Genomic DNA, 288,358 nt, shown 5'->3' with positions numbered 1-288,358 from the left:
AGATCAAGAGGATGAAGTACATACTACTTCAGGACACCACCACTTCATTATGCTATTGCCAGGAGCCTATTGTAATATCCAAGGCCTGTTCATTGGGCTGCACCTTATTTCTGAGCCCCCCAATTATCCAGCTAGCAGATATCAAAAAGAGTAATCTGGGTAGTCTAGCCAGGCAAGAAATCTGCCAAAATGTAAGTTAGAGACTTTAACAGCTGGCTTTTAAAATCGTTCCCCCCCCTTTTGATGAAAACTTTATGCTTCATCAATCTGTAATTGTTGCAGTCTTTATGAAGAGGGAGGGTAAGGAGGAATCTTTCCAGTTGTGCCAAGCAGTCCAAGAGCCCAGTGTTGTAAACATATGAAATAGAGAGACAGAGTGTAGAGAGGATGGAGAACAATTGACGACTATGTCAGGCATCGCACTTCCAAACTTGAGTGTGTATATAAGTCACCCAGGATCTTGTGACAATGAAGAGGCTGATTCAGTGAATCTTAGGAGGTAGCACTGAGAGTCTGCAGACCACATTGTGAGTAGCAAGGACCTAAACTGCCATAACTGACCATAACTTAGCTTCAGAGAATGATTGTTTTGAGGTAAGAAGGTTGCTCATCCAGCTGGTAAAACATATTTGGCATCCGTTTTATTTGTAACAGCAGGATCACTGCAAAACTTATAGCCAGAACTTGAAGACCTAACTAACGTCTGACTTGACCATTTCCTCACATTAAAACCTTGGGCAAAGGTTTTACTCTGAGTTTCAGTTCCTTCGTCCCCAAATGTAAAGCTAATAAGACCTGTCTGTCTTTGTTGACTAAAAAGGGCAATTGTGAGGATCAAGTAAAACAATTTACTGAAGATGCTGTATAAACATAAAGTGATATATATGCGTATACATGTGTGTGCATACATACACATATGTATGTAATATGCGCACACAGCTATGTTTATATATTTATGTGTACATGTAGCACTTTCTGTTTATATAAACACACATATAAACTCAAAACCAAGCTCACTGCCATTGAATTGATTTCAGCTCATAAGGACCATAAATCTGGACCTTACTATGGACATAGACACAGACGCACATGCCTTATTATTACTATTACGACTAGAATGCTATTTAAACCTAAAGAAACTTTGCTAATTTCTCCCATTTCCAATGCATTTGTTTTAACAGATAGATGTGACTATCAGATATGTTTACTGTATGTCTGCCATTGTGCTAAGCACAAAGATTATTTTATGTACTTCCCACAACTTTAATATTAGTAGTTCTAATGTTAGCCCCACTCTACAGATGCTGAAATGGAAAGTGAGGCCCCGAGCAATGAGATTTGCTTAGCAACTCATTATACATGCACTTCAAAGCCTAAGTCCTTCTTCATTTTAATTAATTGACTCCTGGTAGCAAGCACTCATCAGAGAAGAAGGTAATGCTGGGACCAACCAACAAATCATTGCCAACAAGGTGCTTCCAATGCATAAAAACCCGACAGGACAGAGTACCACTCCCTCTCCGGGTTCCCAGGGTGGTAAATCTTGACAGAGGCAAGTGACCACATCTGTCGCCCGAAGAGTGGCTGGTTGATTCAAACCGCAAATGTGTTGGTGAGCAGCCAAACATCTACACTCCTGTGCCACTGGGGCTCCTTGAGTCCTGGGCAGTGGTCAGCAAGCATTTGCTACGAAGGTCAAGATAGTAAACAGTCCAGGCTTTGCCAGCCAAGTGGTCCCCGTCAGAACCACTCGGCCCTGATGGGGCAAGAAAACAGACAACAAAGGAGCAGTGGGGGGGGAGTCCCATAAAAATTTATGTACGGAAGCAAGGGATGCGTGAGATTTGGCCAGCGGGTAAAAATGGGCTGGCCCTGATCTGGAAAACCGAGGTGTCCAGTATGCTAGCTCCTGACCACAATATTAAAATAAAGTTAAAAATCCTTTCAGTTGTACTCGCCGCTATTCTGGTAGCCAGTGGCATCATGTGGCTAGTTGTTACACTACTGGACATTGCAGACATCTGTCCTAGCATCTCAGGATGCTCTGTGGGGATCCCTGGTCCAGGGTAGTATACATGATGAACAGTCATGAGACGGTGGGAGTTTTGAGTCCTGGTTCTGCTAGTTAGCCAGCCATATAATTGTAATGAGTAAATCACACTGTCTCTCAGAGCCTTAGTAAAATGGAATGATACCTAACTCTCACAGTGTTGTTGTGGGACTGAATGAGAATAAGAGTACTTGTGATCTGTCAGATGCTGTATAAACATGATTTGATTCTAGTTGTTATTTGGAACTAGAGAAAATATATGAAGTTAGGATTGTATAGGTTCCGAAGCTAACAGGACAGGTTTTCTTGACAGAGAATCTTGGAGAAGCCATTACAAAGTCAGGACATGATCAAAATAGGAAGTGAAAATATTTGTACAGTGTTCTGTACAGGAAAAAGACCTTAAACATGGGCAGGTCTCAATGGCCAGTCATTTTTCAGAGTCTTGGATCACCTTGGCAAGCCCTTCACACCTTCAGGAAACAGACACAACTGTTTGGGCCGGAGTCCTGATGAAATTTGCCAGGACATGGTGTCCTTCCTGAGAGAGGTTGAGCCTACTCGGTCACATGACCAGTTGGAGACCGGAGCCCTCTCACATCAAAGGTTCCAGCCTTTTCCTGTTGCTGTCCTTTCACCCGGGGCCCCTTTGTACCACTTCCTCTGTGGATCTCCACACGGATGAAGGACAACACGTATTTGCCACAGAATGAGAGACCAGGCCCTCACATGGTTCCGACATCACTGTGGAATTCAGTGGCTCCCTCCTCCCAAATCCTTCCTCCCTGTCCCTAATTCTGGCCATAAATCACCCTTCCAGGAAAATCCCTTCAGTTACTTCCCTTCCCATTGTTTCACAGCGCACCCCCCTGGAGCCTGTCCCTCAGGGTCCTGCAGACTAGATCATCCTCCAGTTCAAGGCCAATCGAATACGATCACTCTTTGAGAACCTGGAGAAGGTTACTTCCTTCGGTTTTGGGGTGCGACCCCTGTGATTTGCATGAATAGCTGGGACTTGGGAGGATCACTGGTGGTGCCGTGGTCAAGCGCTGGGCGGCTTAATAAGCAGTCAGGGCGGGAAGCCACCAGCCTCTCTGCGGGAGAAAGATGTGGCGATCGGCCTCCTCTAAGTTTACAGCCTTGAAAGCCCGACTGGGCACAGTTATACCCTGTCCCAGAGGTTGCTATGAGTCCGAATCAGGCAGTGGCTGTAGGTTTGGCGTGTTTAGCATCAGGCCTTTCCTTAATTGTCTTCCTAGAGTCCCTCCTCCTGAGCTCTCTCCTGGTTTACGGCCTTGATGTTTCTCCTAAATTCCCTGTTCAGCCCTCGAGCAAAGACTTACCAACCAGGCTCAGGTTCTGTTTCAGACGCAGCCGGTGGCAGTACACATCAGATGAACCTTTAGAAAAGTAATTTGGAATTTAAAAAAGATCATTTATACATTCTAGGCCAGTAATTCTACCTTAAAGATTTCCTGAAGAAATAATTAGGATACACTAAGAATTAAAAAACAAAGCTACTTATTACGACCCTGTTTTCCCCAAAATAAGACAGTGTCTTATATTAATTTTTGCTCCCAAAGATGCACTAGGTCTTTTTTTCAGGGGATATCTTATTTTTCCATGAAGAATATGGTACACATTTATTGGTGAACAACAACAAAAAAAAGGAACTTTATTACCTGTATAGGGTGTAGTAGTAGTTGTGGATCTTCTTAAAGACAGTTCACTTCGCTTAAGGAAATGATCCAGCCAGTGTTGTGATGCTTAGAAGTCTTCGGGGCTATGTCCAACTGTGGTGCCATTGCAAGGGCAAAGTCTTGAAAATGAGCCCGAGTCACAACCAAAGTCTTTGCTCTCCTCTCAACAACCCATTCACAGGTCAGGTCTTCCAGCTCGGGAAATAATGGTTGCCCACCTGATCCACACTTGCGCTTTTTAGCATTTCCCTGTCCACTTGTCCAATGAGGTTACCACACTCTGCTCGCCATTTTCGGACCAATCGGACACTCAGCATCTTTTCTTTGCAAAAAGCAGTAAGATTTTGGCCCCAAGGGTCTTCCACGATTACTTTCTTGTACTCCATGGAGTAGCTTTTTCTTTTTGTGCTCATGTCTAGGGGTAAAAAAAACAAAAAATGACACTGAGGTATCAGGGAGGGGGAGGGGGATCACTTAAAATGACACAGGAGAATCCGAGGGGGGGTTACCATTTTGTAACCCCTTCTGATCCTCCTGTGTCATTTTAAGTGATACCCCAGTACCATTTTAAGTGACCGCCCCCTACCCCCATCCCTGTGCCAGTGGACACCTTTACCAGACATCCCTCCCACCCCTCTATCAGACATTTACCCCTACCTCAGTCATCCCTGTGTGTCCACATAATGTGCCCGACTCCTGCCCCGCATGAATCACTGTCTAATTATGAGTCAGGCAGACTCCGTCAGGGCAGAGCGAGCAGCAGGTGGCAGCTTGTCCTGGCAGCGGTGTGGGCTCTCTGATTAAAAGAGACCTCGCACTTCCTGTCTGCTCCTGCTGTGTTGCGGCCAACAGTGAGCAACGCGGTGGCGCCCACCTCTATAGTCCAGAGTTATGGTGGCTTTGGGGGGGCCTTGTTATTGGGGAGGCCTTATGTTTGGGGAGGTCTTATTATCGGGGGAATGCCTTACAGTTCAGCGAGAGGCAAACTGTAAGTAGGTCTTATTTTCGGGGGATGACTTACTTTCGGGGAAGCACGGTATATTGTTCATACTGGTGACATACTGGAAATAATTGTGTTTTATACAAATAACACATGCAGCTTTTACTCACAGCCAATACCCCCTAATACATTAAATTGCCTTGTTCGCTATGTATGTTATATGCACATGCACATGATTTCGGCAGGCTCCTTACATGGAAACACATGTCAACAATGGGGAAATAGCTAAAAGAAATATGAAATTTAGAAACATCAGGGACTACAGAAAAATATTAGGAGTAGCGATGTCCAGATATCCCAGGAGATATGTCTGGTTATCATAAACACTAGTAGTGCTTTTTATTTACTTTCTTCTTATTTGTTATTGCTTACAATTTGCATATTACTATATAATCAGAGCAAACAAACAAAGAACCTTACAGTCATCGAGTCATTACTGACTCATAGTGACCCTATAGAACAGGGTAGAACTGCCCCTGAGTTTCCAAGACGGTGCTATTTATGAGAGTAGAAAATCCTTCCTCCTGAGGAATGGCAGGTGGCTTCAAACTGCTAACCTTGCCAGTCACAACTCAATGCGTGCAACTGCTATGGCACCAAGACTCCTTATATAATCAGAAGCAGGTTCTAAATATGAAGATTACCTGATTCCCAATTCACATATCCCTGAGTGGTGCAAACAGTTAAACTGTTCATCCGTGAACTGAAAGGCTGAAGGTTCACGTTCACCCAGAGGTGCCTCAGAAGAAAGGCCTGGCACTCATAAGAAAGTGGCCATTGAAATCCTCTGTATTACAGTTCTAGTCTAACAGACACGAGGTCACCAGGGCTTAGAATCACTGGGCCACAGCGGATTGGCATGGTTTTTAAACAGTTGTTTACAACCATGCTCCCAGAAGCATTTGAAACACATGTTCACATGCTCACATAGCCCTCATCTGAGCCAGAGAAGTCCTCTGAAGCAGCAACATGAAATGCCCCAATTTGTATTTAGATGGAGAAACGGAAGGATTTGCTTGGGGTCCCCTAACCATTGACCGCCAGTTTTGGAAGGGGAGAGGCCTGGAGTTGTCTTGTGCAGCAGCTTGATCCAAAGCAATATTTCATTTGATCTTTTGATTGCTGTGTCTATGAGCATTGGTTGTGGATCCAGCACATCAGGTTTTCTGTCCTTAGTGTTCAGTGCATCAAATCTGTTCTTGAGATGCACTCCAAATTCAGGTGGCATAGACTCAAGGTCGTATTTTGACGCTTATGGGCTTGTTTTTATTTTCTTCAGCATCAGCATGAACTTATCTATGAGCATTTGATGACCTGACACGCGGGGATTTCTCCTTGACAGCTTCAGTCTTTCTCCACTTATCATGTTACTACCTATTGGCCTAGTTGTAGGGATTTTTACTTTCTTTACATTGAGTTGTGATCTAGACTGAAGATTGCCGTCTTTAATTTTAATTAGTAACTGCTTCAAATTGTCCTCACTTTCAGCAAGCAAGGTTGTATCATTCTGTATATTTCAGACTTTTAATAAGTCTTCCTCCAGTTCTGGTGCCACATTCTCATTCTTTTTTTAGACGTTGAAGCTTTTATTGGCTACAAAACAACACTCACAATGAAAACACGGAACCCCATATATTAGTTCACACCTCCAATGACAGAATTTCTAGGAAGGTGTTAAATGAGACTATGAAATGAATTTACCCATGAAATTTTTAAATGCCCTCTCTTTTAGTATTAATTGGGATTAATACATATATCAAATCAGTCTATATTTCAATAACATCCAGAAGAATTGTACATTTGTGTGTTAGTCTGGGTAGACTAGAGAAACAAATTCATACAGGCTCTCATATGTATATGAGAAAGAGTTTTATATAAAGGGTAATTGTCCACTAAGAATGCATCCCAACCCAGTCCAGATCAAATCCATATGTCCGCATGTCCAATACCAATCAATAAAGTCCTCTTCAGACTCACAAAACACATGCAATGATGTCAAGTCATTGCAGGAAGATCACAGGCCAGTGGGTGGGAAGTCTCCATGCTGGCAGGGGTCTCCACATGGCTCCTCCAGGTCCAGAGTTCTCCCTGACATCAGCATAGCCCCATGAATCTTGGCAGTAGAAAGTCTTGCAGGAAGTGAGCAGAGAGAGTGTCTTCTTCCTCCAAGGAGGAAAAATACAGGAGTTAAGTTACCAGAATTCTCAGGAGAAGGCCATGCCCACACAGAGGCCTCATTGGCTCTGACCCAATCGACAGACTAGACTCCACCCCTGTACTCTTAATCCTTTCAGGTCCCATATTAACACTAGATTGTGTAATGACCACAATTTTCTACCACAATCAGTTTCCAAACATTCTTTTTCTAGATGGACCCCTTGATGTCAGCCCTTCACCTTGCCACCACTTCTGTGTCCCTCTGCCCCCAAAACCCTTATTCCACTTGCTGACTCTATAGGTTCATCAATCCTGGTTTTCATACCCCCCCAAATGAAAAACCATACACTGAAACTTCAAGCGAGTAACCCCCAATGACATAACATTCTCGAGATACCACCTAATATGTAAAATCAAAAACCAAACTATATAATGCCCCCAAAACGCAGATTTTGGAAACCAGATCTGGTCTAGCATGCATCCTAAGGGGAATCTGCTGACCAGTTTTAACTGTTCAAGTCAGGCGTATGCCTTTGACCTTCTGTACTCCACTCACCAATGTATTCCCTTTAGTAACCACTTCCTGCCTATCCCTCAATTGTGGATAGAAGGCGTTCCCTGGAGATTTATGTTTTCATAGTTCCACCAATGAAACTTTGGATCCCACTGTCATCCACGGCATTCTGCAAACCAGATTCTCAGACTCTAGACTCTGAAACTAATCCCTCTCTTCAACTTTGGATTATATGCTTCATAATCTTTTGGTGACTGATGATGGTGTGCTTCTTCCATGTGTCCTTAGTTGACAGCTCTCTTCGATGGCTGCTTATTCAGAGACAAGACCTTAAGGCTCCAGACACTATTTTATTTGCTAGCCAGGCACCATCTAATCTCTTTATCACATTTTGCTGTACCACCCGTCACCCATGTGTTCTCTTCCTAGAGGTGAGTATCGAGCATGGCCATAATGTGAGAAATAATTGTTCTTAAATTGGAGTGGGGATTTAGTAAGAGCCCCCAAACATTCCTGGATCTAAGTTTGTTTGGTCTTTTAATTTATTCTTACTTGGGAATTAACCCAAATGTCATGCCATTGCCTCATTCAAGCTCATCAAGCAGAATTGTACCATTGCTTTCATAACCAGTTCCCAAACATCTGATTTCTTCCTGGAGACCTTGACATCATCCCCTTTCATTGCCCCCTCCCTCCCCTGAGCCCCTCCTGTCCCTTGCTTGCCATCCCTATAGATTCATCAATCCTGGGTTTCATTTACTGAAAACCTGAAAAATTTACTTCACAAGTTCAAGAGGGCAATCCCCCTCTCCATAGCACCTTTGAGATATACACTTTTATGAGCAAACAAAAAACAAGTACATCAGAATGGTCATCACAGGTTTGCTGGAATAAAGCACAGATGCTGTTTGCATGTCCTGGGAGGCTCCCTCGGAGAGTTTGTCCCCCAGTGGGAGCCAACGGGCCCTTCCTTTTGATCACTTTTTTTTTTAACCGCTGCTCCATTTCTTCTAGGGCGATTGCAAAATCAGTTGCTTTGCTGTTCGAGGAATCAGGTCCTTTCTTCTTCAGCTTTACCTTTAAGGCCTGCAACTCTTCATCTGCTTCTTGGCTGATGAAGAGTTAAAAAGCTTCAGCACATCTTGCTAGATTTCTGACAGCAAGACAGAGTCCCTGTGATCCGGTCTGGATTCCTCCCGTGACACCATGACGTCCCTTCCTAAAACTGGGCTGATATTCCTGCTCTCCAAAAGGTCCTGAAACTTCTCCATTAGCTCCACCTCCTGAGCAAGGTCTTTCAGCTCTCTGAGTTCCAGTCAAGTTCAGGCACAACTGCTTGTTGACTGTCTCTAAGAGATGCTGCTTGTCCTTGAGCTCCAACATCCGCTTTCTGCTTACTCAATGGTTTATAGCTTTTCCTGGCATTCTTTCCAATGGCAGTGCCTGTCTGGTTTGATGATTATTGTCATCTCAATTTGATGAGTTTTGCCATCTCAGTCTCTGAACCGCCTGAATGAAACAGGTTGGTAATGTCTACCTCTTTGGATTTAACAGGTAATAGACTTTTAGAAGTAGTTCGTGATTGTCTGTGGGCAAGCACCGTAGAGCACAGGGGGGCTACAGAGTGCACACTGTCTCAATCACGCTTGTTAGCAACAAGGTGGCCCACCTGGAAGCTAGGAGTGTGGCTTGTGCTGACCATCCTCCTCCATTGTGTTCAAAAGACGCTCCCAGCACATGGATTTTTCTGAACCACTTGAAAGTAGCTCTAAGCACAAGAGTTATTTCCTATTTCCTTCAGCAAGCATCTCTAAAATGAAGGGCATTTTTAACAGTTGGATTGGCACTTCATCCGCATGTCGTAAAATTTAATAATTCAATCATACCGAGAAGAGTTGTACCATGATCACCACAATCAATTTAGCACATTTTCTTTCTTTCTTTTAAAATCATTTTATTGGGGCTCTTGCAGATCTTAACGCAATCCATGCATACATCCACTGTGTCAAGCACATTTGTACATATGTTGCCATCATCATTTTCAAAGCATTTTCTTTCTAGTTGAGCCCTTGATATCAGCTCCTCATTTCCTCCTCTCCCACCCATCCTCCCTCATGAACCCTTGATAATTTATCATTTCTCCCCCGCCCATATCTTACACTGACCACTGTCTTCCTTCACCCACTTTTCTGTTGTCCATCTCCCTAGGAAGGGATTATATATGTAGATCACTGTGATCAGTTCTCCCTTTAGCCGCCCCCCCCCCCCCGCCACTTTCCTCCTGGTATCTCTCCTGATATTTCTGAGGGGTTTATCTGTCCTGGATTCCCTGTGTTTCAAGTTCATATCTGTACCAGTGGACATGCTCTGGATTTGTAAGGTAAAATTGATATAATGATAGTGGGGGGCAGGAAGCATTAAAAACTAGAGGACTGACTTGTCTCTTCCTTGTGCCCCTTCTGTAAGGTGATGTACAATTGTCTACACCTGAACTTTGGGTCTACACTCCATGCCCTGCCCCTCTCACACCCCCCCCCCGATTCACATTGAAAGACTTTTTATTCTGGGTCTTTAATGCCTGGTACCTGATCATATCAATACCTCATGATCACATAGGCTAGGATGCATCTTCCATGTGGGCTTTGTTGCTTCTCAGCTAGATGGCTGCTTATTTATCTTCCAATTTAGAACATTTTATTCTTCCTTGTACTCATTGTTATTCACGGTTTCTTTTTTCAATTGTGATAAAAAATATATGCAATAGAACATTCTCCAATTCAACAACTTCTATCATGTATCATTCCGTGACACTGATTATCCTCTTCGTGTTGTACAACTACATCCATTTCCAAATCAGCCTACCACCCATGTCCTCAATTCTTTCAACATTCCAGATCCCTCAGTTTTCTCCAAAACTCATACACAAGACATTTATAGAATATATTACCGGATCAAACACTCTTTTCCCCCCTCAAGTTATAGTTGCATCTTCATTAGAAAGTCTCTGCTGCCGACTTAGCGTTTCCCACCGACCCGGGAGCGGGCGCTCGCACGGGCTGCACAATCTTGCTCAGGTGCTGCCTTGGCGGGGGCCTTGGTAGCAGCCATGGCTGTCTTTGTAGAAGCTTGCTTTGCCGTTTTTGCTTCCTTGGCAGCCCTGATAGCCTGTTCTCGTTGGGCCTCTCTAACCTCAGATTTCTGATCCCTCTTGGTCATTCTTGTCAGCAAGAGACGCACCGCGATGGCCCTCTGGAATCTGACCGCAAGGCGGGTTCTTTTCTTTTGGATTTCTTCCCATTGCCCCTTCTTGCGCTTCCTCCTGTAGAGGACAGTCCAGTCTCTCTGCCGAGGGTTCCTCTTGGAGAGGAATGCCCACTCGCATTTCGCATTCAGGAACTGGAAAACCTTTCGTCGGTCCTGGCGTAGCGCCGCCCGCGCCCGGGGTAAACCTTGTAGCCGCTGAAGCTGCGCAGCTCGACCTTCATGGCTGCGGCAGCGGAGGGCCGGGGAAGACGGCGAAGAGGAGACAGGATTAAACACGCTTCAGGCCCTGCATTTGGTTATTTTACCTCCGACCCTCTTCATAGAGACCAGGACTACCATCTTTTTCTTTTTGTTGAGAATTATTATTATGATTATTTAAGCATCAGAATCCCCAGCTTCTCTGAGTGGAGTGGCAGAGACTGTGATATTGTTAGTGGCCGTCAAGTTAGCTCCGACGCGGTGACATAAGTGTAGCACAATGAAACGCCGCCCCTGTGGGTGCTGGAAGTTCATTGTTGCAGCCGTTGTGCAGTGCCTTCCAACCCAGCCTGCTCATCTCCCAGCACTGCATCAGGCAGCGGTCTCTTGTGATCCCTAAGATTTCTTCTTTCCCCCAATAGTTTCTTTGAGATATCATGCACTTACCAAACGCTTCCATATTGAAAAAGAGTTGGACATGCATCGCCACAGTCAGTTCTAGTGCTTCTTCCCCACTCCCACATTCATTATTTGCTCCCCTATTTCCCTCAACCTCCAAGCCTGAAGGCTCAATAAGCTATCACATCTATTATTGTGTCTATACATCCATCTCCTCTGTGCTTCATAAACTGGGAAACATACCAAAGTGCAACAAAAGAACCAAACACTGTGTGTGTGTATGAAAGAAAAGACCACCAGTGATATGAAAATAATCCAGAGAAAACCTCTATTGAGAAACAAGGGAAAAAGCATTTAAACCTAGAACAACTCCAGGATGGGTCAAGAGTTCCACTCACCATAATCAGGTTGACAATAATCTAGGACAATAATGCTATTGTCCCTCCGCTGGAGTCAGAGGGGATCTGCCATGAGGTTTAATCCCCACTGGCACCTGTCGATGGGTTTGCAGTTTCCACTGTCCTCTGATATAGCCCATAAGATTCTCATTGGCAAATTTCAAAATAGATGACTGAAGCCTTTCTTCCCAGTCTTAGTGTAGAAGTGTTGCTGAAGCCTGGGCACCACTGGCAACCCTGCTGGTATTTGAAATATCTGTGCTGATGGCACAGCTTCCAGCAACATGCAAGCTACCACAGTATGACGATGGCAGATGGGTGAAGGTCGGAGTCCATAATCAGATAGGGTTCTATTACCCAACCCTACAAAGAGCCTTACATGTGGGCACTGATCTCCCACACACCCCTGCCTCTGCCTCTGGCTTAAACTGAAGGGAGGGCATGTCTGCTTACTTTACGAGTTGATTCTAAGGCTCAAGCTTCCCGGAGGATGATGTGTTCTTCCCCAGAGAAGACAGACACATGTGCAGGACTCAGAGGGATTATCTTGCCATAATCATTTGTTCTGCTTTGTTTCCATCAGGATCTCGATCAGGATACGGCGGGGCAGGAAGCTGTGTAGGACCCGAATCTGCCACATGAAGAGGAGGAACAAGAAACAGCATGTCTTCCACATAAAGATCCTCAAGGGGTGCACACATCCTTACACTGTTCAGAGGAGAACCTCCCTAAACTGTAAGTCTTGACACAGGCAAGAGGGAGCACTTGTCAATCATCTGTGAAGGGCAGGGGAAATGAAATTAGCAGAGAATTTCGGGAACACTGAGAAGAGTTAAAGCCCATAGATGTTTTGAACATAAAGGCCTCGTGTGCAGATAACCACTGCAATACTCCAGTCAAAACGAAAAGGGAGGACATTTCTAGGGAGCCCAACAGAGCTGTGTGCTTGTCTTTGTCGTCTTCTCCTGGAGCCTGGAATTAATAGATAGTTCATCGCTCTCCGGTAACTTCTCAGACATGAGGATCGATCATAATCACTATGAGTTAAGCCCTTGTGGATCCCATTGCACCCCATTCTACTGCATTGAAATAGACACACCCTTCTGAAATCAATATGCAGCATTCATTCCATACAGAAAAGTTTAAATATATGTTTATTTATTAAGTAGAAAGGATGTTTTTCTCAGCCTTTGAAAGATCTTCTAGAAAAGAATGTCAAATAAATGTTTTTTGTTTTTTCCTGTCAGGGTGTAAGTGGACTGGTGCAAGATGCTTTAAGTTGCTAACCTCAGGAACTTGAGGTTCCTTAACAGCAGTTCAAGTTTACCAACTGCTCCTTGAAAAAAAAGATGAGAATCTTGGCTCTCTTAAGGATTTGCAGTCTTGGAAATCCAGGGCAGCAGTTCTATCATATCCTATAGGATCACTATGAGTTGGAATTAGCTCAAAGGCAATGCATTTGGTTTGGTGTTTTGAAATGCCTACTTGATTCATTTTGATAACGGGAAATGAATAAGCCAATGTACTCAACCACTCAAAGTAACAGAGTTTGGTGGTGTGTAGGATGTTTCTCATTTTCTGCCTTAAAACTGATCATGATAATTTCCCAGCAAGAATCATCAGAACAGGTGACTCAAGTTAAAGCCCTGAATGCAAAGGTAGATCAACAAGCGAAAGGTCGCGAAGTTGACCACATGGGCTGTGTGGAGAGAATTAACAATATCACACCCAAAATAAATTCAACAGAAAGCACTGTGCAAAGGTGATCGTAGGGTGTTTGTGTTGGCAATGAACATGAGAAGCTCTGGGTTCGAGTAAGAAGTCTTCTGGTTAGAGGTCAAAGTCACAGAGTCACATAGGCTAAATGAAAATTGTCTGCGTATGAGCTTTCTCCTCCCTGGAGGAGGCCTTCTCTCATAGGCATTTCCTCTGTAGCTACCTCAAGAATGATCAAAGGGAGGTCCAAAGAGATCCAATCAGCACAATAACAGAAGACAATTTCAGAATGTATCTGCCAATGCAGATCAGAACTCGGATGCAAAGCAGGCTTAAAATTAAAAAAAGGAAACACAAAATGAGATGAATTAATGATTATTTATCCAAACTTTGACAAAAAGAGAAGAAAGAGTTGAATTTGCATACTGACATGGTCAGTTCTTGGTTTGGCATCTTGGACAAGTTTATTCTTATTTTTTATCATTTTATTGGGGGCTCTTACAGCTCTTATAACAAAACATACATCAATTGTATCAAATGCATTTGTACATATGTTGTCATTATTTTCAAAACATTTTTCCTTTCTGCTTGAGCCCTTGGTACCAGCTCCTCCTTTTTCCCCTCTCTCCCCATTTTCCCACCCTGGTGAACCCTGACAAATTATAATTATTTTTATATCCTACACCATCTGCATCTCCCTTTACTCAAATTTCTGTTGTTCATACCTCTGGGGTATGTGTGTGTGTGTGGTGTGTTACACATCGATCATTTCGAACGCTTCCTTCTTTCTCCTCCTTCTCCCTCCACCTTCCCTCTACCCTCATGGTATGGCTACTCCCATTACTGTTTCTGAGGGGTTTATCTGTCTTGGATTCTGTGTGTTGAGAGCTCTTATTTGTACCAGTGTATATGCTCTGGTCTAGCCGGATTTGTAAGGTAGAACTGGGGTCATAGGGAGCCTTAAAGAACTAGAGGAATGTTGTATACTTTGTCGGTGCTAATCTGCAGCATGGCTGGCTGTCAAGGCAAGAGAGTTGTACAACAAGAAATCCTACAGAAAAAAAAAAAGACATCCTACAGAAAAGGAAATCATGCAGCCACTGCCATGGAACTATATGTCCATCTCTACACGCCTTCCGACTGTACGCTCATGCACTCGTTTAAAAAGAGAGCTAATGTTTCCAGACAGAAGCTTGCTGGGTCCGCGGGAATTCCTCTCCACAGTTCTGGAAGGGGTTGTTCCAGGCCTGACCATTCCAGGATTGGTTCTCCCAGGCTTGGGTGCACCCCGACCGGCTGTTCCACACCTGGCTGCTGTCCCAGCTCTGATTGCTCCCAGTCTGACTCTTCCAACTCTGGTTGTCCCGGGTCTGGCTGTTCCAGCTCCGACTGCTCCCCATGGGAAGGCTTCCAGGAACATCCCTATTGGTAGGAAGTGCAGAGACCTTCTGAGCCACACCATAGCCATTCCTGGACCAGTTGGTGATTTTCTGCCATCTCATACATTCCATTCTCTGATCCTGGGGCCAGCTCTTAACCAGTTTGTAGCTAAGATTCAGGACTTCAGAAAGTTCTCGCATCTGTTGGAGACTGGGGTATTTCTGCTTCTGACCTCGGTCTTGAGGATGCACATCTGGGTCTGTGAGGATGCACATCTGGGTCTGAGAGAACACAGTTCGGATGCTCTGCCCTTACCCTGGCCCTCACTGTCCTTCCGCTGGGTCCTTCTCTTCAGCATGGGGAAGCTGTGCTCTGAGACTGGTGGAAGAGGCCGGGCGATCCCAGAGGAGCAGGTCCACAGAGGAGGAAGAGGAGGGAGGGCAGTCTCTGCACAGGTTCCTCAGCAGATGACATTCACAAGGATGTGTCATTTTCTTCAGCCCCAAAATCATAGTTATTGATGAAGAGTCTCTAGAGTCAGAAGCTTCGGGAAGGCTTTGGGGAGAAACTACATCCACACTCATGTTATTCAGTAGAAGGAGAGAGAGGGAGGGAGGGAGGGAGGGAGGGAGAGAGAGAGAGAGAGAGAGAGAGAGAGAGAGAGAGAGAGAGAGAACCGAAACAAATAAACAATAAAATTAAAACCCTGGAGTGTGTAGAAAGTCACGTCAGGCTGAAAGGCTTTGTGGATGACTAATATAAAGCTGTCCAGATATGAAGCATCCAAGAGTTGAAGTGAACATGCCTCAGTAGCAAGAGGAGACAATCAGCCCAATCCAAGAAAAAAAATGAAAGATTTTAGAGGCTCCTGAGCTTTGTTTTTGAACAAAGGTGGCCTTTTGGTATCTAAGGGCCATATCGTTCCTTCCACCATTCTCTATAAAACTATAGATCTGGTCTTTTTCATTATTTTCAATTTTGTTCTACTTTTTTTCTTCTGTTCTGTCCAGGAATTTCTATTGTGATTCCAAGCAAAATAGTCAATAGTGAGAGCCAGGCACCATCTAGTTCTTCAGGTCTCAGAGTTGTTGCAGCTGATGAGGTGTGTGTAGTTCATTAGTTTTGGGGGGGCAATTATTTCCTTGAGTATTGTATCTTCTCCCCTTTCTTGGCTCCAGGCAGAGAGACCCCCATAACTGTACCTTGTTGTATTTAATGTTAGGGGTCGCTGAGCCAAGTCAGACTTGTTGGGTGCGATCAGGTCGGTTATGACCCATAGCACCCCTACGCACAACAGAACAGAACACTGCACTGTCCTGTGCCATCCTCACAGATGTTCCTGTGCCTGAGCCCATTGAGGCAGCCTCTGTGTCAATCCGCCCTCTTGGGGGCCTTCCCCTCCTTTGCTGCCCCTCTACTTCATTGAGCATGATGTCCTTCTCCAGGGACTAGCCTCTCCTGGTAACATGACCAAGGTATGTAAGATGGAGTTTTGCCATCCTTGTCTCCAAGGAGCACCCTGACCTTGCTTCTTCCGATGCAGATTGGCTTGTCCTTTTAGCAGTCCATGGTGTTTTCAATATTTTTTCTAGCATCACAATTCAGATGCAGTCATTCTTCTACAATTTTCCCTATTCAATGTCTAATGCGTATGATGCAATGGAGAGCACCATGGTTTGGGTCAGGCACATCTTAGTCTTCAAAGTAATATCCTTGCTCTTCAATGCTCCAAAGAGGTCTCATGCAGCAGATTTACCTGATGCAATACATTTTTTGATTTCTTGATTGCCGCTTCCATGAGCATTGATTGTGGGTCCAAGTAAGACAAAATTCTTGACGACTTCAAGCTTTTCCCCCTTTATCATGATGTTCCCTATTGTCCAGTTGTGAGGATTGTGGTCTTCCTTACACTGAGCTGTAATCCAGACCCATGGCTACAATCACCAATCTTCCTCAGCAAGTGTTGTAATTTCTCCTCACTTTCAGCACACAAGGCTGTGTCATCTGCATACCTCAGGTTGTTGATAAGCCTTCCTCTGATCCTGATACCACATTCTTCATCCTATAATCCAACTTCTCTGGTGATTTGTTCAGCATATAGGTTGAAAAAGTATGGTGAGAGGTTACAAGACTGGTGCACAACTGTCCTGATTTTAAGGTATTCCGTGGGCCCCTGCCGTATTTGCACAACTGCCTCTTAATCCATCTCTAAATTATCTCAAAGAGTTCGAGGCTCAGAAACCCTGGGGAGCAGATTGCTCTGACCTACAGAGTTTCTGTGAGCAGGAATCGACTCAGCTGCAGTGGAGCAGGATAGAGTTCTCTTGTTGGCTTTCACAATTTCCCCAAATGTTCTTGTTGTCTCATCTCCTTGTGTTTCTTAGAGACTCTGGTAGGGAAAAGTTTTCATAAATAAATAAATAAATAAACCCAGATAGATAGATAGATAGATAGATAGATAGATAGATAGATAGATAGATAGATAAAACCAATGACACTTTCATGTATATGTAAATGGAAACCAAGAAATGGTTTACACAGAATCAGCCTGATCCCTACCATGGAATGGTGTGCCACAGAGAATGACGATAGACCCTCTGGTGAGAGAAAGGAACCGACCTACCACACCCAGACAGAAGCAGAAGCAAATGAAGGGGAAGGAAGGGAGTAGAGCACACACTGCCCCCCCAAGTTCAGAGGACAATAGCCCCGCTCAGAGCAACCAATGCACAGAGAGGACCATATGGCCTGTCCCACTACAAGCTGTGACATCCTGCACTGACCCATGGCCCTACATGGGACAACATTGGAGACACAGTGTGGGATGTGTGGCTGAGCTGACCCCACCACACTGAGGCATAACACTAAAGGCGTGCCACAGAATAGCAAGGCGAGTAGAAAAAGAAGTCTCAAGGGAATATCAAAAATAGGCTTTGGGGCCAGGGCGTGGCACCCCATCAGACTCCACCGGAAAACACTCCTAAAGGTCAACAAACAGACCTTGAACTATTTACAGGCGGTTCTTTATTTTTTTCCTTCTTTTAGATTTTGTATGTCACTGGCTTTTGTTGTTGTTGCCGTCCGCGTTGTTTTTCTGTGTCACTTTGTTTGGTGCTAGATTTTATGTGCACATTATCTCTGCAGGTCTATTTAGATAAGATAGGCTGGAGAAACAATGTGGAGAAGAAAACACGGGGACAGATGGTTCAGGCGGACATGGGAGAGTGGGAGGTGGGGGAAGGGAAGTGGCGTTAACCAAGCCAGGGACAAGCGAACAATGAGTGATTCAAAACCAGTGGCAAGGAGGAGGTGGGAGGACTGGTAGGGAGTGATTTAGGGCAATGTAACCGAGATGAATTATTGAAACCCAAATGAAGGCTGAGCATGGTAGTGGAAAAAGAGGAAAGCAAAAGGAAATAGAGGAAAGAAGTAGGAGACAACGGGCATTTAAAGAGGCTTAAATACAGGCATGTACATTTGTAAATATATTTATATATGATTATGGGGAAATAGATCTATATGCATATATTTATAGGTTTAGTAGTAAGGTAGCAGATGGATATTGGGCCTCCACTCACATACTCCCTCAATGCAAGAACACTTTGCTCAACTAAACAGACATTCCATGATACCCACCTTGCCAACATGATCGCTGAAGACAAATGTGTGCATAAGCAAATGTAGTGAAGAAGGCGGATGGTGCCCGGCTATTGAGAGAGATAGAGTCTGGGGTCTTAAAGGCTTGAAGGTAAATAAGAGACCATCTAGCTGAGAAGCAACAAAGCCCACATGGAAGAAGTACACCAACCTGTGTAATCACGAGGTGTTGAAGGGATCAGGTAGCAGACACCAAAGAACAAAAACCATCATTGTGTGCTCACCTTCCCCATATAAACGTTGAAGATAAATGTGTGCATAAGTAAGTGTAGTGAAGAAGGCTGATGGTGCCCGGCTATTGAGAGAGATAGAGTCTGGGGTCTTAAAGGCTTGAAGGTAAACAAATGGCCATCTAGCCTAGAGGTAAAAAGCCCACATGGAAGAAGCACACCAGCCTGTGTGATCACGAGGGGTCAAAGGGACCAGGTATCAAGCACCAAAGAACAAAAAAAATCATATCCGTGAATGAGGGGTGTGTGTGGAGTGGGGAACCAATGCCCATCTGTAGACAACTGGACATCCCTTGGAAAGGGGTAGCAGGAAGGAGACGAATCACTCAGGGCGCAGTGTAGCATCAATGAAACACACACCTTTCATCTAGTTATTAAAAGCCCCCCTTGCCCCCCGACTATTATGAGCTCAATTCTACCTTATAAACCTGGTTAGACCAGAGGATGTACAGTGGTGCAGATAGGAACTGGAAACACAGGGAATCTAGGACAGATGAACCCCTCAGGACCAGTGGTGAGAGTGGTGATACCGGGAGGGTGGAGGTAAGGTGGGGTAGAAAGGGAAAACTGATTATAAGGATCTACATATAACCACCTTCCTGGGGGATGGACAACAGTAAAGTGGGTGAAGGGAGATGTCAGGCAGTGTAAGATATGATCAAATAATTTATAAATTATCAAGGGTTCATGAGGAAGGGGGTACAGGGGAGGGAGAAAAAAATGAAAAATGAGGAGCTGATTCCAAGAACCAAAGTGGAAAGCAAATGTTTTGAGAATGATGAGGACAATGAATGTACAAATGTGCTTTATGCAATTGATGTGTGTATGGGTTGTGAAAGGAGTTGTATGAGCCCCCAATAAAATGATTTTAAAAAAAGAAATGATTTACATAGTTGTAGGTAAATTCCGACTGGGTCAAATTCATAGGTCAGATGTAAGCTGGAGACTTTTCCTGACTCCTGTAGCTGCAGGAGCTGACAAACAGGAAGCAGGAAGATGAAGCAAGAGGGCCACAGGCTGAGTTGAATGAATCAGAGGTCGGCCAAATGAATCCAAGGTCGGCACTCTGCTGATGATACCTGGAGGTTGATGAACCAGATTCAGGATTCAGATCCAGTAGCAGGTGAGGGTGCAAGAGAGAGCTCGGTTCTGCTCAAGAAGTCGCTTCTACAAAAGGTCACATCCCCAAGTAGGTGTCATCAGGCTGTGACCGAATTGATAAGTTGAACTTCACCCTGGCACATCGAGTTGACATAAAATTTAATCATCACACCCCCCTTTTCAAAGAGTCACTTATAATGCTAGACATGAAAGGCATTGACCAACTTTGTGCTTGAGTTGAACTTCAGAGTCCTGGTTGATCATTTTTCTGCTCTACTGTAACATAAGATCTATGAAGAAAAGTCCCTATATAAAGTGAAACCATGCATTTCTAGTTACCTCTTTTTTTGAAGTATTTTTGAGATAATTTATTGAAATTATAAATCACTTTGACTCAAGCCACAGAGTTTAAATTAAGTGGCTATTGGAAGAAATATGAGAGATATCTTTCTTTTTTTTTTTAAGATGGTATGTTTATTTGGACCCCTCTTAAGTCATTTATAGATTACCACAGATTTATCACAAGGGGAACTTTTTTTCCTGTGCCATCTTCAAAAATGTTCTTTTACAAAAATTATTATTAAAGACTTTTATTGGGGGCGCTTACATCTCTTATCACAATCCATACATTCATCCATTGTGTGAAGCATGTTTATATATATGCTGCCATACTCATTTTCAAAGCATTTTCTTTCTACTTGAGCTCTTGGTATCAGCTTCTCATTCCCCCCCCCCTCCCTCCCCACCTATCCTCCCTCATGAATCCTTGATAAGTTATAGATTATTTTTTCCATATCTTACATTGTCCTCTGTCACCCTTCACCCACTTTTCTAGTATTCGTCCCCCTGGGAAGGGGTTCTAGATTGATCCTTGTGATTAATTCCCCCTTTCTCTTCACACCTTCCCCTAATCCTCCTGGTAGCTCTACTCTCATTGTTGGCCCTGAGGGGCTTATCTATCCTGGATTCCCTGTGTTGTGGGCTCTTATCTGTAGCAGTGTATATGTTCTGGTCTAATTCAATTTTTAAGGTAGAATTAAGATCATGATAGTGGGGGAGAAAAGCACCAAAGAGCTAGAAGAAAGTTGTGTGTTTCATCGGTGCTATACTGCACCCTGACTGTTTCATCTCTTCCTTGTGACCCTGCTGTAAGGTGATGTCCAATTGTCTACAGATGGATTTTAGGTCTCCTCTCCACGCCCCCCACCCCATGCACATTGGATATGATTTCGTTCTTGGTCTTAGATATCTGATACCGTTATACCACCAACACCTCATGATCACACAGGCTGGTGTGGGAAAAAATATTTTTAACTCACATTGTAGTCCAACATTTTAAAACTGCAGTTACATTTGGTACCAACTAAAAAGTCAACACATCCCCCCCCACTGTTCTTGGCCTTTGTACATTGTAAAAGGCAAAAAAAAAATGGTAGGAATGCAGGGTCAGGAAATATTCTCTTGAAAGCCATCTTTATCATAGGAATGTGGATTTTGGCAGGAAGTGAGGGATAAAGAAATGCATTCCAGAAAAGAAAGAAAGAGAGTGGTGCAAAGGCAAATTCAAGGGAGGTTAAAAAATACAGTCTTGGGGTAAGAAACGGGCAACCATCCTAAATCTGTAGAGTTATTCCATATATGCTGCTTTGTATATATATTAAAAAGCTAAAATACAAACTTTTTAAACTTTAAACATCTTTTTTCTAAATTCATCACTTTATTTGAGGCTCATACAACTCTTATCACAATCCACACATTGATTGAATTAGGTATGTTTGTACATATGTTGCCTTCATTCTTTTCTAGACATTTACTTTCTCCCGAGTCCTTGGTATTAGCTCCTCTCCCCCCACCCCACCTGCCACCCTCATAACCCCCTTATAGATCGTACATCATCAACAAGCACGTCAGCTGAGAACAGCTTCGTAGGCATGTGCAGTCATAGAAATTAGAAACTCATCCCTACAATTGTCACAGAAGCAAAGTTAGCAGAAAGGATTTTAAAGTTGCTCTGGAAAAGGGAGAAGTGTGGTTCATTAAAAAAAAAAAAAAAAGGATGTGAGAACAGCCACTAAAGTGTGGGGACATTCAGGGCGGAAGAAGTGCCAACAAGTTCTCATCGTCCTGCATGGAGGAGCCCCCATGGCAGAGAGGGCTTGGGCTGCTAGGGGCAGAGTTGGTAGTCACACGGAGGAGACAGCCTGTGGGTCAGAAGAGGCACTCTGCTGTGAAGATGTCATCTGGGAAACCCTCACAAGCAGGTCTATGTCCCGTAGGGTCACTGTGACTCGGAAATGATGTGGCCGTGCATGGGAATATAACATGAATTGGCTTGTTTATTCCTCTTGACGAAATGAAGTGGCTCAGATAAGAAGGGGGAGGGGGAACAATTATACTAGTGTTTTGTTTTAAAAGATGTAACTTGAGGAGAGGAGTTTGCGATGACCTTTGGGAATTGCCTAATATTGAGCCTTTAACCCAGAGGGCCTTTTCTGAAGTCTCCCTAGGAACATCGAAATTATCTGAATATTCTTTACTCTTTGAAAGATACTGTGTAAAGATATTTTCCATTTAGATAAAGTAGGATACCAAAACCCTATCCCAGCTCCTCTCTCAATCATTAAACCGCACAGTCCAGGGATTGGGAAGAGTGGATGAATACACTGTACATTTTCCAATTCCACTATAAGCACCTTGAGGGTAGACTCTTATTACTTGGATCCATGTAGCATAAGGTCTAGCTCAAAGGCAAATTTTACAGTATAAGGCTAACATTATCCTGTTGATCTGGTCAAAGTTGTGTTTGGAGATCACAACTTGGAACATTGGGGGGATGGAGGGGTTGACAAAACCAGATTCTGTTACATCTGAAACTTCTCTGATCATGAATGAGCTTTCTCATAAGAACTATCTTTTGCTTTGTTTCAATTACACACATCATTACAACCCAATCTCACCTTTTTGTTTTATGAAGAAGATTATGAAAATTAGAAAGCAATTAGGAGTGAATTAAAATCAATGGAGAGAAGGGCATAATCAAGGGCAATGTAGCAGCAAGGAATCACTAAACCTGAATGAAGGTCAAGCATGATGATGGGACAAGAGGAAAGTAAAAGGAAATAGAGGAAAGAACCAGGAGACAAAGGATATTTATACAGGCATTTACATATTGTGTTTTATATCTGTATCTATCTATCTATCTATCTATCTATCGAGAGAGAGGAATAGACCCATGTACTCATATCTATATGTTAAGAATTAAGGTTGCACATGGACATTGGGCCTTGACTCAAGTACTTCCTCAACACACTAACACTTTGTTCTAATAATCTGGTATTCTGTGATGCTCACCTTCTGAACATGATCGCTGAAGACAAATGTGTGCATAGCAATTGTGGTGAAGAAGGCTGATGATGACCAGCTATCAAAAGATATAGCATCAGGAGTCTTAAAGACTTGAAGATAAACAAGCGGCCATCTAGCTCAGAAGAAACAAAGCCCACATGGAAGAAGCACACCACCCTGTGTGATCATGAGGTGTCGATGGGATCAGGTATCAGGCATCAAAGACCCAGAATAAAATCATACCAAATGTGAAGTGGGGTGGGGATGGGGTGTGGAGTGGAGATGCAAAGCCCATCTGTAGACAATTGGACATCCCCTCACAGAAGGGTCACAAGGAAGAGATGAAACAGTCAGGTTGCAGTATAGCACCAATGAAACACACAACGTTCCTCTAGTTCTTTAATACTTCCTTCCCCCAACTATCATGACCTCAATTCTACCTTACACATCGGATCAGACCAGAGCATGCACACTGCTACAGATAAGAGCCCGAAACACAGGCCATCCAGGATAGACAAACCCCTCAGGGCCAACAATGAGAATGGAAATACCAGGAGGATTGGGGGAAGATGGGGGCAAGAAAGGAGGAATCGATCACAAGGATCAACATATAATCCCCTCCCAGAGGGATGAGCAACAGAAAAGTGGGTAAGGGTGACAGAGGATGATGTAAGATATGAAAATAATAATCTATAACTTATCAAGGGTTCATGAGGGAAGGAGGGCTGGGGAGGGAGAGGGAAAAATGAGCTGATATAAAGGGCTCAAGTAGAAAGAAAATGCTTTGAAAATGATGATGATGGCATGTGTGCAAATGTGCTTGACACAACGAATGAATGTATGGATTGTGATAAGAGATGTAAGAACCCCCAATAAAAGTATTTAATTTTTTTATAAAAAGCAATTAGGAAAAATGGACAACTTTGTCCAGGTAATGATAAAATGGCTTTAGAACTAATAGTACAGGATTGGATACTATGAGGAGGTACCTCCAAAATATCAGAATTGTGCTGGGTGGAGCAGAGCTTTCATAGTACGCATTTCCCCACTAGGCAAGCACCAAGCAACTCACTCTGAGTTAGTGCACCCAGTGGCATCACCTGGGAAGGTTCTCTCTCTCTGGTCACAGTAAAAATTTTTTTGTAAATGCGGTTTCCTGAGAACCTTGTTTTTGTGATGGCTTTAATTTAAAAGAACAGCTGTGAAACTTTGTTTCCTGCTTGAGAAAAAAAGCCACAGAAACTGTTGTGAGGTTGAACACAACTTGCAAGGACAGCACTATGTGTATGAGTATGAGTAGTTCTCTCATTCAAACAAGGTGAGTATGAGTAGTTCTCTCATTTCAAACAAGGTGAAATGTATATTGAGGACATACCTCGTTCTGGATGACCATCAATTTCCTGAATGGACAAAAATGTCAACTCATGGTGGAGTTCTTACCACCAGGTTCAGACTGTTAATCAAGTTTTCTATTTAGAGGTTCTGAAAAAATTGCGTAGCAATGTGCAACAAGAAAGACCTGATTTGTGGCAGATAGAAGACTCTTTTTGATACCATGCTAACGCACCTGCTCACACAGCCATCTCAATGCACCAGTTTTGTCAAAAAAAACAGCATGCCTCTCTTGCCTCAAGCACCTGACTCATCTGACCTCTCTCGTGCAACTTCTTTTTGTTTCCGTGAATAAAGAGGGACATGAAGAGACAGTGATTTGATGACATAGAAGAGATGAAGGGAAAATCCGGTGTGGTGCTGACAGCCACCCAAACAGATGAGTTTGAAAAATGTTTCCAAGAATGGAATCGCAGATTTGACAAATGTGTTAAGTGTAATGGAGAGTACTTTGAAGGTGATAGGATGGTTTTGTAAAAAAATTTAAATAAATAGCTTTGGGAAAAAAATCCTTGTTTTGGGTACCCCTAGTATTTCCTTCTGTGTTGTATGTGGTCATTGTGAGTGAGGCCAACTTGAGGGTACATAGTGACATGCATGCATCAGTGTTTTAGCTTAGTTTATGTATGAACTATAAAGAGACTTTAAAATGACTATAACTAAAGAAGAAAAGCATTTCTTTAAAATCTCAGACAGGAGAAGCCACCGTCTCAGGCCGGGGATGCACTCGGGAGAGGGTCCGCACGGCCTGGACACCGGGAGGCCGAGAGAGGGGAAGGACGAGAGAGTCGGGGGGCGGCCGCGGCTCCGGGGCCGTGCAGCCAGACGGCCGCCTCAATAAAGTCAGCTTTGACGCGAAAAAATCTCAGACAGAAATTTTTAGTCACTGGAAACTAAAATTAGATAAAAGGAAACTCCAATTTTTGGATGTGGAAGGAAACTTCTTGCTATTTCACCTATGTCCTCATTTTCACAAGAAATAAGTGTGACGCAAGATGAATGCAGTGGGCTGCCCACACTTCCCGGTAGACGGACCAGTCTTGTTCTCTCATATGTCTCTAAGTGTTTTTTCATGTAACAAAAGTGATGCATGCTTGGTATAATAATTAAAACACTATGGAACTGTTTCATATAAAAATGGAAAGTAATTCTAATCCCTCAAAGATAAACACCAGGAACATTTATTTGAGTATATATATATATATTTTTAATTGATTTTTCACTTTCAATTTTCTTGTTCACCAACTTTCTATGTTAGTGCATACAACTTTACCTTTTTATTTCACTATAATATGATGCAGAACTTGATTGAATATATTAAATTATTTTAATGGACATTTAGACTTTTAAATAAATGAAAACCATGCAAACTGTGCTTCAAAAAAATCCAACTTGGTGTTTACTTTGGCAAGTACTTCTTTAAGAGTCAATTTCTAAACATACTGTCACTACGACCCATCTGTTTCGAATCGCAGTACACTGTTCTTACTACAGTTCTGTTTTTTCATGGTAGCTTGCAAGACTATTATGGGATGATTCATTTGGAACCTTTACAAGTAATATTCATTCCTGATGTATGTGCAATTGGCACACCTGTCTTAGGAGAGGATAATTCGCTTTATTCCTGAAAGAAACCAGCCAAAGCCATGCTGCCTCTACCTGAAAGCGTACAGGAGACATGGGAACAAAAGAGAAACCACACCCCTTTGGCCAATAACTCTATGTTATAAATGTTAAAATATGTGAATATGTGCCATTTTCTTCTGTTCTCTGAAACATAGTATGGGATGGTAAAAGGATTTTAAAGAGCAAGGAAGAAGTAATGAAAAGAGAGAAAAGTGATCCATAATTTGCTTCTATTATGTGAATGTGTGCTTCCAAAACCTTGCAAACAATGTCATCCGTCCTCTGGTGAGTCTCCTGGCATCGTATCATGATGGTACTCTGAATTTATCTCAGAGGAAGAATTTTGCTGAGGAGAGCAGTTTTCCAAAGAAATGATGTCTAGCTGAGTTAGAGCTTATTGCATTAACCAGAAAGATATCATTTTCATTTCAGCCACAATTGTGGGTGTTTTGTATTTTTTATCTTCCTCTTTTAGGCAGATGTTTGTCTTGAAGCTCATGAATTAAAGGAGAAACTGACTGAAAGAGTGGAGGTAAGAGTCTAGGCAAATGCAAGTTTAAACAATAGTAGGATAAAATGATTTAAACCTCGGGAGCAACAAGGCCCACAGAAGAGAAGCACACACGCCTAAGTGAACACGAGGTGTTGAAGGGATCAGGTAGCAGACGCCAAAGAACAAAAATCATCATTGTGTGATCACCTTCCCCACATAAACACTGAAGACGAATGTGTGCATAAGTAAGTGTGGTGAAGAAGGCTGATGGTGCCCGGCTATTGAGAGATATAGCATTTGGGGACTTAAAGGCTTGAAAGTAAACAAGCGGCCATCTAGCCCAGAAGCAACAAAGCCCACATGGAAGCAGCACACCAACATATGTGATCATGAAAGGCCGAGGGGACCAGGTTTCAAGCAACAAAGGCGGGGGGGGGGAAAATCATATCATCATGATTGAGGGGAGTGCATGATGGGGACTCAATGCCCATCTGTAGACAACTGGACATCCCTTGCAGAGGGGTTGTGGGGAGGAGATGAGTCACTCAGGGTTCAGTGTAGCAACAATGAAACTCAAAACCTTCCTCTAGTTCTTAAATGCTTCCCTCCCACCAATTATCATGATCCCAATTCTACCTTGAAAACCTGGTTAGACCAGAGGATTCACAGTGGTACAGTTGGGATCTGGAAACACAGGGAATCTAGGACAGATGAACCCCTCAGGACCAACGGTGAGAGTGGCAATACCGGGAGGGAAGGGGGGTATAGAAAGGGGGAACCGATCTCGGGGATCTACATGTAACCTCCTCTCTGGGGGATGGGTAACAGGAAAGTAGGTGAAGGGAGACTCTGGGCAGGGTAAGATAAGATAAAATAATAATTTATAAATTATTAAAGATTCACGAGGGAGGGGGGAGCGGAGAGGGAGGGGGAGGTAAAAAAGGAAAATGAGCTGATTCCAGGAACCCAAGTGGAAGGCGAATTTTGAGAATGAAGAGGGCAATGAATGTATAAGGGTGCTTTACTCAATTGATGTATGTATGGATTGTGATAAAAGTTGTATGAATCCCAATAAAATGATTAATTAAAACAAGTCTTTGAACCTGAATACTGCAGCAATTCTTCCCTTGGGCCTTGAGGACGCTTCCCATGCTCATGCTGTTCTCTTTCCCAGCCTCATGGGCTGCTTCCCCGCCCTGGCCCTCTGCTTTGGGCCAGCACATCCACAATTCTGGCATATTCCTGAATTCTCATTCATTATGTTGTTTCTACCTTTCATTCTTCCATTGAGGGTTGATTCTTCATGCCCACATATTACCCATTCTTCACAGCTCAGCTCAAATGTCAACTTCTCTTCCTGCCCTTGCCAGGAAAATCTGGCTCTCTGAATGCCTCTCCCCAGGGCTTCTACATGGAGATAGATAAAAATGAAACAATGCGTGAGTGCATGCAGACATCAACCTGTCACTTTCCCAGAGGTGCCTAATCAACCCCAGTATCTATGTAGACACCCCCACACCAGGGGTACATACTGTACAGAGTCATGTACAGCTTGTCCCCTGAACTTCACAAATACGCACATACTAGAGTGCATGCTGATGGCCTGTTTTGTTCAACACTATCCTAAAATCTTGGCTGGTGGACAGTAGTCACTCAAGAAATATCTTTGCCATAGATGGGCAACTGAACAGATACGCTCACGACACAGATAATCCTCTTCCCACATGAATAGTTGAAGACAGCAGGTGTGTTATGTTTAATTTTCTGCCCTGCTGCTACCTTTCCCTGGGAACATGTAAGTCTCTCTCTCTCAAGCAAGTGTGAACCTGCCAGTGGGATTTGCATCATGGCCTTTGGAGGAAAATGTGTTGTCTGCAATTCGCCTGGCAAACATCTAACGTCTTGGACATTTGCAAAGGGCCGATGGCTCTTTTCTCTGGAATATTTGCAAGGATGAAGCTCTTGGGAATAGCGACCTGGAGAAGTCCCCAGTACAAGACTGGAAAACAGATGCTCACGTCCCTGGAGAACTGCACCCTGGCCTGGGAGAGACTCTGCTCTCTGTTTCATGGTGTGTTAAGTGAGAGAAATGAGCCATTGGGGGGTAGACAGAGCCCCATAAAGTATTCACCAATGTGAGATTGAACATCCTTGAGTGTTGACTAAAGTTGTTATATCTTCCTTAGTATATTATCTATTCACAGTCTTTAAAGTTCTCTTTTTTAATTGAAATTGGAATATTTTTTATTGTTTCAGATATAAATCTATAGCTATGGAAATTAAGACTGAGCACTCAACCTGAAAGGTTAATGGTTTGAAGCTCTAAAGATGACAGCCCACCGAACCCCACAATTTCACGTCACATGGGGTCACAATGAGTCAAAAGGGACTTGCTGGCACCCAACAACAAAATGTATAAAGATACATTGCTTTCACATGTTTTATAGATTTTACATATATACATGTATGTGTGTGTATATAGAAGTATACATTTTCATGAAAGTTGAATCTGCAAGCTGCAGCCATCTCCAGTAAGGGAGCCTCCCTGCTAAGTGGTCTTGAAAGTTGGTTTGCTGGGGAGGTTGCTTCTCCCGAGTACAGAACTGGAGATACACACACGAGCAAACCCCTCCCCTGTGCACCCCCTCCTGGAGCTGCCACACCGTCCCATAGTCCCTGGGGAGTCTTTGAGTTGGCTTACAAAGCAGATCTTCGGCTGTGTTCTGGATTTTCTCTTCTGAAATGCTCATTATCTCCAGGTAATTGGATTATCTGTGACAAGTCTTTTCTTCTTTGTGCTTTTCTGGATTTTCCAGATTTCTCTACATGAATCCGTGAATTGCATCTATCATTGGAAAAGAGCCATTCAAGGGTTTCAAAGCAAATAAATACAGTCCATCATGGGGGCAGCCCCGCAGGAGGAGTTTTCAAAGACCCAAAAAAGCTTCTAAAGCTTTTGAAGGGAACATCTATTTCCAGCACAAAACTAGTGACAAGAGGGCTGAATTCTAGTCATCACATTGTAGCTTCTGTCGGGGTGAAAATCCAAGTGCCTGTGCCCTTATTTCCCTCCAAGTACACATCGCAGGAGGTAAAGATGCAACAATTGGCTGTGAGGAGCGTGTTTCACAGGGTTTTGGCAGTTACCTCATTATTCTTTAGTGATGCCTAGTACCCCATGGTATGGACATGCCCCAGTTTGTTCATCCTTCCTCCACCCCTGGGCACTGAAGTTGTTTCCATTTGCTTGCTATGGTAAACCGTGCTGCGATATGTGTGGATGTCAGCTTGTGTCTGGCTCGTTGCTTCTATAGGGTATACACTGAGTAAAGTGGCTGGTGGCTCCTGTCGTGTTTTTATTCCTGCGTGTTCGAGGAAACACCATACCACTCTCCACAGTGGCTGTACAGTTTTATGGTCCCACCAGCTGTGTATGAGAGTTCTAAGCTCTCCATATCCCACCAGGACTTGTTATTTTCTGTTTTAACATTGCTTTCATTACCAGTGTAAAGTGGTGTCTCGTTGTTGTTTTGATTTGCATTTCTCCAATGGCTAATGGTCATGGGCGTTTTTTTCATGTTTGTTGGCACCTGGATGTCATCTTTGATGAACTGCTTATTCATAGCTTCTGCTCATTTTTAAATTGGATTATTCCTCTTTTTCTTGTTGAGGTGTTTCAGTTTTCTTTTTCTTTTTTAAATCATTTTATTGGGGGCTCGTATAATTCTTATCACAATCCTTACATACATCCATTGTGTCATGCACATATGTACATTTGTTGCCATCATCATTCTCAAAACATTTGCCTTCTACTTGAGCCCTTAATATCAGCTGCTCATTTTTCTCCCTCCCTCCCCACTCCCCCCTCTCTCATGAACCCTTCATAATTAATAAATTATTATTATTTTGTCATATGTTACACTGTCTGATGTCTCCCCCCACCATCTTCTCTGCTGTCCATCCCCCAGGGAGGAGGCTATACATAGATTCTTGTAGTCGGTTCCCCCTTTCTACCCCACATTCCCTCCACCCTCCAGGCATCTCCACTGTCACCACTGGTCCTGAAGAGGTCATCTGTCCTGGATTCCCTGTGTTTCCAGTTGCTATTTGTACCAATGTATGTCCTCTGGTCTAGCCAGATTTGTAAGGTAGAATTGGGATCATGATAGTGGGGTGGGGGGAGGGAGAGAAGCAAGCATTTAAGAACTAGAAGAGAGTTATATTTTTCATCGTTGCTACCCTGCACCCTGACTGGCTCATTTCCTTGCCACAACCCTTCAGTAAGTGGGTGTCCAGTTGCCTACCGATGGACTTTGTGTCTCCACTCTGCACTCACCCACATTTACAATGATATGATTATTTGTTCGTTGATGCCTCATACCTGATCCCTTTGACACCTAATGGTCACACAGGCTGGTGTGCTTCTTCCCTGTGGACTTTGTTGCTTCTGAGCTAGATGGCCGCTTGTTTATCTTCAAGCCTTTAAGACCCCAGACTATATATTTTGATAGCTGGGCACCATCAGCTTTCTTCACCACCTTTGCTTATGCACACGTTTGTCTTCAGTGATTGTATCAGGAAGGTAGGCACCCAATGATATGATTTTTAGTTCTTTGATGTCTGATAACTGGTCCCTTCTACAAGTATTGCAGTTTTCCATAGCTTTTGGAGATAGGTGTGTTTCAAAGGAAAGAGCCCCGCAGTAGCCAGGGTTTTGTTTTTCCAGGGTTTTGTTTTTTCAGGGTCATCGCTTTCTAGAATTACAATGGCAATCCTAGCGTGGACTGAAGGTGCTGGGACCAGCTGCCATCAAGTTGACCCTGACACAATGGCTTCCTGTGTGCCAGGGTAGAACTCTGCTCCTTCGAACGTTCAGTGGCTGATTTGGGGGAAATTAGATCACCAGGGATTCCTCCTACAGTCCTCTGGGTAAATTCAAGCAGTCAACCTTTCGGTCAGTAGCCCAGACCCTTAGCCATTTGCACCACCCAGGGACAGGACAAGAGAAGCTCAGGTATCTATTTGAAGTGATAGAGCTACCTGGGTAGAGGAGCCAGCCTCACATCCAGGTAGGGGCTTTTTCCTTTCAAAAGTGTCAGACATTTTCTTTCTTTGTAGAAGACATGCTCTGAGGATTTTCATCTGTGGAATGCCCTCATCTTCACCGGTCTCTCATGTTAGGTACTGCTTTTTGACCCTATGTTTATCTTCAAAAAGATGCTCCCTCGAATGCTTGGCCACCGAAGGAAGTGGGAACTATGGGGGACTATTGCTCCCTTCTTGAATTTGGAAGTAGATGATTTGTCACCATCTTGGCAACATGGACACTTCGTAAAGGCCCAACATTACCCAGCTGACTTTCTCCCCAATACAGTTGTGGCTGTTATTATACTGTTACTGTATTGTAGTGGTTAATTGATCTTTTAGGAAAAGTTGCATGGCTCAGGGAGAGGGGCACTTCTGATCAGAGCACATAGGAGCAAACGAAGAGGCAAGGAGAGAGAGTGGCGCACATTCTGGCCCACCAAGCCCCGAGGACAACCTCCCTGCTCAGGGAGCAGACAATACACAGAAAAGACCATAGGGCCGTCCCCACCACGAGACACGACATCCCTCTCTGACCCATAGCTCTACAGGGAGCAGCACTGGAGACACATTGTGGATATGGTGCCTGATCTGACCCCACCACACTGGGTGGAAACACTAAGGGTGTGCAACAGAGCAGCAAGGTGAGCAAAGCAATGAAGTCCCGAAGAATATAAATAATAGACTTTGGGGCCAGGGCATGATACCTCATCAGACTCAACCATAAAACACTCCTAAAGGTCAACAAACAGATCTGGAACAGGCTTTTCTTTTTGTTTTTCTTTGTCCCTGTTTTTGTACTATTTATTGTTGCTGCATGACTATCTAGATAAGATAGGTAGGATAAACAATCCAGAGGAGAAAACAATGGGACTGACAGGTTCTGGGGGTGGGGGGTAACACAGGAGAAGGGGGAAGGTGGGGGAGGAAGGGGTGTGGCAAGAAACCCAGGGACAAGGGAACAATGAGTGATCTAAAATCGATGGCAAGGCAGGCCTAGGATGCCTTGAGGGGCTTGAACAAGGGCTATGTAGCTGAGAGGAATTACTGAAACCTGAATGAAGGTGGAGCATGATAGTGGGACAAGAGGAAACTAAAATGAAATAGAGGAAAGAACTAGGAGGCAAAAGACATTTATAGAGGTCTAAATACAGTCGTGTTCATATGTAAATATATTTATATATAATGATAGAGAAATAGATCTATGTGCATTTATTAATTTGTTAAGTATTAAGGCAGCAGACAGACATTGGGCCTTTACTCAAGTACTCCCTCAATGCAAGAACACTTTGTTCTAATAACCCGGCATTTTGTGATTTACACGTTCCCTGACACTATTGCTAAAGACAAAAATGAGTGCATAAGCAAATGTGATAATGAAAGCTTATGGTGCCCAGCTATTAGAAGATATAGTGTATGGGTCTTAAAGGTGTGAAGTTAAACAAGCAGCCATCTAGCAGGGAAGTAACAAAGCCGACATGATAGATGCACACCAGTCTGTGTGATCATGAGGTGTTGATGGGATCAGGTATCAGGCATGAAAGACCCAGAACAAAAAAATCATATCAGTGTGAATGAGGGCGGGTGCAGAGTGGAGACCTAAAGCCCATCTGTAGACAACTGGACATCCTCTTACAGAAGGGTCACAAGGAAAAGACGAGCCAGTCAGGTTGTAGTATAACACTAATGAAACATAGTACTTTCCTCTAGTTCTTTAATACTTCCTCCTCGCCTCTATCATGACCCCAATTCTACCTTATAAATCCGCTAGACCAGAGCATGTACTCTGGTACAGATAAGAGCTGCAAACACAGGGAATCCAGAATAGATAAACCCCTCAGGACCAATAATGAGAGTAGAGACACCAGGAGGGTGGAGGGAAGGTGGGGGGAGAAAGGGGAACCAATCACAATGAACTACATATAATCCCTTTCCTGCAGGACAGGGAAACAGTGGTTGGTGTAAGACATGAAAAAAAAAATTATAAGTTATCAAGGGTTCATGAGGGAGGGAGGGAGGGTGGGAGGATGGGGGAGGGGTTAAATAAGCTGATACCAAGGGCTCAAGTAGAAAGTGTTTTGAAAATGATGATGGTAACATATGTACAAATGTGCTTGACACAGTAGATGTATGTATGGATTGCGATAAGAGCTATATGAGTCCCCGAAAAAAAAGATTTTAAAAAAAGAAGAAAAAGGAAATGTTGTATGGTGTTTTACAAAGAACATTGTATTTATGTAGAAATTGATTGACGGGCGTGGGGGGGGGCAACTAGGAAGAACAGAGCAGCCTGTTTCCCCCTGTGATTCACAGTGACTTCTTGTTGTTTGTACATTGCCCCTCTGCCCCCAACACTGAGTAAATGGGGACACGCTCCTCCTCCTTCATCATGACCTCTTTTGTCTCCAAAGAGGAAGGACTGGATCCCTCTCCACTGTGTCCAGTTTGGCTTCAGCTGGGTTCAAGCCATATTTTGGTTGTAGAGGATATTTCTGGACGATTCTCCCTAACATTCATTTCCCTTTCTGGTAACAACACCCGGATTGGATTTTACTGTCGGGGGACTAGCCTGTCCGCAGTGAGCATGACTAGTTAGTCTGTCGTCAGAAAACCTAGTTTTCTGATTCACATGATTTGGGAACATGTGAAATCAAACATTGTTAAAAATGTTTAAAAAAGAAAAAAATGCTGGGGAAAAAAGAAAATGTTGAAAACCATGCATATGGAAATGATTGGAAATTGATTATATAAACTCACTGTTATTATTATTATTTTGCTTTAATTAACCAGAGGTAGTTCTGAAACTTACAGTCAAATGAAGTCTAACTGGTGCAAAAGAACATTTTGGATGTCAGACTGAGCATTTTCCTTTATTTGGTAGGCAATGAGGAAATAGCTAAACAAATATCAGAAATGGTTAAAATTTAACTATGTAAGATTAATAGAACCACAAGAATAGATTTTAGTGCTGCGATGAATAAGGGGGACTGATGGAGTGCCAAAGATCTGTTAAAAAACCACCCCAGTTGTTCAGGTGAGTTTAAGAGGTGAGAATGGGAATGAGGAGGAGATGGTGAGTGAAGCCAATACTGGAAAGGTTGGTTATATGGTATTTGGTTGGCTAGGGTTTCAAACTCTTTGTGGAAAATTTCACTATGTTTTAATTCCATTTCCCACAAATTTTTTGAAGTCCCCTTATATAACAATTATGAGAATTGGAGGGTAGTGACAAAGATATTTAATGTCCCAGTTCTCCTCACATTTGAACGGGTTTTGAAGAATGAATATTATTTTCATGCCTGAGATTAAGAAAATGCATCTCAGAGGAAACAGAAAAAGCATTGCAAGTAAACCTTAGAAGCCAGGGACATAAGGCAAAATCCAGAAACGGTACAGTCTAGAGTTCGTCTTACTTGTTTGTCTATTCCTGGACGATAAACGCTGTACCACCGTCATTTTTCTGGTTTCTGGAATTGTGACTGCCAAATGCTAGTCTACTGACTGAATGCATTGGAATCACTTAAGAAGTTTCACTAATTAGGGATAATAAGTTAGAGATCTCCAGCCCCACTCCCAGATAGTTAGACATAATGTGGAGCTCAGAAACTTTATATACCATATATACTCGAGTATAAGCTGACCCGAATATCAGCTGAGGCAACTAATTTTACCACAAAGACTGCAGAAAAAGGTGCTGAAGAACTCGGTTATCCATGAGTTTATACGGTATTAAATTTTCCTTAGCTAAATCAGATTCCGGCTCGGGACCTAGATCTCAGTACAATGCAGACAATACATAATGCTGAACTCACGACCATCAAGTCAATTCTGACTCATAACAATCCTAACCAGGGTTTCTGAGGCTAGAAATATTTATGGGAGCATATAGCCACCCTCATCCGGCTCTCCTGGCTTTGAACCATTGAATTTGTGGTTAGCAGTCCTGTGCTTACCCAACACTGCCACCAGGGTTCCTTGTATACATAATAGGTCCAGCTCCAAATCACTGCCATGGAGTTGATTCTGACACATAGCGATTCTATAGGACAGAGTAGAACTGCCCCTGTGGGTTTCTGAGACTGTGAATCTCTTTATGAAGAAAAGGGCTCATCTTTCATCGGCTGGTCGTTTCAAACTGCTGACCTTGTGGTTAGCAGCCCAATGTATAACCCACTACGCCATCAGGGTCCTCAATAAATACTCATCGAAATAAATTACATCTTCTTATCCTTGTGACCTCCATATCTGCTCGCCTATTACAGTATTCAGTATTTATTAGTCCAATAATATCTCACCAACCTATCTCCTCATTTCGTAGCAGTCACTTTCAACTCAATGACGACCTTTTATTTGAGCAATTACCGTGTCCTTTGATTCTTCTAGCGTATTTTTTCTTTGTATTTGTAGTGCTTCCATTCTGAAGACCTGATCCCAGAAGTAGACTTCTGCTCGGGGACCCCAGCCTGTTGGTTCGACTTCCACAGGTCGCAGTTATGCGTGCAACCTGAGATAGGAACAGGCTCCAATGTCAGTTTCATCCTGGCTCCTGCACCCAGGAAACTTCAGCAGTTTGTGGAAATGTTGAGTTTGCTGTACATTTGTGGTCATCAGGCTGTGAAGTTTCCCAGACTTCCTCAAGGAGGCTATGCGTTTCTATGATCATCACCTCCAGAAACTCTGATTCTTTAGCTCTGCAACGTGTCTCCGATATTTTCTTCCTTCATCACTCACCCTCATAATTCTTAGGACCCGACGTTTAAGAATTCCTTTGCTATGCTATGTGCAAAAACTAACTGCTATTTTACACGGACTGAGATCCCATATAAAGTTAACTGAAAAGTGACTCATTCTTCTTACGTCTGTATGTATCAGGGAATTTCCAGGACCCACAAAAAGAAGAAGAAAAAGAAGGCCTGAGAACAATGAGTAATACATTCAAAATTCCTCTGGTAGTGATAGAACATGCTCACAGGGACATGTGAAACGATGGCTTATTTAAAAAACAGATAGACTATTCAGAGGAATCTGTAGACAGATCTTGGCATATATCTTTTAGAATCCCCAGCAAGTCCCCATTGTTAACTATCGTAGCAGATGGTTTACTTGAAACACCAAGAAAGAAGTATTGAGTTTAGACAAGTTAAAGAAAGGCAAAACAAAAATAAAGAAAAGAAAAAGCAACAGTCATATGCTAATCATGAAACACTAATGAGGAAATAAGTTAGGAAATAAGACTCCTTTAAATGATAGATACTCTTCTAACTTCCTGGATTATTTTACTAGGCTTTTAATTAAGATGGAATAATTTTCCTTGGGAGTTGAATATCCTTGAAGTGAAAATGAGGCTACAATTTTCACATCAATCTGTGTTCAGTTTACTGTTCTCTCAAGTTAGGGCCACAATGTTCTGCTCCGTTGACAGGGGAAAACATTGATTAAAGTACTGTACTGTGAAGATGTTGTCAATGTCCACGTGTGATAATCTAGTTAAGTGCTTTTGGTCGGTCGCTTTTATTTCAAATGTTTATTGCTAAACATTTCTGAATCACTCTATAAATGTGGTCTTGGTTTTGAAGTGGAAGGAATTCTGAAGAAAAACAAAACAAAACAGTTCACCAAGAGATCTTTGTCTTTCTTTCTTTCTTTTTTGGAGTGGAGACAGCTATGTTGGGAAAATAAATTTGAACTGAAATCCAAAATGAGGTAAAGCCCTGATTTGTCACCAACTGTGTAAGAATCCTGGAAAAGGGAACAAAACACTCACTCATTCCCCCAGTTGTCTAGAAAATTGGCAGCTGGGAGTTCTTCGCTAAGCTCCTCCCTCTCAACACACTACCATGAAGTCTCTGCTGATTCATAGCCACCCTACAGGACACAGTGGAACTACCCCTCTGAGTTTCCGAGACACGAACTCATTAGAGGAGTAGAAAACACTTTCTCTTGAGGAGTGGCTGGTGGGTTTGAACTGCACACCTTATCGTCAACAGCCCAATGCGTAACCACTGGAGCGGCTGAGTCCATCCCTAGAACTTGCCATTGGCCAAAAAAGCTGCCTCCCCTAATGTCTCTCCCCTTCCCTCAGGGCAGCCTGCACCTAGGGACTGAACCAGGCCAGGGAACATTTCTAAAAGGGCCACCTCGGGCTCAGGGTTTCCATGGCTTGGTTGTTTAACTTACTTCCCTGCCCAACCTTGTTTCCATTACTCCCCCCTCCCCAAGAGTATTCCTCAATAAGTCTACCTGCAATCTGCATCTCAGCCTCCATTTCCCAAGGAACTTGATCCAAGACTTCCGTTTACACGTGCATACAATGAACAAAATGATACCTACCTTATGAGAGTGTTGAATGACCAAGTGTTTAATACACTGTAGTCCATTATAGACATCCCAAGGCCTGTCTTTTTAAAAAATCAGTTTATTGGGGACTCTTGCAGCTCTTATTACAATCCGTACATCCATTGTGTCAAGCACATTTTACATATGTTGTCATCGTCCCTGTCAAAACATTTTCTTTCTACTTGAGCCCTCGTATCAGCTCCTCATTTTTCCCTCTCCCTCCCCCACCCTCCCACCCTCATGCATCCTTGTTAAATTATAAATGATCATTATTTTCATATTTTTCACCATCTGCTGTCTCCCTTCAGTTAAGTTTCTGTTGTTCATCATGCTGGGTGGTGGTGGTGGTTATAAGTCAGTTATTGTGACAGTTCCCCCTTTCTCCCCTCACCTCCCCCCTACCCTCATGGTATCACTACTCTCATTATTGTTCCTGAGGGGTCTATCTGTCCTGGATTCTGTGTGTTAAGATCTCTTATCTGTGCCAGTGTACATGCTCTGTTCTAGCCAGATTTGTAAGGTAGAACCGAGGTCCTGATAGTGGTGGTAGGGCGTGGGGGGTGGGAAGCATTAAAGAACTAGAGGAATGTTGTGTATTTCCTCAGTGCTATACTGCATCCTGGTTGGCTTGTCCCTTCCTTGTGTCCCTTTTGTGAGGGGATGTCCAATTGTCTACAGATGGGCTTTGAGTCTCCATTCCACATCCCTCATTTGCATTGATATGATTGTTTGTTTTGGGTCTTTTAATGCCTGATACCTGATCCTATGAATACCTCATGATCACACAGGCTGGTGTGCTTCTTCCATGTGGGCTTTGTTGCTTCTGAGTTAGATGGCCGCTTGTTTATCTTCAAGCCTTTGAGACTCCAGATGCTGTGTCTTTTGATAGCCAGGCACCATTAGCTTTCTTCATCACATTTGCTTATGCACCCACTTTGTCTTCAGTAATCATGTCGGGAAGGTGAGCATCCCGACAGAATGCCAGGTTATTAGAACAAAGTGTTCTTGCATTGAGGGAGGACTTAGTAGAGGCCCAATGTCCATCTGCTACCTTAATACTTAACACCTAAATATATATACATAGATCTATATCTTTTTCATTATATATAAATATAGTTACATATGTAAATGCATATATTTATACCTCTATAAATGCCTTTTGCCTCGTAGTTCTTTCCCCTATTTCTCAAAGCCTATCTTAAAGTACAATGTTGTCTGTCATAAAATAATATTCATGCACCTACAAGGAATACTACTACTATTATTCAAAGGTATGCACTAACCACCAAAACCAACCTATGAGGGGGGAACATGGAAGAATTCTACCAATATCTGCAGTATGAAGTTAAAAGGACAAACCATTTGCCTTGGAAAAAAGGTATAGCCAGAGTGCTCTTTAGAGGCAAAGATGGCAAGCTGTGTCTTACATACTTTGGCCATTTGGCCAGAGAGACCAGTCCCTAAAGAAGGACATCGTGCTTGGTAAAGTCGAGGGGCGGGGGGGGGGGGTGAGGAAGAGGAAGACCCTTGATGGGATGGATTGACACCATGGCTGAAACAACAGGCTGAAGCATAGGAACAATTGTGAGAATGGGGCACGTTCACGCAGTGTTTTGTTCTGTTACGCATGAGATTGCTGTGGGCACGTCAGCTTTCTTCACCACATTGGGGTCTTTCTTAAAGGCTTGAAGGTAAACAAGCAGCCATCTAGCTCAGAAGCAGCACCAGCCTGTGTGATCACAAGGTGTCAAAGGATAAGGTATCAGGCATCAAAGAATAAAAAATCATATCATTATGAATGAGGGGAGTGCAGACTGGGGACCCAAAACCCATCTGTGGGCAACTGGACATCCCCTTATAGAAGGGTCATGGGGAGGAGATGAGCCAGTCAGGGTGCAGTATAGCAACGATGAAACATATAACTTTCCTCTAGTTCCTAAATGCTTCCTCCTCGCCCCCACACTAGCATGATCCCAATTCTACCTTACAAATCAGGATAGACAAGAGGATGCACACTGGTACAGATAGGAACTGGAAACACAGGGAATCAAGACCAATGGCGATACCGGAAGGGTGGAGGGAAGGTGGGGTAGAAAGGGGGAATTGATTACAAGGATCTACATATAACCTCCTCCCTGGGGTATGGACAACAGAAAAGTGGGTGAAGGGAGACATAGGACAGTGTAAGATATAACAAAATAATAATTTATAAATTATCAAGGGTACATGAGGGAGGGGGAGCAGGGAGGAAGGGGGAAAATGAGGAGCTGATGCCAGGGGCTTAGGTGGAGAGCAAATGTTTTGAGAATGATGAGGGCAGCAAATGTACCAGTGTGCTTGACACGATGTATGTATGTATGGATTGTGAGGAGAGTTGTATGAGCCCCCAATAAAATGATTATAAGGGGGAAAAAAGATTTCTATGGGTTGGAACACACTTAATGGCACCTACAATAAGAGCAGCAATTACATATAATTAAGTCTGTGACTATTGTAATAGAGCTTAAATTCCGAGCACTTGGTTTGCAGAAGGCTAAGATGGCAACGAAGCACCAAATCCATTTGCAGGGTCCCGCAGTGACCGATCTTTTAACGCTTCTAACACACACACATGTCGCAAGCATGGTCACTTTCCCGCTTCTGTAATCCTCCCACCTGTAAATGCAATGTCTTGATCTGTCCTCAGTCATGAATTTGAGAGAGTGTTCTTTGTGCTCCATGCCTTATTTAAATAGCTGTGTGGTTAGAAATTTTTGGATGCCCTTAGGATCTTGTGCTAATGGCCTTCCTCTTCCAGATTGAGGGATAGGAGCTAGCGAGTCAGTGGGCACTGGAGACCCTAGGGGCCAGGAAGCAGTGTGAGAGCTAGAGGCTGTCTGATGGTGAGATTTCAACCGCCTAGGACAATTTAAATCTGAAACCTGCCGGCATCAGACCCCTAGGCTGATTCTAAACTCCAAAGTCAGTAAACCCGATTCTTTTTTGGCTGACTGTTGCAGGCTTACTTCCCTGTCCATACCTGTGCAAGACGCCACCTTAGGGAGACCATGATCAGGTTTATGATTGCACCTGAGAAACAGAGTCAGACCTGGTATTGGTTCATTCATAACTTGGAGACACAGACAGGCCAAGGACCCCACATCTGAAAAAAACACCTGGCGTAGTTCAGTCAGTGCCAACTCACTTGCTATGTCAGGTGCTTTTCTCTCGTCTTTACACAAACGTGGCTTTCCACTGGCCCTTGGTGGTCTGTGAGTCCATTCTTCCGTTCTGGGGACCAGGAGTCCCTGAACCCATCAGAGCAATTGCAACAAGATGATGTGTCATTGTCCTGTCTTTGCTTTATCTTTGTCCTGTTTAAGAATTAATCAATGTCCTCCTTAAATTATATTTGAGATTTGGAGTCTCTTTTGTACCTTAAAGCACAAGATATATGTATTATGCTACATGTAAATATGAAAAACTAAATTCAGTGATTTTTATTTTCCTTATAAGTGGACCTAGAAAAATATGGGTCAGAACCATATCGAAATGAAATGACAGCAAATGCAAATTTAATGGCCCAATTATCAGGTGTATCAAGCACTTGAATGAAATTTGGACTATAGGTAGCAGATGCAAGAATGTAAATTTAGAGCCAATCAGTTGTTTTAGTGACTAAATGATTGCTTCATCAACTGCCTGCCTGTGTGGTTAATTTTTGCTTCCCAAAATAAGGACAAGCTGGTGTGTCTATGGTGATTATTTTGAGATTCTCAAATGAAGAGCACTTGATTAATACACCATCTCATATGAGAACAAATGTCCTACCGATTGTACTTGATGAGATCCAGGCTTTTTCAAAAACAATACCAAATGTATATTCTGTCCCCTCCACATGAGTAATGTTTCTGTGTGGAATCAGAAATAATTGGGTTCAGATTTTCATATTTTTTGTCTCAAGATATAGTCAGTGAGGCACTGAGGGGAATTTTACAAAATCATACTCAGGCAGACCAAGTGATTGAAAATCTCCCCTGGGCTTTTGTTTTCATGGTGCACACGCCGCCAGCAGTGAAGACTGCTTCCTTTGTATTTGGAAAGGGGCACTGTTACCTCTCTGCAGGTGACAATGTTCTTGGCTTGTGGGGAGAATTGTCTTGGGGCTCCTGCATCCCCTACTTTCTCTGACACAAAAGCTTTCCCTGTGCTTTTGTTAAATGTTTCCCCAAAGGTGTTAAGGAAAAGCAAGTCATGAGGCTTTCTTTTTCCCCCCATGAGGCTTTTTTTAAACCCAGACTCTGAAAGCATACAACTTGACTCATCCTTTAGAGGCTTTGTACATAGATCTATCTTCAGTTTTAGTGCAAATTAGCTTTGAGGAAAGCCCATCCTCTAAAGAAAGCAAATATGTAAATGCAAGAAAAATTATAACTGTGGTAGTTATATAATCATTTGTCAATTTGAGAGGATTAAAAATGAAGAGGTGGAGTCTTGCCTGTCAATCAGGTCATAGCCAATGAGGCCTCTGTGTGGGCATGGCCTTCACTGAGGATTCTGGGAACTCCTGTATTCCTCCCTGGAGGCAGGAGCCTCTCTCTCGGATCACTCTCTGGAAGACATTGCAGTTCAATCCCTGCGAGACATTCTTGTTGACAAGCCACATGGAGACAGGCTGATGGCCTCCAGAGCATCGGAGCTGGAGAAGCCAAGTGGAGACCCCTGCCAGCACTGAGATGCTGCTTACAACACCACTGGATTCACAAGACTTTCCACCCACTGGCCTGTGATTGTCCTGCATTCGGCATCATTGCATGTGATTCGTGAGTCTGAAGAGGAATTTATAGGTTGACATTGAACATATGAGCTAATGCTGGACATGATTTGATCTGGAAGGAGGTGGAATGTTTTCTTAATGTACAATTACTCTTTGATATAAAAGTCTCTTTAAACCCATATGAATGTTTATGACTTTGTTTCTCTAGTCTACCCAGACTAACACAATAACAGTAATATGTGTTGCTGCCAATAAATGCTATACTAACAATATAACGATAACAATAACAAACATTACACTGGCCAACAAAGATTGGGGTTCATCAAAGGTTAGATTTGGTTAAGGGTATATTCGATTTGCTGATTTCAAAAATGGCACCAGTTTCCCCCATCAGCTCTATTTTTTGAGACACAGAGTATATGCCATATTCCACTCTTCACTCAGCTCACCCATTCAAATTCTGGATATTTTAATGCAGTGTTAGCTAGCCTGAAATAGAGGCTGTGCACCTGCTAGGTTTCTGGAGTGGTTAATACTTCTGTTCTTTGCTTCGTACTCTGAAAGAATTCACATCGAAGCACGTTTTGTAATCCAAGCACGTTTTGTGAGTTTTTATGAAGGACAGGAAAAGTTTCAGGTTCTACAGTCTCAAAAGTGTACACGCTATTTCTGGGAAGCATGCCAAGCCACGCAGAAGCCATGCTGGGTCTCACGTCTGGGCATGAAAAAACACATGGAAAAGAACACCCACACGTGTGGAACTGGGGAATCCTGGGACCAAGAGGTCACGAAGTCAAAACGGGATCTGAGGAGGCACAGGCGCATGCATGCCCCCCACACTAAAAGCCCTCCTTACATCATGCCCCTGAGTGAGCGCAGAGCAAGAAAGGCTGGTGGCAGGCGGCAGGCCAAGAGGGGGTGCCAAGAGAGCATGCAAGGCTGTACCCTTCCTGCCTTTTCTTTTTTCTAAATCATTTTATTGGGGGCTCTTGCAGCTCTTATTACAATCCATCCATCCATCCATCCATCCATCCATCCATCCATCCATCCATCCATCTCCATCCATCTATTGTGTCAAGCACATTTGTACATTTGTTGCCATCATAATTCTCAAAACATTTGTTTTCTGCTTGAGCCCTTGGTATCATCTCCTCATTTTCTCCCTTCCCTCCCTGCCACTCTCCCTCACAAACCCTTGACCATTTATAGATTATTATCATTTTGTCATATTTTACACTGTCCTCTGTCTCCCCTTGCCCACTTTTCTGTTTTCTGTCCCCCAGGGAGGAGGCCAAATGTATACCCTTGTGATCAGTTCCCCCTTTCTACTCTACCTTCCCTCTACCCTCCAAGTATCGCCACTCTCACCACTGGTCCTGAGGGGTTTACCTGTCCTGGATTCCCTGTGTTTTCAGTTCCTATCTGTACCAATGTACATCCTCTGGTCTAGCTGGATTTGTAAGGTAGAATTGGGATCATGATAGTGGGGGGAGGAAGCATTTAAGAACTAGAGGAAAGTTATATGTTTCATCGTTGCTACACTGCACCCTGACTGGCTCTGCTGCTCCCCATGACCCTTTAGTAAGGGGATGTCCTGTGGAGCTTTGGGTCCCCACTCTGCACTCCACTTCATTCACAATGATATCATTTTTTGTTATGTGATGCCTCATACCTGATCTCATTGACACCTTGTGGTCACACAGGCTGGCGTGCTTCTTCCATGTGGACTTCGTTGTTTTTGATCTAGATGGCCGCTTGTTTATCATCAAGCCTTTAAGACCCCAGACACTATATCTTTTGCTAGCTGGGCACCATTAGCTTTCTTCACCACATTTGCTTACGCACCTGCTTTGTCTTCAGCAATCATGTTGGGAAGGTGAGCAACATGGAGTGACAGTTTAATAGAACAAAGTATTCTTGCACTGAGGGAGTACTTGAGTGGTGGTACAATATTCATCTGCTACCTTAATATTAACCTATAAATATATGCACATAGATCTATTTCCCCATTGTCATATATGTTTAGATCCGTGCATGCTTGTATTTAGACCTCTATAGATGTCCCTTGCCTCCGAGTTTTTTCCTCCATTTCCTTTTACTTTCCTCTTGTTTCACTATCATGCTCAACCTTTATTTGGGTTTCAGTAATTCCTCTTGGTTACATTGTCCAGGGACAAGGGAACAATAAGTGATTCAAAATCGGTGGCGAGGAGGGTGTAAGAGGCCTGGTAGTGCTTCCTTCCTTTTTCTTATCACACATCTCTGGCTGGAGAAAGCATGGTTGAAGGTACTGGTTGACCTCATTGGCTGAGTTAGGCCCACCTATGTGACATCATTTGCTGATACCTAAGGTGGGTATGCCCAAGGTATTGGTTTTACTTGAGCCTAGGGGCTTGTGTCTGAGCATGCTCAGTTTGGATCTTTCTCCCATAGGTGTCCAAAGGCTGCCTGATTTCTTTTCAATCTCCTCTATGGGGGCCTTCACAGGCATGGGAGGTACAATCCCCCTGTCCCTAAATCTAGCAACCTAACACATGCTGTCTTTTTACAAAGTAGTTTGTGTTGTACTAAATATTGAGGTCAAGTTATACATCACATGGTGTCCTTTGATCCAAAGATAGATTTGAACAGTAGAAATTATATGAACTTGGTATTCTCCTTAAATTTTCTCTCCACCTTTATTAGAACAGAATAGCAGGCAGTTCCAATTTATTGTCTTAAGAAGGGGCCAAAAATAAGAGTTGTTGTACAATAAATAAGGAGTCCTGGTGGTATACGGGTTAGGTGTTTGACGGCTAGATACAAGGCCAGCTTTTCGAGCCCACCAGCTCCTCTGCAAGAGGAACATGAGACTGCCTGCTCCCATCAAGCTTACAACCTCAGAAACCCACCAGAGAAGTTCCACCCTGTCCTATAGGGTCACTTGAGTCATACTAGACTAACTGTTAGTGAGTTTGGTACAATAAATATTCAAATATTCTGAAACTCAAAATGAGTTGATCAGAGTTCAAACTCTTTGGTTAACATGAAAATGTTCCGGTCTTATTATAAGATGGCATAGTTTCAAAAGTAGCTATGCACAGAAACTGTTACAAGTTAGAATTTTTCTTATAAAGAAGCATGGAGTCAAACTTCCCCTTGAAGCATTTAACATGTATTATCCATTGACTTGTAGATATGAAAATGTATTGAAATGTTCACTGCATAATAGTAAGAAAAATCTTCAAAACATTTATGAAAATTGCTATGAAGTCTTACATTTTCAGCACTTCCGTTGCCCTCACCCCTTCCTTACATGTGCTTTTCAATTTTCTTTTTATCTCCCACTCTTCCCGAGAGTGTTCTGGCCTGGCAGTATACGGCTTGCAGTCTCTGTAAATCCTGCATGGCCTCCCATACCCGAAAAGCCCACTGCCACCTAATTGATTCTAACTCATTGTGACCTTATAGGACAGGAAGAACTGCCCCTTTGTATGTTAAGACTAACTCTTTTAAAGGCTACAGAGTAAGTGGTAGTTTTGAGTTACTGATCTTGTGTGTAACCAACTAGCCACCATGGGTCCATGTCTAGCTTCCCTTCCCTTAGTACCAAATACCTTTTCAAATACTTCTTATCTTTTTTGTCTTATTCTATAATTTGTGGGTCTGAAATCTTCTCATATTTAAAACTAGGATGATAAATTAACAAATTAGTGTCATTTGATAGGTGAAAATACAGTGGAACACCATGTCTAAGAAACTAGAGTTCATTTGCTTTATCCAGTGTAATTTTCTGAATCAGTGACCCAAATAACCCCAGGAACAGCTCTAAAAACCATGTGTTAGTCTGGGTAGACTAGAAAAACAAATCCAGGGAGACTCACATATGTATAGGGAAAAATTTTATATCAAAGAGTAACTGTATATTGAGAAAACATCCAGCCAAGATCAAGTCCTTAAGTCCGATATTAGTGCATATGTCCGATACCAGTCTATAAATTCCTCTTCGGACTCACGCAATCATGTAATGATGCCGAGTGCAGGAAGATCATAGGCCAACAGGTGGAAGGTCTTGTGGATCCAGTGGTGGTGGAAGCATCTCAGTACTGGCAGGGGTCTCCACATGGTTCCTCCAACTCCAGGGCTCTGGCTTCATCAACATAGCTCCATGTGTCTTGTCAGGAGGAAGATGAAGCAGAGAGTGTAGTGTGGCCTCCAGCGAGCTCTGTATCTCTGTAGCACCTCCACATGGAGTCATCAAGCTACAACCTGATTGACAAGAGAGACTCCACCTTTTCACAAGTTGACAGGAGATTATGTAACTGCCCAAAAACCAACTCCCCGCATCAGTTTTTGTTGGTAGGTTGTGTTACTTGTTGAATAGTTACTATTTTCCATGTACTATGTTAAGTACATTTTATATATATCTATATATAAATATATATAATCTTTTAATTTCACACTTGCTTAATTTATGAGATGAAGTCTTGCTCCAACCCTAATGCCACATCCTTGTTCATATAAACAAGCTTCTCTGTTAGTTTGCTACATATAGATTGAACAAGCATAGTGGGAGGATACAGCCCTGATGCACACCTTTCCTGATTTTAAACCATGAAGTTTGCCCTTGTTCTTTTCGTGCAACTGCCTCTTGATCCTTGTACGAGGTTTAAATGAGCATAAGGAAGTGTTCTGGAATTCCCGTTCTTCTCAAGGTCATCCACAGTTGATTGTGGTCCACACACTTCAATGCCTGCGAAGTCATTGAAACCCAAGCATCTTTCTGGTTTAAGGTTGGGGAGGTTAAGTAGTTTGTTCATGTGCCCTCCATTCAGTCCCAACTCGAAGCGATCCTACGTCCAGCAGCACAAAGCACTGCCTGGTCCTGCGCCAGACTCACAATTGTTATATTTGAGCCTATTCTTGCAGCCACTGTGTCCGTCCATCTCCTCGACAGCCATCCTCTTTTTGATGCCCTTCTCCATTACCAAGCATTGTGTTCTTTTCCAGGGACTGGTCTTGCTTGATAACATATCCCAAATACTCGAGACCAAGTCTTGCCATCCTTGTGTCTAAAGAGCCTTCTGGAGGCACTTTTTCCAAGACAGGTTTGCTCGTTTTTTTAGCAGTCCCGGGTACTTTCGATAGTCCTCACTAGCACCATACATCACGTGCATCAATCTTTCTTTAGTCTTCCTTATGCAATGTTGAACTCTCACATGCATCTCACAGGCAATGGGAAAAGGCGTGGCTGCATCCAGCAGACCTGACTCCGAAAAGGGACAGCCAGCTTGCTCTTCCAACACTTTAAAGAGGTTCGTGTGCTGCAGGCTTGCCTTATGCAACGTGAATTCAACTGACTGCTTGACTGCTGCTTCCACGAACAATGCCTGCAGATCCAAATAAGATGAAATCCTTGACAACTTTGATCTTTTTTCTGATGATCATGATGGTACCTACAGGTCCAGTTGTGAGGATTTTTATTTTCTTTACAGTGAGTTGTAATCCACGTGAAGACTGTCATCCTTCATCTCCATCAGCAAGTGCTTCCAGTCCATCTCACTTTCAGCCAGCAAGGCTGTGTCATGTGCCTGTTGGAGGTTGTTAACAAGCATTCCTCCAACCCTGGCGCTGAGTTCTTCCTCATATAGGCCAGGGCCTCTGACCAGATTGAGTAAGTATGGTGAAAGAACACAACCCTGACACACATTTTTCCTGATTTCAAATCCTTTAGAATTCAAAGCACATGCAAATGATTGCTGCAGTAGTTATATAATCTGGTGTCAATTTGAGAGGATTATGAGTAAAGGGGTGGAGTCTAGCCCACCAATCACTGCATAGCCAATGAGGCCTCTGTGTGGGCATGGTCTTCTCACGAGGATTCTGGCAATTCCTGTATTTCCTCCTTGAAGGCAGGACACTCTGTCTCTGTCTCTCTCCTCACTCCCTGAGAGTCTCTCTACTGACAAGACACATGAAGTTATGCTAATGGCAGTGAGAGCCCTGGACCTGGAAAGCCCCGTGGAGACCCCTGCCAGCACTGAGATGCTTACAATGCCACTGACACAAGATTTCCCATCCACTGGCTTGTGATTTTCCTGCATTCGGCGTCATTGCAGGTGTTTTATGAAGAAGAATTTATAAATTGGTATCAAACATATGAGCTAATATCAGACTTATGGATTTGATCTGGACTGGGCTGGGATGGCTTCTCAATATTTAATTGATCTTGTATATAAAGCTCTTTCCTATACACATATGAGTGTCTACAAATTTGTTTCTCTAGTCTACCCAGACTACTACAATTGTCTCTTGGTCCATATTTATGTTCCACAGGAACACAATGAAGTGTTCTGAAATTCCCATCCTTCTTAAGGCCATCCACAGTTTTTTATGATGCACAAAGCTGAATGTCTTTCCATCATCGATAAAACATAAGTGCAGGTTTTTCTGGTATTCTGTGGTTTCAGCCAAGATCTCTCTGATGTCAGTCATGGTACTCATTATTCCATATCCTTTTTTGAATTTTTGGCAGCTCCTGTCAATATAGTGCTGCAATTGTTGCAGACTGACCTTCAGCAAAATTTTACTTGCATATGATATTTTTCAATAATTTCTAAATTCTGTGGGTTACCTTTTTTGGGAATAGGTACAAATATGGATCTCTTCCAGTGTGTTGGCTTGTTAGAGTCTCCCAAGTTTCTCTGCATAGATGAATACATGTTTCTAGTACTTCATCAGCATGTTGAACTTTTTCAATTGGTATTTTGTCCACTTGAAGGCATACTGCCTTCAAAACACAAGTTCAATCAAAACAGATCCAAGGGGATCTGTTCCACCCGTTAAGGTCAAGGCAGACAGTTCAGCTCAAAATGCAGGGCAACTGCTGTATGGGATTCCCCACTGAGTAATCTTGATAGGTTTTCTCAAAGGACACAAGACAACCACGGGGGTCATTATGAAGACGTTCTGAGAAAACTGAAAACTGCACTGACGACAAAGGACAGGAAAGTTGTACCAAGGAGATTTTCCATCATGACAACGCACATACTCATTTTTCAGGGTAGCACGGGTTGGCCTATGAGCATCTCTTTGGGAAATCTGACCCTATCTACCCTCTAGCCTCATCTTTCCCCTTCAGGCTTCTTTTCGTTCCTTAACTCAAAGAACATTGACAAGAATCACAATTCGAGTCTCTTGAAGAAGCCAAATCAAAGTGCTCAGAATTCTTTGGGGAAAGGTAAAAATCCCAAGCAAGCTCACTGCCATCGAGTCAATTCTGACTCATAGTGACCCTATAAGGCAGAGCAGAACCGGCTCTTTGGACTTTTAAAGCTGTAAAGCTCTTTAAAGGAGGAGACAGTCTCAACTATGTCCCACGCAGTGGCTGGTGGTTTCAAACTGCTGCCCTTGCAGGTTGCAGACCAGTGTATAACCCACTGTACCATCCGGGCTACTTGGGGAAGGGTTAAACAAAACAAACCAAAAACCTTTCTGCTATCGAGTTGATTCTGATTCATAAATGACCGTGTTAAAGAACAGGGTAGAATTGCCTTAGTGGGTTTCTGAGTCTGTAATTTTTTCGGGGAGTAGAAAGCCTTGTCTTTCTCCCACAGAGTGACTGGTGGTTTTGAACTGCTGACCTTGTGGTGAGTAGCCCAAGATGTAAACACTATGCCATCAGAACACCTCTGGGCGAGGTTGAGAGAGATGGGAATCCCGCTCTCAGAAGGGTGTAAACCTAGATGGAGGGCAGATTGAGCAATCACTTTGCAGTTTGATCGTTTTGTTTAATAAAGGTGTCTATGGTTTTGTAGCAATACTTTCTGACTCATCTTACAGTGGGGAAACTAAGACCTGGAAAGGTAATGTGAACTTCCTCACGATTCCTTTAAGAGCCAGGACAAGGACCAGTACTCTGCCCTTGATCTGCTGCCATTGTTGCCACACTGACCTGGTCCGCCACCCAGCCACACAGGCTTTCCGTGGCCAGAGCTCAGCAAAGACCTTTCCTTGAAAGAAGAAATCCAGAGCTGCCCTTCCATGTTGCTCAAGTAGCATGGCACTCACTGCCACGTCCTCAAAGCCAGGTTTTCGTCTGTCCACAAAAGAACATGATCCATAGCCAGACTGGAAACCTGAGCCCAGGTTCCTGTTTTATCATTTGAATAAGTTAACATACGCCTTGGTTATCTCCAGGAGCTCTCGCTTCTTGCTGCTCACAGCTTGGAGCCAGCCAAAGACCGTGATAAGGAGTCCAGATGACTGGAGTCTGGATTCATTCCATAGTGCTGCCTTTGTCTGGCTGCTGAGTGGAAGAGTAATAATGGTTTTGTGTGGATATGTGTGTGCATGTGTTGTGTGTTTTCCGGGCCAGAAACAGAATCAACTGTGCTATTTTAAATCAACCGAAAGGCAGGCAGCCCAAGTGAGAACGTGCAACTTTAGAGAGAAAGCAGCGGGGTCTCTGTGTGAAGGTTGTAGAAGGCAGTCCTGGCCCAAGGAGTAGATTCCGTGCCTGGTGAACTGATGCTCAGAACCAGTGGTATTCTTATATGAATGTATATTCCTATACTGCCGTTCCGTTCCACAACAGCAAGCGTATGACCTCCCTGTGCCTCTGTTTCTCCTACAGGTGGTAAGAACTTCATACTTCACAAAAAAGAGAACCGCCCCCCCCCCCCAAAAAAAAATCAAACCCACCACCATTGCATGGGTTCTAACTTGTGTGCTGTAAAGGTGAAGTTAACAAAGCAGAGTTCATGAAGGGGCTTGGTAACGTGACCAGACGTCCCGCTTTTGGCGGGACAGTCCCACTTTTTCACAAATTTTTCCCACGTCCCGCGGCATTTTTAAAAAGTTCTGATGTCTGGGAAAAATGCACGACAGACTGGGGTATACGGTTTTCGGCTGCCATGTGGTTATTTTGCCAGGATATGAGTTTTATCAATGGTGTCCCGCTTTACCAATGTTAAAATCTGGTCACCTTAGGCTTGGGGGATGTCACTTAACTCTTCTGGGTAGGGCCAGCTCCACAATGTACAACATGATTATGTGGAACTTATTGTTTAAAAATTGTTAAACTTTCCAGATAGCCACCACCTACTGCCACCAAGTCCATTCAAACTCCTAAAAACCCTACTATGTCAAGTAGAACTTCTCCCTAGGGTTTACAAGGCTATGAATCTTTTCAGGGGCATTAGGTTTCATACTTCTTCTGAGAAGTGGCTGGTGGATTTGAACTGCCAACCTGACTAGCAGACCAATGCATAACCCACCACACTAATATGGCAATTACAGAACATTCAACCAAGCGCCTTTGTGTGCATGAAGTTAATTTTGACTCACACGAACCCTCAAACGGAGCCCTGGGGGCATCGTGGGTACTCACTGGGCTGCTCACTACAAGGTCAGCAATCTGAAAGCACCAACTGCTCCCCGGGAGAAGGATGAGGCTTTCTAACTCTGTGGAGAGTCACAGTCTTGGAAACTCACGGGGGCAGTTCTACTCTGTCCTACAGGGTCACTGTGAGTTGGCATCAACTCCTTGGTAGTGAGAAAGTAACCCAGTAGAACTGGCCCATAGGGTTCTTAGTCTGTAATCTTCATGAGGGCAGGTCGCCAAGTCTTTCTCCCTAGGAACTATTGATGGGTTCCCATAGAGACCTTTCAATCAGCAGCCAAATATTGGGACTTACCCGCTGGGCCACCAGGCTTCCTGAAACCAGAGCATGGTCCTGCTCAGCCGTGCCCCCAAGTGGCAGTTTACATCGTATACTCAGGAAGCCAGCTCTGCCGCAAAACTCAGTTTCCTCATCTGGAAAGCGGTAGGAATCATTGTTTTTATCTTGGTTCAGTGGTTCAATGTTGGACCGACTACTAACTAAAAGGTCTTTGGTTCAAACCCACCAGGCACATCCTGAGCGAAAAATGAGGTTTTCTGATCCTATGAAATTTTATGAAAACCCAAAAAAGAGCATTCACTGCTCGGTGCAATAGGGCACTGTGAGTTACACTGATTTGCTGGCAGTGGGTTTGGTTTTAGGGAGCTTCAGGGCTGAGAGCCATTGAGGGTCTCCGGATGGTGAAAACAGTTGCCGTGATTGGCTGCTAACCCAAAGTTGTCTGGGAAGGAAAGACTGGCAATCTACTTCTAAAAAATCAATCACTTGGCAGCGGGGAGGCGCCTGGCGCTCTGTAGCAAGCTGTGTCCGTTTTCTAGCAAAATAAGCGATTATGGAGGCGAGATTCAGTATGCTTGCACTGGTAGGTGAAAGATGATGGACACTATGGAACTAAAGATCAGGAAATCCAGGGAATGTGGCTGCTGGCTGGAGATCCAGAGCAGGCCGGAGATCCAGACCAGGCTGGCGATCCACCAGAGCAGAGCTCTTGTCTTCTCTTGGCTGGGGACACCAAGCAAGCTAAGTGAGTTTCTGGCATCCCCTTCCAATCCCAAACATCAGAATCCCCATCCCCTTCCAATCCCAAACATCAGAATCCCCATCCCCTTCTAATCCCAAACATCAGAATCCCCATCCCCTTCCAATTCCAAACATCAGAATCCCCATCCCCTTCCAATCCCAAACATCAGAATCCCCATCCCCTTCCAATTCCAAACATCAGAATCCCCATCCCCATCCAATCCCAAACATCAGAATCCCCATCCCCTTCCAATCCCAAACATCAGAATCCCCATCCCCTTCCAATCCCAAACATCAGCATTACAGACCTCGCATCCCCTTCCAATCCCAAACATCAGAATTACAGACCTGTGGGTACGGGAAGAACAGGGCGGGGTGGCGGGGGAAAAGGGGGTACAGGGAGCTGGTAGCATTGATGACTGCATAACTCCACTCAAGGGGTGTGAACAACAGAATTGTATGTGAATGGGTATATTGGCTGCTGTAACATGTGACAAAAATAGATAGATAAGCAAACAAACAAACAAACAAACAAATAAGAGTTCCCTGAGGGGTAGGGTGAGGAAGGGAGGGGATAAAGGGGAGCTGATACCAAGTTGTTCAAGAAGAAAGAAAATATTTTGAAACTGATTGTGGTACCAATTGTACAATACTCCTTCTGTGGTTGACCTATGGAATGTTGTGATAACTGTAAGCGCTCCTAATGAGGTGATTTTAAAAAGAAAAGAAAGAAAGAGAAATGGAACCACTTTATGGCTCACAATTCTACTCTGACACATGCAGGGTCACCGTGGGGACTGTGTTGCAGGGAGAAAGACAGGGCTTTCTAGTCCTGTAAAGAGTCCAGTCTTGGAAACTCACAGCGGTAGTTCTACCCTGTCCTATAGGGTCATTATGAGTCGCCATCACCTCGGCAACTGTGTTTGGTTTGGGTTCTTAAGTTTATTGTGAACCCTGGGAGAGTCCTGGTGCCATAGAGTTTATGAGGTGGGCTGCAATCCGAAAAGTCCAGCAGTTTGAAACCACCAGTCACACCTTTGGGGAAAGATGGGTTTTCTACTCCTGTAAACAGTCACAGCCTCAGACACTCACGGAGCAGATCCAGCAGGCCCTACCAGGTTGCTGTGAGTCAGCACAGAACATGAAAGGGTGGCCAAGAGCGTGGCTCTGGGGTTAACAGTAAATATCCTGCTAGGCCGAGTGTAAGGATCATAAGACAGAATAATTTGTCACCAAAGGTCTAGAATCCTTATAATCCAAAGTCGAAGGAGGGATCCGTATCAGAGCCTAAATTGTGAGAATCCGGTCTGCAGACAGGAGTCATTGGTGAAAGTACATAGGAAATAAGCCTCCAGAGAACTCCCCCATCTAAAATTGAGGGATGGAAGGGAAGCGGTCTCTGACCAGAGTGCTAGGGAGAGAGGAGTGGAGAGGATCAAAGGTGTAAATCTGACCTGAACAGTTAAAACTTCATCAGTAGATCTCTCCTATGATTCAGGCTGAACCCGATCTGGTTTCCAAGATCTGATTTCCAAAATTTTCGATATATATATATATATATATATATATATATATATATATATATATATATATATATATATATATATATATATATATATATATATATATATATATATATATATATATATATATATATATATATATATATATATATATATATATATATATATATATATATATATATGGCTGCAAAAGGAAGCTTTATTGTTTCCATTGGGTCCCCAGTTTGGGGGAAGGACTTCAGGAAGGTGGTGCTGTGGCTGGCGAGGGGGCAGGTTCAGGCTGAGGGGCTCAGGCCGGCAGGGGGCAGGCAGGAGGGACCCTCCTAGTCCTGTTTGAGGGTGAGCCTCTGGCAGAGTTCCTCGCCCAGTCGGGCCTGGGAACTGGCCAGCCTGCGGAGGTGGGTCTGAGGTTGCCCATCTTCCTGAGGAGTTTCACCTCCTCCTCCAAGAAGTGGTTCTTGAGAAAGGCTCAGATGGGGGTGCTGTGTGAGTGGACCCCAGGCATGCAGGTCCAGAAAGGCCTGGTTGAGTTTCTTCTCCAGGGCCAGTGCAGCCTCCATGGCGTCCAGGTTCTACCCCACTCATCTTGGGGCGGCTTCTGCACATCCTGGGAGAGGGCAGCGCGCTGGTTCTGCAGCTTCCAGGAACACCCTCCTCACTCTGCTCCTTCGCCAGCTCGCGGAAGAAGTGTCCCCCGCCTTCCAAGGCCACATCGTCGCGGGTGAAAAAGATGCCCAGAGAGAGGCAGGTGTAAGAGCCCCGCAGATGCAGGTTGACACGGGCCTCAACTTCAGCGGACTAATTCGGACAGATCTGAGCGCTCATGATTGGTCGGTCTGGAGGTCACCACACACCAAATGAAAGTGTTCGCTGGTCCCAATAGGAGGGGATGGCCGAGAGAAGATGGTCCCGAAGGGTGCGCCAGGAAAGGAAACTGGAGCGCGGCGCAAGGTTGGAGGATCCCCGGATCTGTTCAGTTCAAACACTGTTGAAGCAAGACACAGATCCGCGGGACCATAGGGCCAGCTTAATTTTCTGTATTTTTGGTTTGTATTGTTCTGTTTGGATTTTGTTCGTTCATAATAGAGTGTATCTCAGAGGTGTTATGTCAATGGAGGTCACTCTCTTGAAGCCGTGTTATATGCTTTTCTGGTTTTTGGTATATGAATCCCAGGATTGATGAACCCATAGGGACAGCAAGTAGAATAAGGGGTTTGGGTGGAAGAAGGTACAGTGGGGGGCGGTGGGGGTGGGGAGACGATGACAAGGGGTCCATGTAGAAAAAGAATGTTTGGAAACTGATTGTGGTAGCAATTGTACAATTCTACTTAGCACGATTGAAATATGGAATGATATATATATTCCTAACTAATTAAAAAAAGAGAGAGAAAGGATCATTTGTTTTCTTTTTCACTATCTCCTATCAATCAGAGGAGACCTGGTAGTGCACTGGTGTCAACCCATCCAACCTGCCCATCTGCTCCCATAACGATTCTGAATAAAAACCAACCCTCTGTCACCAGTCAATGCCGACTCCTCGTGACCCTACAGGACAGAGTAGGGCTGCTCTTCACACAGTTCCCGAGACTTGAAAAAAAAATTGAGTGTAGACAATTTCTCTTTCTCCAGTGGAGGGGTTAATAGGTTTGAACCTCTGACCTGTGGTTAGCAGCCCAATGCTTACCACCAGGGCTCCTGCCCAGAGAGAGGGCAGTCTAGAAAATCTGGGACAGCACCACATTGTCCCACGGAGTAGCGGAGTAGCTATGAGTCAAAATCTGTCTGGACGGCACTGAACAATAACAACATGGCCAATGAGTCACTTGTGGGGGAGGACACGGTGGGGGGGTGGGGGTGGGGGGGATGAAGAGCTGAGAGACTCTGCTGGGACAAACAATGCAGATCGTTAGCCATTTTGCTTATTTATAGTTTATGGGTCTCTACCGCAGGGCATACCTTTCTTTCCTCTCTCTGCTGCCTGTGGCTCAGGAAGCTGTGCTACTGAGTGGCTTTTGGACCTTGGAGCTCCTGTGCTGTTGCCTGACTTTCTGACAAAAGTGTTATTAGTTCCACACATATGACACTTTTATTCTATAAATAAAGAAAGCTTTAAAAAGCAAGTGAACGCAACCCTGACAGTCTAAAATAGCAAAGGACAAATACAGCTGATGTTTATCAGATTCATCTTCAGTGGGAGGTAAGGAAAGTCAGGAGGTTTTGAGCAGCATTTTAGAAGGTGTGATCATTTTCTTTGGCATATTTATTACCTTCTGAAAGAATTCAAAGTCAGCAAGTAGAACAGACACAAAGTAGTTCAAACCCACCACCTGCTCCGTGGGAGAAAGTTGAGGCTGCCTGTTTGCATAAAGATTTACAATCTTGCTATGTGTCAGTCCTGCTCTGTCCTACTGAGCTGCTTTCTGTTGGGATTGTCTCCACGGTAGTGGGTTTTGGTGGGAGGTTGAATGGATTAAAATAAAACAACTCGCCCTAATGCTTTTTTCAATAATACCACATGGGAACGGTTTTGAGTGCTCGTTCTGCTGGTTGCAGAGGATTGACTTCATTGTCACTGCAATTCAACCCCTCCTGGGGCAGGCTTGAACCTGGGGTCTGACTCTTCCACCTTCAAAAAAGGATGGAAACACTGACAGGATAGTTCAGAACCTTAAACAAGGGGCCTGCACAAAAGCGCCACTCTCACAAATGCATTCAGAATCAACAAAATGGAGTTGCTGAAAAAAAAGAGGATGATACTGAATGGGCAGCAGTTTTCCTCATTTAAATCTAATTAAGCCCTAACCCTCTGAGACCTCAGGTGCCCTGTCCTGCCCTGTCTTCAGGTTTGTGTCACAGCACATGCTCCCTGGGTGGTGGTGTTGTTTCATGTTTGTTAACTGATGTTTTGTATCCTTCTCTCGCATCTAGAATATGGGTGCTTGTTGGACGCTGCTGCTGTTAAATCAGTGTGGACCCCAGGGGAGCATTTGCCCCAGAGATAAGGAACACAGGGGGAGAGAAGGTCAAATGGAATGTAAACATTGGGTGGGGGCGGGGGGAGAGGGTGTTGCTGCCTCATGGGAATCACAGTCAATGACATGCACGACCAAAGCGTGTGAATTTCTGATGGGAAAAACAGTTTGCTGTGAACACTTTCACTCAAATCAAATAAGAAGTTCTAAAGGTTCTTTCGGACCAGCAGCCTTGAACCTGCCGAGTGGTCTTGTGGAAATGAAATGGCTTCACGAGTTGGCTTAGGCTGCCATCTTAAAGGGCCAGCTCTCCAGGTCTTTTCTTCCTTCAAAGAGGCAGGTGGCTTCGAATCAGGAACTTTTCTGTTAAACAGCCTAGCACTTACCAGTTTCAACCCCCAGGGTGTCTTAGGACTTGGTGGCTCTCCACCCCCTATCCCTCCCCAAGAGCAGGGACCTTGTGTACCACATTCTGGGCTCTATCTCTAAGCCTAGAACAGACTCTGAAAGAACTGCGTGAAAGAGGCAATGTTATCATGATGTCAATAAATATTTGATTTTCTCCAGAAGAAATGGGCTGAATTATCTTCACAAAATTGAAGGAACAAAGTCCCTCCATACCCAGGTCCCAGACAATACAATCTGCTCATTACCCTCAGAATAGAAGGCGTGCAGATTTTCTTTCCAGATATGCAATGAATATCTGGTCAATTCTTCCAACCAAAATATTTGTAAGGAATGTCATCATAAGAGGTAGCATTTATACTTACCTGGCAGGGGAGACGCCATGATCACGAAGGTGGTTTTCCCAGGGCGAGGCTCACCCATTGCACTCCGGGTGTGCTGACTCCCGCGATATCCCCAAATGTGGGAAACTTGACTGCATAATTTGTGGTAGTGGGGACCTACGTTTGTGCTCTCCCCTGTGTGTGTGTGTGTATATATATATAATTTATAACTTTGATTACTCACGAGTCTCTGCTTTTCCAGTCCATCATGACATCAACCGTTTTCTCTCTTCCTTTTGTTCACCGTCCAACACTCTACCAAGTAGTACCTGAGATAAATTCCCACCATCCTTGCTTCTAAGGAACATGCTGACTGTACTTCTTCAAGACTGATCTGCTTGTTCTTTGGGGAGTCGAAGGTACTTTCAATATGCTTCTTCAACCCCAGAGTTCAAATGCATGACTTTTTCTTCACTCTTTATTATTCAGTGTCCAATTTTCACATGCATATGCGGCAAATGAAAATACCCTGGCTTGGGTCAGGTGCATCTTATTCCTCAAAGTGACATCCGTAGGCATATGAGAGCGTAAATTCTGGGCACTGGGTTTGGGGAAGGCTATGGTTTACAGTGGAAGCACTAAATCCTTTTTGTCTCCACAGAGATTCGGCTCCATTGAGTTCTTTCTCACCGTAGAGAGGCAATATAAAAAAAGCTTTGCCTTCAGGCAAAGTGAGTTTGCTGTGAAGTCCCCTTCCCAGGGAAGGGAAATCTGTCACCTCAGGCATTTGCCTGGGTCTGTTCTTGATGAAAATAGGGCCACGTGATCACAGGTCCTATGCCAAGGCAGTCAGAGAGTGCTGAACAAATCTTGTAAGCTTTCCTAATCTGCAGTGGGGTATGTGTTCCCATCATGGTCCCTGTCCCAATTCTACAGTCGTGCCTACAACTGTGATGTGTTGATCTGCCACCAGTCATAATTCTGTGACAGCTTCTTTTGTTGTCCATGTCAAATTTAAGTAATGATTCAACTATGACTCATAGGTGACACCATGATAGCCTCTTGCTGATGGTTTCTGGCATTCGGATGATATATTTTGTTGTTGTCCTGCTGAAGACAATGTCATTGAATTTGGAATCTCTTTTCCCCTCTAGACCATGTAAAGGAAGTCTTGTTGCCACTACTGATGCTACACTTCCGCTTCCCCTCAGTTCCCTCACGGGCAGCCCTGTGAACACAATATACACTGGCTCAACGGAGTAGAGGCTGGAGGTGGTAGAAAGATAAAACAATATTCCAACGCCTTTTCTTTAGGTCTTGGTTCATTGTTACTGTAATCATAACCTCCCTATTCTGATTGCTTTTGGAAGGAATAAGGTGGAGTCATGTAATTAATATAATTATATTTAATTAATATGCAACGATAATTACACGCTCAAAACTAATAGATCCGAAAATTCTCCCCGTGTGTGGCAAAATATACCACCAAGGCAGACTGAGGTTGCGTGATTGTGATGTCACAAAAAATACGATTTAGAGACCAATTCTACCTTGGTCACTGGACAACAACTTCAGTAATTTCACAACAAAAAAATTTCACTTGGTCCAGGCAAAATGCTCTGACATTTACTATTGCACTTAAATTCAAAGTATTAGGTAAGCTCTTTTAAGTAGCAAGCCATTTATTTAAGTTTGTTCAAATTACCTCAGGTCATGAAGGGTTAGTGTATGACTCTTTGGGGAATGAAAGAGATACAGAAAACCACTAAGCCCTGAGTCTCGTGAGAACTGGAGCATGATTCAGAATAAAACAGTCACTCCCAACAAACAAACAAACAAATTAAAATGATTAAAATAACCCAACAGTCACTCCTCTATTGTTCTTGGAGCTCAGCTTCTCTGTCACCGTGCGAGGTGTTGTATAGCTACCTCAATTACTTCAGCTCTCCATGGCTCCACTTCCTTATTTGTGAAATGGAAGTCAACCTCACTGAGTTTAAGTTAAAAAATGTAAAGTATCTAAAATAACACCCGGTACATAGGAATTGGCGTTTATTTGTTATTATAATTCTTTTATTATTGTTATATTTGCAATAGATTCTGCAGTTCCTATCTATGACCCCATGATATCTACTGCCTCGAGGCTTCTGAGTATTACCTCTTCTGTGTGTGCCTCACAGTGAGTTAGACTAACTACAAGGTTGACTGTTCAAATCTACCTGATGCTCCATGAGAGAAAGAAGAGGCCGTCTACTTCCATAGAATTTTAATCTCCGAAATCCTATGGAACAGTTTTATTCTGTCCTAAGGAGCCCTGGTGGCACAGATGTCACACGCCTGGCTGCTAGCCTCGAGCTTTGTAGTTGGAAGCCACCGGAGAGGTTTTTCTACTCTGCTAAAATTACAACCTGGGAAACCCAGAGGGGCAGGTTTGCCCTGTCCTATAGGCTCACCATGAGTCAGATCGGACTCGATGGCAGTGAATTTGTTGTGGTTTAAAGGGTTTCTTTGAGTTGGAAGGGGCTCCGCTGGCAGTGGCTTTGTTCCACCCACCCGCAACCTGCCTCCATCCTGTTTGTGAGCTTTAAAACTTCATGGCCAATAATCTTCTTCTTTAGCACTTTTGCCGACTCATTTCTAAATGAGAGACTTCCAGGTGACCCTCGCTCTTATAACTCCAGAGCATATGCAGCGTTTGATTTAATGTTACTAAAGAAGTGTTGTTCCTGACACTTTCTTTTATTCAAGAATGGGTGAGGAGGAGGTTTCTCTTTAACAGCATGTTCTAACACTAGAGGTAATTTAGTGGCGTTACACATTATCCCCCATTCAGTGTTCAAGTAACACAGGCCCAAATGAAAATGATCTAAAGGTGAAACAAAAATAGAGACGTTTACAGCATTTAAAAGACCAACATGCTACTATAGAAGTTGCGGCACTTTATCTCTGCTTCCTTAATACTCTAGCTAGGTGAACAAGCCACAGTACTATTATCTGGTACTTTGGATCCTGCACAGTCAGCATCCTTCAATGGAAAGATTCTTCTGAAGATAGAAGCTGGGGGAGCACAGGAAAGCAGCAGAGAACTTAATTTTTATAGGACTGGAGAGATAGAAGATACTCTAGCCTTCCTTGTTTATCAGTCACATGTTTCAACTTGCCAGGGGAGTTCCATAATGAAAGCATTTATGTAAGCCAGTTGTCTCGTCTTCATTTTACATCTGAGTCTGCTTAAAATTCATTTCTCTTAGTCCTCTTAGACAGAAGTCTCTGGACTGAAGTCTAACATCCCATCTTAAAACATGAACTCCAGGGCCGCAGAATTCTAGTTAAGGATTAAGAGAGTCTGATTAAAGCAGCAGCCACCGCAAATTAATGATTGCCTGGGTGGGAGGGTGAGGGGAGCAGAAATGAACGGGTCACGTTGAGGTCTGGGAATCATGTGGCAGCAATCCAGAGAATGGGGGTACACCACCACAGTTATCAAGCTGGGTAGATTTGGACTAGAGGTGAGCCAGGCTACCTGAGTTGAAAAAAGAGCCTTATTTAATAGTGTGATAGATGAAAATCAAGGTTATGGGAAAAGCTCTGTCATGGCTTGTGCATGGATGGCCCTGAGACCTCCAGAAAGGTGTGTACAAAGAACATGTTAGTAGGCAGGAATGGCATTGACCGTCACTCTGGAATGCCTGGCTGTTGGGGAAAGGCTGGACCGGTTTGGGAAGAACATTATGTGAATGATTTATATGAAATGAAAATAGAGGAATTGTTCCTGTGTATGGAGGGGCTGGCTCCCCATCTTGGCCTCTCTCAGAATACAGGAAGCAGACAAATAAAGGCTCAATTTTTAGGAAATTAACTTGTTTGCTCAAGGTTCACTGCCATTGAATTGATCCTGATTCACAGTGATCTTGTAGTACAGAGTAGAACTGTTTCCAAGACTTTTCCATCTTTGAAGGGGCTTACAGTCTCGTCTTTCTCCCTGGAACCCACAAGTGGGTTGGAACTGCTGGTCTTGAGTTCAGTAGCTCAGCGGATAGCCCAAATGGTGTTTATTTTAAAAGGAATTTAATATCTTTGATTGTTGCCATCAATTAAACTTTAATCAAAAACGGTGAGAAGCAATATTTAATTAGACATTTATCAAAATCGACATCCATGGTCAAACATAAAATGGCTAATTTAAATGTGAAGACTTGACAACATCTATGCTTTTGAAATTTCCTGGAGTAACCAGAGAGCTACTAACAAATCTGGGTTGCAAGAAACAAGTGATTGCAACATGATTCTCCTCTCGGAATGAGGCATTGTTCCTACTTAAGTCCTTTATCCAAGGGCAGGAAGAGAATTGGCAGAGGGAGAGATTCATCAAGAATACTGGTGCTAGTAGCTCACTAGAGGCTTAGTCTTCAGTTTAAAGGTATTAAACTGGTGTCGGCAAACTTCAACCAGGTGCTCCAAAATGTGAATGCAACACGCCGGCATGGAGTAGGGAACCAATCTGAGAGGCCGGCCCCAAACCCAACTAAGTGGACACCTGCCCCTCCCCCAAGAAGAATTTATTTCAGAGGACAGCACTGAAGCTGCAGCTCAGGGAGAGGGCACGTCTGATCAGAGCACATAGAGCAAATGAAGGGGGAAGAAGAGAGAGTGGAGCACATCCTGGCCCACCAAGCCTTGAGGATGATATTCCCATTCAGAGCAGCCAATCCACAGAGAAGACCATACGGCCAGCCCCACTATGAGACATAACATCCCTCACTGGCCCATAGCCATACAGGGAACAACACTGGAGACACAGTGTGGGAACTGTGCGGATCTGATCCCACCACACTGAGGCAAAACACTAAGGGTACACAACAGAACAGCAAGAGGAAGAGAGAAACAAAGTCCTGAGGGAGCACCAAAAATAGACTTTGGGGCCAGGGCTTGACACCCTATCAGATTCAACTGGAAAATACACCTAAAGGCCAACAAACAGACCTTGAACTAACTACAAGCTTTTCTTTCTTCTTGTTGTTGTGTTGTGGTTTTGTTTTGTTTTTGTCATTGGCTTTTTGTTGTTGTTTTGTTTTCTTTTGTTGCTTGCTTTGGCTCTGTCCTGTTTTTGTGCATGTTATTATTTTCGCTGGTCTGTCTAAATAAAATAGGCTGGATACACAATCTGGAGGAGAAAACAATAGCATGGACAGTTCCGGGGGACATGGGAGAAGGGGTGACGGTGGGGGGAAAGGAAGTCATGTTAACAAACCTAGGGTCAAGGGAACAACAAGTGATCCAAATCGGTGGTGAGAAGGGTGTAGGAGGCCTGGTAGGGTGTGATCAAGGCTAATGTAACCTAGAGGAATTACTGAAACCCAAATGAAAGCTGAGCATGATAGTGGGACAAGATGAAAGTAAAAGGAAATAGAGGGGAAAAAAAACTCCGAGACAAAGGGCACGTATGTATGTAAATATATTTATATATGAGGATGGGGAAATAGATCTATGTGCATACACTTATAGGTTTAGTATTAAGATAGCAGATGGACCTCAGGCCTCCACTCAAGCACTCCCTCACTGCAAGAATACCTTGTCCTATTAAACTGGCATTCCATGATGCTCACCTTCCTGACACAATTGCTGACGACAAATGGGTACATAAGTAAATGTGGTGAAGAAAGCTGATGGTGTCCGGCTAATCAAAAGTTATAGCATCTGGGGTCTTAAAGGCTTGAAGGTGAACAAGCGGCCATCTAGCTGAGAAGCAACAGAGCCCACCTGGAAGAAGCACACCAGCCTGTGTGATCACGAGGTGACAAAGGGATCAGGTATCAGGAATCATCAGAACAAAAAAATCATATCATTGTGAATGAGGGTGAGTGCAGAGTGGGGACCCAAAGCCCATCTCTAGGCTACTGAACATCCCCTTACAGAAGGGTCATGGGGAGGAGACAAGCCAGTCAGGGTGCAGTGTAGCAATGATGAAACATAAAACTGTCCTCTAGTTCCTAAATGCTCCCCCCTCGCCCCCCCCCACTATCATGATCCCAATTCTACCTTACAAATCTGGCTAGATCAAAGGATGTACACTGGTACAGATAAGAATCGGAAACACAGGGAATCCAGGACAGATGATCCCTTCAGGACCAGTGGTGAGAGTGGAGAGTGCAATACCAAGAGTGTGTCAGGAAGGTGGGGTAGAAAGGGGGAACCGATTACAGGGATCTACATATGGCCTCCTCCCTGGGGGACGGACAATAGAAAAGTGGGTGAAGGGAGACATCAGAGAGTGTAAGACATGACAAAATAATAATAATTTATAAATTATCAAGGGTTCATGAGGGAGGGGGAGAGGGGATGGAGAGGGAAAAATGAGGAGGTGATGCCAGGGGCTTAGGTGGAGAGCAAATGTTTTGAGAATGATGAGGGTAACAAATGTACAAATGTGCGTTCTACAATTGATGTATGTATGGATTTTGATAAGAGTTGTATGAGCCCCCAATAAAATGATTAAAAAAATAAAGTGGCATCTGAGGTTTCACAAATACCATAGTCAGAATCAGACAAAATGAACAGCAGTTTCTTTTAGGAGAAATTCTAAAGTTAAATTGATTTCAATTTGATTTGAGTTTCCAATTTCTCAATGCAGTCTCTGTTTGCTGATGGGACTGGGATCACAACAATGAGAGGTCCCCAAATCTTTAGGAATCCCTCTGGTCCTATAATTCCCCAAACTTCTAAAATCCAGCCCACATAGATTAGGGGTTTTAGGGAAAGGATAACATTACCTTGGTACTTTGCATTTGAAGACTGAAACAAATACATAGTCACTGAAGGACATATGCCATATATAAAAATGACATTATCATTGCATTATGCCACATGAAAAAGGCTTATATGTTGGCTAGTGCCCTATTTGGTGTCCAGCAATGTGCTCTGTCATCTTGCATAGGACATCTCAGCAGGCCTTTGTAACTTCTCTGAGGAAACAGATGTCCAGAGTGGCCTCAGCTCATGTGGTCAACATGGGATTCAAACCCAGGCCGGGTCTGCTTGGAAGCCCATATTCCCCACTCCCCCCAAACTACCTTTAACTGTACTGATCCAATATTGATATGTTTTAGGAGAAGGAGATAAATGATTTCCATGTTTGAGGAGAGAGAGCAATTACTTTCAGTCAGGTCTTAAGAAAAGCTTTATGGAATGTCTTTGAACAGGGACATGTAGGGGCAAAAGTCAGTGTAGGTTTCTGATTTACCTATCAAGGTTATGTTTGCATCATAGAATGGATTGTGGAATATTCCTTCCATCTCTTATCTTTTTTTTAATGACTTGAATATTTTTGTTGTTGTTGTTTTGGTGTTTATTGCAGCATTCTTTGTAGGTTAGAAACATTAAAAAAATTAAATCATTTTATTGGGGGTTTCTGTCTCTGTCTTTTGGAAATTAAACATCAAGTCTTCTCCAAACATTTGGTAGAATTCTCCAGGAAACTCATTTGGTGCAGGGCTTTGGTTTTTGTGAGATTTTTACTGATTATTGATTTGATCTTCTTACTTGTTACTGGTCTGCTGAGACTTCCTATTTCCTTTTGAGTCAGTTCAGATCGGATGTGTGCTTTTAAGAGTTAGTCTCTTTTATTTAGGTTATCTAGTTTCTTGCCAGATAGTTGTTCACAATGGCCTGTCATGATGCTCGTCATTTCCATGGGCTAACTGTAATGTCTTCTCTTTAATTTCTTGTTTGGGCCATTTGCTTCTTGTCTCCTCTTTATCAGTCTAGTTAAATGTTTGTCAACTTTTTAAGGCTTTTATTTACTTTAATAATAATTTTTAGTGTAAACTAGGTAGGGGTTTATATTCTGGATCATCAATTTTTTGTTAAACAATTTAAACTACTAGGCACCCCCCTAATAGTTTAGCCTTCACCCAGTTCTTGATATCTCTCTCCCCCTTGTAGACTACCAATGTCCATTTCACCCACCGCCCACATTAGCAGCCACTGATAGTCCAGCCATTGCTTTGTCTTCATTCCCTCACCCCTGTGTTCCCCTTGGCAATCTACAAGACCTGTTCCCTTTGGTATAAAAGTCTTTATCTAGGGTTTTTCTTTCAGACCTTTAAAAAATTTAATTAAAATCATTTTGTTGGGGCTCATACAACTCTTATCACAGACCTTTCTTTTTAATGTCGGAATTTATTGCTACAAGTTTCCCTCTGAGTGCTGCTTTTGCTGAATCCCTTACATTTTGATATGCTCTATTTTAATTTTTATTTGATGCTAAGAAGTTTGCGATTTCTCTTTTGCTTTCTTCCTTGACCTGCTGGTTGTTTAATAGAGCATTTAAAAAGTCTCACATGTTTGTGTCTTTTCCAGGTATTTTTCTGTTGTTGATTTTTAGTTTCACTGCTTTGTGTTGAAAATACCTTTGTGTGAAAAACGAAAAAAGAAAATACCTTTGTTTGATTTGAATGTTTTTAAAATTCATCAAGACTTGCTACGTGAGCTAACAGGTGGTCTATCTTGGAAACTGATCCGGGCACACTGGAGCAGAATGTATATTGTAGTGTTTGGGGTAGAGTGCGCTAGATACGTCTGTTACGTGTAGGAGATGTGTAGTGCCATTCAGACCTTCTGTTTCCTTGTTGGTCTTGCCAAACGTTTTGTCCAGTATTGAAAGTAGAAGCCTTCAACTTTTAGAGCTGTATTATCTCTTTCTCCCTTCAACTCTATCACTGCTTGTTTTATATATTTAGGTGCCCTGACACTGGGTGCATATAGATTTATGACAGTTAAACCTTCTTGGTTAACTATAACTATATAATGCCCATCTTTACCTTTTAAAACAGATTTTGTCTTAAAGTCTACGTTGTCTGCTATTAAGATCGGCTATTAATTGCATATAATTTTTCCCCATCCTTTTATTTCCTGCCTATTTATGTGTTTCTGTTTCAGGTGCATCTCTTGTAAACAGATTATAATTGGAGAATTTTAAAAAATCATTCTGCCTTGCAAAAGTTCTTTTAATGGAGGAAATGTTATTAGAAAATAGGATACATAGTAATTCAGTTTGCGCAGAGTGGTGAATCTGAAGCAAAGGAGAAGGTAAATTCAGAAAGGTAAGCTGGTGACCAGGATGTAAAGGCCCTTGAATCGCATTTAAGAGAGTTTGGGTTTTTAGGGACGACAAACTGTTTAACTGTTCGTTGGCAGGAGTTCAGAGTAATCACAGTTGCTCCTGGAAGTTGTAAAGCCGGACAGGCAAATAGCATGACCTTGATGGGTTGGGTGAGGCTCTCGTGGTATCTGCCTCTGAACAAAGTAAGTTGGGAGTGTGTTCTCATGCCTGCACAAGCTTGGGGATGAAGTCACAAAAGGTGTCAACTTGTTCTGTTGGCAGATCTGTCTCTAGAGGGTGGAGGGATGGGGGTCCAGAAAAGCAGTTTCCAACTCACTACGAGAAAGAGCTTTCTTAGCTTGTCTGCTTCATTGCCACACAAATTCAAACAGGAGCTAGAAAGTCACCTGTCAAAATTGCCTCCAAAGGTTCCTGCCTTCAACACATGGCTGTGTCAGATGGCCTTTAGGGTCCCTTTCAGGGTCTACTTTAGACTTTGTCGATGTCCCTTTGCTTTCACAATGGTTGTCTCCATCCTGCAGTGTTAGTATGTGGCCAAATGCATAGGTACCTGTGCATAGGAATAACTATGCAGCAAAGAGCTATCTAGACCTACTGAGCTCATTAGCATCAGAACCACGGGAGTTGTAAGCAGACATTCCATTCAGCCAGCGAGGATCCTGACAGTGGGCAGACTCTGAGCATCTCGGCTCACTTCTGTTGGAGTGTCCTGCTCCTTTAGAGCTTCCCCAAGATCGCCAGAGGCCAGTGGTTTCAATATTGATTGTACTATTAGTACCTCTAAAAAGGAAACATTACGGGGGGTGGGGGGGGCTACATGTAAACCTCAGGAGGAAGAAGAGGCTTTCTGCTCCTGTCTAGATTTATAGCCTCAGAAACCCACCGGGGCAGTTCTCCTGTCTTACAGGGTCGCTATGAGTTAGAATCGTGATTATATGTATAAAACAGGAAAGGGTAGAACTATGTATACCTCGTTTAGAGGGGGGCATAAGGAAGGAAACCTGAAATGTCACCCACTGGCCCTGTCCTCACTCCCTGTAACCGCTGGCTTGAGCTCCACGGGCCCCAGCTGGCCTATTTTCAGCTTTCCTCAGGAATCTTTTGTTTTCTGGTCTGCCAAGGCAGCTGTTATCACTCCAGCTGTGGAGGGGATGGGAGGCAACTTCCTGTTATTCTATCCTGCTATCCCGATGGGGGTGGGACATTCCGTCCTGAGCTCAGCCTGCTGGTTGTAGTTTGGGGAGACTGAACCTGGAAGTAGTCATCTATGACTGAGACTGTAGCAATGACTGGTAGTCCAGCTACTGTTTGAAGGTATTCAGGAGCAAGGCAAGCCACAGGGACAGACAGACCAGTGTGTCCCCGATAGTGAGGGTGAGCAAAGGCTGAGTGGCTAAGAGAGAAGTCAAGTGGCTGGTACAGAAGTTATCCCAGGGAGTTACAGAGGTGTTGAATGAACAGTGGGAGAGTAGGGGAAGGCAATGATTTTGACCAAAGCAAAAGAGGGAGATAGTTGATATTTCTGACTGAGAGACTATTTGAGACCAGGGAGCATGTAAGGAATCGAGGCAAAAATAATGATGTGATATTTCCTCCGTATCCCGACAATAATAGCCAAGTACCCAAACCAGAAAGTAAATGCTAGAGAGGCTGCAGAGAGATTGAGACCCTCATACACTGCTGGTGGAAGCACACATTTGTACAAACACTGTGGAAAACAGTACAGCACAACCTCACACAAGTGGGAATAGAAAGTCCATAAAATGCAACCATCCCTCTGCTGGATATATATCCTAAAGGAGTCAAAGTCAGACCACAAACAGCCAGGTGCACCCATGTTCATCGCAGCACTGTTCACAACAGCAAGAAGACGGAAGCAATCTAAGTGCCCATCAGTAGATGAAAGAATAAGAGAACTCTGGTAATACTTACAATGGGATACTACACAACACTACAAATCAATGATGAAGTCGTAACATTAAGCAGCATGAAATTAGACAATCCCAAATGGACAAATATTATGTGAGACCACTAATAAGGGGTAGGGATAGAACATCAAACACACAAGATACAGACCTTCGTAACAAAGGGAACAGACTCTGGAGACAGCCAAATAGGGGGAGGGCAAGGTAGGGATAGAGTAGTGGGTAAGAGTGTTGATTGGTGCCAACTTGGGTGAAATGGAAAATAGTAGATAAGAGGGTGAAGAGGGAGATGGGCAGGGGAAGGAGGGGGAAGAAATGGGGAACTGATATCGGGGCTCAAATGGGAAGAGAATGCTTTGAAAATGATGATGGCGGCATATGTGCAAATGTGCTTGACACATTGGATGAATGTATGGATTGTGATAAGAGATGTAAGAGCCCCCAATAAAAGTATTTTAAAAATTAAAAAATGAAAAAAGACAAAACTTAATATCAAATGGAGTATGGAGTAGAGTCCCTAAGCCCATCTGTAGGCAATTGGACATCCCTTTTCAGAAGGGTCACAAGAAAGAGATGAGCCAGTCAGGGTGCAGTATAGCACCAATGAAACATACCACTTTCCTCTAGTTCTTTAATGCCCCACCCCCACACTATTATAACCCCAATTCTACCTTACAAATCTGGCTAGACCAGAGCATGGACATGGGTACAGATAGGAACTGGAAACATGGGGAATCCAGGACAGATGAACCCCTCAGGACCAATAATGAGAGTAGTGATACCAGAAGGGGAAGGGGAAGGTGGGGGGAGAAAGGGGTAACTGATCAAACGATCTACCTATAGCCTCCTCCCTGGGGGACAGACAACAGAAAAGTGGGTGAATGGAGACATCAGTCAGTGTAAGACATGGAAAAATAATAATAATTTATAAATTATCAAGGGTTTATGAGGGTGGGAGGGGGGAAATGAGGAGCTGATACTAAGGGTTCAAGTAGAAAGCAAATGTTTTGAGAATGATGATGGCAACAAATGTACAAATGTGCTTGACACAATGGATGGCTGTATGGATTGTGAAAAGACTTGTATGAACCCCCCGCCTCCCAAATGATTTATTTATAAAAAAAAAAAAGAGGGAGAAGAAACGTCAAGGAATGGGGGGAATGTAAACTATTGGCAGGTTTGATTAGTAGTTTAAACCATTGAATACAAGGTTGATGATCTGAAATGTGAAACACCACCTAACTTACAATAAAATTTTATTTTAAAAGTTGTGAAGAAACGGAATGAAAGATTATGGATATTTTTCACGTACTTTTTGGGGTCCCCTTATATACATGCCCATCGAATGTCGGTCGTTGTTATTAGGGATTGTAGTCAGTTCTGACTCATAGTTACCCGATGTACAACAGTCCAAAACACTGCCTGGTTCTGCACATCTTCACAATTGTTATATTTGAGCACGTGTTGCAGCCACTGCGCCAATCCGTCCCGCTCAACTTCTACCTTACCAAGCATGATGGTCCTTTTCCAGGGGTTGATCTCTCCTGGTAACGAAGTCAAACACTGCTGTACCATACCCTGTTGAATTTTAAAGTGTTGATCTGAAATGTAACCCCCACCCACCCAATCTATAGTAAAAAATTGTTGAAGAAGAAGAAAAGGAATTTAGGGGAGTGAGAAGTGAGAGAATGATCCATCATCTGTAGCCGTATGTTTTTATTGAACTCTTTCCTTGTATTAAGTGTAGGGGAGACCTACACTTAAGAGGCATCGTCTTAAGCATGGAGCGTGTGCTTAATGGTTTGGATGACAGGAAGTGTGTACAAGCAGCCATACATGTTAGGTGCCACCAGACTGGTACCAAATCATAGCAACCACATGCACAACAGAATAAACATTGCCTGGCTCTGCACTGTCCTCACAGCTTTTAAGTTTGGACCCATTATTGGAGTCAGTGTGTCAACCCCTTTTATCGAGAGTCTTCCCTTTTTTCCTTTTTGCCGGTCTCCATTTTACCAAGCATGAGATCCTTTTCCAGGGACTGGTCTTTTCTGGTGGCATAGAGGCTACATGTTGGACTGCTAACTGCAAGGTTGGCAGTTCAAAACCAGCAGCTGCTCTTCAGAAGGAAGATGAGGCTTTCTACAGCCATAATGAGTTACAGTCTCAGAAATTCACAGGGACAGTTGTATTCTGCCCCATAGGGTCTCCATAAGTCAGAAACGACTCGATGGCAGTGAGTTTCGTGTGGTTGGTCCTTTCTGATAATATGTTTCCTGTTTGTGAGATGAAGTTTTACCATCCTTGCTTCTAATGAGCATTCTGGCTGTATTTCTTCCAAGACAGATTTGTGTGAATCTTCTGACAATCCATATTTTTTGTCAACACTGTGATTCCAATGCAGCAGTTCTTCTGTGTTCTTCCTTATGTGTTGTTTAGATATATAAAAACCATATATTACCCCCTCTGTACCATCTGAAGAATTCTTACAATAAACCTTGTTTTGAATATTATCAGCCCCATTTTAAAGAGTAGATAACTGAGGTTCTGGATGGTGTAGGGACTTGCCCAAGGTGATAAACACAACAAGAAAGTGGCAGAGCTACGCTAAGGACCCAAACCCCCTTTCTTTCCCTCCAGCATACAGTTTGCGCTTGGAATGCAGCAGGGACTTTACCCAGGCTTTGAGAGCAAGATGGCATTATCACAAGGAGAGTGGAGACTCCAGTCGATCAAGAGGTCAGAAACAATTCTGGAGCAGTGAGAAGATCTGTTTGATGACAGCAGAGAGTTTGAAGTGGGGGACAATGTGGGAAAGGTAAATAGAGGCCAAATTAAAACCACTACCACGAGATGATTCCACCTCATAGAGCACCTATAGGATTGAGTAGAACTTCTCTCTAGGCTTTTCAAGACTCTCAATCCTTATGGGAGCAGAAAGCCTCATCTTTCTCTGATGGGGTGGTGGGTTTGAACTGCTGACCTTGTGACTAACAGTCCAATGCTTAACCTACTGGGCCACTAGGACTCTTTAGAGTGCAGATTAGGGAGTTTTAACTGGCTAGCTAAGCCATGCAGACAAAGAGGCACTTGAATTACAGGTCCAGAAGCATGCTGGTAAAACCAAAGATTATTTTAGAAAACTCACCTGCTATTGGTGCAGAGAAACAAACTTGAAGCTCCGGTAGAAGGAAGCCCATGACTAGTTAGAGGGTAGGACTAGTATAGGTGTGACAGGAAGCACGAGAGAAATAAAATAGAGTAAGGTCTGTGAGTCTAGGGATTGAAAACCTTGGTTTAGCACTATGGCATTGCATTTGAAGCATGTGATAGTTTACACCCAGTACTGCAGGTACCGAAAGTAAAATGGCTTTGGAATCAAATAGACCTTGGTTTCCTTTCTAGTTCTAGAAGATCTGTGACAATTTACTTATGAAATCTTGTGGCGCCTCATTAGTTAAATCGGACTAATAGCCCTCGCTGTAGAGGATGATTGTGAGGATAGAATGAGACACTATGGGACGGTGCATCGCTACAACTTTTGCAGAATCGTGAAATATATGGCATGCTGCCAAGAGTCAAAAAACAGAAACCCCCAAACCAAAAGAAAGGCAGTAATTCTCTATACTTCAGTGTGCAGGCAGATAGCATGCTACCTGCATCTCATATAATGAAGGCCGTGTGTCACGAGTAGTTCTACCTTGTTTCAGGTATTAGGTAAATTGAGAGAGCCATCTTTGAGAATCTTTCTATTCTGTTAACGGCGGGGGATTATTCAGGATGATGTCCATAAGGGATAAATGTTGGTTAATTCTTTGATAGTTCAGCCATTGCAATTGGTTCCATTAAAAAGTCAGTATTCTTTTGTGGTTTGTGGAACTCAGTTGTGAGATTTCCTCCTTTCAGTTGTGATAAATCGGGCTCCCCCCGCCCCACCGCCCCTTATCTGAGAGATTCAATTTCACTTCCCTGGAAGCTTTTGTGAAGTGTGGTTTTCACTACTAAAAGCAAAAGCAGCCGCATGGCTGGTTGATAACGCCAATTCAGAGCTGGGCTGGCGTTTCTAGGATTCTCTCCCAAATCTTTCCAGAGTGCGCGTTTGAAGTTCGAAATTCCTTGTCCCAGGGAACACCCCGCAGCCCTCAGATGAAAGGGGCGCAGGGGCGGGGCATTTTCTTGTATTTGCATCCCTTCAAGTTAGTCATTTTCTGCACGACGCGCGCCGCTGGACGCGTTGCTTGCCCGTGACACGGAGGCGATTGTTTTTCCTTAACAAGGGGGCTTGGAGAGGTTGGTTTCGTTTCGGGGTAAAGTAAATACACCAAGTACAGCTTACGAGGCAAGCCGCAAGGGACTCCCCAAGCCTCTATCTCCTCTCCCGCGAGCTAGCCGGAAAGGCAGCATTTTTCCTTTCTTTTCTCTGCCATCACCACCCACTGGCAGCCCCAGGCTGGCTCCGCGAGGAATGTACAAGCCGAGTTGGCTCCGTTGAGTGACGGTCCCCGCGCCCAATCAGCGGGAGCGCAGGCCCCGCCAGCCCCGCCCCCTGCCGCCCGCTGTTTGGCTGATCCCGGCGCGGGGGCGGGGCGAAGGCGGTCGCGGGAGGGGGAGGCACCTGGGACGGGGAGTGATGTCAGCTCCCGGCTGGGCGTCCGCTGGGGCTCCTGACACGGTGTAGGGCGAGGCGGCGGGGCACGGCTGGAGCGGGACGGGGCAGGGACCGGGCTCGGGGCACGCGCGGCCGGGCCAGCGTGGCGGGACGTGGAACTCCCCGCGCCGGCGACCCAGAACTTTGGGAAGTAGCGCCGGCAGCTCTTACCTCAGGTAAGGCAGGGGCTTCGGCTGCGCCCGGGAGGGGAAGTGGCACCGTTGTGCGGTTGCTGCGGGCTGTTGCAGATGCTCCGCCTCCTCCTCCCTGGGCCGATCGCCTTTCCCCACTCCCGTTTCCCTGAGGAAAAGCACTTTTCAGGGAGGAGGCAGGGCGCAGCGCACGGGGCTGAGAACCAGTGTTGGCGTGAAAAATATCTCCAGGATCGGGCACCGAAAGTCTCTCCTGTGTCTTGAGACCCCCCTGCCCGCGATTGATATCCCTGGTCTTCCCAGAACACCGGAGAACCGAGTCACCGGAGTGTGTGTGTGGTGTGTGTGTGTGTGAGTGGGCCGAGGGTTATTTGAAAAATGCCACAACAATTTGTGAATCAGTCACTCCAAAGGGATTCTTTTTGAGAGAGAGAGAGAGAGAGAGAGAGAGAGAGAGAGAGAGAGAGAGAGAGAGAGAGAGAAAGTTTTGTTCACATGTAGTTCCCCTGTGGTCTATTACACAGTGATTTAAATGAATTCATATCCACGTGTAAAAATCCACTTATTCAGCCCAGGCAGAAAAGGAGAAATTCACTGGGGATGTATTAATTATGAACGATGGGAAACCCGTCTCTTGGGGGCACACTTCTTAAACGCCACCGCTTCAGATCTTGGCGACTCTTCATTCTTAGCCCAGAATGCCCCTCAGCTGCCAATTTTGTGGTCCGAGTGGGTTAGGGAGGCGGCCGAGGGGCTCTGGGCTGTTTCCTGTGACTAACTGGAGCCGAAGATAGGACTGACTGGGTTAGCTTCCGGGGATCCTCCTGAGAGAAGAAGGTTTCCACAGGGAAATGTGCTGGAAGGTGTGGCATACAAACGCTTCATTAGCGCAGCGTCAATTTTCCAGCATGTTGGACCCAAACAAATCCTTCCTTTCAGTAAGGACTGCAAACAGTAACAGAAAAAGAACTTGTTATGAAAGTCCAGGTTTGGTACTTCAGGAAAGCAGTGGCCCCTCTAAAGGACAAATAGGATTTTTTGAGAAACGGAAGGATGTAATTTTGATTCTTTTTCATTTTGTATTTCAAACTCTTTCTTCTATTTTCCTATTTGGAGGTTTTGTGTGTTCAGGTCACTAAATGATTGTAATTGGCTTTCTGGGGGGAAAAAACCAGCCCCACCACAAAAGCACAGTTAGCCTCACATGCTGATTCAGAAGCTTTATCCAGTCAGTGCTTAAAGCCCTTTTATTTAACTAGGAGCAGGGGCTGAGACTGCTTTCTGGGCACTTCCTGGCTGAGGTGATTTGGGTGTGGACGTCTTTGTGAGTTAAAAGCTGCATGCTAGGGGTCTGAATGTAAGGCATTTCCAGGAGATGGGGCCCGGAAAGTAGTCACAACATTGCGTCTCTTAAGCCCTCAGTGGAAGGCGAGCTTTCTGAATTAGGAAGAAGTGTTTCTGTTTTACAGCTGTTTATAGACTACCTGAGTCTGTATTGTTCTTTGGTTCCCGGAAAAAAAAAATCTATACATCTATATCTATAATAGCTCAACATCATCAAAGAGTAGGCTTTTTGAAGAGAAGACACACTTTCCTGCAAAGAGTAGAACATTTTAATTTTGGTTTGCATTTCAGGCTAAGAACTAATGGCTCTGAAATGATGCCAGAATGGCTCTGAAATGATCCACTTATGGTTTTATAGGAAGTGTGGGAAACACTGTTTTCCATCGTATTTTTTCTGTAGGAAAGAATAAGGTGGTGTGGAATACCTCTGGACTTCTGTGAGCTCACTAGAACTTTTGCTGGTGTCATTAGTGCTTAAACAATAGCCTGTGATATTGAGCGGTACTGCTGCAAAAATCGGGCAGTCAAATAAAGGATATATTTGGTTATGCTCATGTACCCAACGAAGGCTTTCATGTTCTTTTAAATAAACTAGCCCTAATTTAGGAGCCTGAATATAGCAAAGCTTTAAATTTCCCTCACATTGTGGGTATTACAGTGACTTTACATATTCAATGCCAACTAAGAAGCATCATGGTGGAATGGGCTTCGAGTTGAGCTGCTAACTACAAGGCCAGCAGTTCGAAACCACCACCCGCTCCATGGGAGACAGAGGAGGCGTCCTACTGCCAGAAAGATTTACAGTATTGGAAACCTGCTGGGACAGTTCTGCTCTCTCCTGTAAGGTCACTATGAGTTGGAATTGACTTGATAGTAGTAAGTGAGAATATGAATCAGTATTTCTCTTCTTGTGATTTGTGAAGCAGATGCCATCTAGTGAGAATAAAACTCAAAAGACGTTTGAGTTCTTGAGAAAGGCGGGATCGGGTTTTGGCAAATTCCCTTTGACTAGCTACTGTCATTTCCTGGTAGCTGCTGTGAAAATTAGGATAATCTGGCCTTTATGGTCAGCTTGAAATCTAGGACACTGTCGAATACAGCCTAATTGCGAGGACGGCACAGGCATTGTATAAGCCACGTTTGGGAGAGTTAGTTAGCGGTATGGTTCCTTCCTCACTTTCTGTACTCGCAGGAGATAAAGCAAAGCAGTCATTTTCTCCCCTTCAGTTACTGACAAGCTAACTTAAAAAAAAACACCTGTCTTTCATATTCATGAAAGATTGGTGTTTTCCCAGTTTATTTAGATGATGTGTATAATTCGTTATATTGAAAAGAACTTGGAGTTTTTTTATCTTCCATTTTTAAAAGTACCTGTGTCCCAAACTTAACATTATTCTCAAGCTATTAACTGAAAGAAGACCTCATTGAGTTTATTTTGTTTTTTAAGAGAATATGTATTAAGTCTTAAATGGGGCAAGGACAAGATACTGCAGAGACATCTCTTCTGGATGTGGGAGATGATTAATGGTGTCCAAGGATTTACTGATTTATTTAGTCTTCTGTCTTCTCAAAGATATAGCTACCTGTCGCTGGCCTGATTTGCATTACCTTTTCAGAACTATGAGTGAATGAACACCTATTCATGTCTGGGTCTGGGTCCAGATTCTTGTTAAAGAAACACCTCTTCAAGCTGAAAATATTGATGGTATCATGATGAATTTTGTATTTCCAGAGGTTTCATCAGAAAATCACATTAGTTCCCAAATGAAGAGCAGGAGTGTGGGTGGGGAACAAGGTTCAGCAGTGAATTGTAGATCACTGAACCATGAGAAAATCATGCTGTTTTAACCATGGCGGGCTAGATAGACTTAGGGATGAGATTCCAAGCTGTTACAGGTAGCAAGGCTAGGTGTTAGAGTGCCTTCCCAGCAGCTCAGTTCAGCCAGTGGTTGACAACGAAGGAAGCATTGATGGCTCAGCGGTAAAATTCCCGCCTTCTGGCGAGGGAGCAGCCACTGGCCAGTGGACCTCCTACACAGTCCCCGCGGTCATTCAGAGGAGGTCAGTGGAGGGCTGCGTGTGTTGCTACAATGATGAGCAGGTTTCAGCAGAGCTCCCAGACTTGATGGGCTAGGAAGAACAGCCTGGCAATGCACGTCTGAGGATCAGACAATGACAACCCAGTGGGTCACAGTGGTGCCATCCGTATTCAGTCATGTGATGGACACAGGATTGGGCAGCATTTCTTCCTTGTGCATGGAATTACCTTAAGTGGGGATCCAACTTAACCACAACAAACAGCAGCAACCACAGTGGTTGTTAATGTACTGTAGACACTCGTGTATAAGCCGAGTTTTCCAGCACATTTTTAATGCAGTTTTTGTGGTAATAGTAGGTGCCTCGGCTGATATTCAGGTCGGCTTATACTCGAGTATATACGGTAACAATTCAGTTGGCTTTCACTCCATCCCCACAATGGACACTGTCTAGAAACTGCTCTGGCTTTGCGCAGCTCTCTGCATCTGTACTGTATTATGTCATTTGTTTCTCAGATTCATTGCAGTGCAGGTTGGAAACTTTTTTGGTAAAAAGCCTACAGCTTTTGTCACGTTAATTACTGCCACTTTATTCAATGGAGCTAATGGCTGCAAACAAAACCACATTACAAATAAAAAGACTCTCTTGTTTATTCCACCCTTTTTATTTTAAATATGCTAATTACTGATGCCATGTGGCATTCATTGATAATGTTTCGGAAGCCAAGTGGTGAGGTGCAGAATGGTGCATTGCCTGGATATGGTCTTTCTAGCCATCTATGGTCTTCTAATTTATACAAATTGGGACTATGCAAACTGAGGGGTTTATAGTCTACCAAGAGGATTGGTCAGTTCATGGGCCTGCTGGGAAAAACCATGGCTTTAGATGGACAAGGAGTAACAATCACACTCACTGCCATTAGGCCACTTCTCACTCAGGGACCCTGTAGGACAGGATCGAACTACTCCGGTCAGTTTGTGAGATCTCTACGGAAGCAGAAGGCCTCATCTCTCTCCGGGAGAAGGCTTACATGAAGGCCAAACTCACAGCAGATTCTGGAGCAGAGTGCATCCTTCGGACCTAGGATCTCTGTGCTGAGAACCTCCTAGACCCAGATGAGTGAGGTGTAATGCGGAAGCGAGCCAGAGACAGCAAGCCACCTGGAGTCCCTTGGAGTGAGACCTGAGTGCCAGGAGCTGGCTGGCAGAGCTGAAAGACCTGTCCCACTTGCCCGTGCCCAGAAGAGGCCTGGTGGTGCCTACATAGGGGTCACACTCCACCTGTTTTGGACAACCTGGTAGCACCAGAGTCCTGCAAGCCTAGGTAGTGTGGCAGGAGCCAGAGGTGCAGGCCAGTGGGCCATCAGTGGAGCAGAAGCCTTGAGAACACACAGTGTCCATGCCCCACCCCCTCCCCCGCCCCCGTAGGGTGGTGGTAGCTGGAAGCAGTGGCGATGTGAATGCATCACACCCGGATCATGACACGTCTGCTCAGTGACCTAAGAATGAACATGAATAGTTGGAGGCAGAGTTAGCCTTTCCCCTTTGGGAGTCTGTTGTTATTGTTTTCTGTTTGCTATAAATAATAATAACGGCTCTCACTTTGCCAAGTCTGTGTATGTCAACTGTGTCTGGCTTGACCACAGAGGAATGTAATGCTCAGCATGCTGGGTGCCTGTGAGTGGATGTGCCTCCTGCCTAGCAGTCTGCGGTGGCCTGTATGCGTGTACACTGCCGGTAGACATAAGAGGCAGGCGTTTCTTTGACTTCAATTTCTGTTTTGAAAGTTCTCGTTTGAAGAAACACCTCAGGAACTTAATTTTAGAATAAAATCCCGTACTGTGGGTTTAAGTTTGTACAGCTGTTCGGCAGCTCTTGCTGGTGTGCTTCGAGGGGAAAAGAGGGTTGGAGATAACTGTGCCAGTCTGTACCCATCGGAGACTTTTGGAAGGTGGGGTTGGATTCTTGAGTGGTCTGTGCTGTCACACTGTCTGACAGGACTTTGGTTATGTGCCTCCTTGGAACTTGTGTGACTCACATTTTGACTGGCACACAGTCACATTCTTGTTTTGGTTGGCGGCCTGTGTCCAGAATAGCAAGATCATTTGGTGGTTTCTGCATAGCGGCACACCTAAAACTGCCCAAGACTGAAAGGATTGTACACACTTGAATTGCATTAGTGTCAGTCATTCTGGCCAAGGCTGTGTCTCCAACAGGGAGGGGCAAAGCAGGAAGCAGGTCAAGCAGTATAACATTTGGGATTCACCATCGATCTTATGGACATCTGAACTTCAGGGACTGTCTGGCTGTAGTCTTCTTCCTTTCGGAAAGGAGCCCTGGTGACACAGCGGGTTATGCATGGCGCTGCTAACTCACGGTTAGCGGTGTGAGCCCATGAGATGATAAACAGGAGACAGATGAGGCTTCCTGCTCCGGTAAAGATTTACAGCACAGTAATTCCGCTCTGTTCTATAGGGTCACTGTCATGGCAACAAACTCAATGGCAGCGAGTTTTGGCAGTGAGCTCTGGTTTGGTTTCCCTTTGGAGAAATCAAGCATCTGGCATAGAAACCTGACTTCAGGGTCAGTGAGCGCCAAGGTCAATTGACACATGTTTGTGAAGACAATATTCTAATTTTGTGAGTATCGATTGGAATCCGAACAGCTGTGAGTCGCCCTGTAAGACGCTCTCTGTCTTTGTCCATCCAGAGGAGAGAAGAATGAGGAAAGACGTGAGTGCAGTGGGATAACGGACCACACAGACACCAGTTTCTGTGAGCTCGAGATTGGAAGGCCTAGGTGATACCCGGCTCCCACTCCCAACTGCTCTGAAAAGGATCATGTTAGAAAGTCCTGGTTATCCAGTTAGAAAAAAACCTCAAAATTATAAAAGAGATCAAGGTTACTGGTCAGATAGAAATAGGTGGCCCCTCCAGGCTCTGGCCCTTAGTCACTTTCAGGTCTGGAACTAAGCTCCTTCCCTTGTTAAAATCACCGACCCTTTTAGATCAAAAGAGCAGCCTTGACCCCAGGACAAGGTCCAGGGTTAGCAAAGGAAGAGAAATGAAAACAGGAAAGCACAAGGTAGGGCATATACATTGAGGGGATTGCTATGGATGAGTTGAAACCAAATGTGTATGAATTGTTGAGTGTTAAGGCTGATGATCTCCTCCGTAAACCTTCACCTACTTTATAATAAAATGTTTAAAACCCATGAACAAAACCAATAACAACAAAAAGCAGATGCCAGTCCAGAAGGGCCGGTGTAGTGGTTCCTCCTGCGTGTCTTCCTTAAGAAAGACCAATGTGATTTCACACTGTGAAAGAGAGATAGTTCCACATCCTGCTTTGGTAAGTAGCAACTGGGGCCTTAAAAGCTTCTAAGCGGCCATTTAAGTTTCAACTCTTGTTCTCGCTCTGTTTGGAGCAATGAAAAGTGAAGAAAATCAAAGACTTGAGGAAACAGTAACGCCAAAGGATCAATAGAGCATGTGAAACGCATTCTCCCCAACCCCAACAAGCACCGGTCTACCACTGTAGACTACTGCGAAAGGGGCTCACAATAGGAGGCTTTGGGGAGAGTGGAAGAAAAATGTGGAATAAAACTCAAAAGAAAAGAAAAAAAACCCACGTTTCCTGGTTGGATAGAGACTTGTGGAATCCCCAAGACTATAACCTTTAGGCATCCATCAGGTCTCCGGGAGGCATCCATCAGGTCTCGGGGATCAACTTTCTGCTAAACAACAGACAGGCCTGTAAAGTAAAGAGCAGAACTGGGGGAGATATACACCTCTCAGGCCAACCTACCATGGGGGATCGAAGGGCAGCATTTGCCCAGGAACAAAGCCCCGGAGGCAGGAAGAGCTAGGAGAGAATGCAAGGGCAAACAGGGAGGAGGTGGGGAAGAGTAGGAGGAGCCCTCCGACTGTGCAATCTGAGGATTGCAGCCTACATCTGGGGTCTTAAAGGCGTGAAGGTAAACAAGCGGCCATCTGGCACAGAAGCAATAAAGCCCACATGGAAGAAGCACACCAGCCTGTGTGGCCAAGAGGTGCTGAAGCAATCAGTTATCAGGCATCAAAGAAAAAAAAATGTATCATTTTGTGCTCACCTCCCTGATATGATCACTGAAGACAAATGGGTGCATAAGCAAGTGTGGTGAAGAAAGCTGATGGTGCCCGGCTATCAAAAGCGATAGCGTCTGGGTTCTTAAAGGCTTGAAGGTAAACAAGCAGCCATCTAGCTCAGAAGCAACAAAGCCCCCATGGAAGAAGCACACCAGCCTGTGTGATCACGAGGTGTCAAAGGGATCAGGTATAAGGAAGGCATCATCAGAATAAAAATCTTACCATAGTGAATGAGCGGGGGAGTGTGGAGTGGAGACCCAAAACCCATTTGTAGGCCACTGGACATCCCCTTACAGAAGGGTCTTGGGGAGGAGACAAGATAGGGTGCAACATAGCAACGATCAAAAATACAACTTTCCTCTAGTTCCTAAATGCTTCCTCCCCCTCACCCCCCTCCCACTGTCATGATCCGAATCCTACCTTGCAAGCCTGACTAGACCAGAGGATGTACACTGGTATTGATGAGAACTGGAAACACAGGGAAGCCAGGGCGGATGATCCCCTCAGGACCAGTGGAGTGAGTGGAGATACTGGGAGGGCATAGGGAGGGTGGGTTGGAAAGGGGGAACCTACTTCAAGGACCTGCATTTGACCTCCTCCCTGGGGGACATACAACAGAAAAGTAGGTGAAGGGAGATGTGGGATAGAGCCAGATATGACAAAATAACAATTTATAAATTATCAGGGGTTCAGGAGGGAGGGGGGAAAAATGAGGACCTGATTCCAGGGGCTTTGGTGGAGAGAAGTTTTGAGAATGATGAGGGCAACGAATGTACAAATGTGCTTTACACAATTGATGTATGTATGGATCGAGATGGGTGGTGTATGAGTCCCTAATTAAAAACATTTTTTTAAAAAGAAGTGGGGGAAAGTGGGAAGATGCCATTATATCTTAATTCATTTTTTTCTACACTTAAAAAAATCCCCTCATGTTATACGTAACCTTAAATAATACATTGCTTAATGGTATTTTTAAAATATTATATGCCATCTATGTAAAAAAAGAAAGAATGTTTTGAAACCGACTGTGGTAGCAATTGTACAATACTGTTGTATGTGATTGATGGAATGTTATGATATATGTAAGATCTCCCAATAAAATATTAAAAACAAAACAAAACAAAAACAAAATGTGGCGGCATCATTGTTGGGAAAACCAATTTTCCCTGTAAGTGGCCAGATTCCTTAGGCATGTTAGGTAGTTGTGGGTGTGTTAGGCTCAGTGGGAAGTGCACAAACTCTTGAATGCCTACATGGCTTAAGGCTGTAGCAGAGACATCCGTAGTGTTTCTGAGTCTAGTAATTAGCTCCTGGAAGCACTTTCTCTTTCTCTAGAAGTACTTTGAGTAAATGTTGTAGTGCCCCCAGAGCTGTATGCGATTTTTATGAGGAAAGTTTATTGATTTCACTTTATGAAGAAGACTGAAAACAAGATTAGCAGTTTGTGATCGACTTTCTTCCTGAAAGAACTTTGCAGGGCAGCCATCAGTGTCAGCAGCCAGTCTCTTCATCTGAGGCTGCTGCTCATAGCACCACAGATTTTGTTTGCATCAGAATTTGAACACTCTCTGCTCTTTCTTATGAGTGAAAAGAGAGTCAAGTAGGCACGTAGGTTCCCTGCTAAACCAACTCTGGGCAGCAAGGGAATGAGTGGGAGAAAGGGCCACAGTGGAGCTCAGCAGAAAGACTCTTGCTGAACCTGAGTCTGTCAGGATGATTTGTGTGACGGCACCCAGGTCTCTGTGTTTTTCCTCTGGATCAGCTCCTGCTCCCCTCCTCCAGCCCTGGCATCTGACTCCGCAACCGAGCAAGCTTCTGGACCCAGAATTCTCGCGTTGCTTTTCTCTGCTTGTGTACTTGATCCTCTAGGATGACTTGAACTCCATACCACCCCGTGAGTAGACACAGCTAGCTAGGTTCCCAATGTCCCTTCCTCTTACTTGTCGATGACAGATGCCCCTGTGCTTTTAATCCATAATCATCGTGAGGTTTTGTTGTTGTTTTAACTTGACTTCACAGAATCCCCTGCAGCTTGGGGCATCTTTGTGACACAGTGCTGGTCAAAGAGGAAGATGTCAGTCAGTCTCTGGGTGGGGCTCCCTTCCTTCCCGCCAAGCTCCTCTAATGGGACAGCCTACTTGAACTTGCCTCTGAGGCCATTTGTCCTGCGCACGAAGAAGCTGTCTTAGGACCACAAAGATTAAGGAAGCAGGAGGGAGAGTTTGAAGGCGTTTGGGAAGTTGATGGGACTCAGGAACCACTCCCTTGTCTGCCCATCTTCTGATTATTTTGTTCGAAAACAAACTATGGGGCTAAACCACAGAAGTTGGGTCTGTTACTTGCACGTGAAGGTGAATCTGAGTTTAGTTCATGTTTTCTATAAGAATTAAGAGGCAAAAAAAAAAAAGAATTAAAAGGCCTTAAGGCAGGGTAAGCATTGGGTTGCTATTCACAAGGTCAGCAGTTTGAAACCACCAGCTACTCTTATGAGAAAGAGGAGGCTTTCTCCTCCTGTAAAGATTTACAGTCTCCAGGGATTTGGGGAGCAAACAATGAAATGAACGCTGGAGGGGGGAGGGAGCACTAGAACTGATTGTTATGATATCTACATAACTCTTTCTAAAAGCAAGTTAACCGTGGAGGTGTATGATCAATGAATACTATATCAAGAAAACTGCTAAACACAGAAACAAAGCCGAATAACCAAACCAAGTTTGACTAGTGGTTTCCCTGGGTGAAGGGGAAAGAGTTGTTGCTCAGGGGACATTGAGTTTATGGTAATGGTGGTGGAGTAATTTGGAAAGGGATATAAAAGATGGTTGTGTAACACAGAGTATAATCAGTGGCACTGAATTACACACGTAGAGGTTATGGAATTGGAGAATGGTTTGTTGTGTATATTTTTGCCACAATTAGGAAAAAATGACATGAATAACAATGAATAACAATGGAGAAATATTCCAATATTGAATGTGGTAATAATTGTACAACTCCTCTTGATATGATGGAATTATTGAGTTGTATGATGTGGATGAAGTGCTGATAAAACTTAAAAAACATAAAACAGCTTTACAGTCTTGGAATCCTACGGCAGCAGTTCTACTCTATCCTGTAGGGCTGCCGTGAGTCGCAATCGACTTGATGGCAGTGGGTTTGGTTTTGGTTGGAAACCGTATGAGTGAAAAAGGGTGGGACTTTGGAGCGTCATAGACCCTAACTCGAACCCTTTGCTACTTTTAACGTTTCTGCTTACTAACAATCTGCTACGGGCAAGTAATGTGCATTCTCTAAGTGCCATGTCTGCCAATCTATGTTGTAGACTATATTTGACTTACTACTCCCTTTTAGGGAGAAAAAGCTACTCAGTACCTCCCAGATAGCTAAAGACTTTTGTACTATTTCCCATAGTCCAGGATAAAGTGTAGGTATCTGTTTTGGCAGCCCCTGGATAGGCTCACTATCACCTACTTTGGGAAACACTGAATTCTGTAAAGATGGTGATATTGATATTTGTTTCATAGGATTTTTGCAAGGATTAGAAATTATTAATAGAAATAATGTCACATCCAGCATATCATAGATAGTCATCAAATAATGGTGACTATTGCTGAAGGACGGTTCCTTGGAAAGCTCGAAGAGAGGCAGGCACTGATTCCCCTTCTTTCTTCTAGTTCATGGTCCATAAGCAAAGAGTGATGACTGCGTGCTAGATTCACTCAGCAGTCACCAGATAGTCACCAGTCACTTCTGCGTCCTTCTTGTACCCTTACTCCCACTCTTCCAAACAAGAATACTGGGAGCCTTCGGTTCTCCCATTTGGGGTGAGGGAGCAAATGATGCCCTAAGGAAACTTTCACTGGGCACAACATAGAGAAGAAGGGCACAGGGTCTGGCCTCAGACAAATGTAGCTCTGAATCTCTGACCTGCTTCTTATTAGCTGTGTGATTTTGATCGTTGTCATCTGTAAAGCTGGAAGAATTGCAGGACCTCTCCCATAAGAGATGTGAGGATTCAATAGGATGAAGTGTGTAAAACACTCACAGTGGATTCTGTACCCATAACAAGCCCAGGACTGATGGCAGACATTGGTCTTATTACTTCATTGCACATAGGTTTAGCAAAGCCTGCCTTGGCACGAGGGCCTCTTGGAGACTTAAGGAGGACTAAAACATGGTCTTTGCCCTCAGAGTATTCATCTGCAAGTGATAAGATTATACTCCTTAAGCTGTCCTTTTTCCGAGTTACTTCTAATGCATGGTGACCCTAAGTGTGTAGAGTGGCACTTCTCCTTCAGGGGTTCAAGGCAAGGCTCTTTTGGAAGCTCTTTGCCAGGCTTGTTTTCCGAGGCATGTCTGGATGGGTTGGACCTGCCAACCTGTTGAGCACCTAACCATTTACAGCATCCTTCACACATAACCACAATATAGAAAAACAGAATGAGAATACTATTCAAGTGTTAAAAAGATTCGAAAGGTATACTTACTGATGCAAACAGATGTCTGTGTTGTAGAAAGAAGCTTCAAAAGGTTATGGAAAAATTCCATGATCTTTCTGTTCTATTTTTCCATGACTTTTTGGTGAAGCCCCCTTGTATATTTTTGTTAAAGGCAGACAACAACAGAAGCAACAACAAAATCAAACCCAAAATATATTAAGGAAACAAAAAGGTTACTTTATTAGCCTTATACAGAATCATCCACAAATATGGTATATTGCCAGTGTATTAAAAAAACTGGTAAATGCGGTGATACTTGTTCAGCGAGACTAGGATTGCAGGGAAGATGAAGGAGCTTCAATTTTTTTATAACATGTGATCTATTTTACAACTCCTAAAATAAAACTAACAGCAGATAAGAGAGGATAATGCTATGTATTAGACTAGTCACTAAAGCAAGGGAAGAGACTGAACTTAGTGGGTGTGTTAGACTGGGTAGAATAGAGAAACAAATCCAGAGACATCATATGTGTTTGGAAAAGAGCTTTATGTACAAGAGCAATTGAATATTGAGAAAACATCCCAGCCCAGTCCAGATTAAGTCCCTAAGTCTGATATTAGCCCATCTGCCCGATACCAATCTATAAAGTCCTCTTCAGACTCTGAAATATATTCAATGAAGCTGAATGCAGGAAGATCACAGGCCAGTGGGTGGAAGTCTTGTGGATCCAGTGGCACTGTAAGCATCTCAGCACTGGTAGAGGTCTCCAGGGACTTCTCTGGATCCAGAGGTGTGGTTTTATCAGCCTCTATTCATGTGTCTTCTTCACAGAGATCTCTCACAGGGAGGGAGCCAAAATAGAGTGTGTTTCCAGCCTCCAAGTAGGAAATACAGGCGTTTCCCAGAATCCTCAGAAGTCCATGCCCACACAGAGGCCTCATGAGCTATATCCTGATTGACAGGCTAACTACCCTTACACTCTTAATCCTCACATTGACACCAGATTATGTAGCTACCACAGTGGAATCCCACCAGAGGCAGTGGGATTTGAATGGGACCCTGGAGGCTGGTTAGGAGATTTGAGGAGGCAGTGGGGGAAGATGAACATCCTGAGTCTTAGAAACAGTGTAATGTGCTCCCCAGGGTGCAGTGTGAATTCAGTGGGCGAGTATTCTGTGGTTTGGGAGCAAAATGTATAGTGAGATTAGTTGTAGAGGGAGATGAGGGAGACAAACACATATTGTTAGGGGAGCTAAGCTATACTTGGGCCAGATCTTTGGGAGTTTTCAGAAAAGTGACAAGATTGTGGATTTAAAATGGATTTTATGCATATTTTGTAGGCAGGGAGGGGGTGATAACTGCTATTTCATAAAGAGGACTCTAGAAATAGTCTGCTGGTTTTTACTAGGGATATATGAACATGCATTAAAAAGACTGATGCTGTTTCTGAGCCATTACCAATTCCTATTTCTTTGCCCCTTTGCCTATGGGGGGGATGTGCAAGGAGACAGGAATGCAGATGGGTGAATCCCCACTGTGATCAAGGAGGGTACACAAATGAAGGTTACATTTTAATGTGAAATATGGTAGTTAAAATTTGAACATATAGAGTTTGAAAATCCATTAGGATCCATAATAACCCACCATAGTTTTTCTCTAAAAATAAGAGCACCTTTCTCATCAAGTTGTTGAAAGACTAACATTAGCAGCAGCAATAATATCTAATGCTTACATAGCACTTGTTATGCACCACATGCTGCTTTAGTGCTTTACATATTTATATGATAATTTTCTTTATTTCTGTTGTTGAGAATTATATTAGTCTGGGTACTATAGAGAAACAAATCTTAAAGGTTAAGGGTACATCAAGAAAACATCCCAACCAAGTGCTGCCCAAGCCCACAAGTCCAACATTAGCACATTAACTCAATCCCCCACGTCCTCCTCCATCTCACAAAACACATGCAATGATGCCGACTGCAGGAGGAAAGCTGAATCAGTGACCGTGTAAGCATCTCAATGCTGGCAGGGGTCTCCACACAGCTGCTCCAGCATCCAGGGCTGCATCAGGCTAGGTCCATGCGGCTTCTCCTTGGGGATGTCTTGCAGGAAGTGAGCCTTGCCAGCTGAAGCAGAGAACTGGCTAAGGCAGCTGCCCCCTGGTCTGACTATCACAAAGCAAGAGACCTGAGAACTAGAAAGGCAAGGTTCACCAAGCCATTTATCTCTCCGCCCTTCAATTAACCCCACATGTGTTTATCGGCCAGGTTGGCACAATAAACTTTAACTAACTCAAGAATATACACAATAGAACATACACCAAGTCAATAATTCCTACATGTGGGATTCATTCAGTGGTGCATTCACCCTCCTTTTTCTAATGGTTCTTCCTGTGTTAACAGATGCTCTCTGCCTCTTAGATGAGGGCAAAGAATGTACAGATGTGCTTTATACAATTGATGTATGTATGGATTGTGATAAGAGTTGTATGAGTCCCTAATAAAATGTTTAAAAATACAACAACAAAAAAACCCTTCCTATCTATGGTGCAGTAAATTATTGAATGTGGCCCTTCTAGCCTTAATCTTTGTGACTTTTACACAAGGATTGGGTCTCTCTCTTACTGCCACTAAGTGGATTCCAACTCATAGCAACCCTATAGGACATAGTAGAACTGCTTGTGAGACTGGAGCTATTTAGGGGAGCAGGACACCTCATTAGTGGTGTTCCTCTCCAGAGGAATGGCTGTGGTTTTGAAATGCTGACTTTGTGCTTAGCAGCCCAACTTGCACCCCACTGTGCCACCAGGGCTCCTCAAATGGTGGAGTGGGTCTATGCAGATATAGTGCCTATGGCCCCCATTGGGATAAGACAGCACACTAATAATGCAAATAAGGTGTGTGGGGCTCTCACTGGAGCGTTTTGCCATCCAACTAGGCTTCAAACTAGCAAGTCCAAGAGACTGGGAAAGGGACACTACAATCTACATGAAGGACCAAGAATGGTGTGTCTTTCGAACCTGGGATTTCGAAGCTGAGGACCTGCTAGACTCAGGAGAAATGGAGAGAGACCATGGGGGTGAGCAGCGGGACCAGTAGGGCCATGCTTCCTGGCCTAGGGATTGAATTGGCCACAATGAATGTGGTGACGTACACAGTGACAGACTTGAGTGTCTTCAGGCTGAGGCTACTGGTAGAGTGGGGTGTCTCATGGCACTAATTGACATTGCTCTTAAACAGGCGAGGTTGAGGAGCTGAGAGAATGGCATGCTCTGCACAGCCGAGAAGCGGTCCTGACCAAAGAACTCTATCTTGAGTCATTCTTGGCTGTGGATTGTTAGCTATTAATTGTTACCCTCTGCTATCAAGTTGATTGTAACTTATAGTGACCCTGTGTAACAGTGTAGAACTGTCCCACAGGATTCTTGAGATTGTAAATCTTTATGGGATATGGCAGATCCATCTTTCTCCCTTGAAGTCACTGGTGGGTTTGATCTACTGACTTTATGGTTAGCAGTCAAACCCTTAACCCCCCTGTGCTACCAGGTCTCCTTTGTTACCAGTTACTTCCTTAATAAACCTCATAGCTGTGAATATAGTTGTGATTTCTCCAAATGCAACACCTGGAGCTCACCACAGAAGTAGGGAGGGCCTTGGGAGAGATGGCAAGCCAACCATTAAGAACTGTTGGTCGATATTCTACACATGATGTTCAGAAAAAATTTAGTGATGTAGGTTTGGAGTTTAGGCAACATCCCAGACTGACAGATCATCTCCTTATTCCTTTGGGGGTGTTGCATAAAGAACAAGGGTCGGGAAGCTCACTAAAGAAGACTGTAGATTCAAGAAGGAAAGTCATGATTCAAGGCAATAGAGCGGGAACTTCCAGAGAGGAGGAGGAGGATGGTGGCAGAGGGATGAAGACATCTGAGTGGGCTGTCTGCGTCATCCAGTCAGGAGGCTGGTTATGAGGCCAGGTCTGAGAAGACTGCTGCTGGTTCCCTCCTGGTCACTGGTGATCTTGAAGGGGACAGTTTCATTAGCACAGTAGAGGTGGACTTAGAGCACACCCCTCGGTGAGGAATCCATGGGCAGTGATGAAGGGGAGGGGCCTATTGGAGCCTGCCTTGTCAAAGAGTTCAGCAGGGTTTGAGGAAGGTCCTAATAACCAGTTAATAGTTGACATAAAGTGATGATGACAGCATCTGTTCAAGTGTGCATGATACAATTGATGTGTGGGTTGTTATAAGAGCTGTAAGAGCCCCCAATAAAATGATTTATTTTAAAAAAATGTTATTTGACTCCAGGCTCTGGCAGCCCATGTGTGCTAGAGCACAGCTGGGCTCTCTAGGGTTTTCTTGGCTGTAACTTTTTGGGAAACAGCCTGCCAGGCCTAGCTTGTGAGGGATCTGCAGGCGGATGCCAACCCGTTTTTTGGTTTGCTTTTTAACTGCCCTACTCAGGAACTCTGTCAGGTCCAATTTAAAAGCCAACCCAACCCAAACCAGTTACCATGGAATTAATTCTGACTTGTAGAACTGCGTTCAATTAGGTGTTCATGGCTCTGACCTTAGGCCTTTCTTCCAAGACACCTCTGGGTGGATTTGAACCACCAACCCTTTGAATGAGCAGACAAACATATTGACTATTTTGCAATGACCACTTTAAAGTCAGAGTAGAGAGAGTGCTATTAAAAAAGTAAGAGACAAGAGGGGTTTGGGGGAGAAGCAAGGGCTAGAAGGGATGAGCAGTGGTGTCGTCAGGGGACCCCTTCTTCAGCTGGGATGGAAGAGGGATGGCGAGATGAAACACTGGTTGGAGTGGAATAAGGATTGAGTCAGTGCACCTCCCCACATCTGCATCATCTCAGTCAAGTAGGAGGCAGGGAAAGGAAATTCAGAGACAAGTAACTGGCTCCCGAGAGGCTGGCTCCAGGAATTGTTGGTTTGGGAGGAAAACGCAAAAGAATGACTTAAGTCTCTCATCTAAACAATACAACCTGACACGTGTGCCAGGGTGTGTCTCCAGGCAGGAAATGAATGTTACTGAAGTGGAACGTAGTGGGACCAAAAAGAGGAGGAGCATGGCATTAGAGGAAAAATTGAAGGATGACTTTCAGCCACCCCAGACCGAATGGTTCCCAGAAGAACTTTCCAGAGGAAACCTGAATGGTGAGAAATGATTTGGTTTGGGAGCCACAGCCTGCCTGGGCTTGGTTAAAACCGAACCAGCAGCCAACCAGGAAATTCTCTGTAGAAGGGAGTTGTCTGGCTCAGCGGCAGCTCAGAAGCCTCTGGATGAACTGCTCCTCAGGAAGGTCTCTTTTAGTCTTCAGTTACTTATTTCTAGGAAGATGTGTATTTGAGAGATGTGGTGGTGTGGGGTGTTCTTCTGCAAGGCGGGGCTGGACAGCAGGACTGAAGCAATGCAGGCTATCGAGGGCCAGATGGCCGCACCATGCCCAGGAGGCCAGAGGTGGGTCTGCTGGGAGTGGTTTTGAAAGGACCTTACCCTAGTCAAGCCTGTGTGATGCATTTCCAAGCCAAACTCACTGCCGTCCAGGCCATTCCGACTGATGGCAACCCTACAGGATGGTCCATCTTTACAGTCGCAGAAAGCCTGGTCTTTCTCCACACAAAGGCTGATGGGTCGACCTGCTGACCTCCGGTTAGCATAGTCCACTGTGCCACCAGGGTTCCTTTTGTGGAGTGTCTTTCGAGAGGCATGATATTCCTGTGCTCAGTGGTTCTCAGCAGGGCTGGCTGTGCTGTTGGTGTGAGTCTGTGCCGAGTGAAAATACATGACCCCTTGTTCGAAAAGCAGGAGGAAAGCGCTGCTCAAGGCAGTGTTCATAAAGCCTTTTGCTTTCTTCTGCAGGCTCCTTCTCGCGTGACTTGTCACAATGCTGTTCTGTGTGCTGTTTAATGCCATCCTAAGTGAGGAAACATTAGAAATTTAAATGACTAGTGTGAATTTCGCTGTTCATCTCTATGTTGTGCAATGTCAGTTTTAAATGCAACTACATGAGGATTTAATTCAGCTGCTGAATTATGAAATCACACAAATCTTAGTTTGTGCTGGGTGCATACATATGCATGCTGTTTTTACCAAAGTTGTGGAAACGTTGCATGAAACTGACTCAACTGCTTTCATTTAAGTTCTTTTTTAACATGTTGATGGACGTATAAACCACATGCTGTACAAGTCAATGGGTGCACCTTATGCATCCCCTTTGTTCACATGCATGTATGGCACAGTTCAAATATAGAATTATTAAGAATTTGGAGATGGTGACATCAAACTAAACCCAGTGCTTTTGAGTTGATTGCAGCTTTTAGTGACCGCAGTAGCATTGCCAAGACTGGGAACCTTTATGGGAGCACACAGCCTCAAGTTTCTCCTGTGGAGTGGATGGCCAATTTGAACCACTGACCTTGTGGTTAGTGACCTAATACTTACTTCCCCACCACCACCAGGGTTCCCCCAAGATTATGTGAGACCTCCTTAGCGTGGGGTTCAGTGTGACTGCACAGGAAGATGGCCCTGCTTCTCAGAAAACCAGGAGCTTTGGTCTAAAAGACTCCATTTCATTATCAAAGTTTGCAGTGAGTCAGGTTTGTCTCCGGTACCCCAGGGACCCTGTCCTGACTAACCAGCATTGTCATTTTTGTCTTCCAAATAATAATCTTTCCCTCCCTTTTTGGGAAAAATATGCACAGCAGATCATATGCTTATTTATTAATTTCTACACGTATAGCTCATGAACAAACAAATATGTCTTGGAAGAAGCAAGGCCGGCGTGCGCCTTCCAGGCAATTGTGGTGAGAGTTTGGCTGACATAACTTTGAACATGTCGGGAAGGAACAGCTCCTTTGGCCATATTGGCAGAGACTTCATGCTTGGCAAAGTAGAGGGGCAGCAAAGGAGAAGACCCTCAAGGAGTTAGATTGACACCATGGCTGCAACAATGGGTTTCGGTATACAATTGTGTGTAGTTGAGGATGGTGCAGGTTGGGCAGTGTTTCATTCTGTTGTGCATAGGGTCGCTCTGGGTCAGAACCGACTCTCTGGCACCTAACAACAACATATAAGGACAGATTAGTGACTGGTTATGTTCTTCAACGTTTTTTCTCCTCAGTCTTTCCACCACCACTGACTTAGACTCACCCCAAAACTGTTCATCTCTACATTAGTGACTGCTATCAGTGTGATCTGTGTGATCTAGTGAATTACTTCATAGAGTCCTGATCCCTGGTGGCAGAGTGAGTTCTGTCTTGGGCTGTTGGCCTCAAGGTCAGCAGTTTGAAATCACCAGCCACTGTGCAGGAGAAAGATGAGGCTTTCTACTTGTAGAAAGAGTTATAATCTTGGAAACCTACAGACACAGTTCTACTTGATCCTCTAGGGACTCGAGGGCGATGAGCCAGTCTTTCTGACTCTCCTGAGTGAGCGTATGGGGCCTTACAAATAAGGGGCTTGGGCTCATCAAGAGATTTGGACAGCATGCTATGAAGGTAAAAACCCACCCCCTCACTGCCATGAATTAAGTCGAAGTCAATAAAGCACATGGAACCTTAGTGAGGTGGGATCATGCAAACCCTAACTGAGAGGAGTGGGAAGTCTGGCTAGCCTGCGAGGCTTACGGAAAGACTGGAGAGAGTAGAGCTCTTGAATGGAAGACAAACTATGACCCAACAGTAGCCCAAGTGAGACTGATGCTAAACAGCTGGGACCAGGAGACTCTTGGGATGGCTGCAGTGGGGCTTGCCAGCCCACAGAGCTCAGAGTTGTAACATTTGTCTGAGAAGACCCCAGCAGGGACCATGCTTAGAAGGTGGGAAAAAACTGTTCTGATCAAAGAACTGCACCTTGTTCCCTATTACTGCCCCTGTTACTTCCAAGTTGATCCTGACCCCAAGTTGTTCCCTGTCACTTCTCCGATAAGATAACCCCCTGAAATGTGAGTATGTGAGACGTTATAGTGAACTATCAAACCCAAAGGCGGATGCCAGTGGTCGATGCTGGAGCTGATGCAGTGGTACAGCAGTTTGGAAAAGTTGGACATTTGGGACATCTGTAACCTTCGCTTCAAAGGAAACAGCTTTGTGCTCATCTGTATAAAGAGATTATTCATGTCCTCTTTCTATAGTTGTTAAAAAGAGCACAGGGCTGAGGATGACATTCTTTATTGATTCAGCTAAACTATCTTTTGGTTTGAAAAGGGACTTTAGGGGACAGTTTGGTTAGTTTCAGTTCAAGGTTCAAAAATGTCCTAGGGTAAGTTGTTTGGGGGTTGTGCTAGTCTCACTGAGTCCAGTAAGTCTGGATTCTTTAAGAAACTTAACATTTGCATAAGCAAATGTGGCTAAGAAAGCTGATGGTGCCCGGCTATCAAAAGAGATAGTGTCTGGGGTGTTAAAGGCTTGAAGGTGAACAAGCGGCCATCTAGCTCAGAAGCAACAAAGCCCACCTGGAAGAAGCACACCAGCCTGTGCGATCATGAGGTGCCAAAGGGACCAGGTATAGGGCATCATCCCCCCCCCTAAATATATATATATATATATATATATATATATATATACCATAGAGAATGTAGGGGGAAGTGCAGAGTGGAGACACAAAGCCCATTTTTCGGCCACTGGAGATCCCCTCATACAGGGGTTTAGGGGAGGAGATGAGTCAGTCAGGGTGCGATGTAGTACCGATGAAGAACACAGCTGTCCCCCAGATCCTGGATGCTTCCTCCCGCCAACTACCATGACCCGAATTCTACCTTGCAAGACTGGATAGAGCAGAGGTTGTACACTGGTGCATATAGGAGCTGGAGGCACAGGGAATCCAGGGTGGATGATACCTTCAGGACCAGGGGTGTGAGGGGCGATACTGGGAGAGGGTGAGTGGTTTGGAAAGGGAGAATCAATTACAAGGATCTACATGTGACCTCCTCCCTGGGAGATGGACAGCAGAGAAGGGGGTGAAGGGAGACTCTAGATAGAGCAAGATATAACAAAATGACAATCTGTAAATAATCAAGGGCTCATGAGGGAGGGGGGAGTGGGAAGGGAGGGGGGAAAAAGAGGACCTGATACAAAGGGCTTAAGTGGAGACCAAATGCTTTGACAATGATTAGGGCAAAGAATGTATAATTGATGTATGTATATGTATGGATTGTGATAAGAGTTGTATGAGCCCCTAATAAAATGTTTAAAAAAACAATAAAAACATGATGTCTCACACCTTCTCCTCTCTCCTTTGATCCAGATTCATCTGTTGAATCCTTGATCACAGTGCTCAGTAAGGGTAGCTGGGCACCATCAGTTATTTTGGTCTCATGACAAAGGAAGCAGTAGTTCACGTGTGTAGGCAACTAAACATGCAGTCCAGTTCCTTGGTCTCTTCTTTTCCTGTTCTGTTCCAGGCAAATAGAGACCAATTGTTGTACCTTGGGAAAATATTTTTAATCATATTAACCATAGTTTATCATCTTTGCCTTTCAAATACTTTTTGGAATTGTGCTCCATTCCCCCTACCTTCCTTTGGTGTACATTCCCCGCATCCCTGACATAGATCCTGCACTTGTCTTTTACCTTTCATGTGTGTGGTAGTCACATTATTTCATGTCAACTTGAAGATACATAAAAGTGTAGGGATGGCTTCCAATCTGTCAGTCAGGTCACGACCTTGTGGGCATGGCCTTCTCATAGGAGGACCTGGGAACTTCCCCTTCCCTCTCTGCCTTTACCCTCCCCTCCTGCTGGCTGACCCTGGTTGCTGCTCCAACCCTCGGATGTTACCACTACTGTTGGATCCATAGGACTTTGCACCCACTGGCATGTGGTCTTCCTGCATTCTCCATCATTGCTTGGGGCTGTGTGAGGCTGAAGAGGCACTTACGGACTAGTATTGGACTTCATGGAGTTGAGTTGGACTGGGCTGGGTGCTTTCTTGATAGAGAATTACTTCTTGATATAAAGCTCTTTCTTATGCATATCTGAATGTCGCTGTATTTGTTTCTCTAGTCAGCCTGGAATAACACAATGTGGGAGACCCAGGTTCGATTACTGGCTGGTGCCCTTCTTGTACAGCCACCATCTGTCTGCCAGTGGAGGCTTGTGTGTTGCTGTGATGTTGAACAGGTCTCAGCAGAGTTCCCATAATAAAACAGACTAGGCTGAAAGGCCTGGTAGTCTACTTCTGAGAACTCCACTCCTCTGGAACATGATAGTCCTGTCTATAACAGTCCAATCATGGAGATGATGCGGGAGCTGGCAGCATTTCAGCTAACAACGATGACAACAACAACACTAACAACTCGGTGTTTTAGAAAACGGAAGCTAGCTCTTAACATTGGGGAATTTTTACCTCTGAAAAAGTGGGCATCTGGCTGCTTTGGGCCCTTGTCTGCTTGTGAAAAGGAGGGTGTTTGGGTTTACTTTTAGGGCTGATTGGCTCTTCTGGCAAAATCTCTGCCTTCCATTATGTAAAATTAAACACGTACCTGCCTGTTTTTCCCCGAGCATGGAGAGTACCAGTCTGAAGCTGATCTGTTAGTCACTGTCACCTCACGGCCTCAGAGATCCATGGTTTCCCACCATGATCCTGCCCTCTGCCCATCTGGTGTGATCCAGTCTGCTAAACCTTCCTGCTTTCCCTTCCATTCCTCTCACCTCAAGGCTCGCGCAGAGCAGTCCGCCAGGAATCCTTTGCTGAGCGTCCCAGGAATCACACAGTCCCGTTTTCTTTACTCATACCCTCCCCTGGGCTTTACTAAGTACGTAGTGAGCCTAGCTGTTCTGCAGGGCTCCCTCCAGTCCAGTCTCTTGCAGTGCCTGTGCCATGTAAAAAACTCCATGCACTCATGGAGTGGCCACCCGGTTCAGACCAACTCGCTTTATGAAATGGTGCTTTGTGATAGGAACTTCACTTGCACTCTCTTGGTAAAATCATCGCCAGTTCACCCGTGAGGAAATGCCTCTTTCTCCAAAACAGACCGTCCAAAATGGGACTGTCTTACTTATTCTCATAGATGATATACTTGCTGGGGACCATGACTCGTGTTGTTGTTGCCAGAGGGCACTCAGTATACCATCTGTATGACGGGCATTGACATCCACTCATCTTGTCTGCATTTGAAGGCTGTACAGATGCTATCAGAACACAGATGGGATTCACATAGAAAATGTGCATATCTGTCAGTTATACTATAAGATTAGATTTCTACCTGTGCACAAATACAGGGTAGAGTTTTGGGTGTTTGGACTCTGGCAGTAAAAGGGCCCTGGTGTTGTAATGGTTTAGGAATTGGGTTGCTAATCACAAGGTCAGCAGTTCAAAACCACCATCTGCTCTGAGGAAGAAAGATGAGGCTTTCTATGCCCATATAGAGTTACTGTCTCGGGAACCCTCTGGGAGGTGGGGGGACAGCCCCTGTCCTATGGGGTCACTATGAGTTGGAATTGATTAGCTGGCAGTAAGTTTTGAGATAGGTATGTCTCCATTTCTTTATTTGTAATAGTACATACTTTGATGTAGTAGTTTTCAACTGAGGGTGGTTTTGGTGTCACTGGGCAGTGTCTGGAGACGTTTTTGGGTTGTCACCTTGCGGGGAGGTGGAATTAGTACAGAGCAGTGGTTCTCAACCTTCCTAACGCCAAGACCCTTTAATACAGTTCCTCATGTTGGGGTGACCCCCCTTCAACCATACAATTATTTTCATTGCTACTTCATAACTGTAATTTTGACACTGTTATTGTGTTAGTCTGGGTATTTTAGAGAAACAAATCCACAGAAACTCATGCATAAGAGAGAGTTTTATATAAAGGTTAAGTGTGCATCAAGAATCCAGTGCTGCCCAAGCCAACAAGTTCAACATTAACCCATATGTCTGACACCAATCCACAAAGTCCTCCTTCATCTCACAAAACAGACGCAATGATGCCGACTGCAGGAGGAAAGCCACGTCAGTGAATGTAAGCATCTCAATGCTGGCAGGGTCTCCACACGGGTGCTCCAGCACCCAGGGCTGCATCGGGATAGGTTCATGTGGCTTCTCCTCAAGAATGTCTGGCAGGAAGTGAGCCTTGCCAGCTGAAGCAGAGAACTGCTAAGGCAGCTGCACCCTGGTCCAACCATCACAAAGCAAGAGACCCACGAACTAGAAAGGCGAGGCTCACTGAGCCATTTATCCCTTCTCCCTTGAACTAACCTCACATGTGTTTATTGGCCAGGTTGGCACAATAAACTAACTACCTCAGTTATGAATTGGGTGACCCCTATGAAAGGGTCGTTCGACCCCTGGAGGGGTCATGACCCACAGGTTGAGAACTGCTGGCATACAGCTCATTTAGGCCAGAGCCTTCCACAGTGCACAGGACAACGTGCCATAACCCAAAGTCATCTGGCCGAAATTGTCAGTCAACCCACCCCTCCCCAACCTCCCCAGCCCCTCCATACAGGGATGTGAGGATGAAACAAGATAGCAAATGCAGTGGGTTTGGCATAGTTAACTATTACGCCAACAAAAGCATCTCAAGGACTGGAGCCAGCCTTGGCGAGGCGACCCCTCAAAGATTCTACTGCCAGTAGCATGTGTGATACTTGCCAATGAAGCAAACACCTTATGCTGTGCATTCATGCTGTCCTGGTTCAAAGTGGGACCAACCCACTGGAGGCTGTTTGTGTTACACTGTGTACTAACATGAGCTGACGTGCGTTCATCAGAGCTGAGAAAACAATCATTAATTCTTAGGGTGTTTCTGGTAAACTTCCTGCTTGCTTCAATAAGTTTCTTCTGGAGAGATAATTTTGGCCTATGGGTTTTTAAATCCTCTGATGGAAAATGTTTTGGTTAGTGGGTTCCCAAGATATGTTTTGATAAGGGGGACATAGAAAGTTTTTGTTTCGCATCAAGAGACTAAATGTTTTCCCAGCCCCAGATTGAAAACAAAGCCGCCTTTTCCCTGCTTCGCTGCCTTATTTCCCATCCTGCCGCGTAGTGTTTTGATATCTGTAGGAGTACAGTGGAGAGCTCTTGAACACTATCGGGACTTCCATCTAGTGTTTGTTGTGGATTTGCACTTGGGATTTTTATTCATTTATTTTGGGGGATTATGAGAGTAATATATGCAGCGTCTAGAAAATTTGAAAGTAGGTAAGCTATAGAGATGACACAATTAAAAGAAAGCAATAAAGAAAACAATAATCCGACCACAGAGACATAACCACCATGGAAATGCCTCCTGCCATTCCCCATGTTTATTTCCTCGATGGACTATCCTGAGCATGTAACTCAGTGCTCCATTGTTTTACTCGATGTTGTTTAATTTGCATTTTTCATACTGTTAAAATATTTGCACTTTTAAATTATTAAAATATCTGACCTAAAGATAACATTACTCTTAAAGACTGTAAAAGTTGATCTGTGGTTTTTCCTGATGTTCTACTTTGTTCCTGTGGCACATCCATCGCTGTCAGGTGATTCAACTCCTACTGACCCTAGAAGGTAGAGCACAGCTGCCCCATGGGTGTCCAAGATGTAAATCTTTAGGAGAGCAAAAGGGCCTCCTATTTCTTGTACGAGGCAAAGGGGCCTCCTATTTCTTTCCTTCCTTCCTTCTTTCTTTCTTTCTTTCTTTCTTTCTTTCTTTCTTTCTTTCTTTCTTTCTTTCTTTCTTTTTTGAGTTCTTTCCTTATTGAGAGGGTTGGGGCGCACCAGGGAATGTCCATTTTAATCTTCCTGGGCTGGTTTTTAATAGTTTTCTTTTTCTTAGTGCTGTTGCTCTTGCTGTTAGCAGCCGCCTCGGGTCCACTGCTGGCAGGCTTCCCCTTCGTGGGGAGCTTCTTCTTTTTCTTTGGGATGCTCCCGCCATTTGCTGCCTCTTGAGGGTCACATGCAGGCTCCTCTTTCGGGAGAGGTTTCGGTTTCTTCCTCTTGGGGAGAGGCGCCCCTTATGGATCCCTGCTGACCAGCTCCTCTCTTTCTTGGGTTTGGGGAGAGCAGAGATAGCTGGGTCTTCCAATTATTTTCCTGTGGAGCCTCCTGGGTCCTCTGCTTGTGCTTCTTTTTGGGCCTTTTTCCCCGTTGGTCTCCTGCCCGCCGACCTCACACTCCTCAGGAGTACTGTTTTCCTGAGACACAAGGGCAAGTGCAGCCAATCGCTTCTTTTCTTTTTTCAAGCGTTTCTCCTGCTTCTCCAGCTTCCTAGTCATCTCCTCATCTCCTCAGCGGCCTCCTCCGCCTGAACCATTGCCTCCTTCATAGCATCCAGATTCTTCCGAGACTTCTCCAGTCTCGTAGAAGGAGAGTCGCTCCTCAACTTGCTCTCCAAGCTTTTCCCCAAATACACTTGTGGGCCCCTCAGAGAAACAATCGATCCGAGAAGCAATGCTGCATTTGTTTGCTAGGTATCGGAAGATGTGGGCCTCCTATTTCTTGTACGGAGTGGCTAGTGGTTTCAACTGCTGACCTGACATTTAGCGACTCATTGCATACCTACTAAGCTCCTCCTGCTGTTGAGAAAGGACAAAACTCTTGCTGGGCAGTGAGGCTTGCTTGTTTGGCCCCAAGATAGGTGAGGGATGGTGACCAGCAGCTTGCCAGACGAACTGTTGCCCTGTAATAAATGTGTCATTTGTCCTGTGCATGAGAGGGTAGACTGAGCAGAAATGGTGGTCTGGTCCCTATGTTCCTCATCCCCTATGGGTCTCTAGAATTTTGTTTGTTTGGACTTCAGGCCCTCTGTCCAGCCTTGTCAGAGACCTCCTTCCCTGCCCTGTGTGTGCATTCCTAACAGTCCCCATACCTCATGCCATGCCCTGGCCCAAGCCTCGAGGGAGGGGGCAGTGACAACCAGCGCTCACCTGGCTATTGGCTGTTCCACAAGTCCTTTCACAGGGGCTATTTTTTGCTTCTCACCTCAGCCTTATGAGGTTAAATACTATTTTTGTTTTCACTAAATGAGAATAAACCGCCACTCAATAGGAGCATAATTAAAACCCAGAGCTTCTGACTCTGGAGCTGAGTGACTTAGGAAACAATCCTCTCATTGTCATTTGGGGCAGTGCTGTGGGACAGAGGGGAGCACACACTGTCGTAGGTCTGGGCCTCAGACACGTGCTGGATGGGATCCCAGTCTCACTGTGTGTTAGCCTTGTGACTCTGATATATACCCAGCCAGAACCCAGGCAGGTTTCCCATCTATAAAAAGTGCAGATGACATAAAAAGATGAACTTGAAATGATACATCCAAAACGCCTGGCAAATTGTGGTGTTGTTATTGTCAGCTGCTGTCCTTGTTCGGCATCTCGCTCACCCTCACCACCGTGCCCCCATCCATTGCTTCAGTGATCGTGACTGTCCATCAGCCTGAGGGTCTCCTGCTCCTTCAATGGCCCTCTCCGTTGTCAAACAGGATGTCCTCCTCTAGCTGTTGGTCCCTCCCGATGATGTGTCCAAAAGCAAGCGAGGAGACACTGTTCTATTGTGATGCATTGACTAACATTTTGGAAATAGATTGGCAGGCATTTCTTCCTAGTCTGCCTTAGTCCAAAAGCACCACCGAAACCTGCCCACGGTGGGTGACTCTGCTGGTGTCTGAAATACCGCTGGCAGCTGGTGTAGCTTCCAGCATCACCGCAATCAGTAAGCCACCCTCGTGGGACAAACTGGCAGATGGGTGGTGGGGGCTCAATAGCCGGGGTTTCTGATATCAAAATGCTGACAGCCTTTTTGTTTAACAACCTTAGAAAGACTTGGGCCTGAGAAATGTTAGTAAGTACTATGAATATTTAATTGTCATCGGCTTTTCTTGATATGACATACCTATTTTCCTTGTCTCTGGACTTCTCTGTTGTGGAAACACTCCCTTCTCTGAAATTTGCTTAAGCGAACCCCCTCACTTTGGACCGGTACTCACAGTCCAAACTCAACACAGTTTGTCTGGGTGTTCAAGTGACAAGCGCGGGCAGCTCTCTGGAAGAGCAAGAGCCCAGTCATTCCTGTACGCATAGCTGACATTTTTGGCATCATTCATGGAGTTGTTACTTGTCCATGCTTCAAAAATATTCAAGTAACAAAGTGGTGCTTAAAAAATCAGAGGGGGAGTGGGGAAGAATGTAAAAAGTCCTAACAAAGGACAAAGTTGCCCAATGCCCCGGGGCGGGACTGGAGTTAAGTAAGCTTCATTTCTCATGCCCTGGGAAAGTTGGGGTAAAGCTGATGGGCCTTTATGATAGACCATATTAACCACATAGAAAGAACATCACTAATGTTATTTGGAGCTGATTAGATCAGTTCTGCTCAAATAATTTCAACCTGAGAGTTTCCTTGCATTTACCTTCTACAAGGGAGACTAGCCAAGTGTTTACCCTTTTACTAAATTAAGCCAATTAAAGCTCTTTTCAGCATAGAGTCATGTTATAGTCTAACACAGTCTTGTTTCTGTGAAATGAAAGATTGAGCCCTTTGGGAATTGCCTTTAAAAAATGCCTTTAAAAAAGCCGTTATTAAATTTCTAACAATGCTAGGACCTAGATGTGGGAAAGGTTAATTTAATGTGGACGGGGCTTTAGAGAATTAATCAGTAACGATTTGGCTTGCTTACTGTGGGACTTTTAGATCAGTTCCCTGATAACTTTCATTCTCACCCCGTCTGTAGTAGGGGCTATGGTGGTGGCCCAGTGGGTTAGTCTTTCCGCTGCTAAACAGAAGGTTGGTGGTTCAAAGCCATCAGCTACACCTCATGAGGTAGATGAAGCTTTTTGTGCCCATACAGAGTTATAGTCTCAGAAATCCTACACATTACACACGGTTGGCAGTGGGATTGGGTTGTTAGGAACTGAGAAACAAGAGGGAAAGTTTCTTAAATATATCTTATAGCTACTCATGCATTAGGGCTGAGTTTTTGAATCATTCAGGCCACATGTAGATGCTTTAAAATGTAGGTATATTTAAATATCCGTGATGACATGACATTGACATGTAAGTTCTCTTCTGTATATCTAGAGTTCAAAGATCAGAGTGAGTGAACTGTTCGCCAAATATAGACATATCTGTATTTAAGATAACAGAAGTAGTTGTATTGTGGAATCAGCATTAGACCAGAATGTGGTGTGTTGCAGGCAATCCTATCCAGTGGTTGCCAAGACAGAAAATAATCGGACTCTTTTAGCCAAGTAGGTGCAACTCAGTTCAGACATGTTTTAAGATAGATAAACAATAACTAGCCTTCAAACAGAAAGCACCATTTTTTAAACAAAAATTGAACCCTAGACTTATCCAGCAATAGCCACCTGTACCCATTCATTGCTTTTCTTGAAAAGGAAAATTAAACTTCAAGGTCTCTAGCTTTCCACAGAAACTGGAAGGCAGAGGTGCTATTCCCCTTTCTTTAAAAAGAATCTCATTAAAGCAAAAATATACAGAACAAAACATACACCCATTCAAGTTTTTCTACGTTTCGACACCGTATACCGCAGTGCCACGGGTTCCATTCCTCACGGTGCATCACCAGTCTTGCTATCTCGCGGCCTAGGTTGCTTCACCACCATGAATTAACTGAGGCTCTCCAGCCCCTAAGCTTCTCCTGTGTGTTCGACAGTTATTGTTTTCAGTTTGCCCTCCTACAGGAAATTCTTTAAACGACTGCCCCGTTCTAGACAAACAGTCTGGACTAGTTGAGCTGAACTCTTGTTTACCCTGTGGACAACTTCATGCGGTAGTTTTGGTCAAAGGCATAAAGATGATCTCAGGGCAATAGATTTGGAAATCTCACCGGTCTCAATGGGTCCTGGCTTCTGTAAGAATTTGCAATTCTCTTCCAAAGTTTTTCTTATTAAAAATAAACCAAAAAAGACTATCTGTCTATTGGGCCCTTGATGAAAACATCCAGGGATTGTAGCTGGCTACCATTTTGTTCTAATGGTCTTCTGGCTGTAAAGTTTAGTAGTACTCAGGGAAACCCTCAGTCCATTTCCAGCTCTCATTTCTGGACCCCCCCCCCCCCGGTCCCCCAGGAGACTGGAGACCAGTTGCTGTGTCTCAGTGACGGTGGCAAGCTTTTAAGAACCTTAAGCACTGCTCAGGGAGTCCTGGCGGTACAAAGCAACGGGGCAGTGGTTACACTTTGAGCTGCTAACGGGAAGTCCGCAGTTCAAAACCACTGGCCACTCTGAGCGAGAAAGATGGGACTTTCTACTCCAGTAAAGAATTAGAGTAAAAAAGAGCTGATACCAAGGGCTCAAGTAGAAAGAAAATGTTTTAAAAATGATGATGGCAACATAGACAGAAATGTGCTTGATACAATTGATGTACGGATTGTTATAAGAGCTGTAAGAGCCCCCAATAAAATGATTTATTTAAAAAAAAAGAGTTATAGTCTTGGAAATCCACAAGGGCAGTTCTATCCTGTCCTGTAGGGTCACTAGGACCGACCATGGTGGTGGTGTGGTTACGAGTTGGGCTGCGATCCACATAATTGGCAGTTTGAAACCACCAGCAGTTCTGCAGGAGAAAGACTGGGCTTTCTACTTCTATTAGTACAGTGTCAGAAATCCACCGGTGGTCGCTATGAGTCGGCTCGACTTGATGGCAGCCAGTTTGGTTTGGTTTTTGGAAGCACTACTCAACGAACTGCAAGTAGCACCCAAAACACCAAAGCAGCCCTCTGTTACCATGAACCTGATTCTAAGTAGATCTGCCCCATAGGATTTCTAGACCGTCATGCGCCTGGTGCAGATCACTGGGTCCTTTCTCCTACAGTGCAGCGGGTGGGTTCACACCACCCTCGAACTTGTGGCTAGCAGCTGAGCATTTAACCAGTGTGCCACCAGGGCTCGGCCGACTTAGGACCGAGACTCTGGAAACAGTACTAGCTGGTCATATGGTATGACCATGGCAAACTTGAATGCGGGACATTAGATTTTAAGGAAGTATTTTCCTAAAATTCCAGCTGATTTTGGGTTTCTTAAGTTGCAACCAAAATGGATGTTTGAGGGCAGAGGTGGCGACGGTAACAGTGGTGAAGAGAGGAGGCTGAGAAGAAGAAAATTGTTACTGACTTGACTATTGATTTCAGACTACAAAGGACTAAATAATCTGCTCTGTGATCCTGAGATAATGATGCAGTTGAGCAACCCTGTCTTGATCACTTCAGCCAAAGCACTTTGGCACCAGCCCTTTGAAACAAAGCCTGCATAGTACATATGAGAACCCAGCAAGTTTTACCAGACATTTCTTGTTGCTGGCTGGTTGGCTCATGGAGTAAGCAGGGTAATTAGCTCTCATTAGCACTCCCACAAGCTGTAATGAATGCACTTATCTACCTGCTTGCCTCTCTCATTGGAAATATTAAAAGTCCCCATCTGATCTCTTTATTGCAAACATATTTTGTATTGCGAACCCACAAAGCCAACTTGGCAAGGGTAGAACCCACCCACACCTCAAATAAAAGTCGGTAAATATCAATTGAGCAATAATTCTTAAGAATTATTCCAGTGAAACCTGCCAGAGCTGGAACCCATTCTGACTACCTTGTTTTTTCTGGGTCTCAAATGTTTTCCACCTTTCACAGGGTGCAGTCTTACCACTTTGCTGTCATTTTCACTAGTGGGAAATATTTGAGATTTTCTTCTCTGACAGGTTTCCACCTTACCCAGGTACTGGCTTTCGTGGGCTCTGTTCTGTTGTGTCTACGCAGCGGTTTCTTTTTCCTTCTCTCTCGTGTGTGCGCAGATCAGCCAGAGATGTGGAGCACCCTGAGTCCAAAGAACTGGATCTACTTAGCCTTGTGCCCACTGTGTTTCTGAAGTTGGTTTGTATCAACAGAAAGCCTGGATTGTTTAGAATCATTGAAGGGGTGAGGGGTATGGGGGGGCTTTCTCAGCAATCTAGTGCTGCTGTAACAAACACATAAGTGGATGACTTTAGCAAACAAGAAGATAGTCTCTCACAGTTTAGGATGCTGTGTGTTAAAAAATGCAGGGCACCAGCTCTAAGGAAAAATCCTTGCCTCCATTCACCATCTGTGGATGTTCTATGCCTTAGAGATCTCATGTACTCTGCCAACGATCTTCCCCTGGGTCTAGGAGGTGCTTAGCATAGGGACTCCAGGTCCAAAGGATGCTCTTTGCTCCGACCACTTCTTTCTGGATGTAGTGAGGTTCTTCTCATCTCACCTGAATTTCCTCTCTTGTGAGATAAAAGGTGTGTTTTAAGCAAGGCTTAAGTTTACCCTCTCGTAAGGCTGTCTCAAGATACACCCCACACTAAGCCTGCTTCGTTAACATAGAGAGTTTGAGATGTATAGTGGATCACAAAATGGAAGGTAACCGCATAGTTCTGGGAATCACAGCTTAGCCAAATTGGTACTTATTGGGGAGGTGGCACAATTCAAAGGCAGGTGAGGGCTTTGATGATAATTTCTGGCCTTATTCAGGATGATGTGCTACTGATATTCCTTTTTCCTATGAAATAAATACAGGTTGATCATATGAAGAAAGGAGTTCAGAAGGCTTAAGGAAGGTGCCATATTTTTGAGACTTTGTATATAATCCTGGGAAAACAGAGAGCAAATTGGCAACGTTTTATGGGAAGAAACCCTGAGCTGAGAATCTGGTAACCGGACCCCAACGTTTAGCAAGCTGTGTGTCCTGAGCAATTTATTAAACAGTTATAAAATGAAAGTAATATTACCAGCCTTCAAAGGAGGGCTGTCAAGGTCAAATGAGAGCGTGTGTAACATGCGACCCAATACTACACAGTAGTGTGATTTCAAGTTGAGTTTTTCAGAGGGGGTATAGTTTCTAAATTTTTGACATGTTAGCACAACCAAGCCCTCTGGTAATAAAATGTCAAACACTACTCAAGTTTTGCTTTCCTGCTGACTTCCTATCCTGTGCTATTCCTAACTCAATCTATGTCCTAAACGGAATTGCGGCCTGGATGCTTATCCAGGAGGTATGTCTCAAGGTTTCCTGGAAGACGGTGTTGCCTCCTTGACAATGCAGAGCCAGTAGCTTGGGATTCCTGCTTTGGCCTGTCAACTGCTTTCCCATGGAGGCAAAGGGTGACATACAAGTCACAAACTCCAGCCCCCCAAAACAAGTTGACTGTGGACCCCACAGGTTCCATGGTAGATAATGCTCTTTCGAGTTGTCTGGGCTATAATCATTTACGGAAACAGATTTTTTTTTAAAATTATTTTTTAACAAATTATTGGGGCTGATACAATTCTTTTCACAGTTCATACATATACATACATCAATTGTATAAAGCACATCTGTACAGTCTTTGCCCTAATCATTTTTTTCTCCTCTTTTCTTCATTTACATTTTATTAGGGACTCCAACAACTCTTACCACAATCCATACATATACATACATCAATTGTATAAAGCACACCCATACATTCCCTGTCCCAATCATTCTCAAGGCATTTGCTCTTCACTTAAGCCCCTTGCATCAGGTCCTCTTTTTTTTTCCCCCCCTCCCTCCCTTTTCCCCCCTCCCTCATATGCCCTTGGTAATTTATACCTCGTTATTTTGTCATATCTTGCCCTATTCGGGGTCTCCCTTCCCCCCTTCTCTGCTGTCCCTCTCCCAGGGAAGAGGTCACATGTGGCTCCTTGTAATCAGTTCCCCCTTTCCAACCCACTCACCCTCCACTCTCCCAGCATCGTCCCTCACGCCCTTGGTCCTGGAGGTATCATCCACCCTGGATTCCCTGTATCTCCAACCCTCATATGTACCAGTGCACAGCCTCTGTCCTATCCAGCCCTGCAAGGTAGAATTCGGATCATGGTAGTTGGGGGGAGGAAGCATCCAGGATCTGGGGGAAAGCTGTGTTCTTCATCGATACAGAAACAGATCTTTGTAATAGGTTTTTTTTCCTGTGGAGCTGCTGGATGGATCTGAACCACCAACCTTCAGGCTAGTAGCTGAGTGTCGACTGTGCCACTTAAAAACCAACTCATGGCTATCCAGTCAGTTTAGACTCACGAGACCCTATAAAGGGTTTCTGAGACTATGAATCTATGTAGAAATAGACAGCTTCGTCTTTGTCCTGTGGAGGAGCTGCTGGGTTTGAACTACCAACCTTGTGGTTAGCAGTCCAGTGTCCAACCCACAGGTCCCTAGGTGGCTTTCGTAGGGATCTGTATAATCTCATGGCTCTAGGGATTCTTCTCTGTTAAAGTTTGGGATCTTGGTGAGTAGCATTCAGGATCCGTTTTCATACTTCCATGTAGAATTATTCTTATGAGGTGCTGAAGAATGATGGTGTGTAGGATTTGGAGTTATAAAGCAAGTGTGTCTTGTGCTGCCTGTTTGGGTGGTTAAGGTCGAAAACCTTGATGTTGTGACGTGCCAACCCTTAACCCCATGCCATGTTTCATTTCCCTTATTCATGAATTGGTGGTACTCATGAGCACTATTTCTCTCTTGCCCTCGTAGACTGGGTTGGCTTGCTGTTCATAAAGTGATTTGAGCAGATTATCAAAGATACACAACTTTTGAACCAAATGGCCAGGCTGTGGGTGTTGTTCAAAGGCTATTTGGGGCCTCGTAGGAGCACTGATAGAACAAATCTCTCTGCAGCGTGGAGCTTCCTCCATGTAATTGATGAGATATATGTTCATGGTTACAGAGCTACTGCCTGTTGGGCAGCGACTTTGAGCCCAGAAGTTGAGGCAGAGTGAGCTCTCAGGAGAGACACCTGAAGGGAAGAGAAGAAGGCAGGGTCGGCGTGGGAGAAGCTGGCTCACCGAAGCCTCAGCTGCTCTTGTGAGGAACTCTGAAGCCAGGATGGCTCTTGCTGAGTTCAGAGTTGCCCCTAGTTGAAGCCAGGGCTCCTGGACTTTGTAGCGACACACTAGGCAGTCATTAACCACTGGTTGCCCTCTCTGGAGGTATAACTTTGGACGAAGTGGAGTGCTCCATTTAATCAGGTTAGTGGTTCTGAAAGGGGATCTGGGTAAACTGACATAGCGTCTTCAACCCAAGCCTTCAGTAACTTAACCCCTTACAAACAAATCATCGATAGCACCCAAAGCCTTGCGTTTGCTAAGTTTCTTTACCTGCAAGCTTAGAAAATGTAGATCCCCCAGCAAAAGTGACTTCTTTGTTAATTAGAAAGCAGCCTACCAGAAGGATGTGAGCTACGTGGGTACCTGATTATGGTGTGGTAGAACCCATAGTCCTGTATTTGCAAAACGGCTGACCCACAATGGACACCTGTCTACCCAGAGGTGCCTCGCACCTGGTGAACTGCTTCTGAAAACCCCATCTTTGAAAACCCCACAGAGCACACCAACGGGTCACCGAGGAGCATCAGCATAGACTCCAGGCAGCTCATAAAAAGGGAGTAATACCTAGGAGCTATGCGACCAAAAGGTATGTTCAGATGGTTTGGAAAAATGGAATCTGCTTTCTGGCATTTCTGAAGCCAACTGTGGCCAGCAAATGTCTGGCTTTGTCTGGCCTGGCTTGAGATGGAAGTAGGATAAGTAAATATGGCCAACACGGCACACAACTCTTTCCCAGCTGCTGGTGAAATCATATCTGCGAAAGTTGACCTGGTTCTTCCATGTGTTTCTGTCTTCCCATCTCTACCAAGTGGGGAAGGTGACGGGCCTTGTTTTCCATTGTCTTGTCTGTGAGTGAGGTTCTGTAGGGACTGGAGTGAAGGAAGCCTGATGATTCGGTCCTGACATTGAACAAGGGCGATAAGCATGCATGTTCTGATCAGTGGTCTTGACTTTCCAAGGTGCCCCCTCACTGCCCTGCTATCGCACTGATTCCTTGCCTTCATCTGCATTGACTCCCCACCCCCAAAACAAAACCCACCACCAACAGAAAACCACACTGCCATAGAGTTGTAAGATGCCCAGTGACCCTGTAGGACAGGGTAGTACTGCCCTCGTAGGTTCCTGAGACCCCGCTCGTCACAGGAGTAGAAAGCCTTATCTTTCCTCCAAGGAGTGGTTGGTGGTTTCCAACTGGTGACCTTGAGGTTAGCAGCCCAGTTCGTAACCCACCACCCCATGAGGGCCCCTCATTGCAGCTCAGAAGCCCAGGGATCCTGTGTCGTGGAAGACGTTACTAGCTTGTTTCCATCGTGGGCACGGCCAGGAGATAAGTAGGTCAGTTTTCCTTCTCCAGGAACCGACAGACTCATGCTGCCATGGTGACAGGTTCTGTCGGCAAACAAGCATCTCTGAACCTCTTGGAGGGAGGCGACCATTTGCCAACTGAAGGCGAAGCACATGACCCGCCCGCTGGATGTATGGAGATGACATAAAATTCTCAGTGGGGAAAACATTCTCAGTGAAAAATTCTCGATGGGGAAAACATTCTCAGTGAAAAGGGGTTTAATTTAGCATTGTGACTGCTATACAGAAAAGGCTGGAGACGAGACTGGCGCGCGCGCGTGCGTGTGTGTGTGTGTGTGTGTGTGTTCTCTCCCTTGGGAGCAGAGAAAGGGGGTTCTCAGAGCGAAATCTCTGCTAGGCTGGGATGTGAGGAGCTGGGATGTGAGGAGGCTGAGGCGGTTCTAAGCCGGTGCAGGGCTCCCTCCCACCTCTCCACCTGCCTGGTTTGTTTACACATGTGCATTGATGTGCCTCCTGGAGTTTGGGGGTGGGGTGGGGTGGAACTTTGCCTTTTAGATAGGAATCTCCCTCTCCTCCTCCTTACTGCCACTCACTTCTAAGAAGAGTTTCTCTACCAGGAAGTTCTGTACAAGGTAGAGCTCAATGCGGCTACTGTGAGAGAAACCTTGGAAGAACCAGAAAGACAAATTAACACCACCATCACAAGGCTGCACAGAGCCTAGGCAGGAGCTGAAGGAGCAGAAGGGATCTTCAGGGTGTTGCCTAGAGCTATGACAAATACCGTAAATCAAGATGATGAAAAATGGAAACGTCTCAAATGAAAACACTTGCCTGTCGGGGCTGGCTGGAGTCCCGGGAAAGAGGTAGTGACTGTTGGCCCTGGGAAGGCTGTGAAGTACTCCCTCCCTCCGCACCCTTTTTCTGCTTTCCAGCCCCCTCCCCATCTCCCTAGCTCCTCCATTCACGTGGAGCTGAAGGGTCTGACCCTAGGAAGAATGCTGCTTGGCTGTTTTGAAGTAAGACCCCATAGCAGGGGAGAGCTCCTTTTGCTTTGGAGTCAAAGAGGCAGGAGTCTGCGGTGTCGGTGGAGGACACAGGCAGCCCTCGGCCACTTTCTAGGGTGTGACTTTGATGCTGGCCTTCAGAGAAGGCCGTATTGCTTGCGGTTATTGGGAAGGGTTCATCGGGACTTAGTGATGTCAGTGCTTGCAGTGGGTAAGTGCGATGATGACGTGCCAAGAGTTGTAACTGACGTCGTGAAATTCATCTCCCGTCAGGCACTCTTTGAACCTGAGCTCAGCCTCAGGATAGAGCAGGGCTCTGTAAATGCGCCCACCCGCCTTGCCCCGACCTCCAGTACTGGTCAGAACGAGTCTGGGCTCTGTTTTAAATTTCCATGGAATATGAGTTGCTCTGCTAAGTAGCTATAAGGATTGTTCAATTCCTAAACACTCACGAAGAGGCTGAAAGATGAAAGATCTTTTTTTTCCACAAGCTTTTGAAATACCCTAGTATTATACACAAGAGCCCTGGTGACTTCCTGTGTTACACATTGAGCTGTTAATCCAAGGTCAGCAGTTTGAAACCACCAGTCAGTCTGTGAGAGAAAAATAAGACTTTCTACTTCCGTAAAGAGTTACAGTCTTGGAAATGCACTGAGGCAGTTCTACCCTGTTCCATAGGGTTTCTGTGAGTTGGGGTCAACTCAATGGCAGTGAGGTTTGGGTTTTGTTTTTTTTAGTACTATGCACTAGGAGTTCTGGCACAAGCTCTGGTGGCATAATCAGGTAACTGTTGGACTACTAACCTCAAAACTGGCAGTTCAAATCCACCAGCTGCTTCATAGAAAGATAAAGCTGTCTGCTCCTATAAAGATTTTTCAGCCCCCAAAATCCCATATAGCGTCTCTATGTGCTGGAGTTGACTTGATGGCGTTGGGTGCAGTACTGTACCCAATACGTTGGATGGATAGGGGTTCAAAATGTGATGTCTATTAGGTCTGCATATGGTGTGTTAGGCTTTGTAGGGTTGTTTGTGCTGGACTACAACTCTTAGACAGGGCCTTGGTGGTGCAGTATTCAAGCACTAGACTACCGCTAAGCACCAGGGCTGAGGTCACATCTGCCAGCACCACTGTGGGAGAGAAGCCCTGGTCATCTGTTGCAGTAGAGGTTGTAGTCTAGAAAGTCCAAGGACCCATTCTGCTCTGTCATGTAAGGTTGCTATGAGTCGGATTTATTTGCTGTTACGCAGCAACAAACTACTCAGGGAAGCATGGTATCACCAGTGTTACAGAGATTAAAGAATTTGCCTACAATTGAATGGAGATTAAAATCCTATTTAATGAAATCTGACACTATTGATTATAAAATGAATTGCAATTTCAGAAAGGTTGAACTATAAAAAGCATATCTTTTTAGTTAATGAAATATGATGCTCACCTTCTCGAAATGATCGTTGAAGACAAAGTTGGTGCGTAAGAAAATGTGAAGAAAGCTGATGGTGCCTGGTTATCAAAAGATAAAGCATCTGGGGTCTTAAAGACGTGAAGGTAAACAAGTGGCCATCTAGCACAGAAGCAAAAAAGCCCACATTGAAGAAGAACACCAGCCTGTGTGATCATGAGGTATTGAAGGGATGAGGTATCAGGCATCAAAGAATGAAACATCATATCATTGTGAATGAGGGGGAGTGCAGAGTGGAGACCCAAAGCCTATCTGTAGGCGACTGGACATCCCCTTAAAGAAGGGTTGTGGGGAGGAGACGAGCCAGTCAGGGTGCAGGGTAGCAACAATGAAATGTACAACTTTCCTCTAGTTCCTAAATGCTTCCCTCCCCCCCATATACACATTATCATGATCCCAATTCTACCTTACAAATCCAGCTAGACCAGAGGATGTACACTGGCACAGATAGGAACTGGAAACACAGGGAATCCAGGATGGATAATCCCTTCAGGATCAGTGGTGAGAATTGCAATACCGGGAGGGTGGAGGGAGGATGGGTTGGAAAGGGGGAATTAATTACAAGGATTTATATGTGACCTTCTCCCTGGAGGACGGGCAACAGAAAAGTGGGTGAAGGGAAACGTCGGACAGTGTAAGACATGACAAAATAATAATGATTTATAAATTATCAAGGGTTCATGAGGGAGGGGGAGCGGGAAGGAAGCGGAAAAAATGAGCTGATGCCAGGGGCTTAGATGGAGAGCAAATGTTTTGAGAATAATGAGAGCAATGAATGTAGAAATGTGCTTTATACAATTGATGTATGTAGGGATTGTGATAGAGTTGTATGAGCCCCCAGTAAAATGATTAAAAAAAAGAAAGAAAGAAATAACAGAGTCTAGATTTTACGCCATCCCTGTCTGGTTTGTGTGAGTTTTGTTTTCTTCCCATCATCCACAGGGTGTACTACCTGTCAAGCTGGTGAGGATCAGACAACACAGATAAGAGGACAAGTATGTGCGTAGGACTTGAAAGGGTGGCAAGAGTAATAATAGCTGGTGTTGATTAACTACTTACTCGGTGTCATACTTGACTTTTATTAAAGATAGATGAACCAATGGGATGTGTTTTATTGTATTTTAAAATGACATATAGCTACAGGAGGACTTCCAGAAGTTCGTGGGAAAATTCCACGATTCTCCTCCTCCCACCCGCTTTTTAAAACTTATCTTTATTGAACCGTCATGATCCCATCATACAATTCCATAGTTCGATCACGTTAAGAAGGACTGTGCAGTCATCATGGGAACTTTTTCCTCTGTCTTTTACCCATTGCTGTTGCCTGTGCTTTACTTCTTAAGAAAAATTTCCCCTGGCAATTCTGCTCTGTCCTATAAGGTCACTGTAAGCGGCAGTCCATTTGATGGCAGTGAGTCTGGTTTACAGAATCCTCTTTGCCTGTTTTATTGTTGGGCATTGTGGGTATACAAAGATAAATAAATCATAGACTATAATCATTAATATAAAAAGAAAAATTCTAATCTTTCCAACCCCTCTCTCTTTACCATTCGAAGAAGAAAACGGACACAAAAAAGACTCGGAAGACTTTTCTTAAGGCCATGAAACTAATAGCAAAGTAGACTCTGTCACATAGGAGTTAGAATTGTAAATAACTTGACCTCTGTACTTGGTTTGGTTCCCAAAGAGCCTGAGTAGACAGAACGGCACTCAGTTCTTCAAGGAACACCCACCCCGGCCTTACGGGGGTCAGCACGGATTCCCTGTGGTGGTGACATCTAAACCCAGATGGAGATCCAGTCTCCACCCCTAGGCACTGTGCTGCTAAAAATAATCAGAGTTGTTGTCCCAGCTTATTGACCTTCACCTTCAAAACCAGCCATTAGCTAGAAGGTACTGGCATTATTCATAATTTACAACCTTTCCAAAGAGCCATTGTGAGGTGGTTTAAAAAGAGCACTGTGAATTCACAGTTGTTTGAGAAGTAGGAGGGTAGCCACATGAAAGAAATCCCAAAACATGGTGGGTTTGGAAATCCCAAAACATGATGGGGGGGGGGGTGGGGGTGGAGTGGGAGGGAAATGACCATTTGGTGCCCTTGGTCAGTTTACGTCTCTGACAGCTTTGCTGCCATGTTCTGCTATTGCTTGCCCTGGTGAGCCCCATCCCCGCCCACATGCTGGCTACCATAATGCAGGTGGTTGGCGCTTCATGCTTCTCTATCTAATTTCTTGAAGGAGTGAATGGCTTTTCTCTTAAGTTGGTATGACCCTGAAGGGATTTTGACTGTGTCGTTCTGCCCTTATGAATTAGAGTATTTTAAAAGAGTTACATTTTTTGTCACTAAAAAATAAGTGCATAGAGTTGTCCATGGGTACCCAAACCCATTACCACCGAGTCAGTTCCAGCTCACATTGACCCTAGATAGGGTTTCCAAGGCTGTACATCTCTTACGGGAGCAGACAGTCTCATCTTACAAGAGTGGCTGGCGGGTTTGAACTGCCAGTCTTCTAGTAAGCAGCTCAAGGCCTAACCCACAGCGCCTGTAGGACTCCTTTGCATTTGCCCATGGGTAGGCGAGATGTTTGGAGACATTGGCAGAGCCTGCAGTACCTAGATTTATTATTGCTGAGTAGCAAGTTGCATTCCAAATGTGCATCTACTCCCCCAGGAACCATTGAACCCTCAATTTCCTCATCATTAAAATGAAGGGATTGGATTAGATACCCCTAATCTTCCTATCAGGCTTTAAAATTATGTTGACACAAGTATTTCTAGTCAATTCTAACACAGCTTTGTTCCAAGATCTGCCACCAAGGTGCCTGTTAAAGTGCCAGGCACTGACTATCTATGTCTTCTGAGTTGTCAGCGAATTGAAATGGACGCGACGGCATAAGCGCTGACGGTCTGCAGTCTAGGTTTCAGAGGGAGAGTATGTGGCCGTTCCTAATTCGGATCTTTTGAAGAGAGAGACTTACTGCTAATGAAGACTTTGGGCGGTGTCCAGTGGTAAAGTACTCCCCACTGGCCTAAAGGTTCGGGGCTCAGACCTACCCAGAGTCACAACAGAAGACACGTCTGGTGATCTGCTTCTGACAGGTTTCACTGAAAGTTTACAGTTCAGATTTTCAGGGACGATCCCAATATACGCTTTTTCATTTCCCTTGCCTGGTGACATACTGGTTATTCGTTGGACTGCTAACTGCTAGGCCAGCAGTTGGAAAGCACTAACCACTCCCCGGGTGAAGGATGGAGCTTTCCAGCCCTGGAAAGAGTCACAGACTCGGAAATTCACGGTGTAGTTCCACTCTGTCCTATAGGGTCACTTTGAGCTGGCATTGACTCGATGGCAGTGAGTTTGGTTTGGAGTTTCGGTTAAGTCAGTACAGAATCCTAACCAGATCATAAGTTTGATTGGGAAATTGCAGCCCCACCCCTGCACATCTGTGGAGACCTTGAGTGGTGCCGATGATTAAGTGCTCAACTGCGAGCCCACAGATTGGAGTTTGAAGCCCACCCAGGGGTCCCCGAGAAGAAAGGCTAGACAGCCTGCCTTGCAAACCTCATCGAGCAGGTCCACTCTGTAGCGATGGGGACCCCCAGGAGTTGGAATTGACTCCGTGGAAACTTACAGCAATTGCTAATGCAGAGATTTGAGATGCATTAGGTTGGGGGTGAAACTGCCTTTTTTGCTGTAGTGATCCCTACAGTCAATGTCAAAGTCACTGTCTAGACATGTTTGTTCCAAGCCTCAGTCAGGAGCATGGGCACTGTGTGTGGATATACCAGATGGATGCCCGGACCCAAGAACAACTTTCTGGGTTGCTATAAGAGATGCCCAACTGCAACAGAACATTGGAGGTTGGACTCCCAGGGAGCAGGGCTGAGGATGGGAGAGGACTATGTGCTCATATTAAGCCCAGAGGTGGAATTGTCATGATCCAAAGTTTCTGTTTCACAGGGTAGAGGTAGGCTTCTCTGTTCTTCTGGTTCAAGGCTGTTTAATAACTCTGGCCATTGCTCAATATTTGCCTTCATGAAAGGATCAATGAAGCTAAGGATGCTATAGCAAAATGTGATGGAGAAAACAAATGATGCTTGGATATCAATTGCAACATTGTCTGTGGTCTTAAAGGCGTGAATTCAAACAAGCAGCCATCTAAGGCAGGAGTCAACCAACTCCACATGGAAGAGGCACACCAGCCTTTGTGATCCAAAGATGACAATAACAACATCCAAATATGACGATGGAAAAGTATCAGAGCTGAAATTGTGAACACCCAATTTCTAAAAGGCTGTGGGGACAGTGGGAGCCCAAAATCCATCTGCAGAGGATCCAGTTAGATTAAGCCTCTGGCAGATCCCTTCTAGCCACAACAGACAAGGGACTCAAACAGTTTTACTATCAGACCGAGCTTTTTGCAGACTTGATCGAAAATGGTATAATTTGGTCAGTTGACCTCCATCTTGATCCAACCTGAATTTGATCTAGGCTCAAATATTTCTTGTTTGTTCCATGACAAAAATTTCCTCCCTGACTTTTAAAATATTGGTGGTGCTCTTTTCTTTCTTACTCTGTATTTGTATTTTTATATTGTTATTTTGTTCTTGCCACTTTATCTTGTTTTTTATTGTTACTGCTGGGTTTTCCAGTTTGTGAAACACAGAAGAAGGAGATGCATAGAGATCATAACTGGAGCAGTGGATTATTGGGGATGTGAGGGGGAAGGTAGGAGATAGGGAAAATGAGGGGATTTAGGGAATCCCCAAACAAGGAATCCAGGAAGGTGGGCGGGGGGTGGTTTGTGATTATATATACACAACTCATTTCCAAAGCGATTGAACCATGGAGGTATATGATTTGTGAATACTATATCAAGAAAACCACTGAAAAATGTTATAATGTGAAAAACGTAGCCAATGTCATTAAACATGTATAGAAATTGTTTAATGAGAACCTAATTTGTTATGCAAACTCTCACCAAAATGCAATAAAATGTATTTGAAAAATAACAACAACCAGATAAACAAGTGGCCATATAGCTCAGAAGCAACAAAGCCCACATGGAAGAAACACACCAGCCTGTGTGACCATGAACTGTCGAAAGGATCAGGTATTAAGCATTAAGGAACATAAAGTCATATAATTGAAAAGGTGGGTGAGTGCAGTGGAGACTCAAAGCCCAAAGGTAGCCAACCGGACACCCCTTGCTGAGGGACTGTGGGGAGGAGATGAACCAGGCAGGGTGCAGGGTAGCAACAATGAAACATGTAACTTTCCTCTAGTTCTTAAATACTTCCCCCCCCCCCACTATCATGATCCCAATACTACCTTGCAAATATGGCTAGACCAGAGGATGTACATTGGTACAGATAGCAACTGGAAGCACAGGGAACCCAGGACAGATGACTCTTCCAGACCAGTGATGAGAGCGGTGATGCCTGGAGGGTGGAGAGAATGTGGGGTAGAAAGGGGGAATTGATTACAGGAATCTATACATTGCCTCATCCCTGGGGAGGGAAAGCAGAGAAGAGGGCTGGGGGAGATGTCGGACAGTATAATATATGGCAAAATAATAATAATAATATATGAATGATGAAGGGTTCATGAGGTAGGGGAGAGTGGGGAGGGAGGGGGAAAATGAGCAGCAGATATTAAGGGCTCAAGTAGAAGGCAAATGTTTTGAGAATGATGATGGCAACAAATGTACATATGTTCTTGACACAATGGATGTATGTATGGATTGTGATAATAATTGTACGAGCCCCCAATAAAATGATTTAAAGAAACAAACCAACCAACTGTGGCTATAACACATTGTAGTCTGATCTTGGTTACTGCCCCAGCTGGGCTGCGTGGGGGTGAAGCAGGAGGTGACTGAGAATGAAGATGAACTCAGACGTACCATGCTGTGAAGAGAGAGAAGCTTCTTCAAACTGGTGTCTGAAAGTTTGGTCTCTCCTGTGCGCCCTCCACAATGCCGCCCCTGTCATTGCTGGGCGCAGCTGGGCTGGGGGTTGTGGGCACCAGTGCTGTGTGAATGCGGGTTGTGTCCTGCTCTTCTGCAGCCCTCTCCGGCTTACAGATGGGTTGCTCCCACTGCTGCCATAACTGTCCAGTGGCTGAAGGCCTTTCACTGCCCAGCTGGGAGATGCACTACCATGGATGAACTAACTTCATTAATTACCCTGTAGGAGCCTAGAATGCCCAGTAAAGCGCTCTCGGTGGATGGGATTGCTATGTTGTAAGAAACATCCTGGTGCCTAATGAGTTCACCGTGAGCAGCCTTCATGTGAGCGTCTAACCCCCTAGGGGGGCTAATTGGCGCCCTATGCATTGGGGGTCTAGGAACAGAATTTTTACCCTGTGAATTGGTGACCTAGGAATTGCATAGAAAGTTTGTCTCAGATGATCAGGAAAAGACCCCTGTGATAACTCATTGACACTTTGAGTGCTATTTCTCATCAGCAGCTCAGCATATTCAACTCTGATACCCTCCCATGCCTCCCCCCAAAAAACTCACTGCCATTGAGTTAATTCTGACTATAGAGACCTCATAGGACAGGGTAGAATTACATGCTGGGTTCCCAAGCCTCATCTTTCCATCCCAGGATGCACCACTCACATCGTTCATTCCCATTGATGGCCCTAATTTGATGCTTTTACAAGTTCCCTGTGGTCCTTTGGACACTGTTGGATGAGCCTCCATTAGAGCAAGGGAATGGAGCTGGTTGCTATCAGTTATCTAAAGGATTCTCCAGTGCTTCTGCCCCTTCCACAGCTTTCCAATACCAATACCCAGAATGCTTTCTGACTTACGTGTGTGATTTAAATGTAAAGGAAATGACGAGACACAATTTATAAGCAACTCTTGCTTAATGCCTTGAGCACATCTGCTCTCTCAGAATTGAGCTGGGCAGAAAAAGGCATTTTGTAGGAATGTCAATGTTTCAACAGAATTTAATATCGAAGATACCCTTCAACATTGTGTGTGTAATTATAGTAAATGACTTAGAACTGGCAACTTGGAGACATTCACTGGCCATCCTGTAAAGAGTCCAGTTATGTCCTGGAGATAATGCATAACTTACTGAGCTGCATGGGAGACATTTGTGCTGGCGAAGAGAGCATTCCCACTGTGTGAATAACACAACTGCTATTAACCAATTATTCATTCCCTCCATGCTGCCATCTGCCAGATTTCTCAGCCTAGTGAGGCTGTTTGTTCCACTTAAAGCAGTTGCTTTATGAAACTTTATATTTCTGTTGATAAAATCCTGCCTGTTAGTGGGGAATGAGTTGCCATTTAAAGGGACTCACCCCAGGGCTCTTATTCACTATTTGTGCCAGTGACTGGGATTTTTACATAGCAGACATGCTTCACAAAGTTGTGGTTCAAACAAATCAGGAAGAAGCAATCCTGATAAGTCAAATCTGGAACATACCCTCCCCACCACCCCCACGCTGATCCTGTTGACAAGCTGATGTAATATGAATGAAGAGGCCTGCAGATCAGCCCCAGGAGCCCAGGGAGTTTAGCACAGCAGCTTACAATTTGGGCTGCTCACTACAGGGTCAGCAGTTCAAACCCACTAGCGTCTCCATGGGTGAAAGAGAAGACTGTGCTCTACTAAGGATTCACAGGCACAGAAGTCCCCAGGGGCAGTTCTCTTCTGTCCTGTAGGTTTGCTACGAGTCGGAGTCGACTTGACGGCAGTGAGTGTTTTTGTTTCATATCATTTCGTGAATTTGCATTTTAAAAACCAACTTAAAAAAGGAAGATGCCTTGGTTTGGCAAAAGCTTCATGGGCACCGGAGCGGGGCCATATCTGAGCACAAGCCATTGTTGTTCATGCTGCTGGTGATGAAAATGAACTGGATAGGAAAATGAAGCTAACCGTCAGCTAGTGCCCAGTTTTCTGGACATAATAGGCTGTTTGTGCTTCTATCTGGAGAGACCGCATCTGGAATATTGTGCTCAGCGCCGTACACTCCATTTGGAGAGGAATGGGGCCAAACTGGAATACTTCCAGTGATGAGGAGAGAGCTGAGAATTGGATCCGGTTAGCCCCGGCTGAGGAGCTGCGGCTGGATGTCCTGGGAAGCGAGTGTTATAAAGTTTTTGCTTGTTTGCCAAGCAGAGAGCCTGTGTTTCCTGATCCCTGAGGACTGTCGTCGGCAAACAGGAAACTGGAGACTCAGGTGGGGCTGTGCAGCCTGCCTCTGGGTCAGGAAGGCCCTGCCAGTGGCCGAGCCATCTGCGCCCATGTGCCAATGTGCTGTCCCTGGTGGCAGGATGTCGTGAGATGGGTCAGCAAATATTTGGACGTGGAGAGAACCTTTGCACTTAGAGATTGGCACCAGTCCTCTTCCACCATGAGGTCCCATGACTAAGAATCAGCTCCCCTCACTTCATCTTCTTTATAAATGATTCTAAAAATGTATGTAACAAAACAATCGTTGACATTTCAACCGTTTTTCACATGCACCATTAAGTGACATTATGTAGGCTCATGGTCGTTTATTCTGAACATTTCCATCATTCTTAATAGAAACTCAGTGAGCCTGAGGACTGGTTCTCCATCCTTTCCTCCCGTCGGCTCCTGGTCACCACGGACATGCATTAACTCAATACAAGCAATTATCCCACATGCTTCATTTAAGTGAATGGAATCTTACAACGTGCCCATTGTTACTGCCTTAGTTCACTCAGTACAATTGTTTTCAAGTCTCATTCAAGTTGAGGCATGTATCAGGACTTAATTTCTTTTTTGTAGTTGAATAGTATTCCATTGTATGGATGTATCTCCTTTATTTACCTAGCCATCTCTGCTACACATTTAGAAATACTCTCCACAGGTTTTGTGTTAGACCAGGTTGACTTGAGAAACAAATCCAGAGACACTCATATGTGTGTGAGAGAGAGCTTTACATCAAAGAGCAGTTGTATATTGTGAAACCATTCCAGCCCAGTCCAGATCAAGTCCAGAAGTCTGATATTAGCCCTTGTGTCTGATACATTTTTCTTTAGACTCAGACCAGCACATGCAATGATGCCGAATGCAGGAAGATCGCAGAAAGATCACAGGCCAGTGGGTGGAAACTTGTGTGAATCCATTGGTGGTGGATGCCTCTCCAGCACTCTGGCTGCCATCAGCATAGCTCCATGTGGTAGCAGAAGGAAGGTGAAGCTGAGAAAGAGTGTGGCCCTCCTCTAGGGAGAGAGGAAGTTCCCAGAATCCTCATGAGAAGGCCACGCCCACAAGGAGGCACCATCAGTCTGTGACCTGATGGACAGGCTGGACTCCACCCCTTCACTTACACTATCCTTAAGTTTATAGGAGATTATGTAACCACCACAGGGCTCTTTGTCAGTGTTTTTGCTGGTGCCTGGCATTTGTTCCTGACTTTCCGCTATTGAGCAATGCTGCAATGAACATTAATGTCCGAGCATCTGCTTGCCCTGCTTCTTCTTCTTTTTTAAAAAATAATTTTTATCAAAGTGATAGAATGGTGGAAGAATAGAAAAGGAGGGAGAGAGTGGTGGAAGAGACAGAACAGCATCTTCCCTTGGCCCAAGGCATGGAGAGAACAATAGCTGCTGTATCCCGATGGGATCTGGGACAGTCCTGGACATTTCCCCCAGTGCAGCTTTTCTTGTTTGTTGTTTTCTGTCACTCCGGTCAGGACTGTGGACTCCTTATGTCCTTGTTGTTTCTGTTTTTCACTTGTGTGCACTAAACGATTATTATTTGCAAAAAGGTTGCTATAGTTTTCTCCTGATGTGAAAGCGACGTCTTGTTTTCTTTTATTGCCAGAGACCGAGCTTTTGTTTGGAGGAAATCATAAATCAGGATCAAAGGCCAAAGGTATCTCCAGCCGGTCTCTCTCTCTCTCTCTCTCTCTCTCTCTCTCTCTCTCTCTCTCTCTCTCTCTCTCCCCCTCACCCTCTCTATCTGAGTCACTTAGTAAAAGTCCCTTGGCTGTGCTACAGTGCTGCATAAATATATGATTCAGAATTAAAGTCTTGTGAAAGTCTATTAGCCAATACCATATTTTCATGGACTCAAGTCCTCTTAAAAATTTTTATTTGGGGGAGGCCTGGGAAGCCCCTGATTTATGCTGATTTTCCTGATCCTTTTGGCAAATCATGAATTTTTGCAGCCAGTTGGGGCACCATTTTACATAAATTATGAAGAGCTTAAATCATAGCCTCTGGTTGAAAGAGACTGTACAGTGAAAACAACAGAAACCACAGTGATTTATTTGTCGATGTTCAATTTACATGGAGTGGTTGGAACTTAACTCATTGAAGGTTAAGTTGAATTATAAGCCATGAATGCAGAATATTTTGGAATTAGCAAATAGCTCATCAGATAAAAACTGCTTCCCTGAGTTCCACTCTTGCTTTGGGAGTAAAGCCTTTACTTGAAATCATGATAACATGATAGTTTTGAGTCTTCTTGTTAGGGTTGATTAGCTTGTTCCAAAATCTAAAGGCCCGGTATAGGATTCTAATTTCCAATAGGCTTGCTGGTGAGATTTCTGACTATTTCCCATAGGAAACCCAGCTGGCGCAATGGTTTAGTGCTCTGCTGGTAATCAAAAAACCTGTTTGAACCCACCACTGGTGCTGTGGGAGAAAAGGCCTGGCAGATCGACTCCTGCAGCGATACAGCTTGGAGACCCCCTGGGTCAGCTCTTCTCTGCCCTGTATCCTTGTTCCAAGTCAGCAGGGGCAACAACCATTTCCCGTGGCCAGGTGAGCATGGCAAGGACCAGCAACAGGCTGGTCTGTATGTTAACTGAAACACATACGTATTGAAAGGAATACATAATGCACGAGACTGGCATCTTGGACAGTATTTCCATGGTTTGCCCATCACAGGGGTTGTTAAAGAATGAAAATCCAGGTTGGGGCTGTCACCGCCTGGAGTTCTCACCGTGATACCCAGAAAATGGAGAAAAGGCGAGTTGTGATGGACTTAGCTCCCGTTACTAGTTATACAGATTTTGCAGGGCGTTTGAAGTGGGGTTAGGTTTCCGGAGTTAAGTTTATTGTCCTCCCAAACTCTGAATGCCATCTGTGTTAGGATTGGTATCAGGCACTGAGCGAGCAGGAAGCGTCCTTTGTGCTTTGCTGTCGTGGTCTGCTTTGTCTTGTTCCCGTTGTTGGTGAACAGCGTCCTACTCCCCAAGCACTGGCCAGGAGAGCGCAAACTGAAGGAGCCACTCATGGAATTACGGCGGCCCCATCTCACCTGTCTGCTGCAGATTCTGACTGGCTACCACTTGGAATTGTTGAAGGCTGCTAAGCTCAGAAGGAGCCCTGGTGGTGCCGTGGTTAAGCAGCTGGTTGTGTAACTGAACATTTGGCCTTCTTTTGTTATACTTCTGGAAAGTGCTCTCTCTCTATCAAAGATTTCTAAACAGACTCTAGTTTTGTTGTCTTCTGATAATCCTGGACATGGTAGTCATTTAAGAGATCCCTTTTACTTTGAAACTCTGCCATTTTTTTTCCCTACCTCCAGTTTTTCAGGATAGCCTTACAAGTCCTCCACTGAGTCTTTTCAATGGATGGTTCAGAAGAGTCGTAGTCGTGAAGTGGATGTGTTGAGAGGAAAGTGGCTTTTGAAATATTTTGGAATAAAATGCTTGGGCAGTTTTTATTTTACAAATGCCTTGTTAGCATGCTCACATGTTCTGTCGCTCATACCTTTTTCTTTTTCCCTGACGACCTTTTGGTTCTTTCAAAAATGGTTGTTGCTTAGAACCGGAGACCCTAATTCTGCATGAACAAGGCTACTTCTGTTCGTGAGAGCAGTGAACTAGGCAAGAGTGCTTCATTTTGCAGTCTTCTCCCTTCTCTTTCTAGAATAGGATTGCAGGAAAAGAAGATACATAAATAATAGTAATTATTATGACACGCAAAACAAACCAGCCTACTGACATCAAGTTGATTCTAACTCCTAGTATCCTACTGATCCTGTTTATAGGATTACTGGGGATCTAAAATCTTTATAGGAGCAGATCGCCTCATATTATACCCAAGGAATGGCTGGTGGTTTGAACTGCTGACCTATATTATATAATTATTCAGGATATTATGTTTTATAGAGGATATTACATATAAATGATATCTTGTATGTTAAGAAATGTGATATTTTTGGGTTGAGGAAAGTATTTTTGGGATATATGTATATATACATATATTCCCCATCTCTCCACCTCCCAACACAAACATGGTGCTTTGACGTGAGTCAGACCTGTCATTTTTCTATATGGTTCACCTTCTGCAAAGTAGAGGCATAAAGATGCATGTGCAAAGTGCATCCTGTAGCTCCTGTTAGGACATGGTGTAATGGCGATGTCTAATAAGCACCACCAGAGGTAATTAAAAAATAAGGTTAAATTTTCTTGACCCTTAACCTAATTCTTCTGGATATAACTCATAACAGTGATTTTTTTTAAGCATCAAGAAGTACACATGAAACTCATTAGTGTTAATTATCAATTGCAGCTTTAATAAGCTTAACTTCTTTATTAAAAAACCAAACAATCTTTCATAAACTATAAAATGTTGCTGACTGAGGCTGTAGAATGTGATGGTTCAAGCGGGGGAAAAAGCAAACACCAAGAACAGTCCCCAAACTCTCTGTTATTTTACAATTGGATCCTAGGGGTACCTATGGTATTTGAGAACCTAATTATAGTTATACCTCATGGCATAATTATAAGCTCTCCTATCTTCCCAGACATGAAAATTAAATGGTGAAATTTCTATGCACATACACAGCACCAGTGTGGAACAAACCCTGCTATTTCTCTACATGAAAAAATAAATGTCATTGGACCAAGCTGACATTCTCTAAAGAGGACACGCAGACTAGGAGATAGCAAAGTTGTTTATTCCTCCTCCTCAGAAAACAAAACATTGCCGCTGAAATGTCAACTACGAGTGGCTGAGGTTTCCCATGGTTATAAAGTTGATGTAATGTTCTTCATCTGTAAGGGGTGCGTCTGAGTGCGGTGAATATTATGCATTTACGTGTTTTCATAATTTATCCTTCGGAAATTTGCCCTTGTGTACAATACACTGTTATTTTTTCTTGTTTCAAAAGGTATTTTGAAGGTCAAAGGTATGTGTGTGTGTGTGTGTGTGTGTGTGTGTGTGTAGCAGTTGACAAGCCTGCATGTTAAAATCAAACAATTGGCTGTCTAGATCCTGAATGAAAAACTGAAGATACAAACAAGAAAGATGAGTTTACAAAACACCAGGAATGAAGTGAATGGAATGAAAAATAAGTCTTTTTGTTGTAGTAGTTTGGAGTTGGTCTCAGTTTGAATTTGGGAATGCAGTGAGACTGAATTTGTATAATCCTTGGGAGAGATTTGCATAGGACATATGAAGAGGAAAAATCTGGCTTATCCCAGTACTTGCATTCAGTCCAAACCTTGAATCTTGGACATATTTTAATTACTTTTTTTCTTGGGCATATTTTTGTTGTTCCCGGCCCGATCTGTGCTTAAGAGAACACTAATCGATTTCACCTGGGGGTCCTTTATGAGCCTGGTACCGTGAATGATTGACCTACATCCAAAGAGTGGGATGAACTGGGCATTATTACCTCTACTTTATTACAAGTAAACTATGTTGGAACTGGGTTGGACACCTTCACAAAACCAGCCTCCAAATCTAGCCCGGAGCTCAAGAGCCTAACCACTCTACTGCACTGACGCCAAGGTTCACTTCTGTGCACTTGCACGCTGACTTCATGCACCAGTGTGTTTTTGAACGATCAATAAAAATAAAGCAAAGATCCTTAATGAATCAGCTCATTATGAAGCGATACCTGCTGTTGGATTTTATACGTTGAACTTTTTTTTAAAGTGTAACTTTAAAAAGTGTTGTTGGGAATACACACAGCAAAACACATACCAATCCATCAGTTTTCAAACCACGTACACTTGAGTGCCACCGAGAACATTCTTTGAGTAGTACAACCATTTCGCCTCTCTTCCTGAATCGTTGCTCTCCGTCAATGCCAGTTCACTGCCCTAAGCTGCCTATTGAATCTGAGTTGCTGTTGTCCTTTTGATGGTTCTTAAAAGAGCACAGTGCTCAAGGCAGACATTTTCACGAGCTAATGTGTTTGGTTTTAAGAAAGCTTCAGGGGATATTTTTGGTTTAAGGTTTAAAGAGCTTTTCAGGGCAGTAGTTCAGGAGTTCATCTAACCTGTATCTTCAAGAAATGCGGAGTCCATGAGGATTTGGAATTCTAACTTATACTTCCTCTCTTTTGATCAGGCCTTAAGGATCTCTAGGAGCTCTGGTGGCATAGTGGCTATTCATTGGGCTGATACCTGCAAGATCTGAAGTTCGAAACCACCAGGGCTCAAAGGGAGAAAAATGGGGTTTCCACTTCAATGGAGTTACAGGCTCAGAAACTCATAGGGTCAGTTTACTACCCTGTCTTTTAGGGTCGGTCGGTATAAGTCAGCATAGATTCGATGTTTTTTGTTTTTTTGGCTTTTGTGGGAGAGGGTATCTAATGACTGGATTCTTCCACTTAGTATTACACCATTAAGCCTGATTTTTTTTTTTTATGGTTTTGAGTTTTTTTTCTCTATGTTGTTTTCTCCCTCTCTGTCTAGGATCTTCTGTTGTGAGCCTGCTCAGAACTGTTCGTCGTGATAGCCAGGCACCACCTGCTTCTTTTGGTTTCCGGGAAGTGGGGGCTGTGGCTTGCATGGTTCATTAGTTCTTTGGACCGTTTACTTGCGTCTTTAATTTTCCCCATTCTTCTTTGTGCCAGATGGGGAGACACCAATGGTTGCATCTCAGATATGAAGGATATCTGCGGCCTTCAAGGTTCAGTCTGTCTCAGTCTTTGTAGTAACATATATGTGCCATTGAGTTGTTTTCAACTGTGGCCCATTTAACAGAGTGGGAGGGTTAAAAAACATGGAGGGTGTTCTAGGCTTTAATCTTTGACAGAAGCAGAATACCAGGTCTTTCTCCCAGGGAGCTAGTGGGTGGGTTTGAACCATCAACCTTTCGGTTAGTAGCTGAGCACTTTTATCATTTGTGCCACAAGCCTCGTTTTCATATGAATATAATCATGTGATATGTGGTCTTTTGGGTCTGGATTCTTTCATTTAGCATACTATTTTCGAGGTTTTTATGGCTGAATAATAATACAGTGTATGGATATTCTACATTTTCTTGATCTATTTGTCAGTTATGGACATTTGTGGTCTTTTTTCTACCTTTGAGTTATTATGTATGTATGTTTTTGTGTGGTTATATGCTTATCTCTTTTGGGGATAAACGCCGAAGTAGAAATTCTAGGCCATATAGTAAGGGTTATGTTGAATAATGTGAGAAACTGCTAGACTCTTTTCCAAAGCAGTGGTGCCATTTAACATTGCCACTAGCAGTATATGAGAAGGTCAACACTCACTGTCTTCTGATTTCTTGATTCTAACTATCCTAAAGGTTTTGATTTACATTTTTCTGATGGTAGATGATACCGAGCAACTTATGCGTTGGTTGAACCTTTGTTATAACTTCCTTGGAGAAATATCTATTCAGAGCCTTTGCTCGTTTTTCTTTAATTGGGCTATTTGACTTTATTTTCAAGGTGTTAAGATTTCTTTATTATGGAAAGTAGACTCTTACATATATTATTTAAAAATATTTACTTCCAATTTCTGGCTTTTCCTTTCACTTTGTTGATTATGTCTTTCAGAGCACAAACATTTTTTAAAAATTTCGTTGAATTTTATTTTGCTGTTGTTCTCGCTCATGGTTTTTAATCTAAGAATTCCTTTTCCCAAGGTCATGAATATGTTTTCATATAGCTGTGTTAGTCTGGGTTGACTAGAGAAACAAATCCATAGACATCCATGTGTAATGGAAACTTTATATCAAAGAAATCCATAGATACCCATATGTATGTAATATAGCAAAGAGTAATTGTATTAAGAAAACATCCTAGCCCAGTCCAGATCAAGTCCCTAATTCCAATATTAGCCCATATAACCGATACCAATCTATAAATTCCTATTTAGACTCACACAAAACATGCAATGATGCCGAATGCAGGATGATCGCAGGCCAGTGGGTAGAAAGTCTTGTGGATCCAGGGGTGGTGTAAACATCTCAGCGCTGATAAGGATCTCCACGTGGCTCCTCCACCTCCAGGGCTCTAGCATAGCTCCATGTGTCTTGTCAGCAGGAAGGCAAAGCCAACTCGATGGCACCTAACAACACCCATTTTGCGTTATTTTTGTAGATGGTGTGAAGTAGATGCCCAATATTATTCTTTTGTGTGTGGCTATTCAATTGTCTCTACCCCATTTAAAAAATATATTAAAAAAAAATATAGATATATGCCCTGGTAGAATAGTGGTTACACATTGGGCTGTTAACCATAATTCAGAAACCCACGGGCAGTTCTTCCTTGTTCTATAGGGTCAATATGCGTATGATTGAGTCGATGACAGTGAGTGATATATATCACACACACATTTCCCCAGTGGTTTGTTTGGCACCCTTTTCAAAAATCATTTCATTATAGTTCTGTGGTTCTACTTTTAGATTATATTCTACTCCACTGAGCTATCTATCCTTGTGCCGGAAACACACTATCTTGACATTGCTTTATAGTAAGTTTTGAAATCAGGAAGGAAATGTAAGACCACCTACTTTTTTCTTGTTTGTTTAGACTCTTATTTTTTCAACCCTACAGGACTTAGAGAACATGCAACCCTAGAGTTTCAGGCACTGGACAAGTCTGCATGAGCACTGAGTTCCTTTCATGCACTTGTTACGTGAGATGTTGGGAATGTACTAAACTTCCAACCTTCGATCTCTTTGCTTCTCCGGAGCTTGAGATAATATATACAGCCTTTTGCATATAAGAACAAAGAATGAGTGTCCTTTTTAATCTCCAAAATCGTACTTAGGGATATTTGCAAGGAAGTCAAGTGTGTAGTTTCAAAGTAGCCTTTAACAGGCACACGAATCACGTTACAAAAATGTAATTTGATGGCTTATTTCACTATAATTTATCAGGCTTGGTCTTCTCTTTAATGTTTCTAAAAACAGAAAATCTGTTTTAGTTGATTTCTAGAAACTGATTAGCAGTGAGATGAAGATGAGCTTTCACACGACTAACCTTTTTGTTTGCTTGCTTTACTTTCCTCCACAAGTCTCCACATTTGTCTCCCATTTCAATATGTGCCCTTTGATGTTGTTATGCACACGATATTATCATTTTTCTGCCTGAAAATTCCAGGGAAAACATTTTTATCTTGCTTCCCAAGTCCCCTCTTAGCTTTACTCTCCCCTCTTGAATTCACCTTTTCCTTGCATGATGCCTCTTGCTCATTTTCTCAGGGCACCAGCTCCTTCTGACTCCTCATTAAAGCCATGTGCTGGCCAGTCTATTGCCGTCCTTTGTCTTCCTTATCCTATGCCAAGATGGCCCTGTGACCTCTGTCACGGAGCTCTTCTTTCAGACTGCAAAGCACTGCGACTCAAGATGATGAATTGCCCTCTCTTCAGCAGACTCATATACAACGAGTTGATTGTCTCTCTTATTAAACTTCCTAACCCATTTCCCTCAATGGCTGTTATCTTATTTTCCCCCTCAGTTTTCAAGTGCCAGTCTGCATTCCCCACTTGCTCTCTGAGAATGACATCACCCCCTTCTTTTATTGGAAAGATCTAGGTCAAGGGTTACAAATCCAAATACTTAGGAAGGAGATGGGCAGCTTATGAATAAAATGAGGGAAGCAAGGGAGAGGGAGGGATCTGTTTAAAGCAGGGAGAGGAGCAGGTAGACAGGCCAGCAGTTGGTCTGCAGAAATTTGGGCCCTGTTTTGCTACATGATCTCTTCTGTCTAGAAAGATCCATATAAAGACATTGTCCATACAAACATCTCCCCACAGCCCATTGTATATTCAAAACGGAGGTACCTGGAATGGTTTGAAATAGCAATTTTGTGATAGCATAGATTGTGATGTTACAATAATACAAATTAAAAATAATGTTAAAAAACTATCAGGTTAGAGATGTTGTAATGAATCAGTGTTTCATTTTTGTACATAGAGAGCTACATTATGCATTAACATATGCATTAAGGGACACATTTGACTATACAAGCTTGGCTTGGTGACAGAGGTAGGAATGGAATTTGTTCGTAGTCTGGGGACTGCTTGGGTCTCATTTTCTAGGTGGCGGCTCTACAGCTTTCGTTGTTGGTGCATGCATGCATCACATTTTCTGAACCATTTTGTAAGCGATTACAATAGCGAGTAATGTGATTTTATGATTCCGCTTTTGTTCTCAGCATCATGTTTTCTTTGTTTCCACTGACCACCATTTCCTGGCCTGCTGGGCCACTAGTTTTCCTTCCTCTCTCCGGGTCCTGCTGTTTCCTCTTCTCCATCTTTTCCCACATGAAACACTCGGTTTGCACCCTGTCCTTGAACACTCTTCCTTCAGTGCCTTGCCGGTGTGCCCAGTATCCCACCTGTTCTTTATTCCTTCTTATTCTACTTGCTCAGTAGTGATCCACATTCATTGTCATCAGTGCTTCCACCATTCCTGGAACCTCTTCAGCTGTCTCTTTTCTCACAATTCTTCTAATGCGCTGTCACTTTTAGACCCTACTCCCCCAAGGTTTCTTCTCAGGCTACAGCCTCCCCATCTAGTTTTATGGATTCCTTTTGTTCCATTTAGGTGCCACTCAGTCAATTCCGACTCATAAATACCGTGTATAACAGAACAAAACCCTGGCCGCACCTTTGCCACCCTCACAATCGTTCTGATGTCTGGGACCATTGTTCTAGCCCTATGTCAACACAGCTCATGTACGGGCTTCCTCTCTCTCTCTGACTAACCTTCTACTTTACCAATGGAGCCCTGGTGGTGTCCTGGTTATGCTTTGGGCTGCTAACCGCAGGGTCAGCTGTTCGAAACACCAGTTGCTCTTTGAGAGAAAAATGGAAGATTTCTACTCCTGTAAAGAGTTACAATCGCAGAAGCTCATAGGTGCAGTTAGTTGTACCCAGTCCTACAGGGTTGCTATGAGTTCGTATTGACCAGAGACCTGTATATCCATATTAATCTTTGTAAAACACAAATCTGACAGTGCTCCTCACTTACTGAAAATACTCTAAAAACTCTCATTTATTTATCAAACTGAGTCCAACCCCCTTCCTACTCTACAGGCACCTTTAAGGTCTGGCCCCACTGAGCCTTTCAAGCATCCTCTCTCACTGTCCATCAGACAGTTGGGCCAAGTGGAGCAGATGTTCCTGTAACACTCCCCATCATTCAACTTCTGTGATATACACTGTGTCTGGAATCATCTCTCGCCTCCTTTCACCTTTCCTCTGGTCCCTAGGAATCCTACACATCCTTTAAGCTTTCGTCTTGCCCATCATCTCCATCACTCTCCATCAGTACCTATACGGTAGGGTAATTTCCCATAGCATTTTATTTTTCCTCCATGTTGACACCTAGCCTTATGTTCATGCTACTTTACGTGAAAAGCTATTCTTAGGTTTGAGCCCTCTCTCGGTGTACTATGTGAAACAGACTGTGCCTTAGTAGTAATTTTTCACTCCCGAGAGCCCAGGGATCGGTGCTGAATGACATGTGACGGGGCCTCCAAAAATTGTATGGAAATGTAATGAATAGATCATGGAAAATTTTAACCAACTTCTTAAGGCCTGCTCACGTTTGAAGTAGGGACTTTCAGACTGAACACTTAAAAATTCAAGACAATTGCATTTTTTAAACCAGGAGATTAGAATTCTAACACTTTCAGTACTAAAGGTCATGCTTGACACATGGGAGGCACTTAGTCAAAGTAGGGGGAATAAAACCATTTTGAGTGTGTCTCACTTGGCTGCTTCTTAAACAGCCAAGAAGATTAGTTCCAGGACTGCATGCAAAGAGGGCCGAAGCCCCCTGCTGTGTGCAAAGTATGGAAGCTGTATTATCGCACAGCAAGGCAGCTTCTGTGTAGAAGAACCAGTACAGACAGAAACTGGCAAATCTGTAGAGTAACACTAAATTGAGAGTCGTTTTCAGGGCAGAAGGGGGTGTTGAGAAAGCATATTGTATCCCCATGATGAGTTTTGGTTTTGAGTAGGTTATTTTTAGTGATGATTCAAGGTAATGATGACTAAAAAGGATAAAAGTGCCACACACACCCCCAGTTTATTGTGCACTGTCTCTTTGTAGGAATCATCTCCCTACATCTCCCTTAATAGATATGAATCTTAGGTCCTCTTACTATCCCCATTTTACAGATCACGACCCCAAAGCACAAAGAGTCTATCTGTCAAAGATCCCAGCAGTTGAGTGTGGGTCTGGGATTCAAACCAAGCAGTTTGCTCTGACTCCAGGACTCACCTCTCTGTGTTAGAGGGGAATTGGGAGGTGAGGGAAAGGGTCCGTCTTAGATATGTGTCTCCTTCCTCTCATCTTACTATTTAGATGCTGCTACCTTATTAATACACAACTTTGCTTCCTGCCCCATACATAATGTGACAGCATCCCTGACTGTCCCTCAGTTGAACATCGCCCATACAAAATGTCAGCAAAATAGAAATGCATACCGGTCTCATTTCGTGGATCATGAGGTCTCTATATCTATTGTCTGTAGCCATCTAATAGCCTTCGTGGTATAGTGTTTACTCATTAGATTGCTAACTTCAAGGTCTGCAGTTCAAAACCTCCAGCAGCTCCTTGAGAGAAAGATGGGCCTTTCTACTCCTGGAAAGAGTTACAGTCTTAGAGCCTTACGGAGGCAGTTAGTTCTACCCTGGCCTTATACAGATGCCCCGAGTCAGCCCCGACTCTATGGCAGAGTTTGGTTTTTGTGTCCCTGCAGCTGAGGTAATGGCGTGGAGGCCGTGTCTGATCCCCTTCAGATATAACAGGGCAGAAAGAGGAGCTAACGCCTCACCTGCTCCAGACTGATTTTTGCAGACAGGGGTCAGATAGACCCCAACCTTCCATCTGCTTTGCTCCAGTGGGACACTAACACACCCTCCCAAGGCACTCTACTTGTCGGCTGAGTTTGATCTTCTGTCGCAGTGGCCTCACAGTCCCACAGAATATGGGGTCGTATTAGGCATGTTAACAGGTTGAAAGTCGTGGTCAGAAATGTTAAGGAAACAGTTCTTTTGTCCGCAGTATTTTTCTCCCCCAGATTGGCAGGCACACCTGCGCCGGGGCATCTGCTTCTCAACCACGCAGCAAGTGCTGCCTTGCTCTGTGAGGGTAGATAAATGTCCAAAGGGCACCACACCTGGCAAGCAGGCTCCTGTCTGAGGCACGCAGCTTTCCTTGGCCTGTGGGCTGCTTTCTTGGCAGGGATTTGGATGCACTCTGCTCTCGGACTTTCTTTTTTTATGTTTGTGGGATTTTTTTTTGGTTCCTGTTTCAAAATGCCTCTAATGTCATTTTCTCAGTTCATACCCAGTGGAATGGCAAAGGGGCAAACTTCAGAAGTTAGAGTTCCCTACCCCTTATCTGCATGCCCCACTCCATCCTTTGGGACAGGGTGCTGGGGATTACAAAGAATACGGACAGGAGAACTACAGTTCAGCAGCAGTGAATTATTTAATGGGGCTTTTATAGCCAAAGTCTCACCAAATGACCTTTGACTGCAGGGATCTGATAAGAAAGTGGGGAAAATATTGGTAGGTTTTCCCTATGAGTGCTTGGGAACAGGATTGCCTACAGTGCCATCCTGCTATGTAGAAGATGAGCCCTCTGAAAAATGGGGAGATCATTACCAGCCAGTGCCAGGAGTGGAGCGCCCCTCTGGCCCTGACGACAGCTGTGACATCAGAGGAGACGCAGCCGAACCAGGAGCCAGAGCACGGAACCGTGATGGACTTCCCAACCCACAGAGCACGGAAAGCTGAGTGCTTTTGAGCAAGAGGCTGGCTTGAGGAGTGGGCTGCCTCTGGGCATTCAGTTGGGGAAGTTGGGCTTGCTGACCCATGGAAGTGGAGCGGAGTGCCTTTGGAGTAGCTGCGTAGGTTTGAACCACCCATTTTTCTATTAGTAGCTGAATGCCTAACACTGCGCCACCATATAACTAAAAACAAACAAACACATTCAGTGCCATTGAGTCAGTGGTGACTCATGGTGGCCCTATGGGACAGGGTAGAATGCCCTTGTGAGTTTGCAAGCCAGTTACTGTTCAAAGGAGTGGAAAGCCCTGTCTTTCTCCCAGGAGCTGCTGGTGGCTTTGAACTGCTGATACTTTGGATTGCAGCCTGATGTGTAACCGCTGGGGTTATTTATGCCAGAGAGAGAGCTTGTTAGCGGTAGATGGGAAAATGTGCTCAGCATGCTGGTCAGCCCACCAAGCAGCCATTCTGTTCTTTAAAAACAAACAAACAAAAAGTTAGTTATTTTAAAAAACATTTAAAACTATTTTTAACAAAGCTTTAAAAATATACTAACACGGTTTTGTAAATGTTAAAGCAGGTTAGAAAATTCTGTGCTTGCATTTTTAGAGAGTTCAGACTACAGGTTTCTTGGGGCAAAAATAGGTTATAATGATGAACATCTTTTCAAAAGGAGACTCAAAATGCAAACATTCTTTTCAGCTTTCTTTTCTATTGGAGTTTTTATCTGTTTTGCTTTGTTATTCTTGTTAGTTTTTAAAAAAATGTTTTTCTGTATATGAAACTCAGGATATGTAAATCTGTAGAGACTGTGACTGGATTAATGGTTCCTTGGGGTGATGGCAGGGAAGGCTGGGGGCCATGGGGAGTTAATCACAATGAATTCAAGAATGGAGAAAAGTTCCAGAACTGCTTGTGGTGATTGTGCAACTCTTCTTGAAGCGATTGAACTGTTTGATACATGAATTATATGCCAGTAAAACGGTTGGAGGCAAACAAAGTACAAATTCTTGTAGAAAGCATTCTCACTATTAGGATGCAGTTTTTACTTTGGAGCGCCCAGAGCTGCAGTGTGATTGGGCAAAGTGAGCAAGTAGTCAGTGCATCTTTTTCCCACAGAACAGGGGCTAGTGGGTTCGAAAGGCCCCTCCCACAGTTAAATGTACTGTAGCCAAATTGTATTTAATATGAAAATCCATTGCTGCCTAGCCAATTCAATGATGGCAACTCTGTCAGTCAGAGCAGAGCAGCCCCATAGGGTGTCCGAGGCTCGGGATACTCACAGAGCAGGTCCCACATCTGTTTCCCTCAGAGTGGCTGGTGCATTTGAATAGCTGCCTTTGTGGTTAGCAGCTGAGTGCTTTAAACACGGCTCCACCAGGGTATTTTATATGCTGTGTGCTAATCGTGTCCCTTATCCAATATGGAGTTTCCCCAACTTCTACAATAAAAAACCAACTCTGTCATTATTCTGCCCATTTGTTGATAAGGAAATTTAATGCCTTGGGTTAAGGAACATGACCAATAGTAGGGGCTTCAAAAATTCATGGGAAAAATTTATTGTCTTTTACCTCCATTTTCCCATGAACTTTTTAAAGCTCCCTCATATAGCCTTGGCACATGAAAGCTTAGGAAGATTTTATTCTCAACGTTACCGCCTTAATCCATTATGCTCTCCTCTGTCTGACGGAAATGATACATGTCATCTTTATTGTAGAATATAAAATGCCGACTCACAACAAGAAAATGTGACAGCCATGGGGAATTTTACCCTGCAGAGGCAACGACTAATGGCATGTTGGGATTTAATAGCATATATCTAGAGAGGGCAGAAGAGTAGCCATAGGTACCAGGATTCGGAGGGGGTTGTTTTCTTTCAACCTGTACACAGCTTAGGCTGAGTTCTCTAGCAGGGCGAAGATAGGGAGGTGCATATCTAGAAGTTTGCTTCAAGGATACGGCTCACACAGTTGTAGGGTTGGCAAGTCCCAAATCTGTGGGGTGGGTGGTAGCTGAAGGCCTCTGCTGGTTCCTGTGATTGCGGTGGTTGGTGGAACCAAGTCTGTAAGTCAAGCACCAAGCCCAAACCCACAGTCTCCTATCTCCCAAGAACTGGAGGCACGCAAGGAGAAGAGTGTGGGGTTGAAAAGTAAGCTTTTCAGAACATCCATGCTATAGTGGAGGTGGGCCACACCCACACAGGGACTCCCCCTTCAACTCGCTGGCTGCTTATGTCAAATCATGAAAATGGAAGGTGATTACTTAAACTAAGAATCAAGTTCTTAACAGTATTAACTATCACAACACAACCTCTCCTTTCCATTCCTCTTCTCTCCAATCAAAAATATTGCTCTTAATAAATGGCCCTGGGTCTGTGATCAAGAGGCCCAAAAAGGTGTTAGAGCCCATAGTTGGGCTATTTTCTTTACTGCCCTTTTTTAACCATATCTGTGTCTATATTTACAAAATGGGGTCCATTATAATGCCTGTGCTTCCTTATCATTAACCCCTGATAACCACCCCCGGATTCTTAGCTATTTGTCTTCTGTATGATGAATTAATCTCAACGTAGATACTCTTACTGTGAAATGTTGAGTTTATTCCGATTTCTTCTTACAAAAATTCTGTTGTGAAAATTATGCACCTACATTTTTGTTCATTTGTCCAATTATTTACTCAATGTGGGACACCAAGTTAAAAATATTAAATTTTGAGAATTTTGGAAAATCATGACTGATTTACCCTTCAAAGTGTTACCAAAGTAAAGGGAGGAGAAAAAGGGAGGTATAGAATGAAGGAGAGAGAGAGAATGAGAATACAATTTGATAAAATGAAATTGTGTTTGGAAAAAAAGCAGCAGTGCCTTTTTCTGGGTTAAACCTCTTATAATAAAGGCGAGGTACACATTATTCCTGTACTTCCTTTCTTACCATGGGTTACCAAAATTCAAACCAAATTCACTGCCATCGACTCCTTTCCGACTCATAGTGACCTATGGACTAGAACTGCTCCTTCCCTTGAGGACGGGCTGATGGTTTTGAACTGCTGACCTTGCCATTAGTAGCCCAACACGGAATCACAATGCCACCAGGGCTCCCTATAATTTTATTCTTTTAAAAAAGAATTGTAGTGGATCTTCTCTTTAGATCTAGAAAACTGACAGGCCATTGTATCTTTCTGACTGTGAAAACCGAAAGTCAAATGGCCAAATAGTTTGTTAGATGCTTTCTTCCCAACGAAATAACTTTTGTTCTATGAACAAGAATAATTCTAGTTCACGAATCATTCTATGAACTCCAGTGGTTTACATATGTTGTGAGACAGGATTTTAACAGGAGGTAGCTGGGTGGGACCTATGGTGTCTTAGGCAGAAAACTCTCAGCTTGAGACAGAATTTGGGGACATTGTGAACACTTGCACATTCTTTATAAAACGGTCTTGTGTTCTTTAGAATCTCCCACTGTAAATTTGAAATACATGCAATTCCTAATAATTCAGTTGCTTAACTCTTAGGAAGAATGTAGGTGCACCTACCTACACCACTTCTTTCTTAACCATTCATGATAAGAGGATCATGGTGCTAGCATAACAGGGTAAATATGTCTGTTCCATCTGGGGCCATTTAAGGGAACGGGGCCCTTGCTGTTCCTACTGAGTCAGCAGTGATAGAGCTCACAATGGGCGAACCCACCCTCCAGAGTTATGATGATTTCACCAGAATATGTTGATTTTCAGAGTTCTTTTGGCATGAAGTGTTATGTCCCAGTAGACTGAAGTCATTCTTTTGATTTAGACTGTCACTGTACTGATTTCAGAGTAGTTTAGAATAAATGCCCTTTTCCAAATGCTTGTAGGATCCTAGTAGCTTGGCTTCTTATTTTAAGAGTTAAATTTGCAATAATAGCATGAGATAGTTAAGGTTTATTGTGTCATCCTGGCCAATCAACACGTGGGATTAATTGAAGGGTGGAGAGCTAAATGGCTCGGTGAGCCTCACCTTTCTGGTTCTCTGGTTTCGTGTTCTCTGATGGTCAGACCAGGGTGAAGCTGCCTTAGCCAGTTCCCTGCTTCAGCTGGCAAAGCTCACTTCCTGTGAGACATCTCTGAGGAGAAGCCACACGGACCTACCCCGATGCAGCACTGGGTGCTGGCGTAGTCTTGTGGAGACCCCTGCCAGCGCTGAGATGCTTACACACTCACTGACTCGGCTTTCCTCCTGAAGTTGGCATCATTGTGTGTATGTTTTGTGAGTTTGAGGAGGACTTTGTAGATGGTGTTGGACTTTTGGGCTTGGACAGCACTGGGTTGGGATGCTTTCTTAATGTACACTTACCCTTTATATAAAACTCTCTCTTATTCATTTATGAGTTTCTGTGGATTTGTTTCCCTAGTTTACCCAGACTAACACATAACACACTATAAATAGTTAATGATATAGGTGGTAGGACCTGATTCTACAGGTTTTATTGGGTGTAGGTTTGGGCCAGAATTTGTAGGGGAGCCGCAACTGTTTCTCCTACAATTTCACGAGGGCTAGAACATAGTTCAGAAGACTTCTAGCTTCTTTTCTCTCTGGATATATTTTGATTGTTAACAGTCAGCAATCTGAATTCTGTCACACTGCCCCTGCACCGAAAAGTATGCAGAAGAGTGGGGACATGTAACCATAGAGCTACTTGCTGAAAATTCTGTAGTTTAAATACTTAGGATCCCTGGTGGTGTAATGGGTAAGTTACCCAAGGTCGGCAATTTGTACCCACTCCAAGGGAGAAAGATGAGGCTTTCTACTCCTGTAAAGAATTGTAGTCTCAGAAACCCACAGGGTCAGTTCTACTAGGCCATGATAAGTCAGTCAATTTAACGGCAGTTTCATGAAGGGAACGCAAACGATATGGGTGCTATAGCAGAGTGGCGAAGAAATTAGATGATGCCCGGCTGTCAGATAGAATCAGTGTCTGGGGTCTTCAAGGCTTGTTTCCAAACAAGCAGGCATCTAAGTGAGAGTCAACTAAGTGCACATGGAAGAAGCGCATCATTGTCCACGACCCAAGGATTGTAAATGATGTAATCCAAAGCCAAAGGAGGGAATCAGTAGTATCAGAGTCTAACCTGTGAGATTTTTGTTTGCAGAAGGTTATGGATGACAGTGAAAACCCAGGACATTTGTGAGATCTATACAAGAAATAGGCCTCCCGTGATTTCCCTTATCCATAATGGAGCTATGGAAATAAACTGGTTACCAAACAGAGAGTATTGGAGAGATGACTATAGGAGATCATAATGATAAGCCTGATTTGAATGGTTAAAACCTTGTCACTTGATTTCCCCCTCTGATACACGTTGGGCCTGATCTGGGTTTCAACAGTTTCTGTGTGTGTGTTTCTTTCACATATTGGGGTTTATCTCTGATGTACGTATTTTGTTACTGTGAGTAGCCCTCTTGCATTTCCGTTATATACTTTTTGGTCTTTGAAACCCAGGATTGATGAACCTATAGAGACAAGTTGAATAAGGGTTCCTGGGGGCTGCTAAGGGGGGAGGGGCGTGATGGAGAGCTGATATCAAGAAGTTCAAGAAGGAAGAGAGTGTTTTCAAACTGATGGTGGTAGCAATTGTACAATGCTGCTTGATGTGGTTGAACTATGGACTGATATCTGTGTTAGCTGCCAATAAAATAGTTTTGGGGGAAGAAAAAAACTTAATGGCAGTGAATTTTTTTGTTTTTGTTTGAATATTTAAGTGTTGCTGTTTGATAAACCATAGACTAACCACAAGTTTGGTGGTTCAAACCCACCAGCTCCTTCGAGAGAGAACGATAAGGCTGTTGCCTATGGTAACCTTATATATGAGTTGAAATAAACTTGATGTCAGTGACTTCAAATAATTGTTATATAAATTTTTATATTATACTCCATAATATTTTTATATAAAAGTTTAAAGTACAAAACATAAAATTTGCATTATAGCCTGTAGCAACTTTCATAGCAAACAAAAAGTTTGCGTATTTGCCATTAAGAAAAATTGGTACATTAGAAAGCTGAACCACATTCATTCCTTCACACCCAGCCCTATCTGCCCCAATCATGTATGCTTATTGTACATGAAACTTCTTAATAGCAGACGTTAGGCACTTTACTCAATTCAGTGAAAACTTGCAAAGAATAACAACTTTTGAATTCCAAAATTGCTCAGAATCTTTGACTTAAAATCTTTCTGTGGGAAATATAAAAATAAATATTCTAGTGTTAGCAAAGAAAACTTTAGAATTACAATAAAAAAGCAAGTTATTACTAAACACTACAAATATGATTGAGCAGCAACAAGTTAATAGGGGCCTTGTTTGATGTAATATGTCAGTAGACATTGCACATACTTCCATTTTAGACCTCGAGGGAAATTAACTAGACAGAATTTGATGTTTGGCAAGGAAAGCGGGTTCCATAAGGACTCTGGGGCGTCAGAGACTTCTCAGCTCAATCACTGAGTAAATATTTACAGCACCGTGTTTGGTACTATGGGAACACTCAGAGCTACTCTACATGTGGTCAAAGTCATTCATAGATGCTCAGATTCTCAGATACGACTGTAACATGAAGGAACCCTGGTGCCGCTGTGTTAAACGTTGGCCTGCTAACTGTAAGATTAGCAATTTAAACCCACCAGCCACTCTGAGGGAGAAAGTTTAGGTTTTTTGCTTCTGTACAGACTCAGACAATTTCAGACACCCGATATACGGTCGCTGGCAGTCTGGATCGACTTGTGGCAATGGGTCGCTCTCATATGAGAGGTGTCCTGGTGGCTCAGTCGTTAAAGCCTTGACTGCTAACTAAAAGGCTGGTAGTTCAAACCCACCCATGGCTGGCTCCGTGGGAGAAAGGACTTGGCAGTCTGTTCTTGTAAAGATCAGAGCCTAGGAAACTCTATGGGGCAGTTGTATGTGCTCTGTCATATAATAACTTAACCTAATAACAATTATAACCTCATTTCCCCAATTCTTTGCCCCCCTTTTCTTTTTTGGGGGGTGGTGGTGGTGGCTAACTACTATCATTTTCTGGTTCTTGACCATTATTTCCATTATTAGCACCAGCAATGGGCGTTTCCCCTTTTATTCTGCAGAGAAACATGTCTTAAGCCTCTTACTAGAAGTCACTGGATAGGCATAAAACAAAGAGCTTTGTTGGAAGGCAGATGCCTATTGGTTGAGTGGGTTTAATGTGACTGACCACTCAGCCCAAGCTTGTGGTTATAAAATGTGTTTGTTAGCTCAGTGGCAGTGCATGACCACCTGTCCAAGAACTGGAATTTAAAAGGTGAAAGTGCGACAAATTTGTTAGCATCTATTCTTCGATAACAAAGTCTCATTGTTTTCAAGCCATAGTTTCGAAATATTTAGAGTGAAAACCAACAAGTGATCCGGAAATAACAAATGCTCTTGAGAGAATGCAAAGGCTTCCTGATTTAGGCAAGACTAGAGACGTGGCTGCGGGACACCTGGGGTTTTGAGTGTGTTTGGCATCAACTGTTTTTATGCCGTTTCACTCCTTCAACCTTTTTTCTAGTACAGGTGGAGCCAAGACTTTGCACTGAGTGTTTTTGGTCTTGAAGTCTCTGAAGTAAACTCCGATCCTTTATGGTCACCCCCTTTCTCACCTCAACCGCTGAGTTAAGAGCTCTCTTCTTCCTTCAGATCTAAATCACGAATGGCCTCCTTGTAAGGTCTTATTAGACCTGCTAGTGAGAGTCTTTGGACCTTTAAAACCGTGACACGTTTGTGTTTTGTGTACCATTCCCCTCCTGGACTGGGAGTAGCCTTAGACTGGTGAAATGACTATCTCGGTTACTTGGAAGATCCAGAATAAAAGGAGCTAGGCTGGAAAAGGATGTATGCGATAGGACATGAATCTTAAATGTCAAACTAAAAAAATTGGATTGTACTTGCAGACGTGGAAATGAGTCGAAGACAGGTAAGGCCATTTTAACCTAAAGATGAACTTGGTGATGAGTACGTTAGCACATATATATTGTAGTTTATTTAGAGACATATAAGCCGGTCTGAGTAAGAAAGGACAGTGGGTCACATTCAGGTCGCAGATTTTTTCCCCCAGACATGTGGACAAGTTCAGGAAGTGGTGGGCATGACTCAGCAAGGGGACGTCTTTTAGAACGTGTGGCAGCTGACATTCGATAGAGCTCTTCTTGCCTGACTATGAATAACAGTCGTCCAGTCATGTCTGTTGGTGCTCGCGCAGTCTTCTCCCAGATGGAGCTCAGAGAAGAGGATGAGACTGGATAGGAACCAATGCAGAAAGTTTAGAGAGCTTCTGAGAAGTCTTCATCTGGAAGCTTCCGAAAGGGCATGGGCTCTCTGGAGGGCCTATACTTTTCAAGGTAAAGACAGATCTTGCTCAATTAGTTTAATTGTTTTTGAATCTAGCGATACTATTTTTCTCATGAGCCAATCTGACCTGTTATTTAGCAGAAAGGTAACCTTCGGGACTGGTTTCCGTTCCAAGTGTAAAAGGTATCTCAGGACTGTCAGGGTGCAGCAAACTTTTGAGACAATTCTGTAATAAAAATTATTACAAACAGGTGAAATCACCATTGTCTGAATAATAGCCTATAAAGTTTTTCAATTTTATTCCAGACTCTTGTGGATGTACTGAGAGGCGCCGCCTGTGGCTCGTGATCTCGTTTGCTGTTGTTCCCTGGTCTGGAGGTTCTTCTAGCCTAGTGGCTACTGGTCCAGAACTCTGTCCTTTTTAAAGAATTTGAGTTTTGTCCGACATTTCTCTCCCATTCTATCCGGGGCCATCGGCTGTGTTCCTGGTCAGAACAGTCTGTAGTGGTGACTGGGCACCATGTAGTTACTGTTCTTCCCGGCCCAGGAAAGCCGAGGATGTGGTTCAAATGGACTGCTGTTTCTTCTTGGACACTTGATCTCCTTCGTTCTCTTTTGCTGCAGAACGGTGGAGATCAACAGTCATTTCTTAGAGGAGGGCTTGCCAGGAGACATTATTCCTCAAACTGGAAGGAAAATCGTAATAGGGAATTTAACCTTTGGAAAAGAAGTCCAATGCATGACCACACTCCATGTACTTCCTCATTCCTGGAACGCACCCATCCCAGGACCCCTTTCTTCTAACTAACAACCGTGTCTGCACTGGAAATCCTCCCTCTTCCACTTCTGTGACCTTACTCGGTCCATAAAGTCTAAAAGCTATGCCGACCTGACATTCAGGGCCAAGATCTTCCAGAAGGCTAGTTCCTCTGGGTCACTGCCTAATAAAATTTTCCTCTTTCAAAGTTCTCCAGGAGAACTCCTGGCTATTCCCAAGTCACGGTTTTGCTGTTACAAAACTAGGTTGTATGTAGAACATAAACTTTATAAACTGTGTTGTGCAGGTTGACCGAGTTGTCCCACGAGACTACACTCTTAGACCTTCAAACCTGATACACCACCCCACAATAGTCTAATTCTCTGATTGGTTACTGTAAAAGATAAATAATATGATAGAACGCTGCAGTCCTAGTACCACAAATTCAGTCCTTATGCTAGAATCAGAAATATCTTAAAGCTATGTGGATATAAAACTATGTGGACATGCACACATATTCTTACTGTGTGCTTTAGCCCAGACTGTGCAGAGGTATACTTTTACTTTCGTTATCTATTCATCACCCTTTGAGATTTATTTTGTGTAACTTTTATGTGGTTAAAATTATTATCAACATGGCCTTGAGATTAAGAATACCAGCCAAGGAGCCAGACTGCCTTGTTCCGATCCTGATCTATTTACCAGAATTGGCCAAGTAAATTAAACTCTCTTTCCCAGAGCCCTCATCTGAAGATAGGGATAATGATTTACCTATCTCAAAGAACTTTTATCAGAATTACATGAGCCAATTCATATGCAGTCCTTAGAATAGTGCCGGAGTAAGTTCCCTATAAATGATAGCTAATTTCTTTTTTTTAATAATCATTTTATTTGGGGATCATACAATTCTTATCACAATCCATACATACATCCATTGTGTCAAGAATATACGTACACTTGTTGCCATCATCATTCTCAAAACAATTGCCTTCTACTAGAGCCCTTAATATCTGCTGCTCATTTTCCCCCTCCCTCCCCACTCCCCCCTACCTCATGAACCCTTCATCATTCATAAATTATTATTATTTTGTCATATTACACTGTCAGATGTCTCCCCCCACCTTCTTCTCTGCTGTCCCTCCCCCAGGGAGGAGGCTATACGTAGATTCTTGTAATCAGTTCCCCCTCTACCCTACATTCCACCCGCCAGGCATCGCCACTCTCACCACTGGTCCTGCAGGAGTCATCTGTCCTGGATTCCCTGTGTTTCCAGTTGCTATCTGTACTATATACATTCTCTGGTCTAGCCAGATTTGTAAGGTAGAATTAGGATCATGATAGTGGTGGGGAGGAAGCATTTAAGAACTAGAGGCAAGTTATATGTTTCATCGTTGCTACCCTGCACCCTGACTGGCTCATCTCTTTCCCCCAACCCTTTAGTAAGGGGTGTCTGGTTGGCTACCAATGGGCTTTGAGTCTCCACTCTGCACTCACCCACATTTTCAATGATATGATTTTTGTTCCTTGATGCTTGATACCTGATCCCTTCGACAGCTTGTGGTCACATAGACTGGTGTGTTTCTTCCATGTGGGCTTTGTTGCTTCTGAGCTAGATGGCCGCTTGTTTATCTTCAAGCCTTTAAGGCCCCAGACACTATATCTTTTTTTTCCACATTTGCTTATGCACACATTTGTCTTCACTGATTGTATCAGGGAGGTGGGCACCCATTGATATGATTTATAGTTCTTTGATATCTGATGACTGGTCCCTTCTGCACCTTTTGGTCAGACAGGCTGGTGTGCTTTTTCCATGTGGGCTTTGATGCTTCTCAGCTAGATGGCTGCTTGTTTATCTTCAAGCCTTTAAGGCCCCAGATGCTATATCTTTTGATAGCCGGGCACCATCAGCTTTCTTCACCACATTTGCTTTTGCACACATTTGTCTTCAGTGATTGTTTCAGGAAGGTGGCCACCCAATGATATGATTATAGCTATTTTCATATTGTAAAAGGAGAAAATTAAAAGTAAGAAAAGGTTAAGTGACATAGTAGCTTATCCCACAAAATGACCAGAGTTTCAGTCCAGTGACCTAGTCCAGAGAAATACCTGTTTACTGTAGATCAGGAGTTGGCAATATTTTTTAAGGGGCAGATAGTAAATATTTTGTGCTTTGTTGACCATATAGTTTCTGTCACAGCGACTAGATTATTGGGTACACAAAAGCAGCCCTAGACAATAGGTTAGTGAATAGCCTGGCTGTTTCCTGATAAAGCTTTATTCACAAAAATCAGACTGAGAGCCGTATGTGGCCTGTGTACAGACAGCTCCCTATGTTGACATCATTAAACCGTGTGGTAGATTCTAATTCCATTTTGTTTTAATGCTTGAAATAAGTGTCCTTGAACAGTAACTTTGCTTCCTTATGGTTCGTTCTATATGTTGCTCTCAGTTTCGACAGTCATGCTTTTGAATATCAAAGTAGTTAAGAAAATAAGGCAAATAATCAATGTGTTCTCGTGACAACGGTCTCTTAATTTACGGTTTGGAGGATCCCCCTGCAATTTGAAGCCTGAGGTCGTGGGCAGAACGTAAGGACTTGTTCCACTGAGTGGGTACAAATGTAGACTGCACACAGTCATCCCTTGTTCTGCTGCACTTTTCTTTCTGGTGCTTTGCAGAGACTGTGCTTTTTTACAAATTTGTGGCAACCTCCCAACAGCATGTGCTCCTTTCATGTCTCAGGGTCACATTTTGGTAATTTTTACTATGTTTCCAACGTTTTCATATTACTAGTGCACCCTTAATAGATTATAGTAGAGTGTACACATAACCTTTATATGCACCAGGGAACCACAAAAGTTTCGTGACTCACTTATTGCCACATTAGCTTTATTACAGCAGCCTGGAAATGAACCTGAAGTATATCTGAGGTACGCCTCTGTGGGTGCCTGTGTGTGTGTGATATTTGAGTAGGAAAAGTTTTGTGAGCCAGATGAAAAGCTATCTGTACTTAGTGCTTGTCATGACAGGAAGAGTTTTTCTCCTTGGAATGTTGTTTGCATGGGTTTGGATTTTTCATGGCTTGCTTTTCAGTTTAATAATGTGCTCTTGTTTTTAAAATTAAACTTGTCAGTGAGTCTTTTTGTGAGTGACTGACTGTGGTGCTTAGTATTTATAGCTTCAGTCTGTTCCTGAGGAAATGACGAAGGTCTCTTACATTGGATCAAAACTGTACAACAAAGGATATCTTTGATTTCCTTAAATGAGGCCCATGATGAAATCTCAAAAAATATAATGGCTTGTGTTTGTAAATGTTGTGTATTCATTCCTGCTTGGGTCAAATAATCAGAGCTCTGTGCTGAAGGAAGGATTGAATTTACTCAAAGCTTTTCAGTTTATATGAATTCCTCTGAAACAAGTTTGGGCACTGCTAATTTTCTCATAATGCTCTCTGAATTTTTTTTCTCTCCTTTCTTACATTTTGTATGTTGTTTTGAGTTGGATCTTATAGACTATTTGTATATGTTTTTCTTCTCTTTCTGTAGTTCTCTTGACTTTTCTCCTAACTTTCTCCTTTCAGTGAAATGCCCAGACATTTGTGAACTCTCTCCACCTTGTGCCTGTGACTCCCAGCTCGTAGCTCATGGGGTTTGGGCAGCCTGGGGGACTGACTGGCTGCCCTTCAGAAATCACTGTGGCTTGCTTCCTGCTGGCTAGTCCGGTTCTCTTAGCTGCTGTACGTGCAGGTGGCCTTCCCTCTGCTGTTTGTTCCAGGACAAGAGCTAAAGGGGCTGAGCAGGAGGGAGAAGGTCGGGCTCCTGCCTGCTCAGACTTCCTGTCATCTCTGCTCTGGGCCCCACATGGGAACTCCCATGTTTTCTTCAAGGCCTTGCGACAGTGGGTGGTTGGATTCTGGTGTGGTGACCGGTTGACATCAGCTGTTACAAACTCATTAGGATTTGCTGCTCTGGCCTGTAATGTACTCATTAATTTAGTCACACTGTTTGTTTCAAATGGTTTATAAGCAGCCGAAGGAATTATTTATCCAATTAATTCTTGGCTCAAAGTGTAAAACAAGTGGAGGTGAAATTGCCCTGCCCCACCACTCCCACCTCTTTTCACTTAGGAGCCGGTAGGACGGTGTGCTTTGCGAGCACACCCTAGGCTCATTAAAATGTCTCACTGTTAAGTGCTTCAGAGTTACCTGCCTTTTTATGTGTATATATGCTATATATGAAGCTGCCTTTGGACAGGCACTTCACCTAATATGACTTCATTCTTTAAGACAACTGAAATTTCTTACCCAGTTTTGCATATTACTTTAAGGTTAAGCACCTATCTCTTCTGAAGCTTAAAAAACAAACAAACTAATCCTTTATTTTGAGGAATGTGCTCCCAAAAGGGCATTCATTAAGTTGTTGGAATCTTAGAACTGATCTATTGCTTCTCTAATTGATAACACCTCTGGGGCCACCAAAGCCTCAGAAAGGGCAGGGGGAAAGAGGCAGCTCAATTCCTACTTCCTTATTATGTCTTGGACAGGTGCTGATTTAAGGACTCCTGGTGGCTGGGGGCTAAGCACTGGGCTTCTAACCACAAAGGCAGTAGCTCCAAACCACCAGCCTGTCTCTGGGGAGAACTATGGAGCCATTTGCTCTCGTAAAGATGGACAGTTTCAGAAACGCAAAGCAACAGTTCCATTCTGTTCTGTAGGGTCGCGCTGAGTTGGAATTGACTCCTTGGATAGCAGTGGACTGTGGCTTCTTTCCCCCCTTAGTATTTAACTTGGAGAAACTGCACTTTCTCAGTTGGGTGAAAGCCGTTATGAGGCATTTGAAGAGGAAGCATCTTTCTATGCCTAAATATTTCTTTACAACGAATCATTGTTTTATTTCTTTATTGTGGTGGGAGTGTACATGCCCATATATGGGTGGCAGCTGTGGGTTTTTCCCTCCTAAGTATGCATGATATAAAAGGAATAATTATCCAATTAAATCTTGGTTCAGAGTATAAAACAGGTGAAGGTGAAATAAAGATTAAGAGATAAAGGGAATTGGAAATGTACATCTCAAATCAATGTATATATTTTGATGTATTGTCTACGTATTTTTCTTGTTGGACAAGAAAACAGTCAGTTGTAAGCAATTCCTCATTAAAAAATCTTATGTGCTGGATTCTTACCCCAAAACCCAAAATCACTGCTATTGAATTGATTCTGCCTCATATCGACCTTAGTAGTAGGACAAAATTAGAACTGCCCCTTTGGGTTTCTGAGACTATAACTCTTTATGGGAATAGAAAGTCTTGTCATTCTCGGACGAGCCATGGCTGTCCTTGGAGATTAGTGGCCCGACATGTACTCCATTCACCCCAAAAGTTCAGCTAGATACCTGGTATTATAAATATTAATGTTCATGTTGGTTGTTTGGGCAGATAATTAGGCCTTAGGAACGGAGTGTTTTTGTTAGCTATTTCCACAGAAGAAATCCCACAAGTCGATGGCTTTCACAGAGTTTCTTTCTCACAGTGTTGGAGGCCAGTAGTGTGAATCCAGGTTCTAGCTAGCTCTAGGGCAAGACTCTGACCACTGTAGGGGAAATTCTTATCTAAGTTTGTGTTTGCTTCGCTGTCAAATCTGCTCTTTTTGTATTTCTAAGGTGATTGGTTTAAAACACACCCTACACTCATATGACCTCTTCCTATGGCACTGGTCTGGGGAAGACACAGTTCCATCAGAACAGTGAGGAAGAAAGAGAGAGAGGGAGGCGGAGAGGAGAAGAAGGAAGGAGAGAGAGGGAAGATAGAAGGATGGACTAAGGAAAGGAGAACATTGTTGGATCTAAGGGCATGCATTGTTAATACACACTGGCTTATTTTTAGTTACACTTGCTATTGAGTTCCTGCGGTGTGTACATGCAGTAATTGATCATCCAGAAGTTTTGTTTTTGTTGGGTGTGCTAGATTTTGAAATTACTTTCCATTTGTCATTTTAATTTTTGTTTCTTCCCAGCATTTGGATGGATCAATCTGCCAAGTCCATACGGGATTGGAAGAGCTGAGCAAAATCAATATTAAGCCTGATTTTGTTACATGTAAGTAAACTCATCCCTCATTATGGTTCTTTTTAGACATCCCTGAAGCCTGTAATTACCATCCTGTGTGCTCAGTGTCTACATTTCTTTTGCCAGTAGCAAAGGTACTTGGCTATCGCCACGTTAATCATGAAATCTGTGAGAGTTTTATCCACCTTTAAAATGCTTTGTTCTAAATGTAGCATGAGGAACAGAAAGAGTAGAATGAGTAACAGAGGTGGCACCAACATTTTGTGATGCAGTCGATGAGTAAATAAATGTGTCTTGGCCCCAAGAAGGAAAACACAGACCTGGCAGCACATCAAAAGCACAGGTCTTCTTGGCAAGTCGTTTGTTGCTTTTGTCCCATGGGCTGTGTCAGTCTTGGATCTAAACCAGTGGCATGGCTGGTCAGCCCATTAATGGCCTTATAGACACCCCGGCTATTGGCCTTACAAAAGATGAGATGATTGTGCATTCCCTTCCTCCCCACCCCCCTTGCCTAGCCATAATAATAGCTACCATTTATTGAGGCACTACTACATGATAAGTATTTGACCAATTTGAGTCAGCATCCCTTCGATAATAACTTTTTCTGAATAATTGCCACAAGCCAGGCACTGCTCGGATGCAGTTACCTGTATCGTATCCTCATGACCTCCTTATACCGTTGCTTACTGTCTTACTGCCATTGAGTTGATTTCGACTCAAAGCGACTCTACAGGACAGAGTAGAACTATTGCCCCTGATAGTTTTCAAGGCTGTAATTCTATACGGGAGTAGAAAGCATTTTCCTTCTTGTGCAGAGCAGCCTGCAGTTTTGAACTACTGACCTTGTAGTTAGGAGCCCAAAGCTTAACCGCTAAGCCACCAAGGTTCATACCTTGCACAGTCAGAGTTATTATTCTATGGATCTAGCTGAAGACAGTGAGGCTCAGAGAGGAATATGCTGAAGGTCACACATAAGTAGGTAGCAGCGCCTCAATCTCTGCTGGGCTTCAAGCCAAGCACTCTGACTTTTTCTGGTCTGCTATGTTACTTACAGAGTGTTCAAATGCTTCTCCTGGTATCACTCTCAGTAGAACACTGAGCCTTCTAGGTTGTGTTTGTAATAGGCACATGATCCTAATCCTTCTAAACCAATGGTTCTCAGCCTTCCTAATGCCACGACCCTTTCATACAATTCCTCATGTGGTGGTGACAGCCAACCATCAAATTATGTTTGTTGCTACTTCATCACTGTCATTTTGCTACTGTTATGAGTTGGGTGACCCCTGTGAAAGGGTCGTTTGATCCCCCCAAAGGGGTCGCGACCCACGGGTTGAGAAACACTGTTAAGTCGCATCAAGGAAAGAAAGCGGAGAAACATCCTCCCACATTTGAGAGGTTGCTTTGGTACCTGGGTGGGCCATGACTCGCTGCTATCACGCCACGTCTGACTCACAGCAGTCCTACAGGACAGGGTAAAGCTGCCCCTCTGGGTTTCTGAGACTGTAACTCTCTAGGAGTTGAAAGTCTAGTCTTTCTCCTGCAGAGCAGCTGGAGTTTCAAACAGCACAGCGCGTCACCAGGACACCACTCCCAGGCCTCCTGCATTGTGTGTGCTTGCGATATGTAAGCTTCACAACTGCGCAAATGCTTCGAAGGGGAGTGAATCGGATGCTTTCCAGGGTCTCTTTCTGATAGCTTTTCATGAAGTGTCCTATTCGCCGTGCAAATTGCCCAGATCAGAGGTGGACAGCTCTGTGTAGCCAGCTCCTAAATTAAGATACAACAGTGTCAGCCCGCCAAACATACTTCTCCTGGGAACCCACTCTCCTGACTTTAATTCCAGTGGTTGATTTTGCCTGTTTGGGAAATTTATGACAGTAGGATCATGCGGGATTCTCTTGTCCCAGACTTATCTTGCTTATTATGTTTCTGACTTTTGTCTGTGATGTTGCATAAAGTGTATTTTATTCATTCTTATTCTAACGGTCCTCTGTGTTAGATGAAGTTTACAGTTGTTGGGCATTTCAGAGAATCCCAGGGATTCAATGTTGCTCAGCCACTGAATGATGGCCCGGGGGTTGGGACCCACGGCAGTGCAGGAGGGAAAGCTGTGGCCGCCTAGGCCCAGGAAGACTGACAGTATTGGAAGCCTCACGGAGCAGCCCTACTCTGGCCCTAAAGGGTTATGATGAGTCAGTCAGCTGACCTCAAATAGCAGCGGGTTTGGTTTGGGTGGGTTTGGGTCCTTTGGTGGTTTCCAGTTGAGAAATAGGGCTCCTATGAATATTTCTGGAATAGCTTTTAATGATGACTCTATTTCGTTTGGTCAGGGACCACTCAGCAATTTCAGATTCGGCAGCCTTGAGAAATGATGTTGCACTGAGCGTCTCCGCAAGCAGAGAAACCAGTTTCGGTAACCACATGGTTTGTCTGCATGTGGCCAGTGGGAACCCCTCTCTGATAGGTGCGTGAGGAGATAAGGTGGGTTCTTTAGGCAGAGAAGGGTGGTCATTGTGTGGTACTGGGTGGGATTACAGAGGGGAAGAAGAAATCGATCCTGAACTCCCCAGGAGTGATGGAGATATGTCGCCAACCGCAGCAGGGCGTGGAAAGGTCACAGGTGATTCAGCTCTTGAAACCTGAACAACACATGAGAGTTGACTAGAACCCAGAACCAGGTGTCGTCAAGTGGGAAACGACTCATGGCTAAGTCACCATCCACTCGATGGCAGTGAGTCTGGTCTTTGGTTTTAGGGCTCTGTGCATTATAACTACAGAAGTAAGGTGGTCCCCTATGATGTCGTCTGTGTTCCTGGTCTGCCAGAATGCTGTTCCCTCCTGATCAGATCATAGCCTAGGGCTTTTTCAGTCAAGAAGAGACATGAACTAGGGTGTGGCAATTTATAGCCGCGGTAGCAGCAACCGTGTAGTCTATAAACAGAAGATATACGTGTAATCTCGGCAGAAATTACAGTAGCATTTAGAGCTTGAAATAGCCTTCGCTTCCTTTGACTATCATAAAATGAGGTGTAAGCCTTGCTTGCTAGTGACTGGCTCCCAACTGCAGCGTAGTCATTGCATTTCTCTAGTATGTTTTAGTTGGTATTTGCAAACGCAAGTTGTCATTGTGCCATCAGCTTTTCTAGCGTGTGTATTTTTACTGTACTTCCTTCCCTTTGTAACAACAGTAGTTTTGTGTTGACTCTAGACTCTTAGGCCATTTGATACTGTGATCTGAAGAGAGTGTAGAAGAAAAGGCCATCAGCTGTCTTTCTGGGGGCTCTTCTGAGCATTTTGTACTGTCTTTATTTTGGATTTAGCTTGTCTTGTCTTTGCTCCGACCCCTTAGCGCCTTGGCTCTCTCATCTTGTTTGGAAGGCTCGCGGCACTGCACTTGGCTGACGGCTTTGGTCAACAATAAGCATTATCTCACCCTTGGGAGAGAGTTGAGAAGCTAACAGGGTGTAGCTCTCCATTCATGCACAAGGTGTAGTGCCTGGAACTATGGAGCAGGGAAGCCAGCTTTCAGTCCACTGGCACCCACAAAGGCTTTCCCATTACAGCAGCCGTTCTCAACCTGTGGGTCGCAACCCCTTCTGGGGCTGAACGATCCTTTCACAGGGTCGCCCAATTCATAATAGTAGTAAAATGACAGTGATGAAGTAGAAACGAAATTAATGTTAGGCTTGGGGGGGTCACCGCCACCTGAGGGACTGTGAGAGGGTCTCGGCATGAGGAAGCTTGAGAACCGCTGCATTGGAGGATGTGAACTTTGCAGGTGGAGCTTGTGGATTCTGAGTGAGGCATTCTCATGATGGTTTGCCAGGATTCGGATTGCCTTGCTGTTTGCAAATTTTTAGAAATTAAAGAATGCTTTTTTTTTTTTTTTGGCCTAGTAAAGTGGCCTTGATTCTTTAGGATCCGCATGTACCTGGTCTGAGATCTCAGACTTGGCTTCCTGTGTTGATGTTGTTGGGTACTTTTCAGTGATTCTTCCACACAGGGACTCTGCGGGACGGAGTAGACCAGCCCTGTGTGGCTGGCGAGGCTGGCGTCTCTCTGGGAGCACCTCAGCACACCTCTTTCCTGTGGAGCTACTGGTTGGTTTCAAACCACCAACCTTTCAGTCCTCTGGTGAGCACTTAACCCATTGCGCCACCTGTGCTGTTTAGGGTGGTGCAACACCAGATATTAAGTAAGAAACAAGTGTTTTAATCTCAAGGAGTAGCACCCCTTCAACCACAGTACTTCTAACCAGAGAAAATAGGGGCGCTTGAGAAAACCCCTTGTAAGGATGTCACCCCCCCAGCCTCTTGACCCTTTCTGTCTCATTGCCCCCTCTCCCCTTAGCTGACAGAACAGCAAACGTTTCTTTGTAAGACAGTCTCTGAATGGTTCTAGAAACATCACACCCAAAACCAAGCCCACTGCCCTTGAGTTGGTGCCAATGCATCGCGACCATGAAGGACAGAAAATACAAATCCTGTTGAGAGTGGTGGAGGTTCCAGAAGGCAATTTGGGTTTTCCTGACTTTGTAGCTCTGCTGACCTCTCAGACAATGGAGCTGCAGGACCGTTGTGGTCAGTCCCGTGCACACGTTTCTTGGTATAAGAAAAGCAAGGTAATCTCCACAAGAGAGGTGGGAACCTTCCTTAGTCCAGCTAAGCCTGCATACATGATGAAAATCAATGGTTGAAGTGAAAAATGAGTCACAAGCTGGCTTGGCCAGATTGATGTTGAGAAAACATTTCTAAACAGAGTCATGTCAGTAAGATGAATTCTGTCGCGGAGAACTTGACCAATTAGTAATTCCTGCTGAAAAACGATAGCTCTGCTGCCAGGCTCCGAGCCTCTGGAGAGCAGGGGCAATCTGTACGCTCATGCTGCTGGCATGGAGTGTCGTAATGGCCATCACATGTTGGGGCTCAGCAAATGGAAGAATGCTAAATAAGCGAATGAATGAGAGCGTGAAGGGATATCTGCCTCATGAACCGCAACTTCCGGACACCTTGAGTCCAATGCATGGTTTTGGATTCTATAATTTTCTGTCCACTGGTCCCTGAATTAGCTCATGCAAATGCCAGTTCCCTGTGTTTGAATCCGTAGTACCTTTGAGCTGGTGTCGCATGGGGGAGGGGGCCGTTACGGCAGCGAGGTATGCTAGCGCAGACCCATCAACCATTCTGCAAAATCTCCTTAAGGGCCAGAACGGCCTTTCCTCTGTCATCTTGCTGTGGAGCCTGGTCGGCAGCTTGTCCCCCTCCTCAAATATTCCTGCTGAAGGAGCCCTGGTGGTGTAGTGGGCTACTCACTGACCACACAGTCAGCGGTTTGAACTCACCAGGCCCCCCCCCACCCTTGAGAAAGACGAGGCTGTCAGTTCTTGTAAAGATTTAAAGCCCGGAAACACAGAGGGTCTGTTTTACCCTGTCCCATAGGGTCACTGTGAGTCAGAGTTGACGGCTAGCATTGCATTGAGTTTTTTGAGAGTCCTGATGGTGCAATGGGTAAGCATTCACCTGCTAAGGGAGGGGCTGGCCGTTCAAACCCACCTGGCAGCTTGCACGAGAAAGGCTGGGGCATTTGCTTCAGTAAAGGTTTCAGTTGTACTTTGTCCTAAGGGGTTACTATGAGTCAGAACTCAATGACAATGGTAGCAGCAACAGTGCCCCTGCTATCAACCTCCTTCCTTCTGGCTCAATCCTGTGTTGCTGCTGTTGCCTAGACCACAGGTGTGCATCATCTCATTCTCTAGCTTCTGAAATGTTATTTTTCCCTCCACAGAATGAAGTTCGGAACTCCTTAGCGATCTGATCCATCCCTCCATTTCAAATTTGTGTCTTTTACATTTATTTGCACTAAGATCTCTCCCATGTGTCCAACCTCATTTGACCTTGTTTTTCTTTTCCCCAAGTGTACCACTTCTCTGTCAGTTGGTCCTACTGTGGTGGCTTGCATGTGGCTGTGGTTGTTGGAAGCTGTGTCCCTGGCATTTCAGATATCACTGGGTCACCCACGTGAATAGGCCTCAGTAGAGCTTTCAGACTAAGAACAGACCATGATGAAGGAATAGGCTGTCCACTTCAGAGGCACTAGCCACTGAAACCTTATGGCTAGCAGCAAAGCACTGTCAGATACTGGAAACCCAATGAGTAGCGGCAGAACATTGTCGAATGTAAGCACAGTTGTGAGGACTTCCCTCTGCTGTACACAGGGTCACTGTGACTGGATGGCATCTAACATCAAGTGGACTTTATAGACATTCTTGTCTCCTGCCACTGCTGTCTGCTCCTCCTGCACTGCGCCAGTCCCAGCCATTCCTTTTACACCTAGCTCAAAGTTACCGCCTCAGTGCTGTGTCTGGAGTGGGCTGCTAACCACAGGGTCAGCAGTTGGAAACCACCAGCCGGTCCATGGGAGAAAGATGAGGCTTTCTACTCTCAAGAAGTTGCAGTCTTGAAAACCCATAGGGCAGTTCTTCCCTGTCCTGCTACCATGTCACTGTGGATGGGAAGGGATTCGATGGTGGTGAGTTTTGTGTGCCTGTTAGTTTTCTGAGTTTGGGTGCTGGGTCTGGTGAGATGCTTGTCTCCTCTATAAAGATGAACTCTTCGGCAGAAAGCTGCATCACTCTCGTGTTGGTGATGTGTAGTAAATGCATTTGAATGAATGAATAAATCTAAACATCTGGAGGTTTTGGTAATAAATGTGAAAGCCTTAAGAATCCTTGAAAATGAAAAAGTGATCTTACAATATTGGGATTTTTTTTTCAGACAAGCAGAAAACTGTGTTCCCTATTGGAAACTGATTTTTCCTGTTGTACAAAATGGCGTTTTTCTGTTTAGGAAACATGTAGAGTGTGCAGCCCCTCCCCCTCATATATACCCTCCAATTCTCCTCCCACCCCCAGTGTAAACATCCAGGGACTCAACTTAATTAAAGCAGTAGCTAGTTAAATTTTATATGAGAGGAAATGAAATTCAATAGCAGATATTATCTGTTTAAATGATTTCCTGCAGCTTAACCATTCATTTCACCAAAATTTTATCGCAGAGCTACTAGGTACAGAAAACTGAGCCAGGGGTTTGGAGTATGCAGAGATAAGCAGAACACACAGGGGCGTTTGTCTGGTAGGAGAGAGGCTTGGGTGCACATTTCTATTAAAAAGGATAAACTGTGCACTTGCGGGAGGCAGAAATGAAGTGCTGGGTGGTACCGATGCAGTGAGATGAAGTCCAGCCTGCCTGGTGCGAGCTGGAATCTAACCTGGGTCTGGCAGGGTGGCTGGGGCTTGGTGGGTAGCTGGGTGGACTGCAGCAGCAGCAGCAGTTTGAAATCACCAGCCGCTCCTTGGGAGAAAGACTGGGCTTTCTACTCTGGTAAAGAGTTGACATCTTTGGGAACCCACAGAGTCAGGCCTCCCCCAGGCCTCCCCTGTCCTATAGAGTCTCTTTGAGTCGGCATCGACTCGCTGGCAGTGGGTTTGGTTTTTTGGTTTGGGTCGCAGGGCAGACTGAAGCAGCGGTGTGATTTAGAACCATTTCAAAGAAGGAATAAGGAGCAAAGGCACCAAGGCAGGAATCAGGACCAGGAACAACCGTACGAGGGTCTGAACCACGAGGCGTGAGCAAAGTAAGCCCGAAAAGACACACCAGCACCCAGTTGTAGTGAGAATTAATTGGCAGCTTGCTTGGACTTTTTCAGTAGTCACTAGAAGCGGTGGCCGATGTTTAAGCACAGGGAGTACCTGGCAGTGCCTCACAGGAGCTGAAATTCCAGGTGCTTATTGTGTGTGCGTCTGGAAGGTGCGTGGGTGGTGCAAATGGTTTACACGTAGTTACCTTGAGGTCTGTGGTTCAAACCCACCCAGCGGCACCATGGAAGAAAGACTTGACCTTCTGCTTCCTAAATAATCCACCACTGAAAGCCTGTGGAGCCCAGCTCTATGCTGACAAACTTGCTGTCACCAGAGTGTGAAGGCAGCCGGTCATTTTCCTGGGCCAGCAAGTGTTCTCAGCGCTTTCTAGGAAGATTTGTTTTCCTAGATCCTCATTACAAGAATAGTGCTATTAGCATTGCAGGAAAGGCCCAGAGAAGTTGAGTAACTTCTCCAGGATCCACAGCAAATAAATGGTAGACCTGGGATTTGAAGTTAGGAATGTCTCACTCAAAAACTTAGTTTTTAACTTGGGATTGCAGAGTAGATTTCTGGTGGTCTCTGAACTTTCTGAATTATATGGAAAGCATTCAGTGTGCTTAAATATTCACATGCCTATCTGTGTAAGAGATGATGTATTAACACCACCCCCCCAAAAAAAACCCCAACAACCCCAAAATAAAACAACCGAACTCACTGCCACCAAGTCAATTCTAACTCATGAACCCTATAGGACAGAGTAGAACTGCTCCTGTGGGTTTGTGAGGCTGTTAGTCTTTCTGGGAGTAGAAAGCCTCATCTTTACTCCTCAGACATGCTCATGATTTTGAACTTCTTCTGATCGTGTGGTTAGCAGCCCAAGGTGTAACCCACTACACTACCAGGGCTCTTCAGAGAAGACTTATAGCTTTAATCATATAAGAGGCATGCCTCAAAAAATGTTCATGAAACCCACGATATGTTTGAAAACGAATGTGTGTATGCTGAAAAGCTCTCCTACTGAACCCCACCGTCCTTGTAGTGGCTGGTGGCTTGGTTTACCTAGAATTTTGCAAAACCCAACTAATCTCCATCAAGTCGATCTGACTCATAGTGACCCTAAGGAACAGGATAGAACTGGTCCTGTGGATTTCTGAGACTCACTCCTTATAGGAGTAGAAAGCTTTTGTCTTTCTTCCATGTCCCAGGTGGTGGTTTCGAACTGCTGGTCTTGCAGTTAGCACCCCTACACAAACCCACTACACTACCAGTGCTCATTTTCCCAGAATAGCCCTGGTTAATTCCTGGTAACCAGGCATAATTAGTGGTACTCTCTTTTACTCTAAAAGTTCATCAGGATGGACAGTTTCTTTTTATTTATTTATTATTGCATCAAGCATATTCGTATATATGTTGCTATCATCATTTTCAAAACCTTTTCTTTCTGCTTGAGCCCTTGGTATCAGCTCCTCTTTTTTTCCTTCTCTCCCCAACCCTTGATAAATTATAAATTATTTTATTTTCATATCTTTTTTAATGCTATTATAACAACTTTATTTCTTTTTCAAAAATGAGTCTCTTGAGTTAGACAGGGCCTCGGGGGCATATGCAAAATAATGCAATTATTCAGGGCACATCTTCATTTTCTTTGTCTTCTCCATAAGAAATTGCTGCAGGAATGTCCCAAAGTCTTGAAGTTCTGTGAATCTAAGATGCTTTTACTGAAACTTGATTCCTTGAGCAAGAGGGAGATCCTTACTGTAGTTGATGGTGCAGGTGGATCTTCGCATGTACTGTTTCCAGGCGTCGCTGCCAGACTCCCGGCCACCACCAGTGTGCTTCTCGCCTCCAAATGCACCTCCGATCTCGGCGCCACTTGTGGGAATGTTGACGTTTACAATGCCGCAGTCTGATCCTTTGGGGCCAAGCCAGCGGAAGATTCTTCCCAGGTCCTTGGTGAAGATGCTACTGGAAAGCCCCTGTTTTACTTCATTATTCCAGGCAAAGACTTCCTCTTCATTCTTGAATTTAAAGATATACAGAATTGGAGCACAAGTCTCTGTGTGCGCGATGGACGCATCATGGGCAAGACCAGTCATGATCGTTGGTTCTACGTAATTCCCAGGGCGATCCATGGCCTTGCCTCCACAGACCATGGTGCCACCTTCCTTGGTCGTGGCTTCCACTGCCCGCAGGAACATGGCCACTGCCTCTTTGGTGTGGAGCGGCCCGTAGAGGATATCAGAGTCCCATGGGTTCCCGACACGGATCTGTGCATACGACTTTTTAAGTTTATTTACCACGTCGTCGTGGATGCTTTCATGCAGAAACAGGCGCCTCGCTGTCGTACACCGCTGGCCAGCTGTCCCCACGGCTGCAAAGAGAGCTGATGGAACCACTAAGCTGAGGTCTGCGTCCTCGAAAGCAATGATGGCATTGTTTCCTCCAAGTTCTAATAAACTTCTCCCAAACCTCTCCTGGACCAGCAGGGCCACCTGTTTCCCCACCTGAGTGCTGCCGGTGAAGGACAGCAGGTTCACTCGCTCGTCTTTGGCCATTGCTGTGCCAATATCTGCTCCACCACAAGTCATGGAACAAATTGCCCCAGGCAGCTTGTTGTCCTCCAAAACTTTGGCTATTATCTTTGTGACGGCTACACTGATGAGGGACCTCGTTGGAGCTCCCAGAGATCATGGCGATGGCATTGTTCCAGCCGTAGAGGGCCACGGGGAAGTTGAAAGCAGTGATGATTCCAACCAGGCCTACGGGATTCCACTGTTCCATGAGCGCATGGCCAGGTCTTTCAGAAGGCAAGATGGGTCCCCCAATCATTCGAGATAAGCCAACAGCATAATCACAAATATCCACGTATTCCTGAACTTCTCCCACACCTTCTACTAAGATTTTTCCCATCTCCAAAGACACCAAGCTTCCGAGCATTTGGATCTTCTCCCGTAAGGCATCGCCGATCTGCCGCACTATTTCTCCTCGTTTGGGGGCAGGGAAGTCTGCCCACACTTTCTAAGCTTCTCTGGCTTTCTTTACCGTTTCTTCATAGTCGGCTATGCTGGCCTGCCGGACTCTTGCAATTGGCTCGTTGTTAGCAGGGCAATAGGTTGTCACCACCTCTCCCCGGCCTCCCCAGCTTCCATTATACACGCCCTCGTTTTCCTCGTGGAGCCCCAGCTCCCTCAGCCACGCATACTGGGGCTGATTGACCAGCAGGGTGGACATGAAGGCGGCAGGCCTGCTCCAGGCTCCAGAGAGCTTGCTCCTCGTGACGGCGTGCAGGTGGACCCAGGCGGGGAAGCGCCACATCCCGAAACCCCGATCGAGCTCTATTTTCATATCTTAAGTCACTGGTTGTCACCCATGTTTCTGTTGTTTGCCCCCCCCAAAGGAGAGAGGGCGGTTATACATCAATCATTGCAATCGGTTCCCCTTCTCTCCCCTTACCCTCATGGTCTAGCTACTCCCATTATTATACCTGAGGGTTTTACCTGTGCTGGATTCTGTCAGGGGAGAGCTCCTATCTGTACTAGTGTACATGCTTCTTGCTGGCCAGAATTCTAAGGTAGAATTGGGGTCATGATAGTTGGGGGGTCGGGGGAGGAAGCATTAACGAACTAGAGGAAAGTTGTATGTTTCATCAGTGCTATACTGCACCTTGACTGGCTCGTCTCTTCCTTGTGACACTTCTGTGAGGGGATGTCCAATTATCTATAGATGGGCTTTGGGTCTCCATTCCGACAGCCTCATTTCCATTGAAATGGCTGTTTGTTTCGGGTCTTCTGATGCCTGATAACTGATCCTGTCGACACCTCGTGATCACACAGGCTGGTGTGCTTCTTCCATGTGGGCTTTGTTGCTTCCCTACTAGATGGCTGCTTGTTTACCTTCAATACTCTCAGACCCCAGGCGCTATATCTTTTGATAGCTGTGCACCATCAGCTTTCTTCATCACATTAGCTTAGACACCCATTTGTCTTCAGTGATTGTGTTGGGAAGGTGAGCATCACAGGGTGCCAGGTAATTAGAACAAAGTGTTCTTGTGTTGAGGGAGGGCTTGAGTGGAGGCCCAATGTCTGTCTGCTACTTAATACTTTTTTTAATTATAAAAAATTGTTTTACCTTAATACTTAACATATGTACATAGACCTATATCCCTATCATTATATCTTAATTTGTTTACATATATACATGCTTATGTTCATACCTCTATAAATGCCTTTTGCCTCCCAGTTCTTTCCTCTATTTTCTTTTACTTTCTCTTGTCCTACTGTCATTTTTGACCTTTGTTCAGCTCTCTGTACTTCTCAGCAATATTGTGCTTGATCAAACCCCACCATACATTCTACGCCCTTCTTGCAGGATGGACAGATTCTGTGGTCATTTTATGCCTTTGTTTCTTCTTATGGTTGGAAAATGCCCAAGCAATTTTTAGGACTTAGTGGTATAAGTTTCAGGCTGACCCTGATTTGTGGCCACCAGAAATTATGCCAGAAGTTCATTTGAAGGTAAACAAGAGCTATATGGGCAAATGGGGAGCTGATATCAGGGGTTCAAGTGGAAAGAGAATGCTTTGAAAATGATGATGGCAGCATATGTACAAATGTGCTTTACATACTGGATGAATGTATGGATTGTGATAAGAGATGTAAGAGCCCCCAGTAAAAGTATTTAATAATAATAAAAAGATATATCTGGACCTGGGAATTTTTGATAATTTGAAAAGGCAAAGGGGACTTAGTTCCCCAAAGGGGAAAATTACCCTCTTTGAATATCAACAAGAGCTAAATAAATTCCTGAAATCATCAGAGCTTTTGAATGATACTTAGATGCTTTCAACTGGACCAGCTTGTCTTTTTGTAGTTAAAGGAACTTGTGGACTGAGTCCTTACTAACCCATGAGGCTGAACCTGTGGTCGCTGGTGCTCAATGCAAAGGCAGATGTCGACATACATGAATGAATCCAGCTTAAAAATTACCTAGTTATTTTAGCTGAGAAGTCAAACTCATTATGTAAATTTTGCTTAGGCTAAAAATGTAAGGCTGTAAATATATATAAGATATTAGTACAATGCAAATATGTCAAATATAACACTTAATTTAAAAACAGAGAACTCTTCCCTACTTACTAGAATTTTAAAAAATGATATTTTTCTATCTTTACATTCCCTTTTTTATATTTTCCCCCTTAGGCCTCCCGAACAGAAGTTGCTGACATTTTACACTTCATACCTTAAATGCATTAGCTTAAATTGCTTAACATAAAGGACATTCTATTAAATAACCATATAACTGTTTTTATATGTACTAAATCTTGAATCTATTCTCTGATCTACAGCCCATATTCAGATTTCTCCACTTGTTCTAAGAATACTCTTTTCCATAGCTTTGTTTCCCTTTGTGGATTTGGTCAAGGCCTTTTTATCCAGGATCCTACGTTACCCTGTCATTGCTTCTGTCGTCTCCTTTCTGGACCGTGTTAGAGGCTCCCTGGGTATTTTCTTCTCTGCTGTTGCTTCTTGGTGTTTTTTTTGTTAAATTTCATTTCATGTTTGAAAGGTCCAGGCTAATTGACTGGTAGAATATCCTTCAATCTGGATTTATTGGACTATTTCCTTATGACAGATTCCCGTCAGCATCATTAGCAAGAGTATGCCACTCCTTTTCTGAAGCTGCTTGATGATGGTTTGTTCCATTATTGGTTGTGGTAGTATGTAATCGTTTGTCAGTTTGAGAGGACTAAGAGTAAATGGGGTGGAGTCTAGTCTGTCAATTAAGTCATAGCCAATGAGGCACTGTATGGGCATGGTCTTTTCCTGAGGATTCTGGGAACTCCAGTATTCCTCCTTGGAGGTGGGAGACACACTCTCTCTGCTCAGTCCCTGCGACAAGACATTGCTGCTGATAAGACACATAGAGCTAAGCTTGTACCCTGCGCTGGAGAAGCCACATGGAGATCCCTGCCAGCACTGAGATGCTTACTCCACCACTAGAGCCACAAGACTTACAACCCACTGGCCTGTTATTCTCCATTTGGTGTCATCGCATGCGTTTCTTGAGTCTGAAGAGGAACTTATAGATTGGTATCAGATATATAGGTTAATATTGGACTTATGGACTTGATCTGGACTGAGCTGGGGTGTTTTCTTAATGTACAATTACTCTATTTATATACAGAGTTTATAACTTAAATATATTTAATATATATTATAGCTCTTATACACATATGAGTGTCTCTGTGAATTTCTCTAGCCTACCCAAACTAACACATTGGTTATGCTAAGTGTGATGACTTAGTTAAACTGGTGTTTGCCAACTTAAAAGGAGCCCAAGCCCCTTGATACTTAATAATCTCTAGAGTGGCATAGTGGTTATGCTTTGGGCTACGGTATGCAAGGTCAGTGGTTTGAAACCATCAGCCCCTCCTCTGGAGAAAGACAGAGCTTTCTACCCCCGTTAACAGTTACAATCTTGGAAACTCACAGGGGGTCATTCTACCCTGTCCTATAGGGTCACTGTGAGTCGGCTTAGACTCCTGGGCAGTGAGTTTGAGAGCGAGTTTCTGGAGTAATTCTGGTGACCATGTGGCTGACATGGTCCCCACTCACTTCCCCCGTGATGTTAACACCGTTTGGTGTACTTACATGAATCAGCTATGGTGGTGGTTGCACTGAGGTACTGACTGCATTTCTGAAGTCATTGTACCGAAGAAAACTCTTACTCTTCCATCTCCCTGCCTGCACCCAATTGGGGAGAAATGGAGTCCATGTAGACAGATGACAGACGGGTCATGAAAGCTGAACTTCGAAACAACCCCCCTAATATACACTAATCATTCGCTGCTTGCTTAAGAATGCATTTGCAGAAAACTTCTCCCCTCGTGCCAGCGTTCTCTCTTTTGGAGATTCACACTTAGATAAACCTTCCTGGAGACTGACTGGGGAAAAATAAACTGCCTTTCTGTTTTCCTCCCAGGCTGAGACAATTCAGTCATACAGAGACTGAAATTTTCGCTGACCAACTACAGCCTGGAAAGAGAGTTGATCTGAGCCTTCCCATTTGGAAAGCAATCCTTTACAAAGCTTATTTTATTAGAATTGAATAAGCATTAAAACCACAGACTTCCTATGAAAGGTGGAATAAGTGGACAGAAATTGTTTAGCGGGGCACTCCTTGATCTAGACTAATTATACCTTTGGGAATTTATCCTAAGGCTTTTTGTTTACAACCCGCCCCCCCCCCCCCTGCTACTGGCTCATTCAGTGAGTGCTATCTGATGAAGGTCTTATTTCACTGCATCTCAGAGCACACCATAGTTGCAGTATTAGGAGGCACAGGCGCTTGCAGGATAAGCTTAACTCTAGGCAATGCAATATAAAACCCACCCACCCATTTTGAAATTAGAGATGGTCACCCGAGCCATATAAGCTCTCAAGTTATAGAGAAAGGACTTGCCCTTTATTAAGCATTGACTGCTCCTCCCACTGAAACAAACTGTCCTGAATATGGGGAGAGAGACCTCTCTAGGAATTCATCTACAGTCTGCTTAATTTGTCTTCTAGATACTACGCATATGGTCAAGTGATCATGGAGTCATGAATCTTCACATTATATTTAAGTTTGGGAAAACAGACTTTTGCCCCTGTTTTGCCAGCGTGGTATGGTTACATGCTTTCCCCTCTAAGTAGGATCCTGCTGAGTAAGAACCTGCTGTGGTCTGGAAATGTCTGCACTGTATTTGCAGCATCCTCTTCTAATTATAAGGCGCTCGGGTGGCGTAGTGGGTGTGTGTTGGGCTGCTAACCATATGGCTCAATCTTCCTAGCGCTTCTTCCATGGGAGGAGGAGACTTTCTGCTCCTGGAAAAGGTGGATAGCTTTGGAGACCCAAAGGGACCGTTAGACGGTGCCTTGTAGGGTCACTATGAGTCAGAATCAACTCACTGGCATTGAGCTTGGGTTTGGGTTTGGAATTCCAATCCTAAGGAGCTCTGGTGCTGTTGTGAGTTACACATTGGACTGCTGACCACAAAGTTGACATTTCACATCGACCATGTGTTCCAAGGGAGAAAGATGGGACTTTCTGTTCCAGTAAAGATTTACAGCCTTGGACCCAATGGGGCAGTTCGACCCAATGGGGGCAGTTTGACCCTGTCCTGTAGGATGCCAGAATTGACTTGCTGGCAGTGAGGAGCAATCATATCCAATCAAGCATTTGGAGAAAGATACGCACTCCATCACATATTATTGATTCTAGAGGGTGAGCATTCATGCTAATACTGACTCATCAAGCAAAGCTTGATAGGTTTTGGAGCTGAGAACAGTTCTCTAAACGAGGTTATTTTAATTTTTGGTCACGAGGAAGACAAAGTATAAAGAAACTCACTGCCTGTGAGTCCATTGTAACTCACTGCTACCCTATCAAACAGGGCAGAATTGTCCCTGTGGGTTTCCGGCACTGGAACATTTTATCGAAGTAGAAAGCCTTGTCTTTCTCCTGCGGAGTGACTTGAGGGTTTAGAACTGCTAACCTTGTGGTTAGTAGTCCAGTGTGTAACACACTACACCACCGGAGCTCCGGTGAGGAAGAGCACCCAAGCGTTATTGGTTGATTTGATTATAATATGGCTGGGATCTGGCAGTGATAATACTCCCATGAGAGGCTTACCATTATAGCTACGCCAGTCTCTTTCAGTGCCCACATGTAGTGTGTCCGTTCTTTTGATGTGCAGTGGACGTCTCCAGCTCCCAACCCACCCCTTGTGGAGGGACGGAGGACCTTGTCACAACTTGGCACACAGCCAATGACTTCAAGAGATTATTTATTAATATAATGAATGAGGGAAAAACAAACTCACTGCCCTCAGGTTGATTCCGGCTCATAAGGACTCAAGAGAGCAGGGTACAACCCCTGTAGGTTTCGGAGCAGTTCTTTACAGGAGTAGAAATCCTCTTCTTTCTCCTTCCAATCAGTTGGTGGTCTGAACTTCTGATGCCGTGGTTAGTAGCCCAACGTGCAACTCACTACATGACCGGGGTTCCTCAGGGAATGAAAAGGTTACTGAAGTATAAGGAGACTGCAAAAAAGTGTATAGAAACATTCCATTTTCTACCAACTTTTCAAACCCTCTCCTATTTCCTATTTTGAAACACATTGACTCACTTTCTGAGATGCAGCATAATACTAAACTGTGGCTTCCCATCTGCCCCCAACCAGGCCCAGCCCTGTTCAGCTCTCTTACATTAATACTGTATTGTAAAGGCTTGTAAAATATATTGCTTGAATCTCAGAGAAAAGTTCACTTTAAGTATGCCCATGTATATGTATATATCACCTTTCAATTATGATGATGAACAAGAACAGGAAGACATAGCTAATAAAATATTTTATTGAAGAACAAAACAACAACTATGGTGATTATAGAACTTGGTATATCAAAAAGTTAAAAAATATGGCGACTCATTTCCTAAATCGAGGGCTTCTTGAGGATGAATTTTGTTGTTCCGGAGAGAGAATCTTTGTTTCCGTGTCACCCGACCGGGGCTCTTGGTGGTCCTCTCAGGGTGCTGTCTCCTTGGTAGGGAAGAGAAGACTTGCTGCCTTAGCCAGCGGAAGATCCAGCCAAAGTTCAGGCAGGATGGGGCTTGTGTACTGGAAAGACTGCTTTCCTCTGCTTGACCTGATGAATTTGAGGAGGTTTCTATAGCCCAGGACTTTCGGCTACCAGTTGTGTGGTTTATCTAAGAAGAAAGCAAATGATAAGATACCTGTAATGGGGCCATCAGGGTGTCATGTTTTACCCATTTATGGAACTTAAGTTACAGTCCACCAAATGTGGGCACAAGTTTAGATTTTCATTCGTACTTGAAAATGTACATGTTGAGGTGGTTGGGTGGGTGGGGGGATAATCGGAAGAGTTGATCAGAATTGTCCGCCTTCTTGTTCATTGCTTTCCTCCCCACTTCTCTTACTCGGGCTCCTCTTTCCCCTGGAGCTGCAGTTCCTTGCTATTTTCTTTCTACCATTTCTAGCAGTGTCAAAGACTTAGGGGCCTGCCCCTGCTTCATAGCAAGTCACGATGTTCCGTGGGTTCCCAGCTGCCCCCAAACCAGGCCTGTCCCTGATCTCTGTTGTGTGACCTCTACCTGCTCACCTCCATGAGTTCATGTTCCTGCAGCTTTCGCCGGCTTGGTGGAAACTGGGTGACGTCTTCATTTTCTAGTGGTCGGAAGTTGGGCAAGTCTTGACCAGGCCTGTGATTCTGATCACTGACCTGAGCCGTCTCTAGTGATGAGCTGCTAGGGAGCTGGAGATCTTCCTTCTGAGTAGATTCATGGAAAACAGAGACACTGTCTTCCTCGTCTTCCTGAGTTTCTATAAATCTCTCAAGCTTTTGCACAAGACTGTCCAGTTTGCCGAGGGTCAGTTCTGAACCTTTGTCCATGTGCCCGTTGTCTGTCTTTAGATTCCAGTTCATGGTTGAGTCTGACTTGCTAGAGGCCACATCTGCATCCCAGGCCAAGGCGATGCTTAGTTTGCAAAACTGCTCTGGGTCACCCTGAATCCAATCTCGTCTCCCCACGACTCTCAGTGTGCGTGTAGTACCCCACATCCCTTGGATTGGAGGGTGGAAGTGAACTTTAGGACTCGTGGAGGGCCTGTCTTCTTGGGGGATGGTGTTCTCATAGAAGGTGTCGTCACTGGGGAAGTAGCCCACGGAGACACTCAGGTCGGATACGGAGCTGCAGTCCTCCGGGTCAGTACTGTTGCTGTTCGAGGAAGAGTGTGCCATGGAGTTCAAGGGCTCAGACTGTACAGCCTGGGTCTCCTTCACCTGAGGGGCTTCAGAAGAAGGGGAAAAATCAGATGGAGAAGAAAAGGGAAACCATGCTTCCTGCGCACTAACACCTGTTCCTTGGGCTAGAGCAGCGGCTCTCAACCCGTGGGTTGCGGCCCCTTTGGGGGTGGGACGACCCTTTCACAGGGGTCGCCTAAGACCATTGGAGAACACATCTTTCCAATAGTCTTAGGAACCGAGTCACTGTTCTCTGTCTCCAGGCAGGTCCTCCCACATGCGAGTACCCAGCGTGAAGACTGTTATGCATGCTACACCATGCTTCAAGACAAAATTTCATTTATTTGTCATTAGAAATAAATCTTACACAATATACAATGAAAACACATCCTGCCTATCAGATATTTACATGACAATTCATAACTGAAGCAAAATGACAGTGATTAAGTAGCAACGAAAATAATTTTAGGATTGGGGTCACTACCACATGAGGATCTGTATGAAAGGGTCCGGCATGAGGAAGGCTGAGAACTGCTGGGCTAGAGCATCCTCCTATATTTGCAATTTTCAATGAAGGCCAAAACAGCCAGCCATCTCCTTAAAAAAAAGAAATCCATATTCTTGGATAGCTCTAAGAATTCTCCCTGCTCAGCATGCCTGCCTGCTGCCTCTCCACAGTCTTCCTGCAGCTGATGGTTCTAATCCGAAAAGAAAGGATCCTTGATGAAATTCTCAGCTATAAGGTAGTTTTACATAAAATATTCAGATAAATAGGTTGAGATCTTACCATATGGAGATAAGGATAACCACTATTAAAACATTTTGGTGGGTTTCCTTATATTTTATACACACACATTTTAGGGGGCTTCAAAAAAGTTTGGAGAAATTCAATTATCTTTAAAAAAATAATTTTATTGGAGGCTCATACAACTCTTATCACAATCCATACATACATCCATTGTGTCAAGCACATTCGTTGCCCTCATCATTCTCAAAACATTTGCTGTCCACTTGAGCCTTAGGTATCAGCTCCTCATTTTCCCCCCTCCCTCCCCGTTCCCCCCCTCCTCATGAACCCTTGATAATTTATAAATTATTTTGTCCTTACTCTGTCCGAAATCTCCCTTCACCCACTTTTCTGTTGTCCGTCCCCCAGGGAGGGAGTCCTATGTACACCCTTCCATGAACCTTTTGCAGCCCTCCTGTGTATGTGGATGCATGTGTCACGTTCATTGTTGAGATGGAGATGATTTTGTGGTGCTGGGATGCAGTACACCTGAGTACGGCTAAAATAACCACAACCCACCCCCCATGTCTATGGCTAGCCTGTCATTTTTAACCACTTTCTTATGCCCAGTCAGTTGTCCTTTTAATAAATAGCTCTGCCACGACCCTCTTTGTCCATATATCATCTATTCCTGTGACGTGGTATCAAAGCTCATAAACCTAATAAAGGCTGCCAGTAGTTGAGACCTGATTACTTTCAGGAGAGGTTAGTTATAGCTATTGAGTCTGTCCTCTCTCCATCTGACGAGTCTCTGAAGTCCAACTTGTTCTGTGATGCCTTCCTTGCAAGCGTGGGTGGAAGAGCTAACACACATACAAACACAGACGTTTTGGGCTCTGTCATACCCTGCTCAGGTGGCGGTCCATGTGAGACAGATGCTGCCAGCTCAGGAGCAGAGTCCAAGGTTCAGTGGCTCAGCCCAACTGCCAGAAGCCTGTGTTCTGAGGCTGTTGGTTACCACAGCAACGCAAGGACCCAAGTTATAAGCAGAAGTGAGGACCAAGAGAGAGAGAGACGGGGAGTAGAAAAATCACAGGGTCCCTATGCCTTCACAGTCTTCTATACCCATAGCTTCCTGGGCCAAAGCACAAATGCAGTGGTGCTTACTCCCCTTCTGCTGTGTGTGTGTGTCTGAGATGGTTCCCGTCCTAGGAGAGTTTGAGAGCCTTTTTAGAGAGACTGACAACATCAGCAGCCTTTTGTAGGACAGGGTGTGTCAGTACAATAGCAGCACTGAATAACAGACTACAGGGTGCCAGAGGAGGACAAGGGGAGGGCAACAGATGCAGCCAGGTTTGGGATTGGGATTGGAATGTGGGTGGAGAAGGGCCTCCTGGAGGGGACTTCTGATCAGAGTGTTTATGGAGGAGTAGAAGTTAGGGGAAGACGGGAATGGGGAAGAGGGAATCTTTCAGATTGCTGAGGGGCAATGGTGTGTGTGTGTGTTTGTGTGTGTGTCCAGAGCAAGGCCATCCAAGTGAGAAACAGACTGGTGTCAAGCCTGGGAGCCCAAGCCCCACAATGACACAAGTTCAGTGAGCTTGTGGAAGGCCTGTTTTTATTAAGGAGAGTAGATTTTATCCTGTAAACCAGTGTGATGGTTGGGGGCACTCCTATATTTGGATAATGATACTCATTTCTCAGACTTTGTTCCAGACCATTCAGAATACAAGAAGGGTTTCAAAGCTGATGGTTCCCGGCTATCAAAAGATGTGGCATCTGGGGTCTTAAAGACTTGAGGATAAACAGGTGACCATCTGGCTGAGAAGCATCAAAGCCCACATGGAAGAAGCACACCAGCCTGTCTGATCATGAGGTGTAGAAGGAACCAATTATCAGACATCAAAGAACTAAAAATCATATCAGTGGGTGCCTACCTTCCTGATAAGATCGCTGAAGACAAAGTATGCATAAGCAAATGTGGTGAAGAAAGCTGATAGTCCCCCGAGTATCAAAAGACATAGTGTCTGGGGTCTTAAAGGCTTGAAGATAAGCAAGTGGCCGTCTAGCTCAGAAGCAACAAAGCCCACATAGAAGAAGCACACCAGCCTGTGTGACCACGAGCTGCCGAAGGGATCAGGTATCAAGCATCAAAGAACAAAAAACCATATCATTGTAAATGTGGATGAGTGTGGAGTGGAGACTCAAAGCTCACCGGTAGGCAACTGGACACCCACTTACTGAAGGGTTGTGGGGAGGAAATGAGCCAGTCAAGGTGCAGGGTAGCAACCATGAAGCATATAACTTTCCTCTAGTGCTTAAATGCTTCCTCCCCCCCACTATCATGATCCCAATTCTACCTTATAAATCTGGCTAGACCAGAGGATGTGCATTGGTACAGATAACAACTGGAAACACAGGGAATCCAGGACAGATGACTCCTTCAGGACCAGTGGTGAGAGTGGTGATGCCTGGAGGGTGGAGAGAATGTGGGGTAGAAAGGGAGAACTGATTATAAGAATCTATGTATGGCCTCCTCCCTCCCTGGGGGATGGACAGCAGAGAAGAGGGTGGGAGGAGACGTTGGACAGTATAATATGTGACAAGATAATAATAATTTATGAATGACAAAAAATAATTTATGAATGATGAAGGGTTCATGAGGGAGTGGGGAGGGAGGGGGAAAATGAGCAGCCGATATTAAGGGCTCAAGTAGAAGGCAAATGTTTTGGGAATGGTGATGGAAACAAAAGTACATATGTGCTTGACACAATGGATGTATGTATGGATAGTGATAAGAATTGTACGAGCCCCCAATAAAATGATTTAAAAAAAAGAAGGGTTTCAAAAAGTTCATAGAAAACAATCCATGATCCCCTCCTCCCAACATTTATTTATTGTAACCACTAATTGATAAATGCTTCCTGTTACTTACTAAACAACTCCATGGCTTAACTAAATTGAAAGCAGAATGCAGTCTATACCACAATTGATTGTAGATAATTTTCTTCATTCGTGTAACCATTGTTACTAGCTTGCCACTTCCCAATAACCTCTCCGATCAATCATAACTATAAAGATCTATTAATCATTACTATCTATAGATTTACCTACCCTGGATTTTGTATAAAGAAAATCACACTAAAAAATGCCATCAGCAGTAACAAAATAAAACACAGATAAACTTCTAAAGAAAGAAGAAAATTATAAAAACTCAAACAAGTTGAAAAAAGGGTAAGATTAAAATTTAAGCTAACGATATCTGCAGTAATCCATTTTCCAATGCATTCTGTATGAGGACAAAGGTCTTCACAAATCCGGTCAATGACCCGAGGGAGTTCATTGTGGACGTAATGTACTTGGGGGACTCTACATGTGTGATTTTTGGCTTTCTTTCTTTTTTATTGGGGGCTCATACAGCTCTTACCACAATCCATCCATCCATCCATCCATCCATCCATCCATCCATCCATCCATCCCTCCATCCATCCATCCATTGTGTTAAGCACATTTGTACATATGTTGCCATCATTTTCAAAACATTTCTTTCGACTTGAGCCTTTGCTATCAGCTCATTTCCCCCCTTCCCCCACCCACCCTCCTGTGTTTGGGGCTTTCATTGTCATACATAGCCTTCTGCAAACTGTGTACTCAGGAATAATGCCATTTATTCTCTTTTCCATTTCTTTTTTTTTCTGTGAACTTTTGGAAACCTTCTCATATAGTAAAATACCGTTATTCCTGGCTTCACATCTAAACCATTGAAAAGTCACAACATGCTATTTTTAAAATGTTAAGATTTATTATAGGTGATCTTACAAAAAAAATAAACTAAAAAGGGGTCCTGGTGGCACTGCTTGTAATGGAAAGGTGTTGCTTGAAACCCACCAGCAGCTCCACACAGGAAGATGAGGCTGTCTGCTGCCATGAAGAGCTAAAGTACTGGAAACCCTTAGGTGGACAATGACACTGAGACAATCCAGGGAGGATGCCAAAGCAGATGCCTACACTTTATCCTAGGCTATAGGCTAGAGTTTAAAAAAAGAAGAAAAGGTTTAAATTGCCAGAGGGGAACTGAATAATTTTATTCAGAAAAGGGGGCAAGGGGCCAAATAAGTTTGGGCGAAATAAGTAGGGTCATTATGAGTTGGATTTGACTTGATAGCAGCAGTAGGTTTTTGGGTTTACTTACGTAACAATAGAAGAGAAGATACAGAACGAACCACTTCATACTGTTTAAATCAAATAAGTAAGTTGATCAAGAAAAGTTGATCAAGTCTTAACACAAGTGATATTAGTAAGGAGGAGCCAAAATTGTCCCATCTGTCCTTAGAAGTACAATTGTCTTTTAGAATGCACCGCTCTCCTCAGTTACCCTCTGGAGAGGGTGTCCGTGAATAAAGCAGAGTAGGAATCAAAACGACTCAGGAAGTGTTGGAGCGTAAAAAGTTAAAAGATTATGTAAAACTGTAGCCAGTGAGATCAGAATACCTATTTGTTTTTATAACTTCAAATCTTAACATTTTTGCTATGTTTAATTCCTTTTTCCCCCCAAGAAATAAACTGTTCTGGAGCAAATGCAAGCCCTATTGTATCTCCTACTTATCTCCCCACTTTGTACCACCCCTCCCCACAAGACCACTACCCTGAATTTCATATGTATCTCATACATTTTGAATACTATTTTACATATGGTCATATTGTTTTTACGTTTGGGGACAAAAAGCACTGTAAAAGTTCTATTCTTTAGAAGAGAGACAGTCCTGTTATGACAAGTTTGTTTTGTTTCATAAAAGTAATTATGACAAAGACATCCTCTTTTAAGCCAAACATGTAGCTGAAATATTTAGTGTTTATTTTGGGTGTTGGGTGGGGAGGGTGCAATTTCCTTTACTCTGTTTATATGCTTATTTTGAAACAGACAAAACCTTCTGGAAGCTCATACCAAAACCATAACAAGTAAACAAAAAGAGACCCTCACTGACATAGAGTCAGTTTTGACTTTAGAGGACAGGGCAGCAGTACCTCTGGGAGTCCGAGGTGGTGAATCTTTATGGGAGGAAAAGGCTCACCTTTCTCCCTCAGATAGGATGGTGAGTTCGAACTGCTGACCTCATTAGCAGCCTAACTTGTAACCCACTGTGCTGTCAGCTCTCCTGATCTCAGTGTACAGGTGTACTTAAGAGGTTTACGAGAATTAAAAGAGCATGTTTTGGTGGAAGCAGATACATGTAGCTTCTACCAGATAGCACTTACTGTGCCAGGTGACGCAACATACACTCACTGAATTTTCCTAACCACTTGTTAATTTGTGGATTATACAGCACCCAGATCTGCCGCCGGGATCTAGTAGTCCTTTCACCTACCTTTTTTCCCCTTTTCACCTATCTTGAGAATTGGTCAGTTGATGCATCATGACTGGCCTGGTATGGCTAGTCTCACTGTGGATGAAGAGGGTTGAGGGCCCCCCCACAGCAGCACCACTGCATATTGCCGCGAAAGCAACTCAGAGACCAGATTCTGCCACACACGTGGTGGTGATGGTTAGTTGCCATCCAGGCGGTTCTGGCTCAGAACTTCCCTCTGTACAACAGGAGGAAACCCTGCCCAGTTCTGTTCCATCCTCACGGTTGTTACGTTTGAGCCCGCTGTTGTAACCACTGTGTCAATCCATCTCTCTGAGGGTTCTTTTTTTTCACTGAACCGCTATGTCACCAACGTGATGCCCTTTCCCCCCAGGGACTGAACTCTCCTGACAGTGTGTGCAAGGTACATGAGATGAAGTCTTACCATCCTCGATTCTGATTCTAGGGAGCATTCTGGCTGTACTTCTTCCAGCACAGATTTGTTTGTTCTTCTGGCAGTCCACGGCGCTTTCAGTATTCGCTGCCAGCACCACAGCCCAAGTGCATCTCCGTTCTTTTTCAGTCTCCCTTATTAACTGCCAAACTCTAACATGCATATGGAGGCAATTGAAAATACTTCCCTGGGTCAGGCCCACCATGTTCCTCAGCCTGACATCCTTGCCCCTCAACACTCTGAAGAGGTCTTGAGCAGTTGGTTTGCGTAATGCAATACCACGTTTGATTTTGTAACTGCTGCTTTCCTGAGGCTCGGCTGGGAATCCAAACAAAACTAAATCCTTGACAACTTTTTGGTGTCTGTTGGTCTGGCTATGAGGGTGTTTGTTTTCTTTATAGTGAGCGACAATCCACAAAGACAAGCAGGCACTCAAGCATTATGCAGTTTTCTGTTGCACCCTCTGGAACTGTGCTGTCTGATAGAGTGGCTATTGAAAATAAAAAATGTAAAATGGTTTCTCAGTGCACTCGCCACACATGTTTCAGGACCCAGTGACCACCTATAGCTAGTGGCTCCATCACAACAGGCAGAAAACACCCCATCGTCACAGAAAGTTTTCTTGGATGGTATTGTTCTAGAAGGTTCCTACTTTGCGTCCTTTTGTGCATTTGAATGGTACCATGGCGAATGAAAGTTTCCTTTAAGGCAGATGTGACAATATTCTAATCTCAAGATTCAGCTGACCCCATGGTCAGAATCAAGTGACAATGGTCTAGAAGTAGGGCTGATGGGATTTGTCCACCAAGGGTGTGATTCTCCTCCCAAGGGTCTACAAATAGGGCTGATGGGATTCTTCCACCAAGGGTGTGATTCTCCTCCCAAGGGTCTAGAAATAGGGCTGGTGGGATTCGTCCACCAAGGGTGAGATTCTCCTGAAAATTTTAACTGTCTGCATTGGATAGCTGTTCATATTCACTTCATGCAAGAGCAAGACTGTCTGTATAATACCTCTAGCCAATCTTGAACATTTTATTAATTGGAGATCATTTGCCACAGTCATCTCTGCTGCTGATCAGAGCTCACAACGGCTGACTGGGTATCTTGTTTGTGTGAGCTCTTGAGTAGTTTTGTCAGCATCTGATGTGACTGGTTGGCTGAGGAACCAAATGTTCTTATCACAATTGCCTATGTTGAAGAATTTTGGAGAATTGCTGACAATGTAACATATATAGCTATATGTACACATATAGATGATCACATCCAGCCTTTACGCCACACCTTTCAAGTAGGCATAACAGGTACGAGCCTCATTTTGATCTTGGTGGACTTACCTGAGACGCTGTAAAGACAGCTTATTGCATGATAGTGTCAGTCGCTTCTTCATTTTTTAAGTGAGAATGAAATGCGCTTGAGTTGTGGTGCTGGAGAAGAGTATTGAAAGTACCAGGGACTGCTAAAAGGACAAACTAATCTATCTTGGAAGAAGTAAGGCCAGAGTGCTCCTTAGAGGAAAGGATGGCCAGGCTTCATCTCATAGACTTTGGACATGCTATCAGGAGAGACCAGTCCCTGGAGGACAGCATGCTTGGTAAAGGGAAGCAAGCAGTGACGGGATGGATTGAGACCGTGGCTGCATCGATGGGCTCAGGCATAGGAACACTTGTGAGGATGGCGCAGGACCTTGCAGTGTTTCATGCATAGTGTCGCTGTGGGTCAGAGCCGACTCGCTGGCACCTCACCAAGAGATATGGTGAAATGGGTGCCATGCCATCAGGCTTCCAGACCCCACAGAATTGCATGAGGCAAAGAGTTGTCCCTTTGACACCACTTGCAATTGGGGAGATAGATCCTCTTGGTGGGAAGTTTAGGGTGAAGAAGACTGTAGAGGCTGCAGGCTCTGAGGGTATCCTCATTGTTTCGGAGGAAACCAGACACTACAGACCACAGAGGAGAGTTGGTATTTTCCTAACTTTCCTTCACTTAGTGGAAGCTGCTCCCAGTGCTACACCCTTCGTTCTCCAGCCCTCCCCTCCCCTCCCCATCACCATGGCAACCCCTTGCAAGGTTTCTGAGGCTGGAACCTTTACCGGAGCGAAGAGCCTCCTTCTCCCAAGGAGAGCTGGCGGGTTTGAACACTGTTTGCCCTGCCTTGCGTAGTCCAACGCTTCGCAGACTTGCTAAGTCCTCTGTTCTCTGTCCTGCACGAGAGGGCAGTGGGAGCAGAAATCCAAGAAGTGCCCGAGGCTCGGTACCCAAGAAGAACTAAAGAATGCAGAGGAAGACAAAGTGCCATGCAATGCCCAGACTACCCCCGTGGGAGACAACATGGGCGGGGATGGCTGAAAGTGTTCTTAAATAGTGGAGATTCAGTCAACATGGCAGATCGTAGCTGAAGAATATGGATATGAAATTAGGAGCTGGGAGTTTGAAGGCATGTTATCAATAATAATTAACCATAGTTTGTAAAGTAGTTAAGGGGAGAAAAGGAGTCTGGGCTGGGAGCGGGAGCTAGATTCTGGGCTGACCCGTGGGCCATCACAGAGCAGTACTCCCGGCCCTCAACCCCCTTTCATCTTCAGATGATTTACGGAGTCCATGCTTTGTGTTTCATTCAATCTTTTTCATTTTCTTCCCCCCCCCCCCCCAAAGCACAGCTAAAGCTTTCCCTATACTTTCCTGAGGTTAAATAAAACTACATTACTGGAGTCCCCCTGCCCTGCCCCACCCCAGCATCATCGGTGAATAGATCTTGTGTGTGGCTGCACAGTGCTCTCCATTCAGTTAGGAACCACTTGGGCATGTTTCCTTTTGAAGGGCCCTTTGTTACCCAAAATGCAATTGGGGAGGGGGACTACAAGCTTTGGGAAGGAGTCCTGGTAGTGCAAGTAGTTAAGCCTTTGTCAGCTAATAGAGAAATCGGCATTTCAAACTGAGCCACTCCCAGGGAGGAAGATACACCAGTCTGCTTCTGTAACCGACCTACAGTCTCAGAAAGCTTCTGGAGACCATTGATTCCGTTCCTAATGTCGCTGTGAGTCCCAATCGCTGGCAGTGGCATGTTTATCAGCTTTGCAAGTGGCTAAGGAAAATGACATTGTTAGTGAAAACTAGGAAATAATTGGGCACGGATTAAAAAAACCATTTTAAAGCTAAAGAGCTTTTTAAAAATATAACTAAAAAACAACACAAATAACAGTGGCTATCATCCAGTGCAGCACACACCACCTTATTTTATTTTTAACAGCAGGAATTTATCCTCATGTGGGAGGTCACCTTTGTCAATTTCAGCTTCCACGTGTCTGTCTTCACATGGTGGCTTTCCCTTGTGTGTGTCTCCATCTGGGTCCATTTTATTCTGTTTTCTAGCTCTCAAGTGATGAGGTTCAGGACCCACCCTCCTTGGTTATGAGCTCATTGGCATGGTAGAGAACACCTTATTTCCAAATAGGATCAAATCTACCGGCAGAGGAGCTTTTACTTCAATGCGTACTTGGAGTTGGGAATGACATCCTTCAAGCCATAACTGTCTTGATTATCCACAAAAGCGTCTATTTGCTCCTTTGTAATCTCTCTGTACTTCATCCCCGATGCTTAGGCCACTTTGGGTCTATTTTCTATCACTATAGGTAAACTTGGCATTTTCTAAAATCGTATATGAGGGGCCTTCAAATATTTCATGAAAAAATGGAATTAAAAATTATGGACTTTTATCATGAACTTTTAAAACCTCATACAAATGAAGTAATACAATATATTCTCTTTTTTATTTTCTTTCAGTATTTTTACTTTGAGACACATCCATGTTGTTTGTTTCATTAGTTCATTATTTTTCATTACAGAATACTATTCATTACATAGGTATAAAGCAATCTGTCCTTTCGTTTCCTGATAGACATTTGGGTTGCTTCCAATTTTGAGCTATTATAAAAAAAGCTACTGTAAACATTTTTCTAAACAAGTCTTCGTGTGGATCATTATAGCACTTTTCACAATAGCCCAAAGGTAGAAATTACTGAAATATCTGGCAACAGATGAACGAATAAGCCAAATATGGTGTATTGCTGTGATGGACTGTTACTCTGCCCTGAGGAGTAACACACCACAATATGGATGAACCTAGAAAACATTATTCTGGTGAAGCAAGTCCATTGCAAAAAGACAAATGCCATGTAATCTCACCTACACGAAATAAATATGCACACATCAAAGATGTTTCGTGGTTACTAGGGATAGGTGGATGTACAGCCGGAATAGCCCTCAGAAGAAGAATGGCAAGACTTCATTTCATGCACTTGGGACATGTTGCCCGGAGAGAACAGTGCCAGGGAAAGGACATGATGCTCGGTAACGTGTGGAGGGTCAGCGAACAAAGTGAGAAACTCCTTGATAAGACGAAATGACAGGTGGCTGCAGTAAGGGGCTCACACAACCATTGTGAGGCAGATGCAGGAGCAGAAAGGGTTTCGATCTGTTGTTACCTGTGGAATTGGAAACAATTTGATGGCACTTACCTAACAACAGGAATGGGAGAAGGAAGGGAAGGAAGAGCTTTGCTTAGAGGACAATGAGTTTATCTTCACGGTGGTGGAACTGTTTGTAAAAAGATGAGTGATAAACGGCACAGCATGAAGAATGCATTCATTGTCACTGGATCTTATATGTGGAAATAGGCTTGGATCTTATATGTGGAAATATAAAATAGGTGAAGATTTTGTTGTGTATATTATCACAATAATATGTATAACAAAATGATTGTGTAAAATTAGAAAATACAAGACAAAGAGAAGAAATATTTTTTAAAAGCCAACCAAACTAAAATTTTGGGGACAGACATTCTATCATTAGGTTCTGGGAGCAGGGCTAGGGAAGTGATACTGGCCACAAGTATCACTTGTGGGCAAGAGAGAACACGTTAGGAACTCTGTGATGCAGAAACATTCACATACTTTAGACATGTTGTCAGGCGAGGCCAGCCCTGGAGAAGGATATTACATTTGGTTAAGTAGAAGGTCACTGGAAAGAAGACCTCAAGGAGATGGGATTGACGCCATGGCTCCAACCATGGGCTTGATCACAGTGATGATGAGGATGGCACAGGGCCAGGGCAGTGTTTTATTCTGTTGTTGTCTCTGTGAATTGCAATCGACTCAGTGAGACCTACCAATGACTTACTTAAACTAAGTATACTAAAAATATATATGATTTCATCATGTCATCTGTATAATAATTGTTGATGAGATGAAGCAAATCTTTAAAATCTGGCATGTTTTTGGTTCTGGAGGAGCCCCATTTTGTGGCCACTTTGTTGTTGGGCAGCACAATTCAAACCAGTTTGCACACAGGTGTTCACACAACTGTATACATGTATTGGAATTCATTGAACTGCACACACCCAAAAGGATGGGTTTTACTACATATAAATAGAGCATCATTAAAAGCACATTCTTTTACTAAGCAAAGTGAGCCAATATTACGTTTCCTTCATGAACATGTTAAAAGTACTCAGTCAAGATAAATCTCAGAATTGCCAAAAAAAAAAAAACAATCTTTTTTAAGGCATACATTAGAACTACCCGAGGTTAGTTATTTCATTGATTTCAGTTGTAGGTCTGTTTTTCCATTTCACTGTTTAGAAAGGACTGGTTAAAAATCTAATTAGCCAGTGCAGTTTTACAGTAAAAATAAAAAAGCATTTGCATGTGTTTGGTAAGTTAAAAAAATGAGTACAAATTGTTTTGAAAAGGACCCATTGCTAATTTTAGAAAAGGGCTTGTTGTCTTCTCCCGTTTTATAGCTGCTTCGCTTGTACCAGTTTTCAAAATCTCTTGCCTCCTACTTCCTTCTGTTGTATTTTATAGGGTGCTTTGTAGTAACTATTTTGACAGTGCACAGATCTGTGTGCGGGCCGTTTTAGAGTGTGTGTGGGTGTGGGGGAGATAGCTCACAGGGCTTATTTAGTTGGAGGGTTGGGGGCGGGGGGAGGGAGGAGTATGTTTAACTTTTCATAACTACAGCCAGGAAATATTTTTGGCTGTGGAACCATGTGTCACTAGTTATAAATAATATAGTTGGTATTTGATATCAATCTTTGGGTTTTCTTCCTAACACCTAAAATGCCATGTTTCAATTTTGTTGACACCAAAGGAAGCAGTGACACTTCACGGATGAGTAAGTCTAGGAGAAATAGCCAAAGTGACCTCTTGTAACTGGTCTCAAAGCCAGGGCTAGAAATAAAACTATAAAATTAATTAGGGTTCAAAAATTAACGGCAGAAGTTTAAGCTGGAAAAGACCACTTCTAAGGAAATTCTGCTACAGGTTTTGTAGACTTATTCTCAGAGGAACACATAGTATGAGGGACAACAGTGGAGAGGTCAGGCATACTTCCATCCTCCTTTACCTGTTCTGACACCAGCCATTCCTCCCACAGCGCTCTCATTCTATGCTGGGTTCGGTACATCATAGCAATGGCCCAGATAAAACTCAACATGATGGTGGTTTCCTAGGGAAATTAACAAGTTGTCACAAGTCAGGACCAGTAGACAACAAGAATGCCCTCACTGGCCCAGAGCAACACCTCTTTGCAACCAGTACTCAATGTTCTTGCTGGTTCCCAGTCTCTGGGTCTTAGCCTGGCTCCTTTGCTCTGTCCCCTGCTCGCCGAGCCACAACTCTGGTGCCTCTGTCCCAGCCTCCGCCACTTTGGGCAGGGATCTTGAATGTATTCCATGTAATGGTCCTGGGATTTCTCTCTCTTTTTCTCCAAGGTGGCTCTTAGACACAGAAGAAGGGCTTTGATGGAGGTGTTTATCCTGATGTTGGTTATTGGTTTTCTTGCAAAGATGTTTTTATGTTGAGATGTAGTCTTTTTAAAAAATCATTTTATTGGGGGCTTGTACAACTCTTATCACAATCTCCATCCATCCATCCATCCATCCATCCATCCATCCATCCATCCATCCATCCATCCATCCATCCAGTCAAGCGCATTTGTACATTTGTTGCCATCATCACTTTCAAAACATTTTCTTTCTACTTGAGCCCTTGGTATCAGCTCCTCATTTTTCCCTTCCCTCCCCCACCGACCGTCCCTCATGAACCCTTGATCATTTATAAATTATTATTTTTTCATGTCTTACACTGACCAATGTATCCCTTCACCCACTTTTCTGTTGTTCATCCCCCTGGGACAGGGTTATAGGTAGATCATTGTGATCGGTTTCCCTTATCTCCCCACCCCCGCTCCACTTTCCCCTTATCCTCCTGGCATGGCTACTTTCAATATTGGTCCTAGGGGTTTATCTGTCCTGGATTCCCTGTGTTTCTAGCTCTTATCTGTACCTGTGTACATGCTCTTGTCTAGCTAGATTTGTAAGGTAGAATTGGGGTCATGATAGTGGGGTGTGTGTGTGGAAGCATTAAAGAACTAGAGAAAAATTACATGTTTCATTGGTGTACTCTTGGTTCATCTCCTCCCCGAGACCATTCTGCAAGGAGATGTTCAATTGCCTACAGATGGGCTTTGGGTCTCCAGTCCACACTCCCCTTCATTCACAATGATATGAATTTTTGTTCTGGGTCTTTAATGCCTGATACCTGATCCTATCGACACCTCGTGATCACACAGGCTGGTGTGTTTCTTCTATGTGGTCTTTGTTGCTTCTGAGCTAGATGGCTGCTTGTTTATCTTCAAGCCTTTAAGACCCCAGGTGCTATAACTTTTGATAGCCGGGCACCATCAGCTTTCTTCACCACATTTGCTGATGCACCGGCTTTGTCTTCAGCGATCATATCAGGAAGGTGCGCATCACCAGGTTAATAACAAAGTGTACTTGTGTTGAGGGAGTAATTGAGTAGAGGCCCAATGTCCATCTGCTACCTTAATACTATACCTATAAATATATGTACATATATCTATTTCTCCATGGTCACATATAAATATATTTAATATGTACATGCCTGTATTTAGACCTCTATAAATGGAGGGCTGCACCTTTTGCTCTTCATCAGTTAGGCCTCTTTGTTTGCATACTGCTGTGGGTTGTTAATGGTCTTCCTCCTCATATAGTTCAGCTTCTCATATTTTTGCTTAGCATCCAAATTGAATATCTATGTAGAAAGAAACAACCTTGATACACCTTTCCTGATTTTAAGCCATGCAGTATTCATTTTTCCAGGTAGAGCGATTGCTAGTTGGCCCATGTACAGCCTCACATGAATGTTCTGAAAGTCCCATTCTTTGCAGTACTATATATAGTTATGCCACACATAATCAAAAGCTGTTCACAGTCCATAAAACACAGGTAAGCATCTTTCTCATATTCTTTGCTGTTACTTAAGACTCATCGGACTTCTACCCTTGATAGCTCTCCTTCCACATCTTCCGCTGAATCTGGTTTGTATGTCTGGCAGTTCTCTGTTGATGTACGGCAGCAACTGTTTTTGAATGATCTTACGCAAAAATTTCCTTGTGGAGATATTATTTAATAATTTCTGTATTATAGTGGGTCATTTTTCTTTGGACTGGAGCAAATATGTCCTCCAGTTAGTGGCCCAGATGTCTTGTCCAGGATCAGCAAGCACTACCAGTGTTTCAGAGCTTCCCAACTAAGACCCACGGGGAAGAGCCCAGAGATCTGCTCTTGAAGAAAATTGCTAGTGAAAACCGTATGGATAACAACAGAACATTGTCTGCTCGAGTGCTAGACGGTGAGCCCCGGAGGGCGGAAGGCCCTCAAAGTATGGCAGTCTCCTTGAAGGCGAGTCAACTCGAATGGAGTGGATGAAGTCAAGCCTTCAGGACCTTCATTTGAGGATGTAGCACAGCCCTAGGAGGTGGGGCCTGAGAACCTGCATGTCTAACAAGTCTTCAAGTTATAGTGTTACCTTGGTCTGGGGACCACACATTGAGTTCCACTCAGTTGGCGACTTCATTTATCAGAGATCCATAGATGATTGGAATCACTTGTGGGCCAAAGGATGGGGAAGAACATGGTGGGCAGGATAGAATGGGACTTTGGACTCCTATCAAACTGGTCTGTCTCTTTCCCTCCTTCCCTCCCCCCGATATTTCTTTACTCAGAGCAAGTGGTAGAATGGAACGCACCCCAGGGGGTGGGGGTTGGCGGGTGACACCAAAATGTGGCTATGGAGAACAGGGAACTACAAGACCTGTTACTCAGTATACAGTCCTCAGTGCTTCTGAAGCTCTGACCAAAATTGATTTTCTCAGTTTTTATTTTAAAAAGTAATTACATTATATCGTCATTCAATACCATTGTTCAGTAGATGGCCCATTAACCCTCAGCTCTACTGAGATTCCAGCTCAAAGCCTGGATTTATGCCAGTCATCTCTTAAGTGGCTGTTCCTCCAAGTTCCTGAAGACGTTCTCTCCTTGTTCATGCCAGAGGCGGGGTCCCATCCTGCTCATCATCTTTCTCTCTCATACTTTCATCCCGGCATCCAATTACTGTGCTCCCCAGAGCCCGCCAGTGTCATAATATGAATCTGCCCATTTTTCTAATTGCATCATTTTGTCCAGTCAGCCAACTCTCCTCTGGACCTGATCACCACATCTTCTCTGGCTCCTTTCTGATTCATTAGCTTCATCGCAGCCGGAGAGGCTTTCCTGCCAACACACATCACACCACGGCCTTCTGCGCCCATGAGCCTTCACTGGCATCCGTCTGCTCTGCCGATGGTTGTTGTCCGCTCCAGGCAGAGTGACCAGCCCTGTGCCATCCTCAGCAGCATTGCTGTGAGCCCGTGGCTGCAGCTGCTGTGCCCCACCCACCTTGTCTCCCCCTTCTTCCCTGAGCAAGCATGTTCTCTTTCTCTAGCAGTTGAGTGCTCTTGGGAGGTAGATGAAGTCTCACCATCCTGCCTCCTAAGGAGTATTCTTATACATCCTCGAGATTTGTTCGTTGTTGGGAAGTCAGTGGCATATTCCGTATTCTTCCCTCCCACCACAATGCAAATGCTTTGATTCTTCTCTAGGCTTCTTTTTGCCTTGTCCACTTTTCATATGCTTATGAATCAAAAGTATGTGTCCTGATTTGGGTACAGCACCCCTGCATGATTAAAATTTGAAAACCTCTCCCATCAACTAATCCACTGCTTGAATTCAAACCCCAACCACGTTCACTGCTATTGAGTTGATGCGAACTCCTAGCCACCCATTGGGACAGTAGAATTGCCCCTTTGGGTTTCTTAGACTTTACATCTTTACGACAGCAGACAGCCTCATCTTTCTCTCAAGGAGCAGCTGGTGGATTTGAACTGCTGAATTTGTAGTTAGCAGATCACTGCATAGCCCACTACGCCACCAGGACTCTTTCTTCCTGAGTGAGGTAAGTTTAAAACCACTGCCCTTCACTGAAGTCCTTCTAGGTCCATATCCTTAGAGTATCTGTGGAGAAAGAAGGTGACTATGTCATGCACAAGTGGCCTTTTATTACCATATACACTCAAATATAAGCCGACCCGAAAATCAGCCGAGGCACCTCATTTTACCACACACACAAAAGAGATTTTGTGCAGATTAGAACCTAGTGCCCCCTCCAGGCAGATAGATGTATCCTGTGGCCTGGAGCAGGTTGGACTTCAGCCTCCTCTCCTCCCGGGTGGAGCATCCTGGGCAGTACGTAACCTCCAAGCCTGAGTGGTGATTTCGCCGGAAGATGTCGGTCTGGGTTCCTCCATGTACATACAGGCCTGGGTGTGCTCTGTAGAGGCAGAAGAATACTGGTCAGCTTCTGGAAATCCCTGGTAGCCCTGTGATTTAGTAGTGACAATAAATGGGAAAAGACTTTTTACCACGAAGCTGTAAAAGGGGTTCTTTGAGTGTGCATCTCTCCAAACCAGTGTCTTGACATCCATGCTGCTTGCTCAGTAGCTGTGTCTCATCAGAAGATCAGGCGTGATTTACGGTCCAGATTCTAGACTCTAGACTACCTCCAGCTGCTAGTATCTAAAACGGGAAGGAAGCATTTGGAGACCCCAGGCTGCTGCACTTTTCACTTGGTGAGAGGGTGGGGCGCAGGGCGTGTGTCCCCAACATGTCGGAGATGTACAGCATTCTTTCATATGACATGTTCGCTCTTGCAAAAATGGTTCCACGTATTTGAGGCCTGGCAAGAGAAGGAATGGGAGGAGACCTCATTTCTGCTAGGCCTGAGTCATCCTATAAAAATTTAAATTGAACACTTTATTAAGCAGTTTCATTGTTGGTATAATCCTGTTCACCAGCCATTAGGTTACTTTGATCTCTGTGTCTTCTGCCAGAATTCTAGCATACACTTCTCCCGTGACAAACATTGAGTAGATACTTACTTGATTTTGCATAGTTCGTATCATTTTCCCTCTGAACGGAGAGCTGCCTCAGAAGGGCTGGTTTTCTTTCTAGTTTTTAAACTCATTTTTGACTGTTCAACTTCATAGCTAATATTCATTTTGTTTTCCGATTTATGGAAATGCCTATATTTTATTGGGGGGAGAAGTGTAAAACTCAAACTGCAAACTCACTACCATTGAACCGATTCCAACTCATCCCGGTACTATAGGACAGGATAGAACTGCCCCTGTGGGTTTCCGAGACAGTAGATCTTTGTGGGCATAGAAAGCCTCATCTTTCTCCCTTGGAGCATCTGGGGCTTTTAAACTACAGTTGTTGTGGTTAGCAGCCTCACCCGGCAACCCATTGCAGCACCAGGGGCCTGGGCAGGAGTATAGGAGGTGTGGAAAACAACCACACACATACACTCCTGTCATCATTTTAAACACGAATGGACGTTCCGTGAAGATCACGGCCCTCTCTCCCTCTTGGTAGGAGTAGAATTTGAAACGGGGAGCAAGTCGTCTGTCCGTAAATGTGTGTGATGGTGTTGAAATCACTGGCTACACTGTCTAATTGAATTAGCGTATATAGATTCACTGCTGGTGCATACAATGCACTTGGCTGAGAATTGTGGTTTGGGCCTGATTATGTTCCATGAGATGTTTGGGACATGCCCTTACTGAAAAGCTGCCTGTTATGTGACCTTTGCAACACAACGGAACACATTCGAGTTGGTGGTGGACTTCTGTTGTCGATGCTGCCTTCGCTCTCACTAGGGCTCAATGAAAACCAAAGGTGAGAGCAGCGCCTTTTCCAAGGAGCCCTGGTGGCCTAGTGATTAGGAACTGGACTGCGATTCACAAGGTCCACAGTTCGAAGCCACCAGCCTCTCCTTGGGAGAAGCACAGAGCTTTCTACTCCCCTAAAGAGTTCATAGTCTTGGAAACCCATAAGGCCAGTTCTACCCTGACCTGTGAATTGGCATTGACTGGATGGCGGCGAGCCCCTTTTCTAAGGGGCCTTCATGCATTTTGTTCCCCTCCAGGTCCATGACTTAATGCAGGCTGAACTGTGTGGATTGAAATGATCCCGGGCAGATTTGCAGCGAGTTTGTACTTGATGTCTTGTTTTGAGTAGACCATTCTTAGCTTTCCTTCTCCCGCGGGCTTGGTTAGCTGAGCATTTGTGAAGGACTCAGCTTTCCAAGGCTTTGGGCTGTTTATTCCAACGGCGTTCAGCTGACTCTTCTGGCAGATTGTCTGTGACTGCCCACAGACTCCTCGAGCTGAAGGATGTCTTCCTTTTCTCAAAACGCTGGTCCCTTTCCAATTTCAGGAAGACGGAGGCATCTGCTAAGTGTCTCTGTCCTCAGCCCACTGGCTCCTGTCATAGTTATTTGCTCTCCCTAGCCCCTGTTCCCAAGCATGTCACCTGTTACCGTGACTCATCTCTACCTTCGCAGGCTTCTAGACACCTAAACACAGCCCATATTGCAGGCCTCCTATGTCTAGGAAGGCAGCCTTAGTGAGATGGCACATTGGGCCGCTAGCCACAATGTCAGCAGTTTGAAACCAGCATTCTCCCTGCTGGAGAGAAGTGAGGCTTTGTTCTCCTCTAAGGACCCCACAGGAGCATCTCCACTCTGCACCATAGGGTCAAGAGAAGAGTCCTTGCATGGTGCGGCAACTTTTGTTGGTCTTGGTTTTTGAAGCCAAGAGATGCGAAGGGAAAGAATCTTTCCTCTCCTCTCACATAAATGAATTAGGTTTTGGCTCCCCTTGTTGTGTAGAATATCCGTATTCTGCTCATAAAACTACCTTTCCCTACGAAACAGGACTCTAAGGCTAGTTAAATAATGTCCGCTTTTATCATTGCCCTGCCCTGGTGGCACTTTCTGGTAAGCGTTGGCCTGCTAACCACATGGTGGGTGGTTCAAACCTACCTGCTGCTCCTCAGGAGAAAGTTGAGATGATTTGCTTTCATACATGTTTACCGCCCCAGCTACAGAAGAAAGAGACCCTGGACTCAAGGCCATTTCTGAATTAATATGAAAGGTCCTACTAATCTGTATTATTAGGATGAATTAGAATACTATAACATTTCTCTTGGACAAATGCATATGTTTGCCTGCAACCAAGAACTACGCTTCTATGACTTCTTATAGAGCCACCTCTCACCACCACTCCTCCCCTAGCCACAGACTGAGTACCTTCTAGTAGTAGGGCTCTTCCTGGGTATGGGCCCTTGGGTAACTTATATCGAGTCTCTTTAAGAAAGGCTTTCCTTGTGGGATTCTTGTGTGGAACCGGAGCCTATCCTTCCACAGTGAGGGTGTTAAAGATAAGCGGTTTTCTCTGAGCTGTTCTACCCCACATAAGGATCGATTGGTTAAAACTGGCTTGGCCACCACTTGCTAGCCAATCCCTGTAGAAGGAGGCCACATTAAAACAGAACTAGCAAGCAGTAAGGATCATAGCTCCCAGCTAACCTTTAAAATGTTGACTGTGGGGGAATGTTCCAGGTACTTCATCTGGCGGTCGTGTATAGGACGGCCGGCTTGTGACTCCACTTGAGAAGTTGCCCTTCTTGCTTCCTTTCTTAGGTGGATGAAGAACATACTTGTGATGCTTGGGTTTGGGAGTGGGCGGTAACTACCTCAGTATAAATGGCAGCTCCGTATCTCTATGGCTTAGGCCACCGCCCTCTATCAAATCCTCTTCATTTTCCATCTGCATTATGTGTACCATGATAGAAATGTTGATATCTTGTCAAGGGATGTCTTACTCATATAGATGTATTTGTTCCAAATTCATCACACCACTGTTAAAATGTGCGTTACCCTCCAGATATATATGTACTTGGATCTGAGTTGATGGCATGTCTCACTTTCATTAATGCCCTTGACTCCTTGCTTCCACCCTTATTGCCCCTGCACTGTGTTCTTAGCCTGAGTGATACTTATTAAAACATGTCGCTCGTCTGCTCAGAACTTTCCAGTGGCTTTTCATCTGGCCAGTGAAGTTCTTACCATGACTGAGCACCATTAGATCCAACCCCTCTTGCTCTCCCACCACATTCTCAAACCGCAGAGGCCGAATTCTCTGCTAATCCTCAGGCCTACTGCTTTCCCTCCACACAACTCACCTCAAATGCAGAAATACCCCTGCTTCTCAGAATGTTGCACTCACTGTAGTTTCTGCCTGGAAGCTTTTCCCAATATTCACGTGACTTGCTCTTTCTTTCAAGACTTCTTCTTTGCACATCACTTGATCAGTGGCAGGAGACTTGGTGGCACAGTGAGTTATGCATTGGGCTGCTAGCCACAAACAAGGTCAGCAGTTTGAAACCACCAACCGCTCCTCAGGAGAAAGATGAAACTCTGCTCCTGTAAAGATCTACAGTCTCAGAAATCCAAAGGAGCAGTTCTCCTCTGCACTGTATTTGCTATGAGAGTCAGCATGGACTCCATGGCAGTGACCTTGGTTGTTCCTGTCAGCAGGGCTTCCCGATGATAATGTGAAAGATAGAACTCCCGCCACTCCTCACAGAGGCAGCCCAGTGTTCACAATGAAAGCATGGACCTGAGCCAGAGTCTCTGTTTCTCAATCCATGTTCTCACTGTGTGACTTGGGCATTCACTCTGTGCCTCAGTTTTATCACCTGTTAAATGAGGATTAAAAAATAGTGTTAATAAGGGATGCTATAAGGTACATAGTAAACTAATATTTCTATTCCTCTTCCTTGCTCTAATGTTCCCCCATAAAACTTAAAAAACTTGCTACCATTGAGTCGATTCCAAGTCACAGTGACCCTGTAGGATAGGGTGGAACTGCCTTTGTGAGTTTCTGAGACGGTAACTCTTTATAGGAGTAGAAAGCCCCGTTTTTCTCCTACGGAGCCACTGGTGGTTTTGAACTGCTGAACTTGTGGTTACAGCAGCCCAACTCATAACCAGGTCACTCGAGGTTGACATCGACTCAATAACAGTGAGCTTTGGTTTGGGTTGTTCCAACGCCCCCTGAGGCGGTCCCACTCTGTTTGGAGGAACACAGCACTATATGAAAGAGACTTGGTGGATAATGCTTCAGTTAAGCACTTGTCTGCTGGCCATAAAATTGGCCCTTTAAGCCCACCAGCTGCCGTGTGGGAAAAAGATGAAGCCGTTTGCCTTTGCAAAGATTTCAACCTTAGGTGCCTGATGGAGCTAGTTCTACTCTGTCCGAACTGAGTTGATGGTGATGAGTTTATAGGATGTCTGATAGGCTTAAAATGATTTGTTTGTGACTTATTTTCTTGCCATTAAGATGTATGTTCTATCAAAACTAATTTATTCTTTACCTTTCGTTTGATATACTACACTTTCATCACTTAAAATGGTATTTGATGTACCTATATATTAGCCAAACCAGATCCACTGCTGTAGAATTGATTCCTATGCAGTGATCTTATAGAAAGTGCAGAACTGCTGTTTACGTGTAAATCTTTACAGGAGCAGACAAACTCATCTTTCTTCCATGGGACGGTGGGTTTGAACCACCAGTCTGAAGGCTAGCAGCCAGTGCTCATCTCTCTGTACCATAGCAGCTTCTTTGATATAAATTAGGTAGGTGCTCAGTAATAATAATGTTGAGTCAACGAGTGAGAGTCCAGGTGCTTTGAGGAGGTTATGGGATGGGTTGGGGCCGGGTTGGCAAACCTTTTCTGAAAAGGGCCAGGTAACATGTTACTGTCCAGTGGATTCCTGGTCATCATGGCCACATAGGACAGAGTACAAGAGCCCAGTAAGATTTCCAAGGTGGTAATCTTTACACAAGCAGGCTGCTATATCTTTCGCCCAGGGAGGGATTGGTGGGTTCAAACCACCCACCTTTTGGTTGAAGCACTGTGAAGCGGGGCTTATTGTCCTTACCTGTCTCTTAAGGACCCCCACTGCAGCAGCTAGTGCCATTCCCTCTGAACTGAAATATAACTCACTTGAAAAGTAATATCTTACCATTATTGCTTGGTTCAGTACTCATTAATTATACAAATTTTCTACATCTCAGTACTTTGATACTAAGTAATAAAGTTAAGGCTATGTCGTGAACTTCCAAGGGTATAATTTCACCCTCTGGTTTTCATTTTTTCCCACAGCTGAAAACACATCTGTATTAATGATTATGGCCAGAGGCATGTATGCTATAAAAGTAAAGGAAATGTTGGCATTCCACTTAATATATGGCTGAGTGTAACTCACACCCAATTGAAATAGAAACCAAGATAAATTACCTTCAAGAACCCAGATTAGCTTTTAAAATTATCTATAAAAACATATTCTTCCACAAAACAGTTCCCTTGCCCACATTTTTTTTTTTTTACCACACTTCCCAATCAATTTGGTATGCTGGGAAAATTCTTCCAGTGGTGTGTGTGTATTTGTGTGTGTGTGTTTGAATACATTGTGTTTTAACCATATCTGAAAAACAAGCTATGAAATGTTAGCACAAATCGTATAGATTTTATTACTATAATTAAACAAAATAAAGTGGATCAGACGTTACATGCATTTTGCATTGTAGTTATAAATGCAAGTAGTTCAAGTATATACCTGCAGTTGATGCTAATTTTACAGAAGCAAAAATAGTTTTTGTTTCACCTCTTCTGAATTTAACAGTATCTCCTTAGTGTCAAGGGCACCCCAGTAATATAGTGGGTTACAAGTTGGGCTGATAACTGCAAGGTCAGCAGTTCAAAACCACCAGCTGCTCAGTGGAAGACAGATGAAGCTTCCTGCTTCTGTAAAGATTTGCAGCCTTGGAAACCCAAAGGAGCCGTTCCACACTTTCGAATCAGCTCAGTAGCAGTGGTTTGCTTGCTGTTTAATTTAATTTATGCGCATCCTTTCACATGTATGAAAAGCAAACAGACTTAGCCTTGCTCCCTGGTTGAGGGGCGTTTCTTGCTCACAATGTGGCTCCTTGCATCTTCTTTTGAGAGTACTATCTCCACTGGGACAGCCCCTCTCTGACCAAGAACTAGACCTTGGATTGGGTATTCCCTTAATTCCAGCCCATCATGGGTGGATTCTTTTGTGAAATTCAAATTAAGAAGCTTGGGGGGGGGGGGAGAATACTAGCCTGCAACATTGTCATGCAATCACAGAACGGGAGGGTCAAACTGCTGTACAATTTTCTGAGCGTTTCCTCACTTCTTTCTGTACTCAGGGCTTCCAAAAATCCGTGGGAAAAATGGAACTACAAGATCATGGGATTTCTCCCATGAATTTTCTAGGGCAACCTCTGGTAGCCGATCGGGAAACAACAATTTTATCAGCGCTTTGTGGGAGGAAGATGAGGCAGGCTGTTTCAGCCACAGATTTCATATGTATTTCACAGGGTGGCGTTTTATTAGAAGGTGTCGGAGCTGCATCTCTGTGGGGCTATTTCAGAAGATGCTCGAGTAAAGCAGAGCAAGCAGCCATCAGCGTTCGATGGCGCTCTTGGTCAGCATCACCAGCTTAAGCGGTTCACCCGCTTAAAGCTTTTGGATTGACTCCCTTTGGGAACTGGTTTGACGTAATAATCATCCATTTGAGACCCAAAGGACAGCATTAGCCCACTGTTCCGGAGAGTTGAGAAAGAAGAAGTGGAACGGAAAACATAGGGAGTGGGCGGGATACGTGAAGGCACAGGAAGGGATGGCAGAGAGTGGGCGGGGACTCGATGTAGCTGAGTTGTTGAATCCAATCACATTTTAAGTGGAATTTCTCTAGAGCAATAGTTTTCAAATGTTTTGAGCACACTAAAGGACCTCCTTACTTTTATCTTAGTATAGAACAGATGCATCCATGCCTCTACCTGCATGGACACACGCACGCACACTGAAGCCAATGAAATATCAGCTACCTAGAGGCAGGTTTTACCTTTGTTTGTTTGTCTATTTGACTGGTCTCCTGTAGCTAGCACGAGGCAGGCCCTCCGGAAGTATTTGTCGCATGCCTGTGTACGACTCATTCGTAAAGTTTTGCAGAACACTACTTACCCCTGACTCCTTGTAGTTGGATGTTTTCTATTTTATTAAAATAAATGCAAATTGCAATTGTATAACTCCTCTCAAGGGGACTGAGTAATAGAATTCAGAATAGGATGTAAATTGATATATTGGATTGGGTAAGATATGTCAATCAAACTATTATTTTTTTAAAAAAGGATTGAGCATCCTTAAAATACTTTAAAAATAACATAAATGTTGATTACAGTCTGTGAAGTTTGTTCCACTGCCTTCTGATCATATGGGTTGTGATCTATGGTTTATAACACACTCTGGAGCATAGGCAATCTGTTAATTTGTGGGTTGGGCCCTGGGCGGCTTTCTCCTGTGGAGAAAGATGAAGCTGTCGGCTCCCATCTCATAAATCCTATATAGGGTCGCCATGATTCACAATCAGCTCAAAGGCAGTAAGTGAGTTGCAGGGCATTAGGAGCCGGAGCGGTGCTGTACTGAAGCACTTTTGTCTGCTAACCAGAAGTTCAGCAGTTCAAACCCAACAGGAGCAAGATGTTGCCTGCTTCCATGAAGATATGCAGCCTTGGAAACAGCCCGTGGGGCAGTTCTTCTCCGGCCCATAAGACTGACTGAGTTGGGGTTAACTTGGCCTAACACAACACATCCCTCTGCGGGAAAGTCTGGGTCCAACACACCCCAGAATTATTTACCTTTGGGGGGAGCCCTGGTGACATAGTGCTTACTCATTGGGCTGGTAACCAAGAGGTCGAAACCACCGTCCACTACTCAGGAGAAAGAGGAGGCTTTCTTATCCCATAAAGAGTTACGGGCCTATAGGATCATCGTGAGCCAGAATTGTCTCGATGGCAGTGAGTTTGTTTGGTTTTTTTGGGGGGTGGGGTGGGGTAGGGCTTAGGCACTGATAAAGGATCACTGGTGGCATTTGACTGCTTACCTAAATGTCACCTGTTTGAATCCCCAACTGCTTCCTGGGAGAAAGATGTGCAATGTACGTCTGTCAAGATTTACAGCCTTGCAAACCCTCGGGGTGGGCAGGTGGGGGGAGGAACTGGGGGGCATTCTGCTCTGTCCTGTTGGGTCAGCATGAGTCGTCGGCATTGCCTCAATAGCAGTGGGTTTGAGTGGGGTGGGGGCACAAGCAGCCAGCTAGTCTGGATTGGTAGGTATGGGCAGGGGAAGAGAAAAGCTGCCTGTGTAGGCTTCGAGTGCGAAACTGCAGGGAAGGCAGTTGTGAGGGTTAGAGAAGGGAGAAAAAATGAGAAGGTGAAACCTGCCCAGGCCTCTTGATATTCCGTTATCACACTGCAAACTGCATTTGCAAATTCTACAGAATAACAAGATTCCAACATCACGGAATTAATTGTGTTCACATACATCTTGGTTCGTGTGAAAATTCCTTCTGGAAGATTGTAGATAGCAAGGGTGGTATGAATGGGCATACTTTTCTAGATTTATCTTAACAGATAAGGTCAGGAGATAGGATTTGGGCTGATGCAGCCAGGAGGAAGCTGGTTCTACACATTAGAGCAAGCAGGGAATATAGGAACTGGAACGGTTCTGACATGAAGGTGTTCCTGTGGGAGGGGCTCCTGGGACTGAGCTCCGAGCCACAAGTGTGTGATGCCCTCCTACTAGATTATGGGGATGCTGAGACCTAAATAAAGCATCGTCTCTGCTTTTAAGGTGGAGCTCGCAGCTTAGTCGTGGAGACACACCTACTTACTATCACTGGAGCTCTGGCGGAGGGCCAGGAGCCTTTGAAAGAGATAGGCCAGCTTGGCCTTGGGGGGCGGGGGAGGGGGGAAGAGGGGGGAGATGGCTGAGCTGAATCTTAATATATGTTCCAAGACACAGGGTAGTCCGGGTAGTCCAGGCAGGATGGAGTATATTATGTGATGGCCCAGATATAAGGGTCTCATGAGGGACAGGCAAGGCTGTGTGTCCTGTAGGCAGTGTGTACCATTTGGGTTAGGAACTGCTATGAGAGCATTTGGTCATCCTAGTCAGGCATTACAGAATACCTCTGAGAGGCACACACAGGAGCAATATGGATTTTTGGACTAGAATCCCACTTGTTGAGTGACCTTGAACAAGTCCCCTAGTTTCTGTCTGGAGTCATGTTAGATCCCAGGATTCCAACTCATAGTCACCCTGCGTGCAGCAGAGGTGACACTGCCCAGTACAGCATCCTTACACTTGTAATGTGTGAGCCCCCGGTGGCAGCCACGGTGGCAATTCATCGCTTTGATGTAGTTACGCCAGTAGCTAACAATACCAGATATGAGGAAATGTGGCCTTCTTTCAGTTTGCCATCAGATTTACTGATAATACATACCAGGTTTTCAAATGGAAGCATCTTTTTATTCAGAAAGCAAAGGAACATGGATCATTGTGTAGACCTTCTTTATTAATTCTATTCTGCTTATGGGGCCTCAATATTAAAAGGAGACATGGTGGCATAGTGGTTACAAGTCGGGCTACTAACAGCAAGGCCAGCAGTTTGAAACCACCAGTTGATCTGCAGGAAGAAGATGAGGCTTTCCACTCCTGTAAAGAGTGACAGTCTCAGAACCTCACAGGGGCAGTTTTGTATCCTGTTCTGTAGGGTTGCCACGAGTCAGAATTGATTCAATGGCAGTGATTTTTTTGTTCTTGTTTGATCAGAGCAGATTAGAGCTGAAACAGTATAATGCAAAGTTTCAAAAAGTTCATGGGAAAATTCTATTGTCTTTCAATTTCACTTTTCTTAAGCCCCCTCAGATGACCAGAGAGGAGACAAAATACATGATGATAGTTACATAGCAGAGAACCCTGAAAGAGCAGACAGAAAGAGCTAGTATCAAGGGTTTAAAGGAAGCAATGTTCTGCCAAGTTAAAACCTGGACAGCTCTTTAGAACGCTTATTTTTGGATCAGAAGTAAGAAGTGGAGGTGTGGGAAGAGGAGAGCTGCCCTTGTGCACCGGGTGCTAGGTTTCTACCACATCCGGTGGGGTGTGTAGTCCCAGAGAGGAAAGACAGACCGGAGTGTATACTGGAGCTCCCTGGAGGAGGGCTGGGTGCTGCTCCTGGGTTTTAGTAGGTCTTTGTGGGGCCCAAGAAGTACCATTTCCAACAAGCTGAGATACAGTGCTGCTGCTGACCTGATGGTCTGTCTGACTCCCCGTGGGCTTTCCATTTTTAGGACATTTTATCTTCTCTAAAATTGTCTGGGGAGCACAATGGAAATCATTGTGTTGCGTGTTACCATCCACAGACAGCCACTTGAGAGGGGGAAGTGGGTATGAAATAGATGAGTCATTCACGTGAAAATATATTTTGTTTTCTTAAGGACTACAGACTAATACAGCATTTCACTGACTTAGTGGTAGAATCGGATGTAGGTGAGAATTGTTTCTTTCTGGGAAGGGAGTTCCTCTCTTTTAAGTGCCTTATAACCTCAAGTGGATTTTATTTGTTTCTAAGCAAATTTGGAGTTCACTTTCTAACTTAAACAATTTATACGGCAGGAAATCTGAGATGGCTCAGAAAAATATCATTCTCACACACGTTTCCAAGACATTTACTCATTTTCTAGTAGAGCTGAGGTTCTCAACCTGTGGGTTGCGACCCCTTTAAGGGTGGGGGGCGTGTCGAATGACCCTTTCACAGGGGTCACCCAATTCATAACTAGCAAAATGACAGTTATGAAGTACCAACGAAAATAATGTTATGGTTGGGGGGTCACCACCACAGGAAAGTTGAGAAGCGCTGGGTGTTCCTCCTTCACAGAGAGACTGCACAGCTAGCGTGACCCAAACACGTTAGCCAGCACCGTGGGGAACGTGGGGTTCTTCGGCCACAGTGTCCACTGCTGGAGCTTTTACTCCCTCACTGCATGTCCCATTCAAGCCTGCTCGCAGTGGGTCCTGACCAGCTGAAAACACTCCAAAAGAGCTTACCCTCACTCTTTTCTTGGGTCATTGGTTTGGGGCTTTGTTTTTGCGTTTTTCTTGGTCTTCCCCAAGATAAAGGTTAAAGTGTTCAGGTGCCAACCAAAAGGCCGGTGGTTTGAACCCAGCAGCCACTCCATGGGTGAGAGGTGAGGCAGTCTGCTTCCGTAAAGATTGCAGCCATGGAAACCCAATGAGGACAGTCCTACTCTGTCCGCCGGGCTTGTTCTGCATTCGTATTGACTCACCAGAAGCAGGTTTGGTTCTTTGCTTTGTTTTAATCTCCTAGAGCCTGCCCTTCTCAGATTTTTCTATACTTATTTTTATTAGGCTGTTAGAATAGAACCACTCGACAGAGGACTCCTAAAAACAAAGATTCTCTGTGGACATCACCCAACAAACTAGGGGCTTCCCAGGTTTGGGTTATGACCTTGAGTCCCAGCCCCGCTGTTTAGTTGCTCAGGTAGTCTGGTTTCCCGGTCCTGACCAATTCGAGACGACACATGCTAAATCCTTTACACTCACCCCGCTGTGGTCCTGTACTCTAATACCCTATTGACTTGACCGGTCAATCAAAAATAAATGTACGTATGTTTAAGTTGGCCATTTAGGATCCAGAGATGAATATGCTATTTTGTAGAAATTAGAGACGTTGTTTTTTTTCACATTTATTTTTAAAAAATAGACTAACGGCTCTGTGGTCAGATATCATTGTGGTTCTGTGCTGACTTCCACAAAATGTAACTAACTGTCATGGATGCTTCACAACTACGGTCTGGACACAAACAAAAAGGTCCACAGAGATGGCGGTCAAGACAGACATGCTGCAGACGTTGGTGATGAATACTTGCTGGAAAATGAAGTTTGACAAGATGTAATAATAATAACATCAACATTCACGGGAGGCGGAGTATAAGAGGCAAAAGGGTGCGATATCACAAGAAATCTTTTCACATTACCCAATTAATTTTATATAATCAGTTAGTCACCAGAAAAGAAAAAAAACTTGTTCTTGTCAAGCAGAGTTTATAAGTCCATTCAATCAGAGTCTGGTATATCTTTCGGGGTCTATTCATTCGCAGCTGGGAAGACTGGCACCAAGTTCTTCACATCACATATTCTCAGGCGATGCCAAGTCTTCATATACTCTCCAATTTCTTTAAGATAAATGGAGTGACTCGCAGCAGGGCCACGTAAATAAGAAAGTTCCGTATGGAGGAGACCACGTCCTCGTGCATCTTCCGTTTCATCTCCTCGGGGTCCAGCTTCAGCGTGAGGCCCTCAATCTGAAACATCGTGGCTGGGTTTCAGGGACTCTGCGCTAGCGATCTAGGTGCTTCTTGGATTGCCGCCTCGCGCCCGGATCAGAGACGTTGTTTTTATGGTCTAATAATTTTGACTCCCTCAAAGACTGAATTATAGCAGGTTACTGGATGAGGGATTAGTCCTAAGGGATCAGGATATTTCGAGATCTTCATTTTGAGTGAAACATTATCCTTGATTCATGACTTTTTGTCATTATAGGTCCATGCATGCCCTAGGTATGTATATTTATTTATTTAGTTTAGTTTTTTAAAGTTTCATTTCTAATTCTTACCAGTGATATGCCATAATTTAATTTTATGGAGGATATGCATACAGTGAAATGCGTAGGTCTGATGTGTCCAGTTTGAAGAAATTTGATTGTTGTATAGTATAAATGTGTATGCTCAACACCCCATCAGGAAATTGAACAAAAAGGCCCGAGTTCTCCTTTCACTTGTCACCGCTTCCTGCAGGGCACTGATTGTATTTTCTATCACCCTAGATTTGTCTGTTCGTAAATTTCCTCAAAGGAGTCACGTAGGATGAAGTCTTTTGTGTCTAATTTCTTCTGCTCCATTTGATGTGTGTATGAGTCACTCTCTCTTTTTTGTGAGAGTGATATTCCATCCATTGTATTAATAGATCATAATTTATTTGACTTTAATTGATGATAGCGCAGGCCTGGGTGGAAGCCTAGGAGAATCTTCCTCTCAGAAACATATCCTTTCAATTGCTGTCCAGTCAGTTCAGACTTGTGAAAGCCCCATTTTTTTCCCAAAGCATGCAGGGTTGTTTTTTTTTTATCTGCCTTTTTATTTATTTATTTTTCAATTAAAAAATAATAACTTGGAACTAGCCATGAAAATTAACAGATGCTGACTTCATTAGAGAGCCTGTAAAACACCTCAAGCCATGGGCAAGTCCGAATGATAATAAATGAGAATTTATGCTTAGTGTTAGTGCAGTGCTTTAAAACCCCTTTGAAGTTACTGTGCGTTACTTAGTGGTCTTGCCTCTGTGACCTTGGCCCATGACTATAATGCAGGCCCTTGTGAAGAATGTGTTTTGCATTTGGGTTCTATAAATTCAAGTAGGTCAAGATGGTTGATCGTATTATTCACATCTTCTATGCTATTTGTGGCTTTGTTTTTTCCTAGTTTGTCTACCAGCCCCCAAAGTTGATTGAAAAGGAGAAGTACATGACAGATGACCTAAACAGAAAAAATTAACAGGGCAATAAACTGCAGTCACATTGACATTTATATGAAACATGTTGTTCGGTACCATCGAGCTGGTTCCACCTCATAGCACAGCCTGATGTGCAGTAGACCCAGACACCACCCAGCCCCACACCAGCACCATCCTCACGATTGTTGCTATGATTGAGCCCAGTGTTGCAGTCGCTGCATCTCAGCGGGACCTTCTTCTGTTCCCCTGTGAGCCTCTTCTTTATCAAGCATGATGATGTCTTTCTCCAGGAACCAGTCTCGCCTTGTGGGGACCAGCCTCCACAACCAAGAGAGTCCTAATTGAATGATTGAAGGTTGAGATAGTTTATTGCCAGCCACAAGTGGGATTAATTGAAGGGCGGAGAGATAAGTGGCTCAGTGAGCCTCGCCTTTCTTGTCTCTTGCTCTTTAATCATCAGACCAGTCTTTTCCTCAATTTGAAGGGCGCACTACCTGTGGGACGCCTAGCCTGTGGACTGTGTCGCTGTAAGTTGAGGTCCCTTTAAGACCACACAATTGAAATTTACATCTCCAGAGCTGAGGACTGACAGTTGGTGACCTGGCTGACAGTTGGTGACCTGCCTTGGTGTTTGCTGCCTGTGCTGGGATAGCCTAGCTCTCTCTCTCTCTACAGGGAACTACCTGACGGCCCTCAAGACTTGAAGGACTGCCAGTGTCTCACAAGTCTCTCACGGGAGTGAGTTGCACTGAGCCATTTGTACTGCTTTATAATTTAACTGTTCATTTCTTGTGTTATGTATATATATATATATATATATATGTAATTATCAGCAATCTGGTTTTATCTCTCTAGAGAACCCTGTCTAACACAAAGGGAAATAAATAAAGGACAAAAGACAAAACATGCAAGGGCTCACCCCTTCCGTGGAGTCTGGAACTGTTGGGTAGCTAGATTTAGGGACGGATGGGGGGGAGGGTTGTCTCTCCCATGCCTGCAAAGGCCCCCATAGAGGAGTTTGGGAAGAAATCAGACACAAAATCAGACACCCTGCGAAAACCCAAACTGAGTGTGCACAGATAAGACCCCCAGCACAAGTGAAACCTAAAACCTAGCCTCCACTTAGGACCAAGACGTCGCACAGGTGGTCCAAACTCAGCCAATGAGGTCAACCAATACCTTCAACCACACCTCCCCGGCCATGGGCGGAATAGAATAAAGGCAGGCACAACCCTGCGCTCTCACTGCACCTGCCCTAGGCCCACTGCCAGTCTCTTTGCTCTGCCCTTGCTCAGGGGCAGGATGTAAGGAGGGCTTCTAGTGGGCGGGGTGAGCGCATACCTGCGTGCCCCTCAGGGCTCACCCCAGGCTACTCAGGGCCTTCATAACTGTGTGAGTCTACCATCATGCTGTTTGTCTTCTTTTTCTCATTGCTCCGTGGTATTTTTCCTGTCTTTCTTCTTTGGGATTTAATTGAGTATTTATTTAGCATTCTGTTTCATCAGAGTTTGAGTGGATTGCATCATATTTCCCTAACGTATTACTATCTCTCATTAATTGGTCTTCAGTATCCTTATGTAAATGAAAGCACTACAGGACTCTTTGCTTCCACCTACCCTTTTCTATCCTTTGCAGACTGACCATGTATTCTACTCCTGCATCCACGACACTCGCTCACTGCCCTCAGTTGATGCCGACTCTTGGGAACCCTGTATGACAGAGTAGACCTGCCGCGGGAGTTTCCGAGGCTGTGAAAAGGCCCTGTCACTTTCCCATCTGGCACACTTGGGGTTCTGCCCCTATTGGCTGGAGTCCCTGACTGGGGCAGATGGTTAATACACTTGGCTGCTAACCAAAAGAGTGACAGTGTGAAGTCCACCCAGGGACACCTCCCAAGCAAGGCCTGGCAATCTACTGCCCCCAAATCAGCCATTGAAAGCCTTTTGGGGAACGGTTCTACCCTGTTGACACCAAGATTGACGGAATGGCCCTCTTTTCTGTTTGTTTGCTTTAATGCCAAGCACTTTAGGGTACTGGTGATGTATCAGTGAACAAACAGAGACAAAAACAAAAATCCCTTCTCTCATGGAGTAGACCATAAACACAATTCATAACTATGTATGCGTAATACAGTAAAAATGATAGCTGCTAATGGGGGAACTGAAGCAGAATAAAGGAATAAGATGTTTGGAGGGGCTTTCAAATTGTAGAGGTGGGCAGGGTGACAGAGTCAAAGGTCAGAGATCTCTTGCATAAGTTAACAATAGCTGAATGAAGATGACATAGTTTAGTGGTATTCCAGTTTAAGCTCAACTGATCATAGTGATACGTATTGCGAGTGTTCCTAAACTTTTATGGCAATTTAGTATGTTCACGATATTGTAATCTATTAAAGTATTGGTTTTAGTGGATCGGAAATCTCTAACGCAACACAAAACTGGTTCCTCACACCTTTGCAAAGCATGATGTGGTTGGTCTCATGCCCTTAGATAGCACAGCGTTGGAAGGATTCATGGAAAAGAACAAAGAAGAAACACAGCTACCTGTTGTACTTGGGGGTGAAGGGAGTTTCTACTCTGCACAAAATCTAGCTGCTAACAAAGACTCGTGTTTGCTTCCCTGTTTTTGTGAGGTGGGAAGGGTATTTTTATTTTATCATTTTATTGGGGGCTCATACAAGTCTTAGCACAATCCATGCATACATCAGTTGTGTAAAGCACATTTGAACATTCATTGCCCTCATCATTCTCAAGACATTTGCTCTTCACTTAAGCCCCTGGCATCAGCTTCTCCTTTTTCCCCTTCCTTCCCCACTCTCCCCTCCCTCATGAACCCTTGATCATTTATAAATTATTATTATTTTGTCATGTCTTACACTGTCTGACATCTCCCTTCACTCACTTTTCTTTTGTCCATCCCCCAGGGAGGAGGTTCTATGTAGATCCCTGTAATCAGTTCACCCTTTCTGCCCCACCCTGCCCTCCACGGTGAGGGTGTCTTTAAAACACGGCATCGCTTTGTTTTATTGGCACCCACCACCTTTATAGCTGAGCCTGGCCCTAGCCCTTGGTTTTAATACATGCATGGGGTATGGAGCCTGCTTTGAAGTGATGCTTTTAAAATGAAAGGGAGTGAAAGCCACTTAATTACCTGAAATCCAGGAAGTGCACACTCCTTGGCTTGATGCTTTGTGTTCTCAGTGTTTCTCATCTCCAGCATCCCAGCATGAAGATGAGATGGTGGTTGGACTTTATACCCGACATCTTGGGGCTGTGCCCTGGCCGGCGTACAAGTAAGGTTTTTGAGAGCGATCGTAATTAAAACAGAAGCTAGCTTGTTAGCCTCCCACCCCCTACCCCAACAGGTTTCTGAGGACTTTATGCACTTGCCTTCAGCATTCTATGTTGTAGTTTTTACACACACACACACACACACACACACACACACACACCTGTGGTACTAATTTATAGCTTTTGTAGTGAATAAAGGCTTAGAAAATCCTTAGGTAAAACTATAAATTCAAAGTAATATTCCACAATGGTTATGTATGGTATTTTACTAGATTAAATGTATAGTAGAGAACGTATCTGAGACTTTGTCCAAATTGTACGTATTTTACGGAAGTAGGAGGTCGATCAAATCTGGCCAATGAGTAACCGTGGGCAGAGGTTTCAGGTTTCAGTCCAAGATCTCCTCTCTGTTTCCTGGGTCTCTGCTGCTCCACAGTATCTGCAAAGTCGAGTCTTCTTACTCCAGCCTGGTGGGAGACTAGACGTGGGTGCCCACCCTGCATTTGTGAAATGCATCCACGAATGTTCAAAGTTCCATAATCTTAACTCTTTCTTGTCTGTGACCTTTTTGGGGGTGGTGGTGGTGGTTGTGGCAGGAGTAATATATGTTTGACCAGGTTAAAAAGACTAGATTCTCATACACTATCCACCTGGATGAGGTCCTACAATCCTTCACTTACCCTGTCAGAGCCTAAGGAAACAATGGAGATTTATTGTTTCAGGAGAGACTTGGCCATCAGATAAATGCTAGTGCAGAATTGCAATGAAAATCAAGCTCACCTAGGTTCAAAATGGTGTTTGCTGTGTTCACTTCCGACATGTTTGTGCAGAACTCCAGGAACTTCTTTCATCTTTATTTATAAAATAGAGAGAAAGATACTCATTTTATAGAGTTGTCACCATTAAGAATTATGAATAATTCTTATAGAGGCCAATATTGGTGCCTAATATGTGATAGCTATAATTTCTTTATGAAAAGCCACTAGGGTGGATAATACCTTCAGGACCAGGGGTGTGAGGGGCGGTACTGGGAGAGCAGAGGGAGAGTGGGTTGGAAAGGTGGAACCGATTACACGGATCTACATGTGACCTCCTCCCTGGGTGAAGGGAGACGCCGGACATGGCAAGCTATGACCAAATAATAATTTATAAATTATCAAGGGCTCATGAGGGAGGGGGGAACTGGGAGGGAGGGGAAAAAAGAGAACTTGATGCAAAGGGCTTAAGGGGAGAGCAAATGCTTTGAGAGTGATTAGGGCAAAGACTGTACAGATGTACTTTATACAATTGATGTATGTATATGTATGGATTGTGATAAGAGTTGTATGAACCCCTAATAAAATGTTTTTTTAAAAAAAGAAAAGAAAAGCCAGTAGGCTTGTGTGTGTATAGCTGTTTTCTTGGACAAAGCTTTTGGTAAACCCTACTGCAAGGGGCACTGTAAGGAGCCCGGGTGGTGCTATCGGGTGAGCACTGGATTGCTAACCAAAAGGTTGTTGGTTCAAATCCACCAAGCTATCTGCTCCCCTACAGATTGACTGCTTTGGAAACCCAGCACAGAGCTGCTGTGAGCCAGAGTCAACTCTGTGGCAGTGGGTTGTTGTCCTAGAAAGGAGGAAGGGGGGCAAGAGAGCTGAGATTGGTAGACTGATGCCAGAAGGCTGTATGCTCAGCGGTCATGGCTTTCAACAAGGTTTCTCAGCCATCCCCAAAGCATGCCCAACAGTCCTAGTGCTGCACAGACAACCACGTAAAAAATCCATCCTACTGGATGTCAAACACCGTGGTCTGGCAGAACAGAAGATCCTGTCCATGGCATGTAAAATGATTCTGCAAACTCAGCTACTGCAGAAGCTCTCTTGTCTGACTGCAAGTGGAGTCATAATTTGATGTTGAATTTGCAAACCTGCTAGCTAGCAAGCCTGTGTCATTTAAAGGGTGTAATGATAACGTCATTGTTGTTTCAGATCTAGGCTGAGACTTGCCATTGAAATAAAAGAAAATGATGAGTGACGCAAGTGACATGTTGGCCGCGGCGCTGGAACAGATGGATGGTATTATAGCAGGTAATCCTCGTCTTCCGGAAGCTGGACCCCCACCATGGACCCCGCTCGCTTGTTTTTTTTTTTTCTCCATGACAACGATAACTATCTTTGCATCTTCTTTCTTGTTCTTGTGGGCTGGCTCTCTCCAATGCCTTGACATTCCCCAAGGTTTCCTCTTTTCTGCTCTTCTATCTATCTATCTATCTATCTATCTATCTATCTATCTATCTATCTATCATCTATCTATTTTTTTAAACTGGAAGTATTCTTACGCTTTCATTTAAAGTGCCAGACATTTGGTCCCTTGCCAGCCTCTGATCAAGGATAAGGAATTGGCATGCTGGTGATTCTGGGAGAGGCTGTGTAATGGCAACACCCTGCGGGATACCTCTCTACCCAGGATCTCCGAGGTTCTGAACTGCTCTCTTAGTTTCAACATTCTCTCTTTTCAGAAATGATTCCCTCATCTATGTCTTTGGCTTTCCCAATTCTTTTGAAGCTTCAACATCCTTTTCTTTCCCCCTTGACAGCCAGCTAGCTCTCCTGACATGCCCTACAAGGCACACACCACAGGGGCCATTGTTTAAGACATTACTCTTCCTTGGAAGCCTTTCTGTGGGTCTTCATCTTAGCAAATTCCAAAACCCTCCCTCCTCAACACTCCCAAAACAAGAAATGTAAGCTGTGCTGGACACTTGTCCCTCATGTTTCCCTTTGATTCAGTCTCTTAATTCCACCTGCTGCCTTTCCTGTTTGTCCTGTCTAGAGTCTGACCGAGTTCAGCCACCATTAGCTTAGTTGGTACAGGACCCCCACTCACGTGATGCCCTCGATTTCCCATCCCCTCCAATCCATCCTTCACCAGCCCATCAGACTTGCTTTTCTTAAACACAAACCTGGACATATCATCCGCTGGTTAAGACTCGTCAGTGGTTTTCTACTGTGAATGCAGTTTTTCTGTGTGAGAGCAGACCACGTGTGTTTGAAGCCCATCACATCCTTGGTGGCTACTCCCCATGGCAGAGGGAGCTGAGGAGCAGCGAATCCCTGCTAATTCCTTGCAGTCTCCCACGAGCGGTGGCTTCTGCTGAGGAAAGGGGCATGTCAGAGTTTGGCCTTCTATGTTGCACTTTGTCCTGGAAACCAGACTTCGGTTGCATCTCCTTGTGCATTAGGCTGCACCTTGAATACTGTAGTCGGTGTTTGGAATATTGCTTTCAAAGCATTCTTGGCCAGCTGAAACTTGTTTAGAGTAGGGGAGCATGACAGCGGAGAGTTAAACAACCCATCAGAAAAGATCATTTTAAGGAACTGGTTAAGAAAAGTTCGTGCTTGAGGCCTGAAACAATGTTTGCTAACAGTTGAAAGACTATTATGTGGATGAGATCCAGATGTCAAATAGAACTACAATTAATTCTAGGCTCTTGCCAGAGATGATAACCCTTCACTCTTAGAAAAGCGCTGATTGAAAATCGTGATATTTTTGCATCATTATTTGAAGGAGTTATGGTTCATATACTGTCCCATGAAAAGGAGCCCCGGTGGTGCTGTGGAATAAGTATTGGGCTGTGAACAGCAAGGTTGATGGTTCAAACACACCTGATGCTCCATGTGAGAAAGATGAGGCTATCTGCTCCCATAAGCATTTATAGCCTTGTAAAACCTCAGGAGAAGTTCTATTTTGCTATGAGTCATAATTGGCTCTGTGCAAAGTGTTTGGTTTGGTAAACTCTCCCATTCGAAAAGAACATTGGTAGTACAATGACTAAAGGTGCTGAGCATTTGGTCCGCAGTTCAAATGCACCTGTTCCTCTGCAAAGAAAGATAATTATCTTTGTCAATATTAAAAACAAGTTGATTCTGACGTATAGCCACTCAATATAGAGTTTCTGGAGCTTTGCAGACCTTTATGGGATTAGATAGCCTCATCTTTTTCAAGATGAGAAGCTGGTGGATTTGAACAGCCTGCCTTGTCACTAGTAAGTGCAGTACCAACCCGACAGCACCACAAGGGCTCTTCCTGGTAAATATTGGCAGGCTCTTTGGAGAGCGCTGCTCTGCCCTGCAGGGGTGCTGTGAGTCGAAATGCACTCCTTCACAGTGCGTTTGGTTTGGATGTGATGTTCTACCCCAACCCCATCCGGGGCTTCAGAGCACTTTCAGAGTTACTAAGGAGCTCAGGTCTCACCTCAAACTTCGTAAGCTGGGAACATTGTGAATAGCATCTGCGTTTGTATGTTTTCATACACTGAGTGATTTTCCACCCGAGGCAATAGTGTGGGAAGAAGAGGAGAAATGATGGTAAATGTTTGGGAGGGTTTTTCTAAATAAGCATCTTTCCCGGGAGCCACCATATTTGAGGAAGGAGACGTACAAAACGGAGGAAGGGCTGGTGGGTTGAGAAGAATCTCATCGGTGAGGTTAAAACCACTGAAACGAGAGCTTATGATTGGGTTATTTTTTAAAACAATTTTATTAGCGTATTAAATTGGTTTTCCAACCTATTTACAGATAGATAATACAAGAAATTAACAGTTAAATTATAAAGCATGAGACACTAGCAGTCCTTCGAGTTTTGAGAGCTGCCAGGTGCCAGTTCCCTTCTGTAGAGAGAGCTGGGCTATATATACCCAGGCAGCAAACAGCAAGGCAGGTCCCCTACTGTCATCAACTGTCAGTCCCCAGCTCCAGAGATGAACATTCCAATCGTGTGGGCTTAAAGGGACCTCAATTTACAGCGACACAGTCCACAGGCTAGGCATCCCACAGGTAGTGTACCCCTTTAAACGGAGGCACAGAACAACCAAGGCGAGGCTCACCGAGCCATTTATCCCTCTGCCCTTCAGTTAATCCTACTTGTGTTTATCGGCCAGGCTGGCACAATAAACTATAGCAGTGTATAATCCACATATCACATAATTCAGTAGTTGAATCAGATCATGAATTTACCACAGTCAATTTTGATCCCTATGATTTTTGAATACTTTTTTTGTTCTCCTGTCCTCACACCATCTTCTCAGTTTATATCTTTCTGGGTTCCTGCCTCGGCCTTCCATGTTGTTGAGATGGTGGATTCTCAGGGTTTTGATACACATTTAGCATATCAACAGTTGCCATCATTACGATTTGGCAGCTTTGGGTCCAAATCTTTAGGTCCCGACCTAATGGAGGACAGTGAGTGGAACAGACTTCCTGAAAGGTAATTACTCTCCGTGGGCTTGGAATTGTTCCAACTAGGTGGCCAGCTGGAGAGAGAACTTAGGCCCTGGGGTGGGGGTCTCCAGTTGTTAGGACCTTATTATGTCTTGACTCAGACATAGGAAGTGATGGCCTAATTGTGACAGATATTGATATTTAGTGTCCCAGTAGTTTGTATATTTGACACACCAAGAACAAGAAAATAATCAAAGAGGTGAAAGACTACATACAACAGCGTTCAGAGTGGGCTGTGTAGTAGCAATGTGAGTTTTAGTAGGATGGTTTCATTGTAACGATAGAAAGCCAGCTATATAGCTATGTGACTGTAAACTAGCTGCGTAACTATTTTTAAAAGTTGCCATTAGCGTTAGTCTCAGTGCTTGGGCTGCAAACAAAATCCTGAGGGAAAATACTTATTTACACGCCGATTGCATCGGGCTTTTTAAGAGATTAAATTCTGGTGTGTTAACTAGGAGTTGGTTGCCTTTTATAAGCTCTGCAATGTTCCTCTCACTGTGTAACTTAAAATTTTTTTTAAGACTTTGTGGATTTTGGAGTGTATAGCCCCACACAAACGGGGTTGACTCCCTCATCTCAGGCATTTCCAGGTGGGGCCAGTACATCTGTGTCCCAAACCCACCATCCTTTCTCTGATTGTTATGCCACGCAGATATCGTCTGTGTTAGACACTGAACTGTAGAACACAGCTCGTTCTCATACTTTGTGCACAGGTATGCCCTAAAACTTCCCATTGACTTTGAGTTCACTCATTCACTCACTGTCACTGAGTTGATTCCTACTTATAGCAAGCCTGTAGGACAAGGTAGAGCTGCCCTGGTGGGATTCTGAGATGGTAACTCTTTTCAGGAGTAGAAAGGCTCATTTTTGTTCTGTGGAGCAGATGGTGGTTTTGAACTGCTGACCTCTTGGTTAGCAACCAAAGTGTAACCCACTACACCGGCAAGGCGCCTATGAATTAACAAATACCAAACCAGTCTTGTGCATTGAGCTACTCGGTATTTTTGCTGCGTATGCATACCCGTGGATGACCCATGAAAATACCATGAGTATTGATTTGGGGGTTGCAAATAAATTCTAGAGAGTTGGCCAGTTGGCTAATATGAAATGATGATGAACTGTATGTAGTATTTGTTTTTTCTTCCGTATTACTCTGACTTGAAGGCATTTACATGATTGAATTACTCTCTGCCACACACACCCCCTCCCATATACTTTGTTTGAACTTAAATGTTCCTCATTGCTTACCATCTTTAGCCCTGGTGTTGAATATAAATCCCATTTCTTTCCTTGTGATGTTTTCCACCTAGGTTCTAAGGCCCTGGAATATTCCAATGGGATTTTTGATTGCCAGTCTCCCACCTCCCCATTCATGGGCAGCCTGCGAGCTCTGCACCTCGTGGAAGACCTGCGTGGATTGTTGGAGATGATGGAAACAGACGAGAAAGAAGGCTTGAGATGCCAGATCCCAGACTCAACAGCAGAAACGCTGATGGAATGGCTTCAGAGTCACATGGTAGGTGCCTCTTGAAAGCCTCACACTGTGTGTCTCTCGTTACTTGTTTCAAAGTGTAAAGGGCAGAGTAACTCAGTAGAACAGGCAAAAAAGTTACAGGGCAAAAGCTTTGCTTTAATTTTGTCTCATAAGTGATTCCAATCCCCTTTTTACTCTACAGATCTTTTTAAAAAAATGCTCGTAGTGCAGATTTTCAGTGCCAGCAGCCCTTGTGGTGCTGTTGGGTAAGCGTCGGGCTATTCACTACCAGGATGGCAGTTCCAAGTCACCAGTTGGTCCTCGAGAGAAAGAGGAGGCTGTCTGCTCCCATAAAGATGTACAACGCCTCGGCAGCCCCATGGGGGCAATTGTGAGTTAGCATCAGCTCAGTGCAGTGCTAGCAGGTCATTGGGCTCTGCTCAGAGAAGTGGAATCGCTTTTCAGATGCCCCTGTGGCTTAAAACAAATAGTGACACATGGAGGAAAAGGTTTGCACGTAGCAGTTATTCCCATGTACTTTGGGGAAATTTGCTGTGAAGCAATGGCCTTTTAGAAATAACAAGCATCTTGCATTCCTGTAGTGTATCTGTTACAGCTGATGACCCCAGCTTGATACATAATGTCATCTAGCCCTACGGGTTTTGAAGTCAAGCAGACTTATACTTTTTTTGGTGGCCATATACACAGCCAAACGCATGTCTATGCGCAGCTTCTACGTGAACAGTTCGGTGACGCTGGTTACCTAGTTCACACGGTGTCCCTGTTCCATCTCTCCCCAAATCGTCTCACCACCATTAATTTAGACGCCATCCCATTAAAGTTCTCATCTCCTCGGTGAGTTCATCTGGACAGCAGTGAACTCGGTAGCAGCTCAGCGGAAAGTGTGATGGCTGGGGAATCGCACCGAGGTTGGAGGCAGTGTGTGACTGGCAGTGCCCTCTAGTGGTTCGTGGCAGTCCTGTCAACTCCAGTGCGCTCACTAGGTCAGAAAGTTGAGCTTTCAGTGGTGCCCTTCATTCACTGGACAGCTAGGCCTCGCTCTAGACATCCTGCTCAAAAATGCACATTGTGACAGAGCTGCCACAACGTGTTAGTAGACGTCGTGGCTTTTATAAAATAGAAAGGGTGTTGCAATAACGTACTCTTAATTCAATGACGGATACAGAAGAGATGGTGGTCTGTGACTTTTTACAGGCGTCATCTGTAAGATGCCATCATCGGCTTCTGTGGTGGAAGGAAACAGGGCCGGTGTTTGGAACACTGGTGACAAGGGAAGCTGTTCGCTTTGGGAACCTTAATAATACTTCTCAGTAGCGGCCCAGTGAAGACAGGGAAGGCCCCCACAAGGCGGCTCGCCACCAGTGGCTGCAACAGTGCGCGCAAACATCTCACAGTTGTGAGGGTGACGCAGGACCTCTGCTGTACACCAGGTCGCAACGAACAACAACAATACAGCGGAAACATTGGCATGTGATGCAACACCAGTACTGGTGTTCACACCCAGTGTTCTCACGAATGTTTCGTTCCCACCCAACTTACCTCTTCTCTGAGTGCAAATAATACAATCCATCTTTTGTAGTGGTGTGGCTACATAAACTTGATAGTGGCAGGCGTCTTATATCACATGGGTGCCTCACTATTAAGCTCTGCAGATTTCTCCTCTACGGCTTTTATGGACTCGGGCTTGCCAGCTTCTTGGGGATTGCTTTATGCTCTGAATTTAGGTGTTCCCAGCCTTCTTTCCTAGCCTGTGTCTTGCCCCTGCTACACTCTCTGGCTTTATTTTGACCATTCAGTCACTGTGTGATGGGAAAGGGATTTACTCTTCATTTAAGAAGCTATTTCTAACCCATACCCAAAGGCCATCAGTGAGCCTTAGCTGAAGGAACCTATGGCTGTGTTAGGTTTCCGGAGTGGGTTACACCTCGGTTCTTTGCTTCACAAGCTGGAAGAATTCACACGGAAGCACATTGTGTGATCCAGGTGAGTTTTTATGAAGGATACGTTTCAGGTTTTACGGTCCCAAAAAGGTACATGCTATTTCTGGAAAGCATGCCAAGCTGCGTGAAACCTATGCTGGGGTTCACAGCTGGGCACGGACAACCACATGGAAAAGAGCACCCACATGTGTAGAATTGGGGTGGGGTGGGGTATCCCGGGAGGCCAAAAGCCCAGGAACCCTAGAGGCTAAGGGCTTGTGGGTCCAGAGGCTGTGAACCCCGAGTAAGCCCGGAGCGGGCATATGTGTGCCTGTGTAGGGAGAGAGACCCTCACCCTCCACCTGCCACTGACCAGGAGCAGGGTAAGAGAGAGCGGCCTTCCCACAGCTGCCAGGCTATGTCGAACCTCTGGCTGGGGAGGCGTGGTTGGTTGCATTGGTTGGCCCCATTGGCTGAGTTAGGACCACCTGTGTGATGTACCTAAGGTGGGTATGTCCAAGATTGGGGTTTTACCTGGGTCTACGGGGGCTTATGTCTGTTCATGCTCAGTTTGGGATCTTCACAGGTGTTCAACGGCTGCCTGATTTCTTTCCAAACTCCTCTATGGGGCCTTTGCAGGCATGGGAGGGACAAACACCCCCCCACCCACTCCACCCCGGTCCCTAAATCTGGCTACCTAACAGTTGAAGTTTTTCCTAACGTCTCAAACATACTAACATGCGCTTAATCTGCATAATTAAAATGTTCCTGGGGAAGATCACTGGCGATGACACCGGTCTCTGACTGTAGTCAGGTCGTGTCACTCACTGTCTTTTCACACGCCTCCAGTGACTTCTCCTTTCACTCAGAGCCAAGCCACACTTTGTCACACACTATGTGTGTTCGCCATGTTTATATCCTTTTATTGCCTCTACCATTAGAAGGTATTATAAACCAAGTATTTTTGCCATGATCAAACAAACCAACAAAAAAACCCCAAAATCAATTGTATCCCTGGTTCCTAGAATGATGCCTGGCATGTGGTGGAGATTTAATCATTACATTTACAGCAATACTTCATAAGTAACCAGACCAAGTGTCCATCGGAATGAGCTGAAGTTGGTGGCTGTGTGACATTTATTCCTTGACTGCATAGCGTCTTGATGGTTTGGGTGGCTCTCCATTTGAACACTTAACATTTTAAACGTAAGTAGCCACAAAATGACCAACACTTTACACAGCTCAGATGTCATTTTCATCCAATTAATAATAATAAAAAATAGCTGTCAACACCAAACGAAAACCAGCTTTTGACCCAAAGATGATGTGATGTTGGGGGGCACCATGGTGTCGCTGTTGACTGTTTTCATGTCTCGCCGTTCCTCCATCCTGACTCCCATGCCTCCAAATGAAATGGGTGTTTTTCTCCCCAGACACACAGAGAATGAGGGGAGGTGGCAGAGGGAGAAGAGAGGAAGAATGGGTGTCCAGGATAATAAAGGCCTAGGTGATAAATGAGTGGTCGCAGCATATCTGCTATCAGAACGTTTTCCGTTTTGTCTAAGTCAAAAGAGAACTTTAGCCCCAGCTAGAGAGGCTCAGGCTTCGTGATGCGGAGCTATCAGCTTTCTCCCCTGTTAAGCTTCCAGAAGTTACCCTGTGTTTTATGCTCTGAAAAAGTGCCATATATCCACATTTTAGCTGGGATTATAGAGTGAAATAGTTTGGTGGTATCTTAGAATTCAAGAAACACGGGATTCTAGCAAATCCTCCCTTTATATTGTACGTGGGGAAATTGCCAATGCAGCAGATAAGGAAGTTCATTGCAGGTTCTGTAGACGAGTGTGGAATGAGCAAGAAGGCCTGGTTTTATTTTAGTGATTACACATGCAGGCTCTGAAAACCACACACACGCATGGTAAGCTTGGCTCAAACTCTCAGAAGCTTGTGTGCTTGGGGGGGATGTTCTTAGCTCCAGCCTCCTCATCTGTAAAATGGGGTTAGTGGTATTGTGAGGCTCCTAATGGGCTTCAGAAAATTCTGGGGGAAATGGAATTAAGTACAAGACCATTTTAATCTTTAAAAATATCTTTTACCCTGACAGTTTATAGATGAACAACTGATAGTAAGCTTTGAATGGTGCTAATAAACACTGAGAAGCTTAGCTCTCTATAAAAAAGAGGGAGGGAAAAAAAAGTTGCCCCCCCCGCAGGTGATGTAGAAAATTTAGGCTGTAAACTCGTATCAGTAGACAGTGGTGGCTTCAAAATTTTCCTTTGTTATTTTGCTGCAGAATTATTTTTATTGTGTTCATATGGGGAAACCTGTTAAAATTTTTGATATATCATATTCATTAAAAAGAAATTTTCCTATTTGTATTAATAATGTTTTTTAATCATTTTATTGGGGGCTCATAAAAAATTGGAATGCTTCACGAATTTGCGTGTCATCCTTGTGATAATGTTTTTTAAAAGTTGTGCTTAATAAAAGGCTTCTTTTCAATATTATATATTATATATATATATACTTAAATCCATTTTCTCAGGGACTTTTGGAAGCCTTCTCATATGCTGGGTGCTTATCAAAGAGCCTGGCAGATAGCGAGTTAAAAAGGCAAAATACTGAGCAGTAGATTGAAGGAAAACAGTGAACGGGATCCCTTAGCATTGGGAGAAAGGAAGGGCCCAGTTACATGGGGAATTAGGTTCCAAATTCCTCACACCTACTTCACTTCTTGTGACAAAAGGGTACAGAAATGCGTAGACGCTTCCAATTTTAGAACAAACTTGTTGATAATACCAGTTACCTAATTAAGGCTTCACTTGTGTTTAATGAGGGCCATCTTAAATGCCCGTTTACTTTAGGCTGCTATTAATCTTCTCATCAGCACACCTAGGCATTTGCAACCAAAACATTGTAATTATTATTTTGCCTGGGTCAAGGCATCCATTGGTTTCTTGTGGGATGCAGGTGATTCTTTCACGCCTTCTCCCTGCCGTCTGTCTAATATTTTTAATTTGTCAGGCGTGGGTAGCCATGACTCAGAATCACCAGCAACTGTCTATTGGTAGGACAGGGGTTAGGGGAAAAGAAAAAAATGGCTGCCTGATATATTGAAGGGGGTATATAATCTATAAGAACCCATTTGTCTTAGTAGCACGGCTATAGCTGTGGGCTCCTCCAAATGAAGACCCTTTTAAGACAGATCTTTTCTCCTGTGGCAAAAACCAAAACAAAGCTACTGGACAGGGCAGATTCAGTCAAGACAGAATTCTCTTGTTTTGACTGTGAAATGTTATCTGTTAGCAAAAGTACAAATGTTGGAGAATAACTTCCTTTGTTAAGCTCCAGGTTTAAGAAGGAAAAGGGGGGGGATGGGCACGAGGAGTGGGGGAAGTGGGGAGGGAAGGGGTAAAATGAGGAGCTGATACCAAGGGCTCAAGTAGAAAGCAAATGTTTGAGGATGATGATGGCAACAAATGTACAAATGTGCTTGACACAATGGATGGATGGATGGATTGTGGTAAGAGTTGGATGAGCCCCGATAAAATGATTTTAAAAAAAGAAGGAAAATGGGGAGATAGGTCTAGTTGTTTATGCCAACCAAAGTGTTTTGTTTACTTTAGGTCTAGCATGATAAATTACCGTAGAATGGTCTTTCAATGCTTCCCCCAGAGATTAAGCTGAGTACCATGACCTGGAGCCACACCTGCGGGAGAGCATGTATTTGGCAGCTTTAATTATGAGTCCATCCCCAAATTACAAAATTACCGTTTCAACAGAGTAAAAGCACTTTCATTTTTTCAATACCTCAAGTCTGCTGACTTAACCATGAGACATGGAGCACATAAATGGGCGTAATGAAACATTCCCCACGACCGGTTTCTGATCTTTCAGATCAGCATAACATATTTGATCTATTCTTATGTATTTTTTAAAAAATTATGTATTAATTAAAAATGTACTTTAAAAAAGTTTCTGTAAAAACGTGAAATACTCGGGAGGGGGAGGGGGAAAAGGGAAACCGAGCTGATTCCAGGAACCCAAGTGGAAGGTGAATTATGAGAATGACGAGTGCAACGAATGTATAAGGGTGCTTTGCTCAGTTGATGTATATACAGATTGTGATGAGTTTTATGAGCCCCAATAAAAAGATTTTTTTTAAAAAGTGAAATACTCATGATTTGAAGAGTTATTCAACACAGGTATAAATCAGAATAGAGCTCTCTCTCAGTTACTGGCTCCCTGCCACACAAGCCCATCCCAAACCCACTGCCATTGAATCAGTTCCAGTTGTTAATGACCCAGTGTAGGGTTTCTGAAGCTATGTATCTTTATAGAAACAGACAGCCTCAACTTTCTCCCTCGGAATGGCTGGTGGGTTTGAACCACCGACCTTGAGGTTAGGAGTCCCAACAGTGCCACCAGGGCTCCTGCCCTGCCACACAGTCCATTTCATTCCTTTCTACCTTTGGATCCCTGCCGCGCTCTGACCAGTTTCTCTTTCTTTGTGAGCTTCCAGGGAATGCTGTAGCAGGATGGCAAGCAGACTGTCTCCTGTATGTGGTCACAACAGTGAGTTACACAGTGCCTCACTGAGGCATTCTGCCTAAAATGGAATGGCTTGCCCCTTACGCTTCCACAGGTCCAGGCAAGCCAATGACCCAAGTTGGCCAAATCTCCATTTGAGGGAGATCAGCTACAATGATGGACAGGCACTTTCCAAAGAGTCCAAGCCACCGACATTCATTAGCGTTCTATGGGAAGAGATTTCTCTATTTCTTTTTTAAAGGAGTTAAAGAAGAACATAGGGCAAGAAAAATAGAGTCCAGAGTAATTCTTGATCTCTTATTATTGCCTTTCTTAAGGTAGAACATCTATTCTTCTCCTGTGTCTACATGCTGGAGCAACCTGCCCGTCACATGGTTGTCATTAGTTACCCTTGCCTGACCCCAAATCATGGAGAACCGAATATATATATAATCTATCTCCATATCGCACAGAACTAAGGGTGGCCCGGCCCTCTGCCGTCTTCACGGTTGCTGGACTGTTCTTGTCCATGGTTGAGCCCGCTGTGTGTTTTGAGCATCTTCTGCTGGCTGGGGCTCATCTGCCTGTGTATCACTGGACTGGGCAGGCTTCTGCAGTTGGTTTGTTCATAATACTGACTGACTGACAAGGCTGCTGGAATAGAACCTGGGCTTACCTTTTAGTGTGCTGGGACATTCTTTCCTTTATCCTGTGACTCAAAGACTTTGGAGTCTCCCTGCGACCAGAGTCATGTCATCTGCTGCATTCCTCTCCCTCGGCGGAAGCCTTGGGGAGCACAGTGGTGGACGTGAAAATAAGGAGAGGACAGGCCAGCGCCCTGAAGAGCCCACGACACCCCCTCACCCTGTGCGGCCCGAGCGGATGAGGAAGTGTGGGGAACCACTGTGTCCTGGCAATTGCTTTTTTGGCACCAGACTGCTCCGAGGGAAGCGCTCTCAGGCATTTCGCATGAGGCTGGGCTGTGAGAGCACTTGGCACCTGCCAGCTCGTAGTTAGCTTTTGGAGTCCGAAATCCTGGTGGTGGGCCAGCTCCCAAGATTGCACTTACTCCTGAGCACCCGCTTTTTTCCCAATGGGCCAGCAGAAGGGGCCTCCTGTTTCTCAAAAGTAAAAACCAAGCCAAACACTGATTTAAAAACAAAAGAAACTCTCGGAGGAAAACAAAACCCAGGAAAACAAAGCCCTGATGCTCGCTGACCACCCACCTCTGCAGGGGCTCGTGGAGAGCTAGGGCTTCGAACTCACGGCCACGTGCCCTCTGGCTTATTTGGAGCGCGTGGGCAGCGTGAATCGATGGATGTCTTTCCTAGAAAGGGGCCTTGGTTGTGGTTTCTTAGGAGGCGATGAGGTGTGTGTGAGATTTCGGTTTGCTTTTCTTTTTGAGCAGGGGTAAGAAGATTTGTTTATAAACAGAAGAGGTTATCTCTGGTGCCCTGGGATCATCTCTACCGAGCAGGAATAGACATTTATTCAGGAGTGGGGGGAAAAGGGGCTATTGGTAAGATTATGGATTCGGGGTCACAGGCGCCGGCAGTGCTGGAATGTGGTGATGGGGCGTGCATTTCCCCCATCAGGGTTCATCCTCTACAGACCAAGGAGAACTTCACCCGCCCCAGAGCAGAGCAGCTGCCTCTGCCTGATGGCTCGGTTTTCAAGTTTGTTGGGCTCTGTCCACAGCATGGTGAAGTGCCCCTATTGTAGTGTCCAAGCCCAATGAAATATGATTGTGATCGCCTTGTGTGTGTGTGCACACGCATGTGTATGAAGGGTCCCAGGCTTGCCCCCAGCTCACCTCCTGATGCAGCATCTAGCGGAGAACAGGCATGCAATAAATGTTTGCAGGCAAGTTAGTGGTAGCACACTGATGAGGGGAGATGAAAGGCCCTACTGTTAGTCACTTCTTTGGTAGCTAGCGATAAGATTTCATTAAAGCAGCGTGAGGAGACTGAACCTTCCATGTCCTTTCTTGATGGTGAATTAAAAAAAATAGAAAGAACCATGAAAGCACGTCTGTACGGCATTGTTAAAAATGACTTTTAAAATAAATCCAGTCTATTGGTGTGTGGAGTTATGGGAGTTGTGCGTATCTGCGTATGCATCTCAGTATTGACCCAACACTAACCAGCATTTCTTTCTTTTTTAAAAAATAAATCATTTTACTGGGGCTCTTACAGTTCATCTAACAATCCATACATCAGTTGTGTCAAGCACATTTGTGCATATGCTGCCATCATCATTTCCAAAACATTCTCCTTCTACTCAAGCCCTTGGTATCAAGTTGTCTTTTTTCTCCTCTCTTTACTACCTACCCTCCCACTTTCGTGACCCCTTGATAATTTATAAATTATTATCATTTTAATATTTTACACCATCCACTGTCTCCCTTCACCCACTTTTTTGCTGTTCGCCATCCCCTCCCCCTGGAGGGGGTGGTGTTAGACATCTATCATTTCAATTGGTTCCCCGTTTACCCCCTTCTCCCTCCCCTCTACATTCCCCCTACCCTCAAGGTACCACTATTCTTATTCTTGATCCTAAGGGGTTTATATGTCCTGGATTGTGTGTGTGTCAAGAGCTCTTATCTGTCCCAGTGTACATGCTCCGGGGTAGCCGGATTTGTAAGATGGAACTGGAGTCATGATAGTGGGGGACCAGCACTTCTTGTCCTTACACAACTAGACGGATTTTTTTCCTTCCACTTCCCCATTTGTTAATGTAGCGCCTCACCATTCTGATTTAGAATACGACATTCAAAATGAACTTGCGTGTTTCAAAATGAATGACTGTAACTCTGGCAATAAATACACTGCCTGTATGGCTGTTTGTCCTTTTATTATGATGCGTTAGGGCAAAGAGCTCAGGAAAGAGCGAAAGCAAAGTGAAGGTTGGGGAAGGAGCAGAGACAAGCACCGGCCCACCTGGAATGTCAGGGGAAAGCAGAGCCTGCTGGAGGCGCTGGGTAAAAGGGATGGGGGCAGGAGCCCTGGTGGTACGGTGTGTAGGCACTCAGCTGCTACAGGAAAGGGCAGCGGTTCACACCCAGCAGCCACCCTCTGTTGAGAAAGACATGCCACCCTCTGCCGTCGAGACTGTAGCCTTGGAAACCCTAAGAGGCGGGGCAGCTCCACCATGCCCTCGGGGTTGTTAGTTGGAATTGACTGCCCGATGCATTTGGTTTGGTCTTAGTGGGCGAAACGCTCCTGTCTACCCATAAATTACTATTGAAATTAAGGGGTGGGTTCAAACTTCTGACCTTGTGGTGAGCCACTCAGCACAAAACCCATTACACCACCAGGGTCCCTCGATGATGGATATGAGGGTTTCAGCTGACTGGTCCCTCTGCTTGCATACACGAGGGGCTTCAGTCAGTTTGTGTGGGGAAGCCTTTATCTTTTAATTCTATCTCTGCGTGCGTGTTCCACAATACAACATTTTTCTGAAAAGCCGAAGCATAAGGCACAATATTTTACCCAGATGTAGATGAATGATTGATTATCATAATTTTCTTTATACTTAATTATATGTTTGTCACTAGGATAATTAAAAGGAAATTGACTCAAAAAGAACAACCCCCCTTAGGGGGCAAAGGGCAGCGTGTACTCTATCCAGCGTTACATGTAGCACCTGCCCTGTGAGTTCACACAAGTTATAGTCACAGCTGTCGTTCCTGATCAGCTGTTATTCTATGCTTCTGTGAGGACTCAGCGTTTCAGACCTGTTTCCTCATCATGCTGGTGAGCCCCCCCCCCACCCCCGTGGGCTCCTTAATTAAATCAAGGCATCGATTTTATAGTGGAGCTGAATCTCATGCCTTGACCCTCAGACCCTCACTGATGTGCCTTCCCCTCACCCCCTACACAGACACAATAAGATGAATACACTGTAAGTTCTGTGCTGCTAAAGTCCCCAAGTTGATTCCTGTTTTTACTTAGACTTTGTGTTCGATTGAATGTGGGTAATAAAGGGGTCCCGTCATAAGCTATAGCTGAAAGTATTACCTTGAAGGCACCTCTAGAATTTTGGGTAGTTTATACTGCTCTAAATTCTTTGAAAGTCAAATAGACTCAGTAAATGTTTATGATAGATACATTATGTGCTCGGGATTTTGTAAACATCATGGAAGCGTCTCAAGACATCTAAGGCTTAGTGTTGCACTGAGGGACTACTAGCAAGAATAAAAAACTCACTGGAGAGGTCTGGGGGCCGGCCCCAATCCCAACTACATGGACACCTTCCCCTCCCCCCAGAAGAATGTATTTCAGAGGACAGCACTGAATCTGCAGCTCCGGGAGAGGGACATGTCTGATCAGAGCACACAGGAGCAAATGAAGGGGGAGGAAGAGAGAGTGGAGCACATCCTGGCCCACCAAGCCTTGAGCACGATATTCCCGTTCAGAGCAGCCAATCCTCAGAAAAGACCACATGGTCGGCCCCACCATGAGACACCACATCCCTCACTGACCCATAGCCCTACAGGGGACAACACTGGAGACACTGGGAATTCTGCCCGATCTGATCCCACTACACCGAGGCAAAACACTAAGGGTATGCAACAGAACAGCAAGGGAACAGAGCAACAAAGTCCCAAGGGAATACCAAAAATAGATTTTGGGGCCAGGGCTTGGTGCCCCAACAGACTCAACTGGAAAACAAACACTCATAAAGGCCAACAAGCAGTCCTTGAACTAACTACAAGCTTTTCTTTCTTGTTGTGGTGTGTTTTTTGTTGTTGTTTTTGGTCATTGGTTTGTTATTGTTGTTTTGTTTTTTTGCTTGGTTTTGCTCTGTCTTGTTTTTGTGCATGCTATTATCTCCGCAGGTCTGTCTAAATAAGATAGGCTGGATAAACAATCTAGTGGAGAAAACAATGGGACCAACAGTTCCAGGGGGACATGGGAGAGGAGGAGGTGGGGGAAAGGGTAGTGGTGTTAACAAACCCAGGGACAAGGGAACAACATGTGATCCAAATCGGTGGTGAGGAGGGTGTAGGAGGCCTGGTAGGGCTTGATCAAGGGTAATGTAACCAAGAGGAATTACTGAAACCCAAATGAAGACTGAGCATGATAGTGAGACTAGAGGAAAATGAAAGGAAATAGAGGAAAGAGCTAGGAGGCAAAGGACATTTATAGAGGTCTAAATAAAGGCATGTACATATGTAAATATATTTATATATAAGGATGGGGAAATAGATCTATGTGTATACATTTATAGATTTAGTATTAAGTAGCAGGTGGACATTGGACCTCCACTCAAGTATTCCCTCAATGCAAGAATACTTTGTTCTATTAAACTGGCATTCCATGATGCTCACCTTCCTGATGTGATCGCTGAAGACAAAGTGGTGCATAAGCAAATGTGGTGAAGAAAGCAGATGGTACCCGGCTATCAAAAGATCAGCATCTAAGGTCTTAAAGGCTTGAAGGTAAATAAGTGGCCATCTAGCTCAGAAGCAACAAAGCCCACATGGAAGAAGCACACCAGCCTGCCTGATCACGAGGTGACGAAGGGATCAGTTATCAGGCATCATCAGAACAAAACATCATATTGTGAATGAGGCGGGGAGTGCAGAGTGGAGACCCAAAGCCCATTTGTAGGCCACTGGACATGCCCTTACAGAAGGGTCGCGGGGAGGAGACAAGCCAGTCAGGATGCAGTGTAGCAATGATGAAACATACAACTTTCTTCTAGTTCCTAAATGCTTCCTCCCAACCACTATCATGATCCCAATTTTACCTTACAAATCCAGCTAAACCAGAGGATGTACACTGGTACAGACAGGAACTGGAAACACAGGGAATCCAGGGCACATGATCCCTTCAGGACCAGTGCTGAGAGTGGTGGTACTGGAAGGGTGGGTTGGAAAGGGGGACCCGATTACAATGATCTACGTGTAACCTCCTCCCTGAGGGAGGGACACCAGAAAAGTGGGTGAAGGGTGACGTTGGACAGTGCAAGATAAGACAAAATAATAACTTGTAAATTTTTATCAAGTGTTCATGAGGGAGTGTGGAGTGGTGAGCGAGGGGGGAAACGAGCTGATGGCAGGGGCTTAGGTGGAGAGCAAATGTTTTGAGAATGATGAGTACAATGAGTGTACAAATGTGCTTTATACAATTGATGTATGTATGGATTGTGATAAGAGTTGTATGAGCCCCCAATAAAATGATTTAAAAAAAAACTCAGATAAAATCACCAGAGAACTACCCAGGGCAGAACATGATGAAGGGCTAACGTCTGTAGTGTGGACCAGGCATGTTTTGACAGACTCTAGTCGAGGGGAGGAGGAGAGGAGACTGGCCAGGTATAAAAAGGACGAGGTGGGAACTGAGCCCATGACAGTTGGGTCAGATTGTTAGAGGCAGATATAAGTGGGAGATATGTTTAGTGAGGGGCACAGATGCTTATGGGATATGTTGAGAAGGAGAATACAAGAATGCACACTGGGAGGGAGAAATTGAGTTGTAGGTCTCAGGGAAGCAAAAAACAAAGGTTCCAAAGCAGAGAAAGACTCATGAGCTTTTAGGAAAAAGTTAAGACTGAATTCCTGTTGGACTGGAAGAAGAAAGCGTTATAGTACATTGTGGAAGATGAAAGTATGTCGTGAGGATGCTTACAGTCCATTAAGGGAGCTTACCATGCATTAAGGATGTTCTGCGATCACCTCGTGAACATGGTGTACAGTAAGAGAGTGTCTAGACCTCAAGGGAAAGGAGCTCAGCCATGGAGTGCATGCCAGGTTATAGAGGGGAAAGTGTTCTTGCTGAGACTGAAAGAGGTTAAAATCTAATGCTCACACGTTCGTTCAGTGAACAACTACAATGGTTCCTTCATTCATCAGTCACTTTGTGGCTCCCTGTGTTAGTCTGGGTAGACTAAAGAAATAAATCCACAGAAACTCATTTGTATATAAGAGAGAGTTTTATATAAAGGGTAAGTGTACACTAAGAAAGCATCCCAACCCAGTGCTGTCCAAGCCCACAAGTCCAACATTAGCCCATATGTCCAATACCAATCTACAAAGTTCTCCCCAATCTCACAAACACACACAGTGATGCCAACTGCAGGAGGAAAGCCGAATCAGTGAACGTGTAAACATCTTAGCGGTGGCAGGAGTCTCCACACTGCTGCTCCAGCACCCAGGGCTGCATCGGAGTAGGTCCATGCAGCTTCTCCTCAGGGATGTCTTACAGGAAGTGAGCCTTGCCAGCTGAAGCAGGGAACTGGCTAAAGCAGCTGCACCCTGGTCTGACCATCAGAAAGCAAGAGACTGGAGAACTAGCAAGGCGAGGCTCACAGAGTCATTTATCTCTCTGCCCTTCAGTTAATCCCACATGTGTTTATCAGCCAGGTTGATGCAATAAACCTTAACTATCTCACCCCCCACTCTGTGTCAGATGCTAGACAAAGCATGCAGAGTCTTGGGAGGGAAAGGTGAGTAGGTAGCTAAGGACTAGTTTTAGTCCATTCATTGTGATGCCTATTGTAGAGGCTCATCTGGTTGGAGAGGAGATAGCTGCCTTTTGAGTAAACAGTTCATTCAAAGAAGACAGCACAGAAAGCTCCCTCATCGGAGGTGACTCCTAATGAATGAGGAAAGAGGCTGGGAGAGCCTGCCTCCTTCCCAAGCACTCACGCCATGGGCCAGGAAACCCACCACTGTTTGTGTTCTGGCTGCCACGACTTCCTCTGCCCACACCTGGGCCCCCGTGGCTTCCCTGTGTAGGGGATGTCAGGGGCCAAAGAGCATTCATTCCATTTCTGACTCTTTGTTCTTGAGGGTGGTGAGCTCGCCCACTGCTTTAGAGCTGGCTCGTTTTATACCTACGAGGATGGCAGAACCGACCAGTGCCCCAGTAGAGTCCATGCGCTCCTTGTTTGCTTGTTTCCACCCGCATGTAGTGGAGCCATAGCAAGTCATTTCCTTCCAGCGCATCCTTCCAAAGTAAGCTACCGTGCTCTTAGCTTTGCCTTATGTTCCAATTGTGATTCGGTGTTTACAGATAGTAGTATTAGAATCCCCTTGATTGTGATGGGTTCTTACAAAAAGCAATCCCGTGTTAAGAAACCTAAGTAGGGTCGCTGTAGGATTTCAGGACCTGTTTTGTCTTTGGAGATCATCTTGGAGAATGCGTTCTAGAACATCTTGTTTTCACAGCACCTAGACTAGCTGATAACGGGGGGTGGGGAGGAAGACTGGACTCTACTCCCGTAAACCGTTACAGTCTAAGAAACCCAGAGGTGGGCCCCCGTGAGCCAGCATCAACTCGATGGCAGCACGTTTGGTGTTTTGGAGAGGCACTTGGAGAGAAACACGACTTATCTTGCTGTCTTTCCGCCAGAGGAAAGACAAGTTTTGCTTCTTACCTCAGCCGAACAAGCAACTTCTTTATCTAATGAAATGCATCTGTTCACAAAGCCTTGCTTGTATGGGGTCTTTAGGGCAGACGTCTGGTAATGTTCATCATCAACACACTAGTTTTTAAGGCGGGGTCCTCAAGACGCCCCTCACATTCCATTTGCCCAGTAGTCCCCGGGACGACTCTTCTCCAGGTCATTCACCAGACTCCTGATAATTTGATTTGGCCCCTTCAGTTAACAGCTCAAACAGAAGTATGCTGTGATCAATGTGCAGGCATGTTGTCCAGCCGCTCGAAATACTCATTGCACATTCACTGAATTGCCTTCTGCTTCTGAAAAAATGTGTCCAGGGAAAACGTACCTAAATTGATCCAAGAAGTCCTGAAATTTTCTCTTTTCATGAAGCCCCTCCCAACACATAACTTTCGTTACTTCCAGAATTGATACTGGATACTATATTAACTGGAAAGGTAAAATCATAATTAAAAAAATAACAACCTCACTGCCATGACTCCTGGCAGCCTGATTCCTGGTAAAATAATAATAGCAGTTAATTTTGGAGAAATTAATAGAGGTCACATCAGATGTGCCCTGGGGAGTGAGAATGGATGTTTCGCTTGCATTGGTGCTGGTTCTGAATCTGAAGGTGTCATTTCACTTGAACTTGGCGTGCCAGCAGAGTGCTGTCAGGACGCCCCAACTGGCTTTTGTTTCTGTTGTATTTGAAGAGGAGTGAAGGAATTCTGTTGGCTTACTTATTAGTTTGAACTACGTAGATGAGACAACAAGAGGAACAGTTCATGTACTAAGGAGCCCTGGTGATGGAGTGGCTTTGCACTGGGCTACTAACCACAGGTAAGCAGTTTGAAACCAACAGTGCTCCTTGGAAGAAAGACGAGGCTCGGTGCTTCCACAAGGAACGACAGCTCCAGGGACTCAGGGGGCGGTTCTCCCCTGGGTGACTGAGAGTCAGACGTGGGCACTTCTACACGTAGGGTTGCCAGGAGGCAGAAAGGGCTCCGAGTTTGTCACCTAGACTACTGTATTTCAAAATGATGGGTTTTAAAATGTCTTCTGATGTGAGCCTTTTTCACGTGCCTTAGCTGAGGAGGGAAGAAAATCTATACTTTACCCCCAATTTAGATTTCCTATGGCATTTACCCCATGCATAACCAACCCCGGCTTTGCCTTATGGCAACCCCACGTGTGTCAGCCTGGGATTAGGCTCCACAGGGCTTTCATTGGCTGTTTTTTTGTTAATTGTGAATTAGGTGAGGGGTTTACATTTCAGACTATCAACTCTGTATTCAGCGATTCAAACCATTCATCAGCCCTCACCTCTATACCCACACCCACCCCCCACAACATGCCTAATTTTTTCAAACTTTTTTTTGGTGAATTGGGCAAAGGTTTATGGCGTGAAGTAGGTTTCAATGTAGTTGTTCATTCACATTTTGTTTCGTGTCATCGATGGCAGGCCCCACCATAGAACATCACTCTTCCAACTTCTCTGCGTGCTCCCTGCTTCTTCCTCCCTAATCCTTATGATCTCCGCCCTGGGGAAAATGCTGCTCTTTTCCATCTCAAATGGTTGCTTATTCTAAGGAGTATGTACCTCCCTTGGATTATTACTGTTTACCTGGCTAGTGCTTAGCTGGAAACTGAGCCATGGAGGTGAGTTCATTCTGAGACCTGAAGGATGGCTGGAGGCCATCGTCCCAGGGGGTCCATTAAACTCTCTCTGACATGGAGGCCTGGTCTTTGTATTGAGTTTTTTTTTTTCCAATTTCCCCCCGACTCTACCAAAGACTCCTTTCTATAATGTGATCCTTTTCATAGCAATTGGTAGTGGTAGCTGAGCACCATCTAGTTCTATTGGTCTCAAGGTCATGAAGGCTGTGGGTTCCAGTGATCCATTGGTCCATAGGCTGGTTTTTGGAAATAAGTCACCAGGGCTCCCCTCCCCCCACCTCCCCTCAGGGTGCCCTGGGGTGGACTTGAACCTCGGACCTTTGGCTAGCAGCCAACACTTTAACCATTTGCTTCACTCAGGTACACCAGGCCATGTATAACCCAAATCTGATGCGAGAGAGGTGATGGGGAGGGAAGAAAGCGTGAGCATCGGTATCTGCAAAACACAAGACTGCAAGCGGATGCCAGCTGCTCGGCTGCCCAGGAGCTTAACCTAGCATTGTGTGCACAGCAGCTGAGAAGGCTCTAATAATTCGAAGCAGACCGAGGGAAAGCACTGAGAAGCATAGGCAGTCTGTGTTATCAGGGCCAGTCATTGTGGGCTGCAGTGATTCAGCTTTGGGAGAAAGAGAGGAAGGCTTCAAAGAGGTGGGGGCGCCTTGTCCTGTGGTTCGAAGACGTCAGTAGGCAGAGAGACGACTGTGGTGTGAAGTGTCCCGGCTATCGCCCCTTCACAGGCAGGCGTTGTCGGTCTCTGGCGGAAGGGAGGGAAGTATGGCAGAACCTCTCTCCCGCCACATCCCCATCGCCCCACCACACACCCTCCAGAATGCTGCTGAGCATTTGGGAAGAAATGGCCCTAGTGTGCCTTGGCCACAGACAGGCGTATCTTGGTGTGCATCCGCAATCCACGAAAAATGTCGGCGGCCCTGTTCCCTTTGGGTCCTTGTTTTCCGCACCGTAAGAAATGGTTCCGCTTTTTGAAAATGCTCCTCAAGGTCTCATCTGTGTTATCTATTAAAGGAACCAGGTCACATTCGCATCTCTCCTGCCAGTGGCAGTGACGGCCGCACTTAATTCAGGTTCCTTGGATTCAAAGCTCAGTCCATCGGTTTTCAAGAGCTTGGTGTGTGCTCTTCTCTTCCAGACAAATGGACATCTGCCTGGGAACGGAGATGCGTATCAAGAACGGCTGGCGCGTTTAGAAAATGATAAAGAGTCCCTCGTTCTCCAGGCAAGTGTCCACTCATCTTTCCCATTGGTGTGCTTACGTGAAATGGCAAAGCCTGACGCTTACAGAAACCAGACAGCTAACAGAAATCTGTACACATCGAGAGCGGTGGGGCCTGTGCACTCGCAGGGTAGAAGGAACAGTCCCCCCTCAGCCTGAGTTCTTCAAGGGGCAGGGACCGTGAATTATTTCACGCTCTTCGAGACACTGCCTCTAACTTGCACCCCGGGATTATCGCCCCGTCTCAAGCAGCACTCTTTTCCAGCTCTGCCCCCACAGCACTCTATTTTTCAGCTACGTTCTATAATTTATCACAGTGGCCACACAGAATTTGGTGACCCTATTCATGATGCAGGGGCTTATGAAGGAAGTTCACAGGTTCCAGTGTAGGCGAGAAGTGCTCAGGGTAGTTGTAAATTTTTCCTCTTACAGAGTTCTTCTGGGGGTTGCTAATGAAGGCCCACTGGGCCGGTTACTCTGCTCCAGTTCTCAGCCCGAGGGCATTCTGATCTAACTCTCCCAATTACGGGTCCAGAGTTACCCCACCCCAGGAAGCCCTCCCTTGAAGGCACTTCCACTCCAGCTTTGTGGATGAGCAAACCCAGCAACTTTGATTAATACCCAGAGGCACCCTGTGCCACAGGCCAGCCTCCTGCCCCCAAACACTCAGCTTTACTTGCTCCCTGGCCTGGGAAGCCCACCTCTCAGCTCCTATCTGGCTCCTGTATGGGCCTGTTAAGAAGGCGGGGCTTCTGCTGATGCTGCCCCACTGCCACTCCTCAAGTGTCACGGCTGCCTTCTGGATCTCGGAGGCTCCCTGCCCAGCAATCTGGGGGTCCTGAGAAGACCCTCTACTCCTGACTCTGGCGGCGGGTGAGATCCCCCTTTCCTGCTCCCAGGGCTCATTTTGTACCCAGTGGAGGCCACTCACGAGGAGCCTGTTACTCACAGGTGGGTCCCATCAGGGTCTTCCCCCACCATTGTACCCAGAGGCATGCAGGGAAAGGTTATTTAGTGGGAGTTACAGAGACTGTGACTAGCAGAGCCACACTAAATAATTCACTGCCCCTGTCAAAGGCCATTCTGAATACAGGCATAATGCCATCTAATCTGATTTTATAATATTAGAAAATTAGGTTTTTACGAAAATACACTTTTTTAAAATTTAAAGTTTTCAGGGGTTTAAATGATTTTTCTCTCTCACTGTCATCAAGCCGACTGCAATGCATAGTGGCCTTAGAGGACAGAGGAGAACTGCCCCTTTGGGTTTCTGAGGGTGTCGATTGTTTCGGCATGGAAAGCCTCATCTTTTCCCCATGGAGCTGCTGGTGGTTTCAAACCGCTGGTCTTGTGGTTGGCAGGCCAGTGAGTAACTACTGCACCACCAGGGCCAGGGCTTCTGTTTTAAATGAGATGGTAGGCCAAATAGAACACAATTGTGAATGAAGTCCTGCTTATGGGCTAACTTGGAGAGTCTGTTTTTAACTTTTGATAAATCTATTGAGATACCGAATAGACTCGTGTATAAGCTGAGTTTTCCAGCATATTTTTTTAATTCAGTTTTTGTAGTGAAATTAGGCGCATCGGCTGATATTCAGGTTGGCTTATACTCGAATATATACGGTATGGGAACCAAACTATAGCTAGTAGATTGGTGGTCTTTGGAGGAAGGCTGGCCCACAGTAAGTAAGGATGGTGCACTGGCCCAGGGGCTCCTCGGGGACACAGGGTGTAATGCGTTACACCTTCGCCTTGAGCAGATTCTTGTAAGCAGTGGTATTTTAAAAGATCTTGTGGGATTTTACAGTTTCTCGGTTTCATTTTTTCTTCTATATTTGTCTTGAAGCATCATCTTTGAACAGTCCTTAATAATTTCTGCTTCACACATTAGCTTCATTTCCTCTTTCAACTTTTACTATTGCCCTTTTGCCCCTCACCCATAAAAAAAAGAGAGAGCATTTGTGCACACACGGAAAAGGCATCCTATGAATTAGAGGAGCAGATAAGTAAGAATGTGAAAGGGAAAAATAAGAATGTGTAAGATTGTTGCCTTGTCATGAATGTCAGAATTTCCCCCCCTTCCTTTAATCAAATGAGTAGCTCGATCATTCCAAATTTTGTTCTATTGAAAGAAATAAAGTGTGCAATAAGCTCCCCGAATCCTCTCTAACTCACCGGAGCCTCTGCTCTAATTACAGGTAAGTGTGCTAACAGACCAGGTAGAGGCTCAAGGCGAGAAGATTCGCGATTTGGAGTTTTGTCTTGAAGAGCACAGAGAGAAGTTGAATGCCACCGAGGAAATGCTGCAGCAGGTATGTGCGAAGCAGGCAGCAAGGTGAGATTGTCCTGCTGCGCTGTTACTACCTGTTGTGGTAGTAACTCTGATGATGGAGTAGCGTCTCCAAACACGTACACACATCCCATGCTTCTGTGATTAGATTTGGACTGACTTTGTATAGGCCTTTGGGTTATTTTAATTTCCCCTCTGTGCTTCCAGATTTATGTCTCTTCGGCTCATCTAAACTATAGACCCAAACACTTGGTTTTCTTTTAACCAGCAACACAAGCATTTTCTAGTTAAGAAAAGATAAACATCTGTGACGTTACTAGGGGGAGGAAAAACCCTCTTCAGTGCCTGTCCTTCCAGACATGCATATCCAAAAGTGCTCGTGTCTCAGAGGCTTTCTGATACGATGGATGCACCCCAGTGGCACAGATCACTGCTAAGCAAAGATTGGCCATTCAGGCCCTCCCCTAGCTCAGTGGAAGAAAGGTCTGCTGATCTGCTTCTGCCAAGTTCATAGCCCAGAAAACCCCACGGAGCAGTTCTACTCAGTAACACGTGGGGTGGCCATGGGCCAATGCCAGCTTGGCAGCACAAATAGTACGATACAGGCCAGAATGTGACCGCCCGGATTCCTATCCTGCTCTGCCATTTACCTGCTGTGTGACTTTTTGTTAAGTTCTTACTCTCTGTTCCTCCCCCTTCTGTTTGTCAGAGTAGTAAGACTCTCCCTCGGACAGTTGTGAGGAGAGAACCACTTCATGTATGCAGAGCATTGCCTGTCACATGGCCATCAATGTTACTGTCATTGGACCTCGGAATACACAGGGTGTATCAATGTGTGTATCTATCTGTGTCCCAGCTAGTAAACAGACAAGTGTTCAGTTCTGCTCAAAGGAGGGTGACCAGAGTTCGTATTTATTTTGCACAAGCGTGTATATTTAGGAAGCGTGTTCCATTCATTACTTGATCGTTGCTGCTTTGCAGTCGGAGCTCAGACAAAGCCGCAGTGAGTGCTGGCAGTGAAACAGCTGATGGAGTGCATCTCGTAAATTCTCCACAGGAACTTCTGAGCAGGACAGCTTTAGAAACGCAGAAACTGGACCTGATGGCCGAAGTATCGAACTTGAAGTTAAAGTTGACTGCTGTAGAGAAGGACAGATTGGACTATGAAGACAGGTTCAGGGACACTGAAGTAAGTGTGCCATCTCTGTCTCTCTCACTTATAACCCCTCTACACACACACACACACACACACACACACACACACACACACACACCTAGAGCAAAGTGGAAATTCATTGCAGGTGTGCAGGGATGGCAGCAAGTTTATATATACCCACATATGTGAGGGAGTTTCTAAAAGTTCCTGGAAAAATTCCATTATCTTTTAATTCCATTTTCCATGAGCTCTTTGAAACCTCTTCTTATGCTGCTCTTTAAGAATGAATTTTGTTGATTGACTTTTTAATCACGTAATGCTAATGGAAGTTTTTACTTTGAGACTTATAACATCAATCATTTCATTAGTCATTAGAAATACTTTTTTTTTAGAAATACTTTTGACTTTAGGATACTTGAAGCTACTTCCTAGCTCTCTATCCATCCATCCATCCAACTATTGATTCATCTATAGTCATCCATCATGCTGATTTTTCTAATTTTGCCAAGAGTATCCTTGGGGACATGGCCTTACTAGTAAGTAGGTTTTATTTAGGTACACTGATTACTTACTGTATAAATAATTAGCGCATATTTGTAACCTGTCTGGAGTATATACTTAAATCATCTAATCATAAAAATCACAGTGCTTTTCAGAGGTTATTTAATTAAATATTACAACCCAAATAAGAAAGGCTTCCTGTACTCTTGTGAAATTTGGGGTCGATTCTGTGACTTGAAGTCCCCACTCTCCTTTTTTGCTTCTCGGGCTGGCGCGGTATGGAGAGGGGTCACCCCGGTCAGAAAACAAGTGCTCTGAAGGAGAGAGAGAACGAAATCACTCCCAGGCAAGCGTCAGAGAGCAGGTTCGGTTCCATGCCACCCGCACTAAAGCACATACGGTGAGAAAGTGAGCTACACAGTTTGTATTGGTCTCCTGGTCCAGGTGAAGTTATGTTTACGCTCTACTGTTACATCCCATGTGTCACAGCTTTGTGAACAGGTGTGTGAGAATTACAAACGGTGACACAAATGCGCAGGGTCAGCCCCCGTGCTATTGGAAACATGGCACACTGACAGATGCAGTGCTGCCCCCAACCTGCCGTTCATAAAACAACTCACTCTGCAAGGCACAGTACAGCGAAACTCAATAAAGTGAGATGCCCTTGTACTTACTCTTCACTCCTTGCTTCATTTAGCACTCATCATGATAGGACCCTACAGGGCAGAGTCGAACTGCCCCCTAGGTTCCTAAAGTCTTTACAGGAGTAGGGGGTCTCATATTGCTCCTTCGGATCAGCCAGTCATTTTGAACTGCTGGCCTTGCACGTAGCCGTTCAACGTGCACCCTGTTCCGTTAGGGCTGACTCGATGGCAGCGAGCTTAGTTGTGGGGTCTCCATTGGAAGTATTTATTGTATGCCAACTGCATGCCATCTTGACACCAAGCACTTGGCATACATTATCCCACTTGTACAGATTATTGCAGATTAAAAGTTATGAGGTTGGAGTTTTTACGGACCACATGAGAGCAACTTACAAAGGAACCTGTGTCTGAGGTGGCCTCTGAAGTTACAGCAGAGGGTAAAAACCCAGGAGTGGCGACCGATCCTGCCGGAGAAGGGGGTTTCATTATGACAGATGACCTAAAGAGAGTCCTGTGTAAAAATTGCCAGTTGTTGAAGGACTCCAAGCTGTTCCGTGTCCAATAGAGATAGCGTGCCTGTTCTTCAAGGGGCCAGTGACAGTCCCCCAGACCATGCTTTGAGACCTGCCTCTATTCCTGCCTTTCCTCTGCCAACAGATCAAGGCAGCAAACTTGGCTTCTCAAAGAACACAAGTATTGTGTATTGCTCTAACACCTCCCAGGGGGTTCTGTGTAATTGTTGACCTTTGGTGGCTTCATAGACAGCAGCCATACCAATACAGGACTAATTGTCAGCTTCGAAAGGGAGCCTGCTCCATTTATTGGAAGAATTGAGACAGGCAGAGAGCGGTCTTACTGTGTGCTTCATCTTCATTATACAGACACAATATCAGCTCAGCATTCTCTCCACCACAGGCATGCTTAGACACGTGTAATAACAATAGACACACCTATCTGTGTGCTCAAGGAAAGACCCTCTTTCCCACCTTATCCGTAAAGAAAGAGCCTATAGATGTAATTTCTGGTCAGATTGATTTTGTTATATGCTCTTGATTAGGGCAGTTTCTTATTGTGCGTGATCTGGGAATACCACAAAAATTATCCGTCTGTCGCAGCTCCCATGGGAGAGTTTTGTCACCAAATGTAGATGAGATTCTCTTCAGTGGATCAGAATGATGCAGTGATCCACGTGAACCGATAAGTGTTTCCTATTTTAAAATATGTGAATAATAAGGAGGGCGTATTGCTCTTCCTATGTTTTATTTCTTTGCATTGAATGTAAGTAAAATAAAATGATTCAGCAGTAATAAAGTCAGTACGATCACTAACTTTCCCAAGCACATACTATTTTACAGTGTAGACAATTATGACTATGTGATTCTTGTTAGAGGACGCGACTGCATACCTGAAATTTATATTACCGTATATGCTCATGTGTAAGCCGAGTTTTTCAGCACCTTTTGAATACTGAAAAAGCTCCCCTCGGCTTATACTCGAGTGAGGGTCCCGCTTACCTGTTCTCCGGTGCAGTGCAGGTGTTCTCCAGTCTCTCCTGCTCATCTGTGGGCACCTGCAGCCTCTGTGGGTGGTCCGATGACTGCTGAGATCACCGCTCTTCTTTTCTTCTGCGCGCCGGCAGCCTCTGTGCTGTCGGTGCCCTGCTGGGCAAGAACCTGCCCCCTTCTGTGTGCTGGTACCTGGGCGCACCGCATCCTTGTCAGTGAATGTCGGATGCAGCCGCTCTTCTCCAGGGCACTGTTACTGCGCGTGTTGCGTTAGCACTTCTCATCCATAGGCAGCAATGCTGCATATACAGTAACACAGCGCATGCAGCAACGCACTGCAACACATGCAGCGTGTATATGATGAGCCCTAACACAGGCTGCTCTGTGCCAACAGTCATGTCATCACACTCTGGAACATCATCAGCCTGCGCGAGGCCTCAAGCTATATAAGCTGTGCTGTGTACGTGCGGTAAGGCAGTGTATGTAGTAATGCAGCGCCATATTGTTTTTGTGGACCCTCTTTGTTGACCCACTTACAGAGCTAGCTCACTGTTTTTCTTTGAAATAAATATTCAAAAACATTCAACCTACTGATGCCTCAATTAATGTAATTTTATTGGTATCAATTTTTAATTTGAAATTTACCGGTAGCTGCTGCATTTCTCACCCCAGGCTTATACTCAAGTCAGTAAGTTTCCCAATGCCAGGTGACTCTCAGGAAAAAACCAAGTCTGGATTGTCCATGTGGCAGCTCTGCTAGGGAAATGACAGCTCTGAACTGCCTTCCCCTGCTTGACCAAATCAGTCATGAGTGTGACCAGATACATATGTGAATTGTAGATGAAAAGAAAGTGAGTTTTCTGCTTAGTGTTTCCTTTGCCCTCGGGCTGCATAAACTGAACTGTAGGTACCAGATTTCAGAGAACCAGTCTGCCTGGGTTCATAGTTGTGTCGTCCCTACCTGGGAGTGCCTTTGAGTCTGGAAAGTTGGGTGTGTCATAATACCCACAGCCAGGACATGCTCTGTAAATTGTGCTCATTTTACAGTGAAAGGAATGTGTGATCACTAGAGGCTGTCGATACTGGATTGCTTCCACTGTGAGGTTCTTAAAACCTTTCCTGTTCATAATAAAGCAACTCATGTTAGAGAACCTTTCAACAAGAAAGGTTTGTAGTTGAAGTATTACATATTGTTTATAATATCTATACAAAGGAAGCCCTGGGTGTTAATTTTAAGATTTGCACAAGCTCTGTTTTCCATGTGTTAACAATCACACTAACTTGTTGTTTTCTACTGGAATTCTGCAACCGAGGAAGCTATGTGTTTGTTTTGTTTCTTTGCACCCATTTCCCTGAAGCAAGAGACTGTATGGCCTTCAGTACAAAGACTTCAGACGAATTTCTTTGAATTATGCTATGTTGCCTCTTGGCTATGTAACTTATGAGTGCAAATCATGGAACTCTAACAAAATATTGTAGAGAAATAATCATAATGGCTTAAAATTTTAAAAAAAGTTTTCCAGTTTTTTGTGGTAAAATGAGGTGCCTTGGCATATGTTTGGGTTGGCTGATACTCAAGTATATACAGTGTACCTAATGATTTCCCCTCTCTATTTATGCATGACCAATCGGTGTTATCATGTTCATGTTCTTTATACAACTTAGATGTGATTTGTTATCAGACGGTTTCCTATGTTGGTATGTATGTAAACATGGGCCTTATTTTATATGCGGGCATAAATAACATTGTCTTTTTAAAAGTTAAAAAGAAGAAGAAGAGCATGAGGTTTACCCTCCTGCTATTACAAATTAAATGTTCTCTTGAGGGTCTGACAACAATTGAAAGTCTTGGCTATGTCTTCCTTCCCTCATAGCAAAAGGAACTCCATACTTCCTTTTCCAGTGTATGCTTTCCAGCGTAAGCTCTTGTCAGTCAGCTGCCTGGACCATGCTGCTCTTGTGACTGGGCCCGGGGTTTTTAAAAGCGCCTGTAGAGGAATGCCCAACTTCTTTCAAAGGTTTGCCCCGAGCTTGCTGTCGTGCTCTGTTCCCGTGTTTTCCTCTGTTGCCCCCGTCGTGCCCTGACTGCACATTGCAGTAAACGTCATAGCACAAACAGGGCGGGGAGCTAGTTTCACTGCTGAAAGAAGGTCCGGCGCCTGGGGGTCCACAGGTGGCCTTCTGTAGTCCGAACGCAAAGAATAGGGGATGTTTGCACACACACCCGACTGCTGCTGGTTTAATCCGTGTTCACCCAGCACTGGCACCAAACTGAGCGGAGTGTGCTATGATTTTTGTAAGACCTCAGAGCCGTCTTTAAGTGCCATCCGCTTGTCCAAATGGAACCGTGCGTGACCGGAGTCGAGCTGGTTTCCAGGGATGAACTCTATAGAAGCATGTTTCTCCAAGGAGCGCCCAGTGGATTCAAATCACTGACTTCCCTTTAGCTGCCAACTGTTTCACCATTGTGACACTGGGGTTTGTGCAGTTAGTTCTAATTGTTAGTTCAAACAGTGCTTCCATACGTCAGCATGCATTCTCAACCACATGTAAAGCCGTCTTATCACCAAACGTCCAGTAATCTCAGTTCCTGATAATTTTCTAATAAAGATTCAACACTATTGGTAAATGGTGATATGCACACACTCAGATTATGAGGTTTAACACAATTTGTGATGTTATGTATGTAAATGGGTAAAACCTAATGGGGTTTGCTTATTTTTCCTGTTATTGCCCTCTTAATAAAATTACTGTATATACTCGTGTGTAAGCCGAGTTTTTCAGCACATTTTTAATACAGTTTTTGTGGTAAAATTAGGTGCCTTGACTGATATTCAGATCAGCTTATACTCGAGCATATATGGTAAGATGGACACCAGGCTATATTTTTAAAAAGTCATTTTATTGAGGCCTCTTACAGCTCTTATAACATTCCATACATCAGTTGTATTAAGCATATTTGTACATACATTGCCATCATCATTTTCTAAACATTTGATTTCTGTTTGAACCCTTGGTATCAGCTCTTCTTTCCCCCTCCCCACCATGACAAATAATATATTGTTGTTTTCATATTTTGCACCAAGCACTGTCTCCCCTCACCCATGTTTCTGTTGTTCACTTCCTGGGGGACGGGGGGATGCATTGATCATTACAATTGGTCCCCTCTTCTTCCTTTCTTTCTTCTCATCTTGCTTCTCCCTTCCTATATCCCTACTCCCATTTCTGTTGCTGAAGGGATTATCTGACCTGGATTCCATGTGTCATGAGCTCTTATCTGTACCAGTGTACATGCTCTGCCCTAGCCCACAGTGAAAGGTAGGACTGGGCCATGAGAGTGGGGGGTGAGGAAGCCTCAAAGAATCAGAGGAATATTGTGTGTTTCATCAGTGCTATACTGAGGCCTGGTTGACTCATCCGTTTCTTGTGACCCTTCTGTAAGGGGATGTCCTATTGTCTACAGATACATTTTGGGTCTTTGCTCCAACCCCCCTCATTCTCAACAATATGGTTTTTGTTTGTTCGTTTTGGGTCTTCCGGTGCCTGTTACCTGATTCCGTCGACACCTCGTGATTGCAAAGGCTGGTGTGCTGCTTCCATGTGGGCTTATTTGCTTCCTTGCTAAATGGCTGCTTGTTTAACTTCATACCTTTAAGACCCCAGATGCTATATCATCTGATAGCCAGGCAACATCTGCTTTCTTCACATTTGCTTATGCACCCATTTGTCTTCAGCGATCATGTCGGGAAGGTGAGCATCACAGAATGCCAGCCAGGTTCTAAGAACAAAGTGTTCTTGTGTTGAGGGAGGGCTTAAGCAGAGGCCCAAAGTCCAGCCAGTTCCTCAGTATATTGCCATATAAATATATGTACATAGGCCAACACCTCTACTTTTATGAATTAATATATTTACAAAAGTGCACACCTATGTTTATACCTCTACCCATAGCTTTTCTTCCTAGAACTTTCCTCTGTTTCCTTTTACCTTCCTCCTGCCCCACTCTCACCCTCACCCTTCCTCTGCCTCTTAGTCATTCCTCTCAGCTAGATTTCTGTTCCTCCAACACCCCCAGGATCTCTACGTCCTCCTTGTTGTGGATTTTAATTCCCTAGTTGTTCCCTGTCTATGGTGTTGTTTGCTCACAGCTCTTTACCCCCCACCTCTCCTCCTCCGAGTCCTTCTGAAACCATTGGTCCCGTTGTTTTCTCCTTGGGCTTGCTTCCCATGCCTGTCTTACACAGGTAGGCAAAACAATAGCAGAGGCAAAACAAAAAGGAAACAAGAGTGAATAAAAAGAGGGGGTTGGGGGAGGAAGAAGAGGAAAAACTAGCCAAAAAAAGCAAACATAATTCGAGGTCTGTCCGCTGACCTTTATAACTATCTTCTGACTGCTGGCTGGGGGTGGGGTCCCGGGAATAGTTACCAGGCTATTTTATGAACCTAAACGTTTGAACTTTGTCTTAGATTTTGAAATCAGTTGGATAGTACTTAGGAAGAAAACAAACACTGGTGTGGGGAAGGAGTTGAGATTTCTTGAATTGTCCTAGGAATTGCTGGTCGCGGTGGTTAGAATAATTCAATAGTGCCCCCTTCTGGCCGGGAGTACAAATGTCAGAAACTTTTTACAGACAAGCATTCTGAGTGAAAAAGAAAGGGAAAGATAATGGGGATTTTCTTTTCACAAAGGACTGCGCTTTTATTAAGAAAGTAGTTGAAATAATTTTATTCCTATTTAAAACTAAATGAAATCACTTTTTTTAAGTTTTGCATTTTAGGAGCTATTTCCAGGTTTTCCAGCTTGAGTTCATAGGAACTTAGCATCTTTTTTCCAAATAGAAATATGATCCCATTTTATAATTTCATCTTCTTCATTTCTTTCTTCTTCTCTGAAAATTGCCACCACATTTAAAGTATGTGGTAAAATACAGCAGTACCAAATAGGAGCTTAGAGCTGTTTCTTAGCAATTCTAAAAATGAGATTTAAACTCAATTCCTGCTATAGAGTAGATCCTATAGCACCCCAGTAAGACAGGGGAGACCCATTCCCACTCCCCCATTGTTTCATCATTGTGGGGCAGAGGATTTGGAAATTCAAAGCAGGGTATTTAAATGGAAGAGAGGCTGTGATTAACAAGGATATATTTATTTTATGTATCTGATTTGATTAACCCTAAAAGCTGTTGACCTCTCCAGAGTTCCAGACCACGGTGGACTTCCAGGCACGAGGCCTCCAAGGGAAAGGCTGGCGGTTCACTCCGATCTGCGCTTCCTGGCAAGAAAGGCTGGCGATGTCCTTCCAAAGAGCCAGCCTTGAAAACCCTCCACAGTTGCGCTCACACACACGCAGGTCGCCGTGAATCAGAAGTGGCCTGACAGCAACCGGCTTCTCCTTTCCTAATACGTTTCCACGCTTTCCTTTCGGACAGGGGCTAATGCAGGAGATCAGTGACTTGAGATTAAGAGTCAGTGAAATGGACAGCGAACGACTTCAGTATGAAAAAAAGCTGAAATCAACCAAAGTAAGTGTTCTCATCACAAGCCTGTTGTACACGGCGCCTTCATGCCTTAGCTACGGTCAGTAATGTGCACGCCCTGTACTCTCAGCCTGTTGTCCGAGTGGATGAGGTGTCTCCCCAAGCTGGGGACCTCCTGGAACATAAACCCAGGCTGAATGAATCAGACAGAAAATAAACCTATCATTTCTCTGAATGTTCTAACTTTCTTGATGAACTAAAACCATTTTCTTGGTGATTCAGCTGATCTTTTTCTACCTCTAGTTTTCTCTCTCTCCTCTGTCTCTCTACCAGTCCTTAATGGCCAAACTTTCTAGCATGAAAATCAAGGTGGGTCAGATGCAGTATGAAAAGCAGCGGATGGAACAAAAGTGGGAGTCCCTGAAGGTGTGGTAGACCGTGGGGGACGGGCGGGGCTGGGGGCCTGTTGCTCTCTGCCTTGTGTTGTTTTGCTGTGGTGGTGTTTTCAGAAGCATGGGCATTCCTTTCACATGTGTGTCCCTACTTATTAGACATTTGTTTAAAGCTGGGTCAAGGGACAACACAATTGCTACTATTGTTTTCAGAGACGTTTGGAATAATTACCGAAAAGTAATAAGCAAGTAAAATGAAAGCGTTTATTTCCAAATTAAATCTATCTCTCTTAAACTATTAAGGAGCCCTGGTGGCTCTGTCCGGTAAAGGTCAGACTGTGAACCTCAAGGTCAACATTCAAACCCACCGGCTACTCCTCAGGATAAAGATGAACTGTCTGCTTCTGTAAAGATTTGCAGCTTCAGACACCCCATGCAGGGACACTGGGTCACAGTCCTCTCCGTAGCAGTGGGTGGGCTTTATCTGCAGAAGAGACTGCTTTCCTCCTTCGTGATGTACTTTCTTGGAGGCCAATGTGTACAGCTGTTCACGCTATCAGAGAGTGAAGGGAATCCCCTGCTTAGAGGCAGTGCAGGGAGAGCACGGCTGCACTCTGGGCATTTTCACTGGCAATTCTCCCGCCATGAAAGTAAACTGCAACGAGAGGACCAACTTCCTGGCTTCACAGGAGAGCCATATCCCTACAGAAAGGCAAAGCCGTTAGGGACTCAGAAAATAAACTGCTGTGACGTATTAGCCTGCATTTACTAGCATTGGATCCCCGCTCCAGATTTTTTATACTAAAACTGTAATATAAAGCTATGGAGACTGTACAGCTTCAATGTACACAAGCTAAATAGTAACTCTTTACAAAAATGAAACTAAATCATAAAACATTAATGCATAGATAAAGCATTTTTAACTGTTCATTTTCTTAAGATGACATAGAACCTTAATCTGTGTTTTCTAAGTAGACTTTTCTCCCCATTGTTGGAAGAGATTCTGTTCTCTTATCTTAGTAATAAGAGTAAATTATTTAATCCCATGATTTGGCTGACATTAAAGTTGTTCCTGACTTATTAATTCACCACTAATCAAACTCTATGCTTGTCCATGAACATAAATACCATCTTGAGATGCTGAATAAATGTCCAAAAAAAGTGTTAACATCTCCAGTTTGCTATTATAACACTAATCTTTCTTGATTAACTGCCAGGTTCTCCATTTAGCACAGTATGCAAACCGTAGGACTCCTAGTGCCAAGGATACTTAAAGAGACCCCCCCCACCTCACTGAGTATATAGGCCTTAGCTAGGTAGTCTCACAGGCACTAGTAAGAATCACCCATCATTATTATTAGGTGGACTTTTTTGTTTGGTTTTATTTCTCACTCATCCTTGCCCCTGTCTGATTTCTCAAGTGTGTCTTAAGTTCTCATAGATTTTCGTTTCATCCATTGACAACTAATTATTGATCTCAGGGCGCCCGGGTGCTCTCTGGGAGTGCCCTTTGCATCATGAAGGGATGTCTGAACACAGATTGCTAATTTGTAGGAGGAACTGGCGTCTCTGAAAGCACAGCTGGCAGAGAAGGAGTCCGAAGTAAAGAGGCTACATGAACAACTGGTCTGCAAGATGAAAGGGGACGGCATTGAAATTCTTGACAGAGGTAAGTATGTGCATCGGACGTCTACTGGCTTAGTGGGTTCCAGTCCCTGGCAAGCTCTAGAAGAACCCGGTGCCGCTCAGTGTTGCAGTCCGACCATCAGAGAGAGGGAAGAGTAGCAGGGGTCATCTTGGCTCAGGTTCATGGGCAAGCCTGGGGCCTGTTTACTGCACCTGGGAATCAATCCACCCACCTTTTCCTGCCGCTGAAGGACGGCCCTGTTCTTTTTGGGGGGGTTCATTGTAGATGATTAAAGTGTAATGTTTCATCACGAGAGCCCCCCTGTCCTAGCAGCCATACAAGGGTCACAAAAAGAATGATAAAGAATCACCGCGACACCCTACTGGTGAGTCCCTCAGCAGAGCTTGCCACGCTACAAAATGAGACATTCAGAAGCCATTTGCTGCCCTCCTGGGGTAAGGCTCAAAGTGCACACAGCTTGGCATCTTCAGACACTCAGGACACCTTTCTAACCCGCACATTGAGCCCTCAACCTGTTTGAAAGCAAAGATGCACCGAAACGGTTTTCATCATTGAGGGGCTGTGCTTTTTATATTAGATGGCGTCATTTCTAAAAAGTGAGGTTATTCTGGATATAAAATATGTTTTGCAGAAGACATATTTCATATGAAATATCTATAAAGTTTTGTTAATGTAAAATAATAAAATTAGCTTTATAAATTAAATTTGGAAGTACACTGTGGCTAACCTCAAACTTTTTAAACAGGGGCCAGTCCACTGTCCCTCAGACCCGTTGGAGGGCCGGACTATAGTTAACAAAAACAAACTATGAACAAATTCCTATGCACACTGCACATATTTTATTTTGAAGTAAAAAAAACAAACAGGACAAAAACACCCGGCGGACCAAATAAATGTCCTCGGCGGGCCACATGTGGCCCGCGGGCCGCAGTTTGAGGATACCTGGATGACGTCTGACTGCACTAGGTGAAATTCAACCTTTTGTGTGTGTGATTACAAGCATTTTGTGACTACAATACACCAAAGAAACTTCTTTTGACTCATCGTAAACAACAAATTCCAGTGAGTGTAGCCCTGGTTCACTTTTATTATGTGAAAATTAGTAGCATTATCTGAACAATGAAGGACTTGAATTAAATTACCTCAAAAGTATTTCATTGGCTCTAGAAAACAACAATGTGATATATATACTTGAAGGTACCACAACTCCCATTGATCAGAAAGCTCAGGTCGCTGAGCGAATTGGATTCTTCCCCGATGTAGCATTACTGTGTGTTCTTAAGGGACATTCTGAAGCAGGACACGTTTCTAAGGTTGGAAGAATAAAATAGAACTAGTAGGCCAGAGGACATAGTGGGGGTAGTGCTACTGAAAATTGGGCTCCCAGGTCTATTGCTGTGCTCAGGTGTCTGGGAGCAAGTGTTGAGAAACATCCCAGCACCTGGATGTGGCTCTCGCATCTAATTGCTTGGTCAGTGTAGTCATCTCACCGAGTACATAGGCCAGCTCAGTCTCGTACATGACATGACCAGTGTACTGACCATGTGGGAGAGGACTGTGGGTCAGACTGTGCCAGAAATGACAGAAACACAGAGCACAGCAACAACGAATCCTGTCACAAATGTTGAAAAGCCAACGATGAAGACCTTATATAGAAATGTTAAGATCAAAACACCAGGACGTGGTTTTTCATCAAAGCACGTTTCCTTCAGGAGCGGGTGTTCGGGAGATGAAGGGGGGACTAGACTTTCGGTCTTCTGATGATTTATTCTGGATCAGCTTTCTAGCTCACCCAGAGCACTGCTTATTGTAACATCGGTTCTAAAGCTTTAAAATGGTGCTAGACAGAGAGAGACCCTTTCTTTAAGGTAAATGGAGAGTAAATAATAGCGCTTTTAAAACACTGCTTCTTGTTTTAATGGATGCTGCTGTCCAACTCACTGGGTTTTCCCGCACAGAAGAAAATTTTAAAAAGAAGCTCAAAGAAAAAAGTAAGGTTTTTGGTGTCTATCCATCAGTCTTTAATTCCATCAAAAGTACTACTTGGACTGCTCTTTGCATGTGTGCTAAAACGTTTCTCTCACCAAAGACCATAAAGTTGCTTCATCAATAAACCCTCCATTTCTTTAGCTTTTATAAAAAGAAAGTTTGAGAACAAGCAAACAAACATAGAGCTTGTTGCCATCTAGTCAATTGTTCAGTCTTGAGGCCCTGCGGACAGGGCAGAACTATCCCTGGGGGGTCCCAAGGCTGGAAAGCTGAATGGGAGCCGACTTCCTGATCTTCCTCCCAGGGGGCAGCGGGAGAATTCAAACAGCTGACCTTGTGGCCCAGTGCATCACCCATTATGCCACCAGGACATAGGGTAAGCAGTGACACAGCCACACGAAGTGAAAGATGGTGTCTTTACCTTCATCCAGTGATACCCTGGCACTCCGATGCCGGAGGGCAGAAAAGTGTCTCCTCTGGTCCAGCAGGTCCATGGGCAGAGGAGAAAATGGCGTTTATATCTTAAGGAAACCTGCCATTCTTAAGTGTCACCAACACCGAATGCTCATTTTGACCTTTGCTTTTGCCCTCCTCTGTTTTGAGCCCCGCTCTGTGCGGAGGTCTACGTCAGCGCCAACCTAGGGAGCTCTGGTGGCAAAGTGGTTACATGGGAGAGCTAACTGAAAGGCCAAGGGTTCAGATCCACCGGACACTGTGGGAAAAAGCATGACAGTGTGCTTCTGCATCCCTTCCAACCTTGGAAACCCCGGGGGACAGTTCTTCTCGGTCCTTACTCGGTCCTGCGGGATCACTGTGAGTCAGAACCATTTTGATGGCAAAAGACAGGAGGCGCTTTTGACCTGTAATATACCCTGTGCCCTTTTGGTGTTCCAAAAGAGATTGTCTCCCGGATGCTTAAGGAAGCCTGAGCTATTTAATGACACATCAAGATAGATCTTTTGATTAGATCTTTGGCGCCAGGCACGGCATTCTTCAAATAAGGGGAGAGATGAAGACGGGACAGTTCCCAAAGAATACGTCTAGATAGAAAATGTTATGTCAGTGGTGAATAATATATTATCTTAAGTAGAACTTTATTTTCCCCTCAGAAGCAAGCAACTTTAGCTGCCTTTTGTTTTTATTGTTCTCAGTTTCCCTTTTCAATTTGAGGTTTCATTTCAGCGTGGCACTTGAACGTGGCCTTTTATTATGAAAGCGGCATGAGTTCATACCGGAACTGTAAATTCTAAGGAAAAGCCCGTTGAGCTTCCTTTGGTTTTTAAGTCTCCCAGTGTATTGACCATTCGTACTGGAAATGAGGTTTGTGGATGAAGCACAGGTTTGTTCTTTGGTATGGAGCCTAGAACCAACTTCTTAGCATGAACACTCACGCCAATACCATCCCCCATGGGGCTTCACCACGGGAGCCTCCATCGCGGTGACATGATTCCATTTCCTCGGCCTTGGTCATCCTGTACGCCGGTCCTTGTTTGCAGCCACTGCTTTACAGGCTTCCCTTGAGCCAGCGTCGCGGTCACTGTCGTCACACGCCGACTCCCTCTGCAGCGTGTGTCGAGGATGTTGCTGGCGCTCAGAGAGGGAGTTGGTAGTGATCGTGTGCCCTTGTTATTTGCAGACCGACCGCGAGTCAGGGAGGCCGGAGGCGCTCCTTGTTCAGACTTTACTTAGAAGAGGGGTTAAATGCACCTCCATTGAAGACATTTTTTTTAAAATAATGATTTTAGCCATTGTCACACGGGTTAACTGACTTCTGCTCTGCTGGGTTCTTTTCAGATACTGAAGTACAAAAAATGAAAAAAGCCGTGGAGTCTTTGATGGCCGCAAATGAAGAAAAGGTATCCAGATGAAATTTACTCATTTTGCTCGTTCTGAGGATTGGGAGCGAGACAGTTTGGCCTGAAGGAACAACCCCCAATACTGCTGAGATTCTCCTTCCCTGCCCGATGTGCAGGCCTCAGCGGGGGCAGGCGTGGGGACCAGCCGCTGACTCCTCTTCCTACCTGAGAACCTCCCCTCCCCCAACCATGACTTTAGAAACTGTGGAAGCCATTATAAGTCAGTCCTGTAACTCAGATGACTAAAAGGAGCTCTGGTGGCGCAGTGGGTTAGGCATTGGCCTGCTATCGAAAGAGTCAGCAGTTCGAACCCACTCCTTATTCCCAGGGAGAAGAACGATGAGCTGGAGGTACTCTGCTCCCATCAAGGTTTCCAGACTCGGAAACCCCAAGGGGCAGTTGTACTCTCTCCTAAGGGATCACCCCTAGTCAGAATCAACTCAGTGGCAGTTTCTTTTTTTTCCAAGTAATGGCAGAAAATATTGTCTTCTAGTGTTCTTTCTGTGGTCCCAGGTGATTCTAGGCTAATGTAGGCACTCTGCAGGAGGTAGCCCATAGCACTTTAATGACTTCATGATCCTGTCCGTTTTCTTCTCCGGGTGGCCCCGGCTTCTTTAAATCCCTGCGCTCCGGAGGGCGGAGATAGCAGAAGACAGAAGCACAAGTACCATCTGAAATTCAATAGGGGCCTAAGCATGCTCCTGCGTGTCCACGCTCAAACCCAAACCAAACTCACTGCCACCGAGTCACACTGCCTCAGAGCAACCCTGTAGGGCAGGGTAGGCCAGCCCCCGAGGGCTTCTGAGGCTGCAGCTGTTCCGGAGTAGAAAGTCGTCGTTCCCCTGAGCTGTTGCCAGAGGTTTCAGACGGCAGCCCTTGCAGATGGCAGCCCAGTGCATAACCGCTGGGCCACCAGGGCTCCTCGTCTACTCTCTAGTTAGTAGGGAGAAGCGGAAAGCACACGGGCCTGATCCCAGGTCTTCGGGACCTTGTTCAGAGCAGCGTATTGCCCAGTAGTGAGCCGATGCGTGTCTCCGTGACTTACCTGTTCCCATTGCTCATGGTCTCACTACCACTCTCCCCGAGTCTCCTTAGGAAAAAAGATCATTTTAAGGCAGTGGAAGGCAACAAAATGCCAAAGAACTTTGCCTTGGTCTTTCTCCGGTTCTTGCCGACTGTTTTTTTCAAATCTATTTTTATTGATTTCTGCCTTTTATTCACTGTATTTGCCCTTCATCCATGGAAATGAGCTCCTTATTTCGTTACCCATCTCCATTCCCCAGCCACCCTTCATATGTATGTTGCTAGTCTTGCCTCCGTTTGAGTAAGAAGAAACCTAGCGATCCAGCTGCCAGCACAGTTTGTACTTTCAAAAGAGCTGCTGATGCTCAATTTGCTTTCAGTTATCCCCACAATCAGCACCAAGAAAGGTATGACTTCTTTGGGGTGTCAGGAAGGCTTCAGACCAGAGGCTACTTGAGCAAATTCTGAGGAGGAGTAGGAACTGTGCTTTATCAAGAAAACCAGGACTTCTAGACTGAGAGTCCACAGTCCAAAACATGTCTCCCACCCAAGGCTTGAGAAAAGCCCAGCGCTGGCGGAGAAAGGCTGGAGCCCAGGAGGCAGCGGGGCGGGAGTGTGTGCATCAGACACAAGAATGGCCGGGAGACGGTAGGAAAGCTTAGATTCTGAGCCATGCGGTGGCGTCTCCGGTCGTCCTTAAGCAGGGATACAATGGAATAGGCATTTTAGAAAGCTAACCTCTGGAGGCATACGGGAGGTGAGGTGTTAAGAGGGAGGGTGCAGGCAGACAGAAAGCGGAAAGACTTAAAATAGTCTGTCTATGGCTGGCTCTCGGGATTTGTTAGTTCAGACCCACCCTGTACCACAGAAGAAAGGCCTGGTGATTTGCTTCTGTAAAGACCACGGCCCAGAAACCCAATAGCCACTCTAACACATGATGGTCACCGTGAGTTGGCATCAGCTTGAGGGCAGTGGCTTTTGTGTTTTTAAGAGTCTTAGGTGAGACATGAAAAGGTTTTGATAGAAGACAGTGGCAGTAAAAGCAAGGAGAGAAGAGACTTTATTGAAATGTAGGAGTTGATGAATATTCACCATCTGTGTATTTGAGGAAGAAACTGGTGACCTAACCAGAAGGGTGGCTGGCAAGGAGCACCCACCTGCTGTGAGCAGAAAGACGCAGAAGTCTGCTTCCACAAAGATTCCGTGCCTGGAAGCTCTGAGGCGGTTCTGCTCTGTCCTATAGAGTCATTGAGTGGAACGGGGCCTATAGAAATGGTTTGGATTGGGAATGGGAGTACATTTCTGGTTTGAGCACTTGGGTAATTGATGGTGCTCTTGAAGCACAAACCTCAGCTCAAGGCAAACCAGGCAAAACTTGTTGTTTCTGTTTTCTTCCTGCAAACAAGCACCTTTTGAAATATTCTCTCTATTGCTATGTGCCGACTTGTAGCACCACCAGTTCTGTTCTGCCCCGGAGGGTTTTCTAGTGGCTTTCACGGTAGACTGCTAGCAGAAGGGTCCGCATGGGCCTACCAGCTGCTCTGCTGGAGACGGCTGAGGGCGCCGCTTTGCAAGGATTTGCAGCCTTGGAAAACCCAGGGCGCGGTTCTGCTTGGCCCCATAGAGTGGCTGTGAGTGACAGGCGACTTGGGGACAGTGCACTTGGTTTGGGTTGTAGTCTTCTGTAGGAGCAGGTGGCCAAGTCTCTTCTCCCACACATCCACCAACCTTTCAGCTAGCTCCTTTGAAGTAAGGATGGTGAGACTTGGTCTTATGGCTTGGGTCATATTAACAGGAGGGGAAATCCCTGGAGAAGGACATCATGCTTTGTAAAGTTCAAAGCAACAGACAAACAAACTCCCGGCCATCGAGTGGATCCCAGCTCTAGAAGACAAGGTAGCACTGTCCTTGTGGGTTTCCACGACGCTCACGAAGTGGCTGGTGGTTTCGAACTGTTGACCTTGAGGTTCATAAGCCCAATGCGTAGATACTACGCCACCAGAGCTCCTGTTTGTAAAGTTAAGGGCCAGCAAAAAAAAAGAAGCCCTCATTGAGGTAGACTGACACAAAGGCTCCAGCGATGGGCGCAGAAGGAGCAATGATCGTGAGGCTTGCACAGGGCTGTAAGTCGGAACCAACTGGACAGCACTTAACTAAGAATTGACGGATTAGGTGCAGCTTTTGTTCTAGGATCAACTACATTTATTATTTCTCATATTTCTCTGGGTGGTTCTTCTGATATGAGCTGGTTTGGCTCATCTGTACAGTCCTCTAGAGCTGCATAGCCCAGGACTGTGTAATTCACATGTTCAGTGATTGACAGACTGGGCTAGGTTGGGGTCCACACGATCTCTTAGCCTCTAGGAAGTTGGAGCAGGCTTCTTCATGTGATGCTTTCAGGGTTGCTTAGAGCATGAAGAAAGGGCAAGCCCCATCTGCAAATGCTTTTCAAGACATTGCTTGAATCATGTCTTTTGAGATCTCATTGACCAAAGTAAGTCATGTGTCCAAACTCAGACTCAATGTGGACAGATCTCGCGAGACCATTTGCATAACCTGCCGTAGTCGAGGGCATATGGAAAGAGATGACTATCAAGGATAGATCTTAAAGCCCTAACATTTAATAAAAGGAAGTTAGGGTTTATAGAAGTAAAATAGTTATGTGGCCAACAGACCGATGAATCAAAATAGAAGAAAAGAAAGGGTTGAAATAGCAGTGAAAGAAAAAGAATAGAGTTTGGTCAGATAAGTGACAAATCGAGGTCAGATTAGAAAAAGAACAAACACTGCATTGTTTGTCATAAGGGGACATCACTAGTAACTAATCAAGGTCACTACATTGGAGTGTTTTGGGAAGTGATACGTCAGATGTGGACTAATGACAGCAGGCAAAGATACCAGGTAAAGCTCTCACTCCTAAGTGAAGTTAGAGGGGGAAATCATTAAAATTGGGGCTTGGGGGGTTTTGTTTTGTTTTTATCTTATTACTTTGTTTTGTGTTTGTTTTTCAAAGATGGCAGCTGAAGGATAGGAGCTGTAATTTTAGAGGTACCTTTTCTATATCTCTCACGTATGTAGGAGACATCCTAGTTATTATTACCCTTTTTGCTAGTTTAGAATGCACTCTTGGAAAGATGTAGATAACTCCCATCTTCTTGCACTTTGTGTCACAATTCTAGCATTTTTAAAACCCTCGTGTTGAAAGTGACAACTTATTTTGTTACTAGGATCGGAAAATAGAAGATCTTCGACAGTGCCTGAACAGGCACAAGAAAATGCAAGAAACAGCAATACTGGCTGAAGGTAAATAACTAAATAAATAAAGGAGTGTAGCTCTAAAGGGATTCTAGCTTTACTCGATTTTAAGTGGCTGTGAAACTAGCCACTCAGCCTCCGTTTCTGCCATGGTCTGTAATTATTGCCCAGATCAAGTAGCTCACTCATTCCGTCAACAATATGTATTGGACTACTGTTCAGTGTGCCGGCTGATGAATGTACAATAGATTGGTTGATCAAGGAGAGCCTACCGAAGGTATTGATTTGATAGCATTCCAGAGCAAGAGAACAGTCTGTGTAAAGGGATCTATGGAGGTAAAAGGACTTCGTGTGCTTAAGAGGTAAAAGAAGACCAGAGTGACTGCAGAATCTGTGAGCAGTGGGGAGAGTGAGATACGATAAGCAAGCAAAGAGTAGGTCATGCGAGGGTTTTTAGGCACTGTAAGGAGTTTTGCTCTTATTCTAAGCACGGGCGCATTAGCAGACCATGGACAATGGCCCAGGGGAGAGGGGAGCGGTACTGGAGGCAGGGAAGCCGATCAGGAGACTGGTAGTATTCCAAGTGAAAAAAACTAGAATGGTACTGATGATCAATATATTTTGGTGATAGAATCGACATGATGCTTGGTGACAAGTTACATGAAGGGAAGGAAGGAGAGGACGCTATCAAGAAGAGACAGACATATGGCTAGCACAGCTGGGGGCGGTGGCTCCCCTGAACCCTGATAGGGAAGACAAAAGAATGAGCACTGTGGGCTGGGCAAGGCGGAGTGAGTTCAGCTTTGGACACATGCAGTTCAAAACACCTGTTAAGACATCTGCGTAAACATAGTGCTGCATTTTGTTGAAATGTCCAAACCAGCTACAATGTTAGGGACTTCTCTAGTAGAACCCCATAGGGGTGTTTAAGGGTGTCCAAGTCACCCAGTACTGCGGCAGCAGAAATACCACAAGCACATGGCTTTAACACACAGGCACCGCTTAGGAGGCTGGAAATTCTAATTCAGTGCTTAGGAGGCTGGAAATTCTAATTCAGGGGGAGGTGTTCGCTGGCTCTAGGGCAGTGGTTCTCAACCTTCCTAATGCCGTGACCCTAATTCAGTTCCTCATGTGGTGGTGTGACCTCCAACCATAACATTATTTTCATTGCTACTTCATAACTGTCATTTTGCTACTGTTACGGATCGGGCAACCCCTATGAAAGGGTCGTTTGACCCCCAAAGGGGTGGAGACCCACAGTTGAGAACCGCTGCTCAGGGGAAGGTCCTTGTCTCTCCAGCATCTGTAGGTCCTTCGCTCCTTGGCTCCCTGGTGATGTGCTCATGTGTCAGCCCTCCTCTTCCCCTGCTTGTCCCCTTGCTTGATTTCTCTTTTCTGTCTCGAGAGATAAACTTAGACATACTGTGTACTAATAATACTGTCACATTAATGTAACAGAGAAAACCCCTTCCCAAATGGGATAATAACCACAACTATGAAGGTTAGAATGTATAGCACATAATCACTGGAAATGAGCACATCTTTGCAAGGTACCCCTGAAACACTGGTTGTTTGAAATTTCAATTTTGATGAGTTCGCAAAGAAAGAAACAGAATGCCCTTTGGACTAGGATTTTTTTTCTAATTGGTATGCCATCTTTTCCTTCACCAGACCTCTGTATAAAAAGACAATAAATATTGGAATAAATAGTGAACCTTTAACTCGCAGAGTAATTTGTAGAGATTCTCATCAGTCATTGATAAGCATGTGTAAATGTGCTTGACACAATGGATGGATGGATGGATGGATGCATCGTGATAATGAGCCCAATAAAATTTTTTTTAATTTGTAAAATAGGGAAGGGTAATAATTGTTCATAATGCCCCTTACCAAGATTATTGCTGACATTCTTTGTCAACTTCAGTCTAGTCTTTTCCCCTCCCTAGGCCCTAAAACATATTGATTTTTAAGGAAAGAATTTTTAACCATATGTATTGCCAGAGACCATTGAGAATTATATCCTAGTCCATTGACTATGTTACCAGTGATTATTTACTAGGATTTAGATATATTTCCTAACCCCTTATACATGTCTCTGAAGCCTAAATTCTAATCGAACCCAAATTAGGAAGCTTTGGTTAAGCTCTTTAAACGATGGCAAAATTTGCCATTTAGTATTATCCAGAGACTAGTGTCTCAAGCACATTCTTTATTTTTAAAAATTGAATATCTGGCACTGTTGTTTATCTTTTCCACGTCTAGGAATGTAACAGAGCAGAGGTCTCGGAGTCACTGCCTTGCTGAGTACTCGGCTGCCTTTCTCTGTGAGGCTGTTCTTTCTACTTTTAGATCACTAAAGGGATCCCCTTCCGGGATACAAAGGCCATCTGCCTTTTTGACTTTTTCCTTTCTAAGTCTTTTCAAGAGCACAGCAATGTTGAAAGTTGAATTGTTTAAGTGGTAACTTCTTTGGTTATCCACTATCTGTTTGCGAAAGCACATCTACTCTTCAGTTTGATGAGTTCTGTACTGAAAGCTCTAGAGCAGTGGTTCTAGCCTTCCTAAGGCCGGGACCCTTGAAGACAGTTCCTCATGTTGTGGTGACCCCCAACCACAAACTTATTTTCGTTGGCACTTCATAACTAATTTTGCTACTGTTAAGAATCGTAATGTAAATATCTGATATGCCAGGAGCTGGAGGCACAAGGAATCCAGGGTGGATGATACCTTCAGAACCAGGGGGTGAGGGGCGATACTGGGAGAGTAGAGGGTGAGTGGTTTGGAAAGGGGGAACTGATTACAAGGATCTACATGTGACCTCCTCCCTGGGGGACGGACAACAGAGAAGGGGGTGAAGGGAGACTCCGGATAGGGCAAGATATGACAAAATAATAATCTATAAATTATCAAGGGCTCATGAGGGAGGGGTGAGCAGAGAGGGAGGGGGGAAAAAAGAGGACCTGATGCAAAGGCCTTAAGTGGAGAGCAAATGCTTTGAAAACGATTAGGGCAAAGAATGTACAGATGTGTTTGATTGTGATAAGAGTTATATGAGCCCCTAATAAAATCTGATATGCAGGATTTATTAGGTGGCCTCTGTGAAAGAGTCATTTGACACCCCCCCCAAAGGGGTCACGACCCACAGGTTGAGAACCACTGCTCTAGAGCCTCCATGTTTGAAACCCAGTAACAGGAAGACTATTGGACTAAATTAATTTCTAATATTCTTTCAACCCAATGAGCCCATGATTTTCTCATATATGATTTCCTCTATTAATGCCACTCCTGTTACTCAGCCTAGCCAAGAGACCCCAGTCATCGGGTACTCACAGCATAAGATGCTGTTACCCATGTTCTGTGTTGTATAATTCACAAGTGATGCTACAAAAATCAGCTTAGATTTTTTTAAGGGCAGCAAAATGTTTGCCTTCAACGTAATTGGGATGCTGCTTTCAAAAGTGAAACACATTGATGAAAAGCTGCTGCTATCCTTTTTGCTTTGTCTTTTCTAGGCAAAGATGCTGAATCTGAAGATCTGCCCAATTCTGGTTCCATCTCGACTTTGTTGGATGCTCAGGGGTTCAGCGATCTGGAGAACAGTCCCTCGACTACTCCAGTAATGGGATCTCCCACTCATGGCCCGCTGAACCCAAGTGTTCCAGAGGAGGTACCCGTAGACCTGCAGTGGTTTCGTCATATGGGAGAGGCTGCCATTCAAAGTGGAAGCACTGCTGATAATTTGGAAGGGGGGGGGGGTCTTGGATTGTTTTGACTGATGGTTTGTTCTAGCAATGCATGTGTCCAACTGGTCTGTCTTTGAAATGTGTGGGGTGCCCCACACACCTGTCTTTAGTAAATATCTTGGACAGGATGCAAATTGCTTCTATAATTCAGGAAAAGGCATTTGAATCCTTCAGTGCTAGATGAAGGGGAATAGCTACAACTTAAATATAAGATTACGGTTTGCCCCCTCCCTTTTATTTGAAGCAGTTCATAGATGAAGTAAAATGAGATTAAGTGGATAAATTTGTTGAGTCACTCTAATGGTGACTGATTTTTTTCCCCCTCTAGCCGTGGAAAAAGCAACTGGAGAGAAATAAACATTTCTTTTACTTTTCCAGAAACCTGGCACCAAAGCCTGTTTCGGTTACCTATTACATACTACCTCAAAATTTTGTGGCTTGAGTGACATTTATTTTGCTGATAAATCTGTAATTTGGGCAGGGCACGACAGGAAGATGTCTGAGCTCCACTTGGCACTAGCTAGTATGGCACGAAGACTGGGCTGGAGTCATCTGAAGTCATCTATTCACTCGCTTGTGTGGTTGGTGGTTGATGCTGGCTGTTGGCGGGGACCTCAGCTGGAGCCCTGTCTGGAATGACTGCCCACGTCTCCTTGTCCTCTTCTCAGTACAGTGGCTGCGTCCTAAGGACACGCATCTTGAGAGGACCTGGCAAAGTTGTATGACTTTTTATTACGAGTTTTCTCAATAGCCCTGTAGCGTATCTTTCGCTGTAGTCACATTACAGACTGCAGGAGAGGGAGCCTAGGCCTTGCTTGTTGATGATGAATTGAAAACGTCACACTGTAAGACGTGAGATGGCATGTATTCGTGCAGCTATATTTGAGAAATTGAACCTTCCACTGTACCCTCTAGCCACAACCATTGTCATCTCTTAACTATGGGAAAATAAGCGCATGCCCTCGCCAGAGCACCCTGAGGACCTGGAGTCCGCTTTTCCTTTTGTACTCTCGCCATCCCTGTTGGTCTAATTTGGTGGTATAATTCTCTTAAAAGCTCATCGATGCCTTATGAAGCAATTTATCACTCACTGCCAGAGATACAATTGTATATTTAAAGTAGGCCTTGCGCTGCCTTAGGTTTTTCAGATAGTGCTGTGAACCATGTCCTTAGGATTTCTCATCTTTTGATCTGTCTGAAGGGCTCACTGAGGCTCACTACCACCTTCGATCTCCCTGACGTTTAATCGCGTTTTATAGCAACACCCATGGCTTTCACCTGAAGATCATGTTTTCGTGACCAAACTTGTGTTTGATCTTTGCTCAGAAGTCATTTCTTTCTTCTCCTTTTTTTTTTTTTAAAGCCTACAGCACCCGGTATTCCCAGGTGGTCTCCCATCCAAGCACTAATCAGGCCCGACCCTGCTTAGCTTCCGAGATCAGACGAGATCAGGCGCATTCAGGGTGGTATGGCAGTAGACCAGAAGTCATTTCTTAATTTTAAAATAATTCCCTGTCTGGACAGACCCGGAATTGGAAGCAGTTCTGTTTTTGAACAAAAACCACCTTGGCCCCTTTTATTTAATAATTCCTGCATTGGCCATCTCTCCTTTCACGACTTACTAGAGGAAGCATAAAGAATTCGTGGCATATTTTTTAATATCTGCTGCTAGTAATGATAGTATTAGCAAAGAAATTCAATGATAAAACAACTTTTCTCTATTAAACATAGGAGAGAACTAAAATGTATAATTAATCAAAGAATTACTGTATTCGACAGGGTTCTCTAGAGACACAAAACCAAGACACTTATGATTTTAGATAGGTAGATACAACAGAAGAAGTAAACTGCTAATTAGTCCACAGGGTAGTACAAATGGCTCAGTTCAACTCACGAGGGCTGCTGGGTGCAAGTCAAGGAAGCAGACAGCTGAGTCTTCTGTAGCGCAATATAGGTAGTCCGGCTACAGGAAGCATTTGCAGGTCACCAACATTCGGCCCGGTGACAGGGTCTGACGGTCCCCAGCGCAAGCGACGTATACACCAGCAGTGTGGTGAAGCAGGTCTTGAAGGAACCTCAAACTGTAGCGATGCAGTCTACTGGTTGGATGTCCCACAGGTAGTGTAGCTCAAAAGTTGAGGCAGAGAGCTAGCTAAGGCAGCCGCACACTGGTCAGATCAGAGAGCAAGAGACAGAAAAGCGAGACTCGCCAAGCCATTTATCTCCCTGCCCTTAATTAAACTGCAACCTTATTAATCCCACACGTGTTTCTTGCCCCGATTGACACAATAAACCTACCTATCACAATTACTTAAAGGGATAAGAAATGTTTCAGAAGGAAAGCATGTTCCTAATTGTTAAATACCTGTTTTCACTGAAGTGAAAATAACATTTGATAGCTAACATGTCCTGGGGGTGGGGGGCTGTTGGCGGGGCTGCTGTTACATTTATGATACACCCAGGTAACCTCATACCCTTAAAAAAAAAAAGTCTTTGCTGTGCACAGTGACATTTAAAGAGGAGGGTTTTGCTTGGTGAGGACTGAAAAAGCTCGACCATGTTTATTTTAAAAGAAGAGCCAGGAGGGAGATGTGCAGTTTAAGTTAAAGCTCTGAAGTAGTTTATAACAAGATCAAGGGTGCTTCTTTACAAATTTATGGTTGGAAACCGGAAGGAGCAGTTGTGCTCTGTTGGATAGGGGCTGGGAGTTAGAATTGCTTTGATGGCAGTGAACTCGGCGGCGAGTGGCGTCTATTGCTGCGTGCTGGCAAGTCAGTTCTGAGTGACAACACCCTGTGTACAAGAGAATGGAACACTGCCCCTTCCTCACGGTCATTGTTGTTGCAGCCACTCGTGTGAGTCTGTCTCACGGAGGGTCTTTGGTTGCCCTTCTGCTCTACCACGCATGGCGCCATTTTCCAGTCTCCCCGTTAACGTACCCAAAGTAGCTGAGACGAAGCCTCACCATCCTCACTTCTAAGGAGCATTCGGCTGTGCTTTTTTCCAAGACAGAGGTGTTTGTCCTTAGGACAGTCCATCTTTGTTGCCAGCCCCACAATTCAAATGCGCTAGCTCTTCTTCGGTCTTTCTTACTCGGTGTCACAATATGCGATGCCGACGCAGAACCAAGGCCGGAGTTGCCTACCTTTCTCTGAGGGACCCTTCTTCTCTGTCGATTTTATATTCTGAAATTATTTTGACAAATGTAATACAGTTGAGAATACGAGTATGTGAAATTCTGCTGCTGGATCGTTCTTTAATTGTCTTGCTTTTTGTTACTCCATGGCTTGTGTTTTGATCGCTTGTTTTAACTTTTTATATTACAGTTCCATAGCGGCATGCTGCAGGTCTCGATCCCTTCATTGCTGCCAGCATCTAAAGGCTTGGAAACCTTCGAGAGAGCAAATTTGCCTTCTACACTAGAGACTTCATTTGAAGAGAAGTATGTCATGTGCTGACCTCACATTAGGATATAAATGCTCAAAAGAGCAGATCAACTAAAAACAAGGTTGCATTGCGTTTACTAACAAATGCAGTTTTTAGCCAGGAAAAAAATCCCCAAAAAAACAGGAAACAACAAGGCACATGCCTGGGGAATGATGTTCAGTTCCAAATTATTAAAGTAAAAAGTGTACTGAAAGGATCAAGTTAGAAAATCCTCAATAAAGTTGGAAGGAGAGCCAGGAGTGTGGAACAAAACTAAATAATGTGAAAAAGACACGACTTACTGCTCAGATAGAACCCCTGTCTGAGGGAAACCCTGAGACTCTGGCCCACAGCCACCTCTCACGGCTGGAACTGAACTCACCCCCACGGCTCAGTGTTCAGCCAAATAATTAACAAGTCCATTAGGAGCACAGTAACCCAAGGGCAGTACACACACCTTAGAATAGTCCACCATTTGAGGTCAATGGGGAAGCAGATGCCCAAGGCCCATGTGAAGAAGAGCTAAGAAAGGCGGAAGAAGGGAAAGGGGAAACCCAGAGAGGAAGGGGAGTAAGTAATACCGCTTTGTGGGAATGGCAGTCAATGACATGAAGCCAGGTGCGCAGGTTGTGGAATGGAAAACGGATTTGCTTGGTAACCCATCACTGGATTCACAACAAAAAGCTTTTAAAAATAAAAGAAATGAAGTAGGACCGAAGGAGAGATCATGCTGCTGAATTGGAGTACTCAGGTTAGAGAAGGGTTTTTAAGAAGAGTCTCTAGTAGAGTTAAATCTCTCTATTCAAGGGTTGGAGCAGGATAGTAGTAACAACCATGTGCACATGAAGACGGCTGTGAAGGAGACAGGACCGGGCGAGGGGATTTCCTTCTTAGGCACATATAATTTCTTGCCAATATATTTCTCAAATTGATTACCTAATCGTATAATTAGGCCAAATAGAATACAATAGCATAAAAAGATAACTTTACTCACTTTGCAAGGTTTTTATTCTTAGTAATTCTTTCCACCCACAGTATCTGTTGACTTTTATTCATGTAATTATTTATTTATTTATTTTGTATTTTAGTGATGGAAAAATAAGCCTCGGGGCTGAAACCCAGCTGTGTGATACTGCTCTGTAAGTTCTATTTTACCAAATGGGAAAACTGTGACCGGGTGTTGGAAGGGAGGAGGGTTCCCCTGTATTAACAAGAATCAATATTAGCAGTGAATAATATTGAGATCAGAATGGGTCCATGACTGGGTGAGGACAGCGGTGGGAGGGAGTTGTAAACTTACAAAGAAGTGAATCCAATTGCCATTTGGATAACTCTCCAGCTCAAGACCACCCAGGTGTGTCAGGGTAGAATGGTGCTCCATAGGGTTTCACTGGCTGATTTTTTCAGAATTTGGATCACCAGGCCTTTCTTCCAAGGTATCTCTAGGTAGACATGAACTCCCCCCTTCTGGCTAGCAGCCGAGCATGCTGACTAGTCTCACCGCTTAAGGGTTCCGCTAATCATGTATCGTCTCCCCAGAATGCCAAGTGTCAGCCCGCCATCATCCTTGTCTGTGTGACACCCCGGACCTGTAATTTCATTTTTAGACTGACCTATATTTTGACTCCAGCAGAAAAGACTCCCAGTGAATGATGCGATGACTAGAAAGACTGAAATGTATTTTTGCATTTCAATTGAATAAACAGACCTAATATCTGTGTTTATCCAAGTAGAAGTCTGGATTAAATTACGAAGATCTATTTTCAGCACAGCACTCAAAGATGAGGTTGTTTCTTTGACTTTATTTGGTAACTGACAACCTGTAGCAACTTATATACATATAAATATGCAAATGCTTTTTTTGGGGGGGCTGTGTTCAGGAACAGAAATTGATTTTCTCTCAGTGCATTAGGGTGGAAGCCTGAATTTAGGGGACCTGCTGTAGGAGAAGGCTCGCTCTCGTTGTCAGCTGTCTTCTTCAGCGTCCGTAGCCCCGAGGTCCCTAAGCAGTCTGTAGGTAGCATGCTTCCTCCGTTTGCCCTTGCTTGTTTCTGCGTCTAGTCTGTTCTTTTTAACCCCCAACAGTTGTATTGCCATATAAGCCTCACACCACACAGCCCAATAGTTCAGCCCCATCAGGAAGAGTTAGCTGTACAGTCGTCACCACCTGCAGTTCTCAAAAACCTTTCCTTCCGTCTCGTACTCATTGTGATTGGCGCCCAGCTCCTCCCCTGCCCCACCCCCAAGGAACCATTAGTCCAGTGACTGTCTCTCTCTGTAGAGTCCCCCATCCTGGATTTCATACACAGATAAACATTGAAAAACTAACTCACAAGAATGAGAGAGCAAAACTGTTGAAAAAGCCCAATCAAAAAGAAAATCTTAAAAACTAGAACAAATATAAGAGTTTTGTGTGCATATTTACATTATCCTGTTTCGTAGAACAGACAGGCTCATTTGTTCATTCTCTCATGGTTCTCTCCATCATCCCCCTTGCCCTCTCCTACCTCACTGCCTTTCCCAGGATCATGCTCACACTCTCTCGCTTTCCCTGTCCCTGTCTCTCTCTTCCCCGCTCACCTCCCCCTTTCTAAACTGATCGTACCAGCCTGCCGTCAGTTTGGGAGTGGCACCAGCCCTGTGTAACTGAGTGCTAATGACATGAAAGAGAAAGTCTCTTGTTTACAGCCTCGTTTTGCCTTCAAGAGGATAACAAATGAGTTCATGGGGCAGCCACAGCGACGCCTCTCCCGTGCTTGGATCAGAATTGTCAAGTGAATTGCTTTGCCATGCTCAGAAAATGGATTCCTTTGTGAATTGAAAAGTAAAACTTTGGATCTCTATTTTACTTAGATGGCCTCTGAATATATTTTTAAGTTTCTTGGAATAATGTGCACATTCTAAGGACACTCTGACAGTACGCAGAGAACGCTGGTATATTTTCAAATATTTCACATCACAATGACAGTGCTAAGTATTTTTCCAGCTCTTCTAACATGTGCAGGACATTTAGAGCTGTTGGCAGGACAGGCAACCACCCCGCTTTTAAAAGGACTCAATGTTATAATTTAGTTAAGCACGTAAGTGACTGCCTGCATCCAGATTTTTTTCTTTTATTACCACGATTCTACCCACACACGAATTTAGTCTCTTTCCAAGATGTTCTACTGAGGAACAGTGGCACCAGACTCACTTAGTATTAATCCCAATTATTCTTCTTGTTATTTTTAGAACTTCAAGTCTCCAAAAGTCCACCAGCCTGGGCAATCTGAAGAAAGAGATAGCAGACGGGGTTGGTTCGATGCTTTTTTCCTACTGTCTGTTAGAAGAAAATACTGATGGCTCTTCATCTTTTCCCATGGTGCAAATAGAACTCCTCAGAAGAGCTTGTGGTTTCGGTAGATGGATTGAATTGTCACATGCCATGGTTAATGATCAATTTTAAGAAGTATGAGTAGGAAGAATTAGAAACAGCATGCAAGAAACAAAACCCCAAAGTGAGATGCTGTATAATGAGGCATTGTAGAAGGAAATGAAAGTGAAATTTTGTAGCTTTGCAGTAATTTTTTTTAAATTTATGGAGTTGTATGTGACTGATTCTGATTATACGAAGGATTCCGACAACCTTAAATATTGTTGTTGTTGTTTTGAACAGGAAAAGGAGTCTGTTCAGAAGCCTCCAGAGGTAATTTTTATTATACTGTAAAAATGTCTTAGACTCCTAATGTGGGTTGGTTGTTTCACTAAAGCTGCTGCTGCTGCTGTGTGTGTGTGTGTGTGTGTGTGTGTGTGTGTGTGTGTCGGGGGGCGGGGGTGTCCTCAATCATTCTACTTACATTCCCAGTGGTCACAACTGGCCTTCCTTAATTGTTGTTAGCTGTCACCCAGTGGTGCCCGTAACAGAACAACACGTTTCTTGGTCTGTCCTCACACCCACCACCCTGGGAATGCTGACTCCATTGTTGCGGATGTTCTGTATTCTGGTGTCTTCCATCCCAGTGGGTTCATCTCTCAGCACTACATTGGACAGTAGCCTACTATGAACCCTAGGTTTTCACTGACCGATTTTCGGAAGCAGATAGACCTTTCTTCCTAATTTACTTTATGGAGGTCCCTGCCACTCTCTGAAACATTGGTGGCAGCGTCCTAGACACATACAAGGCACCACAGTACAAAAACTTCACAGGTTTTGGGACCAGCATTACCAAAAGCTCACTGCCATCGAGTCAATCCTGACACATAGCAAACCTCAGTAGGGTTTCCGAGGCTCTAAATGTTTATGCAGGTCCCCTGGTGATGAAGTGGGTTATGTGTTGGGGTGTTAACCTCAAGGTTAGCAGTTCAAATCCACCAGCTGTCCCATGGGAGAAAGATGAGTCATTCTCCTCCCGTAAAGAAGTACGGTCTCAGAAATCCACAAGGACAGTTCTTCCCTGTCCTGTAGGGCCGCTGTGTGCCAGAAATAGCTTTGGTGGCAGGGCATGAAACCCTAAGATGTTAGGGACCCCTAGGTTCCACTCTCAAAGAGATGATTTGATAGCAGCGAGGGGCTTTTGGTTATTTTTTGTTTTTAATCTTTGTGGAAGCAGATGGCATCATCGTTCGCCCTTGGAGTAGTTGGGTTTGGACCGCTGACTTTAGGTTAGCAGCCCGGCACTACCCGATAGTGCCACCAGGGCTCTGTAACCTGCCTTGTCACACAAAAAGCCCTTCTTAGATCGCCACCAATTTGTTTTATGCAACCAGGGCCCATTGAAAGCAAACATTTGTGAGTCTGTAGGCTACTGTTAAGTCATCATCAACAGGTGATCTGATTCTTCTTTACTCCAATTTTCCCAAGAGATTGACCAAGAACTTGTTGAGGTTACAGTTGCTGGGCCACTTCCAAGACAGGCTGTTGACTGCGGGCTTCCAGGGCCTCAGTCACGATGTGGCCGACAAAGCACTGTGGTCACCGCTGTAATTAAAGTTAGCCTCTGTCCTTTTTGTCTTGCCAGTGCAATAAGTGGTTACTTGATTTTAGCATGACTCTTTAGACGTAGACAATAGAGCCACTAAACTGTGGCGCATATAAATGATTAAAACAATAGCTAGGTAGAGAAGAATACAAAAACAAAAACCCTGCCAGAGTTGCGTCTGACTCATCGAGACCTTATGGAAGGACAGGCTAGAACTGCCCGTGGGTTCCCAAGACTCTTAACTCTTCACAGGAGTAGAAAGCCTTGTCTTTTCCCTGTGTCACAGTGGCTCGTGGTTCTAAACTGCTGACCTTGTGGGCAGGAGCTCTACGTCACGAGGGCTCCTGCATTGTAGAATTGTCCTTTAAGGGCCTGTATCCTTTGGCCCTTTTCTTGACCTCTTCCTCAAAGACACCGAGGGTAAGAGGCATTCTAGAAATGACAGCATGCAAACAACAGCATGTTTCTATAATACTAAGACAATCGCGAACGCACCATATTACCATCATAGCCAATTCCAAGTCACCCCAAAGCTCAGAGCAAGCAGTGTTTGAAGCGAGGTTCGGCCCAGCGGCTAGAGATCTAAGGTGCTTCTGAAACAGCGAAGAAGCACTCGATTGGTTCAGTTTGTATTTCGGTATATTACGGTCTTTTTAAAATTGGTCATCCTTGATTGTTTCCTTGCAGGCAAGCCACAAATCCATGAGAAAAAGAAAACAAAAAGGCCACTTTAAGTAGTTAGCGATTGTGCCTCCACGATATTGTATTGAGCTTTGATTCACGTGGTTATTTTCTTAGGGACCTGAGCTGTATTTTAGGCAGCCAGCCTTGTGCCACGTTGTTCTTTATGTATGTAATGCCGTGTGTCGGTGTGAGGAACAAGGCACGTGTGAAGATGCTCAGCTCTCTCGGCCGCAGGAATCGCAGGACTCAGCAGCTCCTTACCAACCACAACAACAGCTCTTTTAAAGATTTAAAACACTTTAATACAAGATTAACTTTTGTCTTTTAAATGTTGTCTTTTAAATAACTTTCAAAAACTATTAGATAGATTCTATTATCTTTTCATTTGTTCATAGACTTTTGGTGCGCCCCACCCCCTGGTATTTGCTTTTGGCAATCAATGTGTTACCTAGTTATTCTTTTCCGTGAAACCATGCACGTGCCATTTACCACTGGGCCTGGCACCCACTACGGTGTGGTACGAGTGCATCCGTGCTTCCTGGCATGTATGTCTGTGGCCTCTCATTCATCATTCAGGGACCCGGGGGCGTTGTGGGCTAAGGGGTGGGATAGAGAGTCACCGCATGTGTTGGAAGCAACCCGATGGCCGAGGGTGTGGGTCACCGTGATTGTTTATCTCACAGAATAAAGCGCCAGGAGAAAGCAGCACCTTTGGAAGTCTCCCTCCCAAAGCTCCGGGACACGGTGCCACTGCCGATGACAACCCCTTTGGCAGCCGAAAAGCCAGGTCGTCCTTTGGCCGGGGCTTTTTCAAAATCAAGAGCAACAAGAGGACAGTGAGCGCGCCAAACCTGGGTACGTCGGCCTGCCTTCATTCTTGCACCCTGGCGACCAGCCTCCTCTGTTTCCCTGCCCGTGCCCATCTGCATCGAATTTTGGGGTTCGCAGACATGAGGTGAATAACCCCCATTCCCGTGGTTCTGTGAACCCAGCCCCTCACCCGGCTCTGCCCTGTGGGTGACCTCTGCGGGGAGAGTAGCAGCAGCGCTTGCCCCTGACGTCATTGCATGGCGATGCCCGCCTGTGCCGATGGTGGGTCAAGGAAGCCTGTGTGTTCTCACCAGAGGCCCGGCGCAGTGCGTGCCTTTGCTCACTGTTGCTTCTGAGAGTGGGAGTTTGACCCGTGTTTCATTTTGTTATTTATTCATTCATTCATTCATTCCCCTGTGTTCTCTCCATTGGGCTGCGTGTGATTGTGTGCGTTGTTGGGATTTCTGAAGACCGTGCGCGAAGTGCCAGTGCACCCACCTTAGGTACCGTACCCCTGCATGCCAGCCTGGCCAGCGCTGTGCTCTGAACCAAGCTAACCTTGCTCTTGGCGTTTGTGCGCTCTAGGAAGGGAGCCGGCCGCAATCAGGAAGGAGCGTCCTGGTTTCTTTGAAAACTAAGAGCGTTTGTTCCGTCCACCTTCTCCTTGGAAAGGACTCTCTGCCCAGTCTCTGCTTCCACTCTTTTCACCTCTGCTGGTGAGGCTTTGTGAGTGGACCGTAGAGGCCCTAGGTGCACACAGCATCCCTCAGAGGAATGAAAGGCAGAAGTGCCCTGGTGTTGTCAAGGTCACCGTGCACCGACTCCCAGGCCCCTGTAGTCCTGCTTCGTATGTGTCTCCCGGAGAGCGCCAACCCGAGTAGCCATCCGCTGAGAGCAGCGGCTTGTAGCAAACACTGCAGATGCTATCTGTAGACTTTTCCCTCTTAAGGGGATGCTCCCTGACTTTTTGTTGCATCAAAGATGGAAATGCTAGTTAGTGACATCAGAAGAAACTCGATCCGTTGTCTGAGGAGTCAAGACTGAGTTAAATGAGTGAGGAAAGGCCCTCCTTAGGTTCCAAAGGGATTTCAGGGGATGCGAAGCTAAATCTTGCCCTTTAAAGGGAAAAAGCAGTATCGGGGAGCAGAGCTCCTGGAGGGGACAAACCCCTAAAAAGACAAGGCTGAATGCTTTTAAAACAAGGGGGAGCTCAGCAACATTTTCAGGTGTATCTTTTCCCAGCATAGCTGGGGGCTTTGATTGGGAAAGGTCCTTGGGATGTCCTTAGTCAACATGGGAGCGCTCTCTGCAGTCTTAGCTTCTAAAGGATGGCTGAAATACCGCTCTGCTCAGATAGCGATGCTCGCCTGTTTTTGCACCTCCCTTCGAAGACGTCTCGTCAGTGCTGAGAGGCGAGTGCTGCTTACTGTAACCCATAATCACAGCTCTGCTCTGCAGAAAAGTCAGCCTCTGCAACTTTCTGTCTCGCTGAAACACTGTACTTGTGATTTATGTGCAATTTTTACTTCTCTTTATAAACTGTAAAATATCACCTTGAGAAAGTGGTAGTCTTTGTGTTTGTTCATCTGGGTTTATTCACTAAGGACAGCAAAAAAGAGCTAAAATGGCTAAGGATTGGGGTGCCGGGAGTGGCAAAATCATCAGACACTAATTCCATATTAAAAGGAAGACTGATGCAGATCCTCCTTCCTTCCGTGCCTTCAACTGGTGAGAGAGAACTTTGTGAATGAAGAATTGCCTTCACTAAGTGGATGTAGTGTTCCAGGGAGAAGGGCATAACAAGGATTTGAACTACAGTAACGAGGAGTATATTCATTAATATTATGTACTATTGAATGAAACATTCATTCACTGTTAAGTGAAATCTGAGAGAAAGACAGAGAACTTGGATGGATCTTTTTGGGAGAGGAGCCTCTTTCTTTCTTTTCTTTCTTTTTTTGTCTAAGATGTACCCAGCACACTGAGAATATGCAGAGATATTCAGAGACAGGGAGGATACTCAACCCAAGATTTTGCTGCCACCTGCTTAGGAGTTAGTCAAGCCATCATGTTGCAGTGGGCTTGGGTGATGTGAGCTTATCAAGAGATCCTGCAGCGAGAATTTAGAGCAGAATCTTGGGAGGAACTTAAAGTGGGTTAGAGGAAGAAGAAGAGTTGAGGGAACCACCGCAAGGAAGAAACTGTGCCGAGAGTTCTAAGAGTGTCCTACCATTGGAAACCAGCGTGTGGCCGCGGGAGAAAAGGCCTGGCACTCTGCTCTAGTATAGATCACAGTAGGAGTCCCTGTGGAGCACCTCTGCTCCGTCCTCGAGGTCACCTGAATCGAAATCACCTTGAGAGCAAACAAGTTAGTCACATTGCACCAATGACCACAGCAAGATTGAGAATAAATTCACTATGCATTCTAACCACCCTAGGAAAGAAAATGGCAATTTTAGCTCACCTTTGCTTCATAACTCAAAGTGACTCTACACACAATATTAGGCTATAGATCGTAGAATAGGCCATAAATTTGTTTTCCATGTTGGACACGTGTAGATGGTGGATTTGTAGACCCGCAGAACCAGAATGCTTTAAATGTTGCTAGAACCAAACAGGTTAAGATTGAGACGTGTCCGTCTCACACTCTGTAGTTCACTGAGGCTTTTCCTCTGTTCTTGGAATAGCTGAAACAGAAAAGGAGGCGGCAGAACACCTAGATCTGGCAGGTGTGTCTCCTCATTCAAAAGACTCACGGGGAAGCAGCCCCTTCCAGATACCTCCACCATCTCCGGACTCCAAGAAGAAATCCAGAGGTATCATGAAACTCTTTGGAAGGTAAGCAAATGATTGGACATCAGGAGTGGTCCTTGTATAATATCGTGCTTAAATTATAAAGCAGGGAGAAATAGGAAATTGCCTGAAATGGAGTCTAAAACGCTAAGCCTTTTGTGGACTTCTTGTGGAAAGAATATTGTTAGTTGGTACTTATTAAGTCTTTGTTAAGATTTAGATGGATATGTCTATATACAGGAATAGCGAAAGGCACACACTAGTTTAAAATACTTAACTCCGGTGTCTAAGCGCTCCTCAGATTGTAAACTGTGGCCCTCTGTGTTGTGCCTTCTGTTCAGACTTAGGAGGAGTCAGTCAACCACTTTCAACCCAGATGAGATGTCTGAGCCTGAATTCAAAAGAGGAGGGACGAGGGCAACCGCAGGACCTCGGTTGGGTTGGTCTAAAGACTTGGGACAGTCTCACAGGTAAGAACGGCCAGATTGAATGGGCTGATGCGTTTCTACCCACGTGTGGAGGCCCCATGGGCAGCTGCCGTGTTAGGATCACTCTTGAGTTAGCAAAGTCGTTGCTCACTGCCATGTCTGCTCAAAGGGCCATGACATGGAAAGTGGTGAGTCTTGGCAATGAATGGTGAATGAAAGGAGAGCTGGGTGAAGGAGCTCGGACGAGGGATTCAACAGCAATTGTATTAGGTTCTTAGACTTAAATTCTGGGTGGGAAATATTCTAACTAATCTAAAACTGAGCTCTGGAGAAATGGGATCACGTCGTGGTTAAGATGACAAGTTCTAGAGTCGGACTGTTTGCATTTGATTTCTGGTCTTATCACTTCCTACAAGCCGGATGACCGGGAACCACCACTTGAAAGTCTGTCCCTGTTTTCTCATCCTAATAATTAGTACTTCCTCCACAGTGTAGTGTGAACATTCAGCGAGTTCATGTGTTCATGTGTACTGACAGATAAAAAAGTGTGCAGTAAATGTGAAAGCATTTATAGGTAATAATCTTATCAGAAGTCTTAAGTGTATCAAGACTGCTTAAAGCAATGTGTTGCGCCCACTTTTTCTTCTTCTTAAGGCTCTAAGAACTTTCCCTTCCCCTCAGTAAAAAGCTCACTGCTCCACAGAACTACGCTGACCTAGAAGGAGGGGGTTGGAAAACATAAACTACAGGGGTCTGTGACAAAAGCTTGTAATGTTTTTAGTTTTGTGGTTGTTACCAAATCTTTTGAATGTAATCTGACAATGAACTTTGGAAAAAAGCCTTTTAAACGCAGTCCTTCCCCCACGGGTGGAACACGCCATACAGTTTCCAACAAGCAGAAAGCTCTCCTTGGCCGTCTTCAGAATCAGTCTCATCTACCACCTGTTCTCTTTGAACTCAGTAGAAGAATCACTTAGGCTGTTAGAAAAAATGTTTTTAAAGTACTCATGCTCACATTTAAGAAGCAAAAGCAGGGAAGGGACATCATTTGCCTAAATAAAAGAAAAAGGGAAATGTATTTTAATTGTTCTTTCCTGCACCCAGTAATGGTGTCTTACTCTCTTCTCATCCGGGGAGAAACCATTATTTTGACAAAGTTAATTCCAGTTAGACCTGTGCTTCTTTCAGTCTGTGCCCTTTTTGAGAATCCAATCTTCAGGAGATGTTGGCTGAAACTAGGACAATGACCTTTGTCGGTTCAGCTAGTCTTTTTTTCCCTAGAACACTGAGTATTTTTATGGAAATAAAGATTAGTTTAAAAGGTAACTTTCGGCTGGAGTACGACTTCCTTCTGCAAATATATGCCTAGGTATTAAACTTTATGGTCAAATGTGTCCCTCTGGGGACTTTATGTAAGGCTAGCGAGCGATGTCCTTTGAGGATGAACATAGGTTGGCTGAACTGGTTCTCACGCAAGTGCTCATTCTCCTGTAGTGACTTGGACATGCCATTTGCCAAATGGACCAAGGAGCAGGTTTGCAACTGGCTCGTAGACCAGGGCCTGGGCTCCTACCTGAACTCTGGCAAGCACTGGATTATATCTGGCCAAACGCTCTTACAGGCTTCTCAGCAAGATCTGGAGAAGGTAACTACTGAACTACTTTGTTTAATTAACAGACACGTCAGCCACTGGACCGTTTTTATGAAAAATAATTATATAGGCATAATAGTAAGCCTTAAGTGGATTTTTTCTCAAAATAATTATGTGGCTTTATTACGGACGCAGCTCCTCACGTGTGATTAATGTAACTCAGCTTCACTTTGCAAGCCAACCAAGCTCTGCCCCGCGGTGAGGGTGTCCATCCTGACGTACAGCAACTTCAGAAGACAGGGTCGCACTGCTGCACCGACTTTCCTAGACCATAAATCTTTTTTTTAAATCATTTTATTGGGGGCTCTACAGCTCTTAGGACATTCCATACATCAATTGTATCAAGCATGTTGCCATCTTCGTTTCTAAAACATTGGTATCAGCTCCTCTTTTTATCCTTCCTTCCCCCACCCTCCCACCCTCGGTTATCCTTGATGAATTATATATTGTTATGACCAGAATTCTTTATGGAAGCAGGCTGCGGGCAGGTTGCTCCCCCAGAGCAACAGGTGGGTTTCCTGTGCCAACCTTTAAACGTTAGACAGCCCGGTGCCTAACCCACGGCACCACCGGGGCCCTTTCGATTGCGATGGTGGGTGGAGGAAGAGCTGTTCATTTCGTACCTTTACATCCTCTGCCAAGGTGCCCATCCTATGTTGACAGAATGGTAGCACAAATGTTTCTGTTTACTCTCCCAGGAACTTGGGATCAAGCATTCGCTTCATCGGAAGAAGCTCCAGCTGGCCTTGCAAGCGCTGGGTTCCGAAGAGGAAACAAATTACGGAAAGCTGGATTTCCACTGGGTCACTAGTAAGAGGTTTCCACTCGTCATCATCCTAGCAAGAACTGTTGCCTGCATTTCTTCTTAATTGAGGGATCAAGTTTTGCGTGGCATGGTGTCAACCCTGATTTCTCTGCTCTAGGATGGCTGGATGATATTGGACTCCCGCAGTATAAGACTCAGTTTGATGAAGGAAGGGTAGATGGTCGGATGCTGCATTACATGACCGTGGTAAGTAACTCTCTCCTGGGACTGAGGGTAGTCCATCCCCCGCCCCCCTCCCACCAAGAGTTAGAAGCGTGTAAGTAAAGGACAACATCTCCCCGCTGACGTCATGCCCGTGAGAGGCAAGCTGGGCTGTTGGGGAAGTGTGTTCCCGATCCCCTTGTTTTATTGCTGTCCTCCTCAATTTACTTTTGCCCAGTTGACCTTCTGTGAGGTAGGCGATGAATTTAATCGCTGAAGGCACCTTCTTCTTTTAGTAAATAGAAAGTTTCCAACAGCTAACTTAGAGAGTTTTCAAAATCAAAGAATTTTGGAGTTTAATTCATGGGGCTATTTTTCCTCACCCTTTCTTTCTTCTTTCTCCTTTGAATCAAAGTCCTTACACTGATGGGCACATCATATAAACCTGCATGTAATAGTTAAAACTGACCACGTGTTGCACAATTATGATATATGCCCGGTGCCCTCTGAGGAGCCCTGGCAAGTGTACTGATGATGTGTTCTGCTGTGGCTCACATGGTCAGCAGTTTGAAACCACACTCAGCTCCGTGGGGTGGTGGCATGGTACGTGTGGTGGGACTATACTTTCTACTCCGGTAAGCCGTGACAGCCTCAAACCCACAGGGGGGGCACTATGAGTCAGCATGGACTCGATGACCGTGAGTTTGAGTTTCTGAGATGCTTTTCCATACACTTTGTTCAAATTAATCCTCAGCCTCCCTTTGAATTACTATTATTGCGATTCCTACTTCTGATTGAGGAAACTAAGGAATCATGAATCTGGGTAACCGAGGTTTGGCAGTCAGAAAGTGATGGAGCACTTAAACGTGGGTGTGTGTCTCTCAGCCACTGACCTCACCCCTGTCACTATGTGGCCTGAAAGGCACTCAGCCAATACTTGCTTGCCGACCCAGGTTTGAGTAGGTTCAGGCTTTTAAGCTCACAAGATACATGCGTCTAACTTTCAGGAGTATAGCAGAACAAATGTCCTTGGAAAGTTAGGCCTCTGAAGCTCTTTAAGCCACAAAGAGGCGGTTTTAATTTGATGCCCTAGACTGGATCATAGACTAAAGGGTCTCAGTGGTATAACTCATGAAGTCTGTCGTTAATTTTACTGTTGTCTTTATGGATTTCTGCATTTCCATAAATGTATCATTGTTAGAGAAGGTGCTGACATTAAAGAAAGCTGGGTAACATATATGGAGACTCTGTATTTCTCTTTTAATTTTGTAAAAATAAATGTTTCCACCCATCTTTTTTTTTATTTCATATAAACACAACAAAAATCCTGTTTTTTCATAGTAAAGCTTTAAAAGATTCGGCGCCATAGTCACTTCTCGCTCCTGTTGTAGAACTGGCGTGTGTGCTCTCTGCTCCGCTGACCAGGTGATCGTCAGTCATTTCCGCAGATAGCCTTTTTCTTCAACAGGGAATATGCACTCTTCTGTGTATCTGAAATGATTTAAAAGTGAAAAGTTTTTAAAATTCAGGGTGAAAAAAGGCTATTTTGGTTTACAGCAAAGCCTTCAAACTGAGAAGGCTTTTAAAAATAGCACTGTATGTTGATGGCAAGCATTGCATTTTTTCCCTAATCTCTGCTAGACTTTAGTTAGATGAAAATAGCCTACACTGAAATGCCTTGAGTCAATATCACTTCTCTTCAGTTAAAATACGTGAAATGTCTTTCTAACTTAGCACAAAGCCCTGCTTTGGCTTTAAGAGATCAATCCAGACAAAATTTAGCAAGTAACTTTTATCCAGTTAGTAGCTTTAAGGATCTAAACTGATCTCATATTTTTAACGTTTCCATAGCAGATTACATTGCATTGTTTTTTTCTTTTTTTTTTACCCACAAGAAATGTGTTATCAGCAAGGCGTGCCTATCATGGGTGCTTCCTTGTTGACTTGCTGGGTGGGTTTGGAAAAGCAGCTGCTGCTTATTAACACTGCCTCCAAAATCACTTTCTGAAATCGTTGCTTGAAAATGTGTGTGTGGTTGTTTGAAAATGTTCCACCGACTGCTGCATGTTTCCTCCAGGGGGTTGGTGGGTGTCGGCAGTTCTCATACCTTCATTTCCTCTCCTTCGCTTTCCGCAGAGCCTTTCACCGATGACCAGTTTTTCCAAACCCATTCACAATGTTTGGGAACTCAGGCAGAGTAGTCTAGACCAAGGGACTTTTTAAAAGCCAACGCTGTCTGAGTTCCCTATATCGGGACGCGCCTTCATTCACAAAGGCGAGTTTTAATCATGAAAGAGCCTCTCCCAGCTGTGTGCTGAAAAGGCAAAGGGGGAAGGTAGTCTGCCCTATCGAGCGCTCCGTGGTTTCCCTGTGAAGAAGCTTCAAAACGTTCCCGCAAGGGGGGAACTGAAAGACAAAGGAACTGTCCGTGAATTTTTCAAGTCAGACTGAAGTGGATCACCCTTGGTTGTGGCCCACCAGAGTTTTTCAGGCGGCGACTGTCTCACGGAGCCTTGGGGTCTCACTCCCTTTCCTCGGGGTGTCTGGCAGAGAGAGAGACCATGTTGGAAGCCATGGGTTCACTCTCTTTTGTATTGAGGCCCCAAGGAGGATTTTCTCCGGTCTGGAGAAGATGGTCGGGCTGCCGGCAATTGGCAGAGGGGTTCTTCTACCTCTACCCCACTATCCTCAGCGTGCCCGGACAGCTCATTCCTCTCCGGGAGGCCAGCCCAGTGAGCGTTGCTGTTTGTTCTCTACTTGCAGGACGACTTACTGTCTCTGAAGGTCGTGAGTGTGCTGCACCATCTTAGCATCAAAAGGGCCATCCAGGTCCTGAGGATAAACAACTTTGAACCAAATTGTCTTCGGAGACGGCCGTCTGACGAGGTAGCATTTTCGATTGAGGCGGACAAGCATGTACTTCGCATGTGTGCAGCAGACAGGCCCATGTAGTCTTGTAGCCCACCCGAAAAGCTTCGGCTTCTCTTAGGCTGTCCTTTCCTGTACTCCCATGACTGTTACACCTATTAAGGCTGAAGGGGTCTTTTATTCTTTTGTGCTTCTTCCTTTTCTTGGCTGTACTTCCCAGTCCCCACCCCCACCCCCCCTGTTTCCTTAAGTTTCAGAGTTAAATTTCCCTGTAAAGACTTTCTCTCCTCAGTTGGTTTGGTCTTTCGCTGAAGCAATGCTCTATCAGTGCTTACAAAAGCTTGCAGCCATGTGCCGTACAGATTCTCTAAAGGACTGTCTGTGGGACGAAATCCACGAATGCACATGGTAACCAGGATGTTCTGGGGAGAGTGGAGGAAAACTCAAAATGATAAAATAAAAAAATTTTAAAAAGACCTGACTTACTGGTCTTGCAGAGACCGTAGGACGATGGCCCACAGACAGCCCTGTAAGCTCCGAGGCGGTCTCACCTTTCTGCCATGTGATTGATAGGCTACAAGGTGAACAGTAAGCCTACCCCAGTCTGCCCCACAAGGTCCAAGAGGCAGCGTTTGCCCAGGGATGAGCTGAATTGGACAGAAAGGACAGGAAAGAAGGACAAAGGGAAATGGCAAACGCAGGGAGGAAGCGGGAAGATTGCTGGCACATGTGGACATTGAAATCAATGTCTGTTCTGACACAAAACAAAATGTGTATGACTTCTTAAATGGAAATCCAACCTGCTCTGCACACACGGTCACCCAAATCACAGTCTGAAAAAAGGAGAGAAGGAGCATTCACATCAGCATCCACTTGGCAAATCTGTACGCTTAACCCAGGCTCTCGATCAGTTAGGAGGGTGTTGAGTAATTTTGCTCCCTGGGGTGGGGGTGGATTATTTGAACAGAACGCATGGCTGTAGTCATTGGAATCCCGTAGTCAACAACTGAAGCTATCAGTGGCTGTTTGTTTGCAGAATAGCATTGCCCCGTCAGAGGTGCAGCAGTGGACCAATCACCGCGTGATGGAGTGGCTGCGCTCAGTGGACCTGGCAGAATATGCCCCCAACCTCAGAGGCAGCGGTGTCCATGGTGGGCTCATGGTAAAGCTTTCTTATCATTTCATCACCGATTGGTTTCCTGTAATCTGAGATCAGATTACTACCTGTCATCATTCCACAGCCATCTCACCCAGTACTCTTGCACTGCTTCTAATGGTTCCTTACTTTCTTTTTTTTTAAAGTTCATTTTATTGGGGGCTCTTATAACTCTCCATACATCAATTGTATGAAGCATATATGTACATATGTTGCCATCATTATTTTCTAAACATTTACTTTCTATTTGAGTCCTTGGTATCAGCTCCTCTTTTTTCCCTCCCTTGCCTCCTCCCACCCTCAGGACCTCTTGATAAATTATAAATTATTATTATTTTCATATTTTACACTGTCCACTTTCTCCTCCCACGGTTTCTTCCCTCTTCCTCTCCCTACCTCCTCCTACCCTCCTGGTATTTCTACTCCCATTTCAGCTCCTGAGAAGTTTATTTTACCTGGATTCCATGTGTCATGAGCTCTTGTCTGTACCAGTGTACATCCTCTGGCCTAGCCCTCAGCGAAAGGCAGGATTGGGGTCATGATAGTGGGGGGTGAAAGTGTGTTTCATCGGCACTATACTTCACCCTGGTTGACTCATTCCTTCCTTGTGACCCCTTTGTGTCTCTGCTCTGACTCCCCTCATTCGCAACAGTGAGTTTTTTGGTTTGTTTGTTTGTTTGTTTGGGGTCTTCTGATAACCTCTTACCCGATCCTGTTGACACCTCATGATCGCACAATATTGTTTTTCCTATTTCTAACTAATGTCCTGTAGCTTAAGCACAACTCATGCACATTTTCCTCTTCCCATCTTTCATGTTAGGTAACACCTGGCCACTGTCTCTCCTGTGATGATGTTTTCAAATTCCTGCAAAGACACAGGTTCTATTTCTGTGTGCTGGGTTGCAGCTTCCAAAGGCAGCAGAGAGGGAGGGCTGCATTTCGGAACCAGCTCTGCCACTTATTTGCTGTTGTTTGCTGGCTCCGGGCTTAGGGTAACCGTATGGGACAGAACAGCGTGCTGCCCGGTCCTGCACCCTCCCCATGAGGGGCTGCAGATTTGACCATGGCGATCTGTGGGGTTTCAATGGGCTGATTATTGGATTTTCTTCTTGGTTCATCTCAACCTGGAGAAACTTGTTCATCACAGCAGTTCTGCCTTCTCTGACCGATGGTGGTGGCCGTGGGTGAGGTGCATTGAGTGGGAAATGAACGCCAGTTTCCCACGTGGAGGGGAGAAGGCTGCCACTAAACCGCCTCTGCCCGCTCTCACCTATTTGCAATCATCGACCACAGAGCAAGACTGTACCCGTGCTCCCCCTCCGCAGACCACTGAGAGCGCCATCCAGATAGACTGAGTGAAGAGCTTTGTAAATGTTCCGTCCCATGCAAGCATGGAGCACTTAGGATGTCTTGCAGCACCGTCTCTGAAGCCCTTCCCGTTTCCTACAGGTCCTAGAGCCCCGGTTTAACGTAGAAACAATGGCTCAGTTGCTGAACATCCCGCCCAATAAGACCTTGTTGCGAAGGCACTTGGCCACTCATTTCAACCTTCTGATTGGCGCGGAGGCCCAGCACCAGAAGCGCGATGCAATGGAGTTACCAGATTATGTCCTCCTCACAGCCACCGCCAAAGTGAAGGTTGGTTCAAACCTGTGCCGTTGCCTGAATGGAAGGCTCGGTGATTTACTGTCTTCTGCCAGTCCCATTGTGGGGACTTCCTACGCTTTCTGGATGGGGGGAAGCTATTCACAGACTTGGGTCTTTCATAACAGTTAAGTGAATGCCTTTCTGGAGCTTTCTGTCCGGAGAAAACTTTGCTCGATCTTTCTTTCCGTAGAGCTAATTGATACTATGCCCATGTAGAGAATCCATGACTTAGCCCATTTTTCCGTTTGACATGTCTAGCAAGTTTGGAAAACTTACTTCCAGGCTTCCATTGTCCTTATCTGGTTCTAGCAAATGGGACTTCCCGTCCTAAGGGGCCTGCCGTCCCCTCTTGGAATCGCCTCTTCACGTAGGACTGAGAGAGCGTGGGCTTTGCACCAGGCTGTGGAGTGTGGGCCTGAGCGCTGTGCTCAGTGTTTGGGGGGTGGGGGTGGGGGTGGGGCTTTGCTGCACTGTCTATGTCTGAGGGCCCTCTCTTTAGTCCCCTTTCCCTTAAAAGATGAGCCAGGTTTGCCAGGATTTTGGTCATAAGAATTCTGCTCACCCTTGAATATCTTTGTTTGCTTTCCTTTGAAAGCCAAAGAAACTCGCCTTCGGCAATTTTGGGAATCTGAGGAAGAAGAAGCAGGAAGACGGGGAAGAATATGTCTGTCCGATGGAACTGGGGCAGACGTCAGGAAGCACATCTAAGAAAGGGTTTAAACCAGGAATGGACATCCGCCTGTATGGCGACGACGATTTGGACCGGTTAGAGCAGGTAAGTGCGGCACTGTGTCACGGTCGCAGTGCTCTCCCGGCATCCAAGCCCTAATCTGCAAACCTAGAGATAGTCCTAAATAATAGTGACCACGTAGCGAGCACATCCTATGTCTCAGCCGCTTACATTAAGATACACCAGTGTTCACTGCAGATTTAAGACAAAGACATTACTGCTGCTCTCATTTTATTGGTAAGGAAAGCGGCACAGAGACGTTAAGTCACTTGCCCTGGGTGACAGAGGTGATAGAAAAACTGAGATTCCAACCTGCTAGCCCACCTCCAAAGCCTGTACCCTGTTTATCTATGCTATATTGTCTGTGTTAGGGAATCCCTGGTGGCGGAGTGGTTTACACCTTGGGCTGCTAACCACAAGGTCAATGGTTCAAACCCACTAGCTGTTCCATGAGAGAAAAATGATGCTTTCTGCGCCCACGAAGATTTACAGCCTTGGAAACCCACAGGGGCAGCTCTACTCTGGCCGTAGATAGAGTCATGATGAGTCAGAATTGCCTCGAGGGTAGCAGGTCCTTTATCTGTTAACACACATCGGGAGAGGACAGGTGATGCTTTCTGGCCTTTTCAGGTCAAAGCCACAGGGACCGTACATCACCTCTAATCAACATTCCTTTGGTGCTGTTGTCACAGCCTGAGTGAGCATTCCCCTGCTACATAGATGGCGAAGGGTTTGGCATTTATACTCATATGTTGATTTTGGCACTTGTATTTTTATTTTTAATGTCTGATTCCAATGCCGAAAGGAAACTTTCCTTAACGGTAGTGTCGCCTCTACCTCGCTCATTACTGCTTGCATTATTCTTGTTCCTTTTGCTACGCTTTCCTTGAAAGTGTCCAAGGGAAATGTCATGTCCTGTGTGTTCTATCCAGATGGAAGATTCAGAGGGAACAGTGAGGCAGATAGGCGTTTTCTCTGAAGGCATCAACAATCTGACAGTAAGTTGGTAAAAGGAAAAGTGATTTTGACCATATTTGTCATGGATTGAGTTGTGTGCCCACCAAAAATGTGTCCGCTTGACCGGTTCTCAGTAGTGTGCCACTTATTTAAGGAAGTAATTTGGCAATTATTAGATGATCAACCCCCCCACCCCCTCGATGGTGTGAGCTAATCAATTGTAAGAGGATCAGGGTGGGATATGACACCTTTCTCAAGTGCTAGCCCTGCACAAAGTAAGCTGGGTCTCCTGGGTTGTGGCCTGCATCACCTTTCATCGTAGAAACATCAATGGATAGAACCGAGAGGGACACCTGACTGTGACCCAGAAAGAAGAACTGGGAGTGGAGCATATTCTCTGGACCCGGGGTCCCTGTGCTCCGTGTACTGAGGCCCCTGTAGACACCTAGCGGTCTCCAGGGAGCACTGGGCCTGCCGATGCTGAGAGGAGACCAGCACTTTCCTCCCGAGCCAACGGGGAGAGAACAAGAGACAGCCTTCCCTTAGAGCTGGTTCCCTGAATTCAGCCGTGTAGCCTCAGAAACGTGAGGCCACGCCTCTGTTTGTTAGAACCCTCCCCTTAAGACTGCATCTGTCCGCCGTTTTAAAATAAACCCAAAGGACTGCATGCGTTTTGGGAAACGTGTTGTTCTGCCTTCTTGGCCCGCAGCATGTGTGACTCCTTGTCTCCTTGTCTTGCAGCACATGTTAAAGGAAGATGACATGTTCAGGGACTTTGCGGCCCGTTCCCCCAGTGCCAGCATTACGGATGAAGACTCAAACGTTTGACGGCAGCAGCTGAGGAGCGCTGGGAGCCTTTAGTCTCTACTGGCTTCTCCTGTCATTTCTCCAGCACGCGCAGTCTATGCAGCAAACAGCAGATGGTCTATCACTTGTAGTTTCAACTTCTCATTTTGCAGTGGAACTACAAGGGTGGGGGGGAACATACCTATTCCCAAGTTGCCATGAAAACTGAGACACTGGTAAATGAGAGTATTATTGTTTGGTTTTGCTTTCTCTATTTAATGTAAAAAAAAGTGCTCTATTTAAAGCGTAGCTGTTAAAGGAGTATTTTAGCTTCCACTCACCTTCATAGCCTGGGAGACTTGGGGAGCAGCAGCCGGGCCGTGAATGCTGTTGCCACAGCAGCGTTGGCAGCAGCCGGCTAGGCAGGACCCGTGTGTGTGCTCGCGGGAATCCATTTCCGTCAGTATTGTGTGCCCAGCAAATGCCAGCCACGCCACCACATGCCTCTTACTGTCTTATTTTTATACGTTTTTCTAAATATGTGTACATAAACCGTGCGTAGACTATAGGAGTTTTATTTTGTGACATAAGGAAGAGAGTGAGCAGATATCTTTGAAACAATGATCACATTTTCCTCCACCAGCTGTCTCCTGGAGTGGTCAAGGTGGCGTTTTTATTTTTCCCCTTTCCCCCTCCACCACTGAATTTCAATAATGCTGAGCATTCACACTAACAGCGTATATGAATTACTCCTTCTGACGACACACCGGAATTACTGAGTTATTTTTGTTTCAACCTTAATGTTGGATCCTTGTACCTCATAAGGAAGAATTCACGGGACAATCAAATGCTGTGAACTAAAATGCGTTCATAGGTTCCGAAAGAATTCCTAGGACCAATTTCTAAGGAAGGAAAGTAAAAACAAATCTAAAATCGTTACAGTAGTAAGCTTATTGGTCTCCTTTTTGTGAACTATATCCTTCCATCAAAACGCTCACAGCTGCCTAAGATGTGTTTCCATTGCCACCCTCTCAGACGGTCAATGAATGGGGCCGTCAGAGCTGAATGGAATACAGGTGGCTCACGGGACCTTCTGGTGCAATGAAAGCTGAGTAGCTCCACAAGGCTGCAAAGAAGTTTTATAATGGCTATTCTGTGATAATAACATGGTTTATGTTTTCCCATAGTTCAGGGCCCAAATATTCTTCATAAAGAAAGTAAAAACCTGTAGCAAAAACTCCTACTATGTTTATTATTTTTAGAGATACTAGAAAAACAAGACTTTTTTTTCAATACTACATAATTACTCATGGTAGCCAACTGGATAAAACAGGTTTTCACAAATTGGGGTGGGGCTGGGCCATTCAATAAAATGGACTTGGTTCTAAATTGTTTTTGAGGGTTAATGTATGGTTCCTTGAAGTTGTCACCAAATTACAAATCTATTTGATAAAGAGCTCAGAATACTATTTACTACTGGGGAATTCCAAGAAGTTTGTGGGGAACAAAGGGGATGAATTATACTGGAATTCTTCCATGCACTTTTTGCAGCTCCCTCATGTTTATGGATAGCCAGCGTGACTGGATGCTAATACCTGTTGGCTTTGGAAAAGGGGCTGGTGATTTGCTTCAGAAAGGCTTCAGGCAAGAGGAGGAGAGCGTGCAATTCTAGTCTGCACATGGAGGCGGCCATCATTTGGAATCAAGTCAGTGGTAACTAGCAGCAGCAGCATTGGAGGTTCACTGTATTTGTGTTTGATTTTAATGTGAATTTATGTCACTATTTCAAAAGCCCAATTTGTTATTGGAACCTGGTTAAAAACATCAGGAGACTGTTATAAATGCCAAATACTCTTTATTCAGGACAATGTAACATAATGCTGTGTGATAAGGTTTAAAAAATTTTGATGATATATTTTATTTACAAAATATTATACCCTGCAGGTATTACCATATAAAAGGAAATAAAGTCAACTGAAAATTGCCTCATTTTTATTGCCCATTACTTAATTTTTGGTTGTTTACAATAACTGCCAGGCTTTATTTCTGATACAGACAACATTAGCACAACCTATTTACTATTCCCCAACTCCCATGAATTTGAGTAGAGAGCATATCATATATGAACAGATGGAAATTTGAATCCTTTAAGAAATTTTTGTATGAAAGGAAACAATGGAGATGGAGCTGAAGGAAATGCCAGACTAGGGCAGAGAGGACACAGGGAAAGCAAACCGAAAAGACCCACCTTCCGTATTGAGAAAAATGATTGAAGAAAGAGGCATACAGGTCTTTAAAGAAATAACTTTTTAAAAAGTGAAATTTGCAAACAGGAACTATATGTTGAAAGAGATTACCAGTTATAGGTAGTTCCTGGCTTATGGCAGGGTTCCGTTTCAATGACTCCGTAAATTGATTCTGATGTTAAGTCGAATGTCTTATTTTTTGCCACATTATTATGCTTTTTATTGTCAGTATCTTTATAAAGTGGCTCTTTGCTATGGGGGTGGGAAATGTGACATATAAACTTACCGACATTTTAAAATATACATATATTTTAAAATATACAAGTTACTTTAAAAACACCCTGGTGGTAATAAGTACAGCTTATAGAAACTCAACTACATAGTGCGTCAGGGACTGCCTGTACCATTAGAGTGGCTGTAACATAGAGAAGAGCAGGTGCTTTGTGTGAAAGTTGGTCACCCTAACTTAAAAACCAGTGTGACCAGAACACACCCTGTTGGCAAATAAGGAGGCCGTGTTTGTTTGAGCTGTGGGTATATATGCTCTGGTAAGCCAGAGACGCTTTAAGCTTGGAGAACTGTGACCATATTGACTGTGGTGGCAGAACTCAGAAATCTAAGAAGTCGTTCTGAACGAGTTTCACATTGAGACATTTGGGAACAATATTGATCGCGTACAGAGAAAATGGGGCAGACTGCATCTCAACAATTAACTCTGACAGACAGCCAAGAAGTTCTCAATGTCTCTGAGGTGTTCAACAGCGCTGCAATTTATGCAGCTCAGAAGCTAAAGGAGTATCTTGGCTTTGAAGATCCCCTGAGTAAGCTCTGCCCAGCTCCAAACACGCTGAATGAAATCTTCCTAATCCACTTCATCACTTTCTGCAAGGGAAAGGGAGTTGATGAGTGGTTTACCACTACCAAGATGACGAAGCACCAGGCCGCCCTGTTTGGGGCAGACTGGATCTGGACCTTTTGGGGTCCCGACAAACAGATAAGGCTTCAGCTGGCAGTCCAGACGCTACGGATGTCTGCTCTTCCTCTTGTGGAACCTAAGCCTTGTGACCCCCCCAGTTTGGGATCGAGAGTAAAGGGAGAGTCTGCCTCGAAGAAGAGTCGATTCGATAAGCTGGAAGAATTCTGTACCTTGATAGGAGAGGATTGCCTCGGTCTCTTTATCATCTTTGGTGTGCCGGGGAAGCCCAAAGACATCAGAGGAGTTGTCCTGGACTCGGTCAAAAGCGAGGCAGCGAAGAGCCACCTGCGGGGAGGGGAACAGGTGGTACAGTTTGTGCTGGAAACGGAGCACTGCGTCCCCATCAGCGAGCTGCTTGGAAACTGTCTGAGTAAGAAAGACGGGCTGAGAGAGGCGGGCAAAGTTTACATTCATATCCTCTGACTTGGGTCTCTCACGAGACTGGCTGGTTTTGGGTGCTATTCAGTAAGCTCATCGCTTGCTTCGTTCCGGGCAGGACCCCTCCCCACCCCATTACTTTGCTTCCTGGGATAAAGGATAAGCGCCAAGACATTGAAGAGAATAATTACAAGAGAGGGGACTGGAACCTGGCTGTATTTCAGGGAAATGTTAGCCTTTGGCTGACTCGCTCAATCATTCCCTCAGTAATAAACGTGGAAGAGGATAATAAACAACTTTAACAAGTTTGGATTGGGGGAGAAAGTGTCTTGTTTGAAATCATGTCTAACATTCAAAGGTGAAGTGTTTATTTCTAGAGGTGGAAGAGGCAGAGTAAGGTAGGGACATTGAGTTATAGTTATAATATCAAGACCAGTTTTCAATCAGGATTTTCAAGCATAACTTGACCCGGGAGCCCCTGTAGAATCTGTTCTTACTCAAAGCCTCAGAAAGCCTCTGCAGAAAGACAGGTGATCTTGGTGGGAGTCTGGCGTTTGCTTGACTGTTAACTTTACCTATAGTTTAGGTGGCAATTCCTCATAATAATGGTGATATCTGTTTGCGATTTATAGTAAGGGAAATGTCTCACAGATAAGCAACGATTAAGTCTTTCCTTATCCCAGGCCCAGGGCATATAGTAGGAGAAAGAGGAATCACCATGGATTGGCTCGTGTGTCATGGTACATGCTTTACTTCTGCTTGAGCCACGTCACCTCCACAGGTAGATGCTTCTTTGTGTGGTTCAGATCAAAGAGGTTAAGTGAATTGCCTGAGGTCTTCATGCTAGTCAGTGGCTCATAATCAACATATGCGAAGGTCTACCAACTTATAAAGCCCACTGTATTCTAAAGAAAACTATCTCATTGGCTCTACACAACTGGAATTGCTGAGACCACAAAGACCCCTCACAAAGATGCTAAAAGGTCTATAGGATCTGTGAGGTACTATTAACTCATCTCCAACTGCAAGCTTGCGGCTGTCTACTCCACTGCCCTGCCTGGCCCTCTGCTGCTACTCCGGTGGTGACAGTGCAGTTCTTATTAAACGGCCTCCAAGGGAACAGAGACAAACAGCTCTGTCATTTCGAGACATCATGTGCGTGTGTGTGTGTGTGTGTGTGTGTGTGTCCACCTCTGCTACTCCCCACAAAGGCTGAAAAAGGCAAAGAGAAGTTATATTCATCCACACATAATTAAGTGCCAATGACGGTGAAATCTCTGAGAGCCAGAACCAGATAGTTGATTACAGTGAAATTTCTGAGAGCAAGAACCAGATAGTTGGCGCTTTTTTGTTGTCTGCCGTGGTCGGGATGCAGGCTTACCAATTTTCCCTTGCTCCTTTCAGTGGGAAGTAAGTTTTCCTTCTTTCACAGGTTTCTACTTCACACTGATTTGTGGGTTTTATTGCAAAATCCAGTGTGTACTCTCAGGGTGTTTCTATTCTAATGGCAGGAGAAAGGAAAAAAACAAACAGGAGTATGCATATTAAAAATGTCTTTTTCAAGAAATAGTATGGCTGGGTGGAAAGGCAGGCTGCATGTAGCTTTGTTAGGAATGACCTGGTCTCTCCTGCTCCAATGTCACGGGGTGAGCATGCCTGTTTCCCCACATCGCCAGCAGGGTGGAGCGACGTTTCCCTCTTTCTGTTTGCTTGCCCTTCTCCCTCTACCCCGTGTCCAAACTTCAAAATTTGTGTCGTTGGGTAGGAAGATCTCTTTTCTTAAATAGCAGTCGTTTCATAGAATGTGTGTTTTTATGTGATTGAGTCCGTCTGCGTAATACCTTCCAAATCCATTCATGGCACGTGGTGTGTGAATCCCATTATTTTTTAGCGATGCGTAGCAGTCCATTGTACGTATAGGTTTCCGCTGTGAAGCCGTACCACCACTATGGAAAGCAATCTGGCACTTCCTCAAACAAATGGGAAGCAAAATACGGTAGGGCCACACAATCTCTCCACTTGGAACGTACTCTGAAGAAATACGGAGCAGAACACGAGCAGATATGTGCACACCCTTGCTCAGCGCGGAACTATTCTCAGTGCCAGGAAGATGGAAATAGCCTGAATGCCTGTCCGTGGAAGAGTGGATAAACAAGCGTTGGTACAAAATGCATGTATGCCTTGTTTTTTCTTTTTAAAGCTCAGGAGTGCTACGAGGAAACCTGCAGTCTGGGTAAGGACTGGAGAGTGACGGCAGTACCTGTTTATCTTGGGTGGTTAAGGCAGGCCTGGGAGGAGGCACATGATCAGAGACCTGAATGACAAGAGAGAGCATGGGCACAGTTATCTGGAGAAGAGCGTGCTGGGCCGAAGAAACTGCAAGTGGAAAGGCTGAAATAGCAGATGAAATATGACTTAGGCAAAGGCAAAAAAAAGGGGGGGGGGTGGAGCTTGTGTGGATGGAGCAGATGAGCCAGGGAGAGAGTGAACGGTCACTCTGCTATGGAATCAGAACAAAACTCCACAGACCCACTGCCACTGAGTCCTTTCAGACTCAAAGCAACCCTAAGTTCACAAGACTAACAGACCTCGCCTCTCTCTGTAGGAGTAGCTGGTGGGTTTGAATGGCTAACCTCGCCGTTAACAGCCCACCACCTAACCCGCAGCACCACCAGGGCTTCTGGGGATCAGAGAACTAGCGCATCCACTGTCATTGAGCAGATTCTGATTCACAGCGACTCAATAGAACAGAGTAGAACAGCCCCTGTGGGTTTCCAAGCCCAAATCTTTATAGGAGCAGAAAGCCTCACCTTTTTCTTGAGTGAGATCACTCAGAGCAGTAGCCAGAAAATAGATGAGGCAGGCTCTTGTAAGCCAGATGAAAGTCTCTGGAATTTATTTTGAGTGGTATTGGGAGAGAAATGCCATGATCTGACAACACTCTTAAGACATTCTCGATTGCTGATGGAGAGGAGAGTAGATTATAGGGAGGAAAGAGAGGCCCCCATGCTTGCAATCCAGGGGAGAGGAAAGGGCAGCAGGGGAGAAGGGTCATGAAGGAGTGAGATCTGGAATCTAGTTGAAGGTCAAGCTTACAACAGTTGCTGATGGTGGATGGGGGTATGTGAACACACCATAACTTGAAAGCTGCAGTTCCAAATTCTTTAAAAATACAAGAACAGAAATGTTTGTCTGTCCCAAGAAACTAAAAGGCATGTTTGCCCTCTCTGAGCGGGGCATTAATAACCCCAGGAAGCATCTTGTGGCTTTTGTTATGCAGTGAAGGGTTTCCCTGGTGTGTAGTGACCCCTATCTGCAGAAATTCTACATAGACTCGGATGTAACCCACTAGCAACCAGTTGATGACAACTCAGAGACCCTGGAGGACACTGTCGAGCTGCCCTTGTGAGTTTCCAAAACTCTGAGCGGAAAGCTACACCTTTCCCCTGAAGAGGGGCTCGTGGGTTTTTGTTTTGTTTTTAATACTTTCATTGGGGGCTCTTACATCTCTTATCAGGGACTGGTGGTTTCAAACTGCTGACCACGTGCATAATTGGCTAAGCCAGAAGGTGGCTGCATGTTGTTCTTGTGTGCCCTTGAGTCAACTCCAACTGCCAAAGGCCCTCTATAACAGGGTAGAACTGCCCATAGAAGGTCCCAGGCTATGGTCTGTAGGAGAGATCACCCGCTCTTTGCTCCCGTGGAGCCCCTGTAGACAGTTGGAGCACTTAACCATTGAGATTCCAGGCCCCTTAGAACATCGGTGTCCTTGAGTCGGGTCTAACTCATAGCAACTCTGCATGCAACAGAACTGCCCAGTCTGTGCCCTCCTCAGGATAGAAGAATGTAATAAAAAAGAAGACTCAATTTAGAATCAGGTGAGGCTCTAAAGAGCAGAGTCAAGTGACTTCACGATTATGTGTAAAACGAGTAAGATTTCAATTAATTCAAAGACAAAAATGGAAAATATTTTATGTAATGAAATGTAAGTTTTTAATCAAACAATTTACCAATGTTTCTGAGACTCATAAATTATAAGTATCTACAGTAGCAGGATCTATAAAATATCAAAAATAAACTAAATCAAAGGCTTGCATTTTCTAATTTTAAACGGCACATCTTGTTTAATGTTTAAAAATCTGTATTCTTGGTGTAAAAGTTCAAGGAAAAAGTGTAGCATGAGGTCTTTGTGGACACATTTCCACCCCAGGCCGCTCCTTACCATTCACTGTTTACCCTTGCAGTCTTCCAAAACAGAGACTGCATAGGAGACTGTTTTCCCCAAATGGGAAAATGTGATTTGTAAATACCTGGTAATCTGCTTTTTAAAATAGTAACCATGCTGGTGACTATCTTCTCATGCCAATCAGTTTATATCCCTTCTTTTTTAAGACTGATATCGATATTTCTCAGTTTCTGGGTAGGTATTTCCTTCACATGGGTAATTAAAAAACAAACAAAAGCCCAAATATAGCCTATTCCAATTGTTTGGAATCTTGGTGATGTCATTGTTTTTTCATTTTGTTTTTATTTTAATCTTCTGAAGGGACACTAAGGTTTCAACAGGCTTGAGATTTATAATCCTAAATAATTCCCTGTATTGTATGCCTGGACGTACTGGTGGTGCAAAGGGTTGATGCAGGTAGCAAACAGAAAGATTGGTGGTTGGAGTCCACCCCCAGGCTGCTCAGACAAAAGGCTTGGTGATTTACATGAAAACAAACAAACAAACAAACAAACCCTTTTATTGCATATTGTTGCTTGGTTTTGCTCTGTCTTGTTATTGTGCATGTTATTATCTCCACAGTCTAAATAAGATAGGCTGAATGAACAATCTGGAGGAGAAAACAACGGGACCTACAGTTCCAGGGGGGACATGGGAGAAGAGGAAGTGAGGGGAAAGGTACTGGTGTTAAACCCAGGGACAAGGGAACAGCAAGTGATCCAAATCGGTGGTGAGGAGGGCTAGGAGGCCTGGTAGGGCGTGGTCAAGGTAATGTAACCAAGAGGAATTACTGAAACCCAAATGAAGACTGAGCATGATAGTGGGACAAGAGGAAAGTCAAAGGAAATAGAGGAAAGCGCTGGGAAGCAAAGGGCATTTATAGAAGTCTAATATATTTATATATGAGGAGGGGGAATTAGATCTATGTGCATAGATTTATAGGTTTAGTATTAAGGTAGCAGAAGGACATTGAGCCTCCACTCAAGTACTCCGTCAATGCAAGAATACTTCTATTAAATTGGCATTCTATGATACTCACCTTTCCGACACAATCACTCAAGACAAAGTAGGCGCATAAGCAAATGTAAAGAAGAAAGCTGATGGTGCCTGGCTATCAAAAGATACAGCGTCTAGGGTCTTAAAGGCGTGAAGGTAAACAAGCGGCCATCTAGCTCAGAAGCAGCAAAGCCACATGAAAGAAGCACACCAGCCTGTGCTATCACAAGGTACCAAAGGGATCAGTTATCAGAAATCAAAGAACAAAAAAATCCTATCATTGTGTGCTCACCTCCCTGATACGATTGCTGAAGACAAATGGATGCATAAGCAAATGTGGTGAAGAAAGCTGATGGTGCCCAGCTATCAAAGGCGTCGAAGGGATCAAGTATCAGGCAACATCAGAACAAAAAATCATATCATTGTGAATGAGGGGGGCAGTGTGGAGTGGAGACCCAAAGTCCATTTGTAGGCCACTGGATATCCCCTTACAGAAGGGTTTCAGGGAGGAGACGAGCCAGTTTGGGTGCGATGTAGCACTGATGAAAAATACAACTTTCCTCTAGTTCCTAAATGCTTCCTCCCCCACCCTGCCCTCCACTATCATGATTCCAATTCTACCTTACAAGTCTGCCTAGACCAGAGGATGTACACTGGTACAAATAGGAACTAGAAACACAGGGAATCCAGGATGAATGATCCCTTCATGGCCAGTGGTGTGAATGGCAATATTGGGAGGGTGAAGGGAGGGTGGGTTGGAAAAGGGGAACCGATTACAAGGATATTCATGTCACCTCCTCCCTGGGTGACGGACAACAGAAAAGTGGATGAAATGAGACGTCGGACAGGGAAAGATATGACAAAATAATAATTTATAAATTATCAAGGGTTCATGAGGAAGGGGGGAGTGGGGAGGGAGGGGGAAAATGAGCTGATGCCAGGGGTTTATGTAGAGAGCAGATGTTTTGAGAATGATGAGAGCAATGAATGTACAAATGTGCTTTACACAATTGATGTATGTATGGATTGTGATAAGAGTTGTATGAGCCCCTAATAAAATGATTAAAATAAACAAAAAACCCAGCCATTGGAAATCCTGTGGGGCACTTCACTTGCAGGCAGCTGGTGGATGAGTCATTTTGATAGACATTTAGGTTGCAAAATCTTTCTTTGTTCTTCCAGCTCCAAACTCACTGCCATCAAGTCAGTGGGGATTCACAGTGACCCCTGTGCGTCCCAAACTGTAACTGTTTTCTGGAGTAGAAAAGCGATCTTTCTCCCACGGAACTTGAGGGGTTTTGAACTACCAACCATTCGGATCACAGCCCACTGAGTAACCAGTACACCATTATCCTCCTACCTAGGTACATGAATATTGTCTGCCCACCATACTTTGGGTGCACATAGAATTCTCCTACTTTTTATAGTGAAGTTATTTTGATGAAAAGTAGTTCTCTGGCAAAAAGTCAATTAAACCAGGTTTTCAATATAGTAAAACCTCATTCCCAAAAACCCTAACATTTGAAATGGCCTTCTCTAGGGCTGCCTTCATAATTTGAACTGCCCACTACAATATGAAAATGTGAAGTTCTTTATTTTTTTTAAGGATTAAGAATTTCAAGATGGCATCAGCGAACTATCCAACTAAGTAGAGGGGTCTTTTAAGTTTAGGTTGAGTTCCCTGGAACCCAGCCCTGCTTCTACAGTATGTTGGATTTGAACATGACAGCTGGATATTTTTTAATGATCTTTTGCCCCAATCTGATCCTTTTCAATTAAAAAATGTGTTTTTTAGTAAGTCTCATGCATATTCCATGAAACTGAAGCTCAGAAATTAGATGGACTTGCCCATTGATCACAAAACAAGTCTGGCTTAAAACCCCACATCCACCTAACTCAGTGGTTCTCAATCTTCTTAATGCTGCAACCCTTTCATACAGTTCCTCATGTTTTGGTGACCCCCAACCATATTATTTTCATTGCTACTTCATTACTGTAAGTTTGCTACTATTATGAATTGTAATGTAAATATCTGCTATGCAGGATGTATTAGGTGAGCCCTGTGAAAGGGTTGTTCAACCCCTATGGGGGTCATGACCCACAGGTTGAGAACCCCTGATCTAACTAAAAGGGCATGATTTAAAATTTTAAAATAGTTCTTTACCATAGTTCCACGGAGTAGATTCTGACTCATAGCCGCCCTGTAGGACAAGGTAGAACTGCCCTTGTATATTTTCGAGACAGCCTCGCAGAGCGCAAGGTAGTTTCACACTGCTGACCTTGTGGCTAGCAGCAGGTAACAACTATACCACCAGGGCCATTTTTTAAAGGGTTGTATATTGATTCATTCCAGGGTGGCAAATAAGTGAGCTCATTAAATGACATGGTGAGGTTCTGATTTTGAGATTCTAACCCGGAATCTAAAGTAGCTCCCTAGACAATTGGTAACAGTTCTGGAGGACGATGGTGAGGATGGTGCAGATCAAGGAGTGTTCCCCGGGGCGGCGGGCCCCCTCTCTGAGTCAGGGCCAAGTCGATGACACCCAACACCCAACACCGTTATCGACAGCGGCAGTGCCTCCGTGAGCGAGTCAGGAAGCCTAGCTGCTCCTATAAAGACGGACAGTCTTGGAAGTCTGTTCAGTCTCTGGGAATCAAAACCGGCTGATGCAGTGAGAGAGTCCAACCCACGGACTCCCAGTATCCTGGGGGAGGCTGCCGGATTTGGGGGTCATCTTGCATCACGACCCAGAGGACACCTACTCTTGGTCAGACTCCACGTG

The 288,358-nt window shown here is 44.4% G+C and overlaps 5 protein-coding genes and 2 non-coding genes across 11 annotated transcripts; 3 read left to right on the top strand and 4 right to left on the bottom strand.

Moving 5' to 3' along the window:
• Positions 1–58,457: 58,457 nt before the first annotated feature.
• On the top strand, positions 58,458–58,620 carry LOC142452324 (U1 spliceosomal RNA). Its single transcript, XR_012785339.1, has one exon. It is a non-coding gene; the product is annotated as a U1 spliceosomal RNA (small nuclear RNA).
• Positions 58,621–74,135: 15,515 nt separating this feature from the next.
• On the top strand, positions 74,136–278,738 carry PPFIBP1 (PPFIB scaffold protein 1). Of its 5 annotated transcripts, XM_075551933.1 has the most exons (31): positions 74,150–74,293; positions 122,601–122,651; positions 123,345–123,544; positions 149,837–149,918; positions 204,878–204,976; positions 209,482–209,687; positions 227,334–227,420; positions 229,616–229,729; positions 230,765–230,896; positions 238,940–239,032; positions 240,934–241,048; positions 244,811–244,872; positions 249,123–249,198; positions 252,663–252,817; positions 256,220–256,335; positions 257,408–257,458; positions 259,551–259,611; positions 259,975–260,004; positions 262,645–262,816; positions 263,242–263,274; positions 265,459–265,609; positions 265,906–266,034; positions 267,487–267,637; positions 268,342–268,453; positions 268,567–268,655; positions 271,374–271,496; positions 272,515–272,640; positions 274,084–274,272; positions 274,877–275,056; positions 275,905–276,009; positions 276,710–278,738. In XM_075551933.1, exons 5-31 carry the CDS (start codon positions 204,913–204,915, stop codon positions 276,794–276,796), a joined length of 3,009 nt encoding a protein of 1,002 aa, XP_075408048.1. In that variant the 5' UTR covers positions 74,150–74,293; positions 122,601–122,651; positions 123,345–123,544; positions 149,837–149,918; positions 204,878–204,912; the 3' UTR covers positions 276,797–278,738. The 5 variants fall into 5 exon arrangements, with proteins under 5 accessions (XP_075408050.1, XP_075408047.1, XP_075408051.1 ...); XM_075551935.1 differs by lacking the exons at positions 122,601–122,651; positions 123,345–123,544 and having other exon boundaries at positions 74,136–74,293; positions 275,944–276,009; XM_075551932.1 differs by lacking the exons at positions 122,601–122,651; positions 123,345–123,544 and having other exon boundaries at positions 74,136–74,293.
• LOC142450233 (alpha-aminoadipic semialdehyde dehydrogenase-like) lies at positions 159,067–160,848 on the bottom strand. The gene is given in 2 exon segments (XM_075551931.1): positions 159,067–160,209; positions 160,211–160,848. Coding segments are annotated over 2 exon segments (1,599 nt in total). The 5' UTR covers positions 160,843–160,848; the 3' UTR covers positions 159,067–159,242.
• On the bottom strand, positions 166,968–168,325 carry C6H12orf71 (chromosome 6 C12orf71 homolog). Its single transcript, XM_075553319.1, has 2 exons — positions 167,687–168,325; positions 166,968–167,273 (listed from the first exon to the last, which is right to left on the bottom strand). Exons 1-2 carry the CDS (start codon positions 168,323–168,325, stop codon positions 166,968–166,970), a joined length of 945 nt encoding a protein of 314 aa, XP_075409434.1.
• Positions 198,251–198,422, bottom strand: LOC142451124 (mitochondrial import receptor subunit TOM5 homolog). The gene has a single exon (XM_075553045.1). It carries the CDS (start codon positions 198,420–198,422, stop codon positions 198,267–198,269), a length of 156 nt encoding a protein of 51 aa, XP_075409160.1. The 3' UTR covers positions 198,251–198,266.
• LOC142451904 (5S ribosomal RNA) lies at positions 254,255–254,373 on the bottom strand. Its single transcript, XR_012785009.1, has one exon. It is a non-coding gene; the product is annotated as a 5S ribosomal RNA (ribosomal RNA).
• A 10-nt stretch (positions 278,739–278,748) lies between the features above and the next one.
• Positions 278,749–281,296, top strand: REP15 (RAB15 effector protein). The gene has a single exon (XM_075551937.1). It carries the CDS (start codon positions 279,686–279,688, stop codon positions 280,397–280,399), a length of 714 nt encoding a protein of 237 aa, XP_075408052.1. The 5' UTR covers positions 278,749–279,685; the 3' UTR covers positions 280,400–281,296.
• Positions 281,297–288,358: the final 7,062 nt, after the last annotated feature.

Source organism: Tenrec ecaudatus, chromosome 6 (genome assembly GCF_050624435.1).
Source record: "Tenrec ecaudatus isolate mTenEca1 chromosome 6, mTenEca1.hap1, whole genome shotgun sequence".
Classification (NCBI taxonomy): Eukaryota; Metazoa; Chordata; class Mammalia; order Afrosoricida; family Tenrecidae; genus Tenrec; species Tenrec ecaudatus.
This window is presented reverse-complemented; position numbering and strand designations above follow the sequence as displayed.

What these genes read in the sequence shown, in the direction of transcription:
- C6H12orf71 (XM_075553319.1), bottom strand. Translation starts at nt 168,325, where the DNA reads ATGGCACACTCTTCCTCGAACAGCAACAGTACTGACCCGGAGGACTGC. An exon ending in AGGAACATGAACTCATGGAG is followed by an intron (nt 167,274 to 167,686) that starts GTGAGCAGGTAG and finishes CTTTCTTCTTAG; the next exon opens with ATAAACCACACAACTGGTAG.
- LOC142451124 (XM_075553045.1), bottom strand. Translation starts at nt 198,422, where the DNA reads ATGTTTCAGATTGAGGGCCTCACGCTGAAGCTGGACCCCGAGGAGATG.
- PPFIBP1 (XM_075551932.1), top strand. Translation starts at nt 204,913, where the DNA reads ATGATGAGTGACGCAAGTGACATGTTGGCCGCGGCGCTGGAACAGATG. An exon ending in CTGTTCAGAAGCCTCCAGAG is followed by an intron (nt 260,005 to 262,644) that starts GTAATTTTTATT and finishes TTTATCTCACAG; the next exon opens with AATAAAGCGCCAGGAGAAAG. An exon ending in ATCATGAAACTCTTTGGAAG is followed by an intron (nt 265,610 to 265,905) that starts GTAAGCAAATGA and finishes CCTTCTGTTCAG; the next exon opens with ACTTAGGAGGAGTCAGTCAA.
- REP15 (XM_075551937.1), top strand. Translation starts at nt 279,686, where the DNA reads ATGGGGCAGACTGCATCTCAACAATTAACTCTGACAGACAGCCAAGAA.